General features: G+C 36.2%; 1 protein-coding gene across 2 annotated transcripts; it reads left to right on the top strand.

Moving 5' to 3' along the window:
• Window positions 1-86,183: 86,183 nt before the first annotated feature.
• CDH12 (cadherin 12) lies at window positions 86,184-242,556 on the top strand. Of its 2 annotated transcripts, XM_058831735.1 has the most exons (11): window positions 86,184-86,414; window positions 118,726-119,020; window positions 167,306-167,425; window positions 174,127-174,294; window positions 193,362-193,549; window positions 203,762-204,015; window positions 225,367-225,503; window positions 233,340-233,461; window positions 234,069-234,186; window positions 238,486-238,737; window positions 242,060-242,556. In XM_058831735.1, exons 1-11 carry the CDS (start codon window positions 86,184-86,186, stop codon window positions 242,554-242,556), a joined length of 2,382 nt encoding a protein of 793 aa, XP_058687718.1. The 2 variants fall into 2 exon arrangements, with proteins under 2 accessions (XP_058687718.1, XP_058687719.1); XM_058831736.1 differs by lacking the exon at window positions 167,306-167,425.
• Window positions 242,557-288,358: the final 45,802 nt, after the last annotated feature.

Genomic DNA, 288,358 nt, shown 5'->3' on the forward strand with positions numbered 1-288,358 from the left:
GCTATCCCCAATTGTCTGTTCTGTTTATGCTGGATGTTAAGTTCTGCACCTTTAAGACTGGTTCCGAGAGCAAAGTGGGGGAAAGAAGAAGCCACAGTTTGCAGAAGCTCTCACCTCCACATGCTGCTCTGGACTGTGTTGTCTGCAGCACAGACAGACAGCAGGATAGAGCTCTCCTTTGCATTTTAGTTGGTTTTTTGCTAGATGAGGCAGAGAAGTTTTCCAGACTGTGGCTTTTCTTTTTCTTGGAACTGTTCAAACCTGCTCTGGACTGAAAGCTCAGAAAAACACCAGGAGCTCACACCTGTGGCCCACCAGGGCCCAGGACACAGCATTTTCCAGCGCAGGAGGGACTGATAAGAGACTGAGTGAGCCAAGCTACACCCCATGAAAAGGACTTTTCTGGATTTGCCGTCTCTTCAAACAGCAAAAGGTTTCGCTGTTTAATATCATTCATTTTTTTATGTTTGTGAATACTTTGCTTTCTAAATAAGCAGTTTTTTCCACTTATCTCCGAGGAAATATATTTCTTGAACCAGTTAGGGCAGGAGCCACTTGAATTTGCCTTTCTAGAGGAATCCTATTCACAGCTTTTCTCCAAAATTTGCCCTAAACCAAGACAAATATATAAACAAACTCTTTGCTTATATAGTATTAAGGATAGCAGTATTTTTTAAATGTAGATTTCTGTGTGCCTTTTTGCAATCAACCTTGCAGTAATATTTACAGTGATTGCTATGTCTCTTTGTTGGAACTCACTCTATTGGTATAAAATGCTCTTGTCAAATCTCAGTCTTTATAGAACCAAAACCAGAGATCCTTCATTCTGTCAAAATCAACAATAAATGTGGTCTTACCAGTGCCGAGTAAAGGGGAGGGACCAAGTTCTTCTACCTGCTAGCCTTAACATCCCAGGAACCTGTTATTCATCCTGGCTGCAAAGGGCATATTGCTACTTCATGTTTCCTGTGGTGTTCATCAGGATTCCCCAGTTATTTTTGGCAAAGCTGGTTCCTGCAAGCATACCTGGGGTTGTTCCTCCCCAGGCACAGAACTTGCACTTCTCTTGACTGAACTTTGCAACAATCCTGCCTGCCCATTTCACCAGGTGGCCCAGGTCCCTCTGGACAGCAGTATGACCTTCTGGTGTGTCAACCACTCCTTCCAATTTTGTGTAATCTACAAACTTGCTGACAGTAACAGTTCAGTATAGAACATGAATGATGACATTGATTGGGATTGGAGCCCAAACTGATCCCTGTTTATCCCACAAGTTACTGGCCTCCAACTAGGCTTTGTGCCACTGTTCACCACCCTTTGGGCTGGCTACTGGTCAATTTTCTGATCTTCCTCACCATCTGCTCATCCCACCCTCAGTTCAACAGCTTCTCTGTGATGATCTTGTGGGATCTTTACTGAAGTCAAGGTAGACAATATCCACTGTTCTCCTCCCATCTGTCCAGCCAATTGTTACACCAGAGATGTCTATCAAGTTGATCAAGCATGACTTCCCCTTTTTAAATTCCTGCTGGCTGTAGCTGATGAGCTGCTTGTCCTTCGTGTGTCTGGAAGTGGAACACTGGGAATTGGAAACCAAGTTATCAGCATTAAAGGGTTTAAATACAGAGGTGATGTTATATATCTGTTGCTTCACACCTTGCGCAGTGACAGATGGGGAGATTAGAGGTAGTTTTTAGTGGGAGGTGTTTTCTCTATTTTTAATTTACACATAGTATGTGAGTTTATTTATTTATTACAGTAAGAAGAAAAGTAAATTGCAACTGGAAATGGACATATGATTGAATTCTTTAAATTGAATTGGGGTGGGTTGTGTTAGTACATCGTGTCATTAACATTACAATCACTGTTGTGAGAATGAATTCCTGTTGTTCCATACTCTGCTCTCATTATAACCTTTTTATTTCAATATAACCATACTGAATTGTTGGGGTGAACAATAGCAAACCGTGTTAATACCAATTCCATCTCTCTTTAATTTGACTGACTTCATTTGTCCAGTGCTTCATGCTTACAGTGATGGGCATAGAAAGATAAAATATCATAGGTGTGAGGTGAAAGTCTGACCTTATTTAAGTGAAGGGTAATTTAGATGTGGCTGTCTTCATAGTTGAAATTGTTTCTGTTAATTCAGGGCAGGCTGATATGAAGGGAAAAATCCTAAATGAAATCAAGTTGAAAATCATTTTGATTTTACATTATCCTTACTTTGGAATTAACAAATCAGACAAACTTTGCAACTATTTTAAAAATTAACTCTAAAAGATCCCCCAAACCCCAAATTTAGTTTATTTTGATTTCAGTTTCTTAAATTGTTTATAATTGGAATTAAAATACAGTAAGAAGCAAAGCATCAAATATATATAAAATTAATGAATAATATTAAGATGGGACTATTTAAGATTCAGGTACACTTTTAATTTGTAAATTAAAATCTCTATAATGACAACACTTACTTTATAGAATAATAAATAACATAAAGAAATAAAATATAAATAAGTAAAAATAACATTGTGTTGGTTTTAGAAAAGGTAACAGATAACATAATGACAAACCAGGCCTTTATTTTCTGAGGCTGCTTTTTCACACAGCTAGCATGGATAATTTGCACAGAAAATATGATATTGACAAGTTACTTCTAAAACAGCTCTTCCTCTGTCTTTGCTAGCTGGCCTTGTCCATCTTTCTCTACTCTTGAGTAATGAAGAAATACGCCCTGTTCCTCAGATTTTCCATACAAAGGGTCTGCATTATTTCTTTGCTGAGTGTTTCTTTAAATATTCAGGAGGAATATTGCCTTTAAATAAAAACAAAAAAGTCATATAAAATTGTGATATTTCTTTCCCCATTTATATATATATATATATATATAATCTATTACCAACAGTAAATAATGATGTTATAGACTACATTTCTTTCTTCTAACTGTATGAAATTAAGGTCCATAGTCTATATCTAAAAGTGTCTGTAGTTCAAATCACTCTTCTATGTTTTAAATAAATTTGTAGACACTCATAAACTCTGTAACAAATATTCATTTAGGTAGTAACTATTTAATATTTATCTGACAGCCTAAAGGTTTAGATGTATTAAATGATAATTTATAGAAGTTGCACAGTATGCTTAGTTGAGGAAAAGGTGTTTATGGTGTTTACTTGCTCTTACCTCAGCCATGATGTTTCCCTTTTGAGTGTGCAGTTCTCCTGTGCGGGCACCCAGGGGTGGAAGAGGGGAAGCAAGTAAGCAGCACGTGGAGTCTTGTGGGGAGGGCAGCACTAAACAGGGAGTACGGTTCCTAAACCATGACAGTAAAGTAACACAGTGAGAGGAAATTTATGCAGTTTTATTCCTCACTGTCTACTCTTTCCCGCAGCCTGAATACAGATGAGAAATGTTTACATAATATTTACAAAATTATGAACATCTGGATAAGACTGCTTTGATAGAAAACAAAGACCAGTTGTAAAAGTTTGACAAAGCACTTACCAAAGCATGTCTTTAAAAAAAAAAAAAACAACAGTTTTTTTTTTCTCTGTCTATGTCTACTGAAGTAAACATGTGGCAAGAAATGGCGGGATTCTACTCTAATATTAATTGGCTAAAGTTCTACCATCTGATCTTAGCAAATTGCCTATGATTCTTTCATTATTGAAGGGGGAAGACTTAGATGCCAAACAAGATGATAAATCTCACTTTGAAAAAGATGCCTGTGTTCAGATGGAATAAAACCTACTGAAACTCTATTCTAATGATGATCAGGTAGCCTAAACCAGGGTGCAAACTCAGTTAAAGAAACCACTCATGAGAACCTTGATTTGCAATCATATTGCAAGGCATACAGGTCGGTTGCAGCATTCTTTCAAATGTGACTTCTAGTTGTGAAAATGTTGAAATTCTGAGAACTTTAGTGTTACTTAGGATGTTGTATATCACCCTTTCTTCTTGTAAATAATTCCATAAGGATGTACATGTGTGTCGTGGTTTAACCCCAGCCAGCTCACTTCCCTACCACAGAGACTGGGGAGCAAACGGAAGGGTAAAAGGTAGAGAACTCCTGGGTTGAGATAAAGACAGTTTAACAGGGAAAGCAAAAGCAGTGTACAGAAGCAATGCAAAACATGGAATTAATTCACTGTTTTCCAAGGGCAGGCAGATGTTCAGCCATCTCCAGGAGAGTGAGGGCCCCATCAAGCAGAACAGTTACTTGGGAAGACAAACACAATTGCTCTAAATGTCCTCCCCTTCCTCTTTCTTCCCCATACTTTAAACACTGAGAATGAGGTCATACAGTCTGGAACATCCCTTCAGTCAGTTTGGGTGACCTGTTCTGGCTGTGTCTCCTCCCAGCCTCCCAAGCACCCCCAACATCCTCACCAGCAGGGCAGGACAAAAAGCAGAAAAGGCCTTGGCTCTGTGTGAGCCCTGCTCAGCAATAACAAAAACATCTCTCTATTATCAGTCCTGTGCTCAGCAGAAATCCACAACACAGCCCTATACCAGCCACTGTGAAGGAACAAACTAGTCCAGCTGAAACCAAAACTATGTGTATAACATATATTTTACCAATGAATTATTAAGACGTTCCTCAAGTTAATTATGTGTGTGAGTGTGTATATATTAGCAATGCCCTGTTTGCTTGTCTCTAACTTGCACAAGTAAGGCCAGTCTCTCGCAAATGTATGCAAGGTTTGGCCCACAATCTGTTGGGTTACAAATTTAATGTAAATAATCTCACTTGGCTCACTGGAACTGCTTTCTGTGAGAATGCAGTGAAAAAGAGTTGAAGCATGGGGTGGATTTTTTTAATGAAATGTGAGGGATACATTCTGTGTTGTTCCTTTGGTCTCTTAAACTTACTGTTTGCTGGGTAAGGTATTGTAAAGATAATATTTGGGCAGCTCTCCTGCAGTTATTCGCTGTGCCCTGCTATGCTGCTACTGGTATTTGAGCTAATTAGGACTAACTCAGATATGTCTGTGTGAGTTTCAACCATTCCCAGTCTGCTTGCTGTTGAGGATAAAATCACTCATAAGTTCTGGAACATGAATATTTGTGTCTGATGTTTTACAAAATGTGATACTCCCTGAGCTTTGTGCTTTGGGACCTGCATGAAAAGATTGTTAATGTATATAATACCAAGTGGAAGCGAAGTGACTGGAAATATGCCTATTAGTATTGAGAATGAGGCACAGAAAGAGACAGCATTGTGCTACAAATTAAAGGGTGCAGACGTCATCACCGTTGCCATAGCTTTCCTGTGTGCTTCAAAAAACAGTTTGGAAAGAAGATGCATACAAAAAGGAAGATGGTTTTCTCTGTGAACGAGTGTAAAGGATGAAAAATTGAGGAGAAGGTAGACATAAATAATGGGAAAGCCCCAATCACTTGAAAATTAGGCAGCTACTTAGGCCACTTCCAAAAGTATTTTAACTATTGTGAGAATGATCAAAATATTGGAAAAAAAGTTGGAATAAAAATATAAACAAACTTACTTTAAAAACTTCTCAGTTGCAGTTAACAGTGCCTATGAATTTCTGTTGTAGTAAATCCATAGTTATACACAGGACCTTTTCCTGGCCCATTATTTCATTATTCTTTTGTTCCATGCTTTGGAAAAATGATTCAGAATTTTGGACAAGAGTTATGAGTGGATTTATCATTAATCTCACATGTATATTTTTCTGAATTAGAAAATAAATGTTCCAAAGTACAGATCTTTCTTTTATTTTATTTTCAAGTGCTGGTTGTGATTTCTAAACCTTTCATGTCTTTTATTTATGCTGGACTTTCTAAAAAAGTAGCATTTTCAGAATCAATGGTCAATGATACAGTACAGTTAATTGCTCCATCATTGTAACACACTTCTTGTGCAAGGTTTTACTTAGAGGTTGTTCCAAGACATGTATTTTACCACTGTTTACAAGACAGTAGAATTATTTTCTATGAATATATGCCTGTATTTAATTATTTTCTAAACCAAATTAAAGCATTTTCATCCTGGTATCATATTCACAGAGATCAGGATTATTTATTATTAATACAGTGTTTTCTTTGACAAATTAATATTTCATTCTTAATATCATCGTAAATAAATAATTTGTGCCTTTTTATCATTAATGACATAGGACAAATATGCTTTTGGTTGATTGCAAATGTGCTGCTGTGCAAATGTCAATGAGATGGAGAGAGTTTATTTTATGCAATTTTCTATAGTTTTAATTAAGCAATAAAAGAAGACATCCAAAATAATTACATACAGTTTCCTGCTTGAAGAATATAAAAATAAAGCCTATGCAAACAAAAAGAGTGCTAAAGAAAGAAAACTGACATTTTCTTCCTTAGCCTAGAATATAACTGTAGGTATTTTAAAATATTAGAATCAGCAACATTCAAAATGTATTAACATATTATAATTAAAGATGTGCTGATATGTAAAGCTAGTCCATTTGTAGTTCCCAGCGTCTAAGAACCAGTGTTTGCCTTGCCTTGATAACCACTCATTTAACTTACAGCATTGAACTACACAGCACTGCCTAGTTTTTGACACAGATTTAGGCTAAATAAATAAATAAATAAATAAAATTAATTGTTTAAAAGAACTTGGTTCCTAAAACAGTAATTAGGTTTCTATCAACAGCACTTTTGAGCTCCATCCTTGCTTAACAGCATCCAAATATAATTATGGGGATGCGAAAATAAAATCCACCTCTTCTTTTTAGAGCTGAAGTATACTGAAGAAAGGGAACACAAAACGAAGCTGCAGTAGCCTCTGTGTAACCAGGAAGCAGCTGGGAAGAAACTCAGGACTTCTGGTCTGAATCCTTGATATTTTTATGTCTAAAGTTAGTCATAAACAAAACTTGTCTTCTCCATGTTGGGTAATATCACAGCTGAGCCAAACACTTTGTTTTCTTTGCCACTTTTCCTATCTGCTAAAAGTCTTTTCTGGACAGTGGTCTGAATTTTAGTGAGAGTGGTCTGTGGCCTTACTCCAACAGGCTGACCTAAACAAAGTAAGCCATAACTAAACCTCACAGACAAAATACAGCACTTGTTTCTGTCGTGATATGCTCATGTCATCACTGAGCATCCTTCTCAAGGGTTCTGTACATATGTATGTGATCTGTTATAAAAGTTTTGTGATCGTTACTTTTTTGTAATAACATAAACCTCATTCTATCACTAACCAAAAATGTAATCACTGGATGAAATCACAAATTTAATAATTTCATCCTGATTACAGTGTACTATAGGAGCTCTTCCCAGTCAATTTGTTTCCTACTGCTACCGAATTTTTACCACAAGTGGTAAGTTACTTGCTGTTGTCAGTGATTGGATTGGTAATCATGTGTATTTTCTGCAAAGCTGGAAAATGATGAAAGCACAAAATTGTGCTATTAATATCAAAATAGTACCAATAGAGTCTTTTTTCCACCTTGTAATTTCCAGGAAATGTTTTCCTGAATATGCATCTTAAATAAAGTTTAAAGGGAGAATTAATTTTAAGAGGATGTAGAACTCAGAGAGAGATAAAGCAATTAACTTTCAAATTCTTGCAGAAACAAAATACATTTTTTTATTATTCTTTTTCAAAATAACAATTTTGGCTCAAGTTCTCAGGGCTTGGGAAGTAGATAATTTTTCATGACACAGAATAGGTGTATCAGTTCTATATCTTGGAAAATTACTTGCTTCCCAATCTCTAAGAACCAAAAAGGTGTGGCAATTCTCTAGGTAATTAAATTTCATTTTAAGCGCATCTCCAGACAACGGGATAACCTGTGAGAGAAATGCACAGATTAGAGGAGTGAGAGTTCTCCTCTTAGTGCTGAATATTAGAGCTCATATGCAATGTTTTAAATTGTCAGGGGCTTTTTGCATCCCTCCTCACTCCTCTTCATTCTCATTGGGGCTTTTTGTACTCTTGGAATGTTTATCCACTAGTCAGTGAGCTACAGTGTTATACAAAATGTCAGTATTGACATAAAGTGCAGCTGAAACAAACATTTAACATATCAATGAAGCAGAAAGCAAAACTTCTCAGAGATGGCCAAAAGTGATCTCAATTTGACCTGATTGTATATCTTCTAGATTTTGTACAGCTTTCAGTGAATTTTTTGGCTTTTTTAAATTTGTTCCCAATCTATATGGAACATAAAGTACATTGACTATATGTATAATCATTTGGAGATTTTGATTTGGATAGGTATGTGTACTGTCTTTGCTAGATTCTGACACGGTTCAAAACCAGTCTCCAGGTTTGTGTCAGTTGTGACAAAGAGAATAGTTTTTGCTCTTAGAAAATTCACTTCCTGTATTTAGCGGGGATACCTCACATATATAATACAGACAATAGTTGCTGTCCTAAATTCCAGACAATGATGTGTCTCTTACAACCTTAAGGAAAATGTCTCCCTGATAGCATTATCATACAATAGTATTACAATTATATATACAATAGTATATATAGTATACAATTATAAATACAAGTATGCAATATCCCGTGTTCTTCTGTAGTCCTAATGTAGAAATATCTGTTTTCCTGGAATCATTTGGGATTGTGAACAAAGCAAAACCAAACTAAAACAAAGTCGAAAAATGTGATTAAACAGAGGTCATTTGGAAAGCAGAAAGCCAAGGTTCAAGAAAGAAGTTTGTTTATTTATAAGGTTTTTTTACTTACAGCTGGAACTAAATATGTGATCTAGATCTAGATCTTATGGAGAGCATGTTTTCTATTAGAGTTCCTAGATGGAAAATGAACCAAGCATAGGAATCCTAATGTCACTAGCATTGGGCAGTCTTTACATTTAGTTGATCCAATTTTGAGTACAGATAGCTCCATATCAAATGAGATACCAAGTAAATTAGAATTTTCTAATTTCTTGACTGTAGTTTTGTGCTCATGATTACTTTTAAGATTTTAGTATCTATGAAAAGACTGTTCTAGTTTTTAAAAAAATTATGAAAGTGAAATAAGGGGATTTTTTCAGTTTTTTGTTTCTTTGTTTGTGTTTTGTGTGTGTTTTGGTTTTGGTGGGTTTTATTTTTTCTTTATTTGTGGATCCTTTGGCAAACTCAGTGGCTGTATAATACACAGTAGGATTAGCACTGCCTGCCCTCCGGTGGTATGTTGAATTCTTCTCTGGAATCTCATGATTATTTGCTGAACAATCATCATAATTGTCCCATCTGCCTCCATTTCATTCTAGTTATAAGCATCTTTTCCCTTGGTCCTCTCCCCTTTTTCTGCTCTCCATGGCCTCAGGCAGGTCACTCACCCTCTCTGCTAATGCTTCTCCATCTGTAAAATGGGAGTAATGTGAGTTGTTGGAAAGATTAATTAGTGAATTAATATTTGTAAAGCACTTGAAAGATGAGAAGCACTAGATAAAGGCTAAGTAGTGTAATTATTATTCTCAGAAGTGCCTTCATGAATAGGGGGAAAAAAGGCGCAGGGTTTTGGCAAACTGATTAATATCAGAATAGGTGGTTCTGGAGATAGATGAACACAGGCTAGTTGGCCTTGCTAGTAAAGAGACAAATTAACATGAACAAATGTGTAGTATTGGTGGTTTTTACCCTCTGTTTTTAACAGACAGTATTAATATTATCCATTTCACAACAATCACAAATTACAGCTTGCAAGCATGAGAGAAAATAAGACTGTTTATTTAGGAAGTAAGGCCTTGCTTCTGTATTCTTCTACTTTCCTTCCATATATACGAGTGTCTTTTAAACATGCTACTTATTACAGATGCAAATGGAACTGAAAGAGTAACCAAGAATAAATATTTTAAGGTAATATTGTACAGTCTCAACTTTGTATTGTGATTATGAGACCATCTTCTCAACCCCCCACCAAAAGGCAAGTAATTTCCTAGTGCTATAATTAAGCCATCTTTCATTCCTCTGTATTCATAAAAAGGGAAAAGAGAGGCTAATGACTCAAAATGAGTATGATCATATAATGATACTTCCCATCCAGAAAAGATACAATTATTAACCCGAAATTTTTTTTCAAATGTGTCATATGATTAATCTGTCTTATGTGGTTAGAGAATTCTATTGTGTTTAAGCAGTGGAGCCCAAATTGTATTGCTTAGCCACTGTCTCAAACCATCTTTGAAAGAGGTAACAGGTGTCTGTGCTTGTGGAAGCAGATTCTCTTCCAACAGGTTTCCAGAGGAAGACTGTGTTAAAAAAACTCTTCCAGCGTGCTCTGTACTGGTTTTTGGCAGCAAACTTCAGTGACATAGAGTTTAAGATGTCACTGCTTAATTCCCTCTGCAGGATACAATGCCCAAGTTTATGAGAGACCATAAAGAAGAGGCAGCAGCTGAGACGTGTCTTTCGCTTGGGCTGCCTGAGCTAAGGAGTCTGGGTTTTTTTTCTTTGATCTCCTCCTGCCACCTTCGGTTTCCTGCTGGCTAGAAATGAGTGTCACATTTCATATTGTGATCTGATTCTCTGCCTTCTGACCTTTTAAAATGATGGCATTAATAGATCCAACTGGAAATAATGATTACAGGATGGAAAAATTAGCATCTTTGTATATTATTGCCTTTTCATTCTCTTTTCAGCTGATCATTTAAGGTAAACCATAAGAAACCTGTTAATCACAACAGCTTATGAAGTTTTGAACACTTTTGAAGTGCAGGATATAACCAAAAACAGACAAATGAGAAATAACATCTAGGTCTGCAAAAGGAAGAAATATTTTTTCTGAATTTTTACTATAGGTAAGCAAACTCATGGGGGACTAATATGTAGCATGTAATATGTAACATACGCCTGTAATAGGAGGGTGTTAGAGGGGGTAATGATGTGAGTCATAAAAACAAGAAGAAAACTCAACAGGGTTAGGCCCTTCTAATCAGTCTAGTACAGTGTTTGTACTAGATTGGAATCTTCATGTTCCTTGGTATCTAAAAACTGGATTTATGTACAGTACACGCTTTAGCCTCTTTATGCCATGGAATCCACTTAACTTATTCCACAATTGGATGCAGTTCAATACTTGTGGGACAAATAGTCTTGCCATTAGGCACATGGAAGGCACTAAATAACTTCTATTCTGGATAACCTCTGAAGGAGCTGGGATGAGAGACTGACTTACCCTCTGTTCATTGTCACCTTGAGTATTCCCATAGCAAATCTAACCCAGTGCTAACTAGCAGGGTCCTACATGAAGGGAGAGTGCTGGCTCCAAATAAGAGCTTGTCTTACTGCCTGCTATTCCCATCAGCCTACTCTTTCAGGGTTTGGCACAATAATGCTGCAGGTTCTTTATTTTATGGCCCAGCCTTCTTCCCTGTTACAAGGAAGTTGTCCTTCACAGTCAATGGGCTAGTGTCTGTTATCTGAGGGAAAAGTTGCTTCAGACTATGAAGAATGAGACTGTATAAGGAATTAAAATGTTTCCAGTCATGCTCCTTTACAGCATTTCCAGCTCCTCCTGAATTGTAGTTCAGGGAATGAAGAATAAAAGCAATTTTGTTAGTATTTGATTCCTTTTCCTACATAAGGGGTTTTTTTTATGTGTATATGGAAAAATGCAGCTATTATTCTCCCTGTTTTTTCCCTCTATATCTATCCATTCTAACACTGCCAAGAAAAGTCAGTGTACTTCTCTTTATAAGACTGGCAAAATAGACAGCGAGAAAAGAAGGAGGGAGGAATATTAAAAGAGATTGGAAATTTTGAAAAACAGATTAAAAATTAGTCTGGAATGGAAAAACTGAAAAAGACAAGAGCAATACCATATCAGAAAACAGTCAAGGGTGAATAAAAATAAAACCAAACCAGAACAACTTCCCCATAGTTGGAAGACTAAAATCTAGTCAGACAGATGCCAGTTAGGATGCTGGAAAGTTAATTTTAATTAGTGTTTATACTTGTTTCTTTATTTTTCTGAGCTTTTCCAGAAACCAGTAGCATCTGAAAAATCTCAGGCTGAGGTGTTGTCACATCCTAAGATCTGATTTTCTCTATTCTTATAAAAGCCCTGTGGTTACCCTGAAAAATGGACAGATACGATGTTTTATGACACTGAAAATGTGGCCCTTAAAGTGTGTTAGATTTATAGTATTAGTCTGCATAAGTAGCAGACAGGCTTCAGCTATAAAAATGCCAGGGAGAATCCCAAGACTAAATTGCAGTTCAGTTTTGTCCCCTTCAAGGGGACAAGCAAACCCTCCTTATTCAGAGAGACAGGAACAGGGAGGCTAATGGATGAGTGTAAGATATTTATGTGGTTACAAGCAGTACATTGCATCCCTGCACATGACTTTCTGCACTATCCTCTCCCCCTTGTCCCTGCATGCTAAAGCAAGTTGATGGCAAATGGGAGTGAGCAGAGAGATTTTACCGGGAAGTTGTAAATTGCTGCTGAGACAGATCATACCACAAATCACACTGTTCCTTTCACCTGCACAAGAAGGATATGAGGGAGGAATTGTACTTTAGAAAGGATGTCCCTGAATCATTCTCTTTCCCACACTGCTCCTGTGGCACAAATTGCAGGGTGCTCCTATTTTTGCTTTTATGTCCAAAGGAGGTTTACAGCCCCATGCAAAAAGACCCAGATCAGAAACTGCAAACTTTGCTACAAAACTATGCTCGTGGTTGCAGTTGTTTAATTTCTTTTCCAGCTGAGCTGTATAGGTGTATTGCTGACAGAAATTTTTTTTTATATATATATAACTTTGAATATAAGGTTTCCATGGTCCTGTGGAGTACATTCTAGTAGTCCCAAGGTTCCCAGTTCATACAGAAAGGCACACCAAAGAGACTGAACAGAATTTTGATTCCATTATTTCACAAAAGTGTCTTTATAATATGCATCTCTAAATAAAATAGTATTTCAAGCACATGTCACATTTAAATAACTGTTCATTCTGTTTCCTTCTTTATAATTATGGGCAACAATAATTTACTTGCTCAAACATGAATGGTGCTCCTCTGTGATAAGCAAAGTTTATTTGTCTCAGATGGTAGTTGAACCACAAAAGAGTGGTGGCCTGTTTCCATTTTACGTCTTTCTACCTTCATTTTAATTTTCTCTTTACTAGACCTGAATATATTCTTAAAAATATTATCCTTCTATATTTCCTTTCACTCACAGGGCTATGCGCCCTCTCTACCCATAAGTTCCCTACCCATACAAGGCATAATGTTCATAAATTCTTCACAGAACTGAATTGTAGACTATTTAATCACCACCTGCTTTTCCCCTATCATTATGATTTTGGGACCATCCAACTGTAGTATTAGGATGCTCCAAAACTTTAATTTGTTTATGCATTTTCTGGGCCTTTACTGAAATCTAAGGTTACACGTGCCTCCTAAATGTCTCAAACACTGTGAGAATGCCTCCAAGGAAACAGAGATCACCAACACTGAAATGTCTCAGCCTACAAGGCTGGCTTAATACAAGCATGCAATGAAATTTAAACTGCACTTTACATAACATTATCAGAAGTGTCTTAAAGAAATATGCTGTGATACTTTCCTGTATTTGTAAGTCTGGCCTAAGTAAAAAGAATGGTAATGATTATTACTGGGAAACTAGGAGTGAGAACAATGATCAGAAGACATAAAGCAGTTTGGATTTGTCTGAGCCTTTTGAGGTACCACAAGGGGAAGCCTGATGAAGTCAGTAGTTTTCCACTGAGTATGACAAGGATTCAGCTGTCTCCATCCATCCAGATCACATCTTTACCTTAACCTGTTGAATAAGATCCTGAATTGAAGCACTGAATGCTCAAGATTAAACTCTTCGTTGCAAAGAAATTTCCTGTGTTGTCTGTACTCACTGTGGCGAAAACGTTTGGAAACAAATATTCTGTATCAAAAATAAAATATTGGATGATGCTGCTGGAAGGTTGATCTTTGAAACTTGCTACAGTATTTATTGGTGACCTAATGTATTGCTTTTACATGAGATCTCACTAATTTATAAATCTGTTTTACAATTCCACTTAAACCAATGCATTTATGCTGATATAGGCCAGATGAGAGTTTGGAGTTGCCTTTGCTCAACGAGTACTTTTGAAATTAATGAGGATGAAATTAAAATTTCAGAGCTACCATGCATGGCAGTTAAGTATTTCTAGGAGTTAACTAGTCTCATTGTCTGTGGAGGCCATGGGGAAAAAACTGGTTGCCAAAATATGGAAAATATGATGATTGTGAAAGTTTGAATGGCTCAAATGTTTTTCTGCTGAGAATTTTTAATGTCTTAAAGTGGCTTATTATTTATGTTTTTCTCTGAAGAGATGAAGGATAAATGTAGTTTTACTTAGTCTTTTCTATGTGTTCTCCTGGGTTTAGTTCTGCTATCCTAGAATATTCGCACACCTTATTTCCAGTTTCTGTGTTTCCAGTCAAAATAAAGCAGACAATATCTCTTTTCTTTTTATTTACTTATTAGAAAGGAAGAAATTAACCAGAAATTTGACAGTACATCCTCTATAACATTTTTCTTTTTTTTTATACCAAAAGATCTTTTTAAGTGCGGGAGAAGAATAATTCTGTGTGTTGAAGCCATGGACATAGACATGATTTGCTTCTAGTTCCTTCTGTTCCTGAGAATTGACAGAGCTAACATGACTGACTCTCTGTGTGATTTAGGCCAGTAGGAAAATTGTGACTGTATTAGTACTTTCCTTACTGTTCCTCTATGACCTTTTATTCTGTACTGAATTTACATTAATGCATGATAAAGTATTGAGCTGAAGTAGTTTGTAACTGTGAACCAAAAGTCTTTACAAGAATGTTAAGAAACTTATTCTAGTACAGATTTCTGTATTTATTTTGGCATTCAGTCTATTCAAATGACCAATGTTTTTAAATATAGATTTTTAAAATATGCTATCCCTCTTTAAAAAAAAAATCTTTTAGTGAAGCAGAAATATCTAATGGCCTTTGACAGTAAAAATACCTTGGATTATTCAATGATACTTTAAAGGTGTTCTAAATTTTGCTGCTAAATCATTAGATGCTCAAGCATTTTCCCCCTCCCCCCCCATAATTAGTATTTTATCTTGCCCATGAGGAAATATTTTTGATTCTCATTGAAGAACAATACTGAACATAAAAATTTTTCTTGTGCAACCATTTTGAATTCTGTTATGATTTTAAAGTACTCTCACATGTACATAATTCCCTCCTATAATCATGGTTTGGGGCAGTGAATTCAAAAGGTTAATTAGAGATTGCTTAGAATTTTTTATTTTTTTTACTGCTTTATTGTACTGCCCCCTTTGTGTAAGAATGTGCTGAGAAAGATCCTTAATTTTTTTTATCTATATAAGTGATATTTATATAGATAAAAAAAAATATTTTTAAATCTATATAGGATCTCTTATTGAAAAACATATTACTTTTCTGATCTCCTTGTTCAGAAAAATCTCTGTCCCTTTATTGAGATGACTCATAGGAACTGAATTCAAAATTTTAAGTTATATTTAGGATTGGGAATAGGACCCAAAGCGACAGACATTGCTTCTGTTATTTAGACTGTAGCAAGATTCATGAGTGAGTCAAATAATTGTTTTCTTTTGTTACCACCGAGTTTTAAATGCCAGTGTCTTACCTAATAGTCCAAGACTACACTAAGTCCCAGTTGTTTCTGCAAAAACTGAAATCATGTTGTCACTTCAGGTATTTTTCTTTCATGCTTCAGTCCCTTTTCTGGATCTGCTGTTTGTTTTCCCCCAGACCTTGTGGTGAGAAACAATTAATATAATTGAGTTTTACACAATGAAGTTCTGATAAATATTGACCTTTAAGCCTTAAAAAGACAATCAGAACATTCAATGTGAAAGATTACCATTTAAATTATTAGAGCATATTTTTAGTAAAAAACTACTGAAAGATATTTTAAAATGGAGTAATAGAAGGAAAAGAATTCTTCTTATGGAGATCTCTTAGGCTGAAACAGCAGTTCAAGGGACGTGTTGAAATTTCTAGGGCTGATGAGAGCTAAGTTTCAACTAAACAAAGCAGCATGAAACCTGAAATTGGAAACTTACAGGAATGGCAAATAAATTTTCTTAATAAGGTATTTTTCATATTTAATTTCTTTAATTTTATTTGAAATCATAAATAATAGAACATGTATCAGTGGATTACATGTTTCATGAGGAATGCCATGTCAGAACAGATAAGATTGTAAGCATTGGGATGACTTCCACCCTTTCACGGGTACAAATGTATAAGTAAGAACAACCTCTTTTCAGTGGAAGTTGTAATAGGAAAACATCTTAGTCTTGACACATAAAGCCCTTTACTCAAGAATGTGTTTATGTTTCATATTAATGTGTGTAAAAGCTTTCTTATTTGATTAAATAATAGATTAATTATTACTTTGTTACAATTGGTCCCAGGGCAAGCATGAATCCCTGGGTGATAGGCATTCAATAAATTGCAAAACAAAACAGTAACCTACATTCTAAAAACTTTGCTGTCTGAATATAAAATATTGACAGTCTTATTATCCAGATTTTGCACATTGAGGTACTTTTCAATGGAAAGAGAGTGGCACTTCCAGAGGAGGAACCTGAAAATTATATGCCTAGCACTACTAGTGTAGAAAAGTTGATGTCTTCCTACTGATTGTCTAGTGGAAATATGGGACACTTAGATTTATTTCTTCTTTTTCAGGCATTAAAGTCAGGGTGAAAAATCATTGTTTTCTGTCTTGCTAAATAAATTGGAGATTCAAACTTCCGTGGTTACTTCTGAGTGATCTAAATCACATGATACTCTTTTCTCTGTAATAATGGGCTTTCTGATGTGAATATCTTTAGAAAGTAAACATATAATTCATTTTGTCTGCCACTTAACAACTTAAAAATTGCTTTCTTTACTGCTTTTCCTACTAAAAGCACGATTACACAAATTTACCTGAAAAGTGTATGAGTAAACTCAAAGTAAATAAACTTGATTAAGAATTTCAGTACAAGCTTATGATTAACTTTATTTCAGCATTCATAGAGTGATAACTAGGTATGAACTAGCATTGCTGCTATAGGTTCCAGATCTTCTTTATTAGTTGCTATCAAAATATCTGTTTTCCAATTTATATTGGTGCTTCAGATCACCAATACTAAATTCTGTGAAAGTTATTCTTAGTCACAAGCTAGTATTTTCATAGATAAATCTGAATGGAAAATAGAGTCAACTGCCTAGTGCTGTAATTATTGTCCAAGAATAGGCAAATAGCAGATGAGAACAGTCATAACAGTTGGCACACTTTGGCTTCACTCGTTTGACCATGTAAGCCTGAATGCTGAACACTGAAGTCTGGTTTCCATAATAATAATAAACTTGAACCAAACACAAGTAACGAATACACCTTATTCTTCTTTCACTCTGTTTTTGGTTTTTTTTTTTGTTTTTTTTATCCTGATCTGAATTTAAACTGTCATCTTTAATAGATTTATCTGTATCATTGTAAGAGAAAGGCAAATCAGATCCTTTAAATTAATTCCTTGTTGGTTTTCCCCCTCTGCTGTAAGAGAGGGAAGAACTGACATTGCTGTATTGTTGTGCTTTTCTACAGATTTATGCCCATGTTGAAAAGTCCGTCCTGTAGTAATCTGGAAATCTTTCTCAACATTTTATTTAAATTGCCACATACACTTGTTAAATAATTCTTGTCTGTTTGGGTTTTGTTGTTCTTTTCTTTTTTCTTTCCATGGTGACTGATTGCCATCTGGGGGCTAACATGAGCCCACCATACTAATTTCACTTATTCTACCCATTAACTGCTATTGTCTCCAGGGTCAGAGACAAATGTATGGATCCACTTTATCTCTCAGCTTACAGAACATCTCATACAGTGAGCCTTGTATTACGAAATGGCTACATCAGCCTCTAATTACTCAGCTCTACCCTGCATTGAATGCTGGTGTACCTTGAGAAACAGCATGCAAAAGCACATTTGTTTAAGTCCTCAGATGGTTAACATTGTGCATAACCTCCTCACAAATTACAGCCTCAGCTGCAGCACATCCATTAGTCTGGAAGAATGAAGATTCCCAAGCGGCCCTGGTGCCTTTCCCAATTCCCTTGTGACCCACCAATCCTCTCAGCGCTTTCTCTGCATGTAGGGAGTGTTCAGAGCTAATCAGGTCAATGATCATCTCACGGCTCAGGGGACATGACAGGAGCCTATCACAGCAGTTACAGGATCTTCCAGACCTGAGCACGCTTGCTGAGAATCTCGTGTTAAGAAACATTGCTTTGGTGCCTCTTCTCTCACTCCCTACGAGCCTCTGAGGATTTCAGCTGATCTCTCTCTCTCTCTCCTCTAGACAGTGAGGAGTTCACTGAAAAAAAGGCAGAGCAGCATGCGGATAGCCGGAGGGTGTTGATTGAAACTTAGATTCTCCCCGATCGCTGTTGATTGGACTGATGCTCCAGCATTACCAGAGAAAAGATTTCAATTAAGGTAAGTGCGGCTTTTTCTGGCTGCCTGCATGGTGCCGAATGTCTGCATGGAAAGTTGGAGCAGAGTGAGGTGCCAGCCTGCACTGCAGCAGGGGAGCCGCGCAGCGCGGCGGGAGCGGGCTGGGGGCAGGACCGAGTGTCCCGGCCCGGAACACCTCGCGGGAGGGATTCCAGTTTGAAGCAGCCTCTTATCAATGGCTGCAGTTTTCTCCGATCTTGTGATTCTGTGAAGCTTGCAAAAAAAAAAAAAAAAAAAAAAAAAAAAAAAAAAAGAAAAACAAAAAACCAAACCCCAAAAAAACCCCAAACCAAAAAACCTCCCCCCAAAAAGCCCCAAACCACCAAACAAAGAAGAAGAAGAAAAAATAAATTGTTAGGAGCACGCAGGAGTGTGAAAAGGGAGGAGGAGGAAGGGCAAGTGCACTTTCCTCCCTTCTGTATGTATTTGAGGAAGCACAGCAGCTGGAAAGCAAAAGTACATTATGGTAAAACATAATCCTGAATAAGGAGCATCATTCCTTCGCCAGCAGGAACTCGTAGATGCAGAGCTTCAAAGTCCCATGGCATTTAAATGAGACAGTAAGAGATTCTTGAAATATGAGTCAAGAATATGCATGCAGCTTTCCAGGCTACCGTCAGACTGAAGACTGTGACTGGCATGTGGAAGGAATGTTATGCTCGGAGGCTGGTAGGATTTGGATAGTTGCTTTTGTAGGATTAGCATTTCTCGTGTGTGTGTGGGGAGGGGGGAAAGGGTAAGCAGGGGTGCTGTTTCAATACAAGTGGCCAGAAAATTAAATTGGTTGCTATGGGGTGAGAGTAGTGTTTGACTGAAGAGAGAGAGATGCATTTTTTCATTGGCTGATAGAAAGTGAGACATATCAAAAGAAATAAACTGATGCTTGAAGATCTTTATCTGTAAGGAAAAAAGACAGTAGATGAGGGAGGCTGTCTTGAAAGATTAAATGAGTAATAGGAAGATGTCAGAGATTTTTACACAGCCTGAAGTTAGCTAGCCTTGTACCCATGGTCTATCTACCTTAGGAAATAACTAAAGTGAACTGATTTGGATAGTCTCAGTCATGTCCACGCTTGATAGCTATGCTATCAGGGGATGTAATTAAGGAACTCGTAAAGAGGCCAAACTTTTTAATACTGTAAGGGATGAAATTAAGATCTGTCATATTGAAAATGTCAGTTCTCTCTGTTGCCCTTAAAAGTTAACACATTTTGTTTAAAACTCCATCATAATAGAAAGAAAACATTAATGGAAAGTGCAGTGATTTCAAATAGCTTCAACAGATGTATAACTTCTAGGCAGTTTATGAAAGTGTGAATTAATTGCACTGCCTGTTTTCAACCACTGCTGTTTTTTTGTTGTTAAATATATCTATTGTTGGTTATCATTTATTGTTGGGAATACAATTCATAGCACTATATCCTGCATTAAAAACTCAGCTAAGCAATATGGACATATACCTCTCAAGCCTCTGCCCTCCTCCTCTCCACTTCACAATCTCACTACCTGCCCCCTCCTGCCCCCCCCCCCCCCCCCCCACTCCCAAAAGAAAAGGGAAAAGAAAAAGTGAGAAGGAATGATTCAGGAGAATGTTGGTTACCTGCAGGTTACTTACTCCATTAGCCTTTTCAGTGAAAAATACCAAGTTGTCTTTCTTGCAAAAAAAAAATTATCATAGGGGGAAATGACCTGAGGTTTTGTGGGATTGTTTGAAGAATACTGACAGTTTGTTTTAACTATCTCTATATTCTCCTTCCTGTAAATTGTTTTGGAAAGTAATATATTTTCTAATGGTCACTCAATATGGCCAGTTTTCTAGGAAAGGAAGCTGGTTTTGGAAGCAGTTACACACAATGATCCTCATTTTGGTATAGCATATGGCTCACTTCATTTTTCATGTTATATTTATATGACTTTTACTCAATGCATGGGTGCTTCTTCCACCCAGAGATGCAAGTCTTGACCAGGGTAGAAGTATTTCAATGCACATATAAGAATGCATTGTATATGTCTTCACTTTTTTTCTTTCCGAACTAATTAGTATTTTTTCAGTATAGTATTCAATCATCTACATCAGAGTATTCATTATAAAAAAAACAAACAACAAAATACAATAATTTAATGCACTGCAAGGAAAAAAATCAAGTGTAAAACAGGTGCAGTTGGAGACATCCAGGTTACATATAAAGCGGGAAGTTCCATTCCAGTCTTTCACAAGGTCTGACTACAAACATTGTTTGACATGATGGCTTTGTTCTCCTTTTGTTTCACAAAGCTGTTGCTGTAAGTAAAAAATAAATAAATCACACTTTCATGGCAACATGTCTGTGTGTTTCTAAACGAGTCTTACAAATTCATCTCTATTATTATTTTACAAGATCACATGTTCTGTCTGCTTGTAAGTGAAGAGCGCTTACTTTCCGATGTGCCAACCTCAGAGGTTTTATGACACGACAGTTTACCTAACACAGGGAAATGTTTGTTTTTCTCATGCTTTATAAAAAAAGACAGTAATTCTATAATTATTTCATAATCTTTTCTGTTGGTGGGTTGTGAGCCTCTTCATACATAGTTATGATCCTAAAAGTGACCTCAGCAATATGGGAAACAACATTCCTCTCATTAAGCAAATAAATTGGGGCATCTGACTTATTGAAGCTTTTCAGACTTGTTAAACACAGGCAGGCAGATTACACAGGAAGGTAGTATAACCTAGATCCCTTGCTTGAAGTTGTTTTCTCTTTTTATTCTAAGGCTGTATCAAATACATATCAAATATATATCAAATATATAGCTATATGCAGAGTTCAGCTTTATTTCAGATATTTCAAGTTTTTTGAATGAGGTCAGTGCTAATTTTTTTGTCTCAAGCTATGTCTCCTTATTACTGACAGAAGAGTACAATTACTATCTAGCCCAACTCCATTGAAAATTAGTGTTTGATAGTAATGCTTTAATGTTTTATGAGTTTTTTAGGGAGATTCATTAAAATGAGGTTTGGAAATGGGTAAAGGAAAGGGATCTCTATGAAAATTAACATGAAATCAACCCTAGACCAGTGAGGAACAATCCTGCTAAAATACTGATATTGACATGTGAAAGAGGAAAAAACTGTTAATAACTATAGTTTGTAATCCGGATAATGTAAAAGAAAGAGATGTATTACCCTAAATGATATATAATTTCAAGAGTATGGGGTGACTGTGAGATAGAAAAAGTTTCAGGGGTTAATGAGTTTCCACAGTTTCTTTTCTTAAAGATATATGGGGAAATTGATCTACCTGAAAAGGAGGCTTTTTAACCCTATGCTATTAACATGGGTTGAAGAACTAACATCAGCTTTCCTAGTAAGACCATTGTGTCCCACGAGACTCTTGTTATCTCTCTTTCATTTGTTGATTTTGTAATCTATTTCCTGGACACTTATTCTTGCACCTTGGGGTAGCATCTTCCTCCTTGTATAGTCTCATTTTCTTCCTAATGACATAGGTTTTTCTTCATTCTTTTCCTCTTAGCATTCCCTCATTCTTTCCTTTTCTTCACCTACCATGATTCTCTTCATTCCTTTGATGCTGCAGGGACATCACTTTTCACACTTGGCCCATCTGTGTAAATCTTTCAATTGAAACAAAAGCCCCACTGAAGATACTCCAATGCTCACAAGAATGGGACATATGTGCTTCAACAACTCTGCCATCTCCTTATCCCCTTTTTTCCTACTTTTTAACTGTTTTTAATTGTACAGTCTTTGTGTCAGGGGCTGTATCTCACTGTACAGTAACTAGCACAGTAAGACATGGTACTGCTTCCAGCTTTGGAGTCTATGTGTGTGTCTAGACTGCAGAAATCACCTGCTCTTCACTGGTTCATGGAAACAGACTGCAAGATTTAAGTCACCTGCTTAAGAATGACATTGTTTTTGCAAAAGCACACATTACAGTCAAAAAGAAGCAGAGATTACAATGTATATGTTACGTTTTTAAATGAGTAAGCTTTGAGCATATTTTCAAGGGTTGCTATTTTCAAGCCACTGTGAAAGCTGCACCTCCTGAATGACTTGTGAGACTCTAATAAGTTGATACAGGGGCTAATCTAGTCTTTCCTACTACTTTTTCCAGGCTTCTCTTTTTATTGTGGCTTGTCATAGATAAGATAACATAGCATGTTAAAAAATTACTTTCAAACACTATCTTCTTTTGTATTAACAGAACCTTTCACAAAGGCCCAGTTGTTCTGTAGAGCTGTAACTCATTGAAGGCACTAGGTTTGGCATGTGTCACTGAATATTTGTTCAGGTAATTATTTTGTAGCAAAGCTTTGAGGATACAGTGCTTTTTTGGGAGTGACAAAGCTTCAGTCTGCTTTCTTGTTGAACCTTCAAGCCTGATGGCTTGAGCAGGGAAAAAAAATTTCCAGGTAGAAAAATTCTAGATCGAAATTAAATACAAACCTACCTCACCATATAGATTACTGGACTTTGTATTTAGCAGAGGTCAAAAACACAGGTTTTACAATGCTTATATTGCAATGGATTGTTTAAAGATTCTCTTCCTCTCACCACCAGATGAGAACTAAGAGAGTTCACATCATGACACTTGGTCATGATTACTTCAGGAGCAGCTGTGGTTCAGTTTCTGTCAACTGTATCACTTCAGGTTTGAGGGTGAAGAGTCTTCCTGTAAAGATCAGACTCAATGATGTACACCAGATAAGCTCCGGGCTGGAGGACCATCTTTCTGCTGCAGATGTCTCAGCTCTCAATATTTTTTAAGACAATGACTGTATTGGTTGGGATATGTATAATATAAGCTTTGTTTACTATCCTGGTTACACCAGAGTGGGATTTGGAGTCTGTGGGTGCTGAAGTCCATCTCTGTAATGTTGTACTGAATGGCCCAGGCCTGGAACCACAGCTCAGATGCAAACCTTTATGGAGAGATTCATAACAAAAGTAGATGTCTGAGAATAAAAATAAGAAATTGTCTAAGAACCTAACTCACAGTAAAATTCTGTCTACCACAGAAGTTTAAAAGTTGTATATTTAGGTACTAGAATTATGTGGTATGTCAACTTTCAGAGTACAGTGTATTTGGAACAGTCTCCAAAACTGATGATAAATTACTTTGATGAATAGTTTTTGTTTCCACTTTTAGGCCAGATTTATTTTTTTTTTCATGCATGCATTTACTCACTAACTGCATTAATACTTTGTCCAGCAAACCAAATACACTTACAAAATACCATAGTGACTGACTTGATTAGTAAAATGCTTGAAACAATTTTTTTTCCTCTGAAGATAAATAGACATGCAAACCCGTTCCTTTTTCAGAAAACAGACAGGACTTTTGACCTTTCTTGATCAACAATGTACTCTTGCACTGATCCCATAATCCAGCTTTTTGAACTGGGTCATTTGACCTAGAGTCTATAAGCATTAGGTAGGTTCCTGGCTGCTGTTCTCTGAAGGCTGCAAGCAGGTGCTAAGTGTAATTGTAAATGCAGATACACATTTGCTAAACATTTGTCTGTGGCCATTTATTAATTTCACAAAAATTTTGGTTTGTTTATGCAGTTCAAACACTACCCGCAGGACTTGCTTTGAACTGGAGACCTAGATTTTGACTTCCTTTCCCTTATCCTTATGTTTGTTCTGCAGTCCTCTTGGACCATTTATATAGTTAGTTAGTTATACAGAAGTATTTCTGTATATGTAGTTTAGGTGATAGTTTAAGCAGCTCTGTCAGTACAAAGATCACAAAGTACGTTTATTAAGAACCTCCTTGACATTCTGTCCTCAGGCATACTGGCTCTGTGTGTGTGTCACTTTCTTATATCTGTTTTATGCTAAGTCTAATGTGCAAACAAAACAGAACAAAAAACCCACAAAAAAGGAGAACAAACAAAAAGACTCCATTTCACAGTTCACTTTCCCTATTTAAGAAAATGCTGCAAATAAAAACAATATTGTTAAATGGAAAAGTTAATTACAGATTTCTAAGAATACCTGTAGCATGATGAAAAGCTAGAAACTAGTATTTCTTTTCTAGATTTTCGTAGTCTTGAACAGTCTGAGCAGAATTTTGCTCAATACTTCTGCTAGGAATTTGCTGATGAAGACATTCTGCCAAATCTGAGTTTATTCAAATTTATTGCAACAAGCTTTCTATAAAACCTCGTCTAGTTCCAGTAATATTTCATTCATTAAACTGGAGTAATAATTATATAACAAAATGAAAACCCATTGCCATTCAACTTAGGAGACTTGTATATTTGCTTGTTAAGTGTTTTTTCAATTCTCTCTAAAATATTAATAGTATTAATGATACTTGGTTGCCATAATTTTAAATATGTAACTATATCTCTTAGAAAATGTGTCATTTACTGTCTCAAAGAGCACTTTTTATTCCTTTACTACATAAATAGTAATAATTTTTGGCATAAGTTAACATATCCAGTGTAAATCTTTCTCACTGTAACTGAAACAGATGTTTGAGTCCTGATTTACACTATTATAAAAAAGAAGGAAAAAAAAAGCCCTGTGCGTTTCAATAAAGGTCCTGACTGATGAGCAGACCACTCAGTGGAGCTGTGTTTCATATTTTCATGATGCAATAGCCTGCTGATTTTTGGTTTGTTGGTTTTTTTTTTTCCTTTTTAAAATCTGACCTCCTATATAGTGACACTCAGGTTTTCTATAAACCAGAGAATTTTGTAATTTTGCCCTTCCACCTCTGAACTGCTACTTGGAGGAGAACGTGTCAAAAAAATAAAGCGAGAAAATGTGATATACCTGGCTTCTACTTGAACGAGTGCATATGTCAGAATAAATGCGGAGCATGAGAGATGGTGTTGAAAAGGTAAGTGCTGATAAGGAAAACAGTCAAATTAATTTGCTAATTAAAATGCTTTTTAAAGAGCATCACGTGCCTCTGATGTTTTGCAATTCAGTGTAAAAAGTGCTATCCCATTTTTGGTCCTCACTGCATATAAATCTAATAAAATTTTCAGACACCATCACCTTCTTCTGCATTTGTCCTCGTGTCTCCTCATCTCATTCCTATCCTTCTCTTTTTACTATTAATATTTGTCGACGTCCTTTGTTAATGCGCGGAATGCGTAAGCAGCTATTTCAGGTGCATCGATGGACTTCAATCCCACTCCACATTACCCATCAGATGCAAAACACAGCAATTACCTGTCACTCTTTCTCACCCTGAGAGACAAAATTTATCTGTCAAGGACGTATTTGAGTTCCAGCAGCCAAGAATGTGAGTAATCCTGGGCTAGATGTAGAGGAGATACTATGTATGGCAGGATGGAGCAGAGTCATCAGGGCAAGCAATTGGATGATTTTTGTAGTTGAAGAGGAAAAAAAAACCCAAAAAAACAACACCCAAAAAAACCCCACAGGAAATATTAGAAAGTAGCCTTTTTTTGTTGTTGTTGTTTGTCTTGGTTTGGGTATTTTTGGTTAGGTAGAAGTATCTTTCTCCAAGCCTGTTATTTAAACTGGGTGGGTTTGTTTGCTTATTTGGGTTGACTTTTTTTTATTTTTTTAATTTCGTCTTGAACTGCCTGGAGTATTATCTTCCAACAAACAATGGACATTTTTTTGCAAATGTTTTCTAAAGGTCATTCTTTTTTAATCAACTCACAATTTTCTATAATAATTGTATGGCATTTTTTTGCCCTATTTGTGATCAAAGAGCATGAATACTTTAAATAGAAAACTCACACACAGCTGTCTTTCTAAATGTTGCTGTTACAGTTCTGTGCTGAACAACCAGAATTACCATTCACTTCTCATTACATAGTGGCTATACAATTCTTTTTGTGGCACATGCCTAGGGATGCTAATTCAGGTAAAAATCGCAAGGTGCTATGTTTAAATTTTATCTTGAGTGGATGGTCTGACAACAATTTCTCAATATGTCTTCTGTCCAGTCAAGGTATGAACACAGTTCATATTCACATACCTAGTGACAGATGATGATTTTAACTAATACCTGAGACTTAATAAATCTAACTTGATATAATCTCACTTATTTGACAAAGAGCAGCTGGAGCTGTTTACCATGCGCCCTACCTCAGTTGTTTCTATTAGTGCAGGTTCTACCAACCAAAACATAAGTGGATCTACCTAAAACATTTTGAATGCAGTGTTTAGATGCATCAGATATTTCTTTTTCTAACACATGTTCTTTTTGTTCTCTTTGGACAAATACCATGGTAGTGACTTAGTTTATTATCATTTCAAAGCATACTTTGGGATATTTGGGATCATTCTTTGATCCTCTGCCTCTTTGTGCCTGTATGTCTTGCACAAAAATGATAAAGAAATAGACATTTTTGTGCCATCTAAAACTTTAAAATGTACAAGGGTTGGAGGTGTGTTGTGCACCTTCCTTGTTCATCTTGTTTTCAGATTTTAATTTTGAAGAAAAATTATCTGATATTACTGATTTCCATAGTTAAACTAACCATTTTAAGAGCCATTCTTCTAAAGTTTTGGTAGAATATCTCCCCCTCCCTAGTAAAAGTAAACAACGGTATTTGTTTTGGAAAATGTGTCCTTCCTACCTCTTTAGTGCTAATCTCCTCAGATAGAATGTGTCTTTCTTGCAAAGAAACAAAACTTGGGTCAAATGTGGTTAGTTTTCATAGGACATGTAGATATATATATATATATATTTTTTTTTAAAGTGCACTTCATAAGGCATAAATGTGATGTTTTAAACAGCTTGTCAGGAAAAATAAGTGATTTTTAATGTAGATCTATGAAATAGATGCTCTTTAGTAGCATCAATACCCCTGAAGGCAAACATTTGAAAAGGCAGAGAGCATCATAACACTAAAATAAATTTTGTGAGTAGGATAGAAGGCAAAACAATACAAGTAAATAAACATTTCCTGTCAAAAAAAGAAAGCACTAGTAATCAAAATTATTCTATTTTTTTAGTTTATTTGTAAATTTCTAATGAGATATTGAAGTTATATGAATATTAAGGATTTTTTTCTCTTTAATTATTTTCAAAATATTTTTAAATCTTTGTTTTTTATTCTAAAAGTAATTAGGAATACAAATGAAATACATACTTGTTTTCTTTATCATGCAAAATTCTATTGCTCTGTTACTGAGGTAAAACACAGCGATAGAAATGAAAACTAATTCTAAGTAATCATTTGATGTATTACTTTATAATTCTTTATGAAAGTATAATCCCACGTATGTTGGAATTTGATATTCTAAAATGGTAAGAAATCTCGAGCTCTCTGTGAAACCAACTAGCAAGATATACCACTATATATGATAACCACTAGCAAGAATTTTGTAACTGGATAATCTCATTCATCTGTCTTTGAGGCATTAATGACTCTTTGAGGCATGGAAGGTATTGTGAGTGGAGCACTGCTCTGGTACTATAACACAGCTTTAATTTAATTTAAAAGGTTATCATGTTTACCAACCCCACAACTGAAAAAATTTTGGAGTCTGCTCAGTACATTGCCTCATAGTTAAAAACCTACAGCAACAGAAGTATCTGGCAAACTCTGGTTTACAGAGCAGTCAAAAAATTGTTCGGAAGAGTCAACCTGGATGGAAAACTAATTTAACCTTCTGTTATTTCATCAGAAACTGGATCAGGCTATGGCTGTGAAGTACACTGGACATTTTTGATAGAATTAGAAAATCTAACTGAGCGGCTAGGTTTGATAAGCACTCATGAGAGCTTTGAAATTTCATGGAATGTCTAAACAGAGTCTTAGAACTATTAAGTCTTAATTTCTACTGTACCCTTATGTCTGGGACTGAAGTGTCATTCACTGTCTAGATTGTTGAGTAATAGACAAGTTCCTGCTACAGTCATTAAACCAAAGTGCCAAGTGTGGGACAATGCAGCACCTCTGACTGAGATTAGGTAAGAATGTGATTACTTATGTGATGCCATCAAGAGTTCCTGAACTTTTTGTCTTGGACAAATTGAAGTTTATAAGTACTTGTGGTAGGTCGATCTTGGCTGGATGCCAAGTGCTCTTTAAGTCATACTATTGCTCCCCAGCTGGACTGTGAAGAGAAAATAAGATGAAAAACAATTCAGGGGTTGAGATAAGGCAGTTTGCTAAAGCAAAAATGTAAGTTTGCATATGCACAAACAAAGAAAAATAAAACATTTATTCTCTACTTCCTGTCAGCCAGTGATGTTCAGGTCACTTTCAATGTAGCGGTTGCTCTGGAAAACAAAATTGTAAGCTACAAATGCTCCCCTTTTTTCCTCCTTTCTGCTTTTATATCTGCTTTTATATCTGAGCTGATATATGGTATGGAATATCCCTTTGGATATTTTTGTTCAGCTGGCCTGGTTGTGTCCCCTCCCAGGATCTTGCCCACCCCCAGCCCCTTGATGTGGGGAATGCTGAGAGACAGCTCTGATGCTGTGCCAGCGCTGTTCAGCTGTACCCAAAACTCTGGTGTGATATCAACACCTTTCCAGCCACCAACACAGTACCATGAGGGCTGCTGTGGGGAAAGGAACTCCAGCTCAGCCAGACCCAATACAGTACTGAAATCATTGTTGTTCTCTGCCAAAATTCCTTGGCCTTTAAATAAATAAACCAATTAAAAAAAAAAAAAAAAGAAAAACTTGGTGTGTCTCATTTTTCCCACCCATGTTTCTCACAAAGAGGTTTCCGTTCCCAGCTTTTGGAAAGTTCTCCATCTGCCCAACTGTCTTGGTTTGAAGACAGGTGTTTGCTAAGGAAGGCAAGAGCCTTTCTTGAAATGCAAAATGTAAACCTTCTCTTCAAATTATTGTAATTTTGAAATTAAGGGGCTCTCAGGCAAAGATATGGGAGTAGAAATAACAGTTCTTTACTAGTATGTATAAATAAAAAAAAAAAAACAACTAGAAATTAATAGGAAAATTAAAATAAAATCCAGTAGTACAAAAAACACTGGCAGAGTCAGATTACAACCTGACACCCTGTTGGTCAGGGTGTTGATAGCAGTCAGATTAAGTGGTGTCTGCAGTCCTCCTGGAGTGACAGATGTGGTTCTGTTGAAGTAGTGATCTTGTAGAAGGGTGTAGTTTTCTTCTGAAGGTCCAGTGATGATGCAGGAAGGTCTGTGTTTCTTCTGGGAATCTGGTGGAAAAAAGACTGTGGTGTTCTAAATCTCAGATTATATCTAGGTAGGAATGATTGCCTCTTCCTTTGGGAGCATCTCCCAATGGGATGATGCAATTTTATCAGTTATGCAGCAGCACTCCATCTTTAACAGGAGATATTCTCCTGAAGTTATTAGGGATGGGTCATGGAAGAAACAAAGAACACTGCCACACCTGGGTTTAGCAGATGGTAATAGAACACATACTTTTGGTTACATTTTGCATTGCAACCTAAGGCACCAACATAAAAGTCAAGAGACTGTTTCCTTTTTTCATTTATCCCAACCCAGCAAATCAAGGGTATTGGGTTAATATACTAATTGCTGCTTTCTGGGAGTCATGTTTCCCTCCATAGGTCCTTAGCATCATTTTCTCTATTCCTAAGGAAGTAATGAGTCGCTATCTCAAGACCTAACTCAAATTTTTACAAGAGTTTGGCTTGTGATCACAAATTGCTATAATGTCAAATACTAATCCCAGGGATTATCATAGGCATACATAGAAATATTCTTAGTTTGGATTAAGGAATTGGTAGGAGAAGAGGGATTGAGGCTATATATCTTCTTGAATATGGAAGAAGTATATTTATTTCAAATAACAGTGATAGACAGAAATTACAGCCTTTTCTCATTCTCCTTCCTCAGGTGAACCAAACTGCTGCTGGTTTAGGGGAGGCTGAGCTGCTACTGGCTGCTGCCATTTAACATTTAGGGTCCTTTGAAATGGTTTGTGAAGTACTTCTCTTCTTTTTCTTGTTTCTTTGATTTTCCTGATGAATATGTTCCTGAAATGCCCTTTAAAGCGAGTTCAGATATCTGTACAAATAATATCTTTTAAACACCTGGAGGAGACCAGCAAACATAAATCTTTAGTTCAAGAGAGTCTGTCTTCAACAAATTCCCCTTCCTTCCCATAACTGGATGTACATGATTAAACAGCAGTTAATACATACTTATATATGATTCTTATTAATATTCATGTGCAGCTATAATGTTTCGTCTATATTGTTCTCAGCCTTCCTAACACCAAAGAAGGAAAATTTAACTAGTGTTGATTTTTACTATCAAGAATGAGAATTCCTATTGTGTTTATATATCAGTAATTGTGTCTGAGAAAAGGAAGTGGCATTTCTGTGAGCAAGCACATATATGAGCATCTCGGTTTTGTATATTGTCAGATTGAACATTGTTTAAAGTTAGTGCAATACCCACAGCATGAGATACTGGCACATTTATCTCATCTTTACAGACTTTGTATGTCCCTCAAGCTCCGATTAGACATTACATAATGATTATCAATTTTTAATTTTTCATTTCCTGTTATTTCTTCTCTCTAAAATCAGTCAATTTGCTATTCTTTCCAAGTACTACTGTTTCCACGTTCCCAGGTTAGGCAGGCTTCTTACTTAAAAGATGCTTCCTTTCCCCTCAATTCTGTTCCCTTGCTTAAGAGGTACCCCTCAGCACCCACTTTAGAACAGACACCAAGTCAAAGGAATAAAAAAGGATATGTCAGATCAGCTCGTCCTAAAGATCTTCTATATTACACTCTATCCAAGTATGTTCACATGCTGTTCTTTTAAATCTTTGTTCATTCTTGTATATGGTTTTCCTTCCTCTGTGGCTGTTATAAAGGTATCCATGTAATGGGTAAATAGATTGAAAGAAAAAAAAAAAAAACAAAAACAAAAATCAGTCTAACTGCACACTATAAGTCTTTTAAATCAGGGTAAAACCAGCTCTTTAAAATGTCAATATTATTATCAGAAAAATACGATTTTATTCCACTTGTTTAGAAGGCTGATGGATTTGCAGGACCCAAAGAAATAAGACCTTTGCAGAATAGTGCAAAAGAGAATGTAAAGGTACAATAGAAGGATTAATTGTGAAAGTAATCATGCTAGTTTTCTAATTATTCAAATCTTAATTACAACTGTGTTGGCCCAATTAGTTCAAAACACAAGGCTAATGTTAGGGTTGGGTGGATACTCAGCATCTGTGCATAAGTAAGAGGCATCTGTTGCCAAGTGGTGGAGCAATAGAAAGCGTCAACTCACCAGCTGTGAAGTCAACAAAGCTCTTAAAAACCAAATTTGAGCCAACACAATGATTTAGCACCCTTGGGAGTGTGTAAAGCTTATCACACATGTCTACTTTAGCTAGTTGTTGTCACCTAGCGGGACTGAAATCTAGAGCAACTATGCATTTTTAAGTCTTCGCCTACTTTTAAAATAATGCCCTGCCTGACAGGGATCTGCAGTGGGGAATCTGACAGTGACATTTCTGCCCTTCAGTGCTGCAGTGGTGTTTTGTTGTTTTGTTTTGTTTTGTTTTGCCTTGAACAATCTAGAGAACTAAATATTGCTAAGCTGTTCAGAATATATAGTGCCTTAAGATTTTACAGCCTTTTACAAGTATTACATACAGACAAAAGGATAGAAAATAGTGAAATATTCAGAGCAATATCTTGTTTAAAAAGTGTTGTCTTTTCTTTCCTGGAACCAGTTTTGTAGGAAGATGTGGCTGTATTAAATATCCATTGTACCTTGTACTTTGTTTATTGCTATCAATTCTAGAAAGACAGGATTTTTATGACTCTGACTATTGATACTGATCTTAGTAATTTCTAGTATTGCCTACAGAGACTGAGGATATTAATAGTGTTGCTAACTTTACAATGGTGTGTTTAATATTTATGCATTATTAACTTTTAATGGCAATGTATAAACTTTACTGAAAGATAATCAATTGGCAACAAGAACAAGAGAAGAAGGTGAACATTAAAACCTAGGATGGAATTATATTGAACACTAATGCATTCACTTATGACCTAGTTCTGAATGTTATGGATCCTTTGTCAGGGACGTCATTTGCATTACTTTCAAGTTTTTATTTATTCACATATCACAAAGTACAGATGCAGGAGTGTTTAGATTCAATGTAGTCTGATAGTGTTGTTAATTTACATGAAATGCAGAGTTTGGTATTCTACTGCAGTGCAATAGAAAATGAGCTCAACTTTCAAGATTGCCTTCACAAGAATTTTCAATTACATTAAAATAAAATTAAACTGAGTTATAGGTCATTTCAAGCATCCTGGGTCCAGGTTTCTTTATTTGCAAATTACGAGGAGAGAAAGGTTTTTATTTCCTTCCTGTTTGAGCCAATATGTCTTTTAAGGTACGGTTTGTGCTCTAATACAGACACTTTTTTTTTAAAGAAAAAAAGTCTACGCCTGTATGGCAATACTTGATCTATTCTACTAAAGTAGCAATCTGGCTGGACCACACAAACCAAGCAGCTCAACCTACTTATATAAAATATCTATAAATAAACACAACTACTTCTGAAAAGATGTAAGGAAGTGTAAACTTTATTGGTTGTAAACTGAGCACTTTGGTGACTTGGAAAACATTTTTTTTAAACTCACAATTAATTTAGGTGTTTCAGCATCTGCATAGTTACAAAACAAATTCAGCAGTTCTTCACATTGTACTGAAATTTGTGCACAACTGTGTGCGCAGTGATATAATGAAACAGGAAGTACATTACATTTAGCTCAGATTAGCTGAGCGGTTTTGCTTATGATTGTGAGACTTCATCAGAAGCTCCTGGAAGGTCTAATGCTGCCATCTCCACCAATGAGTCACCAGTGCCATGTGCCTGACTATAGGATTGCTGTAAATGGGAAGGAGAAGGAACGTAGTGAGACAGGCAACAATTAATTAAGTGTGCTCTCGTCCTTTGGATTTAAGTTTCCTGTCGCATTTATGGCTATATTACACCTGCAAAATGTTCTTTCCTTTTAAATCATATTGGCAATGTGAATAGCATGTGTGTACTTTAACTAAACAACTTACCAATTCAAGTGGGCTGCCTCTGCTGTAAGGCATGAACTCAGAAGTGATAAAGCATGGCACTGCTTCAGTAAAATGGAATAAGAAATCATTTTGACAGAGCCTAGATCTTGGTCTGGGCTGTTGAATGGGTTTGGTTGCGGGATTTATTATTTCCCCCCTGCCTGCCCTTTTCCTTTCAAGGTCAATGTTCCTTATTTTTTGTAGAGCACATCTAACATGACAGAACAGGAAGAAATGCAACCTGGCTGGGTTAATGCTTTTGGGGTAAAGTGGACTTCTGAATGCAAGGAAACAGCACCTGAGAAATAGTGTTCACAGTCACCCCATGAAGACAGTGGATGAACATCAGATGATCAGGCTGCATACTTTTACTAGGGGCGTGTTATAAAAGATTTTGAAAGCAAATATTTTAGTCTATAAGTAAAAGGAAATTCTCTTTTGTTTAATTCAACTGCATGGAATTAAAAGAGAGTGGAATTGCTGTGATCATAGAATACTCTGTTTTGTCTGAAAACAGACTCTTGTTTATTGGGTCTGCAGACATCTTTAAAATAGCAAATTTAGGCAATAAAAATAATACCTTTTAGTTAATTTCCTTTCCTATCATTACTAATGCAGGAACATTGTAAAAGTGAGCAGCAATGATTCTTTTAAAAATGACTTGACATTTGCCTATCATAAGAATGGAATTTTAAAATGTCTAGTCTACAATATTGCAGATGACTGACTGTAGAGTGTCTGTAAGACTAATTTGTCTTTTTGAAGCTCTCTTGGGTCCTGAAAAAAAGCAAACCTATGGTCCTTTAATCACAAAGGGAGATAATGCTTCCTTTGCTGCTCTTCCATCCTAGATACTAAAACAATGGTAAAACATCAGTCTCATGTAAACTAGACTTTATCTAACCCTCTGCCCAGCACAACTTCTTGCAATATATACATTTACATAAATACCACATTTGTGGGTAGAAATTGTGACAAGTTATAGCTCAAAATCCAACTCTTCTGTTCAATGGATATCAACTCTTAAATTTTTCTTTATTATAAAATACTGGATTTTACCAAAAACTAATGAGGTACAATAGAGTAGACAGAGCATTTAGTCTGACAGAATAATTTCAGTAAGATGGTATTTTTTAAAAATAATTTCTGCCAAACACAAAGCATCGCTCTCTCATAATTTTATTCTATTATATTCAAATTGTCATTTTTTGTAGGGCTTTCTTTATGAAGATCATTTGGGTAACATTAGCAGTTGCAGTTTGAAAATGCACCTTGCACTTCATGCAGCATACAAACTCTTATCAATATATCATGTCTCAAACACACCAACTAAATCAAGTGACTTCAGTGAGGTTATTCCATAATGCTATAAGTTTCCATAAGAACAGCTAACATCAATAACTGTCTGGTAGAATCACATCAGCATTTTCTGCTACTTCAAATTGAATTGTTATGGTAAGGTAAGTGAAAGAAATTACAAAATATCATATGCCTGGGTGTCTAGGCATGCTGCTTATATCTCATCATTAAAAGCTGTTCACGCTGAGGTCAATGACACGTGCTGGGATGATTCCTTCAGTAAGTTTTATCATGTGTACTAATTTTAGAGTAGCTATTTAATTATAAATTATACCATAAAAATTATTATAAGACTTTGATTCAGTGAAACATTTGTAATATTGATTTCTGTGGTACTGGATCAAGATCTGATACTTTCACTTTCAAAAAAGAAAGTAAAACCAAGGAGATATTGTCTTTGTAGTATATCTTGACATCTCACTCCTTACTATATTCATTAGTGTCCCAATCATTTCTGTGAAGCAAAAAGTCATTAAAAAACAGCTCTGAATTCTTGAAAATTTAAAGGTATTGGGAGGCTGTCTACTTTCTTTGTTTATGACAATTGTCTTGTATAGTTTTGCAGCTGAGTTTTTCCACTGAAAATCTTGAGACATGAGCATACTAATGCTATACAAAAAGCATACAGTGATAAAGACAGCATGAAGCTTTTAGTGTAAAAGATAATTTTCCCAGGGAAAAAGAGAATATTCTAACTGTGGCAGAGACATATGCTTCTATTTTAATTGGAGTAGACTATTTTATGTCAATTAACTTCAACTTCTACAATTTGTGATCACTAAAAAGAAACAGGTTTTCTAGTTTCCTTCACAAAAGTTCAGTAGCTGTTTAATCTCCATGTAATCTGTATTAAAACAGAAAAAGTGATCAGAAAACAGAGTAGAATGAGGTGATGATTTACCCGTGAGGCAAGGATAAAGGCAATGTATGTCATCTTGTATGCCACGCCCCAGCAAAGATTCTCTTTGTACTATTGTTTTACTGAGATGAGGGTTTTTTTCCTGCAGACTCCTTCAGGACAGAAATAAGTCAAACATGAGATAACATTAATCCAGTTTTACAGAGGAAGAAAATTACAGTGCTTATTCTCTTCGAGAATCATTACATTCCAGAAGACATATGGAAGCAGGCACTATTCTTTCCTGTATAAAAATCAAGATTTGAATATGGTATGAAGGACACTGATCATTTTTTTATACTCCTATAACTTTTAATACATTAAGTCAAGACGCTCCATTCTCTCTGTACAACTATAACTGCACTAAGTTTAATAACTTGATTTGAATTCATTATATGTGAAGCTGTTACTGCCAGAGACCTTTCTTAACCCTTTAGGAATTGTATAAAAATAGCGTACTGGACATCAATCTGTTTATTCCACAGTTCCTGTAAGCATTAATTCTTGCAATTTAATGTGAATAAATAGTTCATTGATACCACAAATCATATGGTTTATATAATGCTTATGGTAATTATTTGCCATAACTTTCTGTTTATTATTAATACAAGTCCTCATCTAGTATCTATTCAATTTCTAACTTCTCTACCTATTTTCTTAGAGTAATTTCAGAATAAATTCCAGAGAATTCCTACTCTTAGTTCTAACTTCCCCACGCTCATAAGGATTCTGTTTGAATTGTAAACTAAACATAAGAACTGTACCACCAGCTGGATTTTTTTTTTTTTTTCTGTGTATTTAGGACTAATTCAAGTCCCAGTGATGTGAACCTGAGTTTTTTTATTGACTCCCCAGTGAGGTGGATTAAGCCCTTAGGCAGTGCTTCTAATTCTTGTTCTCTAGTGCCCAATGCAGTAACTAGGGAGAACTAAAGCATATCTCAGTTATTAACCATACTCAACCAACTAAATGAGTATTAACCATACTCAACACCAGAATTGGAGTAACTGCAAATGTATTACTCATGAAGGAAGACATAGTAATTGCAGCTCGTGGTTTTACCTTTCATAATGAAAAATGAACAAATTCTTAAATTATTAAAATTGTCAAATAAGATAGCATTATTCATCCCCTATTTTTATATGCAATTCTAGAAAGAAAATTAGTGGCCACCATAATAGAGGCACTGAAGTAATCAAAGCACAAACCCATACTCCTTTATACTACTTCAAGTCCTTTTTTTAATTTTAGGCACTCTAAACTCGAAATCCCATAATGTCCCCTTATTTTGATGTGACAGCAGCTTGCTGTCATCCTGATAATTCCCGTCAGTAATGATGTTCTTTCTTCTTGATAAGAATGAGGGGGAAATAGATGAGTAAAGTTTTTCATGAAATGACTCTGTTTTGTGTCTTCCACGCTCACAGCTTAAACTTTGTCTTGCAGGTAGCCAGGAAATGATTCTCATTCAACCACAAGAACAGAGTTAAAAAGACTAAAAAGAAAAAAAAAAGGGGGGGGGAAGAGTGTGGTAATATGTTAGTTGTCAGTTTTAGCAGTAAGCAAATGAAAATTTCCTTAGTGCATTTAACTTTAAAAATTCAAATCTAAAAGTTGACACCATGGTTCCCCATTCCTTAAGGAATATAAAATAGAGGACTCTATGAAGTGACAGGCACTAGCTGCCTCTGTCAGACAATAGCAATGAAATTTCAGTGATCTCTGTGTACTAAAAAGAAGTGTATTTGAAGTGCAGTCTGATAACAGAATTCATTCCTTATGTCACACTTAAATTTGCGAGGCCATTGCCAAAAGTTAGAGCACAGAAATCTGAAGCCTATGCTATGAAAGGGGTGATGATCCAATTCAGATTTAGAAAGGCAAACAAAACAGTTATACAAGCTGGCCCCCCAATACATCTGTAACTTTACTCAAGGCATCTGCTGTAGTCCCATGTCTTCCTTAAGAAGCATACAAAAGAAATAAAAAATCACTATTTTTTCTTTTACTCACCAGTTAAGTGTTATGCTAAGGTGAATGCATCAATTGGTTTCCTGCAAACTCTCAAGGGAGTAGACAGAGGATCAGATCTACATCCCAAACTTTGATTGGAGAAGTCTAAGTTCTCATAAGCAAAATGTTAAGAGACAAAATTAGGTCTCAGTTATTCTGAAACATGTAGTACCAGTTTTCTGTATAGTTTTGGAACACTTCATCTGGAAGAGACTAGACAGAAAAAGTTTTTTCCTTTGTAAAAAAATGCCATATACTATCTTCCAACTGCCTTCTGGAATTGAAAATTCAGGAACTTAAAGCTTTCCAGAGCTTAATGGGGAGTTCCTGTCAAAGGTATCTCATAATAGGAGAGGCAGGATAACAGAGATTTCCAGAGATGATGTGCTGCTATGAAAAGTATGGACTACACTGCTGACCATGCCTGAAGATAGTGTTGAACATTTGGAGTCTAAGAAGGGTCTCTGAGACAAACTTCAAACAGAACCCAAATTTTTAGGTTGGCCAAGTGTTCCACAATCTTCTGTTTGACTTTTCCAATTCCTGAATTTGGAAGATTTTTTGGGGTAGAAATGTAACTGCATAGAGGAGCTAGCCAAGAACATATCCATGCCTTTCCAAAGCAAGACAAAATACATGAGCTTGTAAGAAAAGGAACATTTGCATTTGTACCTTAAATGAGAGTTCATTTCTTTTATTTGATGTGTATAAGAAAATTCACAAAATACAGGGCTTTTTGAAATAAGTTGACACATTTAACCAACAAAAAGATTTCTCTTATTAAATTTGGTTTCATGAACATTTGAATATCTATGGGTTACAGGTAATTCATCCGTTCTGGAACACAGTTTTAAGATTATGATTGTCAAAGGTATTATGTCCAAATACAGACATATGTCAAGGGACAAAATATATTTAAGTAGACAAAATATTAAGTGAAAATGTTCTTCAAAAAGACTTACAATTACTTAATTTCAGTTTGCTTGAAATATATTGTGAATTTCCTTTTGTATTTAATTTGCATTTCAGACTTTTAAAAACATGAAACTCTCATGGTGAGATCTGTAGATTTGAGACTACTAAAGAGATTTTTTCCAAAAAATGTGAAAATAAGTAGCATGATATCCATCATCTGGTAGGCATCAAGAAATGATGCAAGTAGAAATGATAGAATCAGAAATATTTAGGTTGGAAAAGACCATTAAGATCATCAAGTCCAACCAGTCATGGCCCAAAGTGATACATCTACATGTCTTTTTAAACACCTTCAGTGATGGTGACTGCACCGCTTCCCTGGGTAGCCTGTTCCAGTGTTTGACAGCACTTTCCATGAAGAAATTTTTTCCTTATATCCAAACAAACCCTCTTCTGATGCAACTTGAAATTTCCTCTTCCCCTACCACTTATTACATGGAAGAAGAGATCAACCCTCATCTCACAACAACCCCCTTCAGATACCTGTAAGGAGTGTGAAATTCTCCTCTGAGCCTCCTCGACTCTAGGCTAAACAGCCCCAGCTTCCTCAGCCACTACTCACAAGGTTTGTGTTCCAAACTCTTTCCCAGCTCCATTGCCCTTCTCTGGACATGCACCTTAATATCTTTCTTGCTGTGAGGGTTCCTGAACAGAGCACAAGATTTGGAGTGTGGCCTTACCATGCTGTGTACATGGGGACAATCACTGCCCTGGTCCTGCTGGCCACACTACTGCTGATACAGAACAGGATGCCATTGGCCTTCTCGGACACCTGGGCACAGCTGGCTCACGTTCACATGGTGGTCAACCAGCACTCCTAAAATGTACTTTCCTGCTGGGCTGCTTTCCAGCCACTCTGCCCCCAGCCTGTAGTGGTACAGGAAGTTGTTGTGACCCAAGTGCAGGACCTGGCACTTGACATTGTTGGACCTCTACAATTGGCCTTGTCCCATTGATCCAGTCTGTCCAGATCCCTCTGCAAAGCCTTCCAACAGATCAACACTGCTGCCCAAATTAGTGTCACCTACAAGTGACTGACTGAGAGTGCACTCAATCCCCTCATCCATGTTCTCAATGAGGATATTAAACAGGACTAAGCCCAAAACTGAGCCCTCAGGAACCCCACAAGTGTCTGACCACCAGCTGGATATAAACCCATTTACCATCACTTTTCAGGCTCATCCATCCAACCAATTTTATATTATAATATAGATATTTTATTTTTTACCCAGCAAACCCAGTGGACCTATCCAAGTCCTGAGCAGCAAGTTTCTCTAGGAGAATGCTGTGGAAGACTCTGTCAAAGGATTAACAAAGTCCAGGCAGAAAACCTCCTGAGCCTTTCCCTCATCCACTAAGTGTGTTGAATTGTCATGGAAAGGAGATCTGTTTGGTGAATCAGGGCCTGCCTTTTCTAAACCCATGCTGACTAGGCCTGAACATTTGGTTGTTCTGTACATGCCATGTGATGACGTTCAAAATTATCTGCTCTATTCCTTCTAGTGACACTGAAGTCGTATTGACAGGTCTATAGCTCCCCAGATCCTCCTTCCAACCCTTTTTATAGATGGGCATCACACTGGCCAAACTGCAGTCCATTGGGACCTCCCCAGTTAACCAAGACGATGATGGAAAGTGGTTTGGGGAGCACTTATGCCAGCTTCTTATGTACCCTTGGGTGGATTCCACCCAGCCCCTAACACTTGTATGTGACTAAGTGGTATAGCAGGTCACTGACCATTTCCTCGTTTGTTATGGGGGCTTCATTCTGCTCCCCATGCCTGTTTTCTGGCTCAGGGGACTGCGTATCCAGAGAACAACGAGTCTTACCATAAAATATGAGGCAAAGAAGTACCATTAAGTACCTCAGACATTTACTTATCTTAGTCATTATATTTCATCTTCCATCCAATGAAGATTCTCCTTAGCCCTCTTTTTGTTGCTTATGTATTGACCAAAACATTTTTAACTGTCTTTTTTATCAGCAGCCAGATGTAAGTTCTAGGTGGCTTTTGAGTCTTCAAATTTTCTACCTGAACAACCTCACAGTATAATTTTAGTCCTTTTTTCCAAAGGCCACAAACCTAAAATTTTACACATTCACATGTGGTTAATCAAAAGCCATCAAGCAATTTCCTGGATCAGCACTTTCTATCAGAGGTATGATAGGTGTTGATAGCAATTAAGCTACAGTTCACTGTCAAGCTTGATTATTTTGTGATAGAAGATTCTGATTTTTTTTCACTTAGTATCAACAAATCTTTGTGTTAGTATGATTGTGTATGTGTACCTGCTTGAATAGCAAATGCAAATAAGAGCATCTACTGGTGTGCAGATTGGAAGGTAGTAATGCATTAGAATTGAGAAACTGTAGATCACTAAGACTTGAAACTGTTCTAATGTAAACTTTGATTTTCCTTTTCATCAGAAGTTATTCTTTCTTTATTTCATCCATATTAACTTTAAATGAAATGCCTGCAGGTTTTTCATATCTGAAATTCCTGGGGTTATTTTCATAGTTATTCATAAACTACTACTTCTGCTTGTTGTTGTAAGATATTAAGGTTCTTTAACCAAAAAGACTTCCAAGCCTAATTAAGCATGTGACTAGTACTGGTGAGCACAGTAAGTTTACTGACGTGCTTAATTTAAAGCCACACATAACTGATTTCCTAGTAAAAAGTATGCAAGCATATAGAGCTGTATAGTTTTCCAGTTCACAATTTCAATAAGAAACTGCTCTGAAAAAAGTGTGTTCTCTGTTAACAGAGAAAGAAAAGGTATAAAAATATTCCCTTTTCTGCCTTGTGCCATCACAGCATGACTCCAATAGGTGGTGAGTAGCTGCATCTTTCTCTAAAGTCTGTTTTGTAATTCTAAGCACTACATACCTCTTTGTACCAATGCTTTTTATTTACTGTTTTTGTCTTTTTAATCTCAAAAGTTATTGGAAAGTTAGACTGTGAAAAACAGCTGCAAAATTCAGGATCAAATTGGCCAAAGTTGTAAATCAAAGAGTGCTCTGGTTTCTGATATATTAAATTAATTTTATAGAAAGGAACAGTTGGAAATTGGACAATGAATACACAGAATTTCATGCAAAATTTTGACTAAGAAGTCAGACAGTTATTTTTTACCAATCTGACTGAATTTAACATAATTTACTCAAGATAATAAATCTCTGTGCCCAAATTAATTTCTAGGCTGAGGGAGAAGTTGTTATTTTTTTTCTGTACACTGGAGACAAATTCCTATGTCTGTGATTTTTTGAGGGACATATTAGTTAATTAGTAATAGGTTTCTGGAAATGGTTGAAAAGGATCCAGGACACAAAAGGGTTTAACCTTCTTTTTCCCACTAGCATTGGGAAGTGTTCTTTTGGCTCTGTGCCCTGTGATAGCATATCTGTGACCCTCAAGTCTTTCCCAGCCCCTCATGCCCTACTTTAAATTTCAGTAGACATTGATTTTTGCAGAGGTGCTTCCAGATTACTAAAGCCAAAGTCCTAAATTTAAAAATAAAGAGGGAAGGGAAGAGGGAAGGGAAGGGGGAAGGGGGAAGGGGGAAGGGGGAAGGGGGAAGGGGGAAGAGGGAAGAGGGAAGAGGGAAGAGGGAAGAGGGAAGAGGGAAGAGGGAAGAGGGAAGAGGGAAGAGGGAAGAGGGAAGGGGGAAGGGGGAAGGGGGAAGGGAAGGGAAGGGAAGGGAAGGGAAGGGAAGGGAAGGGAAGGGAAGGGAAGGGAAGGGAAGGGAAGGGAAGGGAAGGGAAGGGAAGGGAAGGGAAGGGAAGGGAAGGGAAGGGAAGGGAAGGGAAGGGAAGGGAAGGGAAGGGAAGGGAAGGGAAGGGAAGGGAAGGGAAGGGAAGGGAAGGGAAGGGAAGGGAAGGGAAGGGAAGGGAAGGGAAGGGAAGGGAAGGGAAGGGAAGGGAAGGGAAGGGAAGGGAAGGGAAGGGAAGGGAAGGGAAGGGAAGGGAAGGGAAGGAAAGGAAAGGAAAGGAAAGGAAAGGAAAGGAAAGGAAAGGAAAGGAAAGGAAAGGAAAGGAAAGGAAAGGAAAGGAAAGGAAAGGAAAGGAAAGGAAAGGAAAGGAAAGGAAAGGAAAGGAAAGGAAAGGAAAGGAAAGGAAAGGAAAGGAAAGGAAAGGAAAGGAGAAACAGGAAAGGATCTTTTGAATCAGGTATGAGAACTGCTCAGTCAGTTCTTTCATGTCTATCTAATTGATCTACATAAACTATGGTCATTAGGCATCTATATAAATTGAGTCTCCACACAATTTATGAAAATATAATCATTAGTTTTGTCCTGATGTGAATTCTCTTTGGAAAGGCTGCAAATGTTTATGAACTTTTTTTGGTGCCATGTTTTACACTCTGTGAGTATTTTTTCTCATTAAGTTTTTGCCACTGAATTGCTTGTTAATTTTAAGATATGTAGTTGAATTTTAACTTAAATAACTTTTTTTCCTCTCTATTTTTTTGTTTTTATCAAGCAACTACACTTCTATTGTCTAAAAATTTTGATGCACTTATAGCTTAATTATATATATATAATATAATTAATTATTATAAATAATATAATTAATTATAGCAGAGAGATGGTCACAACCATAAGTTATTTAGAGAGTAGTGTAAATAAAACAGATGAAGAGGAATGTACAGGTAAAATTTCATGGAATATAACCCACGTGTATTTTGTAAAAACTTTTTTTCAATCTTTGTTACAGTAGGAATTTAAGAAGTGAATGAACCTTCAAAAAGTTCATAAAGAACTAGAATAAATAATTTACTGGCCAGATGAAGACCTTCTTGATAAGAGCTTTGAAAAGCTATAGAAAGAATAAGTACATTTGAAGTCTTTATATGATGTGAGAGAGCACAATCTAAACCAAGTTCTTTAGAAAGGGACTTTTTTTTTTCAGCAGTGACTATTAGATTTCATTAAAATTGCCCCATCTACAGTAGAGTACCATATTTTAGATTTATTCCATAGCAAATATACAATACTAGGGGAGGGAATTTTACTGATATCTTTCTCTCAACAGTTTGACATAATATAGGAACACACTAGAAAGAAAATATTCAGTTCTGTGTTAGAATTATCTGCTCTAATAGATCTGTGATTACACACCTGGTCAGCAAGTATTGAAAGCTCCCCTGGATGTTTCTGTCTACCTTTACTTATGATGAACAGAATAGGAACTTTGTTTTTACCTTTCAGTAGTGATAAATCCTCCAATAACTCAAGTAAAAGGTGATGCTAAAGTAATTCACCCTGTGAATTACTGAGGTACTAAACAGATTAGGTTATTTAATCTATGAGCTTTTGCTGGTAGTGAAGTTTTCACTCCAATGAAGTTTCATTTTAATCTGTTTTATTGGAGGTCTGCTTTAACTGTCCAGAGAACTAAACATGATGAGATTCCTTCCACTGGTAACAGAAGTGCTATGTATATAAAAAAAAATTTGAAGATCCAGCTCAAATACCATAGTATATATCTTGGATACTGCACTTCTAAGTTGGGAAGTTTGTTGGAATGTTGTGCAGATGTGCTGAATTTGATGTGGAACACAGATTGGCCCAGGGAAGAGAACAAAATAATATTAGAAATTACTTTAAGACCATTAAGTTAATTTTTTTGTGCATATATTTTATTTGGGGATTAGCAGAGATAGAGTTTATATAAGTTTCAAAATGTGTAACATGATATACAGCTGAGATCAGGTTAAGATCTGACAGTTTGAGTTTATTCTCAGTTAAGATAAACTATGGAGTCTTTTTAGTAACTACAGACTGTAGCTTGTTTTCACTCAGATGTTAAGACTCCTGAAAATAAGTCCTTATCTTATAAATATTACTTGAATTTAGGTAGCAGCAAAATATGATTCACATAGAAAATGCCTATAACAATATTTTATTTTCATACTTTTGGACATCTGTAATAAAAATTATGTAGCAATAATTTACCAAGCATCATCTCTGATGAAAATGTTTAACATCACTCTCCAGTTCTCTCTTCTCTATCCATACTGTGCAATATGTTTTGAAATTAGTTAATCCAAACAGATATCTCAGAGGCATTTCTCTTATTACTTGCATTTAAATTTTAATGTCAATATCAGTATTGACTTCCAAAAACTGTTTTCACTTGAAGCAATCCAATGTGTTGCTGGCCTTAAAAATATTTACTCTTTAGCAAGATGAAAAAGGTACCCCAGTAGCGTATTTCTCTTTCTCATGTCACTTATTATGGTGGAATGCATATTTGGAATAAATAAATAAGTAAAGTTGTTTATATATAATGAAAATGCAGTCTTTTGAAACCCATGTGTTAATTGCCTTTATAAAGTGGTTTTTGTCATATGCTCATGAATCCTTTTGTAAATTCTCCTAAGACTGCATCTGAAATTGTAGATCTCTGAGTGTCTGGAAATTTGTATATACACAGCATAGAGTGAATGTCTACATGTGCATTTACACCATTTCTCTCTCTCTTCTTCCCCACTGAGATAATGAGAGTGATGCAAATTATTAGAATGAAATAATCTAGTTTTCTTGGTGGTCGCCTTACTTTTCCATCAGTCGTACTAAAAATAGCATCTCTTGAAACTGAAGCATTGTGTATTGTATCGGTTAGTGGTTATATTCTTCTGGCCTCATGCTAAATTTCGTAGGAAAATCTCTGTGTTCTTTGTGGAAATAAGGCAGGAATATGACAATATTTTTAGAACTTTTTATTTATTTTCAGTTGATTCTCTATGTTTCAGAGTGGCTGCTTATGGGGTGTAGTACAAGGTTACACTATACCTTTATTTAAGATGATCTTTACAAGTTACTCATGGCTTCACACAGAACCTCATAAAGCACAATAGCTGAAACCTCTTAGAAACTAAAAGTTACATTTGTCAAATAGATGGTCTGAGCACTGATAATGTGAAACCTTGAAGGAAAGATTAACAAAATGACCTAATGACAACAATGGATCATCATTTTCAAAATGGATCTGCACTAGTAGTCTCTTTTATAGGTGCATTTGTACAGGTGCAGTTTCTTGTCATTTGCTCACATGTATATGTCTTCAATCTACAATATCTTGTATTTTCTCTTGGGAAAAAAAAAAACCAAACAAAAAAAGCCTACTATATTTATCTGTCTGGGCATTTTTTTTTTTTTTTTTTCACAAAACAGACAATGCCTTCACAGTTCTGTGTCTCCAAAAACAATCTGATCTCTACAAAGTGGGATTGATCAGAGTTAAAAAAATGATTACCAGTAAAAGATGAAGCAGTAGAAAAATAGTGTATTTAAAATAAAAGTTGCTTTTTGTTTTTGAGACTGAAAGTAATTTTCAAATGAGGGGTAGAGTATCACAGGTTATTCTCTGAGTAGGTTTTTAGTCTCACCTTGTATTTTGTGGTTTAGGGTTTTTTTGTGTAATGCATCTTAATAATTTTTCTTGACGCTTTTTTTGTTTGAATGTGTTTACAGAGCTTATTATGAGGTTGAGTGAGGTTAGGAGGTAATACAGATTTTGAAGATTCACCAGGAACATAAGTTTACTGAACTGTGTTTAATGATCAAGAGCAATGATTTATGATAACAGACTTCAATGACGGGTGTTAAAGGTTTTTTAATGGTAGGGATTCAATGCAAAATCATGCTTCTGGCATTCAACAGTCGCTCTCTGTCCTGGTTTGCTTTTGCAAGGTTTCTCAGTGTCGCTGTGGCTCCTCACTGGGGCAAAGTACCCTGAGAATAATATTCCTGATTAATCATCTGACATTCTTATGTTTCATATATTTTCAGCATACACAGGCACTCCTGGAATATGAAGTGAAACCCTCAAAACATGTTGACTCACCAACCACACAGGCATGCTGCAAAATTATGCATTAGTTTGCACTGATTAAAATTGGTCTCATCTAAACAAATTAAGGGGTCTGATCTCTCATCCATATGCATGGCTAGTTCTCATTAATGCTAATAGAGGCTATATGCATACATGGATGGGAGAAGACACCTCTGAGGCTAACTGTACAGTTTCAGTTTGGTTTCTGCAACCAAAGTGGTTTCATTTCTGCAACAGCCATGAAATGTTCAGTGGTAAGTATTTCAATAATTTAGAGAAAAATCAAAGTGCACAAAGCTCAATATTGTACCTTTTCTTCTACCTTACTGGGGTAAATAAATAAAACAATATACCTTATCTCTGTAGGTTGGGGGACAAGCAGTTCTTTCTACTTGCTACCGGCTTTTTATAATCCATACTAGCAAATTCAGATTTACATGCCTTTTCAGGAAGAAATAAGGAAGAAATCAAAATCATTTATGCAAAAAAGTTTCATCTTCCAAAACACTGAAACATTGATGTATATTTCTTACAATAGGGTTATTAAACTTTTTTAGAAAATTGCCTCTGCCTGAATTAAGGTGTAAATGAGACCATTTGCTGAAGTCAAAAGTATGAATGTTATTTAACACTAAATATGAGGGAGAGAATCACATATAAAGCAATAGAAAAAAGAGGTGTGAGGGGGTGGGAAGGAGAGTGACAGAGAGAGATTAAGTAGAAAATACCACCACTCCATTGATCCACTTCTCTCAGTCTTCTGGGTGATAAGGGTCCCTGCAAAACATAGAGTTCAGTGGATTAATATAAGTTCAGGCCAGGTGGGAATGTCTAGGTACCTTCCCTGGCGTGAGGTGTGGGGGGCAAGTTTGTCAGTGTCTTTTGCAACAGACTGTGGATCTGCAGCATCACTTCACATCATGTGCAATTCTCTTCAAGGCCTCAGCAATGGGTCTGGGGAGAAGTTCAGGGTGTCTTTGATGGACTATGACACCTCATCAGCTGCCTCTCACTTGATTGTCCCAAGGGTATGTCCTTCCTGGGGTGGCAGGGGTTTACAACAGAGACAATTTGTGTAAGGGAGAGTGGATGTTCACTGCCTCTCACCAGAGGTATATGCCACATATCCAGAAATTCTCTCCCCTTACTCCCTGTCCCTGAAGCCAGCCAGAGCTGATTTTCAAGGCAGTGCTGAGTTTGGCTCTCTTTCTTGATATATTCTTCTCTCTGGGTCTTATTTACCTCTCCCTAAATCTGAGATAACTGGACAATAGTGCCACCTTTATCTTATCTCAAGTTCCATTAGGCAGTTTAAGTCACAGTCTAAAGATCCAGTGCAGAGGCATATTCAGGGAGAGGGGGGCTTTGATGGCCACACCTTCTTTAAACAATTTTGGTACAATGGGCAAAAAGTCCTTCATAACAATGTTTAAGCCATTAACAGTAATTGAAGTCTCTCACGGTAATCAATCTCTTAATGACATTTTAATAATTTTACAAACTGTAAATACCATTCACTGTATTAGAGCATCTTCTTGTGCTACATACAGCATATCAGCTGTAATGTCATCTAAAGGGTTCCCATAAATTAGTCCTTTCATATTCAGTTAAAAGTTCTCAGAACATATTCTGTCAAAACATTTTAAATATTTGTATAATACCATAAAAATAATACTGTGCATATGTTTTCATACAGTAGAAAATTAATTAACATTCTTTATAGTCTGAGCTACAGACTATAGTTGATAGAAGATGTTCATATTACAAGGCCTGGTGCCTCAAGGGAGTTTGTTCTCTCCACACAAGAGCTTTAAAACAAGCCCCACTGAGAAGGGCTGGTTTGGATTTTTTAATTGTAGGAATTGCCAAGTAAAAATTAATGATTCATGATTACTAAAACACACCAGTCACAAAATTTTGGCAAGCCTTATACCTGTAGCTGCTTTCATAAAGCTCAGGATCTATTCCGGGCTGTAAATTCCTTGATGCAAGACTCCAAAAAATGGCCACATGCATATCTTTTCTTTACAGTTTGAAGGGTCTTTGTATGTACTACTGACTGTCTAAGCCTAGGGCTCTAGTGGAAAAATAAGTCACTGGATAAGATGGAGGATTGCAAAACTGAATATTTTAGATAATTGTCATGGGTGAGGTAGACACAGGAGCAAAACAACACTGCTTAGTGACATATAATGTAAAAGGTATTTGTAAGTAGAATGGGATCACTGTGCAATGATGTCCTCCATGAAGGGCTGTTGTTATCACTGTTTGTTGCTTTCTAACACAGCTGACTGATGGAAGTAACCAATGTTTTCATTGGTGACATCACCATTTCCTTTTACTTTCCCCATAGCTATAGTCATTTGGGCGTTGATACCTAGGTTACTATCACCTCCTGGCTTCCTGCTCCAAAATGTCTTGCCTGGGCAGAAATTTGTTGAGTTAATTTTCCTCACTTCTTTTCTGTGTGTGCCTAATCATCAAAGTGGGTCAGGTGTAGCCCAGAGCTTTGAGAGAAGACTCTCCATAGAAGAGTGTGTTTGGTTTGCTTTTATAGCACATGCCAGAGTCATGTAACAGCTCAGGCTGGGCACTAGGCAAATTCAGTCAAGTAATTTCAGTGGTGTTGTGGTGGAAATTCAATTACAAATAAGTCACTCATCTTCTCCTCGCCCCTTCCAGTATGAGAGGGACAAAGGCAGAGACTATGGGTTGAGATAACAATTTACTGAAAACAAAAAAGCAATGGAATAAGAAATTCACGTATTTACAGCAATAGCATTAACAAATGTATACCAAAAGAGGAGGTGTTTTTCCCACAAAAAACACATTAACTGAGTTCTTCTTGCTGCTGGGAGAAGACAAGATGGTGGCTGTCCCCAAGACCAAGACAATGGAAAACAATGATGGCCAATCTCCTGTAAGCTGTACTGCCTGTGTCATGCCCTGCTCTGCCCTGCTGCACTGCGGCTCGGGCTCCACTGAAACTGTGCCTCCACTGCACTGCGCTGGCTCTACTGGGCTCAGCTGCAGTGGGCGCTTTTCAACACCACACCCCAAAGCCATGTCTTGGAGGAACAGGAGGGGATAGATCGTGGCAGCAGAAGACAAGATCTGCAGGTCTGATTTGACAGCCTTCCCACTGGAGAGAGGGAAGCAAAACGGCAGAATTTCCATGGTGTGCTCACTGTTTATTCCCCCCTCTCTTCAACCAGGGCAGCTGCTTTCAGATAGGTTTTACCCTTTAGCAAGAGGTTTTACCCTTTGAAAATTACCATACTTTGTGAACTTGGTCTGAACTTGCTGATGAGGGAGGGAGGGAGGGAGGGAGGGAGGGAGGGAGGGAGGGAGGGAGGGAGGGAGGGAGGGAGGGAGGGAGGGAGGGAGGGAGGGAGGGAGGGAGGGAGGGAGGGAGGGAGGCTTTTCAAGTGTTTCTGAAAGAAAGATGCACAATCTTTTCTTTAGAAGTTACTTCTTCACTTGCCTGCTTCTTTTAACTTAGCCCAGTTTGTAACTTGAAACAATTTAATTTGTGTACACACCAGAGTCATAGAGACAATTTTGAAATACTTGGGATTTTGAGTTCTTAACTAATGTGAAGAACAGAGTTTGGGTTTCGTTATTTTACATTAATCTACAAAGGCATCAACTCCCATGAATTAACAGAAGTAATAATATATTTGAGTAGAAGTGGAGGCTTTGAAGCAGAGTTCTGTTCTGTAGAGTGCTTCATGGTCATCGGAGGAGGTCACTGTTGATCTTAACAATTTTAAAAACTTAAATTAAAACCTTTGTGCAGTAAGAGGTGAATAATGCAAATTTGAAACATAGTAAATATTTTATTCCATAGTACATGATTCAAAAATAAAGCAGTTGCTCTCCTATAGAAGTTTAGAATGTGTTGTGCCAGAGGAAAGACAAAGAAAAATCCATGACTTTGATAGAATGCGAATACTACGTTGGAAAATATTTTAGGGAAAAAAAAAATAGTTAAACTGCAGGTTTTGTAAAATGTGTGTTTCTTGCGAATGTGTCAGACCTAGTTGCAGCTTAGACCAGACATCTTTGAAGCAATTCAGGTTACCAAGACCTAGAACGACACAGAGAAAATAACAGATTTTGTTTTACAAGGTCAGAGGAAGGAGGTTACCAAGGAAATTAAAGCATAAAAATTAAAACCAAGATTAATTACTTAAGATGAAGAATGGTACTAAGTATTTCCATTTATTTTGTGAATGTGTTTTGTGGTGCTGAACTCCCACATGTGGAACATGCCATCTTCTGCTCAGGGACATATCAGAAACACGTCCTCTGATTTAACATGCCTGATGGGCTGTCGACATATTCTCTCACTTCCTACATCTGGGCTGGTTTTACGTACATCCAGCTCTTTGCTATCATATTCCTTCCTGAAGGTTGCTTCTAGCCAGCCTCTGCAGATTTCCATTTAGGATTACAGAAAGAGTATGGTAGAGCTGGTTTTGTCTGGGAATTACAGGGCAGAAGAGAATTAAAGCTGAGTTAGGCTGTAAATACATGTATAAGTCCTTTTCTGATGCCAAAAAAAAAAAAAAGCCCAAACAGGGAAAAGTCCCAAACAAAACAAAACAAAACAAGCACGATGTTTTCCTTTTAATTACATACTTTTTTTCTCATATTCTAATTGTCATTTGTCTCTATACTGTGGAAACCTGTATTCCAGGAATTTATGTCAGGCAAAACTGTGAACATGTTGTAGATTCTAGATAAATTAATTGCTATCCAACTATTCATATAATTTAGTAAAACTGCTTCACTTAATCTTATGTCTTATAACAAATCATGCTTCATTAATTGACCAAAATAAACTAGTGTCAGAAATGTAGCTTTTTCAATTTTCCTAAAATAAGGAGAAAACAAGGACAAACAAGAACAGAATGAGAGCTCGTGTGGGAGATTTTAAATTGATTTTCTTTTGAGATAGAACATAAGGATTCTGTTTCTGTTCAGTGCTGGAGTATTTGAGTATTTGTGCTAGTTCAAGAACGTGCTGCTATAAGATGAGTTACAGAATGTTTTGTAGTCATTCTTGTGCATCCATAGTAATGTGAGATGTCATTGAAGAACATGAAAAATTCAAGAATATAACATTTATGGTTGGTTTTGTTAAAATGAAGGTAGATATATAGATCAATGTGAAGACTTTGACAGACTTAATTTGCCTATACTTTTAAATGAAAGACCTTAGTCAGGAGAGAGGGTTTTCAGTTTGTTTTTTTTTTTTTAACTAATTTTTCTCTGGATTATATTTTATGTAATGATTTAGGTTAAATAAAAAAATTTGTCATTTCCTAATCTTATACTATACTACAATTGCCATTTTATAATCCAATCCATAAATTCCTTCTGGTCACATAGAAGAAGATAAGCTTCATTCTTACAGGTAGTACCAAAACATACTTTCATACAAACGTCTTTGTGGAATTAGATCATTTTGTTATAATACTTCTGAAGGTGTCATTTTTCATACACTGTAAGCCTGCTTTTTCCTCTCAGTTATGCTTAGGCAAAGCAAGTTTTTTCATAGATGTGGTTAAGGTTAGAGGTGTTCATTAGCAGCTGAATTTCCTGCTGCTTCACTGATGGTAATAGGATGAGCTTTTTAAATGGTAAGGTTATTTTTCATTCAGCATTATTCCTTTAGTTCCTTATATAAAAAAAGTCCCACAAAAATACCACTGAACAGAATAATTCAGCTTGTGATTGGCACACAGTCTAGAAGCCAATATATCTTTCTTCTCAGTGTAAAAGGTCCTTCATTGTAAGGATGTCATTTGTCATACATGGTTCTTTTTAAGTAATACAATTTGGACTGCCTACATTTTGGTACTTAAGTATTTATAAATGAGGTAGTCAATAATTTTATTCTTTAATGTACCATTTGAAAAAAGTGGACAAGACAACTTTCATGTACTGGAATGTTTTATGAAGTTTTAAAGGGAATGTGAAATCTTCACTCGAAGTTCAAAGCTATATTAGCTTATAATGAACATGAATTTTTGAAAGAGATAATACAGAACTGTCACAATAACATTATGGGTGATTTCATAGATTCATAATTCACTCTTTGGTTCAAGTAGCTGTATTCTAGCTTTAACTTACGTTGATGAATGATCAGAAAAATGAAGCAACCAGTGTCTGAAAATTTCAATTTACATGGGATTTTTTTTTCCACTGGTTCCAGATAGAGAAAATAAAATAAATGTTTTTAGTTTTCATCAACTATTGTCTTGGATTGTTTTGGTTTCTTAGAAAATGCAAAAAACTTACGATTTATTTTTTAAAATTTCCTGTTATTGTTTGATTTTATATATTTAATGATTTATTTGAAGTGATGTGGCATGAGTGAATGTTTTAGGTCACTCAAGGATAGTGGCAAAAGCAGGCTTAGCGCTAAAGTGAAAGAGCGACAGTTTGTTGACAAGGTTCACTCCTACTACTTACTAGATTGTTAAAGCACACAGAAAAAATCTGAGTAAAATCTAAAATCAACCAAAAATAATCTATGTGGAGACTTGAGATGGAAAAATGGTAAGAATAAGAAATTATAAACACAAAAAAAAAATAATGGAAACTCTCCTGTTGAGTTACTATATTGAGAGTGGATCCCCTTGCCAAATTTAACCCCAGACCTGACAAATTGTTCAGGCCTGGAGTTTTAAGAGCATAAAATTTACACTTAATAATACTACTTAATAGATTAAATAGATTAATTGATAGTTTTAATAGATTAAAACTACTTAATAGATAGCATAAATTAAACAATTTAACAAAAGAGTCTATCAAATTTGCTATAGCATGGTAATAACAACTCACTTCTAGGCCTTACTTAATGAATCTAGTATATTTAAGAATCTAAGAGAGCAACAGTCAGTACATTTGTTATGTCATATTCACACTCATACACACACAGAATTAAAGGAGTATGAATAAGGCATATACCTGTGAAAAATTCCCACTGAATTCAGTGAAGCATTTGTATTGGATGCCTTTGCATATACTCAGTGGTCAAGGGGTTGAGTCTTGAGGAGTGGGAGGGTAGCAGCCCAGGTCCTGTCATCATCATTGGGTGATCCTTCAGGTATAGCAAACTTGAGATTTTGCTGGTGATGAGGCAACCTGCACAGAGGGAGATTGATTGTCACAGCCTTCTGTGGTCCAGGAGAACTCAAAGGGTGTCACTTAGGACTGCTGTTTATAGGGCCAGAAGAACAACAAGAATATCTATCAAACCAATAAATAAAACCCAGAGAGATTTGAATAGGAGGGCGGGCATACAGCTCTACAGGGTGTTTCTCTGTTGATTTGGAAGTGTCTGAAAGCCCCCATTCCCCAGGCCTGCTGTGCCTTTGTCATCAGCTGCTGCTCCTGTCATCATGTGAGTCTGACTTGCTCCTGATGGAACCAGAGCTGTGGCAGGTTTGTGCTTTTGGAGCATCATCCTACTCCTCAAGTGCACCCCTCTGCACTGAGTCTAGGGCTGGCTCACACCAGTGGGACTGCTCCCATGCTTGAAGTAGGGGCTGACACAGAAGCACATTGCTGAATCAGAGGCTTAGCGTGCTGATTGATGTCCGCTCATCATATCTACATACTACAAAGCTTTCTCTGTCAATTTCAGTTTCTTAATTCATTACTGTAGTCCTCTACCAGTATTCCAAATATCTGTTATATCTTATATTGCAGTGATGGAAGTATGTGTCTGAAGAGTGATAGCATTAAGAATGGCCAGTTTCTTGGGACATAGATGCCATAGATCAAAGCTGAGCTTTCACTGTAAATCTAAGGGAAATTAAATTTTCAATGACTTATTGCTCCATTTTCAACTCCAAATACTCAAGCAGGATTTCAAATTAATCTGTTCCAGCACTCATGCCGTCAAATGATTGCAAAATGCAAGAGCAAAAATTTAATCCCTAGAAAATATTTTTGTTGTTGTTTTGTGGTTTTATTTTTTAATTCATTTAGATGTCAGAAGTTTAAGACAGAAGACTTATTTTGTTTTTTAATGAAGCAACTGATAAAGCAACACAATCTTTTGATTGAAGGCAAAGTCTGTTTCACCAACAAAGCTTAGTAACAAGGGAAGGTAGGGAATTTGAATGGTACATTATCTAACAGAAAAAAATAAATAAATCCCGGTTTCCTGAGCCTTGGAAATTAGTGAGCTAATGGTGTTGGGCTACTTCAATATACACAATAAGATTAAACTTAAAAGTTAAAATATCATGAAAATATCAAGTTAGCAATAATTATGAAACATAATTACAGAAGGGACTGAGATTTGTTTGATACAAAAATGTACAAAGAAAATCAGCTGTAAAACCTCAACACCATAGGGCAGAAAAAACCCCAGAAATTATGAAAATGCTTTTGTGCTTCACTTTTTCAGGAAGAGATTGCTGTAATATGTATGATTTGAAGGTGAATAGGCAGTCTGATGAATTTAAATAATTTTTATTGATGCTAAGATGATTAATTTAAATTCTTAATACTAATTTCCATTTTGCTCTGTTGGTTACTGCTGCACGAACTATTCTGTGTGTTTTCTGTCTCTGACAAAAAGATATTTGCTCTTTCTCAGAAGTCTCATTTATATGTTGAAGAGTGGGTGTACCACCAGAGCAGCATTTTCTTAATGAAAGGAAAAGTTATCAGCACTATTCATATCAATAATGACACCCTCAATACAGGAATATGTGTCAGATGCAACTCAGAGATCCTTGACTCTGGGAAGAATAAATGACAGTTGACTTTCGGTTTAAAGACTGGCTAGACAGTTCTCTATAGTTCTTCTGGGAGAGAGCTGTGTACCGACAGAAAGAGCAGTAGTGATGACAAAGTGAAGCCTAATTAAAGCCACTGCTGTCAACAATTCAACTCTACCAGGACATTTTCTCTATTTCTTTTGAAGTTAGAGGTCTCACCTGAGTGAAGCTAACCATTAGGCTATATATGTTAGGTTCATTTGATTCTCATTATTCTCAAACTATTTCTAAAATATAAAGATACATGTGTCATATATGTATACACCACTAAATATATGTGCAGTCTTCGAAACGGTGTTTAGATTGTGGTTTTGGTGAAATAGAAAGTGTTGCAAAATAAGACTCCCTATATAAATGAAGCAGAACAATTAAAGTGCAGGAGATCCAGGATTTCTGAATGTGCCCCCTGCCTTCTGCGCCCCAAAATGCAGGGAGGTTGATAGAAATATACTGTGTTTCAAGGGCTGAAAGTAACATTTTGAAGCTTCTCACAATTTACACGAAGAGATCTACACGGAATTCTTCTACAGAAGAGATCAAACAAATTGTGTGTAAATTGTCAGTACCTTTTAATCACTAAAATATTCTCATAATTTGCTATTTTCCTATGGCCTATTTCATTTATCAGCCAAGAGTGTGAGAGAACATCAAAAACCACTAGTATTCCTTTCTGAGAAAAGTTAAACAAGACATGATTCTGTCGATTTCAGCTGAATAAGCAAAACATCCTGGAAGGTGGTGATTTTCATTTCACTGCTGGTTTGATGAAATCTTGTAATATAAAGCTAGATTCATGAACACTGGCTTTTTTTATTTTTTTTTTAATCTGAGCTCAGTTTCCATCACACAACCAGGGTCCAATGTGTAGAAGTCTGGAGATGCATAGCACTTTGAAGGCTGATTAAGAGCACAGGAAATGTAATGGGGACTAAATGAAGTGCTTCTCATTTTTGGATTAAATTTAATAGGCTCTGTTTCTGTCCTTCTCATCCCTTTTCAATGTCTCTTTCTTTTTGCATTCACTTTGAAAGAAAATTTGGGTCTTAAGGAGTTGTGCAGTTCAAAGAGGGTAAGAGTTTTACACACTGTATAAGCTAGTTGCTGCATATCTAATTAACTAGAAATTAGCTATCTACTGAGTTGATATCAGCTAGAACTTTAGTGTCTTGATAGGACAACCATGCTGCACATGCATGCAGCTTTTGTTTAACATTGCTATCAAAACAGATTATCTTTTTATAAAACAAAACTTATATTCTTTTTTTTTGAGCATGAGGTAATAGTGAAAACTGCACCGATGTTGTATCCTGGTTGTTTGCAAAACTGTCTCTGTGTGGGCACAGCTTAGAATTTATAGCCTACAGCCCCAGTTGTTTGGCTTAACAATTATTTGACCTTTGAAATTTATTCAAATACCTCCATAAAAACATATAGTCAACTTCCTAACAATTTCTGACATTAGCACTCACATTTACATGTATGTTTTAATGTCCTTACCACTAACATGCTCTACAAAATGTAAATCATAACATTTATTTTTTTTCAGCCAATGTTTTCTGAGGCGTTTGTGCTTTATGCTTACTTGATCTCCTTGACAGTGTTTCTCTACATTATTATATGTAATGGGAAGACCAATATATTTATTAAGGTTTTAAAGCAAATCAGTAATACCCCCTGTATGGATAGACATGTCCAGAAGGTGTTGTCTATGGCCCTCTTTACTCAGTGGCCCCTTAGACATGAGCAGTGTTGACTGCTTTGTCATGGTGTTCTGTTCCTTATGGCCTTTTCTTCAATATCTTCCTTTGTTTCTTGTCTTTCCTATGGCAGCATCACGTCTGTCATGTGGAAGGTTCAGATTTGGTTGCTAAGAGGCATTGTGTAGATTTAATTACATTGTGTCATTTCGTCCAATTTTTGGACATCCAGTCATGCAGGCAGATACATCATCTGTATATCCATCATGTGAAGGACATGTCAACTTGAAATTTTTTTACTTATAGAGTTGTTTTTTTCATCAAGTAAAAAATGAGGAATTATTTCTTTGAATATTAGCAGAAGAGGCTATGTGGCTTCCCAAACCAAATAAAGGTTTGTAAATGAGAAATTTTGCAGCTGAGTCTAATATGGATGATGAAAAAATTTTATAAAATATGAAAAAAAAAAACTGAAAGAATAATTCAGCTCATGATTGTATAATTCAGTAGTGTATATCAAAGAAATCACATATCTCAAACTGAAATTTGAAACTTCTTACTAAATTAATGTATAATTAAAGAGTTGTAGTTTTTGTTTTAATGTCACCTTCCTATCAATGTTTATTCACAAACATTTTCAGGCATAGTCTAGCTAGTCATAAATCATCTGATTTATGATATGTAACTTTATGGACAGATACAAAACTAGGTCACTTTTCAATATGATATTGTGAAAGAATAGTGTTCGAGAGATGCCATGTTATGACATTAACTGCTTAAAAGCCAAAGATTCCAACCACAGGGAAATGAGATAAAACATGAACATGTGGAAATCTCTGTTCTGCTCCATTTGCGTCTGACTTTGGTCTGGTAACTTTAACTAGAAATTTCAAATAAAATGTGGAAACTACTTATGATAAATTCTTTGAATGTGTATTATTGTTGCATCTCAATACACTAAAGGTAGCTAAAAACACTAATAGCCTGACTTTTTCTGAGGTAGAAGAAAACTCTTACATGAAGTTGCTTTTGAGTATCCTTGAGTCACTCTGACATATTTGGTTCTGTGCTTAAATATATGACTTCAAGGCCCAAGGGGCTGGGATGGCTCAATGACAATTTAAATGAATCTATAACTATATGGAAAGGATACAAAAAAATAAGCCAAGGTCTCTGAGATGCTATCTAAACTTATTAAATACATGTACCAGAATGATCCGCTTGGATTTGAAAATATTCCTGTCACTTGTTCCTTGATTGTTCCTTCATCTTTTTTTGCATGTAATCTGGCTATATGCTTCTGGCCATAAGATTTGTTATATTTTTTAAAAAGGTGAAAGTTCTGGGACAGAAACCATCAAACAGAATTCAGGATACTATCAACAAGCTGAGACAAGATACATGAGGCATGAATGAGTATGAACATAGTTCAGAATTGGAAATAATAAATCTCTAGCATTTAGTCCACAGATATGAATAAATACAAACCTGTCTGGAAAACAAAGTAGGCATTGTGATAGCTTGCTGCTTTGAAAAGGTTAATAGTGTTTAGGGTCTGGAAAAAGGGCGATACTTTGACAAGATACAAGTTCTGATGAGCTGCAACTCATGATGAATATTACAGCTAAAAACAAATAGATTATCTACATAGGGAAAGCTCTTATGAATTTCAGACTGGTCACTTCTACATCACAAACAATTAAATAGCTACCAAGCAGGTGACAAGGGAGCAATAAGGTAAAACTAGTCATATGTAGTGGCAATTTTACCCATATTATTTAAGTATTTAAACTATATGTGTAGGTTAATAAAGTGGAGAGAGAATGACAGCTTGTAATACTGTCTTGGTAAAAGATCTGATCTTGTCGAGAGACTGTTCTTATTACATTTTAGATGTCAGGTACTTACTTCATAGTCCAGAGCCAGAGAAAGACTCCTATCTTACCCAAATTCATGTAACTAAAAGGTTAACCTTTTCCTCGGGAAAATTGAAAATCCATAGTTTTTTAGGTTTTTTTAATAGGAGCAGGTGACATAGAGTAAGTATAAACCCCAACAAAAAAGTCGACCACCAAATTACCTATACCCCAAAACAAAACTATGTTTGAATTCTTTCCATATATAGAGATCCAAATAACTAAAGGAATAAGGGGGATCTTTTCTTGCCAAGAATGAAATTCTAAGAGAAACACTTTTACAATGCTTTTATTAAAACAAAAATTAGTCTCTGATTACTTCTTGGATTGCCTTTGGCATCTAATATATCTTCTGGGAAAGAAGATTTTTTTTTTTTTTTTGATATAATAAAACCACAGAATGGTTTGGGTTAGAAAGGAAAATAATCTTGTTCCAAACCCCCTGCCATGTGCAGGGACACCTTCCACTAGAGCCCCATCAACCTGTCCTTGAACATGTCCATGGATGTGCTATATAATATAGACCATATTGGACATTTGATCTGAAGGAAAGAAACAAATGAAGGAAAATGACTAGAGATCCTGAGCAGTACTGGGAAGAGCTAAAAATTTAAACCATAAAAAAGGGAAAATAATAAATGGGAAAATAATAACTAGGGAGACTATAGGAAAAAGTAATAAGGAAAATAGTAAATAAAACAAATGTAAAAATGTATGTAAAGATATAGAAGTCCATCCTCTCCATTTTGGAAATATGTGCTTTAGCAGTGTATGACTACAACAGATCTGTGGTTTAGCAAATCCCTCCTCTGCCCCTCAACCCCCCCTCCCTTTTTTTTTTTTTTTTACTCTGGAAGATACATAAAATGTAACTTCCAGTATTTTGAGAAAACAAAGGAGTTTTTATTAGAGAGGTGAAGTCCTGAAATGTTTTTGTGTCTACTTATTCTTCCAGCTAGGATGTTGGTACACATATTTTGCCCGGTATTTTTCAGTAACAACATCGAAGAAAACCTCTGCTTTGGTAATTAAAATGTGAGCAAAATCTCAAAGGAAATATTTTCAAAATAAGAAAGGTATTTCAGCAATGATAGTAAGAATGTATAGAAATATATTTTTATAAAAGTATATTTAGTGTTGCTGAAATTGACTGTTATTGATCTTTCCACTAGTAGCTTGGTGAAAAGATCTTTCAGATTGTGAGATTTTGCACAAATCATAGAGACTCTTTACAATGTTTTAGAAGTTCATGGAGGAAAGACAGGAGATTCATTACAGACCTGTCATTCAGTAGAGTGGAGTCCAGCAGCAACTGGGCATGCGACACTGCAGGTTGTAGTTAAGTCATGAGAGCCTGGGAATTTATATACATTTCCTTTCAAGTTACTCTATATGCCATTGTTACTATGAATTAAGATTTTAAACAAAAGCAGCAGACTTGTCACTCTGTGTCACTGCAGAAAACCGTATTTTCTAACAGTGCATGAAGGTTACTCGACTTTGGGAAAAAAAAGTTTGACCTATTTCTATGAACTTCAGCTGCACAAGGAAATAGAACAAGCTGTGAAAGCCCATTGCATAGGCACAGTGCAAGCTACAGATTACAAAGCCTAAAGTGGTGGTTAGTAAATCTAATAATGCCTCTTACTCAGCAATTGCAATACACCTTTCCAAAGGAAGAGTGACTGTCTTAAATTTGTAAAAGTATTCCTTGCCAGCTTGCTGGAAACGTTTTCACCTCCATTCTTGGTACAGAAGAATCACCCTGTAATGAGATCTCATGAAAGACAAGGTGCAGGCTTTTCTTTACTCATAAACAGAGACTCAAAGAAGTGTAAAAAGAAATATGGCAACTTGCAAGGAAGGAGAGCTTTGCAGAGTTTTAAGGTGCTGTCCTGTACTGTCATATACTGAATTAGCAAAATAACAGATTGCCAATAAATCTGAAATAATCACATTCTAGGACAGCATGAGCAATAAGAGGAACGATGTATTGCATTTTTTGGGCTCTGTTTTGTGCTGGTAATGGAAAGTATGTTGCTAGCTGACTCCTAATTTAAAAAAGAAAAAAAACCCCATTAAATGGTTATATTTTATGATAATATTTAATATAATATGACCTTAATTCAACATCTGTTCTGGGCATGCACAGTTAGATAACTACGTTATAAAAATCTGAGTGCTTTGAAAGGCTGATGCAAGGAAGAAAGGAAATTAAGGCTCAAAATTAATCACCTCCTTCTTCATCTGAAAAAATTACTCTCAATCTCTATGTTGGTTGAACTCCAGACAGCAACCAAGCTCCACAGCTGCTCATTTGCACTCCCTACAGAAGGAAGGGGGGAAGGAGAATTGGAAGGGTAAATGCAAAAAACTCATGGGTTCAGATTAGAAAAACTTAATAATTGAAACAATAATAACAACAACAGCCTTAATTTAAATGAAAAAAAAAAGTAATAACAAGAGGCAAACAAAACCCAAGAAAAACAAGTGATGAAAATTAAAACAGTTGCTCACCACCAACTGACTGATGCTCACCCAGTCCCTGAGCTTCAGTCCTATGGGCAACCTTGCTCTTAATTTATTTCTGATCATGATACCATATGGTCTGGAATATCCTTTTGGTCAGTTGGAATCAGCTGTCCTGGATATTTCCACTCTCAAATTCTTGTGCACCCCTACCTATTTGTTTTTGGGTGGTGTTGGTGTTGTTGGTGGGGAGAAGCAGAAAAGGCCTTGACTCTGAGCACTAATCAGCAGCAACCAAGACATCTCTGAGTTATCACACTGTTTCCAAGACAAATACAAACCATAGTCCCATACTAGCTAGTGTGGAGAAAAATTACTTCAGCCCAGCCAAAACCAGCATATATCACCGTGATATTTTTCTTTTAGTTATATAGGGATGAAAAAAATATTTGACTTCAGTTTAAGATTTGATGCAGTGAAGTATTGAAGGTCTTGTATAAAAGATTTAAAATTGTCAGTAGGCTTCTGTGGGAGTCAGTAACCAGCATAATTCACTCAAAAAATAAAGTGACAGTGATCTGTAGCATGGAGGCAAAAGATCCTGATATGCTTATCATTGTACAGGTTTTGTAAACTTTTAGTCATGAGATGTTGAAAATGGCTTAGAGAAAGATGCTGAAAATCAGTCACCAGAGAATGACTTATTACCACCACGTTTATTGCTATTATTATTATCTTAATAATAGTAATCATATCTGTACAACATAAAAATATTTTTCAGTTATGTGTTTTTCATATAGAGGAAAAATATAAAATTAGTAGTGTTTATTGATTGTATATCACAGTAAATTGTATCAGTGGTTCACCAAGGGAAGAGAGGAGATGGCTCTTCTCTCTGACTAAGTAAAATAATGTTAATTGGTCAGTCAAACACAGGATATAACAAGGAAGCAGAAAAGTGCTTATTTTACACAAAAAGCAGAGTCAGCTGATTTTCTCTGTATATACTTGATATAGTAATTTTCCAAGAGAAAGGCTGATGCTGCCTTGGTGCATTGGGAGATTTGATGGGAGAACATGGCTACAAGAATGTAACATTTTACCAAAATTCAATGATTTTTGGTGGAGGCAGTAAAGCAAAGGTTCTCTGTGACAGTGGTGTCTGGGGTATTAAGTTAGGAAAATATTATAAATGCTTCTGCCATCTTACCTGCAAGAGCACACCAGCTATACTGGGTTTTGAGAGGAGGAGAAAGAACATTCTTGTTTAACCTTAGCTAAATAGACTGAGTTGCTCTTGTGAGCACATTAAAAGTATTAGAGTTGAAGAGTGCAAAAAAACCCCATTGATAGAGAGTGAAATAGGCATTTTACTTTAACTTGGATTCAGTTAAGGTAATTTTTAAATGTATTGATAACTGATTACTACTTAGATATTATGGACATAAGAATAAGAGGAACATAAGCATTGTATCTCCAGCAGGGCCCAGAGCATCAAAAAATATGAGTCTTCATTTCATGTCTATAGATCAGGCACCATAAAGAGCAGAAAAAAAGGCATGAAATCCAAGAAGCCTACTTTGGCACCTACAAATAATTGTGGTTTTTCTTTCAGCTGTGTATACTTCCTAGTATTATAATTTTATTTGTAGCTAGAATATGCAGAGTATAAGGTCAGGTTAAACAGAAGTGTAGAAAATATTGTGAATTGAATAAGAAAACCAAGTTTTAATCAATATGTAGAAGCCAAATTCAAATTGATGCTTACAATCATGGATAAGTAACACTAAAAAACATGATCACTTCATCTTGAAAATAATTGTACATCTCAGCAAGGTGCTGTAGAGCCAAAAGAGCAGCATATATCAAGCCAAAGTAGAAAATTGCATGCAGTGCTATTAAGATGTAATTGTTATAAACAAAGGTTTTACAGAGAATATTCACTACTCTCTGTAGGAGAGAGAAGAGATCAATATTATTCATGAGACAGTGCACTTGAGTAATCAAGTTTCTTATTCTTTTTAACACAGAATAACTTCTCTGTGAGCACTACACAATTTAGACCAGCCACAAATTATAACTCAGCAAATAAATTGGTGTATGTTTTCCAAAGATTTAAATCAACCTGAAAAAATTGCAATGGAGTATAGCTTTTCTTATTTTATTCCTTTTAATTTTATTTTTATTTTTTTTATTGTTTTCCCCTGGATTACTTTCCTTCATTAAAAACTCGTTGGTTTGTGCTCTCTTTGGAGCACATGGGAACTGATTGTTTTTTTGGGTTGTGTTTTGGATGCTCTGTTTTTGATTAACTGTGGGCATTGCAAGTTTACATGTGTGATATATTGTATAACCAAATGCACGTTGCATGCTCTGTGCATGTGACTTGCTGCAACATGAAGGCATCAACAAGTCACTCTTGAAAGAGTAATCTTGGAAGCCGAGGAAAGCACTTCCTGTGCCAGGTCATGTAGCTTTTATGTAACAAGGAAATCTATTAAATGAATTTTGTATTCTCAGAATGCAGTTTTTAAAAGTGGCATAACCTTATAGATAAGAGCCATTTCACATTTCAATATAGCCAAGAAGGACTAAGCCAATGTTGAAGATACATGGTTGGAAAATCCTAGCTCTGCTTGCCTCAGTGGACTTTTTCAGATCCCTTTTCTCTCTGTTCAATTCCCTCTTTGTGAAATATGGTTGCTGTATTCATATTCTGTGAGGATCTTATCAGGATGTTTTATTCATTGGTGCCTAGAAAGGCATGTGCTACTCTCTGAAGGGTTTATTTATATGATATATATGGATGTATAAATGAACAGTCCTAGTATATACACTGCTCGTTATTACTTCTATCACTATTTAGGTTTTTTGGTCTTTAGAAGATTATGAGAGAAAGGTTTTATGTAGTAAATATACTTTTTTTTTTAATGTTTAAAAGGTTTTATGTATTATTTGTTCATCACCATCAAATTGTGCGATAAGTAACCGTACTTCTACATTATAAACACTTTACTATTTCTTAGTTCCACAAAAATAGTGTGGTTTTTGTGAGCTTATTTTTTTTCTTCCCAAACAGGATGGAAAAAAATTTAAAACCAATTTTCTGTTGCATTGTAGTGTAAATTTTTCTTGATTTTCTTGCAGTAAGGTCGCAAGAACTGTGTCAGTTGTTAGTGGGTTTTTTTGTTGTTGTTTTTTTGTTGTTGTTGTTTTGGGGTTTTTTTGGTTTTTTTTAACATTCAGGATTAAAGTTAAGGAAAATGGTAGAAAGATATATATTAATTTTGTAGCTGTAAATCTTAAAGTAGAATTTCACTTGTGCCAGTATTTTCTGAAAATGCATGCTAAGTGTGTTAGATGCAGGGAATACAGACTGTTTCCTTTATAATGAAAACTCTGCCAAAAATGTTATATGACAAATGTTGTTGACCTGTTTTTGAAGAACATCATTTTGAGGAGTTACGTGGAAGGATATTATACCACACAGAAAAGAAAGGCTAGCAAACTCAACATGAGAAACATTTAAAAGTGTTACATACTTCTCCTTCTGATGAACAACTCAATGGAGTGTTATCAAGTTTTGTTTCCTCAACCGTAAACAGATAGCAGAAAATTTCTCTTTTATTACACTTGTAGTGGATGCAGAAGGCCATGGTATGAAGGTCGAAGAATGAACTTTTAGTTTCCTTGCTATTGACAGGGGTCTTTAGGAGAAGAACATTTTTACCTTTTCTCATTTCCTTCTTCCTTTCTCTTTTTTTTCTTGTCTTTCCCCTGGTTGATTCTAAAGCTCAGAAAAGATGGTTTCCAGTGTTTCAGCTTCTGAACTGAAAAATAATTTTGTGGATTGAGTGAACACATGCTTTTGAACAGACAAATGAGCAGAACCAAAAGCACCACTAGGAAAAATGGTCCATAATGACCAAAGGAATGTCCTGCTGTTTACCCAGGGCAATGTGAGCTCACATCCCACTGTGCTTTGCAGCTGTTCTGAATAGAAGAAACACTGACTGTCCTAAAATGTGTTATCTACAGTGACCATATGCAGAAAAAAAGAGTCACAGGAAATTTAGGCTTTTTAAAAAGCGTTCCCAGAACTGCAACTGCAACTGCAATATATAGAATGAAATTTTCCCCCAATTCTTGATGAAATTACTGAAATTTGCACCATTGAGTGTGTATAATTTTTTTCCATTGTTGTAGTGTAAGAATGAGGAAAGTCAAGTATCAGTTTTTCAGGACATTAGGGACTTGAGTTCATTTCAGGTGGAACTGATGTATACTGATTCTTTTTTTTTCTTTTGTTCTTCCCTGCAAGCTACATTTTCTTCTTCTGAAATGCCATTTTAAAATGCCTGCAGGTCCTGTGAGCACAAAGGTTTGTTTTGCCATCCATATCATTGCTCTAAAATGCATTCCACAAAAGTGGAAAGGAAAGTGGGAAATTATTTGTTGAACTTTTTCAAGCATCGTTTTCACAATTCTTTTGGCTCTCTGCTCTTTTTTTATTTTCCTGATAAGCTTTAGCAAAATAAAAGGAAGCCAGAAGACTCAGAGAAATTAATTATAAACTGATATGTTGTTGATTTCATGCCTTATGTGTATGCAAAATAATTTAGATTTTTCACTAGTACCCAGTCCTCACTGTTCTTTTCCATGATGTTTGCATTTCCTTTTCATTTTTTTTCTCCTGTTTTTTTGTTTTGTTTTGGTTTGGTTCTAGTTTGTTTGGTTTGGTTTTTTCTTGATTTTTGGGGAGGGGGATGGGGTGTTCTTGCAGGCTGTGTGGATGCTACACTTTTCTGCTGTGTGTTTCCAGGCTCTTTAATAAGCCTAAACAGATTTTTGTGTCAGCTATATTGATAAAAATCTGCAACAATGCATTGCTTGTCTTTGGTGCTTGTCTAGGTGTCTATCTCTGTATTTGAAATGAAGAATCTTTTATCCTTTTTTATTTTTAAGGTCTGATCACTGATTAGGAGAAAATGGCTTGTCAGCTCCTGTAGGAAAGTTTGCTGCATCCCAAATTCAGTTTGCTTTGTGCTTGCTTAACAATGAAGTGTCAAGCCTGTTGCTGTTTATAGAGTTTAAATGGTGTTGCAAAAAAACCCAAAATATCAACAATACACCAGAAAAAAAACCAGCAAAATAAACATTTTCTATCTGCTTTGTCTCATTCCCCACATTAAGTTTCTTTTCTTCCAAACTCCAAATTGTCTCTGCAAAGGCGCAAAGCACATCCGCCTCCTTGAGAGGATCCTGTTTCAAGCAATGTCATAACCCACCCAGGCTGTTAAAGTGACCCACAAAACTTTCCTTACCCTTTTTCTCCCTCTATGAAATATTTTAGAGCGGAAGAGAAAGTGTTTAGGTCCTCTGGGTGATTTCTGCTCAGCCAAGCTAATTCCATTATCCGTTAGTCATGTTTACATCAGGCTAATAGCTAATAACTCATGTGGAACTCTGTAACCATCTTTAATCTTGTTCTTCACCCAGGAGCCTGGCTTTCTCAGATTATTAATGGTGATTGGTAAGTGTCGTGTCAGGCTTTTGCTCATGGAATCAAAAAGCTGCACAAGGTCAGCCCTTTCAGGCCAGCTCTCTGGGGTGACACATGGTAATCACATGTTCCCCCCCCCCTAAAGAAAAGAGCCGACTGTCTCATACAGAGTCTCAAAATAGTAATTGCTATCATGCAACCCATTAAAGACTTGAATTTTCCTTTCTGAAAAAGTTATAGATATAGATGTAGAGAGAATTGTGACTGACTAAAAGTCTGCTGTCAGCTTGGTGGCAGGCTGGTTGTATCAAAGTGAGTCGTTTTTGTAGTAAAATGATCTTACAGAAGATTTCAGAATCCCAGTAGGCATACAGATGCCAAAGGATGCCCCCAGAATTAAATAAAGCATAATACATCACATATTGTGAAGAAATTACTTTTAAATTATTTTCTGACTGACTTAAACAATTCAGAGTATCAACAGTGTTATAGAGTAAAAATCATTTCATATTAATTTTGTCAAAATGTTTAGGTATGAGTAGTTGAAGGTACTAGTTACTATGGTAACTTGTTATAGTTAGTATAGTAACTAGTTACTAGTTGAATAGTTACTATAAATTTCATGCACGTTTTTGTAGACAGCAAAAAACTCCTTAGTGTCAATATAACAATGTCAAATAACAACTTTAACCTTAGATTCTATTGGATAAATGAAACTGAAATAGGGTGAAGAACTTGTTTAAGCTGTTTCTATTCAGGAGGGCAAATCTGCTCTATTGTTGCAAACAGAATGAGCAAGTGTAAGCAACGTCAGGCTAAGTGATCATGCTCTTCATCCTAGACCTTGCTCAAGAAGCCTGTCTTTGTCTACTGAATAAAGATAATGTGCAAGTATCCTGCCAAGCTTCAGTTTGGAAAATGAAATGAGGCCAAGAGCAGACCTTGCTAAGGAACCTGTAGTTTATGAAGCCCTGAAATGCTAAGCTTTCTTACAGAGATGTTACTCTGTAATCACTTTTAATCACTTTTGTGATTAAAAAAAAAAACAAAAACCAACAAAAACAAACAAATATCCCGACCCTCCACCAAAATTATTTGATCATGTAAATCTCTCAGGAATGAAAAATAGCTTAGGATGTACTCTGCTCTGCAACAGCCTCCTTTATTCATCTCAATGTAAAATATTTCAGCTTAAACTAGACAACCAAATTCTTATCTTAATATATATCATATCTGCAAGCAGATAATGTTTAATTGAATAAAATGGAAAATATAGGGATGCCATGGGATCTGTGAAATTGTGGATTGTCTCTTGATGGAAATGGAAAGCAATCTGCTAACACAGTTAAACTTTGACTGCATCACCTTATTCTAAAGAAAAAATTAGAATATATATTTATGAATAGGGATAATGGACTTTAAAATATTTTGACATTTGATTTGATCATTTAAACATAAAATACCTTTTCTTTTATAAATACAAAATCTCATTCTTCCCCTTTTTCTTTCAAAACTATTCACAGACTCATAGCATCAGAGTCAAAGAATGTTTTGCTTTGGAAGGGAGACTGAAAATCATCTAATTCACCCCATTGCCATATGTGCCACTAGACCAACCTGTCCAACCTGGCCTTGAACAGTTTCAGGAAAGGGGCATCCACAACTTCTCTGGGCAGACTCTGCTAGTAGCTCACCACCCTTTGAGTAAAGAAATTCTTCCTAACATATAAACTCTTTCTTCCCTTTTTCATTTTAAAATCTTTCACCCTTTTCCTGTCTGCCAATGTAAAATGTTCCTCTAGATCTTTCATATAAGGTCCCTTTAAATACTGGAAGGCTACTAATAGGGTGTCTCTGGACCCTTCTCTTCACCCTCAGTCCATCTTTTTGTCCACAAGAACCTCTAAGTCCTTCTCTGAAGACCTGCATTCAATTTGTTATTTTTCAGTCATTTCTGGGATTGCCCTGACCCAGGTGCAGCACCTTGCACTTGGCCTGGTTGAACCTCATGAGTTTCTGGTCATCACAGCTCTCAGGCTTGGTCAGATCCCTCTGGATGGCGTCCCTCATCTTCATCCTTCATCCTCACATCCTTCAGGTGTGTCAGCTGCATAACTCAGTTTCATCTGCAAGCTTGCTGAGGGTGTGTTTGAGCTCAGTGTCTATGTCACTGATGAAGATATTAAAGAATATTGGTCTTAAGACAGAGTCCTCTGGGATAAAACAATATAAACTATTTATTTAAAAAAAAACAAACACCAAGCCCCAAAGTTAAATGCAATAAAGATTAAAATTTGTTAAGCATTTTTCAGTTTGGGTTGGGTTTTTTTTTTTGTTTGTTTGTTTGTGTGTTTTAAGAGTGAAATGTAATCTGTTCAGCTTAATTATCTTTATTATTTCCCTTTCCTAAATCAGAAGCACCAGAGCATGGGGAGCAGTGGTTTGGTAAGAGAGAAATTTTAATTGATTTTGTGGCCTTTGACTCAAAGCAAGGACTTTCTGTTACTGTATGTAATGGGGAAAGGTGGGAAGAAAGTGAAAAAAGTGTCTCAAGAAGGGAAAAGCAAGCTTCCAGGCCCCATGGAGGTTGGTTTGCAAGCCTTGAGAGCTTGAGCAGGTGCAAGAGTACAGGACTGCCAGGAAACTTTGTGTTGACAGAAGGATGGAAATTCATGCAAATAAGTCTTTCTTGTCACAACTTAGCATTTGATAGATGAAAATTATGCTGATTTTATAGAATTAAACTGTCAGTTTATGGGGAGAATTATTTAGAACTGCTGGGTTATAATATTCAATCATGTGAATAAGTAAAAACTGACTTCAAAATCTTTATCTCTGAATCCTTGCTCTTCCTGCTGTCTTCCAGGAAAACTGTGGCCCCCCTTTGCGTAACTTTCTGTGGCTGAATTTCCTCTACTTGTAACTGCTGCATTTCTGTAGCCTCCAACTCATAAGGTCATCATGGGGACTCATGCCCATCATGGGGACATAGATTTTACCTCTTTGCTAATATGAAATGTTCAACCATCTGGGCAGATTTCTGGCTTGTGTTTTATGTTGAAAATTACTTTTGTAGTTTTCTGTGTCTGCTTTACAAGATGGCACCTTGTAATCTTCTCTTTCTCTCTTCTGGTTGTACCTCCAACAACTGATATCTCCAATTGTAATGTATCCATTTAATTTATGACAGCAGTGGTTTCAGGATGCAGGGCTGCTGCTGTACTTGGGTTTATCTAATTTTCTTTTTTTACTTGGTGTTTTGCAAAGTTTCTGTTACTAAAAGTCAAAGGAAAAAAATTGCTACACAACACTACAGCATACTGTTTTTATGAGAGGCCTTACTTTAGAATACTTCATTGTATGGAAAACAGGTTTTTTGGTTTTTTTTTTTTCCTTTTCTGATTAGGAAACTCTTGTTAAACAAAATTTGTTTTACAATTGTTCTTGATTTTAAATTATGATTGATCTAAAAAGCTGATCCTTCCAAAAGGGAGGTGTATTTCAACTTGTTTGTTTCTTTAATTATGAATAAAGTACAATTTACAAAGAGATGATGTTTCAAAATACTATATCAAATGAAATTGTATATTACTTTTTTTTTTGAAATTTTGAGGTCAATAGACTTTGTTTATTCTTGACTATTTTAATTTCAATTTTTTTTTTATTCTAAGTGGTATTATATGTCTGAAAATACTTTGAAAAAGTCTTAAATGAAAAAGTGTTTTCAAAAGTATTTCCTCATTTCTAAAATAATTTTTCTTTAGTTTCAGATGTTTGAACTTAGTTTAGCCAACTATACCATTTCTGATAGAAGTTTTTCACACAAGTTATCAGTCTTGTTTACCTTTCATTAAACAATGGAAAGACAATTCAGATCTGAAAGTTTAAAAAAGAAAGAGTTTCTAATCCTACAAAGTTTCCTACCTCATATAATCCTAATCTAAATCTAATTCCATTATTTTTTGAGTCCGTGCATGCCTCTTATTTTGCCTCTGTTTCCTATAATCTAAAAAGGAAAACTAAAGCAGTATCAGAAGAGAAAATGTCACGGAAGGGTGTATGAAAAGATTAGACATTTAGAATGGTTGTCTTTTCAGCTTCTGTCATGTTTTCTTTCACAACTTGTCATCATCTTAAAATCTCAGTAAGTGTCCAATTCTATTTTTCTCCACTTCTGGCCTTCTTAGCTGTGCTGCACTTTTTGAGTGCTGCAATATTAATTTGGTAAACAAAGACTATTTCTCTTATTAATTCCTTACTTTGAAAAAAAGCAAAATGTGTTCTACCATCTATTGTGTTTGCAATTTATTCATTAAGTCTTAAATTCTCATCACATTATTTCTTCTGCACCACCCTCTGTAACCTCAAGAAGTTTTCAGGACACAAATAGGATTCATTTTATTTATTTTGTCAGAGTTAAATCTATAGTTCCAGTTTTGACAAGAGAAAATTTAAAAATGAAGTATGGAATGTAAAAGTGCTGTAGTAAGTGCTTTCAGTTTGAAAAATAAATGTTACTGGCACGCAGTCAAAATAATGGAAAATGCATTTGAGTTTTGTGCAGGGAGATTATGCACTTTCGGATAATGCATTATATTTGGTTTTGGGTTTTTTTTCCAGCAGAAGAATATATTTAATTTTCTTATTTTCACTTCTAAGTACTTGACCACTGCTCTTTGCAGAAAGTGTCTACTTTGTTTCTTTTTTCTACTGGCAAACAGCAACTTTCTTGGAGCCCATACAGTATGGGAAAGGAAACCACACCTTAAAAACTCTGAGGTAATCATATTATTGGCAGTGTCCTTCAGGAATGCTTTTTCTTTAGGTAAACTAGGTGTGGAAAGGATTTTTACACTGTGTTAGGAAGACTAATTTTAGTTATTCAGCAGCTAATATATTTGGAGTTTTTCTGAGAATTTACCACTCTTAGGCATGCTTGTAAGGGATACACTTTCGTTTTTCTCGGGTATATATAAACATGTCCCTGTATGTCTTACTATTTATGCATACATATACACATAGAATACAAAATAAAGGGATATTTGCTGTCCTGATTTTTTTGGCCTGAAGACCAAAGCAAATGTAGTTGTCACAAACACTTTGTTTTGGTATCATAAAAATGACTGAAAATTATATTATTTTTTAAATAAGTTGAAGAAACTTAGAGACATGAGAGTTTTACCTCGTTTTCCTAGGAGGAAAAAAAAAAAGTAATCAAGAAGAGCTTTTTAGGAGAAATTGCAATACTTGGCTTTGGCTTTTTTTTTCCTTTTAAGGGGCTAAATGCTTAATCTTTGAAGAGCAGAAAGGTTGTGTGGGAGGTGAAACTTTGTTACCTCCCTGTATTGGGCTGAAAGGCACATCAACACTGAAAGACAATTAAAAAAAGTCTTAGATTTCCTGCAAATTCTTGAAAAACTTGTGCTCGTCAAAATCATGTTGGTCACAGTTTGGTCTCTCTGTTTCAGAGATCCTATCAAACAGGAAACACGTGAACTAAATCATTGAGGATGCTGTAATATTTTTTCCATTACTCACACAAGCAAACAAATCCTGAGTTTTAACATGGGATATAGTCTGACTTCCTATACAAACTGATCATGAAAAGATATATTGTGCCCCATGCTAATATAAATCTAAAAGCTTGCCCTAATTTTCCAAGTACTCTGCACTCATGACCTCTGAAGCAGATTTCTTTAATTCATTTGTTTAACTACAAACTTAATGTCTTGTTTTAAAATGCTGTTGCATTTTAATGACAATCTTTTCTCTCTTCCCTTCGCCCTCTTCCAAATACTGTTTCTAAAATCCATGAAGAGGAAAAACAGCAGCCAAGAGAGTGAGACAGGGAAGGTGATTAATTAGTGAGCAATAAAGGGGTGACTTTATTGATGGGTTGACATGCTGGAATGTTTTTTCTTAATTTTTGTAACTTGAGCCAGTATGACAACTGGGATGTTGCACAGTTGCTGATGCTCCCTGCATCTCATCTGCAAGTTTTCTTATGTCACTGTGGTGTGTTTATTTGTCAGTAATAGTAAAATATTAAAGTCTCTGTAACCTGTCTGAAAACTCTCATTTGTATAACTATTATTCAGCTTGTTTCTGAGCAAGGGGTAAGTCAGTCTTTCATTGATTAGCTGAGAGGCATTTCAACTACCTTATTAAGAAATAACCACAGCAATTCTTTATGCTCTGATTGTGTGCTGCTGCCCAGCCAGGCTGCCAACTATTGCTGCAGATGCTAACTAGTTAAATATTTAATTATAATTAGTGATGCTTGAATAGCATAATGATGGCTAACACAGGTAACAGCCTTTTTTACAGAGCTAGGAAGAGCCTTCAGAAGGCGTAGTACTTTATGATTTTGTGGGGTACTAGAGAATTAGTAGCTCATTCTGTGCTAACGACAAACCTGAATCTTGGAACCTTGTTTTTTCCTTCTGTTTTCTGTGGGGACATTGGATTTGTTTCTGCACCTTCCATTATTACAGAAATAAATTTTGTAGAAACCTCATGATATTTACTCAAACAAAAGTAGAAGGATAGCCCCCTTCTTCAGCATTATCAAAATGTAGTTTGGGGTCTTAAGTGTGTGACCTTAGTGCCAGTCCAGGTTTTGAACTGCTCAGCAGAGATTCTATTTTGCACACATCAGATGGGAGGTGTGTCTGATGGGCTCCTGTCTGGTCTCTCTCTTCCTTTGGTCCTCACCTCACCTCAGGGTCTGAACGAAGCTGACAGGTAAATAGGTGGGAATATATCTGGTGGTTTAGCAGATGATGAGAAACAGCAGAGTCTCAAGTGGAGAATCAATGGAAAATTCTCAGTCACAGGAGTTTGCTGCATTATGCTTTGCCTGAAAAAACAAAGGAGTAATAGAGCTAATAGTGGTTGATATAATCTACAAAGCATAAGTTTAGTCCATTTTTAAGTTGCAGGGTTTGGGTTTAAGTGCTCTTTAATGCCACAAACCATATAAAAATGTATATGTGTATCAAAAAGGGTAAAACCAAAGGACTGTTTTTGTTCTTTTTGGAATGGAAAATAAGACTCTTCTTAGGGATAAAACTCTCCCAGGAATTTCAAAAGCTCTAACATCATAGAAAGTTTCAGCTAAAGTGAAGTAAAATCATAAAAGCATTTCAGTTGGAATTTTTATAAGCAATAAGATTTTACTGTCTTTTATATCATCAGTTGCTTTTAATATTTTCAACACTCAGCAAATACTTGATTTTATGATGAATTAATTGTTCTCTTTATCTATCTGAATGATATGTTATAAAATGATAAGAAATAATATTACAAGTTCTGTTAGAGAACTATAGAAAGCTGAGTAAATTTGTGAAGTCTTAGAGATATAAGCAAATTAATTTAAAGATATATTTTTCAAAGCTCACTGTGCAAACTAATTTCTCTCTACTTAGACATGACAATTTTCCAGGTAACAGTTCTGTCACTAAACAAGATTTGTTCATTAAAAACCAAAAAGTTTGTTCATTGTTTATGATAAGGTGTGACCCCAACCATTAAAATTTAGATTTTTATGGGGAAAAAAATCCATATAAATATTTTTGATGTCATAAGTGAGCTCTTCTTTTTGTCCATTACATTAAAATATTGTCTTTCAAATAGCTGTTATTTAGTGTATTTAATGTGTTGAGTATCTGCATGTGTATTGCTATTTTCTTGCAATTCTTTAGAGTACAGAGTGTAACTTGTTTCTTGAAAGCATTCCTAGGGTTTCACCAGGCATTTGAAGTCTATAGTGTTTCTGAAAAAACAAAATACTTTATTTAGCAACACAGAATATAAACCTATATTTTGGGCTTCTATGTTAACAAATGTAGTAACTGATAATAATAAAAAGAAACAAATTCATTTATGAGGAAAAAGTTGGGAATTTAATTAAAAAATTAACAATAATCTTCTCTTCTTGTGCTTGGGGCTTTCAAAGAATCCTTTCCTAGAGGGAAGTGAAGAGAGTTTGAGATATAAGGCAGTTTATTTTGGCTCACTTACTGTTTCAGTGTAAATGACAAAAGCCATCTTCATGAAGAGACTTGGTCATAGTGCATGTGGGTGAGGTTTTGAAATTCCAGGAAAACATGAAGTACCTGCTGCTAATGTATAGCCCAAAGAAGATTTTCTCTCAGTGATGAAGGACCAGGTTGGGAGCACTTCAGCTATCAGTATATACAAAAACCCATGGGGTCTGAGGCATCGACCTCCCTTAGGTCTTCAGGAAAATAAAGCCACGGAAGGCTGGAAACCATTTCCAAATACATGAAGGACAAGAAGGTGACTGAGTGAAGTCAGTATGGGTTTACAAAGGAGAAATCATGCTTAACCAAACTGCTAGCTTTCTATAATGAGGAAACTGGCTTGATGGATGAGGGGAGTGTAGTGAATGTAGTTTATCTTGACTTTAAAACAGGTTTTCACATCGGCTGCAAAACAAATTCACAGAGAAACTGGTGAAGTTAAGTGGACAGCGAGGTGGATCAAAAACTCACAGAATGTCCAGGCCATTGAAACAGGTCACCCAGAGGGGTTGTGTATTCTCCATCTGTAGAAAAAAAATATTTTGTCCATGTAGCTATAGCTGCTTCTTGTAGCTGACCCTGACTGAGCTGGGGGTTTGGACCAGATGAACTCCAGAAGTCTCATCCAACCTCAACCTTTCTGTGTTTCTACGATTCTGTAATTAGAGAAACCACACAGTGGTTCACACTTCACCACAGATCAGAGGTTTTATGGAGAAATAAACACATGTTTATTTCCACCAAATTATTAGCCTTTCTTCCAGCTTAGTCTTTGGCCCAGTACTCCATTTATGCTGGCACAAAATGTGTGTCTCTGGGCTATGTCCTCTAGTAAGGTTAATTCACTAATCTTAGGGAAATATTTGATTTAGGTTGCTCCAGACTAAATGTGTCAATCTTTCTACCTTGAGACCTGAAGGTATTTTTTTAGTACAACAGGACAGTGCCCTTAGCGATTACAATATGTCTGATTGATTGGCTTCAATCTATAATACTGCAGGTATGACATTATCCTCTTGCCATAATGCTGTTCCTTCTGAGTTCAGCTGAGGTGCAATTTCATCAGGACTATTTCAGCACTCTATTTCACTGAGCTTAACCTTAAAAAGACATTATCGATTTCCTATCTAAACCACAGTTTTGCAGACTGAAATAACTAGACAAATTTATGTTTATTATAAAAAAAATAAAATATGCAATCTATGTAATAAACAAGCTGCTCATTGCATGTCTTGAGGTAAGTTACATAAATCATAAACCACCTAGCCATTATACAGTTGCATTTTTATTCTAGCATGGAAGGAGCTCAGACAAAAACAAAGGAAAAACCTTGCTTAAATTGCAAATAAAAAAAAAAAAAAAGTAAACACTGCCTTTTCTAAAGAATGAGGATGTTGACTGTAATAGTTTATGAAAATATGTGCTTTGTTTTAATTAACATTCATTTAATTATTGAAGCCATTCAAAGCAGGGTATTAAGAGTGAAACAGAGTAAGAAGAACTGGTTTCTATTCAAAGGTAAATCACTGCAAACTGAAAATGGCTTATGACTCTTTATGGACATTTTTATTAAAAAAAAATGGCTTTGAAATTGTAACTTTACAAGAATTGATGAGATTTTGTATTTCATATTTATATTTGTCCATTTCCTGTGTTTTCTCTGAGTGTGTGAGATTGGGCATGTCTGTATGTATGAACAACGAAACACAAAAAAATGATTGCCTTTAATTTATTAAATTATAGTGGATACTTTTTGGAATGACATTATGAAAATATATCCATACAAGTTAATAAAGATCTACATGTGTTCCAAATGGGGGAAAAAAAGGATCAGTGAGAAGAAGCCTCCAATAACTTATGTGTGTGAATGTTACACAGATATCAAGACCTGTTTCTTTTCTAAGACATTATTTTCTTGTCCTTTTAATTTGAAATTTAGAAAGGTAGGAAAGAATCTAAAAGGAAAATTATTTTCACCAAATAGATTTGCATTTATTTCTCTAGACAAGACAGATAGAGCTGCAGTAGTAAGTGTCACTGAAATGAGCCCTTTATTTCCTCCTGCACCACAGCAGGCATCTGTTAAAAAATTACCCAATTCATTACTCTTGAATTTGGGAAATGAACAATAGTACACAAGAGAAATGAGGATTTATAAAGATGAAAGTGAGGCACAAATATTATTTAATCTTTTTTTAGAAACTGTACACAAAATGTCTCCTGGCTGCTTTTAGTATCTCTGAGTTTAATCACTGACTTAGTTTGCAAGCACTTCCACATTGACTGGCGAGTAGAGGTTTTTACTTGAGTGAAAGGTTTCTTGACGAGAGACACCCAGCTTTTCACACACAGCTTTGATGTTTGGTGAGTCCTCATGAAACACATCCAGTTCTGATAAACAAAATACAAATGAGAATTACTTTGGCTGAAGTTATCTGTAGATTGCTGTACTCTCTAGCTAGAATAGCTGTTGCCAGTCTCAATAGAGCATGCCTCAGTAGCTCTAATGACCTTATACTCCTATGCAGTAATGCTGGGCAAAACAATGAAAACTTTTAAAGAATCAAACTAGAAGCCCTAGCATTACTATTTCTGATGTTTTTAAATCCATGAAGGTTTGTGGGTTGTTTTTTTTTTCCTGATTTTTTTATATGTTTTGTTTTGTTTTGTTTTTAGCTCATTGATGATCAAAAAAGAGTCATAGTCCTACCAGCAAATGTAGGTAGGGTGAAAACAAGTCAAAATGAGTTGTGAGAAGAGATAAATTACCAAGCATAAGAGTTACTTTTTATTGAGCACTGGAGAAAGCCCAGGATAAAGTAGGTGTCTCCAGAATATTGAGAAGTCTGATATTCTCACAGTTCAGAAAACTGATGTCTCTCACTCTTCTTGTCTCTGGGACTACCTACTAAAAGTCACAAGATTAATCGCTAGAAACCTGTAGGGCACAACTGCTGTCTGTCATATTTTCCTGAGGATGGTATCATTCCTCTGAAGTTACATAATTCAGTGTTGTTAGAACAAATCTTTCAGCCTTTCAGAAGACTGAAAGTCTAAAAGTTGGACTAGGGATTTCCATAATCTACTACAGAAAGGAATATTGGGGATTAAACACCTTTTAATACTATGTTGATGGAGACAGGTACATTTAAATCTACTTTACAGAAGTTGCAATAATTGGCAAAAGGAGAACCATATTTTCAATTTTAAATGTCTAAAGTTATACAGAAAGTTGATATTAAGCAAAAATTGAACCATTATATATATATATATATATAAAACACATATAAATATTATATAACACAATACACAAACAAATGCGTGCAAGAATTCACTTCAAAATTTCTATCTTTGAGCTAGTTTTGTAATTTAGTATATTTTTTGAGTTCTTTTAACAACAGAAACGATAATGAATTGTTTCAAACTTCTTATAATCAGGGTCTGACCAATAGCAGAAAATCTTTTAATAATGAGATCTTAACTAAAGTACGTTTGCAATTTGAAGTAATTGATGGAATTCTTGACAGGTTCAGTAAAACCAAAATATCTGAAGAATTAAGAAAAGAATGTTACAGAACACCTTAAAATATCCTCACATGCATTTCAGTATCTCATGTTGCAGACAAAATTATAAATATATTTGAGCTGCAGTCTCAGAATTCTCAATTCTTGCTTTACATGTATTGGTAATGTGTTTTGATTTATTTGCCTTTCCTTCCTTTTCCCCATCTCATATATTTATTCAAAAAGCATAGAAGGACAGTAGAATGAAGGATTGCTTCCTGATTGTCCATGCTTTAGCATTGACATTGACAGATTCCTAGCAGAAATGAAAATGCTTGTAATTTATCAAAAATAAAGATTCTAGATCATTGACAAAGTAGGTATAGATTCAACACAGGACTTTTCTGAGTCAAACATGACACAAGACAGAATAAAAATTAAATTAATGACACTACTTCATCATCTGAGCATATTGGTAAAGGAAACTTGGTTCTATTTGGAAACTGTTTGTTTCTTTCTTTTAACTGATGATTAAACTGTAGAACTGCATTATGTATTTACATAGTAGTACTGGCCTGGATTTGAATCTCAGCAAAATAAACATTAATTATTAACCTGGAGTGAAATTTCATTTTACCTGAGTTAACTTTCAAGGGTTCAATGAACCATGGAGGCTTGTGCATTTACTGATGTATTTACATTCTAGAATGAAATTTTTAGTCTTTTTTTTTTTTTTTTTTTTTTTTTAACAATTATTTCCCTCATATTCTTAGGCATGTTTGTGAATTAGAAGTGATAATTTCCCAGGTAGAGGATGATGGCTCTGTCATAAATGATCTCCTGTAAGTATTGCTAATGATGACAAAGCTGACACAATATGTATAAATAGTTGCATACAGAACCAGTTAATTATTTTGTATTCAGAATTTTTTTCATTATTCTTCTTCAGTAGTTTTTCTGTAAGCCTCAGCATTGTAGAGCTACACTGTTTTTGGAAGTATGTAGCATTTGATTTTGTGATATTACCAAGCTCCCTAAAGTAATCACTTTTTTATATGCTAGAAAGCCAATTATTAAAGCATATCTGTGAAGCTATAATAGTTTTATTATTGTAAGGCTTAGAAATGCCAGACATAATTAGTCTCCTCTCCAATGTTAGGCAGTTCATAAATATGTTTACTGGGTATTGATAGAGTATATCACACATTTTTTGTGCTGTAATATATTTTTGTGGTAACCTTCCTATGAATGTGCTTACAAGGACAACACACTCAAAGATGGGGCACATCATTCTCATCTCACTTTGGTTTTGTGCCAGTTAAAACTCAATAGAGCAGTCCAGATTCATAGATGGTATTACTCTGTAGGCACAACTAACATCAGAATTGATCTCTTAACTAGTATACAAAGTACATCTCTGCAGAGAACAATCAAATAGGGAGAGGAAGGACTTTTGGCAGTCAAATCCAAAAATCATAGCCTTTATCAAACTGATATTTTTCTTGCCAAGTCAAATTATTAGTAACTTTATAGCAAGAAAAATATTTGATGTGAAATAGTAGGATTTGGGGGCTTTTGTAATAGAATTTAGCAAAAGTGAGCTAAGGTCTCTTTATTACAGGGGAAACGCTTCCACCTGTTTGTTGTTTACTAGTCCACAGAGTACAGTTCTTGTCCACATGATGACATACATCTTTCAAAAATATCAAGATTCAACTTCCGTATGTGTATTTTCTACATATATTTCTCTCATTCAATCACAATACTCTCATCATTAGTCTACAGAACCTTTGGGTTTTAATTTAGGTGGTTTGGTTTCTGTTCCCCCTCATAACCAGCAGCTTCCTATAAACAACCTCTGAAGTAATGGGACTGAGATTCAGATTTCCAACTCTGTGAGAATTCACTCTAAACAGCCAGAGAGCCAGCCTAGGTTTCTGTACTGGTTTTGGCTGGGACAGAGTTTATTCTCTTCACAATTGCTGATATAGGGCAATGTTCTTTGATTTGTGCTAGAAACAACATTGATAACACAGGGATATTTTATTGATCACTGATCTATGCTTAACACAGTCAAGGCCTTTTCTGCTTCTCACACCAACCCACCAGCACACATGTGGGGATGCACAAGAATCTGGGAGGAGACACAGCCAGAACAGCTGATCCCAAATGACCAAATAAACGTTCCATTATATTTGGAGTCACGCACAGCAATTAATTAGGGGGAAGATTGAGAGCTGCTGCTTGGGGACTGACTGGGCATCAATTCACTGGTGGTGCCCAATTATTTTCATTTGTATTTTCTGGGGTTTATTTCTCCCAGTCAGTTATTTTACTTCTCATAGTAATGTTATTATTATTAATATTATTAATATTTTAATGAGATTTCAGCTATTAAACTGTTCTTATCTGAACGCACAAGTTTTCCCACTTTTATTCTTCCAGTTCTCTTGCCTCCATCCTCCTGGCTGAGGGAATGAGTGAGCAGCTGTGTGGTACTTTTTTGCTGACAGATGTTAAACTAGGACAGTTTATACAGTTTATTGAATCTCACACAAAAGGAGATAGAGGAATAACTGGTTTGGATCATGTTAAGACTCCAGCAGGTAGAAACATTGATATTTATTTCTTTTCCCCATGACACTTACTTGGCCTGGATTCCAGATGTTATTCTTGCCAAGTGGTTTTAGTAGCTGCAGAGGTGGGACCTGCTTAATCTGTTGAAAGTTCTTCTGTCTTGTAGGATGGACAGATTGAGAATTAAACTCTTCTAGTTTGAGGCTTGTATTCTATTTACTTGTAATCTCCATCCTAACCCCTCTTTTGATATTACCAAGTAGTTCCCACCCTAACTAAAAAACAACTGGAGGAGAAAAGGAAGAATACTTTTATTTGCAAAGTGTCTAGAAAGATTGTGAAGCTCAAGAAAGTCAAACTCACAAAGAAATATGGTAATTTAGAGCCTAATCCAATGGCATTTATTAAATTAAATAACTTTGAGGATATCCACCTAACTGGTTTGTCTAAACTCAGAGAAAGATTTACCATATGCTTTCACTTGTTATTTAACCAGAAGGTATATAATCTGAAATACTTTAGTGGTTAATTTTAATAGATACCAAAAACATGGAATTGTTTTTTCTGTTGTTTTATTTTCTTATTGCATGATATTGCAGAGAAACATGATTACATGGTCAGCTATTACAGCATATCCATAGTTATAGATGTTATCTGGCTTTCCAGCTGGCATGATCAAGCATCTTACAGTAACACCAAGCTTTTTCAAACCTTTTTATGGGTAGGAAGATGGTTGTTCTACATTAGCTCTGATTTCACATGAGCCAAAGGGTTCTCTGTGCTGATAGATTTACGGTTAAGGTGGCTGCAGAAATGTTCCCACCATCAGTGTATAATGGATACTTTGTCAGTAAGTAATTTGCCTCCATTCATGGAGGTTCGATTACCAGCTTTGCTGCACTGATGACAGGTTTGAGTGCACCATGGAGCTTTAGTGTTTCTTGCTTGTCTGCATGTGACCGTAGGGCTTCTGTGGCCTCATCCAAGTAGATACATTGTACAGATATACTCTGGTTTTGGCTAGGATAAAACTAATTTTCTTCATAGTAGCCAATATGAGGCTGTGTTCTGAATTTTCCTGAAAAGAGTGTAGATAACACGGGGATGTTTTAGCTATTGCTGAGCAGTGCTTAAGTAGTCAGGGCCTTTTCTGCACCTCACCCCACCTCACCAGTGAGGAGGCTGTGGGTACAGAAGAAGTTGGGATGGGAGACAGCCAGGACAGCTGATCCAAGCTGACTAAAGGAATATGTCAGACCATATGGTGTCATGGTCAGCATGAGCTGGGGAGAAGAAGAGAAGTTGGAATGTTGGGAGTGATGGCATTTATCTTTCCAAGTCATCACTATGTATTATGGAGCTCTGTTTTCCTGAGGATGACTGAAAATCTTCCTGCCAATGGGAAAGGAGTAAATGAACTTATATTTTTCCTTTCTTTGCATTTAGAGTTTCTGCTTTATCTATTAAACTGTCTTTAATTCAACCCATGAGTTTCCTCACTTTTATCTTTTTGATTCTCTCCCTCATCCCAGTTGGTGTGAGTGAACAAGCAGCTGGGTGGGGCTGAGTTGTCTGGGATTAAGCCATGACAAGATCAAAGATCATTTAGAGTTCCTTTTCAAATACTGCTCTACACAAGGCCTGATGTGCATACTAGTGATTGCAGAGGATCTATGTCTGTTCTCTCTACAAGGGATAACCTTTGCCAAGCTTGGTGAGGTGATTTGTGTCTGCAGTACCATGACTCCTATTGATTAAGGGTTGTTGTAGCAGCAAAGGCATGCATCAATTTTGTATTCCAAAAGCATTTCTTTGCACAGGCTTTTTAGATTAATGGCAGTATAGTACAGGTCAGAATCAGAATTCTTGCAGGAGCACCATTTATACTGCATTTTTTCATTCCCAATAAATAATTTTAGTAGTGATATTTTATTCATCATTTGCATTTCATGAGTTTCTAAGCCTGCAGTTTGGGGAACACAGTAAATATGATCAAGGTTTCTTAATAATCGTGTATTAAAAGATGTAATTGCTGCTGGTTCATTTGTTTCCCTTTATCAAACTGGGGAAATGAATAAATGTAATCTCAGGTTATCAAAGCATGTATGGGGCTGAATTCATACAAGGTATCTCTTCGAAGCTCTCTTTATGGGTTAATTAGATTATGCATAACGGTGCTTAAATCCATACAAGATAGTTTGAAGAAATGAATATTAGCAACAGCTAATATCAAAAAACCCCCCAAGATCTAAGAAAAATCTGACCATCTGTACTTTTGTAATATGCAGGAGAGAGAAGAAATGAGGGTGCATGTCTGCTCACAAGTATCTCACTGGATAAGTATTTCTTTATGAACATCACTGGATATAATACTCTAAAAATTTAGGAAATAAAGTACCTTCCTTATGGTTAATTGTTCTGATTGGATTTCTAATTCCTTGTCTCCTAGTTGTCTTAGTGGTTTTCTGATCAGAGGTACATAAGAGACCAATGAGTATTTGACAGTATAAAAGCACTAAGACAGGTTTTTACATCCATAGCTTAAAAAGAAAATGCAGAGCAATAAGCACAGACTAAAAGAAAAATATATGTATTATATATTATATATTATATTCCTGTGCAAGTTTCAGTGGTGTTATAAGATATATTCTATCAGACCAAGCCTCCTCCAAAGCCAGCAATGAAATGATGTGGAAGAACCTACTGGGGGATAACCTTCTGCCTCAGTTTCCTACAGCAGAAATGCTACAGAACAGAAAGTTGGAGTGGCTCTTTCAAGTGCCAAAGTGTGAGATTCTCAATTATTTGCCTTACTGAGTTTTAAATTAGAAAAAAGAAAAAAAAAGGAAAAAAGAGAAGAAATTCTTCATGTTGAACTCTTTTGAAGCCGATGAGGGCATCTCTGCTACAATCTTGTGCTGCAACTTCCATTAGCCTCTCATTTTTCTCTGACCCTCCCATTCATCATCTTTTTGAAGCTGTAGGAAATGAAGAAAACACTGGCATTGCTCTTTCCTGACTCTGCAGTAGGCATTCTGGGAGGCTGTCGGGGAGACCAATGGAGAAGGGGTTAAAGTGCTCTGTGCCTTGCACTTGGTTACTAACCTTCCAGCCAAGGGGGAATTGCTCTCCTTTCATTGAAGTCTTTCAATCTCTTTGCATTACTTTTGGTGCTGTATAACATTTTAAAAGCTCCCTGACTGACAGACATGGCCGGAGGCAGAGCTCTGCTGGGAGAACTGCAATGTACAGACTTTTCTCAGCAAGAGAAGTGGTACAGCAATTAAATTGACTACAACATGGCTTTGGCATTTCTGAAGTGGTGCAGACTACCCCACCCCTTTTTTTATATTTGTTTCCACCTCCCTGGGTCTCGGCAATACTAGAGGACATGTTGAGTTGATTTGTTTTATTTTTTTGCTATGTTTCATGATTACTATGATTTTGCCATAAAAACGAGGCATGCACTCTGCAACCATGGATCAGGAGAGGTAAAAAAGTTTGGAAATCTTGGAACTGAATTATGGATGAACACAGTCTGAATGTGATGTTATATACCACTGAATGCATTAAAAAAGAGAAGCAGAAAACCACATGTGAACTGTCCAGTAAAAAAAAAGTTCCTACCAAATATAGTGAATGCAGATGTCTGATGTAATTGAGTCCTGTCTTAAAGTGTCTTTGCTGGAATAAAATCCATAGGCTGAAGATGATCATGCAAGTAAGATAGTTTTACCCATTGCACAAAAGAATATTTTGCTGCAAATGAAAAACATTGAAATGTTTTGAACATAACTTAGAAAAACTTTTACTTAAAGGATTCTGAGCAGATTGGAATTCTTTTCTCATATTTTATCCTCGCTGAAGGTAGTATTAAAACAGTCAGTAGACATCTTTCACCAGGTTTATTACTTTTTATTTTATCAAGACCTAAAACATAGCCTTTCAAATCAGAACAGAAAATCTCACCCTTAATATAGCATAGTTAGAAGTGCAGTTATTCTTCTAGGGTGGTTGGTTTTGTTTTTTGTTTTTTTTAAGTCTTGTTAAGTTTTCTGGGTTCCTGGTTATAAATCCTATCTTGTAAATACTTCAGCATGTACCTAAGACGTAAGAATTTCTATGTTATTTATTTTTACGTATAGCTATGATATTATTCATAAGGAAAATATAACCTTTGGCAGTATTTGAAAATGAAAAATATACATGGTTAAGTACTTTATTATTCTTTTTTTTTAGGTCCATATCATGTCATTGATTTTTAAGCAGAACTCTATTGATTTCCTAGAAACCTATGCTTAAAAATCAATGACACAATATGGCCCTAATAAAGTGGTGAATTCCATAGTGCTATAAATTGTATTTTTGTTTTTAAAATGTAAAATGGATCTATCTTAAGTCTTAAAGGCAGTTATTTTTTATACCTGGGAACCAGCACACTATAGAGAAAACTTCAAGAGGCTTTTCTGACAGAGAAAGTGAGCAAAGGATTCCTTCTCTAGACAGTAGGGTGAAAGAGTGGATCCCCTATTCTCCAGTGTTTTGTTTGTAAATCTGGAAAATTTACAAAAAAACATTTTTGATATCACTGGTGGCAAACAGTTTTGTTTGACAACTGATCCTAAAGCAAAGGCTACAGCCCTCTCTCAGGCAGACACAAAGGTAATGCTAAGCAGAGCAAGAACAAGGTATTCCTGTAATAACTGTTCTATGTTCTAGAGCAGCTCAGTGCTACAATGCATATAGCAATGTTTTTAAAACTGTGATTCTTAATCTTTTTCTCTGTCTTTAGAAACTAACTAGATGTGAGAATTTTGATGAATGCTTCAGTGTAATCCTATGTAATTTGATGTTGCATGTAAATCTCTTTTATAGGTCCCTATAGATGGAATTTACTGCAGCAAATACCTTGCCATCAGAAGGATTAATGCCTGCATTAGCATTTCTGCAATAAAATCAGAAGCTAAGTGGTGAAGGCCACAGACACCTCAAACCTGGATTCCTCTGCTCTGCATTAAGTGCTGGAGTTTTTATTACTTGCGGTAGGGAAGCCATTGCCAATGCTCACAAGGAACTGCTTATCCCTGCTTCTCTGGGTCCTGTTTGATGGAGGTCTCCTAACACCATTGCATACACAACCACAAGAGATTTTAGAAGCACAGCCAAGAGAAGATGTTGTCCCAGTGCCAGGGAGGAGATCATCTGCCCAGCGAGTCAAACGAGGCTGGGTGTGGAATCAATTTTTTGTGCTGGAGGAGTACATGGGCTCTGAACCTCAGTATGTGGGAAAGGTAATTTTTTTACTATTTCTTTAAAAGTTCAAATTATATAGACAATTAATATAATAGATTATAAATGCATATGTTTCTGGTGGGACAAATCTTCAACTGACAGTAGTTCCCTCTGCTCATTGCTTTTACCATCCAGCCTTTCCTGTAGTCACTATATACTTTCTGTCTTTGTAAGCTTGTCTTATTTCCCCATTCTTGCTTTTGGAATTAAAAAAAAACCAACAGAAACAGCAATAAAAACAAACTAACAAAAAAAAAAGTTCTGATATAACTCTGTTTAACAACTAATTTTAATTGAGACTACTGTAATAACATATTTGATTTTTAGCAACAAACATTGTTTTGATATCAAGAGATAAGATGTAAACCTTAAATCTCAACCCCAGAATGCACAGTCATTCCTGTGATTGATATGATTGATATGGTCATTCCAAGTCACTTTTCAGCTAAAGAAGACACACCTTTTTTGGTCTGTTGTCTTATGTCTATTAACCATTTACTTTTATTTCTGATTGTTCAGATTGTTTTCAAGTATTTCTAATATGCTTTATTGCTTCATAATTCCAAGTCCTGCACTACAGCTTTTATACTGTGTGTAGACATGCACAGTCATACCTGCAGAGAATTTTTGCAATTCCCTCTTTCATTATAATGTTTCTGTAAGAGGGCATAAATAACTGACAGAAAACTGATTGAGGGGTGTAGGGGTAGTGAATTTAAATAATAGAGTTTTCAGATAGGAAAGCTGAAAAGGAAACCTGAAAAAAATCTTAGCAGAGTATATAATTGGATGATGTGTGTAATTTTCAGTTTAAGTAAAGGACCTTACTCAGTGAAAATAACAAGTCGGGAAATTGTTTCCTGGGTCCCCAAATGCCACTTCCAGAGACAGCAAGGTTTTAGATTCACCTACTGTAAAAATGAGTCATCATGCTTCAATTTTTCCTTTAATATCATTGTGAAACTTTTTTTTTTGTAGTGTAGTTTAGTGTACAAGCAAGAAATCTCTTTTTTTTCCCCCCAAAATATAAATAAATCAACAGAAAATTAATATTTCCTCCTACTCTTCCAGAAAACTATTCTGACAATGTATAAATAAAACACTAGCTTATTTAGCAAAGCAGCCAAAAATGTACTTGGATATTGCACGTGAAGACATTTTTGTTAAGCCCTAAAATATATTGGTCAAAGCAATTTGCAAAGCAGTGTGTTTGTGTCACAAAGTTAATACAATCAGCTTGTTGTAAGTCTGAAGAAAAGGGGGTCCACATAATGAAAAAAAAAACATATTTGTGATATCCAGTTGATACAAGTTACACTTTCTCTAACACATACTTTTGTTCACCTTGCTGAAGATGCCAACAAGGACTCTCACCACATTTGATGCTGTAGCACAGGCAATGGGATTGCTGTGCCTTTAGCATCAAAAGACAGAGATATTACTGCTGCACCACTATATTTTCATTAGTCTTTTTTCCTCAGTGTAAATTTTTCTTGGTAGTTATTTAGGGTCAGTCCTAAACTGCCAAAAGAATGTTAATTTTGCACAAAATGGACTATTATCAATGTACTGATGAATCAGTGTCTTCTTTTGTCCTGTTTTTGCTCCACAGACATTAAGTTTATAAGCAACTTTAAAACTAATAGGACATTTTCATTAAGAGTAACACTTATCACAGATTTATCTGGAATACTTTTACCTCTTTTGAGACTTTTTTGAAATGTTATAAATTGTGGGACACTTTTCAAGTATGAGGAAAGTCAAAAAGTCAAACCCCTTTTTTATGTCAAAACACCTGCTTTTAGAACAGAGCAACTACTTCCAGGTAATGACCTTTTTCAACAATGTTTATTTTGATGTTTATCACAACTTGTTTTATCTATATTAACTATTTACTTCAATATATCTGAAAAACCCAACAAACCTTGCGAGTCTTTATATGTCAACTTTGCTGAATCTCTTTTTGATTTTTGTTTTTACCCCTCATTTTCCACAAAGCTCTCAATGAAGGTATAACACTGAAAGAGAGGCAGAGAAAGAGAAAGCGTCCTTTTAAATCCAGATAACAAAACCCAAGCTTCATATAAATTCAAACTATTGTCAACATACTAAAATATACCCACCAGTCACCAATCAATATCTTTAGATTGTATGCAATTTTTTAAAAAGACATAAAATTTTTAAGTTGTTAAATGCAGTTGAATTATGGATTGCAGAACTAAATCTGCAGAAATAAATGATTCACCAAAATTAAATGTTCATTCCAAAAGCATATATTTTCAATTTAATTTGTTTTATATGTGCTAGTGTTCCATACTGTTCTATATTTAAAGTGGTAATAAGTATATTATAAAGTGTAGGATATTTCATGGGACCTGAAATCACCAGGGTTTTATCTTCTTCTAGACATGATATCAGGACGTCTGTGCATAGGCATTTATATTACTTACTATAGAACTACTACACTAATAATGTCACAGTAATTTATAAATAGGAATTTATTTTTTGTATTAAATCAGCTGACAGTTTCACTAAACAGGGTAGGGTTACTAGCTAATATTGCAAACCTTCTGTAAGAGAATACAGATTTACAGCAATTATGTCTTCTGTTATCGGCCAGTGCATGAAATTCCTTCCACATCTGTTTTTAGACAAATGTCTCAAGAAATGTCAGGTTGCAAATCAAAATATAGTTTACAAAGTGATGGGGGTTAGTCTAGCTTACAGGTGGTGATTTTGAAATAGTGTTTGAAGCTTATACATTAAAAGCATTTAACCTGATTATTAATAAATTTTGGGAATTTGCTCGTGTAATCCGTGAGAGGAATAAAAATCCATCAGGTTGATAAACAGAAGATAACCCTCTTTGCTCAACATCATTAAGCAGATCCAGTCTAAAAAGTAAAATTAGAATACAGCATTACCATGTGACCTATGAAAACAGACAAGGTTCTGGGAGTAAAATCATTTCTCATTTACTTTGCAGTGCTTTACTTGTGTTCCTGGTAGTGTGAAGCTCCAGAGGCCTTCAAAAACAGCATGTGTGGATGAAGCCAAGTTAATGATTTTTTTTTTTTTATTTTTTTTTTTGTTGTTGTACAAAAGCTCAGGTCTCACTGAAATGATCAAAAAATCAGGTCCTCAAGCATGAACAAGTCCCAGCACAGTTTATACCCACAAACAAGGTAGCAGTTTTAAATGCCCTTATGCAAAGGATAGCTGAAGGCAGTGCAGCCCCACCAGAACACCACAAATATGTCTGTAACCTTTATTTATTGCTGGGTTTCAACAGTGACGTGGGGAGGCAGCAAAATAATCTGAACTTTCAAGAGAACAATTCAAGAGAACAATTAGCAAAGGTTTTAGTTGTGCTGGATGTAGTATCTCCTTCCTTTTATGTGTCTTTGTATTCCTAGTGTGTAAATGCATCATATCTTTCTCATGCTGTACACCTGTACAATTGCTTCCAGTAAGAGTTTTTTTGCTGTCTGTCCTCAAGTTTGCAGAGATAGGCATATGGTAACTTGTACTTGATGCAGACTGGGTGCATAGGAAAAGATTGCAAAGTCCTCTTCAATGTAGTGACCACTTCTCTTCCATTTTCCAGCACAGAAATAAAAAGTAAAAATCCCAGAATTTCAGTTTACGAGATTTTTTTTTTTGCCAATGAATAACCTATATTTTACAGCAGTTTGTTCTTTGAACCTCTGTCACATTAATACATGCTCACTTACAAGCTACTACAGATATGTTTTGTTAAGAAAAGGATGCTGAAAAATTTAATACTCATGACTGCTCTATGGCAGTACAGAGCAATGTAACAATATGGTATTTTTCATCTGACTCAGTCCTGAGAAAGCATCGTCATCTTCAAAGGTTTTCCCATATATCAAGGCAGAAAGCATGCTGATTTGGAGGAAGCAGAGCTCTATATCTGTGACCAGAAGAGTGTGCTTTTTTGAAACCATATAATATATCCACTGCATCTGAAATATAAGCATAGAATTCATTTATGCATTTTATAGTGGACAATTTCTAAGATAATGAAATTAATGTTGACCACCTTCCATCAGGCTTAAATCAACTTGTACTTGTGAATACACACTCTCTCTTTACGGTTATTTTCCCTCTTGGGTGAGTGTCTGGATGACAGGGCAGTCTGTAAATGAAATTTTGTACTGCTTGTTTAGAATTTGTTATGACAAACAATTTTACAGTGCAGTGGCTATCATTTCAGCATTATTCATAAGCATGGAGTTGAAAGAAAAAAAACTTGAAAGAAAAAATAAAATTCAAGGAAAAGAAATACATGCAGTGAATTTAAAAGCTGTTGCCTTTTGAAGGAAAAAATGCTTAAATTTATTAATAAATGGACCCTGATTAAACTTATCTTTTTAAAATTGTATTTCTACTGGATTTCTAGTAAGATGATCAAAATAATATTTCATTTAAAGTTGTCAAAAGGGTTTTTCGCAATTTATCAGATTCCATTCCCAAACTAAAGGAACATTATTAGAGATAGCCATGTAGTATTTCCATTAGACATTTGCACAGTGCCATCATCAAGGAGAGGAAAATTGTTTCAGGGACTGCTGCTAGTAATGTATTAATTGACTCCCATGATGCAGGACATCACAGTTACTCATTTCTGGCTGATTTGAATATGAAAGATACGCTATGTATAAGAATGAGCTTGTTCAGTACATCGAACATATACTCACCTCTGTCTGCCGACATCAAAGCGAAATCTTGTTTGGCCTTAGTAGTCCTTAGATAGTAATTTAAAGAGCATTCAGGCATGATCACATTAACCTGGCTTACTAAATTGGCTTACAGAGTTTATGCCATGCACATATTCAAGCAAAAGCACTGTCACGATTTATAACAGATAAGGAAATTGATGAGAAATAAAATGGTTAAAAAGGTGTAAGAGGAATCAGAACTGATATCAGAATTCTGGATTTCTTTTCTTGCTCTCTTGAGCTGAGACCTTTGTCTCTCCACTTGTGTCTGTCTGGTGAAAAAAAGCTATGACTTTAAAAGCTTTGCATCCTGTATATTGCATAGAGTCTGTGAGACACAAAGTAATTTTGACAGTTGCACGTGAAAGTGTGAGAAGGAAATGGAACCGTGGAAACACAAAACCCCTATGAGCAAGTCAGACTTGCATGTAATGTTTCATCCTGAAAGCTTACCTTTTTACAAGGGGTACAAAGACATGCAGCAGAGATTAACAACTTGCAACAGAACATTTATTATTGATCTAGTGCCTTCACTTTGTTTATTGATTTGCTTAGGTAGCTCATAGCAGGAAAATTAGGAGCATAGGAGTAGTAAGACCTCTTGCCTCTGGTCCTTACATTGATGAAAATTATATGAGGTATCTGGAGCTGAAAAAAAAAGAACTGTGTTTTCAATGATTGCGTGAGAGAGGAGAAAAAGTGAGCTCAGGACACTCAGGAGAGATCAAAATAAAAAGGAAGGATCAACTTCTTCAGCTGTCACCCACACTTTAGAGGATGTAGAAGGTTGAGGTTATTGTTCTGAACAGCTAAGGAGGTCACAGACTGGAATATTTCAAGCTCTAAAGTTTAGCAGGCTATATTATGCAAGAATTTAGTGCTCACTGTAGAAGATTCAGAGCCTGTGGAAACGGTCCCGTTAGAATGAATGACTGGGTCTCACAAGACCCCTGAATACAGCTGAGTGTATGGTGCTAATGGTGCTTGTGTGTCTGAAATTTATGTTGCCAACACAGACTGAGAAACACAAATGAGCTTGTAGAAATTAAACTGGTAATAAAAAATCTTATATTTGTTGTGTAGTTTTATATTGAATGCTTCTGTATAAATGACTTCATCTGGGCAAGAAGTTTATTTAAACAGGGAAATATGGGAAAAGATAGTTTAAAAAATATATAGAAATTGTTCAAAGGACTTGAGTAGAACAGACAAACCAAAACATACTCTCTCTTTTAATCCAAGAAAATTTGAAGATTTTAAATTTGTTTAATCTAAATATGGAGTTTGGCTGAGAATTTATGGTTCACCTGATAGACATAGTGTAATTGATAGTCAGATCAGACATGACCATGTATTCTGTATGTCAGCAATGCAAGCTGAATTTATAACCAGTGAAACATTAGACCATTAATTAAAAGCATTTGGGATCCTGAGACCTCCTTTCTGGAAGATCATCAGAATGCCAATCAATAAATCAAATAGCATTTTCCAGACAGCAAAATGTGGGAAAGTATTAAATACCTGTAGGATTCCTGTACCTGGGTAACAATCTGTAAACCAAAATAGCAAGAAGGCCTAGGAATGGAATAAAATTTATGCTTGCTGCAACATGCAAGGTGTTTAAAAACAGACGGGATAGCATAATGCTTCACTTAAACATTCTAGAAAAGTATAAATTGTCAGGAGGGAAACAAAAAAACTATGGAAATATTAAAGAGCTGCTAAGTGACAGGAGACTAGATTAAAGCTCAGGATTTCATATTGGTGAGATGGATTACTTTTTTCACAATGTGCACTTTTTTATTTCCTTTGTTCATTGTAGAAAGATGCAGATTTGGCTTTAAAAGAGTAATTGGAAAAAAATGCAAACTGAAAATTTGAGAAATATAAATAATTTATAATTCTACTTAAATAGTTGTCAAAGTATGAATAGTTATATTATTTGGACATTTATACAGTTTTCACTGAAAGGCAGCACGGCAGAGAGGGACCTGGGGTTCCTAGTCCACGGCAAGTTGAATCTGAGTCAGCAGTGAAGGAGGAACAGCCCTGTCCTGGGGGGCATCAGGCACAGCATGGCCAGCCAGGCAAGGGAGGGGATTGTCCTGCTCTGCTCTGAGCTGGGACAGCCTCACCTCCAGTGCTGGGGGCAGTTTTGGGTGCCACAGTGTAAGAAAGACATAAAACTATTAGAGAGTGTCCAAAGGAGGGCTATGAGGATAGTGAAGGCCTTGAGGGGAAGCTGTCTGAGGAGCAGCTGAGGGCACTTGGTCTATTCAGCCTGGAGAAGAGGAGACTGAGGGGAGACATCATTGGAGCTAAATATTCCTTGTGAGGGGAACAGGAGGGGCAGATATTGATCTCTTCTCTGTGGTGTCCAGTGACAGAAAACAAGGGAATGGGCTGAAGTTGTGTCAGGGGAGGTTTAGGTTGGATATTAGGAAAATGTTCTTCACCCAGAGGGTGGTTGGGCATAGGAACAGGCTCCCAGGGAAATGGTCACAACACCAGCCTGACAGAGTTCAAGGAGCATTTGGACAATGCTCTCAGGCACATGGTATGGCTCTTGAAGCTGTTCTGTGCAGGCAAGGACTTAGAGTTCCTTGTGGATCCTGTGATTAAAATAGTTTCAATGAAATGCAAATTTTTGAAAACAGCGTGGAAAATCACCACTAAAATTCAAAACCAAAGAAGGAACATGACATAGAATGTAACAAAATTAAAACTTAAATTCATTTTTTCAAACAATATGATAAATATTCTGAAACAAAACTAAAAAAAACAAAAACAAGCAAAACCCTACAAACACACAAACAAAAGAAATCTAAAAACCCACAAAACAAACCCAAAACCCCACAGCTAGAATCAATCAATCATTAATAAAACATGCTTCATAAGAAAAAGAATTAATAATTTCCTATAAGCTGTCCAGCACCAATATATAGGAGAAGCTAAGAAGTTAGAAGGTTATGTCATCTTCAGTCACTGCAGCGAATATCCTTGTATACAAGTCAGATATAGCAATGATTGGGATTGTCAGTCCTGTCAAGAACTGCCATTACATAACAGGGTTTGTGACTTAGGGCCCTGAAAGATGGGGCAGCAGATGTCCTAAAGTGCAAAACACCCTGTTCCTCTAAGGTGATGTATCAAACCACAACTTCTGTCATATAACATAGAAAGCAATGGATTTGGAGCAAGTATTGGTTTTATGGCAATGATCATTTCCCTCTCTATCCACAAGGCTTCCTTTCCCACAGGCTCTACATGACCTGTGTCTCTCCCTCTATAGACAACCATTCCCTAATCCTTCTTTCTGCCTTCCTGTGTCTGCTATCCATTCTGGTGCAAAAGTTGCAATCACTTTACTTCCTGCAAAGGATCTGTTACATATCCTATTAGATTCTGAGGAATTAACCCAGTTAACAACAGTTTTGAACTCTACAGCTTCTCTTCCAGTTTCAAGTAGACTTTGTGTACCCGAAAACTTGCTTATATTTTCCACATATGTTGATAAAATGAATTGTCTTTCATAAATGAACATTGTCTTTACTACATAATAATTATTTCTTAAAACACTGTTGATTGCATCTTTCAAGATTAAAATGGAGGACATAACAATAATACATAAAAATAATGAAATATTATTTAGATGCCTCATTAGTGGAAAATAATTTTGTAACAGGAGCACTATAGCATAGTTTTCTCTCTGTTGTCACTTGCTTATCATTTAGTCAACCTAAATGGAGATTATAAAATCCCAAATAATCCAATAATTTTGTAGAGTCATTTGCAGACTCTTAGATGATGCTGTTTCTAAGGGTGGAAGATGATCCATAGCATAAAAACAATCTGGTGTAAAATTGGCCTTTTCCTTCCAGTTTTTTTTTTAAACTCTGAAGAATTCCTTGGTGTAGTTCACTGTGCAGTGATATGTGTGCTTTATGGGCAGGAGAGGGTGACTAAGGAGAAAGGTGATTATTTCCACACTGCTGCGTGACATATCTCTCCCCCACCCAGCCCAGAGGCTGAGATCCTAAAAGATGAAAAAGGGAGAAGAAAAGCTGAAAGACATACTAATAAGAGAACACAATGCCCACTAGTATTGACACATACTAGAATTAAAACCAAAGTGGCTTTAATTTTTAGTAACTAGCTTAAATTTAATTTTCCTCTGGAGAAGGTTTTGTTTCATAAATGCATAAATACAATGCATTTTGTCTAAATATCTGTGTGCAGTAGTTATTCTTCTATTTACAACAAGAGAAGTTCTTGTTTATTTCTTCTGTGTGTTCTTTGCTCTTTTGTGTGTGAAGAACAAAGCAAACCTGGAAAAGACTCCTGTCTTCTAATATCAGCTGTAATTATAAAAATTATTACCTTGTGTGCATTGTATTTATTTTAGCGGTCAGTCCATGAACATGTAAGTTAGAGTTGTCATTGATTCTGTTATCAATGATTGATACTGCAATGCCATTAAAACCTTGCTACTGCTAGATAAAAAAAATAGATTTTCAGTAACAGATGGATTATTCACTCTTACTCTTCTGAAAATACTTAACTGACCACTGAAAAAACATTACTATGTTTCATCCTGGACACTATGATGCTATATTCAGCATCAGTAAGGATTTAGGCTGGGGCCTGTGCTATTTAATGTCATCATAAATTATCTTGGAAAGTGTGAGAATATCCCGGGGAGTGTTTGCTCATCAAATTAAGGTACTAGAATTACTTAAGACAAAGGCTAAATGAAAAAATAGGAAAAGGACCTTATGAAACAGGAATAATATAAGACATGAAATCTGATGTAAAGGGGTACATATTGCGGCAGGAGGGGAATTTATTTATTTCATTTATAAATTGTTGTGCTCTGTGGAAATGATAATCTCTCAAATGAGATCTTGCTTCATAATAACTGTATGCACATTTGCTTAGTGTGCAGTGAGTGCCAAAAAAGGCAAATGGGATGTTAGAAATTGTTAGTGGCAGCCGAAGGAAATAGATGTCATTAATACAGCTTTGTATCTAGATTTCTGGTGAGCCTGTATCTTCCGCACAGGAAATGATATCTCTCTAGTCTCAGAGAACATGTGTCCCAAAGAACTAGGAAAAGTAGAGACAAGGACAAAAAGTTAAAAGGCTAAAAGGACCTTTGGACTGACTCCTGAGTGAGGAATAACTGAGTAATATAGGTTTCCTTAGCCTGGAAAAGAAACAAAGAGCAGGGATTATGATAGGTCTCAAAAATATCCTGAACATAGGGGTGAGACTAAAGAGGGAGGATTCCCACCTTCAATAATGCAAGATGTGTGGGGCACAAACAAAGGCAACAGGTGGCACATTCAGAGCAAAGGAAAGGAAGTGATTCTTCACAAGATGAATCAATCCAAAAAAAGTATCTCCATGCCCATGTTGCTGCAGAGATAACAGGATTTGCATGTTAATGAGAAGAGAATGAAAAAAACAATAAAAAAAAAAATCAAATTTCCAAACGCTAATAATTGTACTCACCACCAATATCTGCACGAATTGCTGGGCACTTGGAAATTATGTGGTGAACTGTGCTTGCTCTGGACTTCACCTTTGCCAGAGACAGAGTTCTGGGTTGGAGGTCATGTGCACCCAGTGCAGTATACCACGCTTCGGGGACCAGTGATAGTAACAGCTGTGGTCCTCCACCTAGAATAAAATAATGATAAGTGTTCATATTAGTCATGTTCCCAAAAGTGACTCATCTAACTTTGTTGAAAGTGGTTTGGACAGTTTAATGGGCAAGAAATTTCATCAAGTAAGAAATCAGTTTTAAAGAGAAAAAATACATTTTATTAAGTAGCATTTCTCCTAGTGAAAAATACAAATATTTGTCTTCACATGTGAAATCCAAACACCTGCAGTACTTCACATAGCAATTTACTAATTGTTTTGTCAATTTGGCTATATTAATAATAATATTAGATTTAAAAAACATAAGACAGAAGTGCAAGTCTCTATAAAAACGTAATGCCAAGAAAAATGTCCAGTTAGCAAGAGGCTTGGGATGTTGTTGCAAATCTTCTTGCCTTTCAATATCTCATGCTGCAAGCCATTTCACACTAACTGTTTATTTAGTTTTCAAGTCTATGTCACTCTCAGGATTGTCCTTAAAAACATCCTTAGAAAGAGCTGAGCCTCTTCTGGCCCCCTACTAGTCCCCCAGAAGGTCCCTTCTATCTGAAGCTGACCTAAGCACAAAACATATTTGCTGTGCTGAGGATGCAGCCCACACACTCAGTTTGTGATTTGATTTCCTCTCTGACTCTAAGTGAAAGGGAACAATGCTCAGGCCAGCTTGGGAATGTGAGGGGTCTTGATCAGGTGCAGTGAAACCTCCCAGGCAAGCTCATCATCCACATGCAGCATCAATGTGACAACCCTTGAACCACAGTGGTACCTACACTCAAACTCAAACACACTTGTAAAAGACAGACAGATAGAAAACACAACTATTCCTCTGTGTCGTTTTGCTGGGATATTTTTACCCTCTTATGCAAAACTTATGTCATATAAAAGGCAGTAGGTTGTTTAAATTATACTTCACAATCTGCTTCATGAAAATAAAATAACCTCTTAAAGCAGATAAGAGAGAAAAATGTGATCATGTCTTGTTAGTCTGACTGCCTGATAAACTGAAAATCAAGAAGTAAATGAAAGGATTTTTTATTACATCTGTTTTACTTCTGTGGAAGAATTTCTTGTTTGTCTTGCAAGCTTAAAAACCTTCAGAGTTCTGTATATGATTTCAAACAGTCTTTATATACAAAATCCCACATACACTGAAGAGTAGGTGTATTATGTGCTGGGTGAATAAGAATTTAGGCCTGTCATGAATGTGTACACCAGCCTTTTGTTTTTTATTTAATTTTTGGGTCTTCAAAAACCCTTTTCTGGTATTCAGTTCAAGTTGTTTTTTAAAGATTAAGATGAGACAATATGAGAGCATTTTCTGTTCCAATATCCTAGAAGATAATGTCAGTAGATGAGTTTTAATTAGTAAATCCTTTTTTTATGTCACTGTGGCAGTGGGTGAGCAAAAGTCCCTGATGATGATTCTATGCCATCCAGCAGAGGTTGTTTAAGTTTTTTCATAGTACTGGTTTTCAGGAGTGATGTCTGAGTAAGATGTTGATCACAGCGGATGCTGAATCTTTTATGTTTTCTTGTACCTTGGTGTCAGTGTAAAATTACTACATTGAAGAGAGCATCGTTTTTTAATGTTTCATAATGTAGGATCCAAAGATATTTTCTTTAGTGTGTCAAGTTGCAGATTTGGATAGTCCACAAGAGTTATTGCATCAAAAACCATCAGCCTATAAATGTATGCATTATTGCTGATGTGAATCAAGGATTATAATAAAAGAGTGAGACAGAACAGTCTAATTGCTGCAACAATGTTGCTTTTTTCTTACTGTGAGAATTGAAGCATAAACTGTGGAGCAGAAAGCTAAGGAAAAAAGTCTCATCAACATTATTAGTGCAGTATATATTTTCTAGAAACCAAGAGTACTTTTCAGCACTGTCATATTAGCCAGTTAATAACTTCTGCTTGTCAAACCCAGCTATATCAGCCTAACAGCAGGTAGCTGCTTCTAGTTTAATTGATGCCAGTATTAGAGTCCAAGAAAATAATCAATGAGTGTTTGCAGAATCAGGAGATTCTTGCTCTAGCACAACGAATTCTGGCAGAGAGCATTTGTGCTGATTAAAAACCATTTTAAAGACGCTTGCTATAAAAAAAACTTGAAAGACTGACCAGTACAATTGAAAATTTCTTTTCAGTAAAGGTATGTCTTGCTGTGTTATTTTTTAAAAGTAAAATATTTACTTATTTTGAATAATTTATATGCTAATAGACTAATTTGATATTATCAAGAAGTTAAAAGGTAGTAACAAGTTTATGATTTATATTAGAAACAATAACTTCAGCTTTTTTTTTTTTTTGTACAGAAAAATACAAAACCAAAAATGAGTCATTCCTTCATTTGGATGCAAAGATTAGGTTTGGTTCTTTTTTAAGTACTATTTTATTTACTCTGTTCACCATTTTGAGATGTTAATTGCACTATCATATCTGAAAGCTATTGTAAAGTCTGGTTCTGAAGTGCTCTTGATCATTCCTTCCTCAGCAAGCTGAATTGTCTGCCAGGTGAGCCTGGTAGCAAATATAGCATAATTTTATTACTCAGGGTAGTAAAATTAGATATATTAACAATTAAAAAATAAATGAATGTCTAAACTATTGTTTTGTTTTGGAGCAACACTTTTAAAAAAGAAATTATAATTGATCCTACAAAAAAATGAATTGTTCTGTCCTCTTTGTTTATTAACATGTCTATAAAGTGATTCAAAGATGTACTTTTATGGGCCTCATCACTAAGGCATCTGAACATTTCAAATACTATCCTTGCAATGGCTCTGTGAGGCAAGAAAGTATCATCTCTCTTTCTGAAGTAGGGAGTTGAAGTACAGGAAGATGAATTGTTTGTCTGAATAATTCAAAAATTAAATTGAAACCTTAAAACTAGAAAGTCCATCCTTCTGATTTTTCTAATTCTTGTTAAATGTGGGGCTTTTTATATAAATAATAGTCTATAGTTTGATATTGTCCAAACTGATAAGCAGGGAGTTGTTTCTCTGCTGAAGAGTGCACTAACAGGGAGCTGGGCAGATTTGCCTACCTGGAAGTGAAATAAAGGATTACTGATTAAATTTTCCTACATCCAGCACTGCAGTGCTCTTTAGATTAAGTAGTTAGCTCCCAAGTCCATTCCTAGTCTTGGCATTAATAATGTCAAGCTGCAAGGAAAAAAGTAAGGTAAAGTAAAAAAGGGGAAGATGGAAGGGGATTAAAGGTCAGTGCTGCCAAGTCCTCACAAGCCTACTGTGTTCATGGATCATCAAAACAGATGACAAAGTTATTAAAATAACTGGAAAAACAGGCAACTGAGAGTCTTATGTTTGTAACAGTCTGTCTGCCTTGTGCTTTATGGGTATTCACTTGTGTTCCTTCTAATAGATTGTTAGCATGTCTCTTTGGGGAGTCCAGCCCCAGAGACCAGTTCTGAAGTAATGGCTTCCTCAGTGTATTAAATAATTCTGACAGGCTGCTGCTTTTCTTTAATTATCTCTATATATTAGTGGTTAACAACTTGCAAAAAGTAATGGTATAAGTAATTAGCCTATTGACATTACTTTTCCTATAAGCTATACAAGATAATAAGAAATATGTCCTGAATCTGATCACATTTTATGCATTGTACAGATAATTTTGTATTATTGGGGAAAATATAAAGCAGTGTTTTTTGGGAGAAAAAAAAGCATATAAAATCCCTCTTCCCAATATCTAGGATGGGAACCAAAGATTCTTTTATCCTGTGTGTTTGTGAGGAGTTTACTGTCATGTTTGTTAGTGATGGATAGTCCATATGTTGTTAAATACGTTAAATAAGTAGGCAGAAATTATTTGGTCCAGTAATTTATCTCCAGTGTTACTTTCTGGTAATGTAACTCAAACTGCAGGAAAAAAAGTAAATTAGAGAGATAAATATGAGTAAATTTATTCAAGGACTTTTCAAAGCCATTGATATTCTTTCATGACAGTGTCTTAAAAACCCCTGAAAGTAATTTATAGTCTTAATGTTCATTAATATTATTCACTAAAGGACAAGATGAGCCTAAAACAATGCTTGTGAAGTAAATAAAGACATTTTTCTAAATGTTGTCAACACATTTTGACAGAATTTATTAAAAAAAAATATTTTCAGAAATTGTTTTTCATATTCACGGATTTTAAAGTTAATTTTCATTTTATCCTGTTAAATTCCAGTTCACTTTACTTTAGGCCACACAATTTTTAAAACCAGTAAATGAGAGTTCTATATTTTTACTTGAAGATACAAAGCAGACAAGTTCACTTCTATTTTGGGCTGTGTCCAAAAAAATAAATTTGACCTTTCTTAAAAATTCTGTTTGATTCTTTTAAAATTAAGAAGTAATATTATACTTCTTAAATTCTGAAGTCATATCCATGTTTCAAAATTGTTACCAGATAGCTGGCAAATCTTCATGAGTGTTTTCATTCTGAACTAAAGGGCAATTTTGAGGCAAATCTCTTGACCATTCAGACTTACTGTAGTTTTGTTCACATCAGGAGAGGTCTTGGAGAGTACAAACTAGATCACTTGTCCATAAAAAAAAGCTGAGAGGATGCACTACATGAATTGGCACTTAGTCCACCGAACCAGATGAGATTTAGTTTGCAGCAGAAAACCCTGAGGTGCGTTTATTGCCTGCATCATTCCTCTCCATCGGCTGCTTCGTCCTACAGAACACTCTCACTGGTTCACATTACCTGCTAACATAGGTACAGCTTGTGTCTAATAAAAAATAGATATAGAGACACTACCCGAGGCTAGGTCAGTCCTGGCATATTTAGTCAGCCATCTTTCCCTAAACTTTGGTTAATTTTTCCAGTATTTTTAAGATTATCTACTGAGCAGAAGAGATTTATACTCTCTATTGTACAAAGGTGGGGAAGAAATGATGCAAAATGGTAGTATAAAGCATGAGTGTATAATCTCATTTGGAGTAACTCTTAGTGATATTTATATTTATGGTACTTACATGCCTGAATATGTAAAAATTTCAAATTTGTAGTGTATATCTTTCATTATATACAATCCTTGAAAAATCTAGGTACTGAAAATAAGTCTTTGCATTGTTTGTGTAAAATGGTACTCATTTAGAAGAAATTAACCTACAAGTCTGGTGCTGCATGTGTGTGTATGTGTATGTGTCTGTGTGTGATTTGGAAGTAAAAGTTACATTTGTCCAAGTCTTCTTTTTATGATTATTTCTTATCTGTGTTAGAATATGTTCACCCATTACTTTTCATGTTGTGAAAAAAAATAAAGAACAATAAAAATTATGAGATAGATCAAATTTATATTGAAGTCACCAAGATATTTCAATTTGAATAAATTTTGACTTGATCTTAAACGATTGTTAAGACCAAGCATGAAGCAGGTAACGCAAAGTTGTAAGAATTATACCAGAGAAATAAAAAATTGCTTATTGTTATTTTTACTTTATAACAGATAGTCTATTTAAATAGTTTTTTCCACTGCAATAATGAAAAATAAAATGAAGGGTAGTTCAATTATTTTTTTATGAAATGGAAAGAGAAGTAGAATAATCCAACTGAAAATGGAATATTTCAAGATGAAATTTTGGTGTAAAAATGATACAAGGTGTTATGAAGAACAGAAGTAATTTTCTGGATACTTGTTTATGTTCTTCTTATTATTTTTATTTCTCTGAAAGCTAGTACTTCCGATTATGTGTTCCTGAAAATATTCATGGTAATGTTTTCTAAACTACAAAAAATTAATATTTTAAAACCTTTTTTTATATATAAAAGATATGAGAAGGATATATACATAATTCACAATCTGTGATAGAGAAATCTTGTATGTAGAACGCAGTCTAAAATGCCATCTGTTTTTCCCTTTAAGGTTCTCATAAAATGTGTATTTTTAAAATACTTGGCTATGTAAAATTCATTTGCCCTTTCTTTTGGAAACATTTGTTAACTGTTTTGCAACATCTATTAGTAATGCATATGATTTACACCTTTGATCACAGTCTCCTTTTTTCTCCTTCTTTTCTCTTTTTTTTTCATTTTTCTCTTCCATGTTAACTAGGAAAAGAGCTACTCTAGAAGAAGCATATGGGCAATCTGTGGGTGTCTGTTTTTGTGTGTAAAGCCTGCACTTGGGGAAACTTCATTTAATTATTTACTTTTGAGGTGGTAAATGATCCAAACCTTCTTGTTGGTCCTCTGATTTTACAGTCTTGACTGTTAGTGGTTTTGACCTTAAACCTTCATCAAACTGACCCAGTTTCACATGGAAGGAGAACAAGTTGCTTTAGTTCATGCTCTTTGTAGAGTTGATGTTTATTCTCTCTCTTGCTCTCTCTCACTAACTCAGCTGGAGTTACTAAGATCAATAATTTCTTAGGTGGTCCTAGCTGAAGTTCTATAAAATTAGACTATTCTTCTTTATTTCTCTGACCTTTGAGGTTCTGTGGCTTGAATGAAAAGCAGACTTTACACTCATCTACAACTATTGTGCTGGAAGGCAGCTGAACGATTGAGTACTGCCATTAAAGTCAGTACACTTTCACTGAATTCTGTTTACAAATTGTACCATTGGGCTTCTTTGTACCATTCTATTTCTTTGTCTGTTTCCCTTCCTCCAAGTAGGGTTGCTAATGCTCTCTGAAAATTGATGGAAAGTTATCATCTGTAGTTCTTACATGAACATGGCTTTGTAGAACCTGAACATCATTACCTTTCCTTTGTCAAAGTCTGTGATACCTCTGGGACTCAGTGTGTCACTACACAAATCCTATATACACCCTGCAGTGCTGATATGTGCTGCTAATTTGCTGTTGCCATGACTAGTTTATTATTTCTCCTGTCCATGGGGAAAAGTGCTTTTCCATTCTTTTCAGAGCTGGCACTACTGCTCAGCTGGGAAATGTGGGAGTTCTTGCAGGCTAAGTAGAGAAAGAGCTGGTATCCACTGCCCTGGCAGGGCATTGGCACACATACCTCTCCTGTGGGACAGAGGTAGGTGTAACAGCAGGATCAGCCTGAAAAATGTAGTCAGTAATGCTGGGAAAACAGTGGTTTACTTGCCCCTTTGGGAAGTCATCTGGAAGCACCTTACAACCTTCCCTTAATGATTATGATGTGTTTGTGCTCCTGTGCTGAGGAAGAGTGTATGTTAGAAAGTTGCACCGCACTCCTGGGGAGAAATAGCCTCCAGCTGAGATCTGTAACGTCTCTTTTATAACCTCTTTATAGACAAGCATGTATCTGTTCTTTGCTGTGCTTTGTACAGCCCAGCCAGACTGAAGCACCTATTTATCTGCCTATCAAAGTCATGACATTCAAAGATCATAGGCAAGTTGGAGAACTACTCTGTATTTTTTTTTTTTTTCTGACTTCCAAAAATATTTCTTCTTGTTCCTTCTTAAAATTGAAAACACTACCCATTGAGGGCAAACTTGCTTAAGTACAGAAGAGTTTTTTCGAGAGTAAGTTAATCGACATCAAATAAATTTTTAATTTATGTACTGAAGAGGCCTGTTCAGATTGTCCCATTCCTTTTTCTTCTAAAATACAGTTTTCATTTCACATTTCATCTCACGCTATGTATATGTTTATCTTACAGCAATAAAGATTTGAGTTCTTACAGGAAAAAAAAAAATTAATTCCAAGGAATCCCATATGCCACAGTCAGTCATATGGTGCTGAAAACAAAGGAGTCATAAAAGCCCTAAAATTGTTTCTAGGGGCCCACAGTACTAACCCAGTTCACAAAAAAATGCTTCAGGAAGTCGGAAATGCTACACTGCTACTAGTGGTATTGTACAGCTGGTATATCAAAATATGAAGAAAGTATATAACTATTTCTCCAGGTACCAGCTGTTCCATCAATGGAAACACAACTACTTACTAGTATTATGTAAATCAAACTAATTCTAAGATTATTTTCATTTTATGTGAGACTGGTATTATAATGGCTTGTTAATCAAGCTAAGCCCAGTCTAACTAGGCTATTAAGTTAATGAACAAATTAGCAAAGAAATCTTGATGTATTTATGAATTTCAAAATATTTTTTGGTGTTTCTTGCTAAGTTTATGAATTTTAAAAGAACATTTATGGAAAAATTGGTATTCAGTTGAATCCTTACAGAAGAACATTATCCTGATATGGCTGTAAGTGTGCTGGGACATAGTTTATTCATGATTTTATAGCATGAAATTTCTTTGTGACAGGTGTTTGGCATCCCACAACACCAATTCATGTTTCCAGTAACTGTATCATTACAATGAAAAATATGTACATTTAAGGCATACATACAGTAAATCAAAAGCTTGGTCTTGCTTAATTTTTTTTTCTGTCTGTGCTATATGATTTTTTCAATGAAAATTTTGCTGCACTCAAAACAAGGCCAGCTGGATGCCAACGAGAGATGAATCTATTCCGAAAGCTTAAAAAGGCTCACTACAAGTGAATGCCGTATTCTTCTCATTCTGCTAAGCTATCCCCTCAAAAAACTTACTTTTAGAGTAAAGGATGTGGCTCTAAATTGGATCTCATAGCAGCTCAAGAATTCCCCTGTGCAGGTGTGGAAGGTCAGGGTAGGAAGGTGGGAAGCTCTGTGCATAAAGCCTTTTTCTCTTCTTATTGAGTCAAATAAGACTCAATTACTTAAAGACGTTATTCCTTTAATAGAATTGTCTCTTTAGGGCACGTGGCTGTTATAAATAGACCTGTTCCCTGCTGTGGATATGGGCTGCGGCCATTACATGTTATTCCCACTAGATAAATAAAGTGCAGTCCTACAGAGTGAATCCCTTCATGGCTTTCCACGGATGGCTTGCAGACTCTTTTTTTAGAGGCTGCACCTGCCATGTTCCTATAGTCAGTCACACACTGTGATCATAGTTTGGTAGTTAGAGCTTGCCTCCTGAATGAGATAGGGAAATACAACTTGCCTTAATACTAGAGTGCATTACTCTTCAATTAATGTAAGCACTACTTACAAGAGAGTACTCTCATAAGGCAGTTTTCACATTGAATCTATTCTAACTCATTAAATCAATACTTCAGAAGGCCAATCATCATCAGATATCCTTGAAAGAAATGGGATTTTCTGACAAACCACTTCACACAGAAAATAAATATTTTAATATTCAATTTGTTAATAGCATTAAAAATACTAGCTTTCAACAGATTTGGTAATTTTTATATCTAGAGTATTTTCCCCTAAAAAAGTGGGAGCAACAGAAATAACTACTGTTTTCTGGTTTACTCATTCTTGAAAAATTCCATAGTAAATAACTGCAATTACCTATTCATTCTTTGATTTGGATTAAGAAAATGCTCTCTATTTTTTACCTCTCTGGATTAATTGGATGCAGTAATGGATTTATCTTCCTATGTAAATTAGACTGCCTTCTCCCTTATTGTTAAATTTAGTTCAATTTATGGTGCAAATATGGCTAGAGTGAAAGCTTTGTTATAAACAAATGCCATTTCATTAGATCTGATCAAATTCTAAATAGGTGCCATTGTTCTCTGTTTCCATTAACAAATGTGAAGTTTCTATATGTATCTCTTTCAGGCATAACCAAAATTAACATCACTAGGTTTTGTATTTTCTTAAAGTGCCTTATTCTCTATGGAGATTTTCTATTATTCAGTGAGTAAAATATTTACACAGTCATTTTGAAGAGGCAAAAACACTTTCCACAGGCCTCATTTCTACATTTGGGACTGTCACAAGATGATGAAATCTGTAAAAACTTAAAGGCAGGCGGCAAAGGAAAGATGATGTTTGATGCTCAGAAGGTCTACAGACAGTGAATATATTATTATTTAATAGATAAGTCTGTTCTTATGTTCAAAAAGGGTGTGTGTCATTTATCACACCAAAGGAATATTTTTAGGAAAATTGCTAAAATGGGTTCCCTTTGTGAATCTCACTTCCTTGATCATAATTAACCGCTGCTGCAAATGGAGGTGAATTTAGCTACCAATAGCTGCAACATTTGTCAGTGAAAGAAGCCTGACTTCTACAGTCATTTATGAATGGATAAAATACCTGCCACATCACAACTAACGCCTGCACCACTGAAAGGATTTCATGGTAATTTCTGTCTAACAAAGGTTAGTGTTAAATTGCAAAAGCATTTTTTTTATAAAGTTTATCCTACCCCTGATTCTTGATACAATCAAATATTATTATTTGAGGTATTTGAGGCTCTGGAAAATGAAAAAGGAAGGAGTGGGAGGAATTGAGGGGAGAGGTGATGAATGGTTTCTGCACAAGCCTTCTTTTTTTTCCATTTTGAGATCTTTAGTATGGTAAAACTTAAAGGTGAAAAGAAAATTTCCCTAAGTGCGTGAACTTAAACAAAAGAAAATGTTTACTCTCAGTCTGCAGGAGAGAACCCTGCCAATATTCTTCAAGAGAGTATCCTGCTAGTGCTTACAAGGCCTTAATTATTACTGAATAAAATTGGAGACAACGGGAGTTTTGCCATTGACTTTCTCAAATCAAAGGTTTAGGCTTTATAGACACAGTTACACTTCCCTGGACCCTGGAGAGATTTTGTCCTTGTAAACTGATTTCCCAAGGACTTCCAGAAGAATCATATGCAAGATAGGAACGAATTAACATCTCTGTTGTTTTCAATGAGCAGTTCTGTCAGAAGAATGGAATATAAACTCATCCAGACAGGTTTTCTACCTCACTCTTTGCTTTTTCCAAGTTCTCTCTCCACATTCTTGTCCCTGAAGTAAAATGACTATGCTCTCCTCTTCCTTCTCCACTTCCAATAGCAGCAGCAGAGATGGTTGTTCTTCCATTTCATCAGTATAAAACAGAATTACAGCCACAGATATAGAAAACAGAGATCTTACAGCAGCCATGCAATAATTTCTGTTCCAAATTATAACGCTTTCTACATTTTTTTATCTATTGTATTGTACTCTCCACTGATTCTTAGGAACATTTGTCTTTATACTTTAAAAACATGAGTAAATCTTGAAAGTGAATGCTATGGCTAGCATATAACTGCATGTAAACTCAACATGTTCTTCCTTAAAACTGAATTGGGAAAATCCAGGAGAGACAGTCACATTCAGATTTACGATTAAACTGCTCAGTTTGAGCAGAAATTATGTAACCTTGAGCTGTGGAAGATTTTTTTTTACTTGTTTGTACATAGGTGTGACATTTTTATTAAAAAGAAGGCATACCAATTAGGTAATTTGAAGGCATATTCTTACATATATTCTTAAGTGTAGCTTAATAATATATGAAATATTAATGTATCCATAATTTAGAATATATACAGGATTTTGCGGATTTCATTCAGTTCTGTATAGTGCCATATAAATGCTGCTAGTAATCCAAGCCAGAAGAACAAACTCTCTCTGATGTTTTACCTGTGTCTTAAGAACCTACTTTTTCCCATGCAAGTGTTGATCAGTTAAAAGACCCCACTGAAATAGAATGTTTACCAATTCTTGCAAAACCTCAAACTTCAAAAAACTCCTAAAATCTCTGGGTCATAAGATAGTAAAAAAATGCAAACGATGCACCATGTGTCATATCTGAACTGCTTCACCAAAATGAAAGAAATACATACAACATAACCCTTGCCTATGCTGCTTCTGGAACATGAGGAAAATCAACACTGCTAGGTGATAATACAGCCTTTAAAAACATTGTTCTGAGGAAATCTTACAGCCAGAACATTATTCATGGGGTTGTGCTTTCTTGAAATTCATGCACAGGGCACAGAAATGGTCTTTCAGTTTCTTTGCTGTACCTTCTATTCCTTGCATGTTGCTGCTTGGATTTGTCCATGCTTGGTGGATTATTTTGCAATTTGGATTTTTTGTGTCTTGTTGTGTGAATGTTGGTCTGATTTTTTTGGGGCTTACTTAAGACAAAGAGATTAAAAATTCAGGTGATATTATATTTCACTCATAAAATTCTGTGCCTATAAACGCCTTAAAATTATCCCTCTAATATATGTGTTAAAATTTGTATTTTTCAACTCTGTGACAGAACTAAGATTTTTTTTTTCCTGTTTAGATAAGAGAACTGGTCAAACAGTTTATGATAGTATGACTTGTCACAATGATAGACAGGCTGAGGTACAATCTTTCTACTCTGTCATTCCCTACCTGTTCTAGCATATCATTATCAAACAAAAAGAGACACCTTAATTGACAGAGCTTTAGAGCAAGTGTATGGAATAAGTTTTTTATTTAACTTAACATTAAACTTAAATACATGAGGGAGTTTTTAACATTCATTTACTAGGCAGTCAATAAAGAAAAATACTTGAAAAAAAAAAACCCAAAGAAAAATTAATTAAGGGAAGGATAAAAATGAAGAAAGCTTCATCAGCACCAGCAGAATTTAGTAAGGCCTTTACTCTAAACCCTTCCAAGTTCAAGCTGGAATTGAAGAGCGCACTGATATAAATCAGAAAATAGCAGAAGATGTATTTGCTAAATAAAGTTCCAATCAGTATAAAATTAAGCATAAGCTTTTATAATCAGTTTATAGTCTTTTAGCTTTCCAAATGCAATGGATTTAAACTGATATTCATTCAGTACACATTCCTAGGGATGTGTTTGCTAAAGTTCTAGTCTTTCTTTTTCCATTCTAACTACAAGAACCAGTCACTTTTTGCTTATGACTGAGTGCCTATTTGAAGTACTTAAAGGTGTATTTATCAGTATAGTTGATATTATTATTTCTGTTATTATCTTTGACAGAAAAATTTCAGCTTATTTAGACTAGTGGGTAAGGCAATGGGATTCTATGTAATAATGTGTCCTTTCACACCTCTGTGTGTCATGAAGTTGTGACTTCCTAAAGCAGAGTAAACCTAGTTTAGGGAACCTAGTTAGGGTACTCTTCTAGGAAGGATACTGAGCCCTTGGCTTTACAGAGAAGCTGTCTCTGGATATTTTGCACAGCTGATTCAGCTGTTCAAAATACTTTGCACCATTTATGTGAATGTGGAGGTCAGCTAACCCCTAACTAGGGTTTTCTGCGTCAGGGACTGATGAACAGTAGGATATTACTTTGTGACTACTGTGCCTTTAGACATTTATGATTGCATAACTCTCCATCTACTTATTCTTCTCCTAGTTGCAGCTGTGGTGTGGAAATGTATGCTGCCTCACAGCTACTGTCCCTCATACATACAGGTTGTTCCCTCTTCAGAAGAGCAACTCTAGCAGGAAATGTGAGTTTTCCATAATTAATTTGAAAAGAGCCTGGCTTACTAAAAGCCAGCTATTCAATTCCTCTAGCTAGATGGGACAGCCTGAGATAAAGAATTTCAGGAGAATTCAATTAGCTCCAGATGTTTAGGGTGGAGAAGTGAATACCACCAAGAAAAGGAGTGGGAAGCTGCTCAGAGTCAAGATCTCTTTCAGCAGTGTGGCAGTTGTCAACAGGCATCTGTCTTTTAGTCTGTCATTTCAGAAACTTAATGGCACAGCCCACACTTTCTTTCCTCTCACAAAGTAGGTATTCCTACTAGCATTGGTAGGGGAACTCTTGTGAGAGAAAAAAAGGCATGCAACTGACTGGCTGTAGCTATAGCTTCCATGATAAATTCTATCTCAAACAAAAGACAAGTCCATAATGTCACAATTATTAGGTGGGATGAGGATTGCATGTGTCCTCTGATGAGATGAGGATTGCATGTGTCGTGCAATCATTATCATCATTATCTGATGATAATGGTATTTTCTTGTAGAAAAGTCCAAGTAACTAAAAAGGATTTTCTACCTGGTAGCTTAAGAGATCTATAGACTATAATTCTACAGAAAATGGATCACATTCATGCACCCTAGAAGGAAAACAGATTTTGCCATTTCACAAGCATAAACACCTCATTCTAGACTAAAAATTTCTAACCTTGCCAACAGATTCATTTCAGTGACACTTTGCAGTATAAAGCTCCTGCTTGTTCTCAGCTTTCTGAACAGTGGTTATCAGGTGATCTTCAGAGACTATCTTCATAAATATAAATAGATATTCATTAGAAATTGTAAACTCTCCTTTAACCTTAGAAATGTTGGTTTAGATGTAAAAAAAAAAAATCACATAAAGACTTCCTAAGTTTCTAGTGTCTATTTTTATTATATTTATTCATACAGCATAATTTATATTTTCATGCACTGATACTTTATATATGTTGTAGAAAAGATACAGCAGGGAACACAATGCAAAATAATGTATTACTGTCAGTATGTATTATCTAGAGAGATGCAGCTTTGTTTGATATTCTTATAGTGATTCCTCATTCAAAAAGGAAATACTGCAATCACATACTCTACCTCAAAAGATCATACTTACAGTTTTAATTGATTACAGCAATGTCATTGAATGTTTTGCTGATCTTGCACAATTAAATAGCAAGAGTTAGAATTTGACTGTAATGCTGTCTTTTCTTCATTTAGTTTTCGGAATCAGTGAATAAGTATTGTCTTGAAGAGGAATAAAAATATCTCCTGCTTAAAGCTGGGATGATTTTTATTTTTTTCCCCCAGAGACCTGTTTGTGGCAAATTCTCTTCCATTATTTCTGAGTTTTGGACATCAACATCATCCTCTGACTTAACCACAGGGAATACAGCCAAGCACAGGTAGAGAGGGAGTATCGGTGCTTTCACAGGTGTAGATCCAACCAGGGCTCCTTGTGCCAGCTCAAATGCTTTCATTAGAAACAAATGATGTCTTCCACAGGCTCCCTCAACCCAGAGGATTATTTACCACAGATTTTGGGTGCACAGTGGAGAAAAGACCACATCTATGTATGAGGACACATGGCACAACTTCACTTTTCCCATCTGTTGCATTAAGGGTTTTGGATTGTGGGGGTTTCACATTCAATGGTTCCCGTTAAATACTTTGAAAAATTCTAAAATTATAAAAATTTAATAGTATGGTAGAATCCTTTTCCACTGAGCTGTCATCAGCAGCTGCACACTTCATTTTAGCTCATAATCCTTTGGAAGAATATATAAAATTGCACTGGATAAAGAAGAAATTTGATGTTGATAAATTTACTCAAATTTTCACTCCTGTTGCTGTCTAATGGCCAATAATGGAATTTGTTATTGGAAACCGTGATTATATTGTTATTTCACAATGGTTATACCCAGACACCTGAACAGATTGAAGTTCTCATCAGCTGTCATCATTCTGCAGAACATTTCTCTCAAATGCCATTCAACATAACTGTGAACTGAAACCTATCAACATATGTGCACAGAGCACATTATAACATGGAGTTATATGACATAAATTAGAATAATTTAATTTTAAAAATTATTTTAATGTTGATTCTTGCATTCAAGTTGAAGAGGGTAGACCAGAACACTGTGTTTCTATATGCATCAGCTCCAGCTGAATTGGTGATACAGAAATAATCATCAGAAATCTATGCAACTTGTAAAATATAAATAATTACTTGTATAATTAAATGATATTAAGACATTATTGTGAATTTTTTATTCTTTCAATGCTCTACTAGTGCACAACATTTTTCATTGGCCAATATTTTTTTTACTTATATGGCACTCCATAAAAGGAATGTTGGGAGTTTTTCACTGTGATTTTATAAGTGTTGCTATTGAACTCCACATAATGCAACAAAAATATTCAGAAGAGAAGAATTAGAAAAAGAGCAATCCCTAACCCCTCAACTGCATGATGTTGGTAGAGATGAAGATTCATCGGAACTGAACAGTCAGTCAGGTACTGTTTTTATATCTTTCTAGTGACTCATTTGACATCATCTTAATACCTGGCAACCAAACTCATTATTGGATAAGTCTGTTCTGACTTAGTGTGCTTAAACTAAATCCCCATGACAGAAGGAGATAATGTTTTATTTAATTTGATAATAAGTGTATTAATTTAAATAAAGCTCAGCTTTATTTGTGAAAAAAGAATCACTAAAGAAAGAGTATAAATTCTTTTTGACTTAGTTACTTTTAAATAAGATTGTATTCCAGTTGTCTATTTTTACAAAATCTAGTCAGAAGACTGTCAGTTTTTGGAAGCAGATATTTTACTAAACATAAAAAGAGAAGACATAGAACTACATCACAAAGAAAATGAATTATGATGATAAGATACATACAGCTTACTAATTCAAATAATATTTTTAACATTTTTGTATATATATATATATACACACACAAATACAAATTCTTTAATTGACATTTTTAATTATTGTTTCAAATTCTCATAGTACTAAGAAAACCTCCTCACAGATGGGAGCGTCTTATAAAAGCCCTGTACAAAGCTAGTAAAAATACACCTCTTCCTATTAGAAATAATTTTCAGCTTTTAAATTCTTCTTTTCCAGTTGACCTTTAAAAAAAAATCATTATTTTCTCCCTTTGTTCACCTGTCTTTTACCTCATGATTTTGCAGTTAGACTCGTCTGTCTTAAAGGTCTTTTATAACCTAAAGGATTCTCTGATTCTGTGATTTTAGTTGCTCCTAGTTTCCATATACTTACTGTCACTCATCTGACCCATTTGTGGTAGTGTCTTAACTCCTCTCAACACAAGCTTTAAGCTCCACTCTTGCATCTTGACTAATGCATGTTAACTTATTTTTTAGAAGATGCCCTAGGTAATCCAAACTTTTAGGATCAGGAAACATTTGCACTGTCTGTGTTGTGAGCAGATTTTACCTCATCCCTAAATGTCCTCCACAGTGGTGTTTTGTGTGGCAGAGAAGGAAAGAAATAAAAACTATTTTATTTGATTTGATTAGCAACAATTACACTGGTTGGTTTTTTTTAATTTCTTCATGTCTTGAATTAAAGTCTCTGGCACCCCTACACCCCCTTGAATTTTAGGAAAATTTTCAAGGTTTATGTATTTTTAGAGGGAAGAAATAAATGCATTTGTGTGAAAGCAGTACATTAGATTCTAATTATCAGTTTTTAAAAGAAACTATGCAATCTGTGTCGACCATAGAGTGCTTGCCAAGAGAAAATATGTGTAGAATAATTATATTTTAAAAGGGCAGCCTTCCAAGTAGAAAGTCTCCAGGCTCATTTACACCCTCTTTTCTCATAGTAGGTATCCTTGTACCAAGACACTTTTGCAGTAGAGATCTGCCAAAATGGGTCTGCTTGAGTGTAAGCTAACTGTACAAAAATGGCCTTCTTTTCAGTTCAGGGCATCATTCTGTATTTTCAGTTGTAGGTAATATTGGAGTTGAATGGATGTTCTGGTTTCTCAAATAGTTTTCACTGCACATCTTACCCAAGAAAGTACAGGGGCTGGTGGCTACAGAAAGAATGGTGATACCTGGCAGTAGATGAAAGAAGAGAAAATAATGGAGCAAAGTCCTAAAATATATTGCATAAAGAAAAATGACATAAAGATACAGATGTGAGATGTGTACCTAACACTGTTGTGATAGCAAGGAATGGTTGAATAGCCTGAAACATTTACCATTTTGTTCAGTCCAGGTATGCACTGCAATAAATCTGCAACTGCAAGTTGATTTACTAGTAACAAGTAAATTGAACAGTGATTTTATTATTTTTTTATTATGATTTCTTTTTTTTTTTTCAGCCTGTGAAATTGGCAGTGGAATAAGACCTAGAATCTCAGAGTGTATCATGGGGTAAATATATCAATTTAGGGATTTAAAGCATTCCTTGATACTTAAACCTTTTTTACTCATTCTCTACCTTTTTTTTTTAATTTTATGAGCATGGGAAATGTGGAAAGGGAAGTTGTCAACTCGAACAACAACTTTTCTGTGTCTGTATTGCTGTGAAATTAAGATCACAGCAATCCTGGCAGATGTCATAGACCTTGTTCTTTCATGATTTGTGGGGGTATAGAGGTTGCTTCATTTAAAAGTAGACTATCTTGCAATTTTTAAGCTTCTTTTCCTTCCAATTCCTTTGCCTATGTATGTGAATTCACATATTTGACTTTTAAAATGATTGTATTAATAGAAGTCATTGAAGTATTTAGGGAAAGAGAAGGTGAACAGTTGAGGATCAGATGAGTAAGGTACTGAAGAGAAAACCAGCACCATAGGCTACAGAGGAACAAATACATCTGGTCCATGCTCCTGCAATGCTCAATTTACCTAGGAGTATAGAACCATTCTTGAAGCACATTACCTAATGCAATTCCTTGTCTTTCATGTAGTTTGAAATTATTTGCGCAGGTGTATGAATGCTTGAAAGTGACACAGAGCTGATAACACTGAGTTACTGAAGCAGTAAGATCTTAATTTATTGCTAAAGTACAAACAATCTTACATCGTGTTAGAAACTGTCAGAAGAACTGAATAAATAATTTCTCCCAGATGTGCTAGTAGTGAGTTGTTATCAACTTTTCATCCTCTCTGAAGCAAACTAGCATTCAGCTTGTTATAGGCTGAAGCAGATTGCTAGATCACATGGACTTGTAGACTGACTCAGTCTGGCATCTGGTACTGGATATGATTCACAAACACTGCCACAATTTCTGCATAGATTTATGCAATGTATCTTACAATAGTCTCTGTATTATTATTCATACTTTGTTTTTTTTAATCAGTCATTTCCTTTGCCATATGTGTTATTGTTTCTACACATTAGCAAGAATTATGGAATAGGTTGTTTTCTGCCATCACAGAAAAATATTCATGATTTTCTGCACTAACAGAGCTTTGCTGCAAGAAATTATTAGTTTACACTTGGGGAAGATTTGCCCAGAAATCTGACACTAAACTGTATTATTTACACAGGAGAATAAAAGTGCAGATTTCAGCAAAGGTAGAAATGAACCCCTCACATTTCCAAGCCTAGCTGCATTTTTAATACTCAGGATTTATAGGGAAAACATAAAATTAAGACAACCTGTGTGAATACAATCATTTATACAACCTTGTTGCAGTTAATTCAGGTGATTCTGGAATATAATTACATTGTGGGGAGGGAAGTAGGTAATATCTGGGCACTTTTTCTCTTGCCCTTTAATTTTGCTGAAATAGTGGAAGACCAAGAATTAGAAAATAAGTGCGAGCAAGAAGGAGAAATGGGATACAGACCCAAAGTTGCGGTGGATACAGTGTCAGAAAAACTAGCCTCTCACAAATATGTATGGTTTTCAGCACAAAAAAAATAAACGTCCTTTCTTCCAGTGCAAAACAGCTTGTAGCACACAAATCAAGACACAGTAGCAAGCACTTATTCTTTAGCATAAACTGCTTTCTGGAAAATTTCAGGCATTGAAAATCAGGATTATTTCCTAGTGTTGTGTAAGTACCGCTAATGCTAGCTTCTTGCTCTTCATCCTTGCATCTGAATCTAAATTTTGCATTCCTTTATTGTTGGAGAATTTAGTTAATTTTAAATTAATCAATCAGCTGTTCCCCTGCAGTAATTTGACACTGTGTAATGTTGAATTGCCCCACAAATTACATAGCTCAGTGTGGGTTACTAATAAGCGTGCATTTGCATGTTGTCCAGCAGTGTCATCTGGGAAGCTTATGTCAAAATCAGCAGATTTGGTGAATAAATACAATGTGACACATTCCAGCTAATTCAGAGGATTGCAGCTCTGCTTAAATAGGTGAAATGTTTGCTGAGTTGTCCTAGCTGAGTGATACTTGTGAAGCCCAGTGAATATATCTGTAACTGTAGAATTGCTAATCCTGCCAGTTGTAAAGCTTTATTTCTCCAACAGATTTGGGAAAAAAACCTATGTTTAGTCTAGTCTTTGTATTTCAGTTTTCCTTTGTCTTGGGAGCCCTGGCTTTTCCTGCTTTTTCTACACCTAGGAAAAGCAACCATAATTGATTCTCTCTTGTATAATCCAAGGGCTCAGATAAGACATACAATGCAGCCTGATTTGTTACTAGTTGAACTTAAAACCTACAGCTGGCAATCAGAAACACACTCAACCATCTCAGCTTTAGTGCCAAATCCAATGACAGCAGATGGGAGCAATCTTGTCAGGCTTCTCTGTTTACAAATTCCTGCTTCATAATTTTTCTCTGTGATATTCTTACTTCCAGTAGTATGCATGAAGGTTGTTTTTGCAGTGAAGCCCAAATAAATTTTATTTAATGTAGGGACACTACCAAAACAATTATCTAGTTCCCTCTAAAAAGTACTAACATTTTTTCTGTCAAGCGTTCTCATCGTAATTTTGATTCTTTTTTTCTCTTGATGTGTGTCTGTAAGCCTTTAAATGATAATGGAAGGGAAATACCAAGATTTTACTGAGCAGAGTATAATGAAACAGCAGGAAGTTTTGAGCCTCTTAAATTAAAATGATGAGGAAGAAATAGACATTAATTATCTCAGACTGCATTATCTTTTCATTTTGCAAGCAAGGAAATATTTAACACCTTAAAAGCAAAATGCTTTAATTTGGACCAGAGAGATAATTTAAAATCTCATGTGGGTGGCAGCTAGATGAAAGATCAGAATTTAGTATATTCACTGAGGAAGAATGAGATGAAAAAGTAGACAAAGAAGTGACTATGTTCATGTTCACTCTGTGCCACAAACCGTGACCTCTTCCACAGTCACAAGGACCTATTTTCAATTTCAAGTCAATAGCTATAAATGTTAGTAATTGTCATTTACTCCTTTTCCATAGCTTAGCTTCTTGCCCCATTACCAAAACCATTTAGTTTCCCAGTAATTCATTTTCTACATAATCTCCTTTCATGTCCCATGTTTCCTCTATTGTGTTTCACCTTGGGAAGTACATCATGTAAATAAAGTCTATATCCATAATCACTTTTTAGTTCAGCTTAAGGGAATTCAGTCTTGAAAACTCCATTCTGACTGGTGTCCATAATGGAAGATCATTTTAGTCCTCATTAGATGGGAAAAGTGGATTTAAAAATATTTTAAAAACTATTTCAGAATCAGTTATGTAACAGTGTGTATCTTTTCAAAGCTTCTAGATGTATTTAAAGGATGAGTATGGAGCAGGTAAAGGCATCTGCAAAAGAAGTTCATCATATAGTATTGGGATTTTAAAAAATCCTGCATTTAAAATAATGTTTAAGGCAAATTTATTGTAGGATAGACATTGATTAAAGGAACAAAAACATCCAAAAAGTTGAATTCAAGTTTTTTTTATTTTTAAATTTTAACACAAAATTCATCAGAGTAATAGCCTGAAAAATGTGTATATGGTATTTAAGGCAGAAAATACTGAGTTCTGTGCTCTTTCAAAATGAGCAAGAAACTCCTAGATTCACAGTGTAATTATCTCAGGAAACCTAAAAGCAAGTGATCAAATATTTGTGTAAAAGGCAGTATTTTTAGTTCTGTTTAGCATTTACAGTAATCATTAGGAGTATATTTTCATTTTTGTAAAACCAGGTTTGACTTTGAGTTTTAGATGCCATAAAGCTCTTGGTCTTGAAATAATTAGATATTTCCCTTTTTCTTCTCTGAAAGCCAAATGCCTGTGAAAGCTGTTGACACTCTCTCATGTCATCTCACATTTGTTTGATGTGGCTGTGGGTGATTTTACATCCTTGGTTTTAAATTTCAGTTTATAACAAATGTGAAGCCTTGTTTCACTGCAGTTTTAGTCACTCAACTACAGCAAGTCTGTACTGTACTAAATAAGGGTAAAAGTCTAACAAAACGTACTACCCACAATTTTTCCATGCACTTACAGGCAGCTAAGGACTTAAGAAATTGGTTCCTCCAAAGTCTTTTATTACATTATAAGAAAAAAAAAACCAACAACAAAAAAACCCACCACCACCACCACCACCAAAAAACAAAAAACAAAAAAAACCCACCCCAAAATAACCCCAAAAAATAACCCAAAAAAGTTATTTTCTAGCATAGGAAAAGCCATTAATGTTTTTATCCTCCCTTTTGTGGTTTTTTTTTTCTTCTCAAGCTTCATTCTGACTTGGACAAGGGAGTCGGCTCTGTTAAATATACCCTTTCAGGAGATGGTGCTGGCACGGTTTTTACCATTGATGAGACCACGGGAGACATTCATGCCATAAGGAGCCTAGATCGAGAAGAAAAACCTTTCTACACACTCCGAGCTCAGGCTGTGGATGTTGACACCAAGAAACCACTAGAGCCTGAATCAGAGTTCATCATCAAAGTGCAGGACATTAATGATAATGAGCCAAAGTTTCTGGATGGGCCTTATGTTGCCAGTGTCCCAGAAATGTCTCCAGTAGGTGAGTAAGAAGCTGTAAATGCTTGATAACGAATTGCTTATTACTTCATTATCTCAATGTATTTTTCTTGCTGAGGAAAGAAAGAGAAGGATGAAATTATAAAAACAACTTCTAAAACTTACTATTAGAAATGTTTCTAGTATTCTGTGACTAGATATACACAGATTACAGTTTTGTTTTAGTTTTGCTTGCTTATTTAGAAACTTTTTCTCCTCCAATATGCCTGTGCCTGTGATATTAAGTTCCTGAGGGCAGAATGACTTAAAAATAAAGATATTCAAGGAAGGTATAAGGTCCAGGGGGTTCTCTGCAACCTGAAACCTATTTTGTCACATGATGCATTCCCCTCTCTTCCTTTGCTTACATTTGCTGTTTGCTGTACACAATTGGATTACCTGTTTATTGCAAAGCATCTTGCCATTTACCTGGTTTTTGTCTTTGTGGCTCTTAAGCTCCTACACTTGCATAATCTCCTAATTATACATTAGGGGGCAATTCTCTATTCAAGTCCTGTCATACTGTGCATGCTCTAACTGTTGCCCTTGCCTTGGTAACAATGCAAGAATGAGAGTCTGCAAGAGTGGCTCAAGTTGTCCAAAACCTAATGTCTAGGAAAATCTTTAGTACATCAGGCCCTTAAGTTAAAAGAAAAAAAAAATAAAAAGAAGAAGATTGCCTGGGAACATGGTAAGTTTTCAAAAACCTAGTGTACAGAGGACAGAGTCATTTTCTCTTCAGAGAAAGGTGGACTGCAGTAATGATTCTGAAGTACTAGAATAGGTTTTTGCTTGAAGAATTTTCACAAAACGATAGATATTTGCCAGAAATGACATAAAGAGCATCGATCCTGCTTTGGAGCAGGAGAATAGGTTAAATGGGGCCTTTTGGTCTCTTCCTGATGGCTGATTCTGCAGTGGTCCTGAGCAGTGTGTTGGCAACATAAGCACAGTGCTTGTGTCCTGCTGCCAGATGGCATTTTGGGTTTCCCTGCAGGCACCAGAAATTAATTTGTTCTGGGCTGGGAGTCCTTTAACTTCCCAGTGCTAGTTCCAGCTTATTGCCCTTCTCTCTCCTAAACTGTCTTTTCCCAGTACTTGACAAGCCAGTATGAGCCATTTAATACTCCTGGCAGTAGTTAACAGTTTTGGAAATTTTCTGAGTTGGAAGTGGCAGAGGCATACTGTTCCCCCTCAGCTACGGACCTTAGATGTTGATATTTTTGGAGTCAATCAGGGAGTAGCTATCTACAGAAGCTGCTACATAGAATTAAGGAGGTATTTTTTTCAATTTTGTGATAAGGGGTAGTAGAATGTGATAGAATATGATAGAATGTGATGTGAGTAGACATGTAAACATGATCATGTTAACCTTATAGAAGTGTAGAGAGGCATTCGCTATAGTCACTCACAGGGGTTTGTCTGTAGATTCACAATATAGGTGCACTCTTATTTCCCCTAATGAGATGCATAATAATATTAATTATGGTTTTATGATGGACAGATGAAAGACATTCCTTACATTTTTCACACCTGTGTCTGCAGCAAATTCAGGATAACATTTCTCAGCAGTGAACGTATGGATGGTTGTGAAATTGTTTGTAAAACCTGATAGGGAAAAAAAAAAAAATCAAATCAGTGATGGTGTTTGTACAGCAGAAAATAGTGCCTGCATTCATTCCCTTACTCTGTTGTTCTCCTCTATCTTTCTTTGTTATTTTCTTAAATAGCGTGCAGCAGAAGATTAAATGCTAACAGACCTTTTACTTCATATGAAATACACTTCAAGGTGTGCCATACATTGTGGCTTTTACATGGATGAGGAGTTTCATGACTAAATGAGATACAGCTCAGCATGATGTGTCATGCATACAGCATTTTAAAAGAAATGCTTTTCAATTTATTCTCCTTTAGAACAACAGAAGTAGATGTCATGCATACTTCAGGCAAAAATGGATCTTCTTGGTCTTCTCTTTATTGGGTCATATTCACTATATCTAGAAGATTTAGTCAATTTTTTTTTTTTGGTTTTTGTTTCTCTATTAAAAAAAAAAAAAAAAAAAAGGATCAAAATTGATCAAAAAAGCCAAGGCAGAAAAAATGGAAGCCTAAACTTCAATTAGTGGCTACTAAAGCAGGTAAGAACTTTTATGTTAGGTTGTCTTGCAGCAAAAATATCCACAAATTCCTTGTCCTCTGTAGTGTGCCAGGAGATTTCTCTGGCAGGTCTTGCTATTCTCTTGTTCTCTCTTATCTGTTTTTCCATCCTTACGCAAGCACAGATTTCTCAGAGGATCTAAAACTACTCCTTTCTATCATCAGTACCATTTAGTTGCACCTATAGAGATGCTTAGACCTACCAGTGCCTCAGGCTGACATTGAAAATCACTTTGACTTTTCAGCTGGTGCAACATATGGTTGTCTTGGCTTAGGAAAAAACCCAGATAAACTCTTCCTCTCTGTCTCTTTTTTTTTTTTTTTTTTTTTTTTTTAACATTTTCATTTTCTAGTTGCCACTTTTTAATTACCAAATGTTCCAAATTTCACTTACTATAGTTTTACAACAGTATTGATTATAAACTGCACTCATGTACATATTTATTGGGAAATTGTAGGAAATTCACTGAAATACTACTTTTTTCACCCTTACTAGTCTCTTTTGTGAGCCTGAGAAACTTTTGTGACTAGTGACTTGCAGTCTTATTGTTTCATGACATTTGCTTGCAAAGGTTTACCCAATTTGGTACTTCATCCCAAGGTTATTGGTAATATTATTGGTAATGGTACTTTTTAGAAACTGTCATTGGTACATGGTTCTCAGTTTTGTAAAATCTTAGTGATTTTTTACTGGAAAAGTACAAAAAAATTAAAATTCATGGCATTCTCAAGATCTGGTTTTCTGCACAGAGAAATATACCTGTCATAGCCATGTTTTTCACAGTAGATTTTCTTAGAACTTGTGTTACTTTCCATGCACGTTGTAGGTGGAAGTTTACTTTTCCCCTTTCAATTTACATTGACAGCAGATTGAATTTTCTTCCTCAGTTTCTGTACTCTAGTGTTGGTTTGTTTTTCCTTTTAATCAATACCACTCATTTTAAAAAGATAGTGGTACTGGATATTTTTTTTATTTTTTTTTCTGAAGAGATAGTTTTAGGACTGCTATTTTACTTAGCAGTTCCCCCCTTACCAGGAGCCAAATTCCTTTGTATGCTCCTAAAAAAAAAAGTTAGAAGGCTGTTTACCCACTATAGGCTAGGGTGCAAACCTATTTCATGCCAAAGTTTGAATGGACAGCAGACTTGCTCTTTCCATATGTACACTGTAATCTGTTCTTGTGTGATGGAAAGTCAATCACAGCCATAAACAAGAAATATCTTCCCTTGAAAAGCTCCTTGGGTTACCAACTGTTGTAACACGCAGGCTGTTGTACCCATCTGTGATTTCCAGTGTTTCTGATAGTTTCATAGTGGACACAGCTTCTGCACTGTAGTGGAAGGATATCAGTGCCTCCAAAGTTGACATTGTATTGATCACATGATAAATGAGGTGCAGAATGCCTTATGGTGAAGATTTTATATTTTAAACGATGATTTGAAATTGCCTGCAGAAAAACTCAGCAGATGGAGTCAGATTACAATGCAGAACTAATATTTTAAGAACAGAGATTTCTATGCTGTTCTATTACATCTAGTAAGAGACTTACAAAAGCTTAAGAGCTGGACTCTTAATATTGGGTTAGTTTGGTTTTTTGGTTGGGTTTTTTTTTGTTTGTTCATTTGTTTTTGGTTGTTTTGTGCGGTTTTGTTTGTTTGTTTGTTTGTTTGTTGCTTCTGATATTGAATTTGTTTTATTAATATCTTTATTTGAAAATATTTTCTTGACTTAATATAAGTTCCAAAATGTAGAATGAACCAGAAATGGGGATTTATCTATGAGGACTGAAAAGGGTGCCCTAATATCTCCATTTTTAAGTTTGTAATAGCAAAATATGTTCTCCTTAAGTATAGTTTAATCAACTGTGTTGTTGCTTCTGGCAGCTGTGCCAGCTTCTGTTGCAATATAGTTGACGTAAGCATGCAAATATAGCTGAGTTTAAATCAAGGTTATCCCCTTATTAAAGCTATCAGTCCAGATGACTGAGAATGGGGGCATAGCAGCATTAAGCACACATTCAAGGAAAGATCTTATTATAAATTTTTATATATTTATACATAAAAATGTGCACAGAAATGTATTTGCTTTCATACGCATTTCTTTCACTGAATATGCGATTTTAACAGCAAATGTATAATCTCTATTGTCACAGTCTCCTAATTGTGTTCTAAGGTCTTTGCATTATTCCTCAATGCTTATACATAGACCAGCTAGGGCTGTATTAAACCCATCAATTCCATAATATACAGATGCCATATGTTCTTTCCTATGCAATATAATTTCATACTTTTCCACTACATTAACTCTTTATTGGTTAGAGGGGATTGTACAAGCTCCAGGTCATCATGGTGCATAAAAATGGTCAATGATAGAAAGTTGATATCAGTTTATTTTTACTGTGTTCTTCAGTTGTGTAAAGCAGCTACCTGAAGAATATTATGAATTTTCTTCCCATGGTACCGTCAGTGTGAAAGAGTCTTTATAAATTTTCTGGCAGTTTTCATTCTGCAGTGAATAATTAATTGGCTTTTATTTAAACACTGGCATATATTTGAACATTGACAATGATCATATATGTACATCCATAAATGGAACATATGTTTAATATATCCATTTATGTAGTTTCATGTGTAAGAATTGCAGTATGTAGAAAACTAACCTGGTGAAGTGGCAGGTACTAACCTGAACTCTGGTTTGGTTCAGCTTAGCACTGTGTGCCTGAATTTAGCCTGACACAGCGAGCAGAGTCTGGGGAAGGAAGGACTACAAGGCATTGGAGCAAATGCTGGATGATCCTGCCTTTAATATAGATTCCTAGATGTTGGTAATATATTTTTAAGGGCTTACAAGAACTTACCCAGATTGTTGCAGAAGATATTACCTTGGGAATCCATTGAGACCAGAGATACTCTTAAATGGCATTATGAATGCACATGGAGAGATAACTGACAGTATAATCTGTCTGCAACCCCTCCAGCTCCTGCCTGGTCTCCATGATTTTTCTGGTGTTATCAAGGGTGTTATCAAGTCCTTAGAGAAAATTATGAGAGTTGGATGCCATAGTCCAGATACAAACATCTTGAATATGCTTTATTTTTATCCAATTTTCCTTGTTGAATTATTTCCATTGATCATTTCCCTTATTTTTTGTTTTTTTGTCTGCTGTTGATCATTCAGATGAAAACTTTGTAGGATTTTCCACAGTGATCCCAAGATCAAGAATTAATGGGCAACAGAGCTACAAACCACCTCTGTGGAAGTACTGATAAGCCACTTTTCCCCATGCTTCTTTGTGTTTCTCCATGTGAATTTTCATATTCTCAATTTCATGCTATGTTAGGATTCCCCGGTAGCACTTTGCAGCAAAGCTTTCATTTTGTCAAGCTGTCACATGTTCATATATTCTCTTTTACTGGTGACCTATGACTTCAGATCCAAGAGAGATACCAGTGGCAAACCCTCTCCCATATAAAGACTGGCAATTTATTCCTACTGTTTTAGATTTCTTTTTATATAGATTATTTTAGGAAAAGCTTCTATGTCTTGAACTTCTTCTTTTTTTTTTTTTTTTTTTTTTTTATTAAAAGAATCTTTGCCAAGGAACCTTGCTGAAAGCTTTTCTGAAATTTAGATCATCCTAATTTACACCAGTAATCTCGTGCTATATACTCAGTGATGCATCCAATAGTTTTAACAGGTTTTGTGAAGAGCAAGTTCCCTTCACAAAACTGTACTGAGTTCAACCTTTCAGGATTGTATCCACACGTCCTCTAATTTGGTACTTTTTTGCAGTGTACAAATGTCGTCCATCACATGGGTCAGACCTGGTGCCCTGGGTCATTTGGACCATGTTTCAGAAAAACTCATGTTCCATCATTGCTTTCTGTACTGTTTTCTGGGGCTATGTCAGGTGGCAGTTAACTCATAGCAATTGATGGTTCAGTGGTTTCCCACAAAGAACTACTTTTTTTTTAAATTACAGCTCTTGTCTTTCTGATTCTCTTTCCGTTTTAATTTTGAAAAAATACATCTACTGCATAAATCATTGGAATTACATTTATTTCCACTGTGCAGGAAAGTGAGTTCTAAGGAAGGAGCAGAAGGGAAGGCAGGTTAGGGCTCAAAAAGTATTTTTCCTTTTATACAGGACATTGCACAAATGTAAAACAAGATAAAAATAAAATTTAAAAAAACCCCAACACTGAGATGTTGAGAGAATATTACAAGTAGGCAGTTAAAGCTTTTGAAAAAAAAGTGTGTCTTTATGATAGATCACTAGGCAACCTAGGCAGCATCAATTATGAGACAGCAGTGACACCAAAAAAAAAAAAATTGATCAAAAGGGAGGGAGAAAATAGTGCAGAAAATCAAGACTTGATTAGTTAAAGGATAATGGTTGTTGCCATACTGTGTTTCCTTTCATACGCTCTGGCTGTTGGATATTGTCAGTGAAACAAAGACATTTGGCAAATGCTGTCAAGTGGGAGAATCTATATAAAATGAAAGCTGTGACAGACAGGACTATACAAACATGAGCAGCAAAATTCTCAGCAAAGCTGGAAAGCTTTGACTGTTAAAAGGAGGCACTGGATAGCTGTTTCCTGCTAGCTGTTTTTGTAGTCACAAAATGTATTAGTGTTGAAACAATTTTAAATCATTTGATTAATAATTCACATATATCTGAGACTACACTGGATATTTTCTACCATGACTTCAGCAAGGCTTTAGACACTGTCTCTCATGATATCCTCATAGGCAAACTCAGGAAATGGGAATTAGATGAGTGAACAGGAAAGTGAGTTGAGAACTGGCTGAATGGCAGATCCCAGAGGTTGATAATCAGTGGCACAGGTCCTGGCTGGAGGCCTGTCATTTGTGGTGTCATCAAGGTTCAACACTGGTCCCAGGATTGTTTGACTTCTTCATCAATGAATTGGATGAAGGGGCAGAGGCCTCGTCAGCAAGATCACTGATGGCACAAAGCTGGGAGGAGTGGTCGATACCCCAGAGAGCTGTGCAGCCCTTCAAAGGGACCCTGACAGGGTGGAGAGATCGGCAGAGAAGAACCTTCTGAAATTTAACAAAGGCAAGTGCAGGGTCCTGCAACTGGAGAATAATAACCCCATGGACCAAGACAGGCTTCTGGTAAGCAACTGTGCAGAGAAGGACCTGGAAGCCCTAGTGGACACCAAGCTGTCCATGAGCCTTCAGTGTGTCCTTGTGGCTAAGAAGGCCAATGGGATCCTGGGATGCATTAGGAAGAGCATTGCCTGCAGATTGAGGGAGGTGTTTCTATTCCTGGGGAGGCACAGCTGGAGCGCTGTCTCCAGTTCTGGGCCCCTCAGTTCAACAGAGCAGGTCCAGTGGAGGGTAACATAGAGGATTATGGGACTTCCCTCTTATGAGGAAAGGCTGAGGGACATGGACTGTTCAGCCTTCAGAAGAGACAACAGAGAAGGGCCCTGATCAATGTCGGTAAGCAGTGTCAAGGCGACACTTCTTCCTGTGGTCAGGTAACAGGGCAAGAGGAAACAGGAAGAAATAGAAGAAGGTTCCACCTGAACACAAGGTGATCAAGCACTGGAATAGATTGCTCAGAGAGAGTTGGAGTCTCCCTCACTTGAGAACCATCTGGACACAATTCTGTGCCATGTGCTCTAGATGAGCCTACTTGAGCTGGGGGGTTGGACCAAATTCCCCACTGTGGTCCCTTCCAGCCTTAGCCATCCTGTGATTCTCTATGTGATTGCGTTTAACTGTATGTGGGCAAAGCTAAGAACCTACACCACAGAAGTTAAAACCACTGTGTTTCTATCCACACATTGACTTTACAGAAGCTCAGTAGCATAAATCAAATAACGTATTTTATCATATATGTATTTTGATACAATCTAACCCCCTCTAGGCTGCCAAGCAATGCCTTCAATATTAAAATTAAGCTATTGAGTTTGTTCTAAATGTATGTTCTAAATATTGTTGGTAGTTTTAGTGGTATTGGATATTAGTTCTTTTTATATATAAGGAGAAACTTTATCATTATTGGTCCAGTCCTGATTGCATAAACATCTTTAGGTTCAAGATATATTGCATTAGAGTTGTTTGGACTATGTTCATTTTTATTTTTTTTTGTTAATTACACAGCTGATGAGGGAAAGAAATTGACATGTTTAAGTGTAGTATTGAAAAATGTAGAAATTGTTTTTTTACTGGCATGTAATGTCTGTAAACATAAAACATGTTGTATTGATAGTTGTTTTAGTAGCCACAGATCAGCTGTAAATGAAAAAATTAAAAAGAAGTTGCTTTTTTCTTACAACAAAATTGCTCTGAACATTAAATATCTTTGCAGTAAGAGCTGTTCTTTTGGCCACCAAGTGGTTTTAAACATTAAACATATTTTAAAAGTATTACTGTTCTCAGCCACTGAGCGACTGTATACATTAAATATGTTTTATAAAAGCTACTTTTCAAGCTATTGCCTGCATGGCTATGAATATAATTTTTGTTTAAAGTTGCTTTTCAGCCACTGAACCATATTTTTTTATACGCTCAGTTCTACTTTTAATTTTTCAGAGAAGAAACAAGTGCAAGGTTTCACTGGCACAAGGCAGCTCTTCATTTATGGCAAGTAATCATGTCCTACACATCTTCTCATAAAAACACTGCAGGTAATAATAACAAGCCAAATTTTAAAAGTATTTTAGTGGATATTTTGCATGGAAAGTGAGTGCATGTCTAGTGTTCTAGTCACCCATTTTTGTGTTTTTCTCTGCAGTAAACCAAAAAAATAAAAGCAGACATGACTGATATTATGTACTAAGATATCTAAGAAGTCTAAGAAATCAGTCACTGATGGACTATGTGAATCAATCAAGTCATCATAGCCCTAGAGGAGTGCAAAAGAGAATTCAAAATAGTCTCAAGATTACTAAGCAAATGGGAGTCACTACACCAAATATGATTAAAGACTTTAATTCTGTGTGCAGAAATAACTCTATGTGGCAAATTAGATGTAATCCTAGGAAGGCCTGGAGTGATAAGAAAGCGTTCACAAGAATCTGACTTAACAAGAACTAAGGGAAAAATCACTGATCACAAACATACTGTTAGGGACAAATTATCCTCTGTTTAGACAATCCCATAAGGCTTAAAGTCTACAGCAAAGACACTTCAGATAAAAATAATACCTTAGGAAAAGAAAATCTACATAAACCAGTGGACTAAAAATATCTGCAGATTGAGGAACAGCATATACAAGAGTATCTTTAAATGGAATGTCAGGCAATAAGTAGGTATATCTGACTGCCAACCCCGGATTTAATGAGTCCTAGGTACTTAACAGTTCCCCTTGTTTGTAATAAGGAGCAGCATAGATGGGCAATCCAGTCCAATATCTGTCCTGTACAATTTAGGATTTTCCTAACTAAGGAACCTTTACAGGTCCTATGGGAACAGGAATCTGACATCCCTCCAGCCTTTTCTCAACAAGGATCCTGATAGAGCTCATTGAAACCTTTCAACAAGAGATATTTTGCTAAGTTTCTGTACAACTGAAAGGTGCAAACATGTAATTCTCTTAAAACTCTTTATGAAAAACCAGATGGCTGCGAAGTGAGTCATCCCACAGGTTAGCTGGTGATTGGAAAATTAAACAGGTGGCTCCTGTATTAGTAAAGGAGTGTTCTTTCTATCACCCTGAGAAGCCAAGCACTGGCTGGCTTGGACCCACAGGCAAGTCAGTATTCTCCGAAGCTTGGAACACGGTGTGTTTGCCTGTTCCCGGATTTCTCTTCCATACAGTTGATGACAAGACAGGTTGTCACGCTTTCCAGACAAGCTAGGCAGCCTGAAAGCTAAACAGGTCATGACTAAGTAGGAAAAAGACCAATGGAAATGAAAGAAACTGTTCTCTTTGCTAGATCTTGGCAGTGCCAGTATTGTTTTCTGGAGTGCAATTTTATTTTTTGTTTTCTGGAATGAAGGAGGATGAAGTGAAAATCCAAAACTATCTGAAATACCACAGTAAAGTAAAATTTCACTGTCTAGACATCCTGACTTGCCAGTTACATCTGAGCACCTTTTGTGCAGAAGCCAGTAGTAAATGTGAGATCATTCAGGATTAGAGCGGCAAAGACTGGAAATAGAAAGGGGGGTTGACTTCAGACAGGTGTGAAAGTAAAGAATGACAGCAGAGGAAGAGGAAAATCTTTATAGACTGTTCAGCTTTCACTTCAAGAGCTACTGGAGAGAAGTTGACACTTTTAATACTGCCTTGGTCTTGATTTAGTTTGACACTGGTAGAGTCAGCTATTATTTCTGTGAACAAACTTCAGGACTGTTCTTTTATTTTCATAAAAAGCTTAAAGGGTGTTAATAATGCATAAGCACTCAAGGTATCAGTATCAGTATTCCTATGGAGCAGTCTTGAGGGATCAGGAAACAGCAGGGAGTTGGCAAGAGGACCTCCAACCAAGGGATTACCTGACACACCATTCTGCACCAAGATTGATGGAGAATGTTGATGCTGGTACTTCAGAGGTGTAATTTCAGCTAACCATTCACATCGTGGTATACATTGTTAACAATGGATGATTTTCACTGGAAATAGTTTGTTGACTGCTAGTCATCCCACTGAGGTTGGCATGATGCCTTGGGAATAGATATTCTAAATGGTAAAGGATAATATGAAGCCCAACATACAATCCAGTAATAATCTGGTCAAGAAGCCTACAGCTGGATATTATCTCCTCAATAATATCTTTCATCTTCCATCTGTGTTTATTGCTGTTACTTCAGGAAGCATAAATTTTATCATTTGTTCAGATCTAAAGGAGCATCCTAACTTATCTGAAACATAAGATAATTATTTAGCTAGCATTTCCATTTTATAGAAACATCACCTTAGAAACCTATCTATCTTCTTGTCTCCGTAAATTTCCAGAACTAGAGCCTGGGAGAAGGTTAAACACACATTTAGGCAGATTATAATGTCACAACCTATTTGGGACTAAGTGTTATCCAAGCACAATTTACTGCTCCTATATCACTTTAAAAAGGTTGTTGTTTGGGTTCACATAGATGTCAAATATTTTTCTAATCCCCATTTTTTTAGGTGTAGTGGCTGTTACTTGCCTAAATTGCTCATGTCATTCTACAAAACCTTTTCTTTTCCTATTTTTAACATTTTCGACTTTTAGTCTTGAAGATAAAAGATGTATAGGAAGAGATGATTTAGCTTTGGTATAGTCCTACCTACTGAATGCATCCCTATCATGCCACATCTTTTTGTCTCCTTTCTAAATTAAACAGATTAAATCTTTAAAGTTCTATGTGGAAAACTTTTCATGTCTCAATCACTTTTACTGCTTGCCTCTGAGCCCCTGCTGCTTTTGCTGTCCTTTTAGTGATAAGACAGCAGTAATCAATATTTTCAACAGCCTCGAGAGAATTCAGATGAGAAAGATGCCTGAAGGGCAGCTTCAGGTGCTCAAGCCTACAATTTATGGTCTTGCAAGAGATGATACAGACACAGATGCTCAAATTATCAACTTTACTTGCTACTTCTCTGTTTCAGTAGCTCCAAATTCATCCACTTTTTCTTGATACTTTCACTCCATATTACCTTATGCCTGAACACAAACCGAACCCTTTCAGACAGTTTTCAACAGATGCTTGATAGTCCTGGGATTCTTTCATGTGATTCTGAATGAATCCTCTGTTCACAGGTTTTAAGTCCTAAATCAATATTAATCACTGAGCATAATTCAGTGAGGCATAGCACCTTGTTGTTCAAACAGTGGATGATCCTGTGTGTCTTCCAAAGATCATCCAGTTGCTAATATGGGGGGGGGGGGAATCTTTCCCTGGTTGAGTAGCAAAAATAGATTTACTATGATGTATTAAAGCACTGGTTTTGATAATTTTGTTTGCAATAATGGCAAGGGAATAAGTGGGGGTGGAGGAAGACTCAACATTTGTGGAGGTAGAGGCAGTGAGTGAACAAATGTAAATAACTGTTTTTATTTCACACAACCCAGATTCAGACACTGCTGTACTAGGAATTGTTGCATCATAAAATGTTGGATAATCAGTTCCTACATCAGCTTTTCTTCTTAAGAAATAAGCAAAAGCAAATTCTAGCTTTTCTTTCTGAAGAAAATCTTACATAAATGACCTGAGAAGTGCCAAGATGTCAGACTGTCTGCCTGAATCAAAAGACCGTAGCAAGGCATCAGCTCCTTAAATTCCAAAATCCATATGAAGCTAGTAATTGAACTGGCAAGCTGTAAAGAAGGAATCCTCTCTTTGGGCCACTGCACAGCAATAAGAGATCTTTGAACAGCTGATTTAAAGGAAAGATAAGGGATAAGAACTGCACCAGCACATCCTACTGATTTACTGTAGAGATGAAGTTGTGGCAGTTCAGTATTACCTATACTGCAATCTGGATGCTTCATATTTTAGCCTTGATCGATTTACTTTGGTTAGCACAAGGGGACAGTAACAGTGATGACAGGACAGGTTTTATGGCAGCAAGAGTGCAAGAGTGCAATAGTGTAAGAGACTTTGGGGCACTAACTCACCAGCTACCTTGCAGGAATGTCCAGATGGTTCATTTCCAGTGCTGCTGTTGCCCGGACTGCCTATATTAAATACTACATGAGGCTGCACCTCCGACACTGCAAATCTATTCTATGATTTGAGTATTGACTTACTTGTGGACACAGTGTGTATCATGTCAGTACTGCTCTTACCAACAGTAAGAGATTTTAGACTCTTTAGTAGCATCTTGCTCATGGAAGCTTTTCATCAGCACATTCTCAGGACAGATTTTTAAAAGTAACTTGGCACTGAGAGTTTTACAAGCATCTTGTGGGTATTTTTCTTTCCTTGATATGACTAAGTGTAGGGCAAATGATTTTGAAAACCCTAGTCAGTCTTTAGGCTCCCAAAAATCTTTTAATAGGTTGAGCTGTACCACTAAGCTCCTCATGCTATTCTGAGAATACACCTATATAGACACCTAACTTTTGCTGACCTACATTATAAATATGAGTCAACATGTCCTTGAAATTTGGACAGGTACTTGGACTGATGTCTCTGGTGCCCAATCAGATCAGACACAAATCAAATTGAGCACTACTACAGTAAGAGAGGGCATGCCATGGAGGGTTAGACACCCACATACATTTATTTGTCTGATTCCACATGAAATATCTTAGCACCTGCCTGAAACTGTAAAAAAAGTAAGATTCCATGATTTTTTTTCCATGGGTACCTAAAATGTCATCTAAGTCTGTCCCCAATCTGCTTGCACATAGAAGCATCTGAACTTTACACTGCTGAGCAGCTAGAAGCCAATTAATGCCTAAGCACTGTCAGAAATCATAAAGTAGATATACCTAATTCTCTTTTGGAAGCCAGTCAGTGACATTTTCAGAGTTCAGTTACATCCCATGCAAAATGTGGCTGGAGGAGAGGTTACATGTTTTTCATTTTGAAGTGAGGGAGGTAGAAAACTCGCATAAGATGCCACAGCTGCAGCTTTAATATTTTTCTTTTTTTTAATATCCCCACCTTATGCTTTAACCACCAGAGTCTTTGTAGTTTTTCTTCTATCTCCCATTTTTTTGGCCTGATGAATATTTGATGAACTTACATAAAACAGATCAGCTTCCTCCCTTTTTTTTTCTGGAGAGTGATGCTCTTGAGAGAGCATTCACTTAGGAAATAAGCATTCAACCAACATATAACAGGAGAATGACTTAAAATAATCTGTAGCTCATGTATCCACTGAACAGTCAGGGGGGCAACATTATCTGCTTCTTCATTTTGTCACAATAAGGTTGCTTCAAACTGTTATCACAAAGAAGAGTTCAAAATTGTTATCCCCAATATATAATTTCTGAGAAAGGAGATATCTAGGATACAGCTTTTCTCATTGGTATTTCTTACAGCACCTTTTCACTAATAAGCTCACTTGTATGGATCCCTTTGTTGGGCCTCTAAATAACACCAAAGAGAAAAAAAAACAGCATCTGGGCTTATTGCATTTTGCAGCGGCTCTCTTTTATGATTCATGCCCTCAGTATTGTGCATAAAAGCAGCGTGTAATGTCATTTCTCTGTTTTATAGGTATAGTCTTGAAGCTCGTAAAAACTGAGAAGAAATATTCATTGCAGAGCTTGATTCTTAATGCTTATTTGGTACTAGAACTGATAAAACACAGATAGGATGTGTATGCAAGGGAACTGGGGGAAATTATCTTAAAAAACAGTATGTCTTTTAAAATATGTTTGTAAAGGTGTCAGGGAAAAAAATATTGATGAATACAAAAAAAATAAAGCAGTAAAAAGTTAGTAAAGCAGGTGAATAATAGGACAATATATTAATGCTCATTAAAAAAATATGAGCAGGATTAGTTTTGTGAGTTGATAATCATGATGTCCATTTAAATGTATGGGGAAAGGGCTGTGCATGAACTATTTAAAATTCGGATCTGGGTTTGGTGGTTTTTTGTTTTGTTTTGTTTGTTTTTGGCTTTGTTTTTTTGGATTTTTGTTTGTTTGTTTTTGGACTTTTTTCCTTGTTTTGTGGATTTTTTTGGGTTTTTTGGGTTTTTAAATTTTTTTTTTGTTTTTTTACTTTGGGATTAAGATAGAATTTTCTTTTGCAATTTTTACTACTCTTGATCTTATGGAAAAATTCAATAACTTGGACTGTATTTTATTTAGAAATTTTAAGGATAAGGGTCCTTGAATACTGAATACAATAAAATTTTAGATTGTCAATATGTATGCCTGGATTTGATTTTTAACAGACGTAGGTTAGTCTCTAAAATGATAATACAAAAAGTGTTAAGCAAATATTTTCCTCTGAAATGTAGAACTCTATCTTTATGAGTTAAGCAGGATATCTAGGCCATAATTAGATGCATTTAATTTTAGCTCTGGTATTTCTTAAGTTCAGAATTTTATGAATATCAAGGCTTGCTTACCTTATAGGTTTTAGAATTTATGAATAAACATAAAGATGTTGGAGGTGGAATGGAAAGGCAAATTTCTAGAATAGAATCCTCACCTAAGAAGGGTCAGACTCCATTGCAGCCTGGACAACAGTCAGACATGCTCTGCCTTTACCATTTTAATTATCTGTAATTATTCTGATTTTTTTTTTCTTTTTTCTTCTTTCTTTTCTTTCTTTCTTTCTTTTCTTTCTTTCTTTCTTTCTTTCTTTCTTTCTTTCTTTCTTTCTTTCTTTCTTTCTTTCTTTCTTTCTTTCTTTCTTTCTTTCTTTCTTTCTTTCTTTCTTTCTTTCTTTCTTTCTTTCTTTCTTTCTTTCTTTCTTTCTTTCTTTCTTTCTTTCTTTCTTTCTGCCAGTGGTGCCAACTTAAGCATTGTTTTTTATCTGATCTACAGGGACAAGTGATTTTGATCATCAAAATAGAGTAAGAAATGCAAATCGGGGGAAAAAAAATACCAGAGTAGGCTCAGAACAGCTCTAATGAGTAAATTATTTAAACTCCTATCTGGTAAGAATTGTAGAGTTTCTACCTTAATCATTTTAACAGTGTGAAGTACAGAGTTAGGAGTTTTTGTATCACCCTTAATTAGAATTTTCTGTATCCTAGCTGTGCTCTACAAATATTAAAAAACTTGTATTTATGCATTTAGGTATGGTCACAATTTATTTGCGTGTTGTTCTTGTCTTTTTTTTGTCTTGTGTCTTGTTAAAAGAACATAATGAATTGCAATAAAATAGAAGCATTAAAAAAAGCCCTCAAATAAGGTACAAGGGCTTAAAATTAACATTTTAAAAGAATGCTGCATCCTTCCTACAGAGACAGTTAAGCATCATTATCTGATTTGACTCCTTTTTTTCAAAGTTCAGGTATTTTAATTAAGGAATCATCATTTTTCAACACATTTCTTTATAAAACTAACAGATTACCAGTGAAATATTTGTGAAGTATAAATATAGATGTAGCTATATACATCTTGAATCACATCAGGAGAAGGCTATGTTTTAGAGGTGATGGCTCAGAGCTCCCAAATAAGAGAAAGTCTTCTCAAAGAAGAATTGGTTTAAGTCTTGCAACAAAGATTTGTCAGTCCATAGTGCCATGACAGCAGCAGAAGGCAAACAAATGTTTCTTCTTACATTTTGCAGCTGGGAAATTAGGGAGATAAGGAAAGTTTGGGCTTAGATTTTTCTTCAGAGCTGTCTGATTACCAGTTATGCCCCTGAATTTTTTGGTTACTGATAAGGAACAGAAGAACATGATGAAGGAATGACCATGGAGAAAGGAAATGAAACTGTGTATTGTATCACTATATATCCTTCAACTATTCCAATAATAAATCCCAATTACTTACTTTATTTCATCTCATTGGTTTCAGTACCTTTTAAAGTTTTCTTTAAATGAAGCTATGCCATGTGATGTACTGAGTAATTACATTCCTAAATATTACAGCCGGGCTTTCATTCACATTTTAGATGCATACAAGGCTGTGCTCACCCAAGATATTTGGGCCATGGCTCAGTGTATTCGGATTCATGAGTGGAAGTCTTGACCTGGCCTGGTATTTGTCGTTTTACCCAGGGATAACCCTCCATGAAGAGACAATAATTACTATTGCTGCTGTTTGATCAGTGTAAGCTTTTGACAACACTTTAATGACAGGGAAGGGAGAACGATAAGCCACCCTGGGTGGCAGAGGGAACTCAGGATAGTGAGGATGGAGCCAAGGGAAGTCCTAGAAAAAGACACCTTGAAGCCTTCCTGCAGGTGAGTTTCAACACTGAGATCCTGATGACAGTCAGAAGTTCTCTGACTGAACCTCTGGGAAAATCAGACGTTTTGAACACATTATTTCTGTACTAGGATGGGGATATGGCATTGGTGAGGACTGTGTAGATGTGGAATGAGGCTATCCTGCAGGCTGAGTGGTGATTTTCAACATTACCTTTTAAATACTCAAACAATGAGGCAGAAATTCACAATTGTGGGTGTTTTCTTTGACATAGCCTAGAGTTAATGAGCCCCTATATTTCCAATATTGTACACACATCTGTCTTCAGCACATTTCTGCTCCCTCAGGTGGTAACAAGCAGATGTATGTAAAAGACCATGGCAGTCATCCTTGGAGACTGGGCTTCACAGGTCATGCACACTTGTTTTTCTCTTCACACATTGTGCTAACAAATACTTAATTCCTGTCATAAAGTTTATCTGATAAAAATTTAAAAATACAGTTTTCACTGTTAGAAATACCTTCAATTTTCTAATAAGGAAGATAAACTACTTTAAAATCTGATTTGTACTGTATGCTCATCCATATTGTACTCTGTCTCATCCAAACTAGACAAATAAAGTGCCATATTGAATTATTTCTCTAATGTAGGGGGAAAAATGAGGACCCTGGTTGTTTGTTTGTTTCCACAGATACCTGAACTACACACAGTTAACACTGTATTCCAATTTGCAGAACACCAGATATTGTACACTAACAGTTTAGTGGGATTAGTTAATATTTTCCATGACAATTTTCAAGTCTTTTCATTCAAAAGAAAAACTGACAGAATTTCAGTTTTAAGGTAAAACAATCTCAGAGTTGAAGAATTGCAACTTTATGCCCACATGCAAAATAGATGACTCAAGTTCTTAGATGGATTTATGTATCTGAGCAACTCAGAACATCATTCTTCTCCTCAGGTTTTTTTTTTGCCTAATCTCCCATCTCCATTTAGGAACTCCCTTCTGACAATGAAGTAGTACTGCAATATGAGAAATGGAGCCTAGTCAGAGCTCCCAGGCCCATATTAATTCTGCTTATTTATTTAATTTTCTATTTTTTTTTAATTTTCTATTATTTCTATCTATGTTTTGTTTTTCCAGTTCCACATGAGACCTGTTAGCAAATACACTGTTTTTGTTATTTACCTATGAGTGGAAAAAAATTCCTCTTTTCTGAAAAATCTCACCTTAATTTTGGAAGGAACAGGAATCTTCCTATACAGAGAATTTTATGAGATTAACCCTTTGAAAATCAAGAGGAGTACTCCATATAGCAGTATATTCTGAAAATACAATTGAAAAAGTTATGAAAATCATATCTTTCACTAGGCTGATTAATTCCCATGATCTTTTATTTTTATAGATGTTCACATCAGTTTTGAATGTTTTTCCACTGTATTTGTAAAATGGTTCTATGTCTCAGTAAATTCCCAAGTATTCCTACAAATCTTATGTCCCAAATCTGCAAAACAGTGTATCATTTAATCTTAAATCTAATTTCAAGCATATTGAAATACTTCTTTGTAATATATTTAAAGCATGCAGCTTTTAATTTTAAACTGCTTTTGTGTAATGTGTCCGTTCTGTACGTAGACTAGCAGATGATCCACACTGATGACATGCTCACTAAATGAAGAATACTGAGGAAAATTCTGCCAGAATTCAAGATAAGAGGAAAAAAATGTAGGAATGTCAGGCATTCACTAAGAGTTTTATCTTAAGGCATATTTTCTCACCTGTAGTTTAGTACAGTGATGACATACAACATTCTGTGCTGTTCTTTTTTTTTTTTTGGCCAGAGGCCATAGGAAAGACTGATGACCTTTAAAGATGCTATTTTCCCATACATTTTTTTTTTTTTTTTTTTAAAGAAGATGCCCACTGTGCCTTTCTTTTACATCTGTACAATAGGAAATGTCATGTCACACCTTGGTAATGTACAACATATCTCCTTTTGCCACTGGTCCCTTTCATTAAGCAGATCTTTAACTTGTGAGCAGAAATTTCATTTTTCTTTTTTCTCCATTTTTTATCTGAGGAACCAAACTGACATAGAATTTTCTTATTTCACAAATCTATGCTTATGTTTTGAAGTACATATGCTGCTCCCCTGGAGAATTATCAGGACCTAATCTGTTTTGGGAGTCAGAGGTATATGGAAAAACTATTTACCTTTCTCTTAACATGTAAATAAAGAGGTTTGACATTGCTTTTTCTTAGTTTACTGACTTGAAAGATTAGGACCACCTAAAAAAATTGTTTGATAATCAAAGATGGAAAATTTGAAACCCAAATAATTTGACTTTTCTTACTATTATTTCAGAGGTAATTGTGGTAAAAGCATTCAGCACAAATATGGGCATACCTTTGATTAAGATGGACCTCAGTTATTCAGTTATTTTTATACATCCAAAATTAAAACAGTTTTTAGGATTATGTTCCCAAGTGAGGAAAAAAGCATTGAAAAGCCTTGAAAAGATTTCTTAACATATGAAATGTTTATAACTCAAGTTTTCACTGAAGATCAACTATCTTTTACAACATGGCTATTGCAAACTTCTGTGTGAACTCAGTTTGGCATGAACAAATTGATTCGAGATCAGCTTGGAGACTGATACGCTTGTGCATGTCAAGATGATTTTAACAGTAAAGTTCCCACCATATCAGCATGCAAGAGGAATGTAATTGCAGATCTTCCAACATAGTTATAATTTTTATAAATATTAAGTATTTCCAGATTTTTGAGGGTTTTCCATAGATATCTCCCAGTATTTTTATCTTCTCTCAAGCTACAAGTATCAGCATAGGGTTTCTTTTCTTTTAGAAGTTGTTTAACACTACAGCCTTTATTCCACGCACCTTGAGTATTTCAAAAGGATAAGCAGAACTAGGTCATGTACAGGTCACTTACTATTTTATCTCTCCACCTCTGATCCCAGCTAGCTTAATCCATTATTGTGCTTGTCATTAGACCGTTGAGCTCTGATCACCCTGTTGATATTGGATGGGTGCAGTGCACAGTCAAAGCTGGGGCTACTGATCTCTAATCATCCTCAAATTTACTACACTGGTTTTCACTAATGCACAGTTTTATTAAGCTACCAGAAATAACTTAATAAGTCATCTCTCTATGCTTGAAAACTCCACAGAGCCTTTAAAAGCCAGGTGATAACACTAAGAAGCTGCATTAAATTCTAATAAAAATCAGGATAGAAGGAGAAATATATTTTTGTGCATAATAATATAATTTATATTTACACTATATTTTGTCAACATTTTTATTGACTATATTTTACACCATTCAGATCACCTCTGGGAAAATTATAATGATAGAATGAAAAATATTTAAGTAAAGTCAAGTAAATGATTGGTTGGCCAAAAAATTTACGGAGGACCTTTTTCATCTGTCTGCATATGGTATCAACCCCAAAGGAGAGTATCTAGAGGCGTCTATTCACATCTGGCTGCAGGAACAATACAGGTGGAGGCCAAAGATCAGGAGTGTTTGAGAGCTAGGCTGAGAAGGGTCTCACAGTCAGGTATCTCCCTGAAGCTGTTGTTCCTGTTGCTGTGCAAAGTGGAGGTGATCTGGAGTGAGGACTCTGAGACACACAAGTTAGCCTGAAAGACACAGGAAAGGACAGATATTTTGGAAGCTACATAAAGGTAATAGCTCATGGAGAAGGTATAACTTTTATGGTGCATTATACCTGTTATGGTTTGTGTTTTAAAAAGCATGGCCTTATTTTAGCAAGATGGCAGAGCTGATGGTGGCTCGTCTGAGGGCAGTGCAGAAGGAAACCAGAGAGCTCTGTAGCTGACACTGTGCCTTAAGCCATGAGCCAAGTCATGACATGTACATGGCTATATCAAGTGAGGCTCCACCAGAGCCCAGATCTTTCTTTCCTGTTGCAAGCTCTACCCAGTGAAATATTAGGACCAGTATGAATATCAAAAGGTGAAAAAACAAATTGAGCTGTCTGACGAACAGCAGCTTTATACAAATCTATCTCCGGTACCAGGGAAGTTACTTCAGTTCTCAAGACTTATCTTGAGGTATCTAAAGATTCTGAGATTGTTTTTCATTCTACAGAAAGTGCTAAATACTATTCTAGGCAAGTGTGATACTTTTGCAGAAAAAAAAAAAGAAAAACGGCTAAAAAATGGGAAAATAACTTTGTTTCTCCTGATGCTATATTGCAGTCTGTGTAACCCCTGAAAGTTATCTTTAAGGACATTTTCTGGCCAGGGTATGGGAAATTAAACAAAGAAGATCCGCGTTAAATTTCATCTGAATATGATTTGAAATTGAGGTGATATTAAAACCTGAAAAGAATCACTTAAAAACTGGCTGGGGGGGAGGGGGGGGGGCGGGGGGAGGGGTAAGGGGAAGCTGCTTCAAGGAAAAGGAAAAAAAAATAGAAGAAAAAAATCCATATCACATCAGTCTAAACTGTGGTGCACCAGAAGTATCAGTATGGGACGGCATGTATTTACTACATCTCAGTGTGCTGTTCCAATGTCTTTGTACTTGCTGCTCTGTGTAATCATCACTCCCTGTTGGATTCCATGTAAATTCCAAGTGCAAGCAATAGTTATTTCTTCTGGAAGCATTTCACTCTACAAAACTACTGCACAAGGTGATACAATATTCCCACTGCTCAGTGGTCCCCTTTTTTTTTGCAGCCTTATCTTTCAGCCCTTAGGGACTGAAGCTGCATCTGCTGCAGAGCTGTTTCTGTAATAGCTCTCTGAGAGCCTATTCCAGGTAGTCTCTAATTAGACACACCCAGATGGTGGGCACCGAGCAGATGTCCTGCCAGCTTGGGGTGGATATGGAAGAAAGTTTTCTCCTGGCTCCCCATAGCTTCTTTCTAATGTTTTTTTTTAACTCCATTTTTCTTCACAGTAAGAACTTGAAGTGTTTGCTCACCATTTCTAACATATGAAGCAAACTCAGGAGTTGTAATCTAAGGTAGTAAACATTCACAGTGTTTGGTGTACTCTGAAGCCTAGATGTACTGAACTCATGTTGCCCAAATGCTGTCATGAACAAAACTGTTCATTTGTGCTTTGATACACAATCTTTATCAGCAATTAAGATTTTATTCTTGGAAACTAATTAACAATTATGTTCATACTGCCAGAGACATAAGTAAGCACACTCAATCATGTCTGTGTAGCCAGCCTTGCAGATGAAATGAATGCAGCTAGCTGGAATAGAGTCTGATATTTTCAGTCACATGAGTAAACATAAGAAGCAGATCTCCAAAGTACAAAACAGTTATTTTCTGACAGCTCCTTTTCACAGTAGAACTGTACTTTAAATATTTAGCCACATCTGACATTGAAAAGGTTTTGAGGCAGAATATTTACTTACCCAGCAATTTGACCATCATGTTCACAGTGCTGTGTTTCATGCTCCATTTGCCATAAATGTTGACGTGTTTTTCACAGTATTTGGAGCAATGACAATTTTAATTAAAAAGTTCCCATATTACTCCTCCACCTTTCTAAATGTGATCACATACAGAACAACTAAAAAAAAAATAAAGCTCAAGTGGATTTGCAAAAAGTTTCCTGTAATCACTTAAGTTTCAAGAGATTTAATAAAGTCAATCCTCAAATATCATCTTTCTCTTTTATTGTCATTTTTTTTTAAATACAATGATTTAGTTTATTAAAAAGCAATTATCATAAAATGGGTGTGCACCAGACAATATTTTATGATGTAAAGATTTGTAAAATATGTAACTTAAGAACTTGTGCTAGTTTTGTCTGGGGCAGAATTAACTTTATTTGCAGAGGCTGTTATGGGGTGGTGTTTTGGATTTGTGCTGAACATTGCTGAATATATAACAGGGTTAATAATACTTTCTGAATATTTTTGGTTTTATTATTGCTGAGCAATAGCAAAAGATGTTTTTGTTATTGCTGAGCAGGGTTTACACAGAGGCAAGTCTTCTGCTTCTCACCACTGGCACTTGGGAGGTTGGGAGGAGACACAGCCATGACAGGTGACCCAAACTGACCAAAGGGATATTCCAGACCATATGAAATCATGCTCAGTGTATAAATTTTAGGGAAGAAGGAGGAAGTGGGTGGACATTTGCAGTGATGGTGTTTGTCTTCCTGTCATGGGGTTACTTTACCTTTAAGAAGGTTAAAGTTGCTGGGGACTGCCTGGAATCTTTTCTCCTGACCAATTATCGGTCATTGCTGAGAATTGACAGCAGTTTTAGCCATTGAAAAGGGGGATCAACTTGAGAACCCCACCTTAAAAATGTAAAACCAGCGCTGTCTTGCTCTTTTTGTTTTCTGGCTGTGAAGGGTAGTAGAGCTCCGGCCTCTCGCTCTCTGCCCGGCTATGCGGCCGGGCGGGGGCCGGGCTGGGCCTGCCGTTCTCCTGGCCGGGAGATGGGGCCTGCGGGAGCTTGCTCCGAGCCAAGCCGGGCCAGGCCGGTTCCTGGCTTGGCTGCAGGTTTTGCCGTGATGGAATTTACAAGAAACTGCCGAGTGAAGAAGGAGAGAGGCTCTGGGCCTGCAGCAAGCAGAGACACCGACCACACTCTCTAGAGCAGCTATGAGGAACTTTCCATCGCAGACAGCTCCAGCTCCTGTTCAGCAGAGATCACCGAACCATCTACAAAAGCTTGGGCAGGATTTTAACTCTTTCTTACCCAGATGAGACTTGCGGATTAATCTTTTTATCCAGAGAGAGAAAAGGAGAGTGATCAACATGAAAAGAGACTTTATAAACTACTAGTGGCAAGAAAGAAAAGAAGCTTCAAGAAAGGTAGAGAATTAAGAAGATGCTTTAATTAAGCTGAAATATCTTTCTGTTAAAACTATGGGGATGGACAATGAAGTCCTGAAAAGAACTCCTTTAATTCATGACGGAGTACAGGGAGGAATAGAGTGTTCAAAGTAAAATTTGAGTAAAAAGTAGAGTGATTGTGGTATAGTGAAGTGCTAGAAACAGTAAAGCAAAAATTTGAAGCCTTGGGAGGGCAATGAGAAAAAAACTGTTTTCTGGTGAAGCTCACAGAAAACAGATGAAGAAATCTTTTGCTTTTGAACAACTCATCCTTAAAAATGGTATCCCTAGACTCATGGCCCATAACACACCTCAGAGTGATGTGAAATGGGAGGAATGAGCTCTGATAACAGCAGCTCTGGGCAGCTGATATCAGGGAAATGGAAAACTATAACAAAAATAGTTTTCTTGTGAGAAACTCCATAAATTAACAGAAAGGAACTTCTGTTTCTCTACAGAGACTGGTGAAAAGACTGTAGAAGGAATTGGGACTGTTTAAACCATCAAAATTCTAAAGTTTCTGTCTCTGTTGTCATGTGAACAAAGGAATGGTAGGCAGTAAGAAATGAAAAGGTTTTCCTGGAAGTTTATTCTGGTGTTCTTATTATTGTAGTTTGTCAACAAACTTTCTTTATTCCTTTTAAGTTTTATGCGTGTTTTGCTCTTGTTTTAATCCATATCTCACAGCAAGAAATAAGTAATTTTTTTTCCCCTTTTGATAATTACTGGTTTAAAAGCATGACACTTCCAAAGTCACCATTCTGTGTCATTGGGTCATCTGTGTCATCTCCCTGCTCTCCTGGAGATGGCTGAACACCTGCCTGTCCTTGGGAAGCAGCGAATTAATTCTTTTGCTTGTGTGCATGGCTTTTGTTTTCCCTATTAAACTCTCTTTATCTCAACCCACAAGTTTTCTACCCTTTGCCCTTCTGATTTTCTCTGCAGTTCTACTGGTGGGGAGGTGAGGGAGTGGCTGTGTAGGATTTGGTGGCTGGCTGGGGTTAAACCACAACAATCCATTTTGGACAATAACAACAACAAAAAAATCTCTGTATTATCAACCTCATGTTCAGCACAAATCCAAAACATAGCCTCATATGAACCACTGTGAAGAAAATTAAGTCTATCCGAGCAAAAACCAGCACAGAACTGAAGATAAATTTGAAGCATAGAAGGCTGCCTTTGTGAATCAGAATTGTTTTCTTGAGAAGGTTTTGAACATAGCTTTACAAACCTCCCTGTCAAAAAGCACAACTAAAATATGTTTTGTCATTATTTTGGGGATATTTGCATAATATTAAATTTTCATAATCCATGTTCTTGCACACTAGTTTCTGATTTGGCATTTCTTGGAAAGAAGTATTTCATACTGTTATCTTTAAATATCTTGTTATCTTTGGATGTCTTGTATGAGAAAGAATTACACTGTTTTTTAATTGATGAATATGTAGGTTCTCCACAAACAACTTTTTATTCATGCTACATTGAGCTGAAAGACAAGAAAATAACAGAGGTTTGTGGAAGGGAAATGCCATTTATATCTCATCATTTAATGAAAAGAGAAAGAGAGAACAAGAGAGAGAGAAAGGAAGAAAGGGAGGGAGGCAGGCAGGGAGGAAGGGAGGGAGGCAGGAAGAAAGGAAGGAATCAAAATCCAAACCAATAACATAATCTCCAAGAATTAGATTTTGCAAGACAAGGAAAAGTGTCTCCATTTTTTCTTCGACCATTAAGCAGTTGTTGAGACCATCTGAAAATATACATACGTCCAATTTAAAAGCAATATTACCACTGTGTTGCATTTAGTTATACTTTAAATTTAAGTAAAAAACCAACTCAGTGAAAAATAAACATACTTCTAAAACATTTCTAGAAGGAATCCAATTTCAACATTTCAAAGATGTTCTGCAATAAATCTTTATTTGTCACTATATAATAATTTTTTAATATATCTTTAACTCATTTCCTAACTGAAAGAGTTGTCAAAATCTCTCAGAAATCATAATGAGAAGTGTTTCCCAGGTTTTCCTGGCCAAGTGCAGACTCTAAGAAGCCTCCTTGAAAGAGTCTTCCCTAACAGGCTTTCAAATTCAATTTTACAGACTCAACACATCTAGAAAATATGTAGGAATAACTTTCAGACTCCCAAGCCTTTACCCAACTTAAATTAGAACTATGAAATTCTTGAAATGCACCCATGACTAGTGAAAATGCATTATTATTCATATTTAAAATATATACAGCAAAAAACTTTTAATCTTGACATCCACTGAAGTCAGATCAGTGATGCTCTCCATTGAAAATACAGTTTAGTGAAATGAATGAACATGTATAACTGTCAGTGGTTCAATATATCCTGGACAGCCAATATAATTGTGCTACTGATAGCATTTTTTGAAATGTGTGTTAGAGGCCATAATCAGGCAATTGTTGCAAAAAATATTTCCCTTAATTGAAAATGTTGCTGTGTCTCAGAAAGTACCCTCGCCACATTTAGCAAGCAGAAATAATTGCATATCTTATCTGTTTTAGGGGCAAAACATTTGTCTTGGCTTGAACATTTAGTGCTGGCTGCTCAGGCCAGGTTGGTGAACATTGCACTGGGTTCAGGTGCAGCTAGCTCACAGCCAATGTTCTGGCAACTTGGCTGCACAAAATCTGACCCAGAGAAGATGACAAATGCAGGTATGGCAGTACATGCCAGTGAGCACCTGAGGATGCTACATCTCCTGATTACAGGGCATAAGAGCAGACACAGAGCTCTGCAGCCCATACCATTCACATTGTACCTGCTGTTAACCTTGCCAGCGAAGTGGCAGCAGCACGGTGCAATGGTTGCTTGGCTGTGGTATAAGACAATCTTAAGAAACTAGTGTGGACATTAAAAGTAATTGAACCAAAACAGTGTGCTCTTTTCCTGGGATAGTTTATGTTGGCATTGTGACTTTTTGGCTTTTTCAACCTAACCAAGCTCTTTTCCATCTCAATGCAGCAAGACATTAAATAAGAAGACCTAACTAGGTAATTTTAGATAGCTTAGTTCAGGGGTAGAGGAGATTGTGGTGCAGTGCATATAATCTCTCTGCATCACTGCTTCTACTGTTATTTCTACTGTTGGTGTTATTACACTTCTTTTGGTGTTTTAGCTGACCTTCTGTCTCTGCTCTGTGAGTATTTAGTACCTTCCAAAAATAGCAATAGTGGAAACTTAAAATCTAGAATGGTCATTATAAATGTAATTATAACTAAACATAATTTTCCCTTTGTCTTTTAAATGAAACTATTGAAACATACATAGTCATTGATCTTAAACGACTGTTAACTCACAAAATCAGAGGAAGCAGAGAATATTCACAATAAGCTTTAATTATGTCTATGTTATTAAATTATCTTTGCTAATCAGCCTATTTTTTTTGTGCTCTGAGTCCTTTCTCTTCCTGCCTTTCCTTTCATTCTTATCTGCTTTCCCTGAGCGTAAGTTATAATCTGATTAAATGGTAATTAATGACTTCAGTGGGGCTGAATGGGTGTAGCTGAGAATAGAAATTTGCCTAAAGAATTTTTAAAATCAAATATGTAATAGTTAAAGGAAACTGAAGTGGTATATGGTTTTTAATATGGTGACCTAAAAATCCAAGTAATTGATAGCAAGTTTTCTGAAGGAAAAAAAAAAAGAAAAAGGAAAAAAAACCCTTTTCTAATCATGCGAAGCAAGGGGAGGAAAGGGCACAGCTCATATCATGTTTGGTAGGTTTTTCTTTCATATTTAATTTTAATTTGATGAAAATCAGATATGCACATATTAAAGAGAAAGGAAAAATAAAGTCAAGTGCAGGAATACATCTTTAAATTTAATATAAAATTAAACTCAGAGTGCTCTAATTGCTTTTCTCTTTTTCAATTAAACCTTACAGCATATTCATCATATAATTATTTTTACTGCAGTATTTAAGTAGCATGATTCTTATAATTCTGAGTGACTTCAGAGGGCTGGGAAAAGAGACACAACCTCCCTGGTTTCTGAAAAGACATCTGAAAAGACATCTTTATTTAGTTAGCTCTTTGACAGGTAGCTAGATGTCTGCGAGTTGAATCCCTGTGTTGCGTGGGAAGCCAGTGCAGGTGTCACCTGATAAATCCCTCAGAGAAAGAGCAGAGGACAGAAACTGGAGTGGGCAGCAGGTGCACCAGGTCAGGGCCATGGCTGTAGCAGTCCTTGTGCCCTGTGGCCCTGACCAGCTTCCTGTTTTTCTGTCCCAGAGTGGCTCTGTAATGAGGTGCTGAAACCACCTGTTAGCAGTCACAGAACTTCATCCCTGGTAAGTGAATGGGAGTAATGGGGGAATGCATCTAGGTAGATACATGCTGAAAAGGAGGCACAAAGGTCTTCCCAGCCTTTCTGTGGTCTTGATATCTCTTATAGAGGCTTTTCTTTTTCTTAGGGTAAAAAAGGATGGAAGTATGGAAGTTTGTCGTTAAATATACTTACACGAAGGTGTGATTTGGCAAGTCTTTCTTGTATGCCATGTGGTGACATACCAGTAGCTTGCCAAAGATAAATCACTACCTTTCTCTGCTTTACACCAAGCAAAATATAGCAAACGTGCCAGCAGTCAGTTGCAGAGATAACTGCATGAGCTTTGGCTTTACCAAACCATGAGTCCAGAGAAAGTACTATAAATTATGTAGAGCAGAACTTCTGACTTCATGTTTGGAGAAGATGTATTGCTTCTGTAGAAAAAACCAAAATTTTACCAAAAGGAAAAAAGTCTTTAAGTTACTTATTGTAGTATTATTCAATTAAATTAGTTTTGGGCAAATATGGACAAAGCGCACTGCATTCACAAAGGTGAGAGTATACTTCACAAAATTTGTTGGAGTAGGAGCTGATCTCTAGAGTGCTGCTGCCTCTAAGAAATTTTTATCTTGTGAAAAACTCATGATTAAAGGGTCTACGTGGTTTAATAAAGTATGTTCAATTCTTGTGATTCAGATGTAAGGGAAAAAGGATGTGAAAACTCATCATTTTCATGCTTCTGTTTTCTAGCTAAAGCTCAGTTCTGATCAGAAGTGTTTTTCCACATACTGTATGAGTTACATACTAATTGTGATAACACACCTTCCATTTTCAGTTCTTTCCTTTTATGAGCTGGCACATGACCTAGAAATGCACACTCCCAGCCCAGAAGGCCAGCCATATCCTGGGCTGCATCCAAAGCAGCATGGCCAGCAGAGCCAGGGAGGGGAATCTGCTCTGGTGAGACCCCACCTGCAGGGCTGCATCCAGCTCTGGGGTCCCAGCACAGGAAGGACATGGACCTGCTGGAGCATATCTGGGGGAGGGTCATGAAGATGATCAGAGGGCTGGAGCTCCTCTCCTATAAAGACAGGCTGAGAGAGCTGGGCTTGTTCCTTTATAGGAAAAGAGAAGGCCCTGGGGAGACCTTAGAGAACCTTCTAGCACCTAGAAGGAGCCTTCAAGAAAGCTGAAGAGGGACTTTTCACAAGGGCGTGAAGTCATAGGACAACAGGAAATGGCTTCAGACTTCAGAAAGAGGGTAGAATTAGACTGGATATTAAGAAATTCAGAAGAAATTCTTTACTGTGAGGGTGGTGAGACACTAGAACAGGTTACCCAGAGGAGTTGTGGATGCCCCATCCCTGGAAGTTTCAGGGTTTGATGGGACTTCGAGTAACCTAGTCTAGTGAAAAGTGACCCTGCCCACAACATGGGTGTTGGAGCTAGATGATCTTTAAGGTTCCTTCCAACTCAAACCATTCTATTATTCTATAAGGAAATCTGTTCTACTGTAACATAGCTTAAAGAAAAAGGATAATATTACCTATTTCATAGTTTCTTATTCAGAAGTGCATGAAGTTCTTATTACCAGGGGATGACAGAAGAAAAAAGGATAAACTATTATGCTTGTTTCATTATTTCCTTGTAATGATAAGAATACAAATGCATCTTTTAGTGCATTATAATCAGGAAATGAAAGGGATGAAAAATGAGGTGCCATTAGGATGGTTCTTCCTAATGGTCATATTTTGTTAAACCCAGTTAGGAACATAAAGTGTACAAATACTGGAGAGAAAATAGTTTAAATAAGCATATAATTTCAGATATTTACTTGTAATGATATCAAAAGGTTTATCTGTTAAAGTGAATCCTGCCCCACATCATCAGTAAAGGTTGTATGGAGTCCTTAGTCTGTGTGGTTTGCAGTTAGAAAAACTCCTTGGTGATTTGTGCAACTGTCTCTATAAACATCATTCATTAGTCATAACCAATAACAGTCATGAAGTCTAAAAAGGGCAGAAATGTTAACTTTAGTTACTTTATTTTGGCTTAATACACTGAATTTTTGTGTATTTAAGAAACTCTGGATGAAGACCCACTTATCTTGACACAAGGGCACCGGTGTACCTGAAACAAAGCATGTCCCAGAGTTACAGTCTGGCTCAGAATATGACACTGAAGTTAATGTCTTGAGTCAAGCTATCTGACATCTTTCTTTTCTTCTTTCTTGACAAAAGACTTACTGCAAGGGTGCTTCTGCTTAACCTTTCTTGCACTGCCACTGTCCTTTAGTTAGACATGTTCCTCCAGTAAAAGAAGGGGAATAATGAAAGCATAAGTCAGCCTTTGCAACACGTTCTAGGGGCAGCAACTCATTTCAGTGAAGTCAAATTAAAAAAAAAAAAAAAATTCTTTGATTGCATTCTTACTCTGAGATATGAAAAAGAACCTCAGTCAAGAGCAAGCATACTGGAGGTAAAGTCAGATTCTGTCAAATTTTGGATTAGTGCCACAACACCTGTATCAATTTTTTGGCACCATTGTGGCTCCTGTCATTTTAGTTCGATTTCAGGAGATGAGTTGTTCTAGAAGTGTACTAATGCAAACCATTGCAGAAACCAGTGATCGGCTTAAAAAAATTAGTCTGGTTCAGCAGATTTGGCTGGATCCCCAGATACCTAGAAACTAGCATGACTTACCTTTCTCATTAAATATATATTTTTTTAGAAATAAATTTGAAGTGATTATCAATCTTCCCTTTTCTGACTAGGGAATTATAACCCTAGAAAAGCTAAGAAACTCTTACAGAATGCTTTTCTAGCAATTGTGTGATTCACCATTAACAGTCTTGACACTGTGTAGATTTTATATGCAAGCCTGTTATTACCATCATCAGTTTAAGAAAACCAAGCAAACCCAAACCCCAAGAAAGGGGGGCTTGATAGAGTATGGAATCCTTCTAATTATAAATGTGAAAAATTTTAACTGTCACAGGTCAGTAAGAAATACATACACACACACACACACAAGCAAATACATATGCTCTATTCAGGCCACAGGTTAAATTTATAAGCATTTATATATGCAAAATTAAGATGTCAAAGTCTGGAGACAACTTTAGCTACATTTAGTTTAAGGAAAAATGCAGAGAAAAATAAATAAATGGAAAACCAGTCAAAAGACATTAAAAACTAAGGTGTTCTGTGAATACATGAGGCAGAGAACATGCTTATAAAGCTAAGAATTCTGCCAAAATCCATTAGCATTGTCCTGAGTAAAGTTTGAGAGACTCTAAATATGAATGGGAAAGTAATTTTGAGCAAGGGGGCACTTTGATTCCTCAGAAGAGTCTTCTTTCAGGACTTTCCAGAGTTGTTATGAAAATGAAACTGGACATTATAGATGATGGGGTTTTTTTTGGCTCAATATATGAATTTATTGCATTAAATAGAGAAACATTTGTGTTGGATTCAATTAGAGCTTGTATGCATTGGTGCCAAATCCCTGGGCATTCACTGTAAGAGGCAGCTTTGCTCCCAGGGCTGCCTGTGCTCATTAGCACGTCTATGCAGAGACTGGCATGTCCTGGATCTCAGGTGAATGGATGAGCATTGTTATGCCTGTGTGGCTTTTAGCCTCGTGTTGGCACACAGCCATATAGGAAAGCATCCAGAATTAGCACTAAATCATTTACTGTGTCTAGTCTGTTTTTGGCCTGTTCTTTATCAGCAAGCACAGTGTTTACATCTAGATAAGTGCCTTGTTTCCCAGGCACCTCAAACTTTCTCGCTGATTGTTCCAGATACGTTTGGTTGACTGTCATTTCTGTGGTGGGAACAGTGATGACAGGCAGCCTGTGAAATGGGTTGTGGGAGCCACTTCTGGGGAATGGAGACAGATGAAGGCTCCTTCTCTGACAAATGCAACATTTAGCATGATGAAAAAAATGTTTTTTCATTAAGGCTAGACCAGGTAATGATGTAGGACCCTGTGCAATGCTCTTCTCTTGTATTCAAATGTATAATCAGGCAAAACTGAATACTACTTAAAATATGGTATGAAGATGGAGAAAATCTTTTCATCTGCTAAAATGAGAATTTGGACTTGCATTTGCTATTTAAGGCCTAGGATTGATAATAGAACAATAGATGTAAAAATATTTATTCTCTGAGAAGAAATAATAATTTGAAATGACAATTTAAAGTAAATCAGAAAAACCTATGCATTTATTTGAAATGACAATTTAAAGTAAATCAGAAAAACCTATGCATTTATTTAATGGTTACTCAACTCCAGCTTTTATCATATCTAGAGATAAAAATTTTTAAAAAAATATATAAGCCAATGGCAAAACATTATGAGCAGTTTTGGAAGACAGACATGGGCTACTTCCTACTGAGATAGAATAGAAGGTTTTGCTTAACTTTTTGCCTTTTTTATTTTCTGTGATCACATGCAAGTTCTACATCAGACACAGGTTCACAAGAGTAGGTAAGGTAGGAAGAAAGCACATTGGGTCATCTGGTCCAACCTCCTTGCTTGAGCAGGGCCATCCTAGAGCACATAGCATAGGATTGTGTTCAGACAGTTCTGGAGTATCTCCAGGAGGGAGACTACACAATCCCTTTGGGCAATTTGCTCAGGTGCTTGGTGACCTCATGTTGAGGTGGAACATTCTGTGCATCTGTTTCTGCCTGTTTCCTCTTGTCCTATGGAGCCTGGATCCATTCTGTAGACACCCTACAAGATACTTGTACATGTTAATTAGGTCCCCTCTTAGTCGTCTTTCTCCAGACTAAACAGGTTCAACTCTCAGCCTTTCCTGAGGTGACCCAGTCCCTGAATCATTTTTGTCATCCTCTGCTGGACCTGCTCCAGGAGCCCCATGTCTCTCATGTACTGAGGAGCCCAGAACAGGGCACAGCACTCCAGATGTGGCTTCACCAGGGCTGAGCAGAGGGGCAGGATCACCTCCCTTGACCTGCTGGCAATGCCCATTCCTAATGCAACCCAGGATGCCATTGGCCATATTCTGGCCATAAGGACACACTGCTATGGACATGGCTCATGGACAGCTTGCTGTCCACCAGGACCCCCAGGTCCCTCTCTGCAGAGCTGCTTTCCAGCCCTCAGCCTGTCCTGGTCCATGGGCTTAATCGTTCCCAGGTGCCTTTGTTGAATTTCAGAAGGTTTTTATCTGGCCATCTCTCCAGCATGTTGAGGTCCTTCTGAAGGGCTGCAGAGCGCTCTGTGGTATTGGCTACTCCTCCCAACTTTGCGTTTTGTTCTTCTCAGTTAAAAAAACAAACCCAAACCTAGAACAGAACACTGATTCTGAATAACATGTTGGGTCATCTCTGCCCACCTACCCTTCCTTGAGAAAGACACGCTATGACAAGTTTAGGTCTTTAAATAAAAATAACATTCATAAATGCATAGGACATGGATAAAATGGTGAACAAGGATATATTTATTATTAAATATTATCTATGAATAAGAAATTGAAAGTTTTCATGGACCAAATTCCTCATCTGGCTAGGTGAATGGCACCATCTGGTGGATCTATCCTTTGGAAAATTTTTCCTGGAAAATGAAGTCATAACTTAGAGTCTGTTCCTCTACCATAAAACTGAATATTTTACAAGAAATGCTAAAAGTTAAATAAGATACAAAGAAATGTAACAGTTATTAACAACATAATTTTCACCACTGTTCATTTAGGAAAATCACCATTATTTTTTGTACAATAAATGCCATGTGAATAATAAAGAGAACAAGGAAAATTAGTAGGAAACAATTTATTAAGTGTTTACTTGAACTCTCTGTTCACAGCTATGAGTATCTATTAAAGAACCTATTCTATAATTCTGTGAAATAATTTTCTGGACATGGTAATGGAGTACAAAAAATTCAAATAATACATAGATTCAGGGAGTTTTTTGGGGGATACAAATGCCCTCATTTACTCTTTCATTACATTGCAACTCACTTGATTTGAGGACTTCTGTAATAGAAGCTCTTGTTTTTCAAATACAATGACAGTCGTTGGTAAATGCATTCTCTTGGTTACCAGCAGCATGGGAAATCTCAGTTATCCAGTCAGTAGTTCCCCTGCAGCTAACACAGGTGACCTTTATCCATGGGAATCTTTGACAGCAGCATACACTGACACCTTCTGCCCATTGTATTTGCTCTGCTCCATTGCACTGCTTGTAATTTATCAGGTAACTGGGTGAACCAGAGACACTCCCAGATCTCATTTCTGCCCAAGTGCATGCAGTCCAGAGGATCCCTTGCTCCTGCATGGTGGTCAATGAGAAAAATATTTCAGAAACATATAACCCTCATTTATAGTGAAGAGGAAAACATTGCAGGTTACTTTTCAAAAAAAAATTGCCATTATCCTGAATAAACAGATAATATTCAAGTCAAGATAAAATAATAGGTAAAACCAAGAAGAGCCTTTCTTTGTGTGGCCACAACCAGCATCTGATGTGTGCTTAAGAGTTTTCAGTGAGAAATTCTTAGAACTACTTAAGAACAGTAATTTTCAGCTGCAAAATTCAGTTACCATTGGGAACCCCAATAGTCCCAAACATGTAATAGAAACAAATTGAAAGTGACAAAGGAAAAGTAATTAGACATTTTTAGAAAATGGTCAAAGAGCACATTCTTTCATTTTGGGTGGCCTTCACATGCCTACTGAATTTTAAGAAAATCAGACTGTATTCTGCATTATATTTAGCTTCAATAACAAAGAAATGAATGAGTCTGTTTTTATCACTGTCGTCCTACACATTTCTCCTCGACTATTCCCCATTGACACGAATTACTATTAATTTCCTTTTTTTTTAAAGTTTTCATGATTAAAAAGAAAAGAAGAGGCTTTCTGAGTAAGGAAAATGAATAAATTAAAAGCCAAAAAGTCCTAAGTGGACTGACATTGCCTAGATTTCTCATTAAGGTGTCCATATTATTTAGTTAGTATATTTTTGTCAGTATCTTGATCTGAAGTTTCTTGTTAGCACTAGGTGCAAGGGGGCCAAGAAAAACCTTGCTTTGATGCAGTGTGAAATATCTCATTTGCAGTACATTTCCAGAAAATACAATCTCACATTAATTCATCTCATAATTGATTAAAAAGATTGAAATGTGTCAAAAATAGTTATTTTGAATACGATTTTATTTTATAAAATAAAATAGAAAAGACTATGAAAACAAAAGAAGTAGGCTGGTTAGTGTTGAAAAATGAATAATGACTGAATGTTCTGTATCCAGAAGGATTGTTTTGTGGGAAGAAGAGACAATGAAACAGCATTTTTTATTTTTATTTTTATTTCTGTAGAGAGAAATCTAGGGAAAACAGAAGCTGCCCCTGGAACATTTTTTATCAAGCTAGACCTTGGCAGGGTTCAAAAGTAGAAGACCCAGAGGAGAAAGAAACAGGGGCACAAGGGAGATGGTTGCATAACAGGCACAATAGGGTACGTGTCAGGAGAAACAGGAAGGGTAAGCAAATGTAGTAACTATGGGAAGCTGCATTTTAGACTGGATGAATTTCCTCTGTGTGGTTCACTAGATGAAGGCTATGAGAATGGGAATAGGAATATGGCTGGAATTTGCAAAAGGTACGAGTCTGCTCAGCAGCCAGCCAAGGAGAAGAGCTGCAGTCAGTCAAGTTAAAGTATCACCGTTCCCTAAAAAGATTACTTCTAGCAGCTCAGTAGATGACTTGGCATTTTTATTGTTCTAGATTGATTTTGCTTCTAGATGGTATCTTGTCCTATTACGAGAAGCCTTAATAAATTTGAGAGGAAAATTGAGAAATTACTGCTTTCAGGTGCTGGAAGTTTGAGCACCTCAATGTGCCTTTGCAGATACATGTGCTCCACTTCATCTAAAGGGTTCCAGAATTGTAGAAAAATTAAAAAACAAAACTGACCAACCAACCAAACTAAACAAAACAAAAAAAAACCCAACAAACCAAACTAAACCAACCAATTAAACAGAAAATAAAGCACCCAAGAAAACCACCAAAAAGCCACAAACAAACAAACAAAAAGTTATTCTGCTGCAGGAATAAGAGATTATTTTTCTAGACTGCAGTATCATCATATGGTCTCATTTGCTGTAGATCTTTAGCAGTTAATAAACCAAAAATGAATGCTAAAGACAACTGCTGTCTTATGCCTGAGGCTTGCTGCTAATTTTATCCCTGATGTTTTGGATCCCATTTCAGAGATCAGTTAAGCTGACAAATGTGATTGTGGCTCTTGGGGAAGAAAATTATGTCAAAAATATTTAGATTTGGGAAATAAATGATGATTTATTAAAGGTTGGGGGTTTTTGTCTCCTCTAGCATCTGTGGCACACAGGTTGAAGTACATTCCTAAAAACTTCTGAAAATTTTGTTAGCCAGTTCCAAGTGAATTAGGTAAAAGAACCTTGAGAACCTTGGCTACCATGTTTTTGTGAGTGCTAAAATCTTCAAAGTGATCTAGTAAGTCACATATATGTAATAAGAAACAGAAGATCTAAAATTATTTGGAATCTAAACCCCATTTTTTTGAAGATGATAAATGTCTCTTTGTAAGGGGGAGCAAAATATTTGTATTTCTTGTATTTTTCTGAGATAGGTGACACGACGTTTTGTATTTTAAGAGTTTCCACAGAGTTCAATCACATATTGCAGATACAGAATGCATTGTCAGTTAACGATTTGAAGAAAGGAATGCTTGAAGAATCATTCAGGCAATGCTTTGAGTCAATATTTCCAACAGAAAGGCTGGTCTAAACCAGTTGATCGCTCCCAAAGTCAAATATGAAAAATTAATTTCTATCCATTTTCTCTGGACAATTATCAACCTGATGGGAATCATCTGGTTTTATCTAGAGTGATAGAGCTAGACAGATTTCAAAACAGGAGCATCTAAATATGTGGTCCTTTGCTATCCAAGGTAATTACAGGTTTGCTGTTAATTTTAGGATGAACGGGATCTCAGCCTTCCCAAACAGGACTTTAAATGGGAAGTGTAGATTAAAATGAGCTGAAATAGTCTTAATTGGCTAAAAGATAAGAATAACAACTACACTTTGCCAGAAAATATGCTTTTTGACTAGCTATGAGAACAGTTTCTTTTGTCAGCCATGGCTAAACAAGAACTGTTGGGTGTGGAGGTCTGGACTTACCTCTGGCACCCAGGGAAGAGCATCGCATACATGAATACAGCCATTAATATCACCTGGAATAACCCCAGGAGCACTGGCTGGCTCTGGCATCATTTCAGTTAGAAGCTCTGCAGTCTAACACAGACTGTCTCATATGGGTTCAGGCTTATTTTTAGATAACAGATGAATGAAAATTTAATTGATAAATGAACACTGACCATATTTTGGGATGGGCAGGTACATTAACTTTTAGAGAGTTGAGATTGAAGTCTCAAGTGCCTGAAATTAATAAAACTGAAGTACCCACAATTAGGGCACACTGATGAAAACAATATAAATTTTAAAATAGAGCAATCTTAGAGTTATAGTCTTCTCTAAACAGAGGAGGAGGTGGTTTTGTCCCATACTTCAAACCTCCCTCTTCTCCATATTCTCCATCATAATTCTTAGTTGCCACAACACTGCCATGAATCTCTCTTGTCACAAAAGGCAAGAATGGTACTGAAGACAATTTTGTGTCAATGAAGGTTTCACTCACTTAAAAAAAGCTCAGTTCAAGATGTCTTGAATCTGTTTGCCAGTTAGACAATTATGCATGCATAAAAATGTGTCAGGAAAGAATTGCAATGCAGTAGTACAATTTATGTAGAAGACTCAATTTCTTTTTGTTTCTTTACCAGCAGTGTTCTTATTCCACCTATCATAGATAAATGTATGTCTTTCAGGCTCATTTGATAATATTGTTTCATGTTTCTGAAAACACAGATTTCCATTGATCAGGAGTGTTCATACAGAAGAAACTGAGATGGAATAAAATGAAGGAAAGAGTAGCATTGCATGAGTCAGGAAGGTGTTTTATAAAACAGTCATATGCCCTAGTGAATGATTAAATGAAATATAAAAGTATATAAGCAGTTGCATGTACTAAATTTTCCAGAAAGATGGGCTGTACAAATTTGAGCTTCCTCAGGCAAAAAAAATAATCTGAACTGAGAACTCCCACAGCATATCTGAGTGTCTTCCACTCCTAATGCAACCCTGGAAACAAAAGCTTTCTTGCTCTTGCCTGTTTACAGTGCTCAAAACTGAAATGCATTTCATGTATTGATAAGCATTATGTTAACTTAAAGTCACATTTTTGCTTCAGGTTTTTTGTTTGTTCCAAAAGCCACACTGTCTTTCAGTTTTTAACAAACTGACCAAAAAAGAATATTGGGTATTTGCACAGCCACAGGCTGCAAGATACTTTCTTTTATCGTGAAATATCTTCTCTCATAAAATATTGTTCAAAATCAGCAATATTTTGTAATTCTGCCAGCTCTTGAGATTTTTATTTGGCTTCTTCTTGACTGTAGTCCACAATGCTTTCAAAGATATGAATGAGAAATTTGAAAAATAGGATGTGTTGCTTTATGTCTTACTTTGGGATGGTGTGGTATTCTGCCTAATGCTACATTTCCAAATTATGCATATTATTATGTCATGATCAATGATGTAACAGAAGATACCTCTATTAGTGTCACACTACAGAGCACCAAAAGTCACTGTACATTAAACTTAGAACAGTATCTACCATTGAGGGTTTTGAAGGTTCCTGTTTCACTTTATCATGGAGAACCTAAAAAACAGTAAAATATTTTGTTGAACAACAGTCTAGTATTGAATTAAAACCAGGTTCAGATCTCTCTGTTACCATCTTCTGCTTCAGTCTTTCCTTATGCTGAGAAAAACCCTGCACACAGTGTCTTGAAATTGAGTTGTGTTTAGTAAGGTAGAAAAAATGAAAAACATGTTTCTGTGACCTTTTGGCAAAGAACATCCTCCCAGTTACGCCTGGGAAGTGCATTCGTCTGGTGAAACACTGACATTTTCTTTGGCTCACTTGACTTTTCCTAACAAAACTGGATGCAAATCCCTACTCTGGCAGCACACAGAAATTTGCCTGCTGAGAAGGATGCTTGAGGTTTTGTTTACTAAGACTGTATTATCAAAGTATTTTATTGATTCAAATTATGAAGTAAATACAAAATTGAATTTACCAATCAGATCAACAAAAAATCAGACTGGTACACTAGAAAGTTTCAATATTATTTTATGAAAAAATATCAAAAACTAATGCAAGCACATAAAAAGGAGGGAGTTGTCACACCAATAGATACTCAAGACAGGAGAGTCATGCTCAGTTTTAAGTGTGTATATTTAAAACTTCCATATGTGTAATATGACCTTGTGGTTTGAATTTTTTCTCTCTCCTAATCACTAAAATGTTCTCTTTTCAGTGCCATGAAATTGGCCAGATATGTTTCACTGTACTACGATAGCATTTTCTAGCTTTAGTTAAAGCTATAGATTTTTACAAATTAAGTTGCAACTGTTCCTGATGTGAAATAATAATGATACTTATGTGATACTACAGTATCTAAAGGCTCTGAAAATAATGTGATGTCATACTAGGCAGCAGCATAAGGCAATAGAAACAGAGCTGTGTGATAAAACAGTGTGTGATGGGAACTTGGCATCTAGAGTATTCGAAGCCCTCATCGTTTCAAATGAGCTTTTATCAACTACCTATTAACAGTAATAATAGGTGTGCATCAAGTGCACACCTACCTTCCAGTTTAGCTTTAACCCAAAATAATCCAGTTCACGCTGGAAGAGCGTACTGAGGGCAAGGGAAAGATCTGCTTCAGTAGTGCACTTCTGATTAAAGCACTTTTATCATATCCATAAGAGGAAGGATACAATAGTTCTCTGAAGGGAGGGAAGTCTGTTTATGCAGTATGTGTCAGCACAAAGCTGGGGCAGAAGGAAGCTCAGATTCATTTAATGCATTTCCATGAGGATCACCACATATATGTCATTCCTAATGGATGTCTAATCTGTTCTTGAGAACTTCCAAAGATAGTGAACTACAATCCCTCTAGTAAAAGAACAGAGTGGAATTAGTTAGGTGCTTACCATTAATGTAAGGGCTCTATTTAAAGTCTGTCCACTCATAACCTTAATGTCTACATGGTTTTCTGTTGCCAGTTGTTTATTCCCACTCCCTCTCAGTCTCTACTGTAAGCGTGACTCAGCTGTGTGTTCAAAGTCCACCAGCTGCTGTTTTATTAAGCTGCTGAATTATTAAGGAAATCTGAAGTTGACCTCAGTTTGTACCTTTGTAAGTCATTGGGTCATTCCTACAACAGGGGTGGGACTTCTGAGTAGAAACACAAAGCTCATATGAGAAGAAGAGTCACCACAGTCAGCTCTGTTCAAGCTGTCTCTGATCATCCATCACATACTTCTGACTCCCTTCCGTTCCTTGCACTGTTCTTGTAGAAAGAGAAATGAGTTAATTAGCTTTGTTTCAGGAATAATTTGTCTAGTTATTGTGGTGAAAGCTAAGAGGTATTTGGGAACGGTATATTTCAGGGTGTAAATTAGTCATGGGTAGGAATCAGATCAGGACTTACACAGGGGCTTATTATCCTGAGTGTTTTCAGATGCTGGATCTCTTCCCCTTTTTTTCTGAAATACCATTTGTGAGGGAGGATGAGCCTGACATCACCTAAAGTAACAATCCTCTTTTGCCATTTCTCTTATTCTTGCAAATGAGTTTGCATGAGGGGAACCTCTTGTCAAGCCTGAGGATCTCCATGTTGTTCCATGTTCTGAAGGCCCTATAGTCATACTCCTATGGTGGGTATGTGGGGTTACTGTCTCCTCTCAACACAGCAAGTTAGTGCATTTGGATATTGATGTAGAGAACTGTGTAAAGTAGTATTGACATTATGAAATAAGTCACTGAATGAATCAGATGACATTTAAAATTTTAATGCAAATGCATATAGTAAAATTCTATGGATTCTTCAGTACTTTGATCTTCAAGTAGGAGGAAAGTCTTCAAAGCAATATTCTGATTAAATAATTAAAGTCAGCAACTTTCACAGAGAATCTCATTGCATACTCGGTTGTGTAGAAACCAGTGATGTATTCTGAATTTCTTTTTTACATGTTATCATGACTCTGCCTAATGCAAGACTGACCTTGGGATATTTGTAGCTTTTGAGGAGGAAAAAAGTGGTAAATACAAAAAAACCCCACATTTTAAGTTGGTAGAAAGAAATGTGATACAGGCAATACAAACTTTAGAAGTGCTCAGTCGTCAACATCTCCAAATGTCTTTTCCTTGAAATGTTACCACGTAAGTATGTAATTCAATTACCAATCCTTGAGCCTAAGTGCATGACTCTAAATATAACTGGGGAAAAAACCTTGATAATCTTCTTTATTGAATTCAAAATTTAAAAGATTTTTTTTGCCAGATAGTGGTGTAGAAATTAACTTTGCTTTGCTAAAGATATCTGGGTGAACACAGAATTAAATTATTTCTAAACAGGTCCAATATCTGGTAAAAAATAATGAAGTAACCCAGCCTCCATACAGCATTAGAACATCTATTGAGATTCAAAACCAGGTCCTTTAGCTGACATTCACTATGAATGACATTTATTTCACAGTAATTTTTTTCTTGTATCCTCTGCAAATCTCGAGTTTTCTTATTACTACATTCTGAATAAATCATTTAACATTTGAAGAACTGATATGTGAAACTCCACCTCATGAAAACTTCAAACCATAGTAGTGGAAGTAACACTGTGACTTGCTTTCTCCTGAGTTTTTTATGTGATGGCCACTATTTTTGGCATACTTTATTCTGGGGGCAAGAGGGCTTGGAGGCTATCAGGAGGAGTGTCACAATTTCAAGTTTTTTGCCACACATTAAGAATCTCCAGGAGCCCTTCAATGAGAAAAGTGAATGCTTAAAAATTCCTTATCTAGTACTCTTTTATCTGGCATGAGGAGAATATATTTTGTTGAAAGGGCATACAGCTAATATTAACAAATCCTGTCCAGGTAAATATCATGAAAATCATCAGGTTGCATCAGCTTGGAATCAGTTTCAGTGTATCACTTTCCTTGCTCAAATTGAACTTAATACTTAGGATTTTCTTTGAATATTTGAGTTTGAAAAAATATTTTGATCTCACTGAAACAACTTTACAGATTAATAAATGAATAGCAAGTCTTTGTGCTGTTATTCTATGGTTGACTCATTTTTCCTCAAGCCTTTAAGATTTCAGTGCATTGAGTAGGGCTAAAATTTATTATTTTGTAATTCCGTTGAAGATGGTGTTTCACAGGACACATCTGATTTTCTACAGTGTTTTTGGAAAGGTTGTCTGGTTGAGAGAGCATTTGCTATCAAAAAGGTTCTTCTAATACAACTTAAGCCACCTCCCTGAGAACATAAAGTAAAGCAGCAAAAGCATGTTTTTATCAGCACAGAAACTTCTACAGTGGGAGATTTGCCAGCACAGCTATCATGATTAGAGAGTGTACTGGTTATTTTTATCTCACCTATCCTGGCCATGAAGGTATACTGGCAAACTTAAGTCCCTGTTGAGTCACAGCCTGAAAACTAATCAAGTTGTCAAGGTGATAAAAGCAAAAGTCAAAGCTAAATTTTTCTATTTGCTAAATTTCATATATATAAGAAAAACTTCTGTCATACTGTAAGAGGAAAACAATCTTGAAAACAGAACAGAAAAATCACTCTCCAGAGGTGTATTTCTCAAACAGATAGATATTAAGCTTAGTAGTTCCTAATTGGTTCCTCTGCCATTATTCTTATGCATCATTCCCAGCAGTTACTTTACCAGGCCACTCCTTTACGTGTATATTGGGTATAGATATTAGCTGCTATTTCAAGCTCCTAATTTTCTTCAGAAGTGTAACCTCTGTAAACTTAATCACAGCCTTGAGACTGTGTGAACAGCTGAAAGTCTTTATAAATAAATGAATAGCCTAAATTAATAAAAATAAATAAATTAAATAAATATTCAGTGAATAACAGGCATTATTAGCTTAGCCAGATTGAGTTGCTTAACTCTGGCTGACCCCAACAGATGATGGTACCAAAAAAAATTAAAAAAAAAAAGGAAAAGAAAATAATTGCTTCACTGATTTCTAAGCTAAATAATTAGCTAAAACCCCCACAGCAGGTTTACCCTGTTTACCCTCATCATCCATGAGGGAGACAGGGATGACCAGTAGGGAAAAAAAAAAAAAAAAGCTGTCCTCCATACTCCCTGGATTGTTGCCATTATAAGTTAAATATTATTCTAGACATACTAGAAACATGCTTGATTATGCACTAAATGCTGAGATTTGCAACAGCTGCTTTTAGCTACCAGCACAGCAAAACTATTAGAAAAATGCTGCCATTCTTCAACAATTATAAAAGGGAATGGCAGCATTGCTTTTGTGGCCATGGCTGCTTCTGACAGCTGAGAGAAATATATATGTTCAGGGTGATGTCTAGAATGCAAAACAGGAATAAAGTGTGTTTCCCCGATTGTGTCTAGTGTTCAAGATATTGATGGAGCCAGCAAGCTTGTGTTATTATCAGGGCTGCACAGCCATGAATACATAAACTGGAAACTGACTTTTCCAAGTAAAATATGTCTTTCTTACATTACTTTTGTGGGAGTCAGCGTCCAGAGTATATATTCAAAACTTATTATTAGTAATATTTCTATAAAAGATAAGCCCCAAAAGGGCAATGTCAGCATATCTCTTTACAAATGCACATGTCTTCTGAGCACTGGAGTTTTGCTGAAACTACTGGTGGTAGGTCAGAGGAATATTTATTGAGACACGGAATCTCCTGATCTGAATTGCAATGTAGTGCTGCAGTGAGCCATAAATTCACTTTTTTTATTTTTTTAAAAACCCAAACCCACAAATATGAAATGTGTTGATTAGATTTTCACTTGAATTCTGATAAGAAGATGGATGCTGTTTGGGTTGCCATGGTGTTATTTTTGGAATTGTTTAGAAAGATTATAGCACAAAGTAGTTAGTTGCTATGCCAGCAGCTGTGCTCTTCCTTCCCCCTACCCATAAAAAAGTATTTTCACAATCATCTAATTTCTTTCAAAAGTACTAAGTCATGCATATGCAAGGGGAGAGGTTGTACAGCAAGATGATGCCAGTTCTTCTGACTCAGTAAGAAAATTTTGTCTTTACTCACCATGAAGTAGATGAAACTATTTTGGTAGTCCATTACAAAAAGTAATTCCATGAAAATTCACATACAATATCACATACTCATTTCCTTGTTAGAAAAGACAGGAAAAAGGTGAACAAGAAAAATTACAAAATCAGAGCCCTAAATTTCAAAGGAGAAGAGTTGAGGTTGAAATCTGCTTCACAGGATCACCAAGGAATTGATATCTGGAGAAATTAAAAATTTGGCAGGATAGGGCGTGAGTCACCTGCTCTGACTGAACGTCTGATCTCTGCAGAGTGGAGAGATGCCCCAGCCAGGTCTCATGGAGCACTTGAAGTCCTGCTATCATTTCAGCATTCCTTCCTTTCTCAATTAACCTTCAAAACTTACTGTTCTTTCCAGCCTTCTTTTACCCTTCAAAGCCTCAAAGCAGGCAACCCTCACTTCCTGTGTAAAAAAATGCACTGTTACCACTTTACTGAATTTTGGCATTTGTAACCAAATTTAATGGGACTTGCAAGCATAATGTAAGCTGTTCTTAATGAGAAAAGACATAACATGACACCGTCTCATCTTTAATTTGTCTTTGCAATGCTATTGACCGTGCATTATTTTTTTTGAGAATCGTGTCTAAATAAGTCTGCTCTGTTATTCTCATAGCATTGAATCATCTAATTTTCCTTTACAATGAAATAACCATTTTATGTAGTCCCAGTCGAGTTTTGTGTATTCTTTGTCATGCTCTTCAGGTCAACAAACTAAACATAAAAAACTCAGATTCATGCTTGATTACTTTGAAAGACAGCAATCACTCTACAGAGAGCAAGATATCCTACCCCACCTACACTTTGGTGAAGGTAAAAGTTGCTTCCAGGTTGAAATAGTACAAAGGGTCAGTTTTCTTAGTCTTTTATAAGAAAACAAAAAACAAACAAAAAACACCAGAAAAGATAATCAATTAACTGAATTGTCTTTTTCAAAATTTGGGAGGGTCTAAACTCTAAAATAATTTTTCAACAAATTTTGACATTCATAAGCAATTTGAAAATCTCAAAACAGGCATTAGATTATTTTGAAATTTCTTTCTAGTACTCCTCAGATGGGAAGAGATTTCATCAATATTGCTCTTCTTTCAAAGATTCTTTTTATTTTTGCAAAATAGCATTTTTACCAATGAGAGACTGTCAGGAAAAAAAAAAAGGTAATTGTTCTAGAAGTCAAATCATTTCTGTTATGGTATAAACTCAGATGTTCTACAGTTCCTTCTGGTTATTCTGATGTGAGCAACAAGGCTTTTATTAGTGTTATTTCTGTCAGTTTTACCAACAAGTTATAGATCTTAGGCTCCATTCTATTTGCACGTTTTGATGAATCTCCTTTAGTTTTAGCTAGAGTAAAATTCAGGTGACTATGCTTGGTGTGATTTACAGTATTAGTCCTCAATACCACTTGTATTTTTTCAAAGAAAACATAACCATTAAAATTACATACATTTCTTGAGCTCTGTGAATGGTTTAACGTTATTTTTTTCTCTTTCTAAAACATAAATTACTAAAGCACATAAATTTTTTTTTGGCATTTTATAATGCCTTACATCAAATATGAGTTGTTTGCACAAAAAAGATTAAAAATATATTTAAATGTTGACTATCATATAAGGTATTTCCAAAAGAAGAGAAATATTGTATCTTTTTTGTTCATTTCATTACTCCATGTAGTAATGTAAGTATATATTTTAATTAAAATGTCATGAACTATAGTTAATGTGATCCTTCCTCACTACCTTTGTGCATTAAAGATTTACAGCTCTAGTGCCCTGCATTATTGCCTGGAAAAATATAATTTGATTTTAGTCTACTTTTAAAAATACATTGGTTTCATGCTTTGCAATAAAATAGAAAGCTTGTTAGATACAAAGAGCAATGCTTGATAATACTGAAAGGACGAGAAACCAATTTCAGAAAACCCATTTAGAACATTAAGTATGCATTTAAATAAGTGAATGACTGGAGGCATATTAAAGAAATACAAACCAACATGCCAGATCGCTCATAAAAATATAAGCTTTACATATTATTTATTAGTTGAAAAAGATCTGACAGTGAGTTAATATAGTTGAAAATGCTGTCAGTGTGAAATGGATTATCTTTCATATTCAGTGCCAGCTATTTATTAGACTTTGTATGTCTCCCTTAATAAAAGTTTTTAACTCAACATTTCTTCCTCCTTTTGCGTAAAAAGGTTGGACTACCTGGAGCCAGGTAGGTACCCAGGAATATCTACACTAATAATCAGTTTGTGCAGGGATCATCAAGCACCTTGGTTTGTGGCAGAATTTTCAGGCAGTTTGATGGCCAGTGTCTGCTTCCTTCACGTTGCATCGTCACATTTTTGAGTGAGGAGTTGTAGCTATGGATTCAGCTGTGGTGTTTATTTTCATTCTTCGCTTATTATTTGCTAATATTTTCTTTCTTTGGAAGTTGACTTTACAGAAACTTACTGTCAGCTTAAAAACATGGTGAGCCCATTAAGTGTAAAAAGTGGTTGATAATCAAATAACACTTAAATTTTTGTGTTTTCCTCAGGAGACAGAACATCTCTTGGAATAGCTTTTCATTCTCTATTGATCAATAAACTGTAACAGGAGAAGTCTGATGCTGCCATCATGCAGCAAGTGTTTTTACAATGGTAGTACCAAAGCTTACAGCGCCCTTTTCAGTCCTCATTTGACAAGGTTACATGGGCTGGGCACTGAAAAAATTATCCTCCAAACAGTTAACCTTCATTGTTACTTTCCTGCCTAAGTCACAGGAACTTTCATGTGGAACACCTCTTAGTGAGGTACTCCCAGAACTAAACTTCAACAAGTCCATTAAGGTCCATTTCCAATTCTGAGCATTCTTTAAATCTTGCCAATTTTCATTGCAGAAAAAGTAGTAGTCTTAAAGCTCTTGCAGTATTCAATGGATATTCTTGAAAAAATGTCAAATAACCTCCAAATACACAATGCTGCTTAAAACAGGAATGGTGGAGATAACACACATCACTGTGCCGTTTCTCATGTAAGCAACCTTCACTCCAAATCAGCTCTGCAAATTCCAACACTGAATTTCACAGAATATCATAGAAAACAATTTTTCAAAGCTGATGGAAAAGCCTAACAATGTGGCACTTTGTTTTGCTGAAGATTATAGTTTGAAACTATTTTAATTATGGGGCAGTGAGGCAATGCAAATAAATAGATTAGCAACCAGCAGGAGGAACAAGACATTTCTGCAGTCTGTTGCCATTTACAGTGAGTTTTCTGCTTTCATGTGCATTTATTTTTCTCCATTGGTCTGGTAATGTAAAGAAAACTGGTCTATTGTTTTGGCTGAAAACAAAGTGACAAGGAGTACTTCTTCCACTGCACTTCTATTTCTTACTGAGCTGTATTGGGAGGGCAAGGGTTCTCAAGTCTGGATTTTGAAGACAACTACCTGAACTAAACCTAATTTCATTCTACAGTAGGAATAAGTATTCCAACTTTAGGAGACTACAGTGCAGTTGGTTCACTTGATCTTACTGAAGATTCATGAGTTGATTGACCTAACATTTATTTTAAAGGCAGCTCTCATATTTTACTTTCCTGGTTGTCTACTTTTTCACAAAGTTGTGGGCTATAATCTTTTTTCAAAATTTATATTGAGTTCTCCCAAACCTCCATCCTGTATGTGCTAAAGAAAAAGTTTTTGCAAATAATGAATGCATCATAAACTATTTATAAGTATCTTCTGACAATGGATACCTTTCTCTTTCTACCCTTTTATGCCTCAGCTATTATTTAGATGATTGCTAGCATGGAGCTGAAGAATTAACAGTTTTATTCTCATCTTTTTTACAGTGGAACAAGAATGGCAACAGAATCCACTAGCAACTGGACTAATGTGTCAGAAATATCCCTGATCTCTGCTCTATGAAAAAAATTTGATTACCTGTGTTTCTTTGCAGGAGCATATGTGCTTCAAGTAAAGGCGACAGATGCTGATGATCCCACTTATGGAAACAGTGCTAGAGTGGTTTACAGCATTCTTCAGGGGCAACCATATTTCTCCATTGATCCCAAGACAGGTAAATAGTTTATCAGCAACAGCAGAAGATTTAAGCTTTGGGTTTTTTATTCATGTAGGCAGTATCAATGAATAAATATGGACCTGGTTGATATGGCCAAAATCCAGGACAGCAATTTTCCATTATTCAGTTTTGAGTATGGACTAGCTTTTTATGAATAACAATGCTTTGTAGAAACAAAAGAAACAATCCTCCAATCAGTCTTGGAATAACTAAAATATGTCTACATTGAATGAATATTTTTTCAATGCTTTACCATTTCCCTGTAGACAAAGCTTTATCTTCTACATATATCATTTTATTTTTATTTTTTTTTCCTAATGATTGAGTTTTGTAACTTGGGTCTTCTCAGAATTTTTACTTGCTGAACATACAGTCAGAAATTCTCCAGCAATTATTGTTTTGTTATATGGAACTAATTTGAGACTGTGGAACAGCTAATCATCTCCTTCCCTCCTCTTTTCCTAGGGCATATTATCTTTGTCTGGGGTTACTGGATGTGTGAGCAGAAAAAGATAATATGTTTAAAGAAATTGAAGTATTTGGGAGGTTGGTAGACACGTTAATTGGGTATCTTGTCCTATATTTCCAAATGTCATTCTTGATTCTATATTTAGTAATTCAATTGAGGAAGTGATAACATACATGGTGATTGACACACATTGTGGCATCCTGAGTGTGCTACAGGGAAAGCTATCCATATGTTCCTTCCAGCAAATAGTTTCACCTACCAGTGTAGCTGTACTTGAATGTCAGATTCAGGACCTTTAGCCCTAATGGTTGAGAGTTGTAAGGCTTTGAGCACAACATCTCCAATGTACACATGCCTTTGTTCCATGCTCCATTTAGCAGGAGATCATACTGCAATTTGCAGTGAAAAATTTTACTTTTCAAACTTAAATGGAACTTCTTCAGGTGTCTGGGGAGAAAAAGTAGTTGCCTTGATATTTAATTTTTCATCACAGTTTTGTAAAGAATGGGTATAAATTCAGTGGCAAGAAAAATCTTTATTGGAGCCAAAATTGGAGTTTTAGTACAAGTTTCACAAGAGAAAAAGAATAGTTAGTAGAACATAGAAGAAGAACTATTTTTCCCATGGCACTTTGAATGGCTGTGTCATACTCTCTTCATCTGTTATTCAGTATTGAGTCAACCATAGGCAGTGGCCTGTGCCCTATAGCCCTGGAACATACAAACCTGGCTATTACCTTAAATGAGTTACTCACGTGCTAAAAGAATGGACACAGCTGTAGAGGAAGATTGGTGAAGCAATAGCCCAGCGTAGTTCAAAATCCTATACCAGAAAAAAGCATATAGATTCATGTTTGTACAAGCACCAATAATATGCTGTAATGTGTCTTACGTTAGAAAGTTCACCCTGAGAATTACTCATGGATCAAACAACAACTCCAGAGTATGCGAATAACAGTAATTAACTCTAAACAGTGTGTGAATAACACTGCACAGGATGGTGCTTAATGATTTGTTCTAAAATCCAGAAGTCTGAGGGAGTACTACAGACCTGGTCTTCCCAATTCTTTATTTTATAACTGAGGAGTTTATGCAGTAGTTTTTCACTGCAGAACTTCACTGCCAGAAATCTGTCCTGAGTGCTTTTGACAGGAAAAGGAAAGAAATCCATTTTGGTACAATGACAAATTCAGAACTGCCAGCAGATGAATAAGCATTTTTTGTCTTGTTGTTGGCTTTTTTTGCCATCTCTTGCATTCCAGAAACAATTTTGAGACATAACCTTGTAGTTATTTAAAGAACCCAAGAATATCTGTACTAAGTTTCTACCCTGTATTATGTTTCCAAAAGTGATGACCTGCTTAGCTATATTGAGGGATGAAGAGTAAGTGTTTAGTGATGCACCCCTAGAATACTCTACTTTTTTAGTTTTCAAAGAACTTGCCCTTACAAAGCTCCTGGGTGACTTGCAGGGTAAAAATAGCTAAAAGTCTGAAAGTATTTCTCCTCCACAACTTTTCCACTTCCCAGTAGATTTAACTTGTCCAGGAGTACAGTAGCTGCATACCCACAAAAAGAAATTCTGCAGCAAAAGTTTGATTGAGAACCAGCTCCTCTTGCTCTTTTTCTTGAAAGACGGGCACGTCTTAACTTGTTTCGTACCTCACGCATTGCATAAGACAGTGAACAGTTAATTTCTATTTATATTCTCCCTGAATCAACTCTTTTATAGATTGAAGACTTCTTGAAACAGAAGCCATTCCATAACAATAATCATCCTTCTCCTCCTCAGGGGGGAGAAAGTGCACACAGTATTCAGGAAGGCAGCTGATATGGAGGGATACAGCTGTTTAATAGCACTTCTGTTCTCTATTCCTTCCCAAACAGTTCCAGACATTGTTTGTTTATTTAGCTTCTACCTCACAGATGTTGAAATGTTTGTGGAAATTTCTGTTACTAGCTCAAGATCCCATTGCAAAGTAGTAACAGTGAAACCAGTGACCATAACTTTATGTGTGAAATAAGGATTGTGTTTGTCAAGGACATGACTTTACAATATACTCCTTCCTCAGATCCCTCCGAACAGTTGTTACGCATTTACTCTGCTATGAAACTGGTAAACTTAAATAGTTTTTAAGCTCCATGGGTCTGAATGTCATAACTTCCCCTTTTACTCCTTGTTTTTATTGACCTCTTAATCTTTTTCCATCTTTTTGCTGGAGATAAGCAAAGCATGTGGAAGTGGGAGAGTCAGCTTTTATTGCTATTTCAGGGATGTTAAATGGATTACAGTACCTTCTGGACAGCAACTGTTTGAATGCCATATTCTAAGGCCTCAAATCTTATACGTGGGTACTTTTAAATGCTATGAAATCACTCTTCTGATTTTAATGTAAGAGGGTTTTTTTAAACTCTTTTAAATGAGAACTTCTCTTAAAACAGATAACCTCTCTTCTTTTTCCTCTGTATATTGTCTTTTCTTACGAAAATGTCCATTTGCACCATTAAAATTTCCTTTTCACCCAATTTTCTGATATTTATGAGGTAAATATTCTTATTTATGGCTAGATGTCACCAGGTTTTTTTAGACTTGGTATTGTAGTCCATCTTCTGACTTCAGTTATATTATTGAAATCCAAATTGGCATCAGCAGGAGTACTGATGTTAATACTTATGCAGGAGGTTTTTCTTGGTACCTGTGTTTTCTCTCCCACAAAAGTGAGTGATCTCCTGCTGAATTATAGGTCAATAACTTTGGAAAGCAAATCTTCTGGCCCAAATCCCATACATACTATTTTCAGTTTTCAGTAATCTCATAGAAACCATATTTTTCTAGACATTTGATATTGTTGACATCTGAAAAGACAAAAAAGAAAATCAAAGTTATTAAGTTCTGCAGTTGAGCAATATTGTAAAATCTTAAGGTAAAAGGTTTTTTTACAAAAACACCATTGCATGCACATATGGTCTCTACATTTTAATAACCCTTTGATTTAAATTTAAATATTCTTTGTGATGCTGAAATTGAAATACCAGTATTTGTAGCCCTTTCCTTCCCATGGATTCCTATCTTTACTTTATTCTTCTATTTTGCTGGTACGATAACTCTAATTCACATTTGTCCTGTCCATATGAACTGATTTTGGAAGAAATAATATTTCTCAGTATTTCATCTAAGCCTTTAAATAGAGTAGGCAGAAAAAGGAAAATTGCCCATGAATTGCTAGACATAAAAATTATTTTCATTGATTTTATTTATTTTTTTTTCTGAAGAAAAGGGTTTTTTTTTTCCAGAAAAAATGTATAGAATGACCTTACACTTTCAGACAGGAATAAACAGTGGGTGATTTGGAACTTTACTACTGGAGTGATAGTCCATTCTTCATTTTCTAAAAAACCCGTGGAACAGTTCTGAGAAAGCCTTTAGTTGTACCCAGAACACCTATATCAAGCAAATAAACTGCATTTTCTCTTCACAGCCCACTGTGTGTCCATGCTCAGTTTTTTCTGTCATCTTTTTCTGTAATCTTTTTGGATTTCAGCAAAGATTTTGATACCATCTCTCACAGGTTCCTTCTGGACAAAATGTCCGGCACACAGCTGGATAAACACCACATTGTGATGGCTGAGCAGCTGGCTCACGGGTCAGGCACAAAGGGCTGTAGTGAATGGGGTGACATCAGAGTGGTGACCTGTCACTAGTGGGGTTCTGCAGGGATCCATCCTCAACACAGTGTTCCTCAACGTCTTCCTAAATTACTTGGACGCAGGACTGCAAGGAACACTATGTAAGTTTGCTGATGACACTAAATTAGGAGGAGTTGTTGACTCCCTTGGGACCAGGGGGATCCTGCAGGTTTTTGACAAAATAGAGAGCTGGGCAATCACTGAACATATGAAGCTTAACAAAGACAAGTACCAGATTCTGCAGTTGGAATGGGGCAACCTTGGTTATGTATAGATTGGGGAATGAGAGACTGGAAAGTGGCACTGTGGAAAGGAACCTGGGGGTCCTGGTCAATAGCCAATTGAATCTGAACCAGCAGTGCCCTGGCAGCCAGGAGGAACAACCCTGTCCTGGGGGGCATCAGGCACAACATGGCCAGCCAGGCAAGGGAGGGGATTGTCCTACTCTGCTCTGAGCTGGGGCGGCCTCATCTCCAGTGCTGGGGGCAGTTTTGAACGACATGGTGTACAAAAGACATTAAGATCTCAGAAAGCATCCAAAGGAAGGCCATGAAGATGGTGAAGGCCTTGAGGGGAAGCCATATGAGGAGCAGCTGAGCTCACTTGGTCTGTGCAGTCTAGAGAAGAGGAGACTGCTGGGAAACATTGTGGTCTTCAATGTCTTCATGAGAGGAAGAGGAGGGGCAGATATTGATTTCTTCTCTCTCATGATCAGTGACAGAACTTGAGGAAATGTCATGACGCTGAGTCAGGGGAGGTTTAGGCTCAGATATCAGAGAAAGGTTTTTCACCCAGAGGGTAGTTGGGCACTGGAACAGCTCCCCAGGGAAGTGGTCACAGCACCAGCCTTACAGAGTTGAAGAAGCATTTGGACAAACACTCTCATGGTGTGACCCTTGGGGTGTCCTGTGTAGAGACAGGAGTTGCACTCAATGATCCTGATGGGTGGCTCCCAATTTAGCATACTCTGATTCTATAATTCTATGTTATTTCGTTTTGTTAGTATAGCACAGGAGGTTTTTCATTCCCATAGGTCTTTTCTCCTTGGAATGAACATACCAAGGATGTTGTAAAATAATGTGGAACATATAGTCTCCACAATGCCAAATTAAGCATTAATTAAGAGATTCAAGAGCAAACTTAGTAAAGTTCATCCTCTTCACAAAAATATTCTTTTCCCGAATCTCATGAATATGAAAATTTTTTTGCAGTTTTGTAATTCAAGGTTTCAGTTTGGAGCAAACTGTGTGCAGTACAGTACATCCCATCTTGAGGCAGGAAAACGGTGATTCTTAATAACGTTGTCATTATCATCACGTTACAGATGGCAAGAAAGGAAATTGTTATAGAGTTCAATTCAGTGGGAACTTTTAATAGGTTCCAGAAATCGCAGATTTAGGTCAAAGTTATTTATAGACTCTAAAAAGTATTTTAAGCTAATGGTTTTTATTCTGGCTTGTTAAGACAGTGGTTAGTTGCTATAAAGACAAGAATGGTCCTTAAAGTTTGCTTCTTGCCATTCCAGACCCATTTTAACATTTAAAAACCTGTTTTTAATATCAAATTGTTTAATACTAGAAAATTATAATTTATAAACCAATAATGACTAAGAAAATTGTACTTCCAATTGTTTTATTTTTCAATTTTGCATGTTATCTGCACCAATGTGCACCTAGATATTTTCTGATAACTGTTGTTGAATAAATAACATTTTGCAATGCTATTCACATTTGTAAAATTTTGACAAAGACATGTTTTTTCTCCTACATTTTCAAGAAAAAGCCTTTAATACCCCAAACCTCTTAGCTTTATACAACGTCATCAGATAAATTGTGTTTTCAGTAGTATCTCTCCCTTTGTCTCCCCATCTTTGTCTCTCCAAGTCTTCCCTTTATTCTATATATTCTTACCATATCAGACGGGAGATTATGACTTATCTGCTCAGATAGCAGCTGTCCAAAATCAATAAAGACTAAAAGTCATGTCTTAATGTGATATTTAAATAAATTTCTTTAAAGGAAATTCCTCAAATTTTCACTGCATGTTTTTGCTATATCACAAAAACTTTCTCTAGGAAAGGAAGAGTGTTCTAATAAGGACCTTCTTTTGTACAGAGGAACATTGTCTTGACTTACAGTAACTTGAATGTATTATCAAGTGGCTGGAAACAACTGAAGATTCAGGCTCTGCAATGCAATGCCACCTCTTCCTACATTTCCTTACTCTGTACAAGACAGTGTTCCTCATCCCTGATGTGGCAAACCTATGATCACAGCATTCACATCCCTAGTGAAAACCCATCATTGTCTTTCATCTATTCATGTCCTGATTGAAAAGACAAAACAGTCATTTTGAGTGGTTGAATAGCTGACAAACACAATTTTGAAAAGCCTGAGTGATTTGTGTGTTTTTGTGACCTCCTCTCATCAACCCATTCAGAAGTATTCTATTCCTGGTTCAAGAGATCTGGTATTAATTGGTAAGAGTAGACAATCACAGCCTTTTGTTTATTTGCTCCTTTTCTTTCCCGTTTCTTCTCATAGGTGTAATAAGAACAGCTTTGCCAAATATGGACAGAGAAGTGAAAGAACAATATCAAGTTCTAATCCAGGCCAAGGACATGGGAGGACAGCTGGGAGGACTAGCTGGTACTACCACTGTAAACATTACTCTCACCGATGTCAACGACAACCCGCCCAGATTTCCTAAGAGTATGTAGTATTCCAAAGCACTGATTTTCAAATAAGTGTGACTAAAAGTATTAATTTGGAAAAGTCCTGCAGATAAGAAACTGAGATCCTGGAAAAAGAGCAATATATGATGAAAAAAACATCAGATATCGTGTTTTTTAAAAAAAATGTAAAGCTCACTTTGAAAGTATGAGTTGAATGTCTAAGAGGATACACCATCATTCCACAAAACCAGACTGAGCCTAAGAGTTCATTTCATTTACACTATAAAAATTATTTGGGAAATACTATTTTGTCAAGGGAAACTGTGTGAACCCCTTCAAATCATGAAAGATTATAACAGGAGACTTCCAGGTACCAAAGGCAGAGCTAGCTCATGACTTACTGTTATGATATTTAGGAACAGATTTTTATGTCTTGGCCCAGATTATATCTGTCCCTGAAAACACTTGCAGCCTCAAAACAGTGATCATTCACTGATAACTTATTATGGTTCATATCAGTTTAAAGGCAGCTTTTCAGAAGTATGCTAATTTAAAGAGTTTTATAGTCTGTGTATGATTAGGAGGATTGTTGCTTACTTGTCTCCATAAATTTACTGAAGTTTGTATATTCCATGCCTTCAAAATGCAGAAACTAATCAAGCATAAGCCTTGATAACTATGCCAAAAAAATTAGCTACTAAAATTCGTTAGTAAGGAAAATTTGAATTAGAATATATTGCATGAATCTGCAGTAAGATCACAGCAGCTTTTTACTTTGCATCTCTTCCTTGCCCATAAATTGAAATCCCACTATATGTATTATGAATGCTTCATAGGTACAAAACCACATCTGCAACTGTGAAGTTTTCTCTCATACAAAAATTCCCCTTATTTTACTCAGTCTGAAAATGTGCTGTTTTTGCAGGCATGTAAGAAAGATCATGTTATGAGAAGGATCCATTTGGTCCTTCCTTCCGTCTCTTACACTCATGTCTAGATAGTATCCATAAACTGGCCAAACAGTACTTCATAAAACTTCCTTACTTTCTAATTATATTTAGTTCCAATGGTGTCTTTGTACTTAACAACCCTCAATGTATTTTTCTTGCAGCAAGTTGCCCCATTGTTTTGAAACTTTCATTAAATTTAAGAGTCCACATCCTCTGTCAGAGGTACACAGATCTATCATGTATCATACAACAAACAGCTTCTCCCCATTTGTTTGGAATCCATCTTTATATAATTGCCTGCATGTTAACCTCTTCAAAGAATTCAGAAAGTACTGCAAAATATCAGCTTTATATACAGAACCTGTGTTGATTTCTCTTTTTTCAGTATGAGAAATTCGGTCTGAGTTGAGCAAATCTGCTCTTTCTGTTTTGCCTGTACATGTCAGTCATATCCATCCTTAGCTCCCCTGGACTCCCTGGAGAACTTCTGGGAAAAAAAAAAATCAGTGTTATATTATACCTCCAAGCCTTCTTGTGCCACAGTGGTTTGAAGCAAAATATTGCACATCATAATAGTTCCCTTATTTCATTCTTCAGGCTCTTGGGCATGTAACAGCTAATCCAAATGATTTGTTACTGTTGTGTCTGTTTGTTCCACAACTGCTTCTATAGCTAATTTAACCTTCTCCTGAGTCCCCTATGAAGTTCTAGGATAGAAAAAAAAACCAGTTTTTCTATACTAACAATAAAGAAAAAAGTGTAATAAGTTTTACATTTGTGATCTTATCTTCTCTGAGCACTTCTGTATCTCAGTTTTGGGCTGGCCTTACACAGTTCCTCTCAGGCTTTTGTTTCCAGATGTCTTAAAAGACAATTATTATAAGCTTGTTTGCAGAGATTTATTCAAACTCATTTTTTGTCTTCTTTATTGTGGTTTTATAGATAAAACAGGTTTTATGGTTCTTTCTATTGTCCTCTCTGAGACACAACTTCATTTTTCTGAAAGATATGTTCTTGCTTTTATTAGCTATGTTGTTTGCCCTTACAGATTTGCTTTTTAATGGATATATGCATTTGCTGCAGGTCTTCTAAATGATATCCCTAGACAGCATCCACACCACCCATAGTGATTTAACAGTCTCAGCTATCCCATTCAGAATTTCTATAGTAATATGCCTCAGTTTTATTTATTTACACAATCTTCTTATTATATATTTAACTGAATACAACTGTCTTGTAATTCTGGTTTTTATTGCTCCTGCACAAATATTGCATTTAAACTAATTGTAATTGTTTTAAAATTAAGAATAACTAGGGAAGTTTTCCTGAATAGCTAATGTTAATACTATCCTCTTTTTTAAGTCTTAGTTGAGAATGATTCCTTCCACAACTGTCATTATTCCCCACTGATAAAGTCTGCTGTGACTTTCCTGCATATTTTGCTCCTTGATACTATACTGCCTGACTGATTTTCTTCTTTCCCACAGATAGTAAACACAGGTATAATGCTGATATTCTTGTTTAGCATTAGGTATCAAAGTTACCTATACAAGTTCCCATTTTAGCCCTTGGTTTTATATTATGGCTTTTTTTCTCCTCTTTACTGGTCCCTAGTTTGATTCTGCATGAACTACCACCTCAGCATTTCCTACTGAGTTATCATCTCCTTTTGTAGCATCCTTCAGTGAAGAATGCAGATTTTTCATGACTTCACCCTTTGTCAGAACTGCATTTTTTTTCAAAATTTGTGCTTTCCAACACTTGAAAATTTTCCTAAACCTTTCTATAGGTATCACAATGATCTCAGAAAAGTTTTTAAACTTTCATAAGCCTATTTTTCTCATGGCCAAAATGAATTTTGAATTTTTTCCTGTTCTTTAACAAGTGTGTCAACATTCCAAGATTGTGACTCAGTTCTCCTCACCACATTTTCTCAGCCAGGCATTTAAAGCTCTGCCTTTCAATATTTTTCTCATGATTGTACATGATGAGACTAGTTCAAATTATGCCACTATGAATGTCCTTATCTTCAGTTTTCATTTGCTAGCCCAAATTTCAGTCCTAAGACTTCTTTACTTTGTCAGACCTCACAAGGCATCTTCTCTAGTTTCATGACATGCTCTCAAAGCACTTGTGGGATGCTCCAAACCTGATCAATAAGCAAATCATCCCAGAGGACCTCTTTGTACCATGATTCCTACTGTCTTCATCCTCAGTGCTTGTTAAACTGCCCACAATGGCAGTCTCCTCCTTCCTTTCACCTGGAACTCCTGCTGTTGGAAGGGTACTCTGGGTACAACAGGAAATAATGTAACTATCTGGAGATTGAAAACTCAGTACATTGGCAAGCTTCATGTGCCCAGTGCTCACTCCCATTCTGGTTTTCAGTTGTATATTTTACTTCCTTTGCTGATAGGGGGCCTTAGTATTTTATATTTTATTGTGTGCTTTCATCTACTGTGGTAGTACAGAAATATTTCACATAAAAAACATTTTCACAAAAAAAACAAGTTTCACATAAAGTCAGATGGTTTCCATGACACAGAGAAATCATGGAATATATCATCGTCTTTGAAGAAGAAAGCCTCCAGGTCTCATTTAATGCATGAATTGCAGTTAGGACATCTTTGCCCAATTTTTGCTAAGAAGAAACAAAAAAAAAAAAAAAATCACACACAAGAGAGCTTGTCCTGTGCTTTGCATGATAGTAAGGTTGAAAACCTTTTCTTTCTATTATAACAAATGTCACAAAAGACAAATTACAGCAGTGACTCTCAACAAAACAGAAGAGAATAAGATTGGAGGTTTGTGTTGATATTTAAAATAACAAATACTTAACATGGCTTACAAGATAAAATGTCAGTGTGGCAACTACAGTGTATTGGTCGAGCCTTTTTTTTTTTTTTTTATGTGTTACATGCAAAAATCTTGATCAATGGGGATTATTTACTTAGCCCCATTCAGTTAAGCAGTATGTGAGATGATGTGTTGTGTGCCTGAAATTTACAGAGACACAAAGCTAATTACAGCTAAACTAAATAACTAAGTAAGAAAAAGTGGATTATGAATTATATTTCGAACACAACAACTGTATTTTTCTTTTTTTTTTTCCTTGAAAGCATTGTAATGATTTGAGGTAATTATCTGCCAGGAAATTGAGTTTGCCATTTGCTTGACTACCATAGCTAAAAGGATACTTATGCAGAATTTTAGTTTATGTGAAAAATAACTCTTTAAAATCCGGTCTGTGTAGATGCCAAGTTCAGTCCTGGAAAGAGGTCAGGACCCCTGGGTGTTGCTGGGATTGAGACATCCAGTACCCCACTGCTCTTTGTTGGTCAACAAAGCCAGGCAGTGCAGACTGAAAAAAGGTCCTTTAACACAAACTGCTGCAGGGTCAATGTCATTGCTTTACATAATCAGGACCACAGATTTGCAAAGGACTTATGCCAAAGAAGCTATGCTATAGATCACCTAATCACATAAGATAATATTAAATTTCACAGGATAAAGTTTAAATTTATTTTCAGAACTTAGTAAAGCTGGAGAAAAAAAAATTCACAGCAGAAGTAGGAGGACATATATTATTAATATTTCGAAGGCACTACATTTATAAATAATACATTACAAGCTTGCAAAAAAAAGGTATCACGAAACACCTTCATCTCACTGAGGGTCCTTTAAGGAGACAGGCAGGTTTGGATGGGTTATCAGCATCCAGTGATGAAAAACCACTGACTAACCTGCTGAACACGGAATTTTTTATTTAGAACCTGTGATTTTGAACCTATTCAGTGGGGAACTCCCACCTTGCATGTCTCCTAATAATGAGGAGCATGACAGAGAGGAAATCTCTAAACATATATTTCTGTCAGAGTTGTTTGACCTGCAGGTATCTATTGGCCCACATTTCAGAAAATTGACACTTCAGTAAATGGATATTTTCTTTAAAACTGGTAGGAAAAAATTAATCTGAATGATCTTATTAGTAAAAATTTATTTCCAGAAGTGTTTTCTGTCTTCCCCGGCTCTTCATTAGTACAACAACTTTCTGCATTGCTGTGAATGTTCAAGTGTTAAAGATAGATCTTTATTTTAAATATTTAAATAATTTCATACCAAAGCTTGATTTTTACAAAAACAAGAGAAAAAAAGTAAGGCAAAGACTGAAAAAGTAAGTACTTTTCCTATCATAAGAACAATGTTCAAGCAATTGAACAAAAATTTGGTATAACACAACAGTACCTTTGAGCAGAGGGGAGTGGACAAAAGCTGTGTACATGTAGGCATGCATCCTGGCCCAAAAGAGTACTGATGGCCTTTCTCTCTCAGCTACTTATGTACATGATAGCTGGCTAAGCAAAAAGATATTTCAGCACATCATTCCTGAAAGCTAATGGACTAACCCTTAACTCATCAAGCAGAGGACCAGTCTGAGCAAGCTGCCAAGACAGCAGTGGCTTGTTTCCAATTCTTAAAATACCCTTCAAGGAAAAATGGATGGGTTGTATTTACTTCAACATTTAAATGACAAAAACTGTATAATTAGTTGGTATAAATTATGCTTTATTGAATCAAACCAATTAAGTGAAGTGGTGGATTCATATTTCGTAAGTTTATTATGCTTCAGTTTCCCAGTCTCTTTCTTTTGTTCACTGCTGACAGAGTGTGGAAGTAATTTAGAGAAATAAACCCTTATATGCTGAGCAATAAAAGCACATGTGAATCATCTTAGTCAAAAGAATAATATGTCTTTTTATTTTAATATGACATAAATGTGATTTTAGAGAATAAGGCCCTGACAATGAAGAAATGCAATTGAATTTTAAAATTTATAGCTTTTATTCTGATGTTAGCAAATAAAAGACCATTTCAAGTGTCTTATGAAGTCAACAATAAGTTTGTTTTCTTTTTAAGGTGTGTATTTTTTAAGGTGACACCTTCTGAATTTACTTTTTCGAACTCAAAAGATCTATTTGGATAAAGCTTTATCTTATCACATCATTTTCAGCTAACAGAAGTCAATTTTGTGGGAGAATGATTAAAAGCTTTTTCTACTAGAAGAGAAATTAATTAAGGTTTGAATTCAATACTTGAATTTTGTCTACTTGTGCATGTCTTAGCTTTAAAAAAAAAATGCATCTCTGATGGCCAGAAACCATTATCTCAGGGCTGCTTTGTAACCACATTTAAAATATTCAGACAGCTGTAGAGCAAGGCCTAGACATCACAAGGACCATTTTTTTTTTTGCTGTCATTGGTCTTTCCAAAAGCATCTCAGTGAAATCCATCAAGATAGTTTGCATAAAAGAGCATGGCAAAATTCCAGAAATGTTAACATGTTTGGAAACAGAAACACAACTATTCATCTTACTGGTAGTGACACCTTAAATAAAGCAAGGTTGAAGTATGATTCCTACGACCTTGCACATCAGTCCATACTGCAGGAGTTTGCAGGTAACTGGTTTGGATTTCACCAGTGGCCAGTACAGTGCACTCCATTGAATATGTTAAAGCCTCTGTTGGAGACAGCAGAGGAAACAATAATCTTAGAGAGAAATGTTCATAAAATAGACAATTCAGAAACAAACAGAAAAGCAACTTTCATTTATGCAATTTCAGGAATTTCAATGTAAGTGAAAAAGACCTTTACAAACACAAAGTAGCCCTTTTTTCTCTTAGTTATATAACCTTGGCATGGCACTTGAATGATCTCTTAACTAGATGTTCTATTATATAGACATATTATGCATTATATATTAGAGATGGGCTTTGCATATTATTACCCTTTAGATTGCATCTATTTTTTGTGATTATTTATTGGTTTGCATTTATTTAACAAGTATTACAATCTATAGAAATATTTAAAAAGAAAGAACAACCATGTGCTGAACCAGGAATAGCCTCCCTATATATAGTTGTGCATACACGCCTTATAGATTGAAAGTTTCTATCATATTTACTTATTAGCAAATAGTTATTTATATATTATTGGAAGCTTAGAACATCATAGAAATTGCACATGTATTAATTATCCTAAGTTTTACTACGTTAAAGCTGGTGAGTTTTTAACTCAGTAAAGTAAATGTGGATGATTCCATTCAACTGGCTTTGAACAAGTCTAGCTCAGATTACATTGAAAAATAGGTTCAAAAGCAGTGTGCAAGCAAGATGTCTTCTGGTTCAACAATCTTTCTGGTGCAGAAAAGAAAATATTTTAATTCATTTCTTTCGATGGGTGGCTTATGAAAGACAATGGTATCTACTTTTAAAGATTCCAGAAGAATGCAGCACAAATCCCACGCAGTAGTGCATTGGAAATCTACAGAAAAAGATTGTGTGATTAATAAATTATTCTGTTCACTAATCTAAAAAATTTAAATAATGAAAGCAGAGATTTAATTTAAAAATAAATGAGGAAGATTTATTCCCTCCTTACTTGGACAATTTAGAACCAGAAAACTTACTCAGGATTAAGGTTCAGATCTGTCTAATTAAGTGTTTTAACAAGTCTGCACGAGTTTCTGGGAAGTTATTCTACTCCCTGTAATTTAGATATGGAAGTATGGCTTCTGTTGGTATTTCTGTTAAAAGTCGTACTTTATATACAGCATTTGCATCTTTGTTGGACCTCAAAATGAGAATGAGTTCGTCTTTCATTGATTAAAGAGTTTGCCTGGCAGACAAGATGCACTAATTCAGTTCCAGCAACTAATTACTTATGTTATACCAATTGGGAGATACCTGCACAGGACAGGTGGACAGATTTATTGCAGACTAGCCTGCAGGCAGAGATTAGTTGTGAGACTGAGCCAGAACTTTCTTTGAATCAGAAGAGGGAAGGTCAAATTGGGATTTTCTCCACCCTTAATTTTCTCATGTGTATGCCATAAGACATAAAAGGAAAAATGCACCAGCTTTGTCTTGTAAACCAAGGCTATATTGTTTAATGTCAGAAAATCTTATACAAGTCTGATTTTCATTTACCTGTGAGTTTTAAGTAAATTAAAACTTCATTTTTGAGTTAAACATATACTTTAACCAACCATTTCAAGTAGTGATGGAAGACAGGAATGCAAAGGCTCCAGAAATGGGCTCACGCAATTGCAAGCCAATCATGAAAACAGTACTCATTTTGGATTGCAATTCCTTTGACTCACTACTACTTTAGTATCAGTAAAACTACAGTCAAATCAGTACAACAATAAACACCAGCTGACCAGTATTTGCACAGGGCTCTTACAGGAATCAGAGGAGAACCAAGGGTAACTCCTCTGTATTCCGGGTTCCTTCCAAGTCTCACACCTCTGTACCATTTGCATTTCTTTCTCATCTGTCTCATCCTCCTTTGGCCTCTCTTCCTTCCTTGTTCTGTATATCCTTATTTTCAACACGCAGTCTTGTCTCCACCCTCCGTGAGAGACACATATTTATTCTTGATCTCATTTTCATCGTATAACTAGATTGTGGCCATCTCTTACTTCAACTCCACAAGTATGTTTTGTTTTTTCTTTCCCAATGGTAGCACTGCAAAAAGAATTTATACTTTACTGAGTCACTTCAAGCCCTGAGTTCCTCCATATTTTTCTCTACTGAAATCATGAGTCCTCACCATCTCAGATAAACTCTTTACACCTTCACCTTACTTGTTTAGGCCACTAACATGTCACACAGCTCAGTGTCCCTTGTCTGCTGTTCCTATTTCACTCACTTGTGTTGCACATTTGACAGGTAGTCATAAAAAAGCCTCTGTATTTTTCTTTTCCCTGCACCACCATTGAATCAGTGAAATTATGGACATTTTTTCATAGACTAAAAGAAGATATACACTGGCTTATTACATTTTGCTTTCCAAAGCAAAAGAAGGACATGAGAATATTTAGGAAAGTTCCTGAAGATTTACATTGTCTATAAAGTTGTCTTAGAACAGTCCAGGCCACAGCTTTGACCAACAAGTAAAGTTTTCTCAGAGAAATTCAGGGCATTTGGAAAAATTAGAACAGATCAGGAACTATTTTCCGCAGTCACTTTCCATGAAATTGACCTATTTTGGTGTGGGTAAAAGAATTTAATAACATGGAATTAGGCCATTTATATTGGCTGGCTTCTGGGCCACAGAGTACAACTGGTACATGAAATTTCTTTGTACTTTTGTAGCTTGTTTGAGCCCCTGCCTTTCAATCCAGGCAATGCAGCCCTCTTTGGGTCACAGTACCCCACAGTTAAGTAGCCTTCTATCAATATTTGTGTGTGTCCAACATAAAAGAGTTAAAATTTAACCTCTATAAAAATTTCTATTTACACTTATGCCACCTTTCTCTTAATTTTTTCTTATTCCTTTCCATATCAGAATTCTTCAAGTAGTAAGAACTGATTTTCCCCCCAGGGTGCATGTAACCATAGTAAAAACTCTCTGGAAACTTCTTCTCTTTTTTGTATCTGTCGCTGGTACTTGTTCTTAATCATAAAGCATCTTGAAGAGTGAATAATTTTATTCAGACTGAACAATTAAATTCCCAACCAAAACATAATAATTGGAAGAAAACTGAGAAATAAACTGGAGGGGGAGATATTAAATTAGCACACTTTCTCAAAACACTAAATGTTTAGTAAATCCTTTGTGTGATGCACTTATATTGGTTTTTAACTCTCTCTAGAATGCATAAGTAGCAAAGGTTATCTGAGGACTGTTTGGAATACATATTGAATGAAACAAAAAACCTGTTTAAAGGTCTAAACTGAGACAGGTTGGCCCCTTAGCTGCAAAGCAGAACATAAGCCTAAGTATAGCTATTTCTTTATACTTCCCCATAACCACTGAAAAATACAGGTAATTTCTCGCTGGCTAAAATGTATTGCTCTGATTGCACTGTAAACAATATTTCAATAAATACAAATGAGAACAATATTGGTTAGAAGTTAAATATCTTTGTCATAACATTCTGTTGTTAATTCATTTCCCTCCTATCATCATCTCTAAGTGATAATTATTCATTAACAGAAAGATTAGGTATGGTGTGTTTAAACACTATAATTATCATTATAGTAGATCATTATCATTAATAATCGTATTTTGTATCTGCTACCTTATGTAGAGAAGGTGCAAATAAATACAGTTCATAGAAATTCAACAACCTTTGGCAGGAATCATGCCATTCATCACACTAAAATGTGTTTTCTGTGGGGAGTGATGAAGAAATTATTCATTTAAAACACAGAGAGTATTTAGATTAGATGCATGAAATCACTCTCAATAACCTTGGTATGTCTTAAAAGCCGCATGCATCCCCGCCTACTCGGATACTGAAAAGTAGCTACGGCTGCAGATTTAGCAGCATGAGGTTGCCTTGCAATGCTTTGAGAACTGATTCCAAAGAGACTCACTGACAACAGTGTCACATGCAGTGTTACTATCAGCTCTGGCAGCATCTGCCTTTTTCCCTGAGGCCTTCCATCCAAGTAAGAAATCAACATATTCTTTATGCTTCTAACTATGGTGAGCTTACTTTATGAAAATTAAGAGACTACAGGGCAACATAAAGTGAAGCAGACCATATGTAATTATCTAATTATAATCACAATAGTTTAGGCTCATGATTTTCAAAAATAACTAAGAACCACAGTTGTATTCAGATTTTCAGCAGTGCTCCACTCCTTGTAAAAGCATTAAATGGGATGCCCAAATGCTTGCAACAATCCATATGTTTCTAATGACAGCAGTAGATACCAAGCAGTTTGTAACTGTCTTCTGTGAGTCCAAAATACATCTTTAGTACATTTACTAGAAAGAAATTTATAAAAATAAAAAGAACAACAAAATAACAGGAATATTCTAAAGTATATCTTTTAAGTTTTGTCTTGAATTCATGACAATTATTTAATTCTCAGTGGTTTCTATGGAAGATTTGTTGAATTTGTAAATGTGATTGCTTAGTGCTCACAAAAGAAGGACCTGTAATTAAGCACTCATTGTTTTTGCATTTCATTGCAAAATGAGCAGCATTTATAGACAGACCTCACCTTAAACACTTAAATTCTAAAATATACACATTATTTGTGATAAGTTGAGCATAACTGCTATAAATTATAAGAGAATACAAATGCAAAATATGCAATTTCTATCCTATTGGATCACTATTTTCTTATCTATATCACACATTACAAGTATTTATGGAAACTGCATAAAGTAAACCAAAACTTAAAGTATAGTAAACTATTATGAACTCTTAGTTGATGATTTCACAATTTTATCTTTAAAAGTAATAATGTTTGGCCTCAGCCTATGCCTGCATGGGGAAGGAAAATAACATGGAGTTTAGAGGGAAAAAAAAGTTGCATGAAATGCACCCAAGGAGTATGTAAAAATCAAGTCTTCACAAGGAATTTTTTGAGTAATACAGATGTTGAGCATGCTTTGTTTAGATGATTTTAGGGATACAAGTGAGATTTGAATCGGAGGACATAAGATAGGAACCTAATTTCCTTAGTCGATGGAGAGAAAAATTATTCTTCCAATACAGATGATTTAGAGCACCTGGTTTAGATCCTAAAGTAAATGGCTTGACCATATTCTTATGAGCGAGTGAATAGTAGTAAAAGTTGTGTTATTATATCTTGTGCCAGGGTGATAAAGAAAATATGAAAAGGCTCCAGCAAGATATTTAAGAGGCAGGGATGTTAAGTAGAGCATTACAAACTCTATGTCCCATCCTTGAAAATGTACTTTTTATCATGTTAATGTTTCACATGTACTTTTCAATTTAAATTTTATAGAGGGAATAAGTGTATTGATTTACTTCATGGTGACAGCGTGATCACCGGAATATTACCAACCAACCTACCTGATAAATGTCAATTACATGCTGCCTGGAATTCAGAAGAAGGAAAGACATCTTCTCCTGAAAACCTTTTTCTGTCTGTAAGGCATGCTACACCTTGATAATTCTTTATAACCACTACGTAATTTACATTAAAAACAATTAATTCAAACTTTTAGACTATACCCATGAAAAACTATTTCTCTTCTCTCACTGGATTATTTTGTTTGGTAGTACTTTTTAATTAGCCGCCTGGATATTAGCAGAACAATCCTTCATTGGTTATGATACATAATGAAACTGATCATGTGGAACTGGTTTTCCACATAAGCCCTCAGAGTTACAGAAAGCTACACTGTCTAACACGTGAATGCATTGGCAAAGTCAGATTTTTCACAAAATGAAGAAGTGATAAAGGATCTTCCATATACAACAATAACATCAGGAATAAAGCAGTTACTCAGGAGCTGTATTTGTTCACCTCACTCTTGGAATATGGAAACTCTGTTTTGTCTGGAAGAAACTCCTTATAAACTTGAGGAATTTCTAGAACTGAACATTTTCTTCCCCTCTTGGTAAAACTATGCTACCGTACAAAGACGATTTAAGATCTTCAATGAAGATTAAGTATTTTTCTTGCCTCATGAAGATTAAGTATTATCCTTGCCTCAGTATTACTGAATCACAGAATCAGAGAACCACTAAGTTGGAAGAGACCTTCAAGATTATCAAGTCCAACACATGCTCCAACACCACAACTAAACCATGGCACCAAGTGCCACATGTTTTTTAAACACATGTAGGGATGGTGATTCCACCACCTCCCCAAGTGGACCATTCCAGTACTTTATCACTCTTTCCATAAAAAATATTTTCCTAATATCCAACCTATATTTGCCTTGGTGTGGCTTGAGACTCTGTCCTCTCATTCTGTCAGATGCTGCCTGGTGAAAGAGACCAACCCCCACCTGACTACAGCCACCTTTCAGAGAGTTGTAGAGAGTGATAAGGTCACCTCTGAGTCTCCTTTTCTCCAGGCTAAACCTCAGCTCCCTCAACCATTCCCCACAGGGTTTGTGTTCCAAGCCCCTCACCAGCCTCGTTGCCTCCTCTGGACGTGCTCAAGAGTCTCAATGTCCCTCCCAAACTGAGGGCCCAGAACTGGACACAGAAGTCCAGGTGTGGCCTCACCAGTGCCCAGTACAGGGGAAGAATGACCTCCCTGCTCCTGCTGGCCACACCATTCCTGATACAGGCCAGGAGCCATTGGCCTTCTGGAGCACCAGGGCACACTGCTCATGTTCAGCCGGCTGTCACCAGCACCCCCAGGTCCCTTTCTGCCTGGTCACTGACCAGCCACACCATCCCCAGCCTATGACATTGCAGGCCAAAATGCAGGACTTGGCACTTGGACTTATTACATTTCATCCAGCCAGCAGTGAGGTGATTAAAAGAGGGCTCTAGGGAGTGTGGCGACCCAGAGTGCAGCAAACTGGAGCAGACAAACAGGGGCATGGCGCGTCTCTGAGGGTGTGGCACGGCACTTTGCACAGCAGCTTGTGCAGGCAGGGTGAGCAGGCAGGGTTGCAGGTTTCTTCCTGCTAGTGGAGTTTTTGGTTTGTTGTTTGTTGTGATTTCGTTGGTTGGTTGGTTGGTTTAGGTTAATTTTGTTAGTAGTGGTTTTTACATGATCAAAAGCTGCAGCTAGTAAAAGTGTATGCAATCAAATAGAACCCTCCAAGAAGGATGTGTCTTTCCAGACCCCCTCCTAAAACGAATACTAAAATGAATGTTTTAGTATTAGGACACACGTCTGAGCATGCGTGGCTCCAAACAACTGCTTCTACAATTATTTCTTCACTGTGTTAAACATAGTACACTCTTCTGCCACAAGTATTCACTATGTAACAGCCAGCACACTTTGGAGGCAAAAGCTGTGGGCTTGACTATCTTGAGATAATAAAAATGAACTGAGATTTCCCATTTCCTGAACCCTTGTTCCAACAAGGGGGATATTAATGTCTGTGGCATTATTCTTTGACATTCAATGGGGAGGTTTATTTTTAGAAAGCATTATGACAACAACACCTTATCAGTAGAAAAAAAAAACAAACCAGAAAATGGTTATATGAATATTTCAGTATACAAAAATTATACCAGTATAATGGACATCATTTTCCCTTTAGGAAGGTGGAAGGACGATGGTCTCAAAAAACACAGCCTCCTAGCTCACCTCAGGGGGTTATAGAGCTTTGGCTCAGGAACTGCCAGCTCTGGGGAAGCTCCATCATGTGGATTATCCTAAAATAGGATAGAATCAAACTCAAAAATATTTTTGTTTCTGCTCATTTTCCCTTAAAGTACTGGTGAACCTTGGACATCCATGATCTCTGCAGCATTGGGAGATGCATTTTTCTAGGTGTGGACCTTGGAATCCACAGAAGAGAACCAGAAATTTTTAAGCATGGTTTCTTGAGCCATAAGCATGGCTTCTAATGAGGCCATAAACCTTTACTCAGACCAGTGGGTTAAAGACTGGAAGGACCTTTTTCATAACTGAAGTTTTATAAGCCCATCCCAGATCATGTGTGACCTGCATAAGGCACATGGTGACAAAGCCTGGCTTTTTTCCCCCAGCCCCTCTGTAGAGCACAGAGACACATCTAGAAAACGCATGAATGCATCTCACTGCTGTGCTAAATCACATCCCCTAGTTTTAGGAGCATATGCATCAGATGCTGATGTTTATTAGGCTGATTAGCTGACGCTGATGTAACAGGTTTAATGTATTGAGTATATGCTTTTATATTTACATCATCCTTTCCTTTGACTATTGCACTGCAGTTAAAACATAAGTGAGAAAAAATGAACTATTGTCTTATGATTCTTGCTAAACAGACATAAATTTTTGCCTTTACAATTCAGGTCAGGATAAAAATTAAAATGCCTTGGTAATTTAAGATAACAAGAATAATGCAGTACACTATGGGTTTGGGTCTTCTTGTTTGTTTGTTTGTTTGCTTTTCCTGAGGAAACATTAAAGATTAAGAAGAATGAGAAATAATTCTTTTATTTCAATGTTTTTGCCTTTAAGAATCATGCTATCGTGATCCACTGCAATGCAAGACTTTGGCAACTGCCAGAAAGCTGAAAAAAGTACAGACAAATAAAATTCAGGAGAGGATAATCTTGCACAGTACAAGTGTGGTGACAGATTGGAAAAAAATGCTTGAATACAATTTACAGCTATTTGATTGAAGGCCATTATGCATTTAGCTTAAGTCTTTTATGCTAACCTGGGTTATTTCTTAATGGTTGTTTTGCTGATAAGAAGCAATGATGATTTTCATGTGCTATTCCTATCAGACCTGAAAAGCTTTTTGGTAAATGATGGTGTAAACTTCAAGTGTGGAGAAACAACAACAAAAAAACTTCTTTGTAAGTAAAAAATAAACAAAAATCTCACCTAACCTCTTTGTAACTAAAAATCAAACCCCAGAACAGCTTTTGAGCCTTAAAAACTAAAACCAATCTAATCATGTCAGAGGAACTGTAAATGTGTGCTGTATTTCAGTCAATATGACTGATTACCTGTCACTTACTCAGCTCTGATTTCTTCCTGCTGTGAGCTTTGAATCTTTGTTTTAGAAACTCAGAGGCAACGTGTATGAATTGTTAGCTCACCTCTGCCTCATTTTCCTGAATGATTTTGAGGCTAAGTAATTAGCCCTGTCAGTTATTTCAGCTTAAAAGCTTCAACAGCATCATCACTTATTTATTTTTATCATCCTTGCTGATGCTGCTTAGCATGAAACCAAAAGTCCTGACCAAGCAATATTTATTGTTGCCAGCTTTCCTATACATGAAAATATCCCGACTTGCATGCAATATATGAGACTAAAGTCAGGAAAAGGAAGAGCTAGTTCCAGAGTCCAGTTTTGTACTGCAGTTTGAGAAAAGTGAGGGCTTTCTCCTTTGGTACATCCTAAAAGACAGGAGCAAATCTGGAAAACACATTTAAAAGAGATTTATGCAAGTAGAAGAAAGATTTTTGTTGGCAGAGAAGTCACATCAACAAAATTTGACAGAACTCTTTGAGCAGCATAACCAGCTACTGCATAAGTTTGTCTGAGTTGCTTATTCCATCATTCCTGGAAGCTGAAGAGAACAAGGTTTTCAGGACCTTTGGGAGTAAAAGGCTATTACTCAGGCCTGTTTCAATATACCTGTATAGCAAATGGAGGTAGTAGTGTACACAAGCAAAATGGACAATAAAAATGAATAATGCTAAACTGTCACAGCAAGTCCAAGCAAGGAGCAATATCTGCTGGAAACAGAAAAATAAGAAATCTACAAAACTGTCTTTCTATCTCATTTGATGTATAGCATATATTGATCATTTCAAATGTCCTCCCTACAAAGAATGAGCCTGTCAGATCAAGAAGCATTTGTACAATACAACATTCTCAGGCACATGTTGTGGTTGTCAGGGTATCCCAGGGTCAGGAGTTGCAGTCAGTGTTCCTGATGGGTCCCTTCCAGCTCAACATATTCTATGGCTCTAGGATTCTATTTTTTAAGGGAGGGGAGGAAGGGAAGAAGAGTTTCATGCTATGTATTATATTCCCTTGAAGTTTTTCTGAGACCTGGCAGCAATACACATTATTTGTTTTCATTTATTTTATTCTGAAAGTAAGTTGTCACAGTAGAACAGTTAACAGGTTCCATATGCTGTGAAGATAATATTACAGATGGGCAATGGCACTTTAATTACATACTACATCTTCAGAAATCTAAGTCTTGCAGGATTGAAGATTGCTTCAGAGTTTCAAATTAATCTGGGTGACCCCATCTTTATTGCTGTTGAATTTCTGGAAATAATGAAATGCCAAATCATTGAAAATAACTGATAAAGGCCTAAACAATCAGAAATTAGTAATTTAGCCTTTCTTTGACTTCATCTAAGTCTCATATGCTTTTCGGTCAGATACAATATTTTATAGGGAAATGTTTGTTTTAATAAATCTGAGTGACCTTCAGATCACTAAAAATAGATCAATTTGTCAAAGATGGAGAAGTCTATGATCATGTGCTCTTATATTTAATTTTCACTAAAACTGTGGATGTAAACAGCAAATACTGCAGCAAAGATTTCTGTTATCAGATATAAGTGCCTGTAGAAGATCTGGACAACAGAGCTAGGACTATGTTGTGGAATTAATTTAAGATTCAAGTGTAGGTAAAGGCCTTTTCAGTCTCTTTTCTGCATAACTTGCATAGCAGAGACCCAGTAATACATGTGTTTGTAAATGACATTAAATAATAGGAGGATTTGTGATTGTATCATGAATATCATGTTAAAATTTTATTCTTTACTCAGAATTACTGAGGTACAGCTTAGAAATAGCTGAGACTCTTTTGTCATTACACCATTTCGTGTCGTCATAATAATATTTTCCTGCTGTTGGAACAACACTAAGAAGTACAGTAGAACATCCTTTAGTATGTTCACTTGGAAAGAGAGGTACTGAAATGATAATTGCTCAGTCTTCAGTAGCTCAGCCAGTGGGTAATACAAACCTACGCACTGTGATGTCCAGAAGTGAATGCTGGCATGAGCTGCCTTTAATTATGGAGATTTTTCTCTAACAAAAAAGGCAAATTTTGCCTTCTGGTATGCTTTGCATACTGACAGGCAGAGGGGGAGAGCAAACAAAAGACATTTTTTCAGAGGCAACCAAACAGACAGTTATATAGACACCAGAGCCCAAATGACTAGCTCAAAAAAGAATGAGCTTGTTACTAATCCAGCAATGCTAAAGTCATTTTTTTGTCACCTGAAAATATTGTAAAGCTGAAAAATCTGACACAGCATGAACTGTACAGAGATAACGTCAGGGAACAGCGTCTGCTGTTTAATTCAGTGACTGAATTCGAAAGTCACCTATCCTGCTGTTACACGATATACAGCCTCTCAGAGCCTCATTTTGTGATGTGTGGCTGAAGCACTGCTGGGTGGAAATCTCTGAGATGACCCCCAATGTGCCTTGCAATAGTCAACAGTTGCCTGTCCTGCTCTGCTGTTGAAAAAGAGGTGCAAATTTCCTCCTACATGTCACATGTAGCAGAACCAAGCACATCATTGCTGATGTTTTCTGAATGGGCAGCTCTGTGAGAGCTGTGGAACATTGACCCAGGAAAACAAAATGGACCAAGGGAAGTAAAATGATGTGGCTAGATTTGTTGAGAGACAGGATGAAGTGAATCCTGGGCTCAAAACCAGCTCCAAAAGCTGCTGGCAGTTCTGACAGCAGAGACTGCTACATGAAGAAAGGCGAGCTCTGCCTGCCCACTGTAATTACTGGTCATGGAGGTGTTCGCTGGCAGCTGAGCAAAGAAACAGCTCCAGCGAGAGGTGCAGCTAAACAGGCAATATGGGCACCTCAGGAGCAGTGAAATAAGGCAGGGCACCATCTTACAGGAGCAGGCCTGCTGCTACTGCTGTTGCTAAAATCAAGGCTGCCTCAAAGCACCTTGGCCTTCTTTGTTTAGCTCTGTTAATTATGTCTAGCATTTTCCAACATAGCTGTTCCCCTGAATGAAACTATTTTCTCTTTACATCTATAGCAATACTTATTTTATAAATGTGTAATTTTTTTGGATGTTTGTTTTTATTTTTTTTTTTATTATTACTTGCAGTAAATAATCTGAGAGCAAAAGTGTTCTAAGATAAAAATTGTTTAGCTCTGAAATTTTAGTAAGGACCCCCTCTGGTGGCTCATGTATGAACAATAATCTATATCGTTCTTCCTAAAGGAATTGTGTATATATATATATAATACTGATTTTTAAAGAATTGGGTGGAAGATTTTGCCACTGAATTTTTCCTTTCAACCAATGTGAAAGTCATAAATATATTTTCTAAAAAAACCCCACAAACAACCCCACAAAAAAACTGAAAAAAACCAAACCAAAACAAAAAACAAACAAACAAACAAAAAGCAGGAATGTGTTTATAAACATGCACTATCTGTAAGTACAATTTAATTCAAGAGAGTCAATCAAATGTGAAAAATTAAAGCTAGAAGCATAGATAGGAATTTCAAGAGATATAGATGCTAAGAGCTTTACAGTTGCAATGGACAAAATCTAGAATCTAGAGGAAGTCAATAGATAAAACTGGAATATATTTTTCAAAACCTTTGTTGTTTCCTTCTCATAATTTTAATTAGATTTTTTAAGCCTTTTATTTTGCACAGGCTCCATTATTTTAATCAGAAATATCTGTGTTAATTATCAAGAAATCCCAAGAATGACTGTCTATCACTTTGTCACAGGTATCTTCCATTTAAAAGTACCTGAGACCTCTCACATTGGTTCTGCTATTGGACGGATCAGAGCTGTGGACCCTGATTTTGGGAAAAATGCAGAAATTGAGTACAACATAGTTCCAGGAGATGGAGGAAACTTGTTTGACATCACGACAGATGAGTACACCCAGGAAGGAGTTATTAAACTGAAAAAGGTATGTGGTACCGATGGGTGGATGTTCCCATGACTCAAGTGGTAAACTAGGTAAGGGAATGAAACATTTTTCAGTTTTATGTCATAAGTGGCACAGAGTAGTAGTGCTTCATAAGTAGTTTATATCTCTATTTGAATCCATGGTTGAGATCTTCATTTTAAAAGGCATTTCAGTTTAGTCTTTTATTTCACATATAATCAGGTATGACATTTCATAAATAATGTCATGGTAAAAAAGGAATTCTAATCTCTGTCTAGAAAGTACAATTTCTCTTTTATGGGAAGTTTTCTACCTAAAACCATACAAAAAACATTTTAGTTCAGAGCATGGAATGAAAGAATAATATTTTATGTTAGAAAAACTATGATAAATCTTGACTTAGAAGCATTTTATTTTGAAAATATTTACTTTGTGTTTACTATTTTAGTAATGAATATTGTAAAGTACTATGGTGAACGCTGATTTTATTCAAGGTAGAAGAGTCACAGATAGTTGCAAATAGCCATTTCCTACTTGTAGTCTTGTAATAGTGTACCAAGTGTACCAAGTATCTGGTTTTCAGATACACATGCAGGGAAACACACTACATCTCAACCATTGATATTGCTTTAGTGCCCTAGAATAAGTTCAAAATTACTGAATTTATGAATTTCAGAGATGGAAAGGACACATTTCATTTAGAATTTATTTATTAAAGCACTCAGTAGGAGAAATCCAAAACAGGGAGTGTCACATTTTAACCAGTTATTATTTTCTGAGCCCAGAACATATACACGAACAATCAAATTGTTCAATAGAAAGAAATCTGAACAACAGGTCATTTTGTAAGGCATAGTAATGTTTTATAGACAGCTCAGGCTAGTAGGTGTAAAATTTCTGAGAAAACAGACTATTATCTGAATGCTTCACAAGGGTTTGGGAAGGAAAGAGTTATGGATGTGTATATTAAGGTAAGCTTTAGGAAAAGTGAAGCTTTAATTCTAGGAAAATTTAGAATGCAGGTGCTTAACTTCCCTTGACTCTGACCATAGATCTATATTTTCTTTATATTCATTCTAATAATGGAAGTGCTGGCTTCAACCTCCTAACATGGGAAATAGTAAATTATCCATGTGTGCATTAATGGACAAGATGATGTCAAGTCACTGACTCTTTTGCTTGTTTTAATGATATAAAATGGAAGCCACTATACTCACAGGAAGTAATTTGTCAATGAGACACAAACTCTTTGACCTCTTCACACCCCACTTCTTTTCTGACAAAAGGTTTGAGTGTTCTGTTTCCTCCTAATGGGCATTTGTAGACTTTGTTTCATTTTTAAAAACCCTTCTGGTCACCTTTTTCCCTCCATGCAGATGACTCAAAAGTGGGTCCATCTGGAGCTGTCAGGCTGAGCAGCTGCATACCCCTCCATATGCACTGCCAGTCAGAATTTGCAGTAAGTAGGAACCATTAAAATAATATTATTTTTAATCATCAAGAGTAGGTTTTTGATAGAACTCAGTTCTCCTTGTATTAGTCCTAAGCCTCCTCTGTGCTTCTTGTTTTTATACACAACAATAGAATTTCCCATGCTTGTGGTGAACTGCTGGTTGTCCAGGTTGGCAGTGATGATGTTGATAAGAAGGGTGCCAGAGTAATAAAAAGGACTTCAAGGCTGTGGGTCGATTGGTTGATGGGACAAGAGTGCAGATAGTGTTCTGCTCTTTTCCTTCAGTAGTAGAAATGAATGATGAAAGGAACAGGAAATATCATGTTATCAAGTGGTTTAAGGGCTGGTGCCATCAGCAGTTTTGAGTTTTTTGATCTTGGGACAACTTTTACAGCACCAGGCCTGCCAGAGTCAAATGGTCTCCATCTATCTAACAAGGAAAAAAGGATTCTAGCCCATGAGTTGTCAGGGCTGATTGAGAGGCCTTTAAACTAGGTTTGAAGGGGGAAGAGGATGAAACCAGGCTGTCCAGAGATGAGTCTAAGGGTGGTAAGCCAGAGTTGAAAGTGAAATGAGTCCAGCTGAAGTACGTGTACACTAATGTACCCAGCATGGTCAGCAAACAGGAGGAGCTGTAAACCATGGTACAGAAAGAAAGCTATGACACAGTAGCCATCACAGAAACATGGCGGGATGACTCACATGACTGAGGTGCTGCAGTGGATGGTCACAAGCTCATCAAAAGGGACAGATGATAAAGGAGAAGCAGTGGGGTAGCTCTGTATATTGGGATGTCTCTTGACACGACTGAATTTGAGGTCAAGGGTGATGAATTTGAGTCTCGCCAGGTAAGGATCAAGGGGAAGACCAACAAGGCAGACATCCTGGTGGGAGTCTGTTATAGACCCACCAAGCAGGATGAAGAGGTGGATATATTATCCTATAAGCAGCTGGAGGAAGTTTCAAGAACACCAGCCAGGGGTGGGGCTCTGCTAGCCCTTCTGTTTACAGAGAAGGATTGGTGGGAGATGTGGTGGTCAGAGGCCATTTGGGGTAGAGCAATCATAAAATAATAAAGTTCTCAGTGTTCAGTGAGACATGGAGGGGCATCAGTAAAACTCCACACTGGACTTCTGGAAGGCAAACTTCAGCCTATTCAGGATGCTGATCAGAGAGTACCTTGGAAAACAGCCCTTAAAAACAAAGGGGTCCAGGGAGGATAGACACACTTCAAGTAAGAAATCTTGAAGGTGCAGGAGCACATTATCCCTATATGTCAGAAGAAAAGCAAATAGGAAAAACAACTGGCCTGTCTCGTCAGCTTTAGAAGCTAAGGAGAGAAACTAAGACTATATATCATCTTTGGAAAATGGGTAGGTAACTCAGAAAATGTTTAAGGATGTTGTTAGGGCATACAGAAGGAACTTAGAGAGGTGAAAGAAAAAATAAAATTGACACAACCACTTCTATATCCAGATACTTTAGAGTTGGTCATTGTATTTAGTCTTTCCAGCCACAAGACAGGGCATAATCTGAACTAGGGAACTCTTACAACAGCACAACTTTGATCAGTGTTGCCTAATGTAAATGACAGATCTCTGTCACTGAACATGGGGGAAAAAATTGTAGTCCTAAGCCCTTTCCTAATCTTCATCATAGTGAGAGGGGAGAGTGAGAGAATGTGAAGATCAGGAAATACAAACTTTGTTCCATGCAGGAGTGTGGAAGGAAGATAAACCAAACACACTGGGCCTTCAGCAAAGTATGCCTTTATACTGATACTACGTTTTGTCTTTCACAAAACATATCTCAGGGAAAAGATCCCCTTCACAAAACTTTTAGTAATCCAAGGGTTTTAAGACATTTTGTAATTATCCAAAGTCCATCCACTTAGATTCTTTGCTAGATCCCAAGTTAAAAAAGAGCAATATGGATTCTAAAGGTGTTCACTTCGTTGTCTTTTTATATCTTAACACTTGTAGTAATATAAATGTGTTTTCATGGGTTGCAACTTTCAGATTATGGAAGTGCTGGACACTCACAATTCTATAGGCACCTATTAAAATGTGTGCTATCTGTATAGTACAGGCCTACAGCAGCACTATTCATTTGCCTGCAGAGAAGCAATTTTACATTTCAAGATGTTCAATACACCGATTTGACCTTGTGGGATTATTTAAATATTTAAGTATGTATTGAAGTCTTTTTTTAAATGAAAGTGGGTGAATGAATAAGACTGACTTATTCAATTAAGAATTCTAAATAATAAACAGTGAAAGCAACCAATAAAAAGTGCTAAAAGCTTTAAAAACAGGTTTGTGCTTTCTTGTCTATTGTAGTTTATTCTGTTGCTGGTGGCGTAAGTGCTGCAGTAATTCAGTGCTGAGCCACTTCAAAACCATTTATAAAATTTGCTTTTATTTTCCCTGAAAAACTTCTTGCAGCCAGAAACTGTCTATCACTGCATAGATGCTTTTTTGGTCTGTTGTTATGCAGAAAAACATTGAAAGATTTATATATAAAAATTGATAAAAAAAGAAGCCTTCCTGGACTACCTTTATTTTTGGTGAAAATGCATTTGATGAGAAAAAAATTGCACAGGGTAAGCTCTTCCTTTTAGCACAGTAAGTGTGTTGACAGATGCAGAAGGCCATTCTCTGCTTCTGGGATGCTAAATGCGTAAGAACAGCTACAGCTGGACAAGTTGCAGATCTTAAATCATCTGTTTTGGTTGCTCATTTATTTTTGTGCTATGATCCTATATACATGTGATTACTACTACTCTTGTGCTAATTACATATATTAAAAATGACACAACTTTTCTTATATTCTGCTAAATAAGTCATCCAAATGCCATCTAGCACCACTGTGTGGCTAGTACTGTAATATCTTTTATCTCTCAAAATAAAAAATAAAGGAAATGGTATCCCTAAAAAAAGGGGGAGGGGGGTAAACTTGGCTTAAGGGTAGTACTGTATGCAGTTCTTTGTAAAAGTCAGAAATATTATTATGTTAGGAATAGAATTATAATTCCATCCCTTGTCTACTGTTGTTTAATATAGTGTTTATACCATTTGGTATTTAGATAGTATCTTTAGATAGTATCTGAATCTTCAGCAAACTGCAGTGGATGTAAGCTATAAGAACCACAGTGACAGAAGGGGCCATCTCCTTCATGCCAGAGCATAGTGGCTTCAGATATGTCAGTCCTAGGCAAGGGTTTGATATATTTAATGACCAGGCACAACAGTAAAGGAAAACAGAAAGTTCCAATCTTCTCTGAAAAGTTGGCACTAAATTTATTAAACCAAGCATGAGTTTATATGGTAAGCCCATTTTCTGCAGAAGCCTTTTAACTAACTCAGCATGTGCTAATCCAGAAACTGAGTAGGGTTCCGGCAATTAACTTGTTCTTCTTGAAGACATCACTTTACTGATTTGTGCAGTGCTTCATTAAAACCTTGGAAAACAACTGTTTCTAGGCTTTTCCTGTTGTGATCCTACACTGCTCCACCACACTGGGTGAAATTCTCCACATGGTTCAGTGGAAGCTCAGGGGACAGCCACAGCTTGTTTTTTGTAAGTTGTGCACCACTACTAAAACTAACTGACCAGCTGACAAGGCTGTGACCATTAAATCTCAGCAGGTCACAGCATTGCACAATCAGAAACAGAAACTTTAGTGATGATAAAGTAGAAGAATTTGTGGGACAATGAACAGAACCAGAAGCTGCAGGAAAGTATTACGAGTGTGTACTTCCTTTTAACCTCAGGAGGAAATTTTTAGAAGCCTTTAAGTGCAGTCAGAAAGTAGTGCTTTGACTTCTGACTAAGCTCAGTTGTGTTGCCTGTGGGACAGCCCATGTATGTAGCTCTGGAATGTTGCTGGGACGTAAGAGCAGTCTGAGAATACCTGTACCACACAAGAGTGAGTGTAAGGCAGACTCCTGCTGTCCTTCAGTGAGAACTGTGATAAAGCTACTCCTTGCTTAACCACCAAAACTGTACAGACTGATCATCACACCCCACGCCACCCATTCTTTTTCCAAAGGCAGGGAATTTCCTCTGCAAGTGTAAGCACAGACACTCTCTGCCTGTAATCATAACTCATGAGTTTGTGGGAGAGGGATTAGTGGTTGTGCATTTTGAGAAGGAAGAGCAGGTGATATTAAGTCCTTCAGAACAGGCAGAAAGTGGCGAGCTGTGTGCAGATACAATCACAAAGAACAACAGAAAAAGTAAGGAAGAGGAAACGTTCGGTCTTTGCAGTTTGTGGATAGAGCTGTTTGGTTTGGTTTTCCTTGGAACAGGGAAAGACACCTTCAGAAATGGGTGAGATGCTTGAGAGTAGTGAACAACTGAACTTGATGCTGCTCAGCTTCTCCCCTTCTCCAGATACAGAGCAGACATCTATTTTGCCCTCTTCCCATCAAATCTTGAAATATTCACTACAAATCTAATTTTTTACTCACCTCCAACTTATGAATGTTCCCAGTTGATCTAGAGCTTACTTTACTGAACCTGCTCTGTAATGCCACTTATCTCCTCATGCTATTTAGAATCCAATGCAAAAGTCCAGTTACTGAAACTTAACTGCTCACACAGAAAGTGTCAATGCACAGAAAATTGTCTAATGCCAGTATTTCACAAAATGTATAGGTGCTCAACCCGTTTGAAGGGGAAAATGTTTCCTCCTTTTCAGACAAGCACATGTGACGCAGAGCTATTCTGCAATTGCAGAATGCTAGTATGAAGTAAAGCCTAAGTTATTATGCACTTAATGTCAACCCAGTGCTATTATCCGTAACTATCCATATGTCCTGGGGCTTAAAATCTCATCCCAAAATATAGCTTTTCCATCATTGTAGGTGAAAGCCTCTATCAGAAACAGTACTCTTGTATTTCTTATGGGTGGATAAAAAGCAGAAATTTCTGGAGTTTCCAGTCCTGCCTCTTTGTGAAGCAGAACAAACTGACAAGGTAATTCTTTTTCCACTCTTGTTATGCTTATCATTACAATTCATTATATCTTTCAGACCATTTTTATTTCTTTCAGCTCTTTAATTATCCCTCTCTCCTTCGTAATATCTAATACAGAATTTTAGATATAGATGCATCTATATAGCAGCATCTTTTAACTTCTTCCTTGAATGTGGAAAACAGTAATATTTAAAAATATATTTATTTCTAACACAGAGCTGGTTTTGTGCTGTCCTAGTCATACTAAATAAGTCCATTCATGGTACTTACAGAGTTGCAAGGTAAAGTGATTTGTCAGTATGTATTTGATTTGGGGATTTGTAGAAGGGCTTTGCTGTGCACAGGTGTGTATATGCTGATAGCACTTCTAAGCAACTATATAGAGCAGCTTGTAACGTCAACATAGGAGAAAGCACATGAGGACAAGATGAGGGGGCCAAATACATCTGTTCTGTCACTGGTACTTAGAATATCAATTAGAAATACTACAGTTATTGAATAGTTCACAGTTAATAAGGCATCACTTCAATATTAGCAAAAATGCTCTTTACTGCACAAAAGAAAAACAGACTTCTGCAAAACAAAAGCCTTATTCAAACTTAACTTCTGCATGTATTTACTGTTATAGAAGGAATAAGTACTTTTCTTACTTATTTTAAAAAAATGTATGAAGTAATTTCATTAAAATCTGATAATTGAAAGACATTTCAAGGAACTTACATGACTGGTTTGAGGTTTTTTGTATGATTCAAACAATCTACTGTTTTTGTATCCTTAGCAGCATCCCAGATTTGAAATGAAAATGGGACTGAGCACCCTCAGACACTTATTATATAACAGGAAAACACAGTGGTGGGTTTTGGGGTTTTTTTGGTGTGTTTGTTGGAGTTGGTTTTTTTTTGCTTTAATACCAGTAAAATACTGTGTTGACCACTCATTTCCTTGACAGATTTTAGTGATATCTACTAAAAATTACAAATATAATAAAATGGGTTTTTAACATGTTTGAAACCAAAAATCAAATAATCCAAAAGGTTTTGCCTTTTGAGACCTATGCAGACATTCAATTCTACTGTTTTCAGGCAAACTCTGGACAATTCAGACATATGCCTAAATCTTAAACTTTTAATGTTATTTATATGACTCAACTGTTCAAATAAGGGATAAACAGAATCAATCACAATCCCCATACACATAATAAACCACACTCTTGTTACATTATATATGTTGTTCAAAACCTTTTTCTAATTGAAATTAAGTCCGAGGTTTACCACTTGCAACATTTCTCAACTCTCCATACATTTCAGTTGCGGTTTAGCCTCACTTAGGCTAAATGCTGATTTCTGCTGTTTTGTCACGGATTTCTTTCACTCATGATGCCTCATCACTTTCAACCTGTCTCTTCTTATTTTGACTGCCATCTGTGCTTTGTACTGGCTGCATAACCTCTAACTATATTTATCATCAGACTCAGAAGGACAGAAAGAGATGATGAGTTGCTTGCTCTGAGGTTACAGTGGAAAAACGTTATCCCTTCTAGGGATCACACTGTCTTTTTAAAAGTATACTTTAGTATTTCCCCATAATGCTGGGGAGTAGAGAAGTAATGCAGACACTTTGCTTCCTGGGTACCTGTGCAGTAAAATATGGCAGTCTGAACATACCAAAAGACAGAACTGTTTGAAATCTTATTGCTTTCTGTTCCCCTTGCATGATGAAATGTTGTGACGACACTGGCCATGCACCATGATCTGGTATAAGTGCCTTGAAGAGTAATTTGGTGAAAGACAGCCTGCAAAAACTGCATGAATTATGGCTCCTACCATTAATGCATCTCTTTTCAAAAAAACTGATGAATCACAGGAGCCAGTCTGAAAAGTTTTAATGCAGTTTTGGTGGTATGAAAGATACATATGAGGTATTACCCAGAATTACTACCTAGGTGGGAGCTTAGATTTCTTGCTTTCTCTATCTTAATCATTTATCTCTGTCTTAACCCCTGACTTTTTCTTCTCCAATCTAAGTCCTTAAACTTCAGATTTATCTTCTTATTACATTTTTTGAAAGCTTGTTAACAATTTATATAGGTATCTGGAGACGAGTTGTTTTGTTTTGTTTTGTTTTGTTTTTCTTTTGGGTAAAATCATTTTGGCTATGCATACCTAGTATGCATGAATAGTATAGAGAATGAAAACACACTGTGGCATCAATTTGGAAAATGGACCAACATGTCTGTTTTTAGTGAAGGCAACATCTTAGAGTTTCACTACTGGGGCATGAGATCTACCCAATTTAATTTTGTCTGTTTCTTCTCAGGCTTAGTTTCTTCTTCTTTCTGTCAGTCCAGACACAAGGTGCAGAACATACTGGCTTTTCTGGTAATTTTGTCAGTAGGAGGATTGTTGTTTTTGGTAGTGAATTACTTTCAAGTCTGATTATTTTTATGGCATTGAGATTTATATGGCTAATCTTAAGTCCCCAGCTCAAAAATAGACTGGGCATCTAGTCTACAAAAATTATGAAGTCTTTCATAAGGATTTATAATTACTATGGTAGCTTTTCAACTAATGCATGTCAAGGTAATTCAACTGATTTTAATGGAGTTATTTCAATTTACACCAGTCAGTCATCTGGCCAATTATGTCCTGTTGTGATAAGGACAGAAAACTGAAGAATTTAAATCTATCTTGGCTGTGACAACTGACATAAAACAGTGGGGAAAAAATAACAGACATTGAAGTATTCTTGTTCATACACATGTAAAGCTACTCTTTTTTCCAGATAGCATATTTCTTCCCGTTAGCAAATTTCCATCTTAACAATTATAGGCAGAAACCACTAGGTGCCAGTGTTACCCAGACATCAAGAAAAAGCTTTGTTAGAAATGTTAAAAACAACATGAAAGCCAATGCAGAGAAACTCTTTAAATGAAAATAAAGCTTCTGCATCTTTTCAGCTAAATAAGACTGCATTAAGTGTTTTGAGATGATTACTTTTCTAGAAGTAAAGGCACTAAATTGATATGCATTGACAGAAACCCACATCAAAACAACTTGATTGCAGGATACATTCTGTCAAAACCCCATATAAGTACACAAAAGCTGCTGTGTCATCTTCAAGACCTTATGAATTGCACCTAGGATCATAAGACAGAACCAGAGTCTGCATTTTGCAAAGTATATGCAGCTCAAACATATGGCATGAATAGCAGTTCACTGCTAAGATTGACATTTTACAGAAAAATCTTGTTTCAGATCAAGGTAGAACTTACATTCCAAGTCCAACCTGAAGTTCAGCTTGACTCATTGGTATATATCAGAGTTTTCATTTGGGCTTGTCTTTCATCACTCTCTTGGTCTTCTGAAAGCTTTTCCTGGTTAAAAAAAAAAAAAAAAATCTATTTAAGGAGATGGATCAGCTAGAGACAGCTGATTGCTGGTGCATGGGAGATGCAAATGCAAATCTCTGACTAACCTGCACTCATCTCATTTGCAAGAGATGAATCTCACTCATTTAACTTCAGACATCTACAGTGTAACTGTTTACATCCATGCCAGTCATCCTGGTTTTTTTTGATGTAGAGAAGCAGTAATTTCCTGACTATGATTCATCTGGCCTATTTCAAAAAACACCTTAGCATAAGATGAACTGCAAAACAAACTTAAATGATTGATTAGCTCAGGAGATGAGTTTTACAATAAAGACATCTTAAGTTTTGTCAGATTAATCACTAAGCAAAATGATTTTGCAATGTCTAATTTTTAGTCAAATCTAATGTTTTGCTTTTGTTCTTTCTACAGCCATTAGACTTTGAAACGAAGAAGGCATACACCTTTAAGGTGGAGGCCTCCAATCTCCATCTTGACCATCGATTTCACTCAGTGGGTCCATTCAAAGATACTGCCACTGTGAAGATAAATGTATTGGACATGGATGAACCTCCAGTGTTCAGCAAGCCCATGTACACGATGGAAGTCTATGAGGATACACCTGTGGGGACCATTATAGGTGCAGTGACAGCACAAGACCTTGATGCTGGCAGCAGCGCAGTTAGGTAAGAGAACTTTTCCTTCTTCTGTAATTCTCTGACAACCCAAAGTGCTGCTGACAGACCCATGGCAAAGAAATTAGCATGAAGATATAACTGTACCTGTAACTGATATAAACTGTAAGAGATAACTGATGCTCTGAGAAAATATTGGAAGGACATGCTCATTTGGGTGAATTATCTGGAAAAATACATTAAGAAATACATTAAGTGCTCACAGCTTCTTATCATACTGATCAGGTAAGTTTCCACGCACTGACATGACTTCAGAGATGGTGTGTTAAGACTAAGGAATAGGATGGTGTCTGGGTGTCACAACCCATTGCTAGAGGATGTGATATTTGCTATAAATTCTCCTCCAGGCTGAACACAGACATGTCAGGGAACTCTCAGGCGTTTAATATACAATCACATAACTCTGACTGGCTCACAAGTCGCAACACACCTCCAGAGAGAGTGAGGTAGCCCAATCCATGCTTTTATAGCTAACCTGGTATACACCACTAAAGTAGATTTTTCACACTGTTTTGTTAGCACATGCACAGCCAGCACTTCTCCAGGAAATGAGTTGGCAGGTAGAAGCTGAGAATGATTCTCAAGGTGGAGCAGGAGTTGGCTGAGAACAGACCAGACCCACCTATGCAGGATCTTCTTGTCTGATCACACCTTTCCTGTAGCAATGCTCAGAAAGTTTGAGACAAAATGTGCTTAGGTCTGGTCCTCTACACTGGGTCTTCCACAAAAGTATCTCCAAAGTACAGCAGTGAAAAAGAAGGCTTTACATGCTACGTCTGCTTGAGTTAGATCTCAATGGGTGACAGAGCTGCCCCTTTCACAAGAACCACCTACTCCCTACATCTGGCAAGGAACAAATGCTCTGATAAATAATCATCACACGTGTCTTGGCTGAGGTTGTGGGGACATGATTGCTGACCAACATGGCTGTCTTCAGCACAAGGAAACTCCTGCCAGGCAAGCCTCTCATTTACTGTTATAGCTTATTTTCATCAAATAAAAAGGAGAGGGTGATCTGGTATACAAATGTAATACATTGATTTTGACAACCTGTTTACAGCCACATTAGAAAGATTAAAGTGAACCAGAGCCATGTGCCGATAATGAAGCTCCTTAAAGCTTAGATGTGGACTAAGATATAGGCAGTCGTTAACGCATACTTCCAGTACCAATTTGTGCTGTGCCTATCTGACTTCAAGAAACATTTTTATCCCCAGATTTTCATAAGAAATATTGAAGGCATAATCCATGTCATCAATCTTTATTATTAATGTTTATCAGATGGGACCATGACAGAACTGTAAAGTGTTACTAGTGTCTACCTAGTGCATGCAAATTCATGTGTATTTGATTACAAATGGAATTTGGACTTTTTTAATCCATGTTTATTAATTATGTGTATTTTGACTCAGTACTTATATTCTCAAAATATACAATAAACATGCTAGTTGTAATCATATTCAAAAATTTACAACAGTGACTGTTGAGCTCCTGCTTTGTAAATTCACTCTTAATTTTTGCCTAAAACTGCTGCTGTTTGTTTCCCTTTTTTTTTAATAGAATCTTATTTTTTTTTAAATATAGAAATTTATTTTTTCATGAGTCTGCAACACATTTTTTCACTGACAAAGGATCAAAACCTTCAGTAACAAAGACTGAAGTCTGAACTTTTTCCCTGGTGGTAGCCTTTGAAAATAGCCCCAGTGAAGTCAATATTCTGTTGAAAAGCATACTCTCTTGCAACCAGATAGAAAGCCTTTAATCACGTTGTTGAGCACTTTTTCATATGACAGTGGAATCATTTGGATGTATAAACAGTCTTCAGTAAGAGTTTTTCATTTCACAAACGCTCCTAGGAGACTCAAGTGCTTTTTACTGATTCTGTATTTGCAACTATGCAAGAAAAAAAAATTGTCCCTCTATCCACCTACTCTATCCATATACTGTGTTTACTGGAATGTTGAATCCTAAGCCATTTTATAATGTCCATGTCTACATTTTTTTAACTCTGAAATCACTACTTGAGTGTGCAAATTCCCATCTACAATTAATATCCCTACATTTTAGTTTCACTTCTTTTCTTGCTGACCCCTTACACCAATAAACTTCCTAAGTCCTCCAAGAGTCACATTTACGAGTTGATTTGGCTGGTTCATGCTCACATGAAAACATGAACTATGTCTCAGAATGTTCTGGTGCTCTTCAGTGGCATGACTTTTGGGCACATGTTCATCTACATGACTTACATTCAGAGTCATATTTTCCACCTGTGCAGCAATGTCCTGCGCCAGTACAGCAGCCCAGATAGGTTTGCCCCTGTGTTCCCAGCTAATCCTCTTCCATTGCTGTAGCCACCACCACAGGACATTAGCCACCATCCAGGAGTCAGTGTGGAGATGGAATACAAGCCACTCTTCTTATTGAGAGATCTCTAGGACTAGTTGGATGGCTTTCACTTCTGCAAATAGACTTGACTCTCCTCCTTCAGCCATCATTGTGTAGAACTCCACACAGCACCTTTCCATGTCCAGTGGTTTCCTACCATGCAGAAATACCCATCAGTAAATAGAGCATGGCCTCTTTTATTTTGGGACAGCTTGTTATATGATGGTTCTTCTTGGATACTTTGAGCCACCTTCCTCTATATGGTCATTGTGCAAGGGGCATCCTCTGGATCTTTAGGGACTATCTTGGGGTTTTTTTGTGATTATTTTGTAATTGTCTGCTTATTCCCAGAAACAGCTTCTTGCTTTTTTTTTGGTTTTGTTTTTGTTGGTTTTTTTTAAATTTTGTTTTGTTTTTCCCTTGAACAGCTTTGGTTTTGTTTTTTTTTTTTTCTTTTGACTTTTTTATTTTTCAGCTCATCTGGGGAGCTGCTGGGGAAGCCACCCCAAACTCAAGACCTCAAAGAAGCTGAATCAACATGAGAAAGGACACTAAAACCCACCAGCTTCTCCTGCTGCAAGGAAGAGACTAACCTCAGAAAGATTCCCATCTATTCTGCCCGAGTGGCTACGCTAACTTCTGTTCCTCCCCTTCCCTGAGACAAAGAAGGGAAGCTTCCCTCTTTGCCACACAACTATGCTTTCTGGTGTGGGGTTGGAGTTAAGTTTTTGAAATTTCAATATCTAGCATTTATTCAATCCTTTTCTGTGCCTTCAGGCACCCTTTCATTTTTTTTCTTTGTTAATAAACAGTTTGGGACTTTTTATCACTTACACCCACTAGGATTCATTTCTCTCATTGGCAAAAAGGATTATCAAAGCCATTTTCTTTAGAGGAAATACTCATCCCAGGGTATTTTCTCCTAAAATTTGTCCTTAAGCCTTGACAGGGACATTATCACTTTTTACCTTACTATAGACCACTTCCAGACCACTTATAATTCTCTCAAGTTCTGGATACCTTCATATGCAGTGATCCACTTTCCTGGGAAATTCACAAGATCTTCCTTAAATGGATATCATGCCCTCATACTTTAGAGAGGCCATCACCAGACACTGCAAATTGCTCTGTCTTTTCCAATTCCTCCTTAAATTTCCCCATCTTTAGGAAGGGATTTTAGCTCTTGTGGCTTCATGGCCTTCTAATTGTTGACTGTCAGCCCTGTTATCCCAGCATCACCTGGCTGGTGATTGTAGTCTTTCTGCAAGTCTCAAAGTTCTAATGAGGTCAAGGAACTGGTAACTTCAGGTTCCTGTTTGGTTTGTCTCACTCCTTCAAATTTCTTTGTTGAAGGACCAGCTTTTTCATCTGACCTCTACTCTCCTGCTTTTCTTCCTCCTACTCCTCCTTCTTCCTTCTCTTCCTCCCTTTCCTCCCTTTCTTATCAATGATATGGACTTGTAGCTTGCCTTATCCATTATTTTGTTTTCACTACTGATGCAAGCACTGTAGTTGCCTTGGTTTGAGTCCCTGTCTCAGCCACAGTGTCCTCAAACGCAGTTTGGGTTCTTGCCTCAACTACAGTCCTCTGCGAGGACTGAACAGTGGCTCAGCAGGCACAGGTCAGGCCCCAGCACAGGGAAAGAACCTGCTGGCTTTCACTGGGATGGGCAAGGCACCTTTCCATCACTGATGGGTCAGTTTGCCAGGGTTGGTCACGTGTTCAGGTGTAAAGTCACAGGTATCTGCAGGTAATAACTATCCTAGGAACTTGCCCAAATCCTTCCACACACCCTGTCACCCAGGAACTGGATGCCTCAGAGCGCATTCCAGTATCTCCATACTTAAAGTTTGTTTTCTCTTACACCAGGATGACACCAGATTCCACAAATCCCATAGTGTGCCAATAATATTTGTTAATGCTATTAACAGTATTAAGCAGCTTAAATAAGGATGAGCAATGACCATGGGAGCCTGCATAATAAACCCATTCACATAAGCCTTGGGCAGGGAGAGGGAGTTGTATTTCCTCATCATCCACAGAAGATCGCTCCCCCTGCATAACAAGGCTGCCATGTCAGGGCAAAGCACAGAGCCATTGTTTGTGTTATCATGCTCCCAGCAAACTCAGCAAAACAAAGAGATAAGGAGTGTAGCTGACAAACCTTGTGTCCCACAAAGGAGCTTGCTACTCAATAACTGCTATTACTATAGCATGCACAATAGATGGATAGATAGATAGACAGATGTATAGACAGACAGACAGTCAGACAGAGAGAGAGAGAGATAGAACTGCCTTTGTCTCACTCCATGGGCACTAAAAATGACTGTGGTGTGTTGACCTTGGAGAGATGCCATGTTCCCACCAAGCCACTCTACCACTCCCCTTCCCAGCTGGATGGAGGAGAGAAAATAAGATGGAAAAGATCTTGTTAAGGCAGTTTACCAAGGCATAAATAAAGCTTTGTGCAAGCATAAGCAAAGAGGAAAAAAAAGGTTTATTCTCTGCTTCCCATCAGCAAAGGGTGTTCAGCCACTTCCCAGGAAGCAGGGCTTCAGCACACATAGTGGCTTCTCTGGAAGGCAAAAATGCCCCATATTCCTCCTTCTTTCCTTAGGCTGATGTCATATGGTATTGTCTATCCCTTTTGTTATTTTAATTGGCATACCTGTGTCCCCTCCCAGGATCTTTGGAAATGTTGGAGACACAAAGTTGATGCTGTACTAGAGCTGTTCAACAGTAGTCAAAACACTGGTGTGTTATCAATAACTTTCTAGGTACCTATGCAGAGCACAGCACTGTGAAGTCTGCTATTGGAAAATTAATTCCATCTCAGCCAGATCCAATGCACCAGTGCATAAGTATTCAATATTCCATAAGTTTTATATCCTCTAAATGAAAAAAACAAACAAAAACCAGCAAAACAAGACCATAAGTTAGAAAACTGTAAATTAGTTTGAAGGCGTTGAATGTGTATACAAGTTCTTGTTGAATCTTAACCAGTCATGCTCTGTTAGCTGTTTAAAATCTAGATGATCTCATAGAGCTAAAGAATGACTTCATCAATTTCATCGTATTGCAAAGGATTCCAAGCAAATTCTGAGTAAATATGCCCTCCTAACAAATGGGGAAAAGCAAATCATGGTCTTTGAAGATGCAGCCCATATAGATTACTGGATATTACTAGTAATAATACAACCACTGGTTATAGTTTCTCTACAAAATTCATTCATTTCTTGTGAAATGTTTTCCTGGAATGGTTTAGCCATTTAGAAGTCTGTAACAGAAAAAAAAAAATAAAAAAAAATAGTCAATAGTCTGCCAAACAATAAAGACTGGGATAAAATCTGCTGTGTATGCAACAGAAGGCAAAACTCCAGAGAGTAAGGCAAGCTAGAACAGCTCACATGAAAAGAAACAGTATTTGTTCCAGCAACTAAATCCATGTTATCAGACAAAAATTTTTAGTCTGTTATGTTAGGCACATCAGGAAGGGGGAGATAACGACTAAGGATGAAAACCGGATTCAGCTGTTAAAGAAAAATACTTTGCTGGAGGACATTGAAAATGGCGAGGGTTATATTGTTTTTCTCTTTTTTTCTGTTACTGCTATCAAATTTTTAGACAATTCAGAAGCCTTAAAAGGTTTGTTTTGTAGGAAGGTATTTGCTAGAGATGTTGGAATAAAAGGGCACAGAGCATACATTCAGTAATGAGCAGGAAATTAAGCACAAGGAGAAAAAGCCGCAGGTATTCAACACCTGCAAGGGTGACTGGCTTTGCAGCTGTTTTGGAACATTACCCCAGTGCACCTAATTTTCAAACTGTGTTAAATCTGGAGCTTATGTGTCTCAGGTGATCTGTTTTGTCTATTCCCATTTTATTCATAGTGCTTCAAGAAATGCTCAGCATACATGTTAAGGTGAAGTCCTATGTACTTTTTGGACATTAAAAATCCCAAAGCACTTGCAAAAATGGCTCTGATCTCATTTTCTTCTCAGACTCCTCTAGTTTATTACAGTTTGAAGATGACTGGGAGGAAAAAAAAGCTGCTCTCCTGTAGTGCTTTACAATGTCTGTAATTTGTAACTATGCAAGTTTTTGGTAAAGATCTTTATACTTCTGGAACAAGGGGTTTTAAGACTTCCTAAAAATTGCTGGTTTTATGCATCCATGCAGCATTAATATTATAGACAAAGCTGTCTAAATAACAAGAAAGCAGAAATGGAGGGCAAGACTGAATTACCTGCAGTACCTCCTAGTGAGCTCTAACACTGTGTGAGAGAAGTTCAACAACTTTGCACAGACACCTCTGAAGTTGTCAGATTTCCATGGAGATGATCTTCTGGCATAAAGTATAAGAGTGTTTTTGTCCCTGATGTGAATCCCAGATGACTCTAATTAACAATGAGTTTCATATTCTGTGCCAAAACACTGTCCTTCAAGTTTTCTCTGCTTGATTCAGGCATTTTGCCTTATGAACTGAAAGAACCACCCAAAGCTGTGGGGACTGTGCATTTTCTTGACCAAGTCCAGAGCAATGAAACTGTGATTTTAAAGTAAAAAGCCATGTATACTATCTGTTGGTCAGTCCTGTCCTCAGTATCCAGGGAATAAGACTGTATTCCCTTCCCTGCAAGTTTTTCCAAAGGAAAAGCTTTTTTTTTTTTTTTTTTTTTTTTTTTTTAACAAGTTTACAATGGTCCATACGCTCTTCAGAATAGGTTCTATTTTGCCAGAAAAATACTTTGTTATGTTAATATCAACAAAATTTCTTCCAGAGTCCTACAACAATATATCTTAATGTACAAGCACTGACAAGATGAATTAAAGTATATAAGAGTTTGACTTTTCATTCCTATAATTCTTCCGACTTTTTTGTGCCTACATTTTTTTAATTTACTTATTCTTCAAAAAGAAAAGTCCCACCCTGTGGCATTAAAATGTATCTTACAGTTGCATACATATATAGACAATCTGGGACATCCACTTCCAGCACCTCAAGTGTCTTCATTTAATAACATATTAAGTGACAGCTATTTTTCTGTGTATGGTATCATGCTGGAGAGAAACAAGTCAGTTTTGTACAGATAAGAGATGTTGAGATGCATGAATTTTGGTTCCTTTTCAGCTGCTCCGGTGGTTTTGAACACATCTTGCTCTGTTGCCTCCTGTTGTTTTCTGATGCAATTTTAGCTATACTCCATCCTTTGCATTTTATGAAATCCTTGTCATACACCCCACTTTTAAAACCTCTATTCCAAGTTCCAATTTATCCAAAATATCTAATTCAAATCCTTGAAGAACTACTTCTCAGTTTCTGCTGCAGATGCCTTGGTATTGTTTTCTGTCCTCCTACCAGCCCAAAGTTTTCTTTTATCTCCTATGCTCTGTCTAATAGTAGTCTCCTATTCTACTGTCTGTCTTTCTCTCATGGCTGGTTTATGTATTTTTACTGCTGAACCATCTCCCATTAGCTTCATTGGTGTCCTCCTCTACCCTCTTCTTTTCTTCTGCTGAGAACAGACACCTTTTTTGATCTCAGTGTCCTGATGTATATGTTTCACTTTGTTCCAGCTACTATCTTCTTTTAAAAACTACAGAAGCTGAGTTTCCCTCCAACATTTTCTCTGAATCCCAAGGTGTATACTTGGCAGACACATCTGCTCTTTCTGCACCATCCTCTCCTTTCCATTCTCATTTGGCTCAGTGAGCACCAAGCTACCATATACTCAACAAGTTTCCCATCTACTTACCTTCCAACAATGAACTCCTACTTCCAGCTCCCACTTCTCCTCACTTTCTGACTGTTCCTCTGTTCTCTGTTTTCTAGCTCCTAAACTTCATCTTCATGACCTCAAGCAATCACATCCTTTACTCCACTTCCCTTTTCCTGTAAGCTTTGCCCCTATGGTCCCGTGTACTGCTCTGCCATTCTCTAGGTTTGAATGACCTTCAGCGACTGGGTGGTTTTAAGGAACTGGACAGAAAAGTGACTTCTCTTCAAACACAGAAGCAGAAAAATCTTTCTTCCTTTGTGTATAGATTCTGTGTCAAAAGGAGCTGTTTTCTAGCAGCACAGTCTCTGCTTTACCCTTACCATGAAACAAGGTGTGAATAACAAATTATTGTGGCAATCCCCTTCATGGTAGTTTAAATTACTACATTTTATTTTACACTTGCAATGGATTAGATTCAGACAGTTATCATAGCTCAGCTGGTAAGTGGCTCAGCTGTATCAACTCAGGGTCTGTAGTACCTTGATTCAGTGATCAGCTTGGAGCTACTACAAGGAGAAACTACAAAAAAAAGGTGTGAATTTGTCTTAACCTTAATCTTCAATCTATATACTTAAGGCTGAAGAGATCCCACATGATCAGCGGGGAAGGTAAATGTAGTCACTCATCAGCTCTCTGTGATGTCTGCAGAAGGTTCACTGGAAACAGATGGAGTTGTGCGTTAAAAATCCTTCCTTGCAATTTTGGGACACATGCAGACTGACATTTTGATCTGTGTGGGTTTTCTTGAGCCTGGCAGGAATATGGAGCAAAGATAAGTACTTTCTGGCACAAGTCAGCAAGACTGTGCTAGTGAAAAATCAGATCTTTCTAAATAAAAGACTGGTGGGATTCATTTGGCATGCATAAATTTTCCTAGATCAACTCCTGGATGCACTTGAAGCGTGAAATATTATTTCCTAAGTCCAGCAAGTCAAAAGCAAATGAAAACAAAGTCTAAAACTGAGAGGCCAGTAACCTTTATTTACAGTTAGTAATTCATCAACTTACTGAAGCTTGTGAAAAACAGCAAGTGATCTTCTGTTGGCATATGCAGTCATATTACGCTATAAAATGTCAGTCAGGAGATTGAACTGAAATAGATGTGTAGACTCAAGAAGTTAATGGACTCCAGCTCTCAGTGAATGGCCTGCTTGTAAAGGAAGTGGATGCTGGAAATCAAGAAGTATGCATTCAGATCCAAGGCAAAGAGCAAACAAGGAAAACTTTTAAATTAATCAAGAACAGTTAAGTAACCAAAGTGAGGGGAAAGGAACAATATGATCATAATAGTTCATAATAGTTTCTGGTTAATTTCACAGCACTTGTACCACCTGGTGATGTGATTTTATAAAGCCAGTTCTCATCCCAGAGACACAAACTGCGATTTTACCTCAAGTAATAATCTTCCTGATTTTTCATCAAGAACTGTTATTCCAAATTTCTTCAGGAATGGATTTCTCAAGGATTCTAGAAAGCAATTGTGAGATTAAAACAGAGCTTTAATGGATACAGCTATTATTATTTCACCTCAATTGGTGAACCTCTCAGGGCTTGAAAGAGAATTATGAGAGTTCAGGACTTAAAATTATGTCTAAGAAAAACCTATGTGCTACAGGGAGGTGTGTTAGTTGGCAATCTGAACTTGGTACACCAAGGCCACCCCGAAGCTATCTCACTAGTATAAAAAAATAAATAACCTTCCCAATATTTTTCATTTAGGGTCTTTCATTCCTGTCCACAAGGATAGCTACTACTGCAACTTAGTCAGATTCCAAGTTCTTTCTATCTGAATTTGTCCTTTAGGTGTATTTGTAAGCATTGACTATAATTTCCTGTCCTAAAATACTCAAATTTATTATTATGTTTAAATAGTTATTGCATACAGAGTTTCTTGTATATTTTTCACTTCATTGTTTTCAGTTTAAATAATAAAGTTTGAGCAACAGGGTTTTTGAGAGTTTTACACTTTTTGAGATCTCTGTGTTTTGAGGTTTCAGTCATATTCTGACTGTAGACGCAAACAGATCTCAGATATTTCTACTTTTACTGTGTCCTAATTCTGGGCTTCTCAATACAAGAAAGACATGAACATACTGCAGGGAGTCCAGAAAAGGGTCTTGAAGATGATGAAGGATCTGGAGTACTCTTTCTATGAGGAAAGGCTGAGAGAATTGGGAATGTTCGGTCCAGGGAAGAGAAGGCTTAAGAAGGTCTTATAAATTATATAATATATAATTTAAGTTATAAAGTTATAAATGCACTTAGTGCACATAGGAGCACCTGAAGGGAAAGTGCAAAGAGGAAGAGACAATTTCTCAGTGGAGCCCAGGAACAGGACAAGAGGCAGTGGGCACAAACTGAAACACAGGTTTCCTCTCAAAATCAGGAACAGGAAACACTTCTTGCTGTGAGGTTGACCAAGCACTGGCACAGATTGCCCAAGCAGGTGTTTGAGTGTCTTTCTGTGGAGATATTAAAAAAACCCAGTATTTGGGGTTGATCCTGAGTGAGTGGCTCTGCTCTCACAGATGTCTCTGCTTGAACAGAGGGTTTGGAGGAGATGACCTCTAGAGGTCCCTGCCAACCTCCACCCTTCTCTGATTCTGTGACATTCATCTTTAATAAGCTGGAAGAGAATCTTTGGAAAATAAAGGCAGGGAATCATCTATGATGGCTGAAAAGACTGTTGTCAGCATTTATTGAAATAGTAAGTATACAGATCTATAACAGATTATTTTAGAAAATAAATCTGAAAATAGGAAGGAATTTCCTGTGTTTCCTGTGAAGGAAACAGCACAGAAATTCAGCTCAGATAGAAGGAGAGAGGAACCAGTTTTAGAAATAAGTGATGAAACCTGATGTTGGTCAGGTCAGACCATCATCATGCAAATGGGAGTAAGGAGATGCTTACCCAGCAACTTTTGCCTGGTACCTTCACAAAATTAATAAAACCCTTGAAAAGGTGACTTTATACTTATACTGACCTCTGCAGATTCTGCATTCCTTGATACATCAGAGGTTAGGGAGGAGAAATGAAAGAGGAAAATGCAGCAGCTCTGCAGCATCAGAGCTGTTCTGAATAATCTCTAATTTTATAAGCACTTCACCAAATGAGCTCCAAAGCAGCACAAAGACGCCTCCAGTTCTTGACTTCAATGTTTCTCCTTGCAGATCCAGCTGACAATCCAAGTGAATCCCAGCTGATGATCTAAGCAAGCAATAAATCTTTTACTGTGTGCTGCAGTTTCCTTTAGTCAGCATGGTTATTTTATTTGCTTTTCCTTTGCATCAGCATTTTACTTCAGCTTTTTTAATGGATAAAAATATAAGATATTTGTTCAGATTTTGATTCTAAAAGATGTAGAACAGAGTTAATATTTATGTATTTACACGATGCAAAAGGAAACACTCAAAGATTATTTCTATTGGATATATGCCAGTAGACCAGCTCCCCTTTATAGTATTTATGATATTTAATGCCTTAGCACTTAGGAAGACAAAGCATTCCAGGCCAGGCATGGGAACAGAAGCCCAGAAAGCACCTTTGTCTTATCCTTTGGGATTTATGTCAGATGCACCCAAGTGCAAAATAAAGTTTAGGCTTCTTCTGAGGCTGACTATCTGATGGAGTCATAGCATCTGGCTTCCCCCCTCTCAGCTTTCTTAAGGGTTGAAGTATCAATTCAAAATTACTTGCTCCATCTTTCTATATTCACTCTGTCCATTAGTAGAGATACCCATCCAGACACTCATCCCATCATGCTCTTACCCCATCTATAACCAGCAAAACTCTCTTCACCATGTATGATATGTGCCCTCTGGCGCCTGTGTACCTTGGTGAATGCAGGTGGTGGGTTCTTCCTGTTATGGGCTGGATGAAAGGGGAAAGAACAGACCATGGACAGCTGGGAAAAAGTCAAATGCACACCTTTCAAAATCAGGGTGAAGTGGTGTTCAGGGCCTATAATGTCTGGTGTTGGTATAGAAAGTGCTCTACTGCTTTCCCACCATAGCCGAATTGACTGCTAAGCCAGGGGTGAGGGTGTTAAGTCCAGCATGCCTTCTACTGCTGCTCACAGTCCAAAAACTGAGACTTAATTAAACTGTAGGACAAAGCTTTCCCTCTGCCTGGCTGCCTTGCAGCTCTGCCTGCTCAATGAAGCAGGAAAAATGATGTTGAGACTGAATAAAAACAATGTGTTTTCCAAATGACAACAGCATTTGATAAGATACTCAGCTGGTAATGAGAAATGCAGAGCAGACACTGGAGCTTGACTGGAGGGTCAGATAAGCAAATGAACAAAACTTTTAAAGGCAGAGGGAAGAAAAATTACAGGAAGTTGTAGACAGGCAGAATTGGCAGTTTGAAAGGGCTGATAACTGAACTACAGCACATTTTAATTCCTATACTACCTAGAATGTCTTACTAAAATTCCTATGTAAGATGTATAAGGTTTATGAAAAGTTTAACAGCTTCCCTCACTTGACTCTGACCCATCATTAGTCTGGCTGTCTGCAGCCACTGCTTTCCTGTCAATTAATTTGGCATAATGGTTGATCTTCTCCAAAGAGGCAGAGTATCATTTATTTGCACTGATACAACTAATTCCAGATCAAGTAAGATACTGACTGCTAATATCACTAAACTGTCAACCTCCTGATTAAAATCACAGAAGTAGGGAGCCAATAAGAAAGACTGTGAGCCCAGTCAAAAGGTATGCCAAAGACTCAAACTGGATTTTCCTTGTGGGACATCAAGTGTTACATGAAAGACATGAAAATGATAGGCATGGAACAATGACAAGAATCATTCATACCTTCTTCCAAGGTGTAGCAGTTCCTTTCTCCTCTTAAGTATCACCACCTGATGGACAGTATAGAAAACACTCATTATGGGTAGGCTGTAGTACAGATCAGAGGATAGCCCCCTGAGAAATTACACTGCTGACCTCCTTTGGAAGAGGGTACAGAGACAGAAACTTATTTGGGCTTCTGTCAAACTAATCCCAGAATTCTCTGAATCTTAAGGAAAAATATTTTAACTAATGCAAAACTATCCTTCCTAAAAAGAATGGATCACTGGGATCTTCAAAAGCACTCAGCCCGGACTATCACAAAAAATTTATCTCAGTGTTTTGTGCATTTGAAAATCTCTGCAATTTAGAAATATGTAGAAATACGGATTTTTGTGTGAAATGCTGAAAGAAAAATCACAGTAAATCTGACAGAAATATTTTAGTATTTCACTAAACTTAGGAGTGCATTTTTTTTTTAGGTGTGTCAAGTGTGATGTGGTATAAAGACAATTCTGGCACTTCTATAGCATCATCCACACAGGCATCACTAATTTTTGATACCTTGGAACAAAGCAATGCCTCTAAAAACTTTCAGTGTATGCTCCCCTTGTTGGTTGTGCATTATTATGTGACAGTAAAGGCACTTAGAGCAAATTAGACCAACTGCATTGGCTGCTCATTTTTGGTTGCATTTTATTATGCAAACTTATTATCACACTTGAGGTGGTTTTTGACATCAGTTCTGCAAGCACAACTGAGCAATGACCCATCTGTGACACTGGTTAGGTCACAAAGCAGCTGTAACCAAACTACATTTTTACAAACTCTCCCTTTTCATTTGAAAAGGAAATTGCATCTGGGAGAACTACACGATAATGTTGATTCAAAGCAGGAAGGGAGGTCAGGATAGGAGACAGCTATTTAACCTGGAACAACAGCAGAAACTCTCCTGTGACTGTGTCTGCCTGGACACTTTGGAGAAATTTCATATTAAGATTTCATGGCAATAGTTAGACAATAGTGAATGACAGTGCTGATTCCTTTTCACACTTCAGATAGAACTGGGTTTTCTCCATTGAGGGTTTTTTGTTCATTTGTTTGTTTCTTTGTTAATGTTTATCCTCTATTTCTAGTATGCTCCCTAAAAAAGAAAAACAAAACCAACATATTTGAGTCTGTTATGTATTGGTAGGAGTAGGGTTCTTCTGGGATCTATTTGTTATACATGAGATTACTGAAGGGATATGATCTGACAGCAGACCAGTCCAGATTTCCTTTGCTTTGACCTCTAACACCTCCCAGTCCAAGTTTCCTTTGCTTTGACCTCTAATGCCTCAGCAGTGTTCTGAAGATACTCAGTAAAGATACAGGAAATTTCTGCTGCCATTAAGGGAGATGGTTTATAAATGATTTAAAACATATAAACAAAAAAACCCCCCACAACCTAGTGGAACGGCATCGGCTATGTGAGAACATCCTTTTTTTTGGTTAATGACAGACAAATTTTACAACAAAACTTCAAATGTTACTTTGCTGTTATTAGTGTTAGATAGCTCTTGATATGAATATATCAGATGATGATTTTATGTGAAAATAGGTAAGTTTGATTGCATTTACTGCCTTCAAGCAAAATATCACAATATTAAACCCAGGGTATTAAAACTAAGAAATTTATTTCTTAGAGTATTTTATATTAACAGAGTTTATCCAATAACAAGTACTTTTATTTTTTTTAAATATCTAATATTTCACTCATATAATAGTGTCTATGCATACAGCACAATAGCTGCTGGACTGTACAGTGTAAACAGGCACAGATTGTACAGGCAATTAAAAATTATTGTGATTTTATTAGCACAGGACAACATGAATGATACACATAACCTTCCTGCTATTGTTGAGCCTGTAGTACATGAGACTTTATTGCAAGGAGAAAAATATTCTTTATCATTTCTGCTCCTGTAAAACTGTGTGAAACAACACTTTCAAATTAATAGAAAACCACAAGAAACAAAGTTAATATTTAAGTCAAAAGGAAGTATGGAAAAGAAACTAAATTAATATAATACTGATTCAAGTGCTGTAGTCCTGAGAAAGACTGGAAATTTAACAATCCTATCTGGTCATAAATACTCAGATGACTGTATCATTTAGCACAAGAAAATAAAATGTTGTGTTAAATTTATTTATACCTGTTTGAACTTCATGACTTCTTTAAGCATGCATGGGTTGCAGCAATGAGCGGGAATGTGTCATTGTTGAGAAACCTGCCAAAGCAGACAAATGCCTGGCAGACTGTGCTGACGAATTCTTGTTGATGAGTTGATGAGTCTCTGCACCCTTGTGATGCAGTAGCTCACACAGGACATCTGACTCCTCCAGCAACCCTTTGTTCTATGGCTGGCTGGGACTCTGAAAGCAGGGACCCATGTACTTTTGAACCTTTTTTTTGCAATAAAAAGAACTGCTCAGCAATTGGAAAAGCTTATGCTGGAGTATTTGACTCAATATTTCTACACTGGGGACTCATTAAAAAAATTCTTGATTATATTTTTAGCAAAATCATGAAAATCACTCCTCTGTGTTAACTGGAACAGAAGATACTTCCAGTAGTCAGCAGAAGAGTTTAGCACTTACCTTTGAGATGAGCAATAAAGTTCTGACATAGAGTTTCTCATATTTATGCATATAAATATGGTGGTAAGATTTATTTGAGTTTTACACAATGATAACTCAGTGAATAGATTTAGAGCTGCAGGAAGGAAATTTTAGTGTCAGGATGGCATTTTGGAGGACCAGTGGCTTGTATCCTCAACACATTGCATTCTCTAAGCTTTTAACTTCTTTCAGGCTTGACTTGAAGTCTGAATTTCACGTTTCTCATTGTAGGAGTGACCTTTTCTTCTTTTCCGATGTTTTAATAATGGAAATCTTAAAAAGACCCAAAAAACATTGTTATATTTTAAAATATTTGTAACTGCATTTATGATGAGTATGATTGGTATGATGATACTGATTCCTATTTAGCAGAGCTTATGATTACAGAGACTATAAGGAGTATCATTACACCTTTCTAGATATTTCCTTTATTGCACAGTCTCTATCATTTAACCAGCTTGCCTTTTTAGTACCAAGTGACAGCACTTCCGTCATTCCTCTGTTGTGCAACAAAATATACATCACTGACAGAAAGATTCTGCTACGATACATAAATTTTCCCTTCTGAGTTTTGGCCCTTCATTTCTGTGCATTAAAAAAAATCCTACCCTCCCCTTTCTGCTCTTGCAGTTCTTCAGCTATTTGTACACTGTTATCCTGTCTGCCTTTTTTCATCTCTTATCTAAGGTAAGCATATGTTAGTTCTTTTAGTCTTTCCTTATGACTTGGAAATTCCTAGACCCAAGACAGTTTTTCTTGCTTTTCTGTGAGCTCTAATTTTTTTATATTTATCTATTGACATAATGCCCAGGACAAAATTGTATTGTAGACGTGTCATGTTCTCAACATCCAGTTATATGCAGAGATCTAATAATTTCAAGCCACAGCACATGATTATTCTACTAATGAAAATTTATTTGGGCCTTCAGGTAGTCTCATCACACCTAGAATCTCATTTGTATTCTTCCAATCCCTCACCTCTTTTGCCATTCCTGCTTTAATGCTCCTTTCATCTATTTAATTATATATCTATTGGAATTACTAAAAAATCTTAAATTATCACAATAACAAACTGAATTATATTAGCTTTTATTTATGTTCCCAATGTTTTTAGGCTACTATTTATTATTGCTGATATGATGGGTGGTATTTATATATCCCAAATTGTCAAGGAACCTGAATTTAATTCTGTTGCAGTTTAATTTTTAAATAAAACTTAAAGTGAATGCAGTTGGAACAATTTAAGGTCATATACACAAGTAGTGATCTATCACATATCAGAATTTTTTTATTATATCCCTTACCTTTTTTTGCAATATTTTTCTTAAAAACAGTCAGCGCTCTAAGTCACTAGGTAGTAGAGTAAGCAATGTGCTTTACATCAGCAAAGTGTGAGTTGAGACAAAATATTTTTATAGAGCTCCTCTATCACCTGGTTACTTCTCCCTCTCCAACTAAAAAGAATCAAAAGGAATTTTTGAAGAAATGTTTATTGAGCACAAAAGCACAATGATCAAAAGCCATTAACCTTCAAATATCTAATTTTGGTTGTGCTGATCTTATATTGACACTTCCTTTTTTATCTTACACCTTATCTATTATCTGTGCTTTAGCAGTCTTTAAGGTCAATCCTTGAGTTTCACCTCTTTGGCACTTGGCCCTAATGTTCCCAGTGTAGCTTTAAAGCACTTTTCTTCCTCTAAAACACATACACTTTTAAATGTCTTACCTTGCTCATTTCCTGGCTTAAATAACGTGATCATAACATCAAGAACAACCATTTCCCATGATAGGCATAAGAAATCTTCCCCTCCACATTTTTAAGACCAAAAAATACATCCTGAGTCCTAAGCTTCACAGCCTCCTTAGCATCCTGCTCCCTCCCATCCCTTCAGAGCATGTTGTCACACGGGTTTCTCCAGCAGCACAGGACAGCTGTCCAGTTCTTTTATTCATGGCATAATAGTCTGAAGCAACTACAGTTGTCTGCTGGATGGCTCAGAGTTCCTGTTATCCTCACAAGGATGATCTGCTGTCACTCACGTGTTCAACAGCACTCCATCAAGCACTGCCATCTCCTGTGCTGCAGCAAGAAAGAGTTAACTCTGCCTTCCTTGCTGTCCTCCTGCCTTTGCAAGGAGATGAGACCTCTTCTGTGGGAGTGTTCTGTGAGAGCTCGTGAGGGACATGCAGCTTCACTGTCTAGCCAGGGTGAATGTCCATAGTTCTTGGAGCTCCTAAGAAGTCAGTGTGGACTCTGGGTGAGCCTTACAGGCTTGAATCTTATAATTTTATAAACTGAATAGTTCCATTCTGTCTCTTCTATCCTACATGATGTCCAAATGCAGCTATTCTTGAGACAACGGAGACAGTGTTAGCAAAGATATACCCTTCCACACACTCCCTGCCGTCAACAATATAACCTGGAATACACTTCTTTGCTGGAAAGAATATTCAGGGAGACATATAAGTCAAAATTTCTTCCATGTCAGTGAATATGAAGGATATCACTGTCTGGTACTGAAAGCTGCCAGGCAGGCCTGTTCAGGGGCTTCTGAAAAATAATTCTGCTTTGTCCTGTAGCAACAAGTAAGTTCTCCCTAACTTTTCAAGGAAAGAAATGCCTCTTAGGATTAGTGCACTTATCCAAGGTCTGTCTTGCAGGCACTCTGAGCAGTCAAATAAACCAACCTCAGTTGCTTCAAACTGCTAGAGCATGACTGGAAGATCTAGACAGCTGTCCTAATACCAGTATTTCAACAGTGTTCCTCTGTGTATCCCAACCTCACAAGAACTGTCAGGCTTTATGTCCCGGATATCTGGGTTTATCTCTGGAAAGTTAGTGACTTTTCTGGTTGGAGATATTTTCCCATTTCTCCTCTTCTTCAAAGTATTTCCTCCATGTTAAGGGCAGAGCTCAGTCTATGCAGTTTGCCTTAGAAAGAGATTAGCTGTTGCTGTCCTAGTTACAAAAAATCACACACTAAGCATCAGCGTGTGAAAGTGATTTCTGCCTATAAAAGGAAACTACATTTTCTTAGGGCCTTTGCCAAAAGTGACCTCCCCTTGGGGTGTCTCAAAAAACTTCTGTTTTAAGACCAGATAGATGGTCTCCCATTCACTATTTTCTTAAGCTTTATAGACTTACTGATGTATTGGGAGTAATTCTGCATCCAGAAGATCTGCCTGTAAAGGGATTTTCTGCTAGGTATGTTTTCTTGGGTACTATATATGGAGAACCAATGAAAGGAGGAAGAATGGATGCTTGTTTGCAGCTTTTCCTGTCAATTTATCTGGTTTAGACAATACATCTCCAATAGCAATGGCTATACCTCTCCATTCTGTAGTCTAATTGAATATATAGATTCTTAAAATGAAAGAAGCTGAAACAACATGCCTAGTTTAAGCTTATGTGCAGCACATGGAGAGAGAAGGAAGGGATGTCTCTAAAGATTATGCCAAAATTAAAATAAGTAAATAAAAATACTAACAGTGCTAATGGTGATGACAATAGTTTTCACACTATTAACACAGTGAAGGTGAAGGCAATGAATTTGGAAGAACTGCTACAGTTCTGCTTTTATCAATGTGTTTAATTCCCATTTCCATGGAACCCAGGAGGAATTCTGCCATAAATACCAGCAGGAATAGTGCTAGTCTTGCAGTGCTTACTGCAGACTTTGATCATGTTGATGCTTATGTTTAGGCACACTGGGCCTGTGCATGAAGTTAATCACCTGTGTGAATGCTTTCAGACAGACAATCAGATTCTGATCCTACAAATATTCGTGCTTGAACTTCACTTCAAACACAACAGTGTTCATGCTTAATATGTTTTCTGTACTTTCAAAGCCTCCTGGTGAAGGAAGCCATCCCCTACACGGTGCTTTTTTTCCCTGGCTTGTACTGTGATGTGCAAGGTACTCAGGCAAAGTTAATCTTCCTAAGGAGAAATAAAAGCCAAGTTGCTTTCTCATGCTTTGAACTCATTTATTTGTGTGTTGCTACATATTTAATTTTGGAAGAAATTATAATTTATTAAACATGAAAAGCCTGACAGAATAATTTTGCTGCTCCTGAGAGAGTATCTTAGGGTAATGATATTTCTAATAAATGGTTTATATATTTTTCATAATTTTAATGTCAAGCAAATTTGAACAAAGAGATTGAAATTACAAATACGGGTAGATAATAATATCATATTCAAGAAAATGTGCCTGCTCAACTATGTAAAAGGATACATGCTGCCTTTAGCAAACCATTTCTGAAGCTTTTCAATTAAAACTGTAAGCTGGTAATGATGACTTGTCAAAAGACAAACTAACCTATTCCATCCACAGATAGGATTTTTTTTGGTGATTTTGGTTGAACAAAATGTCTCCAAACAAACACATCACCTTATTTGTGGCTTTTTTACTCTTTGAGTCTTACAGAGCTTTTGGCATTCTTAGTACCAAATAGAAATATTTTCCTTGTGAATATGACATATTCTCCTTCCTACCATTGCTTCCTCCTACAGAAGTAAACAAACACAGTGTTTATCATTCCATTCCCTCTATATTAAATACATAAATAACTCTAATTAGAGATGAAAAAAACAGCTTTTATTCTTATTCTCACTGGTTTACGTGAATTGAGGTGTGATAGGAGTGGTTCTCTAGGCTTTATAATATTCTGAATGTACTTGTTGTTGAACACCATTTTGTTCTTATTGCCTACTGCTCACAAATGGCTTTCTCAATTTCATCCTGCCTAGTTTTTGAGAAACACTATCAAGGTATGAAGAGACTAACAATGAAAGGGAAATTAGTAGCTGGCGGCAATTGCATCAGAAAAAATATTATTCTGTTATGACTGCAAACAGTAGTATCAAATGTGAAAATAGACTTTCAAATTAATTAGCATTTAAGGGAAATGGGTTTGGGATAGCTATCACATTGCTTTTAAGCAGCTGTTTTTGCAGGTGCATCTCTGCTTTCTATTCCTCACTAGAGAAAAATAAGAAATAAGTAGACATTTCTAGTTTTAAATTTGTTCTTTGTTCATGCTTCTTAAAAATAAAGGATCAGAAAAACAAAACAAAATAAAACAAAACACAAAACAATGGTATTTACCTGTTCCTCACAAGTCCAGTGAAAGGTATCTATTCTTCACAAAGGCAAGGTGTTGTTTATTGAGCCTATATATGTGTGGGAATAAGCATACTCTTCTCCATCTCCCTTGCTGTTATCCTGCCAAAATCCTTTAGGACACCTCTTTGTGAGCAGTCCAGTGTCCAGAGAGTGTCCAGCCCACTGCAGCTACAAATGTATGTAAAGAGGCTGGATCTGGCACATTCTTCGTCACCATCCATACCTCAAGCCCTATTTCACATACCTTTTCTCTTTTTCCTTCTAAGCCTATATAGTACAGTCCCAAACTGGCTGATATAAGTAATCAGGGTCACAGAAGATTGCATCAGCTTCTTGGGACATCAAGGTTTTCAAAAATCTAAACACAAGGAGTATTAAGTCTTTTATTATATCTTATTATTTCCCCTTGAGCATTCCAACTCTGCAAAAACAGAAATAAACAAATCATTCTTTATTGTCTTCCTCCTGAAAGGATGGTAATAGCTGGGAAGAGAAAAATAACAAAACTAGAGGTGGCTACACTGCTGCTATGATAAATGAGTAATCTTTGCACACTTGCATCTGCTTTCTTTAATATTTTTCACATACAGATACTTCATGGATTGGAAGAACGATGTGGACAGCTACTTTACAATAGACGCTACTGAAGGAACCATTGCTACTAATGAATTACTGGACAGAGAAAGCACAGCACAATACAATTTCTCTATAATTGCAAGTAAAGTTAGTAAGTATGACACAAACTGAATTAATATGCTAATATGGTATTTTTCTCAGAATGTAATGCTCAGGTATAAATATAATGTGAAGAGTGCTTGAATTGCCAAGAGTTTATTTAAGAAGGTTCAATGAATATCATTTTCCCAGACTTGTGAGGATAATTGTGATGTTCAATCAGCCCTGTTTATTAAGGTTTTGCTAGCAGACCTCATGTAACCACAGTTCCTTTAGAAGCTGAAATACATTTTGTCAGCATGGAGAGCATGAGGAGCTGTATGCGTGACTTCCAGTTCTGATTTTTGATTTTTTAAGTCATTTCATATGTGTCGTGGTTTTAAGCTAGTAACAAAAACTTACTTATTTTTTGCTAGAGATACGGATTAAAATAAGAGCAAAACAGGCTTAAAACTTAAAAGGAATAAAGACAGTTTATTAACAAACTACTAGAATAAGAATACCAAAATAAACTTTCAGAGAACCTTTTTACTTTTCACTACTTGATCATTTCTTTGTACACATAACAACATAGAGACAAAAAAAAATAGTTTTACAATCTTGGTGGTCAAAAACAGTCTCAATTTTAGAGTCTTTTCATCAGTCCCCGTAGAGAAACAGAAGTCTCTTTCTGCTAATCCATGGAGTTTCTAGAGTCCACTCCTCCCATCTCACACCACTCTGAGGTGTGCAATGGGTCAAATTGAATCTAGGGATGCTATTTTTAAGGATAAGTGATTCAAAGCAGAAATCTTTTTCAGTTGTCTCTGTGAGCCCTCCTGGAAAACAGCCATCTCTCTGGCTCCTTTAAGGCTTTAAAATCTTCACTTCACTCGCAAGTTCCAGCAACTCACAGCATCATAATCATCTTTCTTTTCTTTAAAGTCCACACTTTGAATACTTTATTCCTCCCATACTCTAGCCATGAATTAAAGGAGTCTTTAAACTACTGTCCATCTCCATAGCTGTAACAGAAAGACTTTTCAGCAACAAGCATCTTCTTTTTCTCTCTTTCTTATTTAAACTTAACTCTTTTCTTCACTGTCTTTAGTAAGTTTATGCTGTCTTACATGTTAATTGTCTCTCTTTCTCTGTCAGTTCTAAGAAAAAGGAGTAATCTGTTGTTTATCTAGGTAATAAAGGAGTTAAAAGAAGAAAGCTACAAAAGTTCACAGTGTCCAGTTTCAGTCTAGCAGCAGACCTTGAAAACTAAACTAAACTGCTAAACTGCTTTTCTCTCCTTCCCCCCCCTCCCTGCGGCCTTGTCCCGGGCCTGGGAGGGGGGGGGAAAGCCAAGACGGAGCTTGTTACCTCTCCAAAGCCGGAAACAAAAAGAGAACGAGAGAGCTCTGAGTGTACTTCTTAAGGGAGTGTTTACAAGTTGAATTCACTTTTTAATGGTCAGATCTGCTGTCAATTCTTGAAATGACTGATAATTGGTCAAGAAGAAAAACTCCCATCAGTCACCAGTAGCTTCAACTTCCCTTTTTTTTTACTCGATCTTAAAGGTGAAGTTAACCCATGACAATATGAAATTAGGTTAATCAAATAACAGGTCTGTCAATGTGCTTTTTGAAGAAAAATTTAGAAATTTAAATTTAGAAAAATGTAAAGTCATTTGATACTCAGATAAAAAGTAAACCAAAATTAAGTCAAGATTTAATGTTCTAAATGAACTAATCTGTATGCTGTATCACTGCTCTTTTGTCTTCTCTCTGCCCAAAATTTTATGCTTAACCCCTTCTTTTCTTGTCCTACATGATTTGTGGTGGGATAATTTAAATTCTTGTCTTTGTGTCTTCTGCATAGCCTTTTATTTTTATAAGAAGTCCCTTCTTCCACTATATCATGTACCTGCAACTTTCTTCATTGCTATCCACATGTGTGGCATTTCTCATTCATGTCTCATTGTCGAACTGTAACTCTCCTAAGTGTACTCGTGCTTTGAGTACAAGCGTTTTGGTCACCCAGCAGTTGTGCAAAGGCTACAGAATTCTTTCTGTTGACATCAACAGGCTGTAGAAGAGGGTTCTGCTGTATTTCTTATTCATTCTATGTTGTTTATATGTCAGAAAATGCAAGTTTCTGTAGCAAAGAACATGTTTTCTTTAATGTATTGCTTGGCTGAGTCTTCAAAAGTTAATACATGTTACTAACAGGAAGAGGGAGATTTGGGAAGCAGAGATGGTAAGTATTATTTCAGATAAAAACCCAGATTCATAGTTGGAGTTATCTCAAAAAGAACCATGGGCTCACTCCTTATAACCTGAAAATATAGAGAACACCAGTCAAATGAACACTTGAATTTTATCCATAGATTGGAAAAGACATAGACTAAGAGAGAAGCCTAAGCTGTCAGAAATGGTTGAGTTCATGGAGATACATGTGCAAGTGTATATTCACAGAAAATCCAGCAGAACTGCAATTTTTTTCCAGAGAAACTGAAAGGCAGGCAGACACAGAAGGAAGCTCTCATCATGGTATATGTTTCAGTAAAGCCTGACTATTTAGACTTAGTAGTGGGTAGAGGATATTTGAGATTTGTAATTTTTTTTTCCTGCAGTAAGGAAAAAAATTTAGTAAACTTGATTTAAATCTGTTTATTATTTCCAAGAGTAATTAAAGATGTCTAAAAACTTGAAATTTATTTGTCCATGGACATGTATATAACAGTATGACATTTAAGCAGAGCTGTAGCAAACAGTATATATTTTGAAATCCCCAGTTTTATCAATTGCTATGTTAAGAATCTGCACCTAAAACATATCTGTGCTTCATTGCAGCATATCCCAAAATATTTATACATTGACCATTATCTATAATGGTAACAACAATTTCCTTATCTCTACTACAATAGTAAGGAGGACTCGAGGTGTAGTAATTGTCAAAACGTTATGTGCAATTGTCTGACTAAGAGCATAGAAATAAAGGTGGAGGATTGAGGGATGACACACTGCACAAAAGCAAAAAATAACAGATAGAGAGAAAATAAAATTGAAAAAGATTGAGGAGAAATTGCTGTATTTGAAGAATTACTGATATAAAAAATTGCTGTCCAGTGTTGACATAGAAACTGAAACTGTCATTCCTTATCACAGAAAAAACACACTGAGAAGTGCCTTGACATATACATGATTATGTAAAAAGGTGGCCCAATATTGAAATTAGCTGCAAAAACTTTCTTCAGAGAAGAACAGACAGTATTGTTATTGAAGTATTTTCACTTCCTGGTGACCCTATCTCCCTATAAGAACATATATATATATATAATATTTATAAAATAAAAATAAATAAGTAGACTCATAGCTGGTAGCAGACAGATGATGTTATTTAAAAACTGCATTGCTAAAATTTTGTTTTCTCATTGTGAGAGAATAGCAACAACAAAACCTCCCACACTTTTTAGTCACATCCTAATGGTCATTCTATAAACTACATTTTCTTGAATTGTCCCTGAATGGAGATGTTTTTAAGCAAGAGATGGATGATTGTTCTGCAGACATGCTGATGATGAGACATACACATAGGCAGCTGAATACAGAACATCCCTAAACCCTTCATAGATAATAAAATATATATGTGTAATGTATAGAATATTAGATTAGATTAGATTGGATTAGATTAGATTAGATTAGATATATAATATATAATATTATATGTTATATGCTATATATATTATATATATTTATATAATCTATATAGAACAAATTCTATACAGAACAAAGTCCTTGAGCAGGTGGAGGATGTTTCAGACTGACATTGTTTTCTCCCATTTCACTTGCCAATTTCTCCGTACTTCTTTTCATTACATGACTGTATTTCATTGTAGCTTGTTGTTTTGTTTCTTATTTCTTAGAATAAATCAACACCCTAGTAGCCTGCATGGTTGCTGTTTCTGAACATTTGTGATGCCATAGAACCTATCCAAACTAATAAATTAAGCATGGCTCTCATTCATTTCAAGCACAAAGGCCAGCTGGCATGAAGTAGCTTATTTATATTCCTTCTTACCTTCCAGAGTCCCCATATGTAAATCAATCCTTTAGGGTAGTCCCTGCCCTTACTAATTCCCAGCACATGCATGTGAATTGTCCACAAGACCACTGGTTGCCCCAGGCCAAAACTGTACCAAGATCTGCTTAGAGCATAATGGCATACAAATATCATAGTCCAGTGTTCAAAATTCCTCCATATGCTGCCTAATTACATAGCATGGAAGTGGTTTTTTCCATTTTACAAAAGAGGATATAGATAAAAATGCAGAAGAGCTTACTTCTGCTTTCCTGCCCTCAAGGCATAATTTTAGGGTAAAAATAAAGTAATAATCCTTCCTTTCCAAACCATCTTCCCAGCTCACTTGTCTAAGCCAAATTTCTGAGAATGTTAAAAAAGTCACCTTAAATCTCAAGATGGAGTTGATCTTCTCCTGCATACCATAACTGGGATTAAAGAATCAGCAGTTCTCCTCAATAGTCAGTATCTATTTTCTCAGATACCTTGGATTTTCACAAGTTCATTATTCAAAGAATGTTACAGGCTTTCTACTGCTGTAATAGCTTTGAACCATTAAGGTGTTGAAAAATGATGTTAATCAAGCAAAAAAAAGGAAGCAGGTTGGTCACTGTTTTACAGACAGGAAAAACAAGGGAATCAACTTACTAATTAAGTTGATAAAATAAATTAATGAAGCTAATTAATTTTCCTTTATCTTACAGGCAGATTTGAAACATGAAATCAGTTTCTTAATTTCTAGGCATGTGATTTAACCAGTTTGTCTTTTAATCTGTGTAATCTGGGTTTAAAAGGCAGAAGCTGTTGATTTTAGTGACCCATTCACTGATACCAGCATGCACATCACGATTGTGTTCATAGGGTTCATAAAGACTTGATTTTGAGAAAAACGACAACCAAAAAGCAGAGAAAATGGAGGTCAAGCCTACAAAGTAGTATTTTAAATGCAATTCTTCATGCTTGTTCATATCAAGTATTTCACGTCTTTGGTATTTTGTAGAATTCAAAGCTGTACACATTCTTCTTGCAGTCTTCATTTATATACAAAAGTAGTTAAAGTGATGTCAGTGCAAACCAGAAAGAAAATCATATAAACAAAATGAAAACCTGAAATAAGTTTATCATAGACTCTGGTAATTCTGTTTACTTTCATATCTGACTTTTCCAGACCATTTATGCAATGTAAAATTGTAGTTTGCTGAAATACTTTGGAAGAGATTTTGGCCTCTAATGTATTTTTCAAAGAACCACAGAGAACAAATCAGATACCATCAGTGAGAAATAAATGTAAAAACTATACTCATAGACTCATGTATATTTCCAGAGCATGCTATCCTGTTGTGATTTTGAGGGGAAAAAAATGTCAAATCCTTTTGTTAGTTTAAAAAATATAGGTCACATACTACGTAAACTGTTGCAAAAAGCAGAAAAAATAATTTATAAAAGCTACTTTACCTATAAAAATATGACCTAAAAGACTTCTTAAAGAAACTGAAATGTCTAGCAGAAGTTATCAAAATCAGCTGATATTTCCATATACGTGGTGCATAAATTTAGAACACATTCACTTTTTTATTGGAAAGGCATTGTGGACATATTCTTAAAAGGAAATTAAGATCTATGCCTATATTTTGATGGCAATGCATTAATCTCTGATTTATTTGAAAAATGTCTCCTGAACTCCTGTTTCTCAGTGTTGTACCTTAAAATGAACACACACACACAAAAAAACATCTAAAGTAAAACCTGAGTTACTCCATGTGAGTTGATGTGTCCTTTTCAGTGAGTACTTCTAGGAGGGAAGTTTTAGGTCAAAGTGTTTCTCCCAGTAGCTGTGTGAATTTGACCTGTTCAGGGATTTTCTGATCTCTCTATGGAGGTCCTGCCCTCTACTGAATAAAGTAACTTCTTAGTATTTTTTTTATTTCCTATTATATAAAGGAACCAATTGTGAACAAGTGATCTAGATTTCTTCCAGCTCTTCAGACACCTAAAGAATGAGTGCCTAAACCCTAGTTGCTAGACCAAACTGTGTCTTCAATTGTACTGCACAATGCCTTGCTCCACAGAAGCATTCTGCAAGAAGGGATGATGTTGAAATGGAAATGAACAAGAATTTAAAGAGATGTCATTATTTTCTATTAAATATTAAATATTTCTCTATTAAATTCATAGGTATGGATTAAAAATGTGTGATCTGGGTAGTGCATTATTGATGTCTTCTAGATTTTAAGCTGTGTTTATTGCTTGGTCAGTTTATCTATTACTTGTAAACAGGTAAAACAAAGTTCATCTTGCAGCTAGTCCTATGTAATGAGGAAATCATTGGGGAATACCTTTGGTTTTGACAGAGGTCTCCTGAAACTACCACTGCATTTAGTAAATCCTAAGAATAAGGAAGTAATCATGCACATTTTTTACAGTGACAACATGAAGAGACTTTGTCCATTGCTGCGTTAGTTATAAACAAGAGAAATGCCAAGGATTATACAAACTGCAAAGCAAGTGTCCAATGCAAATAATTTGAAGGGTCCATTGAGGGCCATGAAGATGATCAGAGGGTTGGAGTATGTCTCCTATGAAGACAGTCTGAGACAATTGATTTTTTACAGCCTGGAGAAGAGAACAGTATGGGATGACCTAATTGTGGCCTTCCAGCACCTGAGGGGAGCCAACAAGACAGCAGCATGTAGTGAGAAGACAAGGGGAAATGGTTTCAAACTGAAAGAGAATAGATTTGGATTGGATATGAGGTAGAAATTCTTTACAGTGAGGGTGCTGCGGCACCGGCACAGGTTGCCCAGAGAAGTTGTGGGTGCCCCATCCCTGGAAGCATTCAAGACCAAGCTGGAAGGGACTTGGAGCAATCTGGTTTAATGGAAGGTGTCTCTGCAAGTGGCAGGGGCCTTGAAACTAGATGATCTTTAAATTTTCTTCCCACTGTTTCTGCCACTCATCTTAAGTCAAAAAGGATAAAATAATTATATTTTTGACTCACCAGCTATCCTGTTTTTCATCTATTTGCTATTTTGCAGGAGGTCTCAGCATAAAGTAAAAGAGAACATTATCTACTCTGTATTGAACTAGTGTCTCTGTTTTGTCAGACATTGCATTTATGAGTAAACATGTTTATAAAATGCATCCAGTGACTGATGAAGACTATCTGTAGAGGAAGGACAGTGGAAAGAAATATGGTGTATATTGTTGTTTAACATTTGTTTTGCACAAAAGTATTTGCTGCCTGAAAACACCTTTGCAGTTAAATAAATAACTTCCACAGTATGGCCAAATAGTTGTATGCTAGCTGTGCATGCATGTTTCACTGATAAATTTAACACTTTGGCTTTCAGCAAGATTTTGTTTTTTTCATATCTTTCTCTCTTTCTCTGTCTTCTAAATTGGTATGCTCTGCTTGCCTCCTTAATATCTTGAAGATGTAAACAATGGCTAGGCAATAAATATTGATTTTCTGCGTTTAGTTGTGGAAAACAGAATTCAGTTTGAATCATTGGAAGTGTTTTCCACAGGCTTAATAAAAAGTGATTGGAGAGAAGTTTGTGTCCTTAGTAACAGGTTTTTTACTTTTTTTCACTTTTTTTCCATTTATGCTTCAATAAACATAATCATGCTGATTGATTCCTTAACCCATGGAGAGTAATGGGTCAGAGTCTGTTACAAATTGATAATAAGTTTGCTTCTGTTTTCTTCTTAGTTAATCAGAAATAAATGGAATTCCAGGGCTTTTGGGAGTCACAGTACTGAGATCACAAGCTTATGACAGCTTATGAAACTGGTGATGACAACAAACATAACGCTTTTCTTCTAAAATTATTTATAGGTAACCCACTATTAACCAGCAAAGTCAATGTTATAATAAATGTTTTGGATGTCAACGAGTTTCCTCCTGAAATTTCAGTTCCATATGAGACATCTGTATGTGAAAATGCCAAGCCGGGACAGGTATTTCAAATTTGTAATGCTTGCTCTTATGCTTTCTCTGTCATTATTATTTATAGCAGTAGAAATTTCTGGGTTCAAAAATTACATCATGGTCAGAATTCTTCTACAAAAAAAATGTCTGCTTTGGAAATACATATTGGAATTGTGTTTGTTGACTTTTATGGTCTATTTACAGTCTATTTTTTAATTTTATTTATTTTCTCCAATTATATGGGCCTGAGCCACTCTTTATTCTGCATTTAATAGCTCTGAGAGGAGAAAGAATCTCTTTCTTAAAGGGTTGTAACTGTGACAAAAGTAGTAGCAGATAAAGTGAAGCACAACCAAAAGCCAACTAGCATTTTAATATAGACAGTAAATATTAAATAACTTGAATATATGGTAAATCTCTCTGATTTTTATTAGATATGTCAAAACAAGACTTTCTGAGTTCTTTGGTGGTTGAAGAATTTAGATGTCTTGCCTCCACTGCCCAGTGTATTAAGGGAACGACAGTAATCCAGCAAAATTCCACTTTCAACAGTTTCATTTGATGCTCACTTTGCACTTTTACAAAAACTGTTTCTCTTAGAAGAGTGAACTGACTTCAGAATTAATCTGGTTTCAGGTGATACAGACCATCACTGCAGCAGATAAAGATTTGTCACCAGCTGGGCAAAGGTTTTCCTTCAAACTGTCATCTGAGGCTTCCAACAAACCAAACTTCACAGTCCATGACTACAGAAGTAAGTTGCTTACCCATATCTCTCTTTCAGAGCAGCAGACTGTAGTTAAAATGACAAATATGGTTGCTTTCAGTTACAGTTGTGTCTACAGACCTGTTTTTCTTTGACATTTCTAATTGCTAAACTCTCTGGGACTTATATTAATATAAATTCAGGTCTTGCACCTTTTCTTATTTTTAGGGGCAGGAATTGTCAGAACACCAAAGGCTGAGATTTCCCTACAGGCCTACAAAAACACTGCTACCTGTTTTTTTTCTTCCTTTTATCATTCAGTATCTCAGGAAGAATTCATATGCCAACGCAGGTATACCTTTTAAACAAGGCACTACTGCTGTCTTGTTTAAATACTATGACTTTGCTAGCCATTTTCAAAGTACCCAGATATTGTGCTTTCTTGAGGCTACGTAGTCCTGCAAAACAGTGAGTTCTAAATATGTGCAGTGCTGCTGAAGTACAACATCCTTAATAACTTGGAGATTTATACAACAGGCATCTCTGATTTTCTTCCAACTTTTGTTGTAACTAAATACCTTTTCCTTTTTTTCCTTATTAACTTGAACTCTTTGTTAGATGGCAAACAAACCAAAATGAAAAAATACATCTTTTTTCTACAGTAAGCACCTTCAAGGATGTAGTCTTGTGAACAGACACTGCTAAAACATAATAAACTGTAGTAAATTTTTATCACTAACTACTTTAATCAAATAAGAGAAAAAATAAGTATTTGAGCTATTAGATGATCTTTAAATAACTGTGATAAACTTTTAATATAAAAGGATTTACATTATATTTCAAAGAAAGAACACCTAAAATCATCCAACAAAGTTAAAAAAACATTAGACTGTGTGGGTTATAAGTATCACTATCTTAAAAAGTATATTATTCTTCATTTTTTTAATTGTTGTTTTAAATTTAAATTTGAGGTTACATTGATTTTGAGGTAAAGGTTTCTTTCTTGAGAATTAAGTGACCCATTCCCTTGAAGTGCAAGAAATGAATAATACACCAATGAAATAAAATTGCAAAATCTTTTTTTTAGCTTTTAAAAGAATGTATTTAAATAATATATATGGCCCACATAATTTTTGAAGGCATGCACTATGGATATTGTAAACTAAAGTCAACAAATTAGCTAACAACTATTAATCCTGAAGAAACTTTAGGAAGAAATAAATTTGAAAAACAAACTGTGCTTCTTTTCTCTTTATAGCTCTCCTGTGAAGCTGATACAATGAAAATGGTTTACTCCCAAACTTAATAGTGACTTTTATCTTCGTGTGTCATAGATATTTAAAAGAATTGAACAGATGAGCAAAGAACTTCACTTAAGGATGTGTAAATAGAGAATATAGTGGAAACATTCATACTCTTGTAGACATGAATAATAGTATCTTATAAAACCAAAACTATGTAGAAATAAAGCATTTTATCAAAGGGCATTCAAACAGCTTTCTTGAGACAGACAGCTCAATGAATATGAAGGATGACTTACAACAGATCCAAGTCCCTTACTTCTGGTCTTAGAAGACTAGGACATTGCTCTGCTCCGGAACATGTTTCAAGGCCCATATGGGAAGAACCTTCACAATGATATGTCTTAGAACATAAATACTATATTTCTAAATACCTTTAATTTTTTGTTTTGGGAAAGATTTCTTTAAAGTAAGAGCTTTAATTTCTTATTTTTTTTCTTGTCTGTTTCCTAAAATATCCTTTAAATTCACTAAGGTGTTGGGTGCTGGTTTGTTTTTTTTGTTTTTTTTTTTTTAAAGTAAATACAAACTTCTGCTTTAAAGAAATCTTCTCAGGTAATTTAAACAGATTTAATGAATTAAAATAATCTTTAAGTTTGTACAGTAATTACAGCTTTTGTAAAGTGTGCTTAGCATATGAGTTTGGTGAGGAAATTGTTCAAATATTATTAGATAATTAAAATTTCTCTTTTTAAACCAGTAATGTTGACACTGAGATGACCTTGGATCTTGGTTATCTGTTCATGAAGCTTCACTACTGTATAAAAACAAGCGCAATATTCCGATAAAAAGTGGAAATCACCAAGACAAACTTTAAAAAGCATTTCCTAACAATTGGGGGAAAAAATGAAAAATAAAAAAAAAAAAAGTAAGCTATTTGATACAATGTAAAGAACAAAGAAAAAAAAACCCAACCAAACAATAAAAACCTTTTTTTCATTATCGATGATTTGCAGAGATATTAGGGAAAAAACTGTCCAAACAAAAACCCTGTCTTGCAATATCTTCTGCCTTTTGTTTGCCAAAAAGGTCTGCTCTGTGAAGAGTTTAGAGGCACAATAAAACAACCTTTTTGTCACTATGGAAACCTTTTAAAAACAAGTGCCATTTTCTTTTAAGTTAGCAATTATGTTAGCATCAAGCAGGTCCTTTGTAAAATCGATTTTTTCTATTTTTTGAGGACAGTGTTGTTCACTGTGGTACAATTAATGCTTTTACAAGTAAAGGTGGCATTTAAAATTTTTAAATAAATCAAGAAGCCCTAATCCCCGTGCTATTCTATGCAACTGAAAATCACAGGTGGTCTGATACTTCAGCAGGTTCTTGTGCTGCACCCAAGAGAAGCCAGGCCCCATACATCAGAATATAACTTAATGAGTCGTTAATGAGGACTGGAGTGAGACAGAAGCTCAAGGTTGCCTTTCAGCAGCACTCCACCGTGTTAATAGAACTGATGCCCTGTCAGAGATGTAGTGCTTCCAAAGGGACTGCAAAGCTCACTCTTTCTGCTTTGCTGACCTCATTCTGCTCTCTAGAGGGAAGCTTCCATGTGGAGTGCACTCCATTGCTCGCGTAAGAGACAGAATTTCCTCTTCTCACACATATCCTATAAATTAATTTATTGCAAACAGTCTGAAGAACCAGAAGCTATCTCAGTTTCTCTAGGCTCTTCTGTGTAGAGTTCAAACACCTGCCTGTGTCCATATTCTCAATGCAAGTTTGAACAATTGAAAGGGGTCATAAAAGAGCAACAAAAAATGTTCAAAATCAGAGTTAAGAGGCTGATCTGATTGAGTCTTCTCAAAGGAGGATGGCAAGTCATTTAGTTGCATTGTAAACTAGTAAAATGATCTCCATTGTTTCAATCAGAAGAAAAAACAGAAGAATATAAATATTTCTAATAATACAAATATGGAAAAAAATAGAAATAAGATTAAACTGAATGTCTTCAAATTAGTTCTTAAAGTTTTTATACAGTGCAGGTGATTAATCATAGAAAGAAAAAAACTGAAGATGGAAGCTATTACAACTGTTCTATTTTTTCTTTTCAAAACTAAGTGTAACTGAACTTGACCTGTCCATGCTTGAGTTTGATAAAAGGGAGGTGTCTGAAGCATTTTTTTAGTTATACACCTTCTTAAAGGTGTCCAATCATAACATACCTAAATTTTTATATTTAGAGTTGCTTCTTATTGTCCTTAATCAGAACTCCATACCAGTATTTGAGTGTGAAATTCAGAGCCTTTAATCCTTCTACATCATAACAAACCTCTGAAGCATGAAAACCATCATGTGACATCTCAAAAAAATATAATTAAGAATATGGGTGAGATGGAAAAATGGTAACTGCAGCAGGTTAATTTCATTTAGTTCTGTCATCTCATTAATTCCCTGATAAATTAATTTTTGTTTTGCTTTTAACGTAATTCCTTTAACCCTTACAGTATTTCTTTACTACATTGTTTCATTCAGGAAAAGCAGCAATAACTAACTGGGAAGAAATGACAAAGTCTAGAAGTCCATCTTATTGATAGAAGCTGTACTGCTTTTCAAGTACTCAGTTCATTTCTCTAGGTTTTTTTAATGGGGCAGGAAAGCTAAAATGATTGCATGTTGTCCAGGTATATTTGTATTTTTAAGGAAATTAATTAGTTGATACAGACAGGACACTAAATTCACATGCAATCAAAATCCTTTGGACCACAGACTTGGAATGTAAGGAGATCAGGAGAAATAAACTGAAATGTCTTCAGAATCATACTTGTAATATTTTGCTTGGGTTTTTTTTAGTTATTTTTATCTTCTTTGAAATTTCAACTGTTAAAATGTTTACAAGAAAAGGAATATTGTTTAAGGTTCTGCAAAAAATAACTGTACCAGTCAGAATACTATACCTTCTGTAATGGTAAAGCAAGGCAATTACATAATGCATACCATTCAACAAGTTTCAAATATGAAATACCAGGCTATTACTGAAGGTGATACAAGCTACAATATGAAATAAAGTACACAATAAAAATCTGCTAATGACTGTCATGTTTTACAGACAACACAGCTGGGATTGAAACCAGAAGAAATGGCTACAGCAGAAGGCAGCAAGAGCTGTACTTTCTTCCAATAGTAATAGAAGACAGCAGTTACCCTGTCCAGAGCAGCACAAACACTTTGACTATCCGTGTTTGCAGATGTGATTCTGACGGCACCATCCAGTCCTGCAACGTAGAAGCAATCTTCTTACCAGTCGGCCTCAGCACAGGAGCTTTGATTGCAATCTTGTTGTGTATTGTCATACTTCTAGGTTAGTTCTCATGAAGCCCTGCTAAAGTGCTTTACTCTGATTATTCACAAGTTTCACCTAGTTTTTAACAAAAGCATGAAAAATGTGGAGCAGTTTATTTCTAGAAGAATATCCCAAAACACTGATCATGACCATGAATCTTCCAATCCATGCAATATCTCTTATTGTATTAAGACAATCAGTTTTCAGTAGAACCCAAATAATATTTTTTCTCTGAAATTAAATATCTTTCTTGAATGAGTAATTTTTTATATTATTATTAAGGTAGACAAGTCCTACTGACAGTAACAGCAGTAGGATATAGTAAGAGCCTTTATTTAATTCTTCATGCCCACTAAAGCAAAAAAAGAATGAAGAAATGGAAGAGGAGAAAATAATTGTAACATAGACTGTTACCAGCCACATCCATAAAAAGATTCACAGGAAGATTATTTTTTTTTCAGGCAGGCATGGATTTCATAAGGTGGCATTGTTATTTGTTCTGCCTTATATTTAAATACTGCCTTATTTACAGTATATCCAAAGTGCATCTTACTTGCACAATGTAGGCTGCAGAAATCAGACTGAGTCTTACAGATGCTGGACGATGCCTCATTTTGATACTAGTGGCTTCCAAGGTCCCATGATAATTTAATGCACACCCAAAAAGAGCTCCTGACACAGAATATAATGTATATCCATACCATATATCCAATGATATCTCATTGCATTTGGATGATGCTGGTGCCACTTAAGTAAATTACTGAAGGCTCAGGGTTACATAAATAGCTTCTGAATAAGAGTGGGTAAAAGTCAGGATTTCTGCTCTGTGTCAAAAAGTTATGTTGTGAGAAAAATATTTTTTTTCAAATCAGAACAAGAATGGCAAATGGTCACACATCATATGGAGTAGCAGTTAAATTCACATTCATTCTGAAGAACTTAAAACAAAACCAAAAACCAACTAAACAAAATAACTTGTAAATTTTCTTGAAGAAAGAAGAACGCTGTCTCCTTTGCCACAATTCCAGTTAGAGCAGGATGGATACCCCACAAATTCTCTGGGGAATATATTCCACTGCTTGACATCCTGGTGATAAAGAAGCCTTTTTATTTCTTACATTTTACTGGAATTTTCTGCATTTCAGTTTGTGCCCATTGCTTCTCATCTTTTGACAGCACACTCCTCAGAAAAGCCTAGCTCTATCTTTGCTTCCATCCATCAGGAACTTATTCACATTGGCAAGAGCTCCCTGTGACTTCTCCAGAAGGCATACCTGGCTCTCTGCCTCTCCTTAGCCTCTCCTTGTGTGGTAGATGTTCCCATGCCTCAATTATCTTTGCGGGTCTACATGGACTTACTTCAGAGAGTCTATGTCCATCTTGTAATGAGGACCCAGAAGTGGGCCCAGAACTCCAAGTGTGCATAAACAGAGCCGAGCAGAGGGCAATGACCATCTCACTACACCTGCTAGCAGTGTTTCTCTTAATGCAGTCCCAAATGCTGTTGATCTTCTTTGACACAAGGGTACATTGATGGCCCATGGTGAACTTGTCCCCCAGGATCACAAGGCCTCATCCATCAAGTGGCTTTCTGGTCAGCTTGCCAACAGCATCTCCAATATGCAGTTACTCATCTCCATGTGTGGGACTTGGAACTTCTATTTGTTGAACATCATGGAGTTCCTTTCAGCCCACTCCCTCAGCTTGAAGAGATCCCTCTGAACAGTGGCATAACCATTCTTTTTTATTACCTGAAAACTTGCAATCCACTTCACCATCTGCTTGTGTAGGCCACACTTTCTCAGGTTTTCTAAGATTGCTATGAAAGATAATATTAAAAGCTTTGCTAAAGCTAGGATAAAACTATTGCATTTTTCTCCCTGCATCAACCAGTCACCTCACTGTAGAAAGCTATCAACTGAGTTAAGCACAGGTTCACCTTCATAAATCTATGCCTGCTACTCTTATGCCCCTTCTTAGTTCCCAGAATTATTTTCTCCATCACTTTCCTAAAAATCAAGGTGAGACTGACTGGCTGCTAGTTCCCTAGCTCATTCTTCTTGCCCTACTTGAAGACAGGAGTGACACTCCAGTCCTCAGAAACCTCTCCCAGTTCCCATGACCTTTCAAAAATTATCGCAAATAGCCTCACAGTGATAGCAGCCACCTTCCTCATCATTCATGTGTATATCTCACCATATTCCATGCACTTGTGCGCCCAGTTTGTTCAAGTATTCCCTAACCTGATCCTCTTCCACCAAGGATAAGTCTTTCTTATTCCAGACTTTCCCTCAGGTCTCAGAGACATGGAATTACTGAAGGACAACTTTACCAAAAAAGACAGAACCAAAGAAGCTGCTGGCTAGGTTGGCCTTTTCCACGTCATTTGGCAACAGGTCACCCGCCCCATTCAGCAGTGGGCCCACCTTTACCTTTCTGCTCCTTTTTTTTCTGTCTTACTTGTACAAATCCTTCTTGCTGCCCTTCATGTCCCTCCTGAGATAGCACCATGTGGGCTTTGTCTTTCCTAAGCACATTCCTATGTGTTCAGACTGTCACTGTATATTCCTCCTGGCTCACCTGTCGCTGTGTTCAACTCTTAGATGCTTTTTTTTTTAATCACTGAGTTTAGTCAAGGGCTTCTTATTCATCAATGAAGGCCTCCTGCTGCCTTTTCTTGATTTCCTGCTCCTCAGGTTGGACCTCTGTTGGGCCTGGAAGACATGATACTTGAAAATCAACCAGCTCTCCTGGACCCCTTTTCTCTCCAGAACCTTATAACACATAATTTTTTGAAGCAGATCCCTAAAGAGGCCAAAGTGTACTGTATAAAAAGCTAAAGTAGGATTATTTTTTCTGTATTTCAAAAATTCCAAATTTGAAATTATTCAAATTATTTATTGTTCAATTTTTATTTTTTTTTCTGTTATACTTGGTGAGTAGCATTTTTGGTTTAGTTCTTTATTCTTGTCTTCAAAGTGTAAATTTAGGATTATTTTCTTTATTTTACTATGGAAAATATTTTTTAAAAAATCACAACTCTGTCTCTCTGAACTAAAAACTTGAAGTCCTGTTCAATTCTACTTGTTTGCAAAGCAGGCCAGCGGGAAAATTATTTGATACTTTCTCCAGCAGTACAGCAAGTACTTAGGAAAGTTAGACTCGTATGGCAAAGATCAAATAATTTTTCATTGGCTAGAGCACTGCTAAGCACTGCTCTTTTCTAAGGACAAAAGTCCCTTTGATTGCTTGTGGCTTTCAAAGAAAGATATAATGATGTGTCACCAGAGTACTAAATTATTTCTGTGCATGTCTTAACTTCAGTTGTCTCTCGTTACAGTCATTGTGGTACTATATGTAGCACTACGGAGGCAGAAGAAAAAGGACACCCTGATGACCTCTAAAGAAGACATCAGAGATAATGTTATCCACTATGATGATGAAGGAGGTGGAGAAGAGGACACCCAGGCTTTTGACATAGGTGCCCTGAGGAATCCCAAAGTGATTGAAGATAACAAAATACGCAGGGACATAAAACCAGACACCTTGCGTTTTACGCGCCACAGACCACCAGCGGAAGATAACACAGACATAAGAGATTTCATTAATCAAAGGCTGCAGGAAAATGATGTAGATCCATCTGCACCCCCTTATGACTCCTTGGCCACCTATGCTTATGAAGGCAATGGATCTGTTGCAGAGTCTCTCAGCTCTATAGACTCTCTCACTACAGAGGCAGATCAGGATTATGACTATCTGAGTGACTGGGGACCTCGCTTTAAGATCTTGGCAGATATGTTTGGAGAAGAAAGTTATAACCCTGACAAAGTCACTTAAGTACAACTACAACAGTGAAACAAAAAGAAAAGCAAACCAACCACAAATTCAAAAGATACACCTAAGCTTTATATAAGACACAATTACTTTGATTATAAAAGACAGCAATTGTTTCCAGCAAGTTACTACATTTATCATACCGTCAGTTTTGGTTTGATTTGTGAAAGAATGATAAATCCTGTAACATACACAGGTTTCTGTTGTTGTTATTTTGTTCCTCTGGAATTACACTGAGACAAGCTCAGGCCTACAAGGTGCAGTTTACTGACCTGACTTAGAAAGAAGGTAACTTTCTGGCATCATGGTGGAAGAGTGGTAGCTTTTTCGTAATTCCACTAAAGTGCCTATTGAAACTTTTATCATTTGAGTGGCAAACTGTCTGCTGTGATGGTGTTACAAAACTGAATCGTAAATCAGACACGAACTTTAAGACAAGAAGCAATAGCAACATGCTGACTTCTTTTAGAAAAATGGAGATCACTTCATGGAATATCTAATTACTAGAACTGTGGGGGAGGAGGGGGGTGTGTACATTGTGTTTGGGGGTTATGTTTGTTGTCTTTTTTTTAAAGAAAACAGTATGTTGAGACATCATATTTCCTCTTCCAAAGCTTCACTGAAAATTTAAATTTAAAATGCTATTGCTCACTCTGAAGATGTAAAGCCCAAATTAAGAAGGAAAAGATCTTAGCATACATCGATGAATATTTAAAATGTTCATAGAAATACTACATTTTTCCAAAATAATAAAAAGATTGAAGCAGCTATTCCTTGATGTGAAGGAAATTTCCCTTGTCTCTCCCTCTTCTTTTGAAATGAGACTATTATTAGAACGTAAAAATGGAGAGGGTTTTAAAGACTATTATTGTCTTTTTAGTACCAAGACACCTTTTCCATTGTACATATCACTAAAGAAGTCCATCACTAAAGTACTCCATACCACTTTTCGTTGCAGTTAGACTCTTACTCTGCAGGCAACATAAGCATATATATTATAAAAATAGTTATTTTTCCATTGATCATCTTCTACAGTTCTGCATATCACTATATTTCACTGCCACACCCAGAGGAAACATTTTAGAAGACCTTTTGAGGTTGGACACTTTCTTAATTTTGTTCTTGACAAAACTGAAACAGAAGCAGAATAAATATATAAACCAGCACTTTTGTCCACTCTTTATGTACATATCCATGTATAAATGTAGCTGTGCAGATGACAGAAGTTCAGATATGCACAAGGCATTATGTCTTGGAAGATGTCTTGCAAAACTATTTTATGTGACTTTTTCTGATGATCTAAGGCATAGATATTTTGTAAGACAGTGGTTTATGGCTCCCAAAGTGCATATATCCTTACATTCTCCTTCCAGAGTCTCTGCAGTGCTATACAATCTGTTAGAGCTCTACTCGTGATTAATGACACTGCCAAGGTTAGCCTGAGTCTTTCTTGAACCAGAAGTCTTTTATTCACCTCAGGTCTATAGCTTACTTTTTGTATAGCTAAAGAATTAATAACTATCAGATTTACTTAGCTCACAAGTCTGATACTAACGTGCACAAGTTTCCCTTTACCCTCTGGAGGAAATGTAAAGATATTTCAACTTTTTATACATTAATCTCTCAATGACACTTTGAAAGGTGCATATAATAAATGAGTTTTTGATCATTCAGTACAATTGGACAGGGCTGCATCAAAAGCACAATTGGCATAGCTTCTACCAGCAGGGTGCTGAGGAGGAGACACAACATACGACAACAAGGAAATGTTGTGGTTTTTATTCTTTTCAGGAAAGGTATCCTACATTCCCTAAAGAATGACTAAACCAATAAAAGCTCTCTCCTCACAGGACAGGGAAGCAGTTGAAGTGATGGAACCCATTTGACAGCATAGAAATTTTCATGTGAAATTTTCATGTAAAATTTTTAATGTTTTAAATTTTCACACATCTTGACAGTATAGCAAATGCAACTTGATACTGCACAGTGGGCCTAAAACAGAGCACTGGATATAAAAAAGGAGAAATATTTATAATTTATACTAGTCACAACTGAGACTTGATTCATACAAGGCTCACACCTAATTAGCAAGGCTTCCTCATGCAGCATGTGCATGGCAGTGCTTTCTACCCGGCTGCCACAACTAAAACAAACATCTGACTGCTCATTTTCAGATGTGCAGTCCTGTAGCCAAACTCTGCTCCTAGTGACTGTGTTAATCCTTTATATGCCTTTCACTAGTAAAATCAGCGTAGGTGAGGGCAGTGTTTGACTTTTTGCCACCATGAGGCATGCTCGCTCCTGAGGAAATTCTCTGTATTTGTAGCGCATACTGGCTGAATTTTAGTTGTCTTGAATAGGAATTTGTTCTAAGCTGGACATGTGAATGTGAGCCTGACTTACAAAATGGGTAGACAGAAAATGTGATCTTTAACATGCTGCTACACACAATCTGTCTGCGACAGTGAGTGGCTGTATGTTAAATTAATACCAAATCAAATATCAAGTGTATATTTTTGACATTTAAGATATTTTTAGCTGAGATGTTGCCATCACATAATTAATACACGTCCAGGAAGATTTTAGAAAAAAAAAAAAAAACAAAACCAAAAAAAACCCCAAACATGTTATTACTGACAAAATTGCCCTAAAAATATATAGTTGAAATATTTGAATTTTTGAAGAGTGATCAAACAATTTTAACACAGTAGGGGCATTTTTTGTAAACAGTTTTGTAGAACTAAAGAAAGGAATTGCTTTTCATTTATTCATAACCTGGGATTCCGGAAATTTGTGTTTAATTCCCTGCACTTTCACTCTCTTTCAAGAAGATGCTTGTCAGGTTTTTAACATCTTATTTTTTAAAAGATAATTAGAGAAATATGAAATTCACAAGAATTAAACTGTGTCAAGGCATCTGAGATGATATGAAGTCAGTAGGATTAGGGAGTCCCAGTGCACATGTAAATTTTATCAGTTAGATATTTCTGGTTTTACAAACTATATCTTAAAAACATTCTTTACAAACCCTTGCACAGTCAAGATGTTAAAGTGGATGTCACTATTTCTGCCAAAACCTCAAATGCTATCAGTGTCAAGAACCTAAGAAAATGTATAAAGGGCATAGAATTGAGAGAATGTTCTCGTTTTAATTTCCAAGAATGGGGTACTAGTCCATAATTTCACATCACCTCAAATGTCACCACAGTGCACCAGCTGCAAATCACAACATTCTGCAAAACACTTTCTGCATATGAACTAATTGAAATACTTCACTGGCACGAAAAATTCCACCTTTTAAATTAAATATTTATGACATATACGATTGGTGCTGAAATTAACAGATAGCTGTAAAGCATCGTCTAAGAGTGGAAGTATCTAAGGAAAATCAACTATTAAACTTACATTGTAGACATACATAATTGAAGACAAATGTAAAAAATAACATCTGAAAGGAACTTCTGGAAAGAAGGAAAAAATCTTCCCTGCCCTCTCAAGAAAACTGAAAATGGCAATACTTAGGGAAGTTCATACAATTTCTCCCTGAGAGTCAGAATATAAAAAAATTGCTAATATTTGGATTTAAGACCTCTACCATACAAATCTGAAATTGCTACTATTCTCATAACACAGATCTGCAAAAATCACAGTGAGTCAAAGGGCAAGGATTTGGAAAGCGATGACAGTAGATTATGTCTCCTGCACAAAGATATGGTTGAATATTTTATATTTATATGATTTTTACTTATATTATATATTTGCTAAACTTTGCTGTTCAAAATACAATCACAGTTACTCAGGATTTACTCTAGGTTTAAGAAGCAGAACTCCTTATGAAGCAAAGACCAACAAATTACTTAATAGTTTACTAATAATATTGTTTCAGAGATTACCTTCAAAGTATTCTTGCCTTAACTATACAGATAGTAAGGTATAAGATTTTAAGATAATACAGATAATAAGATATCCACATACAAACAGCTTATCCTTTTAAACAGCTAAAAATTTGGTTCTGCAGATGCCATATTCCTACTAGGTTTACCTCCATTATTGATGTGAGAGTTATTAAGACTGTTGCTATGGAATAACAGATCTCTACTGAACAAATACCGGTAGAAAAGGTAATAATTCATTGGGTTAAAGGCATTTAATATTACATTATTGACTGCATTTTACTTGATGAGACTTTGAGGTTGTATTGTTTTTACAGTTATATTATTACTTTTATTATTATGATTGTTATTAGCATAGACATTCAAATCTTGTATGTATAAAAACATATTTGAGCTTTGAAAAACTTCATGAAAGCGAGTAACAAAATGACCCCCAATAATAACCCTACTGAGATGACATTTAAGTGTGAATGAAAATCACATTTTCTATTACACTCATTCACACCCTTTTTGTAATGCAAAATCTATAATAACCTGGATTCTTTTCTGTTCTTACTTAAATGCAGAATCAGATAAGTTTTCAGAACACCAGCAACCATCGCTATTTTGAGCAAAACTAAGATAAGTTCCTCGGGTTTTTTTTGGTGGGCCTTTGCAGTGTTTTTTAACCTATTTTATTTTAAAAGCTTCTTTTATTCAATTTTAGTTTTGAACTAAAATCCTCAGGTAATGTTGGGGTTTTTTTAAATCTTACTTTCATGCTTATTTTTCCAGTAAAATTGCTTCCCAGGAATCAGGGAAGTCTTATCAATGTATATAAATACCTGATGGATGGAAGTAAATAAAGTGAAGCAGAGTGTTTCTCAGTGGTGCCCAGTGGCAGGACAAGAGTTAATGGACTTAAATTGAAATGCATGAAATTCCATTAAAATGCAAGAAAAAGGTGCTTTACTGTCAAGCTGTTGAACAGTTGATCATGTTGCCCAGAGAAGTTGTCATGTGTCCAGCCTTGGAGATCTCCAAAACCTAGCTGGATTTTTTTCCTGAGAAACCTGCTGTAATTGACCCTACTGTAAGCAGGGAGGCTGAATTAGACAATCTCCAGAGGCATCTTCCAGCCTCATCCATTCTGTGATTTGTGATAAAATCAGACTCCTTAGCACTAGTAAACTAAATAACGCTAGGGACATAACTACATAATCTGAGTAGAAGCACAGAATCACACAATGGTTTGTGTTGGAAAGGGACCTTAAAGACCATCTAGTTCAAATCCCCCTGACATGGGCAGGGACACCTCCCACTAGATGAGGTTTCTCAAAGCTCCATCCATAGTAACTATAACTTGTTTCAGAGACACAGCTGAGGTAGGAGTGAAGGAAAAGAGTAGCAATCTATACAGTTACTAGCAATGAGGATAGGGTGGAGAGGCATAAATTATTTACTGTAATTTCCAGTACAAGAAGTAAGGGGCATCACATGAAACCAGTAGATGTAAGGGTGAAACTAAAAAAATCCAGATGAGGTTCTTTGCATGATGACTAGCTGAGAGAGTCATGGACACTCAGAGTTTACACAGGCTGAAAAAGAGGCTGGACAAAGTCCTGAAAAACTGATAGTTTGTGGGTCTCTTAATACATAGGAATCACATCTGGCTGAATGTGTTCTTGAATGGTGCTTGATCAGCTTCTGGGAAGTCACATACCTGGTTGGTTTCTTGATGTTTTGGTGGGATCTCAACTTCTTCTAGTGCTGAGTAAAAGTTTACTACTCAAGTTTGACTGACTTATTTTCTTATTATGATTTTATTGTAAATTTACCTAATCTTCATATCAACATTCCCTCAGTTCTGATTTTCCAGATAACATAGATAAAACCAGTATTTATTACTTATTATATATCACATGCTTATATGCATACATATTTTATTATTTCCCCCAGATTTTAACATTTTAATTGCCGCATTTCCTTCAATTCTGCACATTTTATATAGATCTTATACTCTTCTGTCTCTAACAGGGACAATAACATTGATTGCTGTTAGGGTCGATGACAAAGTTTGGCTTAGTCTTTTTTTTTTTTTTTTAAATCCTTACTACATAAGAAAACTTCTCCAATACAAGTCCTCTTTTGCATGTGTTTCACTTTGTTAGATGTCTTGGTTACTTCCCTGTATTCCAAGAACACCTGAAGAATAGAGGGGAGAATGAAATGACTGAAAAGGGGCCAATATTAGTCCACTACTCTGGAATGTAGACTACTGCTCTCTTGCTATGTGTTGTAACATTAGAGATGATTCATTGTTTTCAAATGTTGAACATTCTGCATTTATAATCAAATGCATGTTTTTCTACTGTATGCCTCTGTCCAAAAGGACAATTCAAGAAGCATACACAAAAAAGTGTATGGTGAGGAAATGAAATCATATTAAGAGGGATCACAAATAAATATGCCTTAAAAGTTTGTCTTATCTTATTTGGTCACATGACTGCAGTAAATAGTTATCTTTTTAATTTTATATTTTTAGTTTTGTCCTTGGAGTTCATTTCCTCAGAGCAGTAAGTGAAGTCGGAGGACACAATTAATATTATTCAAATAATCCCATCTCCCATTGCCTTCAGCCCCTGCTGCTTTAGGTTGTTTGGGTTTCTTTGAAGTGGGATCTTCATCCTCCTGTGTATTCATTATGTTCCCAGTTGTGGATCTTGCTGCATAAATGACTACAGCTGAAGTTTCCCACTAGAAATATCTGACAAAAAGTAAAGGACACAGGAGGACAGGTGCAGAACTGTACTTTGGGTTTGCATAAGATGTTTCAGAATGAACACACATCAACTTAATATTCTGCCAACTTGCATAGGCAAAAATCAGACAGTGAATGCAAAAAAGAAAAAAAACTAGCTGCAATATCAAAACCTGTAGCATATTTTCTCCTGTTCTACTGCAGTATGTAAAACACCTCCTCTCTGTGAAGGGAAAGAGATACAAAAGAGTAGGAGATTAAGGACTCTGGAGTTACTATGTCCTCTTTTTTTTTACAGCTACTTGTATTTAACATCTTTCCATATATATAAATAACAAACTAACATTTCTTAGCTCAATTTTGTTACTTAGTCTTAAATTAAGAAAAATATATTCTATGAAATGAGGGGGGATTTGTCATTGACAAATGAAATACAAATATTTCAAATGCAGTAAAGAAAGATATTAATCTTCAGCTCATAAAAGAGAAATTTGAGAACAGAAATTAGTTTATCTTTACCAGGTTTGATGAATTTAACTCACCAATGAATGATTATTGCTTCTAGTAACACTATCACACAATTGGTAAGTCCTGCATTTTTCTTTCTAAGACTAATTTTTATAATTGCAATTCTGTTTATTTAAATTAAAATTTTTTATCACATGCATTAGTTTTTGTGCTTGATCCAAATGATGTGATTGAAAATGCTTAATATCATATGTAGTCAAGAAAGCATAGTAAGTAACTTCAGAAAAATGGTTTAATGAAGCAATTTGCTGACCAGAGATGTTCAAAGACAGATACTGATCTGTCTGAACTGCTGCCTATCTGGAAGATAGTGCTTTGTTATCCAAGCTGACAGCAGTGCCTGTGTTCTCTCTTGATGTTCATGGACAGGAGAACGCTCTCCCAGGGCTCAGATTTAATGGAATGGTGTCTTGGCAACTCCTCTTGGTAATTGCTCTAGAAAACTGTTGCCACGAGCAGAGTAAGATCCCCATTTCAAATACTGAGCAGCAGAGGAAACTTAAGTATGTGGGAAAATCTAAGCGAGACCATTCTTCCTATTGAAATGATCTGCAAAGGACTGTAAGGCAGAACATTTTCCTTATAAATGGCCTCTACTGTTGTTCTGTAATTCAGAGACCATACATGCATTTGCACTTAAGCATTGCAGCATTAACATGGATCAGAAAAAATATTGAGAACCAAAATTGTTCTCTCCCTTTTGTTCAAAGTCTCTGAGCTGACCAGGCTTCATCATGCATCTTATCTTCCCTGTATACAGAAACCTTTTTTTCTGCATGTGACAGAGCTCCTGTGGACAATTAGCTCAGTAGCTTAGCACTATATAGCCACTCACTCACTCACTCCCCACCCCAATGGGCTGGGAGACAGAATAGGCAGAGGAAAGTCAGATAACTCATGGAACAAGTTACAGGCAGTTTAAAAAGTGAAGGAAAGAGAAAAGGGTTGGAAAAAACATATACCAAAGCCAGGTGATGAACTCATTTCCTCCTCTTACATGGAGACCAATGCTCAGCCAGCCTAAGAACAAAGACTGCCTCCAAGAAAAACCTTCCCTGAGCATGATGTCATATGGTATACAATATGGTATACAAGTTGGGAAGGATGAGAATTTAACAGAAAAGTTTTACAGATATGAATACTTAGCAGAAGGTTCTCTAGAAATGAAAGAAAGCTTTGATATACAAAACAATGTTTTTAGGGCCAGTTGTTGCTTAAACAGCTGAGAGAACAAAGGTTTAGTCGAGTTGGAAGGTTTAAAACAAAGGTCTCATCAGTTAGAAGGAGGTTTTATGGTTAAAGTCCAACAGGTTAAGTGGTCTTCAAAAAAAGCATAGTGAAAAAGCATAGGCAGACAGAAAGATGTTTTTTACCAAAGGAAAAAGAATTTTCCAATGCAAAACTAGTTTCAAAATTTAACATGTAATTACTAACTCAAATGATTAATTAGTCACTAACATAGTACAGTAATTCTAGCAGTTTTGATAGGATATATGTAAATGTAAAGGTATTGTGTCAGATGCTGATTGGTTGTCATGTAATAACATGTACAGCAAAAGAAAGAGATACAATGCATTGTAATGAGAACTAAAGGGGCTTCAGGACACATGGCTTGCCTATAGCCATCAGCTATAGGAATACTCATGACATCCTGCTGCAATCTAATCTATAGAATAACCAGCATTATAAAGAGCCATCTGAAGTCCCCATCTCTCAGCTGGCTCTTGCGATATTCCTTTGGCCAGCTGGGGAAATCTGGTCTGTCTGTATCTCCTCCCAAAGTCTTGTGCATCCCCAGCCTCCTCACTGGAGTGAAAGAGTGGAAAAGTAAAACTTTGACTGCTCAGCAGTAGCCAGAAGATTTGTGTTTATCAGTGCTGCTTTGCTCACAAGTGCAAAGGGCTGCTATGAGGAAACCTAACTCCATCCTAGACCCAGTACAGCCTCCAAAGGGCTGATGAAGAACAACTGATCCAAAACTTCTCACAGATACCTACCTACTATACAAGACTTTATTTACACACAATTGAAAACATGCTCCGAAGAGTATATTTCCTCTGAAGATTGTGCCAGGTTCTCAGATGAGAAGCTGTCCATAGGCTCTCTCTACTAACCAGGGCAGGTTTTCTGTGGGGAATTTTTAGGTAAGGTAAAAAACCAGTGACAGTGCTAATATATCTACATTCTACTGAAATGCTGGAGGAAATCCTCCCTTTTCTAAATTGTCAGTTGGAATCCTATTTGCCACAGCCTTAGTGTCACACAGGCTGCAAAAGGCACTTGCAGAAATCAACCAAAACAGAAGAAAAATACTAAACTTACCAATGACAAGAAACTCCCCTCTCTCACATGCAGTAGCTCAGCAGTTAAAGCATGCAGACAAAAAATTGAATATATTTTTTTTTACTGTTTAAAATTGAAGAGGAGAATTTTAAAGCACTCCAAATGTTGCAGCAAGTATCTTGCTTCTCACAGTAGCATATTCAAAGCATTATTGTGCCCTCACACTATCTGCTGAAACTATATAAAAATTGTGTGCAAAAGAGTAGATAATTTATCAGGCCAAACCTGTAAAACATAGCCCACATCTTCCATAGGAAAGGTTAACCTCACAAGCAGGGCACTCTGCCCTCTGGATTCTTCTCCCACAGCTAATACTTTCCTTTTAAAGGCTCAAATCCCTGGCAAACTCTTCTTCCTTGTGGAGAGAAATAATGACATTTCATTTTTTGAATTTCTTCCAAGAATTTTTCTTCCTTCATCATGAAGACTGACACGTCTATTTTATAAAGAAGATTGGACTCTATTAATCAAGAATAAGTACAGGCTGGTCTTTGGATATTTTTTAGGACTGAGACTGAAAGTGCTCCAGTTGATAACAACAGTAAAACAGGCTTGGAAAAATAGATAAAGGATGTAACTTAAGCAAACAAGATGCCAGCACAGCTCTTTAAGGCTGACAAAGCAGGGGTCATGCAAACCAACAGTATTGATCTTACTCAAGAGCTGGGGTCAATGAATGGCCACATCAAATATTATGACACTAGATACAGGAGACCACCAAAGAAGGTCCCAAAAGGCCACAAAAGAACTTCTGACAAGGGGTGTGACTATGTAAAATAAACTGATACATATACATCAAGTAAGAGGAGATGACTAATGAATATGTAATCAGTGTGAATGATAAAAACTCCATTCACCTGATGCTGGGTCACTCCATTAGTGGAAGGATCCCCAGAGTGACAAATGTGGTGCAATAAAGAATGCTCAATTTCTAATATGAAAAAAAAACTGTTGGAAAGTTGCTATCTGGCTGATTTTGTTTCACAGAAAGATCTAGCCAGGTACATTCTGATTCCCCCTCAGTGTTTCTCTCATGCATTGGCTGCTCTGACTCACCTAGACATAACTAATTTTGAAGCATCAAGTTGAATTTTCCCTGGCCTAGAGTTGCTTTCTGGAACCATCCATTAAAAGAAAGTAAAGTTTCTCCAAGTGTGCAACAGCTCTTATTTTTTTCTGTGCTGCACTTGCTGAATCTGCAATATTTAACATAACAAAAGAACTTTGTTCTATTTGTGAAGTGAGAAGAAAATTGTAAAAAGAGACAACTGTATATAATTATTAAAAATATGCAGAGGATAAAGGCAGGATATAAATTTTCCTGCCTTTCTCCTTCAATGCTCAGGTACCAAAAGCTTGAGAAGCAAAATTTAGAACAAAAGGTATAACCATGAAAAATCCGTGTAAAAACAGTAAGCAATTTTTAATGAGACATCAGAACACTATTTTCACTGTTTTCACTGTATGTGATGGGACATATGGATCTTCTACATAACTCCTTAAAGCTTCAAACATCTTTAAACAATAAAACATATTAATTATATAAAATATTATATATAAATATATATACATATATATATATAATTTTTACCACATGATGTGTTTTGAATGTTTCACTTTGGATGTCTTGCATTTTTCACATGTTTTCACTAAAAACATGTATATTTTATTATGCTATTTATTATGTTTTATCCATTAAATTTCATTTAAGAATTTTATAAAAGTGAGGTAGATTAGTTTGGCAACTCTAGGCCCTAGAAGGAAATATACTTTCAACAGGAAATGTGTTCAAAACTAATACATGAATCTTCCTCAACCATGGCTTTAAAGCATTTCAGAAAGTTTCAGTATGATTCACAGAACAAACAGAAGAAAAGACACTGAAATAAAAGGGTTACAGCATAATAGAAAAAAAAAATTGACAGTAACTTTTTTTAACCAGTCAACATCTTTTAAAATAATCCTATTAAAAATGGAAAAATGTGATGAAAATGTTATTGAATATTATGTGTCCAGACAATAACACCCACTTTTCTAACCCCAGATTTATTACATCAAAACTGTTTTTCACTTTGCAGTTCACTAGGTCGATATTTTTACTACATAAGAAATAATTTTATATATCTGGATGTGGTTGTGTCTAATTTTTATTAGTTTTTATTAATATTTATTAAATTATATTTAAATAGTTCGCTGATTTTTTTTATTTCCACACAGTCATCAAGAAGTCATTTTAAAGAATTTTATTTTATCAAATTAATTCTAAACTACTAAGTTTAAAACCAAATGTTCACCATTTTCAACAAGTATTGAAAATGGTTGAAGCAATTTTTTAAAAATTATTACTACATTTCAATAAATTGATTTCTAAGCATATGAAGTAACTTAAGAAAATCAGTTCATCATCAATCTGACAATTCTAATAGGATGAATCATTCCAGCATAGACACTGATTGAGATTATTAAGTCTGCTGCAAAATCAACAATTCTGTGTCGGAAACAACCTCTGAAAATGAGGTCAAAAAGAATGAGAAGGAATTTGCAAATACTTCAAAGCCTTTGCTGGTTTAAAGACTCTGTTAGCACCACAGAGGACTCTGACTGAATATTTTCACAGAAGTCAGGCACAACATTTTTCATCCTGCAATGCCTGACTGGCTGAGTCAGCATGACCGACTGAAAAATGTCATACTGCTAAGAAATTATGGAAGTGGCATGCAAACAGGTTGGAAAATAAACACAGGTGCAGTATTAATGTACAGCTAGAGTTATTTTCATGTTCCAGACCTCAGGTTCAGTTTATTTCACTAGCCTATTTAAAGTCTCCTCTCCAGAATTATTTCCACTTTTATGGCAAATTGGACAATGGATCATTTGGATACCAAAGTTCTTGTGATCTATGGGCAGTGATATGACACCATTTCTATAGGAGGTGGCCACTTCTGTCCTGAATTACTATTATATTGATCTGCTCTGAAATGTTAGTAGGATTATTTCTCTGCTGGTACTCTTGATCACTTAAGGGGGACCACAAAATCATTCTCTTTCAGATATACTTTCCACACTCCAAAACATGTCATTTATTTCTTGCCTGTCCACGAACTCACATTTTTGGCAACAATTTGCTGAAGCACTCACAATAGTACTGCAACCCTCCCAATCCTGATGTACAATCAATGTGCTCCTTATCATCCTTTTGTGGTGTACTCTACCCATGCTACAGCTACTCACAAGCATCTAGATCTCCTTCTGCTATAATTGTACCAGTTACACTCCAGCCTTTGCCTCCCTCCTGTTTGTTGATATGCTCTATCTTAGAGGAAGAATGTTTGCAGGTGTTTCATTGGTACTGAAGAACTGCAGAAGAGGACTTCCCTAGAGCATAACACAAATACACATCTGAAAAACACTAGCTGTTGATAAGCAAACAGCCTTTCTTCTTTGGGACAGGTCAGATAGACACTTAGGCCTGAAATGCAATGTGTCATATGCAGTCCTTTCCCCAGAAAAATGGTGGGATGCAGTTATGGATGCTTTATGACACATAGTAAGCACAGAAGGAGTACTTTGCTTCAAGGACTTGATTTCCTCATTCAACAGAACAACAGAGGAGAACTCCCTAAAGTACCCTAGAATGTGCAAGGCAACAGTAAGCAAAAACACAAAATACTATCTGTCTGTAAGAGTGGATTCTGGTTCTGATCAGTGGGAGGTGGGACTTTATGGGTAGGGAAAGGGTACTTCAGAAGAGATGTCAGCACTACTTGCGCTGTTTGAGCATCAGCGTCACAGTCATTTGGTAAAAAGTTTATATCAACATTTAGAAAAATAAAAAAAGTAATGATGTTCAACTTCTCTATCAGGATAAAAATGGAGCACTAAGAAGGTAACCACCTGATCTGTTCCTTTGTCTATGTGAAATAGGATCAGCACCAAGATTTTAGAAAATGGAACTATCCTGGTTGACAACTGCTGAGTGCCACATCAAACCACAGAGCTGGTAGGTTTTACTATCCTAATTTGCAAAAAATGCTTTACATTTCAGAGAAACTTGTCTCAATTTTGACAGAATTTTTGACTCATTTCATTGTGTGTAGTTATGAAATACTCTGTTTAATACAAACTAAGAGGACCACAGGCCATTCATGCTTATTAATCTGAATTTTATGGATTTTTAATTTATTTTTTTTATGTTTTTTTAAAAGTTCATTCTTTGTTAAGTAGAACAATAGAAAGTAAAAATGCAGAAATCTGAAATGAATACTCCTGCCATTTAAGCTAAGATTGTACTGACAAGGCAATAGATAGTGGGGGGTTCTCTTGGCTCAGATTACCTACAGTTTCCATTGTCTGAATTTATAGAGAATTGAAACAATTATAAAAACCAGAGTATTATACAACCAGATTTGTAATCAATGTGACAGAAAAAACAGCTGTGAAAATGAACTGTAAAATTACTGAAAAGAAGAAACAGTACTCCAAAGCAAAAATATTACTAACGCAGTGCATCACAGGAAAAATTTACATATTCTGAACACAGAAGAGTTCTGGTTTTAATATCATGATTCAGTTCCTCTCATCCACAGCGTGGATAGAACAGGCTTTATAAATCTGCTTTGGGATTCCAAAGTAATGCTAGAAGTTCCTATTGAAAGCCATTGAACCTTCCTCATGGCAAGAGAGTGCCATCAACTCTGTCCAGTGATAGATTTTCTACCATCGCTGTTACGATCTTCTTAAAATTTATCTGGGGAAAGCGAAAGGGAAGTAGGAGAATCAAGAAACCACTCTGGCATTTTCACTTCTGTTGAAGTCTCACGCAACCCTCGCTTAGAGTTTGGGTCTTTGCTGCTTTCATGGGGCTCAGAGGTTCAGGAGTCCTTCCTAGGCAGGAAAGAAGCCTCACTGTGTTCACACTAGACAAGCATACCTTTATTACAGCACATCCAAACTTTGTGGGATCTGGTGGGATGGGGCTGCACTTGGAAACAGTACATGTGCATAAAGAAACAAATTATATCAGGTAGTATTGGGGATTCCTATCTGACTACTTATATTTGTTAAGATCATTTCCATGGTATAGCATGCATACATGGTTTTTGTTTTTTTTAAATGTGTTTTCATCATAAAAATAATATTGGATGTTATAAACTAACTCTGAAGTAGTAAAGCTGACTGCTACTACCAGTAACAAAAAATTTCATATGTGCATTAAGAAATGAAATAGAAATGGCAGTCACTGTAGATATAGATATATATAGATAGATAGATATATATACACACACTATATACACTAACATTAGAGATAATAATTCTTCCTATAATAAGGTCATTTCAGCTTGCCCAAAACTTCACAGAAACAATCAAATATTAGCTAACCGAAATCAACAAGCTCAGATCTCTTTTCAGGAGTACCACTGACTGAGAGGAAAAGCTTGAATCCTACCACAACAACACAGTCTGATGCATATTGACACTGTAGAGGGCTTTGTGCACTTCAAAAGCATAAATCAGTAGCAAGTACCCGACAATTGCTCTCCACAGTTCCTGTATTTAGCGTAATGCTTCTCCTGCTAAGTGCTCGCAACTTTATTAAGAGCAATGAACTGGATTCAGCAAAGAAAAAAATGCTGAACATTCCAAGTCAGCAAGAGTTGTGACAGCTTATGAGCCAGATTTAACTGTACACTTACTGGGTTCGCAGGGACAGGTTCAGGTAGCGGGGGGAGTCTGGTTGTAGTTTCTGCGAGAAGCTGCTAGAAACCTCCCTGTGCCTAGCAGAGCCAAAGCCCGCTGGGCCCGAGACAGACCCGCTGCCGGGCCGAGCCCATCAGCAGTGGGGACAGCAGCTCTGGGAATGCGTTTTCAAGAAGGGAATGTGAACAGCAGCAACTGCAGCCAGGGAGAGGTGAGAATCGGTGAGAGAACAGCCTTGCAGACACCAAGGTCAGTGAAGACACAGGTGCAGGACATGCTCCAGGCACTAAAGCAGAGATTCCCCTGCAGCCCATGGAGGTCCATGGGGAAACAGAGATCCACCTGCAGCCCGTGGAGGACCCCATGCCAGAGCAGAGGGATGTCTGAGGGAGGCTGTGACGCTGTGGGAAGCCTGTGCTGGAGCAGGCCCCTGGCAGGACCTGTGATCCAGGGAAGAGGAGGGAGAGCCCGTAGTGGAGCAGGTTTGCAGATGGGAGTTGTGACCCTGTGAGAGACCTGCACTGGAGCAGGCTGTTCACGAGGAAGTCCACCCCATGGAAAGGGTCCCACGCTAGGGCAGCTAATGCAGATCCAAAGCCCTTGGGAAGGACCCCAGGCTGGAGCAGGTGAAGAGTGAGGAGTCCTCCCCTTGACAAGCAAGGAGCGGCAGAGAGAGCACGTCATGAACTGACCACAGTCCTCATCCCGTCCCCCTAACCCTCTGTGGGAGACAAGGTACAGAATTCAGGAATAAAGTTAATCTTGGAAAGAAGGGAGGGGGGGAATGGTTGTTTTTTTTTTTTAAGTTTTATTTATCATTACTGCACTGGTTTTATTGGTAATAAATTCAATAATTTTCCCAAATCAAGTCTCTTTTGCCCCTTACTGCAGTTGGTGAGTAATCTCTCACAATCCTTCTCTCCCCTTTCCAGCTGGGGAGGGGAGCGATAGGCTTTTATGGGTGTTTGGTGTTCATGCAGATATACCACAACTACTTAAGACACATAATTCAGTTGACATATACAACCAGCACAGTTCTTTGAGTTAGAACTGGTGTTCTCAGACATAGAGAACACAGATGTATTTATAAACTACAATGCAATTAATGGACAGCTCTCTTAATACTTTGTTCTGAATAGAAGGAATTTTCCAATGTTATGTGTTTTAAATCCTAAGGCAAACTTTTGTAATTTTGGAAAAGGGCAAAATGTTTGATTTTATAAGAAGGGAAGACGAAAAACATAGGGAGAAATTATTTCACAGAGATACCCTCTGTACAGCAATTTCAGACAGAGTCTGTCCCTCTCAGCCAGCCCCTTCTTTCACTTTTCTGCTATTTAAATGAATCCTTTTGGTGTCATTTTCCTCAAAACTACTGCATAAGTTTAATGAATAAACGTGTAAAGACATTTAAAATGTCCTTAAATCATTAATATGTTTTGCTGAAATAACAGCATTTACTGAGTTCTGTGAAATGGACACAGAAACAGCTAAAATTCAGTGTTTTCTGTAGTTTGTTAGCACAGGAAAACTGAATTGCATCAAAACACCTACTAAAGAAATAGGAATATGAAGAAATTCCAAGAGAAATAATTAAAATATTAACATTAGTAATACTGCCAGTATGTGATGATAATTTTTAATGAGTAACCTTATGTTATTTGCCTTGCATCTTAAAGCTTCATATATATATAAGAGAACCTAAACCAGCAGAGAGTTACTGCAGAAAATTTTTCACTGCTTCTTGAAAAGCAGCAAGGAAAAGCCATCCAATGTTACTTGCTCTGTAATTTTTCCTACTGTGAACAAACAAAGCCTCTAGTCTAAGCAGTTTTGAAGCATTTTTAAACTGTCTTAAAAAATCCCTAAAATCATTATCAAACAATTTTTATAAATGCAATAATTTACAGCAGCATGGCATCTGCTGTTCATATGGGATTTTGTAGATGTTTATGGTCTTGGTTTGGGTGCCCTCTGCTCTGGCCAAAATCCATGATGTTATTTGTTTTGGGTCCTTATGAATATGAGCTTAAGAACACTGTGTAAAAATTTATCTGGGAGCCAATGAAAAGTCAATGCAGGTATCAGTGCACAGGTGTTTTGTGCATTCTGATAGGAACTCAAGTTGCCAGGCAGGTATAACCTTCTCCACCTCTGACCTCCAGCTGGGTCGTTTTATGTAGCTGCTAATAACATGTATCAATAGCTGGCAGTGAGAAAGAGATGACAGCTGTTGGTCCCTGTTACTGAAATAATAATGATTTGTAAGAGAAAAGAAGAAAAGCTTTTGTAAACTTTCATTTTGGCTTGATTTTATAAAGTGCTATCACATAAACTTTTTTAGGCACATCAGTAACCTTTTCAGTTCTCCAAGACAATATCCTATTGTTAAAGGTAGGAATTTGTCCGTACTGAGCTGAGGCCACGAATGGATGGCAGATGAAAATTGCCTTTCTCAACTCTCACAAATTTTAACTACTTTCCATTTACCCCACTGATAAGTTGGGCTCCATTTTAGAAGTCCCACTGACTACAGTGAGAGTACGAACAATAGACCGGCAATCAGTGGCTCCATGTGGGAAGACAAGCTTTTGACAGATTTTACGATGTTAGAAAATCTCCTGCTGCCTGTTTTAACATGAAGGACAGGGAACTATAAGGATTACCAGCCTGAACTGAAATACAGACATTTTTTTTTGAGCACTCTGGGCAGAAAGAATCCAGTTGTATAAACCAGCTGGAGTTTTCAACATTCTGCAAGCAATTATCAATGAGTCCATGTCTTCTGCATCAGAAGTAACTGTGTGTGTAAAAAAACAAGCATATTATATTTGTTGCACTGCATAGTAAGTACTTAAAGATTGTAAAAAAACTGTTGTGGATATGTTATAAAACTGTATTCATATAAGAATTTATATCTTTTTCTCCTTCTTGCTAAAGAGGAACTGTTTCATTCCCTACCTCAGAAATTAGTGAATCCATGATAAAAGCATTTTTCAGTGAAAAAGATCAATATGCCAAAATTATGAATAAAGAATGATGGCCTGCAGACTTTAAAAGCATAAAAAGGAGATGGATGTGGGGAAAAAAGGAGAGATTTAATTACACATGTTTTTCTCTATATTCTGGTTTCTCAGGGTGATTTAGTCTCTGTCCTTACTCTGAAGTGTCAGGATCCTCCAGTGATTAATGCAACCTCCTTTTAGCCCAGCTGTTTTCATTGTGGAGGGAATCTGAAGTGAATAAGTGGGTATCTTAGGTGTCACAGTTCAGTGTTGTAAGCTAAGTAGAATGATTCTAAATTTCTGGGAATATTTTCAAAGGTTCATTAGTAGCTAAATAGCAACACCCAAAAAAAATGTCAATTGCCTTAATCCCCCTTAAATTTCTCTGTTGCAAATTCCTCATCAGTATGACCGAAATAATCCCAGTAGTGCTCAGAGTACTTTTTAATTTCCTAGTAAGAGCATGCCCACCACCATAAACACCCATCAGACCGCCCCAGTTCTACAGCAGTAACCATGAAATTCAGAAAATGAATGAAATTTTATAATGAAAGTTTCTATATCGATTGATAATGAAATATCTATAATGAAAATTATAATGACTTTAATTAATATAAATGAAATATGAATGAAATATATAATGAAAATCTCTGAGACTTTGTCTCCTTTCAAATTGAAAAAATGACACCATCCTACTTCAGAGGAAGGAGGAAAGAGGTATTAATTTTTAGGAAGAACGTACCTTTTGACATAAGTGAAACAAACCAAAACTGCTACTCATCAGTGGAAGCATATTTCTCAAATCTATTTCTCTTTAGCTTTCCTGATCATCAATCCCTGTTTTTTAATAAAAAATATTAAATCAATTCTTTAAACAAAGGTAAAATGAACTGAGAAAAGTATTGTCCAATTTAATAAAAATAGTAATACAAATTATTTGTTTGGAATGGCCTAATTACAAATTAACTCTCTGCCCTTCCTGTAGAATCTCAAGATTCATATAAACAGCCTTTCTTTTTCTTTTTTCCCCCCCAGAATTTTTCAGATAAAACTTGTATGCAAGCAAGCAAAAAATTACATTTTAAAGCAACTGAAATACTTATTTTTTAAAAAAAAAGCATGGTTCCTGCAACATACACAGGCTATTTGGCTCTCCATGAAAGCAAAAAGCAGATGTGTATTTACACATGCAAAAACCATAAAATACTTGTTTTGATGAGTACAGAAAAGAATGATGGGCTTAATCTAGGCTGGCATAATTTACTGCATAGTATTATGATTTTATTTATTTTTTTATAACAAAATTTATCAGTTTAGAAAAAATTTCATAATCTCAGTTTTCTACCTACTGCCAAAAAAATAAAACATTTTTAAAAGCAGATTACAAAGCTGCTGATTTTAAGTGTTCTTCTGAAGAAAGACACAAGGCTACAATTACAAAATATTCCAGTTACACTTTGGTTTCTCTAAGAAAGAGAGCTCCAGCTTTCAATATTTCTGCAAGAATGAGAGAGTATGGTTTTGCTTGTAGTTTGTATTTCATCTGTCTAAGCTCATTAATTAGAGAAACCTTTTTTCTCTTCAATCACGTGTCTATACAATGGCTCACCTAAATATGTACCTCTTTACCAGAAAAATGTTAGCAGTGAGAAACAAATAACAAAATTTTGTGTCTGCACTGTTTTCAATTCCTTTAACATGCCTTTAATAAGTTTCATGAATTTAAAGTGTGAAGGTCAGTAGAGGAAGAGGTGAAAATGTTTTAACTTTCAGAAACTATTCAGCAGTAGGTCCTCACAGTCACAATATAATGGAGAAGAAATGTTTAAGATATATGTGGAAAGGAAGCAGTTCCTTTAATTGAGTTTAAGGCTCATTGGTGGATTATTCTGCACATGGAAATTCCCTGTATATTTTAGATGTAAACCCATTTCTTGATTTGTAGTGAAGTGATGAAGACTGGGCTATATCCATTCTGTAGTACAGTTTCATTTAGTTTTTTTATTTCTGCACAGCAAATACTGATGAACCTGCCTTAAGAGGCTTGTAGGCAGTACTAGCTCTTTGATGATGTAATGAAATAACCATCAAAAATAAAAAAAAAAAAAAAACCAAACAAAAAAAAAAACAAACCCAAAAAAAAAAAAAAAACCAGGAAAAATCAGGAATTCTGCAGTCTTTGATTTAAGGAGTGCCATCCAGCCATTTGCTTACTCTGTCCCACAGCAGCTTGGAAAAGTTCTTAAAGTGGCTCTATTGATTTGTTTGTTTGTTTGTTGTTTTTTGTTTATTGAAGAATGGAGTATGGATTTGGAGTGTTCCTACCGTGACTAAAATATGCTTTACCATTTGTTTATCTGAGAATTACAGGCAGAAAAACAAACCAAAGCATTTTTAGCTGTGCTACTTTCTAATCTACTCTTCTTGCCAACTTTCCTCATGAGTCAGCTTCCAGCATAGAATTATGACAATCTTTTCAAGATCTCCCATTCTTAATTACATTTTTGGAGAGTTTTATAAAGCAATGTCCTGCCTTTCCCCAGGGTAAGTGTTTGGGGACTACAAGTAAAAAGTATGTACTTAACCATTTCCCACATTTTCCCAGTCTATTTGAAGAGCCTATGGAGATACCTGACAGCTGATAAAACCAGCTTTTGAGAATATTCTACCTTATGACAGGGACTGTGCCACTTGAAGGTAAGCCTGAAGAATGACAGGTGCTCTTTCCTCCCGTGTCCCCAGATTTCTATTAGCATTTTTCAAGCATACGGAGGGCATTTTACAAGGATGCAAAGTCCTTAGTGAATATGTTATACTGGTTCTATTAAAGCACTGTGAAAGGTGGTAGTCCCAAGTAAACTATCCCATTACTTCAGAGAACTGACCTTTAAGCAAGAACTGCAGTTATCTGACAAAATAAGTAAAAAAAAAAAAAAAAAAAAAAAATCTGGTATTTGTCTTGTGTAGATGTAAAGTTCTATCCACAAAGAAAGTTTTCATTTGGTTCTAGACAACATTTAAGCCAATAATTATTCATTTTACTATTAACACTTTAGAGAAACATAATTGGATGTTTGCTCAACTAATAACCCAAGATAATGTACTTAAGCTGAAGAATGCAGCACTCATTATCCTCAATTATTGTTGATAGAAGAAGCAGAAATCATTCACCTCTGCCAGAAGGAATAGACTTTCTGAGGGAAAGATGCTGAGAAAAGCAACTTCTTAGAAGTGTGTAGATGCAGAGCCCCATAACAGAAGATCTAATCCCATTTACCAGCTAACGTTCAGCCTGCAGTTATCGATTTGACAAGCGGAATGCACCACGTTATTCCTTTAGGGATTTATCAGCCTTGTCCCAGCAATAATATGGTCAACTTCACTTGAAAAGGTGTTGAATAATGAAGAACATCACAGCAAGACATTCAGCAAACCTGAATAGAGAAAAATGTGGACTCAACATGACTTTCACATTTACAGAATGTTAGTCTAAACAAACAAATAATTGAAAAAGGTAATTATTCTGCTCAAACATAGTTATCTTGGCATTTACTGTCTGCTTTAGTTTTTAGCCTTCTTAAGATAGAACTTGGCACAGATTTTTAACAGAATGTAAATAAAGAAGAAAGAAAATTCTCCTGTTCTCTGACAGCTCTGAAAATTATTATGATCTTAAATTGGTGAAAGTAGTTTAAAATTTTGTAAGGATTGCTTGACATCAACAGTAATTAATTCAGGAAAGAAACCTGATGTTGAGGTTTTAAAGCAGTAACAAAAAAATTACTAGAAAACTTACTTATTTCTTGCTGTGAGATATGGATTAGAACAAGAGCAAAACAGGCTTAAAACTTAAAAGGAATAAAGAAAGTTTATTAACAAAACTACAAGAATAAAAACACCAGAATAAACTTCCAGAAAACCCTTTTATCCCCCCTACCCACAATTCCTTTATTCACATGACAACATAGAGACAAAAAACTTTGGAACTTTAGTGTTTAAAACAGTCTCAATTCCTGCTAGAGTCTTTTCATCAGTCTTTGTAGAGAAACAGAAGTCTTCTTCTGCTAATCTATGGAGTTTCTCACAAGAAAACTATTTTTGTTATAGTTTTCTATTTCTCTGATGCCAGCTGTCCAGAAATCTGTCATCAGATTTTCTCCTCCCATTTCACATCACTCTGAGGTGTGTTATGGGCCATGACTCTAGGGATATTATTTTTTAAGGATGAGTTATTCAAAGGCAAAAGTCCTCTTCATCTGTCTCTGTGAGCTTTGCTGGAAAACAGTTTTCTCATTGCCCTCAAGGCCTCAAATCTTCGCTTCACTTTGTTCCAGCACCTCACCGTATCACAATTACTCTCTCTTTTGCTTAAAATCCACACTTTGAACACTCCATTCTTCCCAATATACTCGGTCATGAATTAAAGGAGTTTTTTCAAAACACTATTGTCCACCTCCATAGCTTTAACAGAAAAATATTTCAGCTTATAAAGCATCTCCTTATTCTCTCCCCATCTAAAACTTAACTCTTTTTGATGGTTTTATGATGTCTTCTTCATGTTGATTGTCTCTCTGTCTCTCTGGGAAAAAGGAGTAATCTGTACATTTTATCCAGGTAGTAAAAGAATTAAAGTCTTGGAAAAGCTGCAGATGTTCATGGTGTCAGGTTTCAGTCCAGCAGCAGAAACTGAAAACCAAGTCAGGCCGGCCGGCTCCGTTTCTCCCCGCTCCCCACCCCCCCCCGCCTCCCCCGCTCCCCCCCCCCCCACCCCCCCCGCTCTCTGCGGCCTTGTCCGGAGACAGAGCCTTGTTACCTTTTCAGAAGCCGGAAACTAAAAAGAGAACAAGAGAACTCTGGCTTTACATCTTAAGGTGGTGTTCACAAGTTGATCTCACTTTTCAATGGTCAAAACTGCTGTCAATTCTTAGAAATGACTGATAATTGGTCAGGAGAAAAGACTCCCATCATCCACCAGCAGCTTCAACTTCCTTAGCTCCCAAGGCTATCTTAAAGGTAAAGTCACCCCATGACACCTGCAAACTTTTTTATGCTTCATTTAGGTTAGTGTAATTTCAACAATATATTACAGATAAAGTACATTTTCTAAACAAAAAAGTCTTATTTAGGGAAAAGGTAAAAAGTAAAATTAATGACAAAGTCAACTTGCGACCGTTTGAAAACAATGGTTTCCAATTGAAAACTGAATCGAGAATTGTCAAAAAATTGGTTTCAGCATACATATTCTGGCATAACGAAAACAAGTACAGGAATCTGGCAGTGGAGGGCAAAGGGACCTTCCCCACAATATCTCAAATAGTTCCAACTAGGAGTTATTAAACAATGCATGTGCTGAAGTTATGTAAAACATTGTGGAATAGAAACTTAGCTGAATAGCAAATCAATTCTTCAAGACACTGTGGGAATTGTGGGGAAGAACAAGTGTCCCAGCAGAAGTCCCATGGTGAGCAGAGGGGTTTGCACCAGCTACACTGGGAAATGAAGCCCTGCATGCATTTCCTTTTGCAAACCAGGGAAATGAAAGAAATATGTATGATTAATGAATGGAAAAGGTCATTTTATTTCCTACTCTCCTTGTGCACTCCCAGCTGGAAACTAATCCCCACACTGCTGTTTGCTCACTCTACCCCGGTGGGATGGGAGACAGAATTGAAAGGTTAGAGAAAGCTCCTGGGCTGAGATAAAATTTGTTTAACATGGAAAGAAAAAGCTGCACGTGCAAACAGAGCAAAACATGGAGTTAATCCACTGCTTCCCATGGGCAGGCAGGTGCTTAGCCATCCTCAGGTGGTCAGGGCCCCATCAAGTGCAACAATGACTTGGGAAGACAAACACCATCGCTTCAAATGCCTCCCTTTCCTTCTTCATTCCCCTAAGTTTATGTGCTGAGAAGGATGTCGTATGATCTGAAATATCCTTTTGTCAGATGAGGTCATCTGTCCCCACTATGTCCTCTGTCAGCTTCTTGTGCACCCCCAGCCTCCTTGCTGGTGGGGTGATGTGATGGGCGGAAAGGGCCTTAGTTGCTGTGTAATCCCTGCTCAGCAATAACAAAAACACACCTGTGTCATCAACACTCTTTCCAGCAAAAATCCAAAACATAATCCTATACAAGATATTACGAAGAAAATAAACTCTACCCTGGCAAAGACCTGCATACATTTAAAGGAAATATTCTTAAATATAGCATTCTTGAATCGCCTCGTGGCAATTAATCACAGTCTCTGTTTTGCTGCCATTAAAAACCACCAAACAAAACCTCAATTTTGACAATACTTCAGTGAGGCATTTGTTAGCTTAAGGATTCTGTCATCATTTTGTTGTGGAGACAGATGATGTCTGGAAAGGTGTATTTAAAACTAGAAAAGTACAAGAAAGAGACCTGTTTTTTCCTATTCTCCTGAGACACAATAGCAAGCACAAGAGAAAGGGAAAGATCATTGCATCAGTCATTTTGGAGCATTATTCTAATTGCTTGAGAGATCATGTATAGGGACAAGACAGTAGGCAGGCCGTCTCTGGAAACCTGGACACATCTGGAGACAAATGAATTGGGGGAAACAGAGCCACTTACCTCTTACTGCTAATTCAGCACTAGGTTGGACTCCAAGCAATGATGCAACAAGTGGACAATGCAGACACATTGACTCTCTATAAACTGCTTTCTAGATTCCCTCTGTGAAGAATGGTTATTTATCTCCATCCAAAAATATTAAGGCAGTGAGAGTTAGCATGATGAGATGACTCTACATAGAAATTGTCTTAAGGCAACCATTTTCAGTACCATTTCTCAGGTAAATAAAACTGCAAACTGAAATTCCAGGATTTTTTGTCCATATAAATTTATATAGTTTCATAGCAATTTATTGTTTGAACAATTACAGCAATGACAGCCTGAAGCCAAGCAAGGCTTTCCCTCATGCCTTAGACTTCAAGCTGATTATTTGTGTGACATAACTTACTATGGAAACTACTTCTCTGACATTACAAACAAAACTATTCTTAATATTGTTTTGTAAATTATTTAGCAGGAAAGAGTTTATGGTACACTTTCTTTCTGAATTATCCCTTTGTTTCCAGAACAATGATACATATAACTATCTGGCTGGCTTTGTGCAGTACTTCACAACCAAGACAGTCTGTGTCTTTAATTATATTAAGAACTTGACCAAGTTAAATTCCAGATGCAATCTTTTAATTTTAACATTGCTACCCAAACCAATTTTATGTTCTATGGTCTTATTAAGGATAATGTAATAAATCTGTTTCTGATGAAAACCCAGGACCTTTGCCCCTCACATGCTCTGCATCTCATCTGAAGGCCACAGTACTCAAGACAGTTTCATCAGATTATACCTTCAATTCCTTCAAAACTAAGCAATGTAGCTGCATTAATTTATATCCACAGTAAATTATACCATTTACTTAACTACACTACTATTTAGGAAGAAAGAGCTTCTAGTGTTAGGATTACAAAATTATTTTTGCAGGTAAAGCTGTGCAAATAACTGATTGTGTTGATATGATTGCTGCACCAAAAACAACAAAAAAACATTAGTGTTTAAGGCAGATAAAAAAACGAAGAATTTTTTTTTAACTTTTTGAACTTACATTCACCCTCAAAACATAATTCTAAGTCAAAGTAAACACTGTCTATTGTAGCTAAATTTTTTTGTTGTTGTTGTTTTTCTCTTCTTGACCCTTTTTGGTGGTTTGTTAATTTTGGTTATTGTGTTTTGTTTGTTTGTTTTTAATGTAACAAAATTTGGGAGTGAGACTTCATTTTGAAACAGGAAGTTGAAAGGTCAAATTAAAGCATTTTGGGGTTTCACATACATACAGTGACACACCCTGATCTCTTACCTCTCCCCATCATTCTTTTCCCTATCCTCATCACAGATTTCTCAGTGAGCCTGGCCATAATTCAAGCAGTGAGCTTTGTCCCAGACCCAAATCTCGGATCTCGGGCTGTAAAGTCACATAAAATAAATCAATTCCATAATCTTCAGGTTCTTCCTTTCTTTTTTTTTTTTTTTTATTTTTTTTTTTTTATTTTAGGCTGAGTACTGACATGTTACGCCATAATCATTACCCATTAAAATTGCCATAAATAAAGACTGCATGCACAGGTATGCAGTTAAAACATCTCACCCTTCCTTCACCAACCTGTTAAAGGCAGCTTCCCAAACAGTTATCAGTGTACCAAATCTGCAGACAGAAATAGAATGAAGAAGGCCTGTATACAGTATCTATATGAAAATGCAAACTCCAAAAGACAAAGGATTGTGGAAAAAAATGAAGATAAATAGAAAAAGGATACCTTACACATAAAATATTTGGGAAACAAAATTCTAAATGAACATTAATTTGTGAAATTATACCATACATATATATATATATATATATATATATTCTGTCTCAAATTCAGCCAGTTTATTACTTTCCCACCAGCTTTCAACCCTTCTTTCTCCCCAAGCCACCTTTGAGTGTGTAGCATTTTAAGTGCTCTAAGTACAAGAATTTAGTATAGCCATTAATATTTGTTGTACGCTAGGTGTGCAACATTACCAAACGTTGCACCATTAAAGCTTTTCTATTAAGTGTATAAGTCAAAAGCAAAATATGGCTTAGAAATATTTAAACTCTTATAACCAAACTAAACTGATTTCTTAGAACTGAAGGACTGTTCATCATTATATAAGATCTTTTCTATTAAGTAATCAAAAATTGTAATTTATAAAGTCCCTAAAGTATTCATACTCTAGCTGTAGATTTGTACTCTGGCCTGTGGTGAATCCTGAACCCTTATGTTCACATAAGTGGCTGTGACAGAAAGGTAATTTTGTGGTGTTTGTGTTTAAAGCATAAGATAAAAGAAAAAAAAAAAAAAGAAAAAAAAAAGAAATCACATCTCAGCAAGAAATGTTCCAGCATTTTGTCCTGTAACAGATTCATCAATGTCTGCAGGGGTTCCATTTGCAGGGCTGTCTTCAGAAGTGTTACATTAGACTTATCCAGCAAGATAGAAAGAGTAGATTCACTTCTTGTGCTTTGCACTTCCCATCCACTTGGCCCTTCCAGGAAGCGAGGAAAAGCAAGGAAAAGCAGCACCACTGGTTCCCTGAAACTAGTGGTCCTTTCAAAGCAGAAAAATGTGGGGATAACTGCCACATCTGCCTACACAAGAAGCAATAAAGATCATAATAAGCAGGTCCAGGTCATGCCAAATAGTAAAGAGAACAAAACAAAAAGAGCCTTTTTTTTTTTTTTTTTTTTTTCCACAAGGTGTCCATTTGGTTTTACACTATTGCATTCAGCTGTGACATTAATTAAAACCAGTGATGCTTTGAATCATTATAAGCTGTGGTGGTTTGTTGTGGGTATTTTTTCCTCTAAGTGCTCTTCATCTCGAGCCTTCTGGGCATATAACTTTTCTATTTGTCTATTGAGCTTAACCAGATATATCTTCAGTTATCTTTCCTCATCCTCATTACTGCATATTGCATTGAGAGTTTATCACCTGATGAATATTTTCCATAAATATTTCTTAGCTAAGAGAGTTTCCTGTCAGAACATTTATAAGTTCCTTACAAATTTCATTTTTAAATGAAAGAATAAACAAAAGAGCTTGTTTTGCTTTGCTAAGAGTTTTTTCTAATTCCATTGACTTTTCAAGAAGCACACCTAATAAGGACCAATCTACTTCAGGAGGTAAAAGATGAAAGTAATTCTACTTATTAAATCATTGGAAACTCAGCCAGAGTAGTGAAGGAATAATGTGAGTGAAAAAACCAGAAAGTCCATCTGAGTGAATATTGTCAAATATACTTCACCACATCTTCTGTGTTTAAAATTATCACCATGTTATCCAATACTGCACACTATCATCTAATGTTATTTATGTTTCCATTCCTGAGTGAAGAGCTTTTAGCATCGTCTTGTAACACAGAGCATGGGTTGCTACATCTGGTGAAAATAGAGAATAGCATTTTTTTTCATTAGAGGATTTGCACATTTACTTTTATTCTTCCGTAGTATGAAAGCAATCTGAGTAGCCACCCAGGCATTAAAAACATCCACGCATTTCTAGACACTGAAAAATAATGGTGCAATCTGATCTTGAGAATGGTTGAAATGAATTTTTTAGGTGAATGCTTTTGTTATTAATATAATGCATCTTTGAAACAAACCACAGGGATACACCAAAAAAACACACATCTCCCTTTCATCTAAGGATTTACTAATTCCCTGTGAAAAATGTTTTAAATATATTTGTATTTTTCTCTTCAGTTTATTTCTTATTTTATACTGGTAGATGAGAAACCTAGTTCCTCCCCCTCCCATTGTATCAGGATTTGAACCTCTAATTTAAATGGATAGTCAACCTTATCTTAGCCCTTCCAAACATGATGTGGATGAAATGCATGGCTACTTAGATCTTAGAACATATTTTAATATTGACCTTATCACCTCAACAACTTCTTTGCTCAGAATCACTGTTTCTTTCTTCAGGGGATCAAAATCCCCTTCTTTTGGCTAAATTGTGCTTACCCACAAATCTGGCCTTAAAAAGTCTCTTCCAGCCTTAGATTCAATAAATGACGCCGTTGCACAAATATTCTTTTCTCAGTTTTCCCAGTAATTCCAAAATCATGTACTAGCAGGATACTGGGCCCAGGCTCGTCCTCTTTTCTGTGAACTGACTAATGATTCTGGTGAGACACTGAACAAATCCCTACAGTGTAGTAGATGCTTGCAGCCATAAAGCCTTTTCTGCTCCATAAAGGATGATGTGATCCCACACAGCCCACAGTGTATGCTGTCTTGAAGTGACACTGCTGAGCCATTTGTGCACAGCAAGAAGTATGAATCTGTCTAAATGACTGTTATTAAAATTACAATGTTGTTTCATGAAAACAGTAGTTTCACTCCACATGAAAACAGCTCTTAAGAACAGAAAGAAAAATAAAAGGAATGGGGACTATTAATGGGGTGAAAAATACTCAAATCCTTTCTCTTTTAACTATGTAAAGCCAAATTATCCCATCACAATAAAAACATGATGCTGTTTGTAATAAGTACGCAACTTCAAAATTACTTTACACCTGTTGAACATCATAATTAAGACTGCGCAGTTTCTTCCCTCCTTTCTCATGTAATGTCAGTTTGTATTGAAAAAGAAATAAAACAAAAACCCCTTGAGTATTTAAAATCACAACTACTAGTCTTTAACTTTGTTTTCTCATAAAAAATGCAAGTTTTGATCATACTATCCAACATAACAAATGCTCTAGTTCAGTTCTGCCAACAGGACAATTTTGCCTGGCACCATGCAGAGTTTGTTAGGCAGGAATTCACTTCTACATGTCCTCCTCACTCTAATAATTAAAAAATTCTCTATTAAATGTTTGCAACCTGGATCTTCTTCCTGCCAGAAATTCATTTCCCATCTTTCTCCCATCAGTCATCATGCAAACATAAACCGGTCATCCACCAGGCATCCAAAATTTGTTGTTCTCAAATGAATTTTCCCTGAATTAACTTTATAGAGCTGCACCTGGAATTCACTTTTTGCCAAAAATGCACTGTTTGTATTTTCTAGGAAGCAAATGCAAACTGCATAGACTGCATACTCTTAGGAGTATTCAGCTTGTGCAACTAGAGACCATGTTTGTGAGATTCATCTTAATAAAAAATGTATTTACAATATGAATAAAACCTTACCATATTCAAAGTACAGTACAAAAACCCAAAAGTGTCATCTCATTCTGCAGTGCACACTGTATTTGTGATTCAGCTTGTTTTCTGTGTTAGAGGACTCAGAATGAAGTGAACAATACAAATAACTTAATCTCTTCAAATATCCATTTTCCTTTATTTATCCTAGTAGGAACATCTGTATGGGGAAGAGAAAAAAACAAAAAACAAAAGCACAAAACCCAAAACCACACAAAAAACAAAACAAACAACTGAACAAAAAACCAAAAAACCAACCAAACAAAAAAAACCACCAAAACAAATAAAAAAAAAAACCTTCCAAAGGCAGAGTATGAGAGTATGTATGCAAGTGTCAAGAGGCAAAAGATCAATAAGGATTCAGGAAAAACATGTAATCAGAAATGATAATAGGAAACATCACTCTGATCAATAATTTGTAACTGTGAACACAGATTATTTGATAGCACAATGGAAAGGTTTTGTTCCACAAAACAGACTGAAGTAGATAATGCAAATTATAATGAAAGACTATAAATGTAATGAAACAAAATGAATGGTTGCAAATTCCTAATAACAAAAATCGAGTAGCACACTATTAGAGAGGGAAAACCTTTTTTTAGAATGTTTTTGCGGCACATAGTCGTGTCATATGATTTAACAATTTTGTCTCAATTCCTGGAAGATAATTTTTTTTTAAGGATTGCTTACAATTCTGACAGTACAAATTAATGCTGTACTTGATATAATAAATTTATAAAGATAAGTAATATATGTTCATATTTATTTACATAAAATTGCAGAAACATTTAGGATGGAAGGGGCTTCTTGAGGTAACCTAGTCAAATCCTGCTGCTCAAGCAGTGTCAACTACAGTGGGTGTTTCAGGTTTTTGTCCAAGCGGGTTTTCAGTGTCTCCACAGGCAGACATGCCATAAAGATTCTGGGAAACTAGGATCTAGTGTTACCTGGGACTTTGACCATTTTCTGATTCCCACCTATTACAGATTCAGAATCACAGAATGGGACAGTTTGGAAGGGACCACAGCAGGTCATCTGGTTCAATCTCCCTGTTCCACCAATGTGATCCTAGAGCACATGACACAGGATTATATCCAGATGGTTCTTAAATAAGTCCAGTGAGGGAGACTCCACAACCTCTCTGGGCAATCTATAACAGTGGTTGTTCACACATACAGTAAAAAAGCTCTTCCTCTTAACCAGGTGGAAATTCCTGTGCAGCAGTTTCTGCCCATTGCCTCATGTCCTATAACTTGGTACCACCAAGAAGAGCCTGTCTCCATTCTCTTGGCAGCTTGAAATATTTGTATGTCTTCTTTTCTTGCTGCCTTCTGTCTTGGGTTGCTATGCAAGATGTAACTAAAAGTATGTATTCTATTACCATCTGTTAAAACCAGGTGGGGCAGTGTTCTTTATCTCTTCCATGACCCATCCTCCCTCCAGGGGGATATCTTCTAATAATGGGCCATTGAGTCTCACTGCAGGACTGATAAAATTACCTGGAGATGTTCCACCAAGGGAGAGGAGCCAAGCATTCCTACCTGGATATAATCTGAGACTTGGAACACCACAGTCAGCCTTTTCCCACTGGATTCCCAGAGGAATCCATTTGCAGCACCACTGGACCTTCAGAGGAAAACTACACCTTTCTACAGGATCATTGCTTCAATAGAACCACATCTGTCACTCCAAGAGGACTGCAGACACCATTTAATCAGACTGCTATCAACACCCTGACCAACAGGGTGTCAGATTGCATTCTGACTCTGCCAGTGTGAGGTTTTTTGGGTTTTTTTAACTACTGCATTTTTATTTTAATTTTCCTAGTAAATAACTGTTATTCCTATTCCCATATCATTGCCTGAGAGCCCCTTGATTTCAAGCTTATAATAATTTGGAGGGTGGGGAAGTGTTTACATTTTTTCATTTCGATGGAGGTTCCTGCCTTCCTTAGCAGACACCTCTATTTATAAACCAGGACACCTTCCCAAACCCAGTGTAACTAACAAACTTCATGTAACCCTATTCCAACTCTCAGTATAATGTTTATAACATCAATGAGTATCACTAGTAGGGTTGTAGTCTGCATTGATTTATATGTGTGCTGCAAAAAATTTCTGAATTTGAAAGAATCTAGCTTCACTATGAGCAAATTGTGACTGAATTGTATAAAGATATTTCGCAGTATTTCCTTACGCTATATATAAAAATGCACAGAAAATTGAGAGACAGGGTAGAAAACCTTGCAACTCTAATTTCACTCAAAAAAATATTATATTTTCCTGTATGTCAGAACAAGATCTAATCTTTCCATCACTGAAATTCTTTACATACAAATCCATCTTGGGAAATCTAAAAGTAAATTTATCTTCTCCTTTATCTAAGGCTCTAAAAAAATGATTTTTTTTTCTCTTCCAACTCTTTGTTACTTCCATGAAATCTGTAAAAGTATAATTTTATTGCACTATTGTTTATCATTGGTGGAGATTCTATGGAAGAATAGAACAGTAAAATCATAATAAGAGGCTGATACACAAGTTATGTTCTGTAAACAGCTGATAATTGTTATCTTTAAACAGTGTGACAATTTTAAGTGTCTAAGCTAGTCTTTCTGAACACTACAGCTGATGTTCTCTCAGGTAATTGTTATGGCATGGTATAAAGGCACTCGATGTTTTCTCATCTAGGTATTATATGTGATTTTCCACTTACTCTGTGCTCTCTTTTGTTTAAATTTGAATTCTTGCCTGCTGAAAACACAATAAGTGGAAAAAAATACTGCACATCTTTGGCAAACTTCTATAAGTAAGAACTAAAAAAGAAAGGAGGCAGGAAGAGAATAATATGCTGACAAGTCTCATGAATCTCTTCTGCTCTCTGATGAACACAAAAACAAGATCAAGAGGCAGCTCTTCTGGCATTAAGAAAAGGCATTACAAACTCAGCCATTTTTTGTAAGGTGCAGAAGGAGGAAGTTATGGAAGCAAAATTTTCAGTTGTTTATTATAAAATAAAAGTACTTCAGTACAATTAGGTAGTCTTTTCATGACAAGAGAATGGTTTATCTTGTGCAGTGAAGGGGTTAAACTGATGTTAAGGCTACAGGTTTTAATATTTTGAAAGAAAGTGCTAATGTTGCAGACCCTTACATTAACAACTTGTCTCTCCAGGTGTTCCACCAAGCCTGTGGTTCACACTGTTTTTTTATCGCTATTACAGCAAGAATCTCTGATTGCTTTTAATTACAGCACTAAGCTCACACTTCTCCTGACATCCATATACCTTCATTTGCTTCAGGGCTTATGATCTCTTTCACCCCTCCTTTGGTCTACATAGATGACTGGTAAGAAGTGTATCTGAATACTTTCTGACTATTCTGTTCTGAGACCTCTGATTCTAGATGGAATGTTTGTACAAATATGGTTCTGCAGATTAAAGTGTGAAAGGAAGACAAGTTTTATAAATTTTACAGTTTTAACAACGATAATTTAATAAAATGCATATTTTAACAAAGAGCAGCATTTTTGAAATTATGATGGATGAACTGTGGATCACAAGCAAGATTTGTGACTCTCTAAGGGTATTCTAGGACATGTCAGGAGACACAAATGGAAAAGATTTGAAGTAGTTAATGCTCATTCCACGATTTAAGCACAAGGATTAAAAATGTTTACTATTTTGAAAATAAATTATATTTATGAATATTGTAAATGTTATTTCAATACGAAATCAATTTCAGTTATACCTCAACTGTGATTTGTTATTTTTCATTTTTGCCAGAAAACTGCCAAGTGAAATTCACCAAAGACACAAATACCATAGAACTTAAAAGTGAAGATGGTGGGTTTTGCAATGTAATTATAGGCTCCCCATGCATGCAAGTTACATGTTGAGCCAAAAATTCCTTATCAGAGTACTTTAGAAGGTCTCATTGCCAAGGACACATATTAATGAAAGAACCCAGAGTCACATCCAGCTGACAGTACTGCCAGTAAATCTGGAATTTATCTGTTTAAATAGCTGGAGTAGCTCTGCAGTTGTAGCTTCTCATTTCACAGCAGCATCTGGCACTGTAATATACCATAAGTCTGGCTTCTGTTTGTTTTAATCTTCACGGTACTTTTCCACCTATAAAGAACTACTTTGTATTATTCATTCTGCATTTAAACTAGAACCACCCTTGAGTTATCAAACTTAAATAGAATATTTCATTGACTTCAGAGAAGTCACCATTTTCTCACTGTGAAATTACTGAGTAGAAATTGGTTTTGGTTTTGATTTCCTAGGCAAGATAATAAATCAGAATGGAAAATACCATTTAGAAATATCTTTAAAGGAATTAATCTTCCATGCTCTATACATGAAATAAAGTGAAAATACCTGCAACAGAGAAGAAATAAAAAATACAGATACTCTATAGTGGATGAGAAGGCTCTTGTTTTTCTCAGTCGTTGTGCATGGAAGCATGCTGTGAGCTGCTAATTAGGAACCTGAGACTTCAAAAGCGAGTGAGAGCAAGCTGGTTATCAAACCAAACTTGCTTCCACCCTTTAACTGAAGATTCCCTTGATGGAAGAAGTCCATCAGCAGGAGGGTTTTTTATATTATTGAGAGGATTATTTCCATATATGTACAAATTCAAAGTTTAGTTGATACTCTTTTGGAATCAAAGCAGTAATGCCATACAATTTTCAGTTTTGTGAAGAATGTTCATCCTGGCTGGACACCAGATGGCCACCAAAACTGTTTTATCACTCTCCTCATCAGCTAGACAGGGAAAAAAAAGTATAACAAAAGACCTATGGGTTGAGATAAAAACAGGGAAAGATCATCTACCAATTACTACCATAGGTAAAACAGACACAGTTTGGGGAAATTAATGAAATTTATTGCCAATCAAATCAGAGTAGGATAATGCAAAATAAAATCAAAATCTGAAGACATTTTCTCCCCACACCTCCTTTCTTCCCTGATTTAACTATATTCCCAGATTCTCTAGCTTCTCTCCCACAGAGGCACAGCAGGTTGTGGGATTGGGGTTTTGGTCAGATCACCATACATTGTCACTCTTTCCTGCTTAGAGGGCAAGAGTACTTCTCACTTCTCACCCTGTTTCAGCTTGGGGTACCTTCAATGGGAGAGAGTGTTCCATGAATTTCTTCCATGTGAGATATTTCTGTGGGCTACAGTTCTCCACAAACTACAACAGTGTTGGCCACTTCCGAGGATGCAGTCTTTCAGGCACAGCCTGCTCTTGCATAAGCCCCCCACTGTGGAGGAAGCCCAGTCCTCTGACAGGCATCCTCCCTGGAGATCTGTCCCCTAAGATAAGACAAAACCTCCCAGTCGTGGTGACTAAGCTGTGGACCCCTTCCTGCTTCAGGACCCCATGTTATCTCCCTGTTAACTATTGGTCATCTTATCCCGGACCATTAGTCCCCTCCCCGATTCTCCCCTTCCCTATAAAATCTCCAGCTTTTGCCCAGATCAGGGGTTAGACTATCACTGGCCCCCTTTGCTGAAGCCTGAATTTGACTCTGCAGAACACCACATGGTCTATCTGTCTCTTGTCTGCATCGACAGGGGTAACACCTTAACAGAGCTGGCTGGGCTGATCTCAGCTGATCACAAGAGCAGAAATCACTTCTAAAGGAGACAATCACCTAAGGCCTCAACCCATGCTCCTAAGTGTTACCCCTGTCTGGAGACTGCCTGGAAACCCCAGACAGAGGCTCTCTTCCCCAGGATATCTATCTGGGCTTGTTGCTGGCAGAAGCTGGGTGCCAGACTAACCCCCAGCCCCAGCAGCAACACCCCAAGGGGTCACAAGTCCTACTAGAAAACCTGCTTTAGCATGGGTTCCTCACTCCATGAGTCCATAGATCCTGCCAGGAGCCTGCTCTAGGGCAACTTCATACATGATCTCGGTTTTCTTTGAGCATCCACCTATTTTGCCTTGGAGTCTTCCGCAAGTTGCAGGTGGATCACTGCATTCCCATGGACCTCCACAGGCTGCAGGGGCACAGCTGCTTTACTATCATTTCTACCACGGGCTGCAGGAGAACCTCTGGAGCCTGGAACACCTCTTACCCATCCTCCTTCACTGCCCTCGATGTCCATAGAGTTGATTCTCCCATGTGTTTTTACTCCTCTGGCTTCAGTTGCACAGTTTTTGCGCTATTCTAAAATACACTATCCCAGTGTCGCCACCATTACTGTTAATTGTCTTGGCCAGTGGTGGGTCCATCCTGGAGCAGGCTGGCATTGGCCCTGTCAGACAAGGAGAAGCTTCCAGCACTTTCTCACAGAGCCACCCGTGTAGCCCCTCTGCTACTCAAACCTGACCACACAAACCCAGTACATAGGTCCATTGAAATAAGGGGACAATACTAGGTCTTGGCTCTGGATCCCAAAGTAGTAGATTTGTGCAGAACTGCAGTGTTCTGTTTTGTGCAGCTGTAACAGATAGTCTGTTTTGTGCAGCTGGTCTGAAGATAATTTAGCATCAGTGTACTAGGCAAGTACACTCTGTTTATCAATTTATCAGTTCTACAACATATGCTTACCGAAATATTAAAAGTATATTTTGCTACTTATGGAAATTTGAGTAGTTTCTCTACAACAATGTACATTTCAGCAGCATTTAGTTAATATCTATTTTTTAATCTTCATAACTGGTACAAAATAATGTACCAATGGAAACCAATGGAATAATTTTAGACATATTTGTTGAGCATTTCTGGCTTTGCAATAAAGTAACTAATTTGGTGGTCTACTAATTTTATCTGGCAATGTATCAGTTTCCAAATGGTAATAAATTCAAGGCTGTAATTGACTTTTCTCTGCCACAGAAATCTGTAAAACTACTTCAAAGTGCTTCAGCTAGGTGATAAAACTCAAAAATGAGAAAGCTGTGCCTATCTAATAAGTTTCAAAAGCTCATAAGTTTTATCTATAGGTTCCTAGAAAATGCATGTTCAATTTCTGTGGAAATGATTTTTTGCTTGCATTCCCCAAGGTCAGTAAAACTCTTAGAATGCAATTGCAGAGTATAAATGCAATAGTTTGAGCAACTTTCCATTATGCTGATTCACATTTCAAAATTTACATTCCACCTTCCTAGCAAAAGAAGCAGCAGGATATACCAGAGGTTAAGCATGAAGTTAACTACAAAATTACAGTTATGGTTATAAAAAGGAAGGCATGCATCTGATTTGTAGAGGTCAAGTCATGATTTGTGTGGGCATCTCAAGTGGTAGCTAAAGCTCTTCATTGCTCCCACAGGAACACATCTTTCTGCCCTATTTTTAGAGCATCTGATAAGTCTGCAACTAACATGGATATCTTTCATACATTAAAAATTTCTTCCTCCAATTTAATTTAAAAGAATATTAATATTTACAAACTGATTTAAGAAATCTTAGCAGGAAACAGCATTCACGAGCTTTCTACAAGTGCTGAATGTAGCATTCCCTCAAAAATGTAAGGATCAAAAATTTTATGAGAAGGTATCTTAGTTTTCCAAGTTATTTCCTTACTAATAGAATTTATCATTATACAAATTTGTCTCTCGTTCTTTGATTCATATAAATAGTAATTGATCTGAAGCAAGGTGCAATACCAGAATGTGTTAAATCCCAAACAAACACCTCATCAAATTCCTCACACTCAGAGCAAGAAAATTCCTCAGTTTCCAAGAGAACCTGCTTGTGAATATCAGCTAGTCCAACTGTTTGCCAATTCCTTGATATAATATGAATTGCTCTATATTTTGGTAGAGGTTTGTTTCAACAACCAATGGATATTCACCAAGGATATTGGGTAGCATTTAAATCTAATTCTCCTGACTATGCTATTCTATCAGACACTTCTGCTACTTTTTTCAGGGAACTGTTTCTCTGTAAGCAGCAATATTGGAAAGAATGATTCAATTTATTAAAAAATCCGTAAGTCATGGAAGATACCATTGCCATGCTAATCTATAATCACCAGTAAATATATACATCACAAAATGCAAAAAATATCTACTAGCTAATCAAGTAGTTTAAACAATGAAGACAAAAGAAATTTTCTTTTTCTTATTCTCTCCACTACTCCACAGAGTTTTTCTAATAATGTCAGGATGAATTTAAGGTCTTATTTTCCCTGAGTCTGTAGTCTTCCTGTGCCTTCATTACTGGAATGTTAACAATAATTTAAGTATCACACTAGAGAAATCACAAGCTGTCTTTGCAACTAAAATCAGAAGTAAAATATCCTTGAAGAAATACTGCAGTACATCTCAGGGCTACACTGATTATATCTTCAAAAATTCTTGTCCTTTGAGCAAGGTTAATCTAAATTTTAAAATCCTAACGTCCAAGTCTTGAGAAAGTCGATGACTTAGGCCTGCCAATCTGGTGTCACCTCTAGAGAGACACTAAGGGAAGACAATGAACTGCTAGTTACTTTCAAGCCTGGCAATCATGGGAATCTTAATGCTAAATCAAGTTACAAAGACTTTCCCACTGAACAGAAAGTAAAGAGAAATCAATAATATGATCCTTCAACAGTGAGACTTAAAGAGACTCTGCACGTTTAATTGTTATAAACCAAATTAAAGGATTAAAGGTGTTAGAGGAACTTAAATATCTTTATTTTGGGTCCAAAATTATCTCTCTGAGTATCTCTATACTAAGAATCTAAACATAAATACTATGTTTTAGTGACAGTAGTAAAATATGACCTTTTAAAAATTGTGGAGATAATGGAAAGAAGAACAAGAGAGAAATGCTCACTACTGCTTTGCAAAGCAAAAGAGAATTGGACAGCTTGAGCTGGTTGAAAAGTGAGAGAAAGAAAAGAGGACAAACTGGTTTTTTGTGCATGTTGGATGGGAATAGATCAGGTCTCAGTGCCTGGTACTGGAAATAATTCCCTGCATGACTTTAACCCATTGTCAGACTGATCATGAGGTCATCTGACTTCTCTAGTGGATGAGTTATGCTCAGTTTTTAGACCAAGATCTCAATTTCTAAGATGTCACTTTCCTGCTTTTCAGATCTCTGGGATTTCACTTTTCCCTGTGTTTCATTGAATCTTGTCCCTTTATACTAAGTCTTAGGTACAGGAAGGATAAAGTACTGCAAAAGCTGAACTGTAATTGTTCAAACTCTCTACCATAAGAGAGATAAGAAAAGATATTACAATCTCATATTTTTAACCCTAATTTCTTGATAAAAATCTGAAAAGGTTTTAATCATATCATTTCTGCTTATAGCAAAAGAGAGTTACATAATAACAGACATTAAAAAAAACAAGCCTGATAAAGCTTTGCTAGTTTTTCCCTTAGATTTTGTTTCTGGTATACTTATGACATTGAAACATAAATAGTGCTTATGATGAGAAACTGTTTAGACCCAAATCTGGTGGAAAATTAAAAGAAGGAAGCTTGTTACAAAATTCAGTGTGTCATCTTTTTTACTTTCCAGTTCTGAATGCCACAAAATCAACTCTTGGTGTTTTTGGGGTTTGATGGGTGGGTTTTTTTGTTTGTTTTTTTGTTTTTGTTTTTGAGGGTTTTTTGTTTGTTTATTTGGTTGGTTTTTGTTTGTTTGTTTTTGTTTTTCTGGGGCGTTTTTGTTTGGTTTTGTTTTTCTTTTGCTGTTCTTTTCATATTAACCTCCCCATGTTTTCCAGAAAGAGTAAAAAATCTATTATTTTTCTCTTCTGACATTATTTTTCTACTCTGTTTCCAAATTTCTCCAATGCTAAAAGGAAGAAAAGATGGAAGACTAATCCTTAATAAAGGTGCAACACTACCTCCCTCATTCATAAAAAGTAAAAACTCTAAATTTTGAAGCTCTAATTTCCTTTCTGCTTAGAGGAAAATATAAGAAGGATTTCCAATGGTTTTCAGATAATTAGATTTTATAAAATAATTGAAAGATAATATATAGTGAATAATTTAGCAATTATTCAGGTCAAGGATTTTTAGAACACTGTATTTAAGTTAATAAAAGGCATTTTTTGATGAACATTGACTGTATTTATCTAGCATGAAATGGATCAATATTCCATTTCATGTCTAAGTTTTAATTTTAGTTAAATTTTATTCTCTGGCAGTTAAACTTAAATCCAAGATAGTTTCCTTTCTTTGTGCAGTATATTAAGTTTATGCATATAATATTCAGCATATTATTCTGAATGACAAAGAGGGCCTAATTTTCTAATGGGGATTAACACAGGCTTGCATAACCAGGCGAGTATGGTTAGTAACATGCTGCTTTAATTTGGGGAAAAAAAAAAAACACAAAACCAAAAATCTCTCACAGCCAGTATCCTACTGACATCTATGTAGTTGTTTCTAAAATAACAACTGGTATCAGTGAAATTAAACTCATGCTGCAAAACTTACAAAAAAAATAACGCCTTCTGGCATAAACTCATGTAGACTTCATATTCTTACTTAGGAAAATAACCTGACAGCTGTCAAAAGTGCTGCTTTTACCCCTCTGTTGCCTTTGCCCCTCTTGAGTTTAATCTCAGTCTGTTTGCAGATGTACTTCTTCCAGAAATGCAAACAATGCTGGTGCAAGGAAGTGGCTTTATTTACCTTGTGATACTGAAGATACAATACATGTTTTAGGACTGCTCAGTAAGTAGGATAATTTCTGTATTTATTTCCAGATCAGATCTCCTGAAGATTGACTATAGACCCATGTCTATATGGATCACCAAAGAACATCACAGATACTTCGATTTACATCTCAGAGATGAGCACAAAGTTCACAGCACTGCTTTGAACCCAGAACCCAGAACATTTACAGTAATGTGGCACAGGGACGGTTAGTGAGTCTGTCTCAAGATAAATTAGTTCAGGCTCAACACCATATAGTCACAGCTTCTTTGTAATATTGTGTGAATGATGGATTTTCTCTTTTCATCACAGAGAAAGTAACTGTGAAACATGAAAGACTGAAGAGAACCAATTGTTCTTACACCAGCATCTGTACGACCTGTTAATCACAGGTCACATGTGAGTTGTCATGACAGAATGCCTGAATAAAAAAAAGCCCAAATATCCTGACACTTGAAGAGGACCCCAAAAAGTTGTGAAGCATCAGTAATGCAAAAAAGGACAGGAACACTGAAAAGCACTGGCAGACTGGAATGTCTCAGAAATTAGATGCTTAAGAGGAGAAAAAAAAAAAGTCCAGAAGAATGCCACAACATATTTCAGCTGTGTACTGGATATGGATGACTAAGGGTATAGAATTTCCAGGTACCTATTGCCAGAGTAGATATAACCCTCTGAAAATCTGAGGAATGAATGCACACAGAAAATTTTCCTAATTTTTATTTCAACATCTTATCTAGTGACCTTCTCTTTCGAAGCCTTGTCCATCTTTTGTAAGTACATAAATGACAGGATCAAGCAAACTAGCAGTGGCATAGGCACAAAGCATACAGGATCTCAATATGGACACATAGCTCAACAACCCAAAGTGAGAGATTCCAAAAGATTCTCCTTGGGGAGCTATAGGATAAGGAGTAGGAGTGAATTTGTAAAATACAGACTGATAAATTTGTAATTGGTATACAACTTCTTTCTGCAAAAGCAGCAGACTGAATTTCATAGTACAAAGATGGAAAGACTGCTATATAACACACAGCCAAAACATCTTTTCCAAGATTGAACACATGGATACACTTGTATACCTTGAACAGATCACTCAACTTACATGCTTCTGTTTTCAGGAAAATGTATCTGAATTTCCCTGGAAGTCTTTCAATCTAGAAGATGGCAAAACCCCAATCTATCCCCATTTTTAATAGATAACAACCAGCATACAGACAAAAAATTCTGTAAAGCAATTAAAACAAATTGTAGAGGAAATAGTTTTATTTCTCCCAAAAATAAAAATAGAATTTTTTGTTACAATCACTATCAGTAGTTAATCTCCTTTCATGAATTCACAGTATTCTTTCTGCTGAATTTTATGTCAAGAGCCTCATACATCAGTCAAATCTGCTTAGAAATGGAGAAGACAAAGGTATTTTATTCTAATTTATTGCCTTAAGTGAGACACATATTACTCTCCAGAAAACTCTAGACCTGAGTGGCCTTAGTTTATTTTCCTCCTACTAGCCTAGAAGCAATGATGAACCCAGAGAGACTTCCTTTCCAAATATAGCATATATGGTAGTAATGTCCTTGAACTGTAGTACAGCACTGCTAACAGTTTCAGTCCCAAATACTACTAAAGTAAATTCAGCAATCTTGCTTTTTTAGGGAAAAATAATTAAATAAAATTCCAGGAGTCATAAAGTAGTCACTCAGAGAAAACTTCATGACACCAGCACTTTGGATATACTTTCTCTAAGGATTTATAGTTCTTGTGTTATACAGCATGCAATAAGTTTGGGAGTTAGTTTTGTATTTACATGACTACAATTGCACAGTAAATCTACTGTCCAGATTGCACTAAGTTACTAAGGCATTTCAGTAAATTGTTAATACAGTTATACTGATCTGTAAGAGTTTGTAGTTCTGTTATAAAAGCAATAGCAACAGTGTATTTTACCATAGCAAATAACCCATGCAGACTTAGTTGCTTTGCATCACAACAGCGGGCCAAAGTCTAATATTTATATGCTGGAGAAATAAAAGAATTTGTGCAAAAACAGTTTTTTCTGCATTTTGTCAAGATGAAAAACGAGGGATGGGACCACCATGCTATTTAAGATGATTTGTTGCTTAAGTAAGCCAGATAAGATACCAGTCTCAAAGACGTGAGATTTGGAGAGGAGCAACAAGTCAGCCATAGCTTAAGGTAGTCATGGGTTTCTTCTTCACATAGCAATATATAACATTTTGGTCCAATAGACAGTTAACGCAAAACTTGTTTCTACTTAATAACCTATCACCTTTGCCTAATTTTGCCACACTGCATCTGTCTTTTAGCCAATAGACTGATAGGTCAGGTACACACCTCTATTATAGTTTCTAGATCCTTAGCCTACTCTATAAGTCACATTGTTACAGCTCAAACCTCTCACTATTTTACCTAATATAATTTCTTACCTACTCAAGGCATATTCTTACTTACAATTATAGGAACATAAGTTTATAATTTTTCTACTTAATGTTTGTGTACCTTTATCATTACATTAACCCAAGCTTTTTCTAAGCCTGCAGATTGAACCCTTCAGCATCTGTGGAAATCTCTATTTTACCATTTCCTACAGCTTTTGGAGCTGTCTAGTTGCTTTAGATGTTTTCTGTTGCTCATAAAAGACTGAATCAGTCAGATTCTACTTTTCTTGAGAATAACTGTGCTTATTGGAAGGCTGTTTTACATGAACAAAGTACTAAACCAGCATCCTTCTCATCTAACGTATAAGGCCAGATTCAATCCCCTGGTAGTGTTACTACAGAATAAGAATTGTGGAAAAACCCTGGAGCATCCTTTCAGCTGACAGAGAAACATATAAGCTAGGAAAAAACATTGGAAATATATTAGTGAAGGACAGCATGATACAGCCATGCGTCTCTACACAGATGCCACCTTCATATCTTGTTGAGAATCAATATTCTGCTCTAGGTCAGTGTACAAGAATTCCTGCATATTGCTTACTCTAAAATTCTTAAAGATATTTCTTGAATAAATAAAGTAAGTTTGCGCATGACAGAAGTACTGAGTATAGAACAAGATCCTCACCATACATCACTGCAGGATAGGGTAAAACATTTTGTTACAACACTTGCCTGGGATTTTAGAAGTGATGTTTCCAACTGAGGAGCTATACAAATGGACAGCAGATCCTCCATGTATTTGTAGAATCACACATGTATAGCCTGCAGAGGTGTAAGTGGTGGGATTTTGTGAGAGAGAAGGGACCACTTAAAGATGTTTCAAAGCATGATTTATTCTTCTTTTTCTACAGTCTCATGAGAGCATCTTCACCATATTTACCAGATGCTCTTGGTCAGTGGTTACAAGACTACAGGTTACAAGATCTTTTAAAGGTTACTTAGCCAATAAACTAATGCCACAAAAGAATGTTTCTACTTTCACACCAATAGTTAATGATTTTGTTTTATATGTCTTTGCTGCAGTGCGGACTTTTTTAGCCAATCATATAGTGACACACAAAACTACTTGTTATACCTTAAACTTCACGTTACCTTTATAACTACTTTTATATCATAACTTTAAAACCTTAAACTTTCCATTACCTAGCTTAATGCCTTTCTATTTAAACTCACATTCTTACTTATGATTCTAAATCTGGAAGCTTTCTCCAAGGCCTCAAGTCAAACCCTGTGTCCATGTCTGTATCTAAGTTTGCATACACAAGATTTTGAGAGCTTTCTGTGCTTGGAATTCCCACAGTAAGCTACATTTCCAGCTCTGTCATGGGTTTGTTCATACTATTCTTGGTAAGTTATGTGACTTTGCTACCTCCATGATAAAGTGCATGACATGGGAGATACGCTGCTGTTCATGTAGCCCTCTTACTACTGCATGGACAGGACAGAATGTTACTGATGTTATGTAATGTATGGGCTTCAAGAATTTTGAAACAGATAATAGGTTTAAGCATGCTCATTAAAATATATATATCTATTAGAAATTATTTTTAATGGCAGCTTTAGAAAGATCAAAAGGAAAAGATTCTATCTTTTTCTATGATTCTGCAGGTTTTTTCTGTGAAAAACAAATATTTCAACACTGAAGAATCTAAATTTGAAGTTATTTTACTTTTTCACAGAAAGGGTTATTAGTAAATGACAATATGATTTACAATACCCCACATTTGCATATTCCTGTGTGTGACTGCTACTTCCTTTCATCTACTGAAGAATGTGCATAAATATAACGTGTAATTAATTTTTCTCTGATCAGAAATGGTGAAGCAGATCATTAGAATATTTTCCCTTATCCTTCAGATTATGTGATGGTTCATCAATCCTTATACTTATCCTTATCCTTGTAAGTGGCTGTAATTATGAATGTGATAAAAAGATTGACTAGAAGAACAGAAAGAAGAGACCTCCATTTAGGTAACACTATGAGTAAATTAAAATTATTATGATCCTGAAAAATACTAGGAATATTTTGACTCATATATGTCATCCAAAGTCATTCAGTACTCTATATAAGCCATATAGAAATTATTTTTTCAGAGAATTCTCATGCAACTCATGTAATCTTTTCATAAAATAATAAGCTATAATAAAAATAAAATCTGATTTTTTTACAAGCTGCAATGACAGCAATATGAAACAGACCTCCTAACCTCTGAGAGACACTCCTTAGCATAAAGTAATAATATGGTATAACCCAACAACTTTGTTTTGCTGTAGGTGCAAATGGAGTAACTTGGAGTCAATCCAAGCATGTTTATTTAAAAACTGGTATGGCTAAAATTTCAAAAGTACCAAAGGAGAAAATTTCCAGTTATGACTACATCTCATTTTTAATAAGCTAACCAACACTTTATAAATTATCATTTCAGTCAAAATATTTATCAAATTTAGTGGCTAAAAAACACACACAAGTATTCATTTATAAAAGTATATTCATGAATAAGTACTTGCACATGTATAGACAGAAAGTTAATCTTTTTCCTACTTAAATGTGTGACTTAAGAAGTCACTTAATTTGCTCATGCTTACTCATCACCTAAGGTAGAAAGCAGTCAATTCCAGGCAAACATATATATATGTCTGACAAAGTATTAACCTGAAATAAAATAATAAAATCCTTTGTATCGGCACAGGAAGTAATTTCACAGAATCACTGGATATTTCGAGTTGGAAGGAAAACTTTAAATTATCTTATTTAAAATTAGTTAAT

The sequence above is a fragment of the Poecile atricapillus genome, chromosome 2 (assembly GCF_030490865.1).
Source record: "Poecile atricapillus isolate bPoeAtr1 chromosome 2, bPoeAtr1.hap1, whole genome shotgun sequence".
Taxonomy (NCBI): Eukaryota; Metazoa; Chordata; class Aves; order Passeriformes; family Paridae; genus Poecile; species Poecile atricapillus.

Excerpts from the sequence above, each read along its gene's own strand:
- CDH12 (XM_058831735.1), top strand. The coding sequence starts at position 86,184 with ATGCTCACAAGGAACTGCTTATCCCTGCTTCTCTGGGTCCTGTTTGAT. Across the intron at positions 174,295-193,361 it reads CCCGCCCAGATTTCCTAAGA|GTATCTTCCATTTAAAAGTA; the intron begins GTATGTAGTATT and ends ACTTTGTCACAG. Across the intron at positions 234,187-238,485 it reads CACAGTCCATGACTACAGAA|ACAACACAGCTGGGATTGAA; the intron begins GTAAGTTGCTTA and ends CATGTTTTACAG.